This window comes from Barbatula barbatula (assembly GCF_947034865.1).
Source record: "Barbatula barbatula genome assembly, chromosome: 24".
NCBI classification, from domain to species: domain Eukaryota; kingdom Metazoa; phylum Chordata; class Actinopteri; order Cypriniformes; family Nemacheilidae; genus Barbatula; species Barbatula barbatula.
Window position 1 is genome coordinate 15,467,446 of NC_136787.1, and position 269,966 is coordinate 15,737,411.

A 269,966-nucleotide genomic window follows, 5' to 3' on the forward strand; every position below is an offset into this window, starting at 1 on the left:
ATATTCTTTAATGTAAATTCTAATTCCAATTGCACAACTAATTATTTTAATTCCCTCCTTTTTTTCATATCCTTTACATTCTATAAACACATGTTCTATACTACAGATTGTTGTCGACTATACTTTGGACATATTCCATTTGGGTGTTTATTTATTAAATAAAGGGTCTAATTTAGTCCTGTGTGTCCTATTCTAACTGAGATAGTATTTACATGAGGAATATATAGTTCGGCCATCCACCGTTATGCCAATGGAAACGCTAAGTGTCACAAATTGTACCATTTGGTATCCATTACTTATTAAATCAAACAAGCTAAAAAATAAGATGATGAAAAGAATAATATGAAAATGAGAATAGAGAATGGCCCTTACACAACCATCCAGCAGTACCAATAATTAAACACACGATGTCGCTTTATACCTTTACAATCTGCGGTGTAGTCAGATGAACAGCAGGGCGGCTCGGATTAATCGAGATTTTTATGTGGTGATACGGTCCTGTGTTCATTTTAAACCTCTGTGTTTGTCACGAAATACACGAAGGGCTAAAAGCTGCTTTACTGGCGTTCTGTAACCCTACATTGACAACGCCTGTTCTACTAAAAAAATAAAACAAGAACTGTCCGTGATGTTATGGGACCATAAACATTTAAAACAATTAAATCAAATGCTATACAGACGCTAAATCCATTCTAACAATGTTTACCTAAAAAACGTAAATCCATTCTAACAATGTTATTTTGTAGAGTTTCACAATGAGTTTTTGAATGAATTTAATGTCATCTTTGACAAACAAACGTCACTTAAATGACAAACCCAGAGAACCTTGAAATAAACTAGCAATGTTTGAAAATGATTTGAAAGAAATTGTGCTTTACTAACAACGATTCAAAAAACACAATAGCCTCTAAGTGCTTTCAGGCCTTTTTACAATTGGATGGCACTGATCTGTAAAAAAGGAAAAATTGAACAAACAACATTATTTAAAAAAAGGTTTATTGATGTCAGAAGCATAACAGAATGTCAACAAAACAATTACATTTTTATTCATTTTTGCAATTACAGTGGTATTGAAAATACAGTAAAATAACTTTGATACGGCGATTTACTAATGATAATATTTGATCTGAAAAATAGTAAACAAAAAGTACATTAAGATATGAACTACAACCTCACATGAAACTAGGTTGTGTGCTGTGCAATTCTAAAACTCCATTGAACCCAAAGACAATTTTACAACCCCTTTCTTAAGTTTTAACTGTACCGGGCAAGGATAGTGGTGTTGGAACCATCTTAAAAGAAATTCAACTAAATTAAGGGTTGGGGCATTTGGACAAACACAAATGACACTTCTGTAGTGTTAACTATACAAAAAAGAAAACAAAAGAAACTGTACAGCTTAAAAACATATCATATACACAGCCTTATTTTTTTTTCCTATTCAATTTTTTTATTTTTATTTTCCCATTTTATGTCCTCAGTAAAGTGTACAGGGGGGTTAAATGCTTTATAGACAACAAGCTAAGCTCTAAATGTAATTCATCTACTCGTCATCGTCATCATCGTCATCATCGTCTTCATCGTCATCATCCTCATCATCATCATCAACAACCTTGGATGGGGCTTTGGCTGCGCTTCCTCCCACTTTGCCTTTAGAGCGATAGGCAGCAATGTCCTAAAATGACACAAAAGCAATTCAAAAATTAAACCTTATAAGATATTAATTGTTGACTGGCAGTTTGGGTCTCATGAATGAGTATGATGCTGTTTAGGCATGGCGTTGTTTTCTCACCTTCTCATACTTCTCCTTCAGCTTGGCTGCCTTCTTCTCAAATGGCTGCTTTTCCTCAGCCGGTGTTTTGTTCCACATCTCACCAAGTCTTTTGGCCACATCTCCGATGGATAGACCTGGGGTCTCTTCTTTCACCTTGGGACGGAAGTCCGCACAGAAAATGAAGAAGGCAGACCTTTTTCAGAAAAAAGAACAAAAATTCTTTATGACCTGCCTTTGATTCAAATGTATTAATATATATACATAAAAAATGTATTCATACAAAGGAACTTACGGGGGTCTCTTGGGAGCATTGGGGTCCTTGAACCTCTTCTTCTTCTCACCTTTCGGTGGAATGTAGTTCTTCATCTCCCTCTCATAACGTGCCTTGTCAAGTTTGGCCATATCTTCAAACTTCCCCTTTTCCTTGGCAGACATGGTCTTAGGAAGGAAAAAAAAATTAAACACCATTGTTTGGGAGAGGAGGAAAATTGGAATTATTGCAGTGTGGATAAAATGAATCAAATAAAGGAACTTGTAACTGACCTTCCATCGCTCTGAGCACTTTTTGGAAAACTCAGAGAAGTTGACCGTGGCCTCAGGATGTTTCTTCTTATGCTCCTCTCTGCAGGTCTGGACAAAGTATGCATAAGAGGACATTTTGCCTCTTGGCTTCGTTGGATCCTTCCCCATCTTCGTTTAGATATCCTTAAAACAAAATGTATAAATATTAGTATCAAAATTCTAAATTATTTTATTCTTATATTTAAGAATCTGTACTTCTAATTTCACTTTGTAGCACAAACCTCCCCAAAACTAAAATAACTACAAAATCGAAAACAATATATAGTCTAAATCAACGCTCGGCATTTAACTTGTCGTTTTGTTCAATATGTAGTATTTGCACATTTTAAAAATGTTAAACGAATTTGACATTTTGTGATGGAAACATAATCCTAGAAAATTCTTTCAACAAAGCTACTTAAACAACAAAAGACTATTTTGTATTATTAAGACTTACAAAAGTTATTATGAATACTCAAACTTTAGAAATTCATATTATTTAAAGCTAAAACTGGTTAAAAAGAGTAAAAAAAACCAAAGCGGAATAAAGTTCTTTTAAATACCACAGTATGCGAAAAATGGTGAAACGGTAAAAAAAAATAATCGAGTTCACTTTTACTATGTTCCCCGTTGAAAACAGCCTATTTCTCTCTATGTACCGTTCAAATAGCAATGGCGCACACTCTCGTCTCGTTGAAGGAAAGGAGGTCAGCAACGACGGCAATATTTCTTCTTCCATTTTGTGAGAAAGCCTTCTTCGTGAAAGAAAGTCCCCCTAAAATGTCTCCACCCGCCTTCCTGCTCGCTTTTGGACACGACAAACAAACGGTGCGGGTCTGTTTTCCTGACCGAAAATTGTTTCCTTCGCAAAAAGCCCAGTGCATTCACCCGGTGTATAGTAATACATTGGGTCTGTGCTGTGTAGAGTTTGCAGTGGGCTCGCAATGGCCGCTTGTCTTCATGCACTAACACTGAGAATATGGCTCCTTCTCTTTGTGTCAGCGCTCAGCCATTACACTGCTTAGCAATAGGGGGAGCAGAGCGACCGCATTACCTACCTCACTTTAACTCCTAATTTAAATTCTTCCCATGCACGGAAAAATACGAAAATAGCCGCATTGAAAAGACGAAAGATTATATTTTTATTTTCCGCCGCGAAACCCCCGTACTTTTAGCCCGAGGGGGCATAAAACACGATTTGAAAAAGTTGAAGCGAACTGCGCCTGCCTATGGCTTTGCCTTGTTTCCTATGCGAGTACAGTCAGCCATTACAGTAAAGCGCAGCTCCTGAGGTGATTTTTTCCGCCCGTATTGTTGTTATTTCAATGTGTCCGAGCCTGGAAATGCGTATATACAAAAAATGCGTTTTACTTTATTTGTTTGTCAGTCTGTGTTTTCCTCTCATATCATTTTTCATAGTTCACTGTATTCTCCCGACACACATCCCTTGTAAAGCGCTGCAATGGCTTCTGGCTGGCACTATAACCGTCCATAGACCTTGTTTGTACGCAATTCTGTCACCTAACGTTAGTTGTCCGCTTAACGTTAAACGGAGCATTTTTAATAGTATGAATAATTTTTTTTTCATATTTTAACATTTTAACACCTCAAATCAAATCTGAATCTATTCCAGAAAATGTTAAATGCGAACACCAAGCCAAATTAAATTAAAACGGTTATTCTTATTCTGAGGTGATAATACCCGCGTTTCAAAACGCTACCTTAAAAAATCCCTCACGATTAAAAATGCTCTTTTACAACCTAAATTTTAATTTCTTGTTGTTAACTGGCCTTTTCTTGCTATTTTTGTACTTACCTCACACTTTGAAATGCCTACAAGCTGACACTTTCCGTTGTCTTGTCTGGATAGTGAATGTACTGCAATGGCTGTATGTGGATGTAATAGCTCTACGCAGTAGTCTGCTCTCTCAACCCTCTAGCATTACTCTCAATAGGGCGTGCATTCGATTGGCTGCCGCCACGCCGAACATTCTCGCGATTGGCTGAACGCTTTCCATTGTCCTAATAAGAGCCGCACTGCGAGTGGTTGCCCTTTGTGAAACGTCACGAGTGTTTTAAATGGCGGGTAAATACAAAATACCGAGTGTGTGTGTGTATTTCTTGTCTCAGCTTAAAGCAAAGGCTGTGTGTACTGTGTTGGCTATAGTAGTACTGTGTTCTATGTGTTCCACGCGCAGTGCTGAATGAATGAGTGAGTCAATAGAGTGTCAGTGTAGCTGTGGAGTGAAGTGCTCGATGAAAGAGTGATCGTTTCATATGACACTCCGCCAAGATCAAACACTATGTGAATGTCAAATTCACATTTTAACGAAAAATATGCAAAATGGCATACATTTATAACGACGCCTTAACCGAGGGAATCTATTTCTGATTATCAAAGGCTTAACATTTACTAAGTTTTATGTTGATTAAATATGAAATATTAATCATATACCTTCGGTAGACTTTGATTTGAATAATTACATGACAATACCCCAAAGACAAGTATAATTGGTTTTGTAACCTATGTACCAGATTTACACTCTTAAAAATGTCATCTATATGCCAAATTAAAGAGTACACTCCGCCAACTAGCAGATTTGCCATAATTTAATAATTGCAATGACACAGACGGATGCTATTGTATTACAATAGAAGGAAAAATAGTAAATATCTACACAGTATTATTTCGCCTCTATGTTATCTATCTATCTATCTATCCATCTATCCATCTATCCATCCATCCATCCATCCATCCATCCATCCATCCATCCATCCATCCATCCATCCATCCATCCATCCATCCATCCATTGTAGCGTCGCCGCTCAAGCACATGGATTGACTGACGCGTAGGAATATGCTATGTGCTACTGAACATATGTCAAGTAGAGTCCACTTTATAGCGCTTTTACAATTGGTATTGTTACAAAGCAGCTGTACAAGAAAACATATTGACTATAAGCAAAACGTTATAGAAGTCAAATAAAAAAGGTGTGAACACAGAAGACAGACACACCTACACACAAAACACTCCACACAACACGCACCAACACATCCAGACACATGTGGCGTTACAGATGGTGATACCGATTTGTTATTTCACTAGATGCGCTTTATACAGTCATATTTATTAGTAAGTATATAGGTCTAGACTAAATGTATCCACTACGTAATACATTTAATCATTCTTATATTATTAGTCACGTTTCGTCAAATATCACATTTCAAATTCTTGAGATACTGAAGTTTTCATTTAATAATTTAAAAAGACACACATTTATTACACCACTCGGCAAACTAGATTACTAGACACACAGATAATGTAACGGGTTTTTTTTTGTCATTTGTCGTCAAGCAAGTGAAATTTATTGTTATCATATCAAATAATTTGCTGATTGAATCACTATATTTCTTCTATATTTACACAGTGAAATTGTTTAAAACAATTCTGTATGTGCATTTACGTCTGATGTTGTATTGTTAATTATAGTCTACGCTTCTTTGTTTGATACTGTTGTTGAGTAAATCCGTGGTTCTGCGTCATTTATTTCCAGACTTGAATTTTCCACATAGCTGCAGTACACACGCTCTTGTGTGGTGAAAGAATTTTTGTAAAAACTTTATTTAGCATCCCATCAAAACCGGAAGTGGAACGTTGAGCGTACGACAGAGCATGCACATGGAAATGTCTCCTACCGGCGTGCTCGAACAACCAATTGCTTCTATGAAAACGTGTTTGGAAGATCTCTACATTCGGGCCGATTTTGAGGTATGTGTTGGATTAGGTGATCTGCACCTGGGGATTTAGTTGCGAATGCGATCGAATTAATGGTTTGGACGATCTGCTCGTTAGTCGCGCTCGGTGGAGATCAGGGGAGCACATAAACAATACATTTATAAAATGTTGCTGCATGGTTGTATTATAAGTTGATGACGTGTTTTTAGCATTAGACATTTGACAATTTATTAGCATTGTGTTCGACTTTACAGCTGTTTTTCTACACTAGTGGCAGTTGCGAAATCGAGTGCATTTTTTAAAGAATTAACGCTACAATCATATTTTTAAGTGGGTGTTGGTGTACGGTTTTATGTCTATTAGTGTGATGAACCAATACAATACCATTAAATCCTACTAAAATAATACTTAAGCACTATGATAAGGACATTGTATTGCTATAGAAACCATTTAGGTCATTAAGACCCTTAACAGGGTGTTATGAGCTTATCTAAATTCAAAACCATTTGCTGTCTCACAAGTACTGATTTCCCCCACATTTATAATTTTCGTGTGACCGTGTGTTTTGGATGGAAACTGTGTTCAGTGATGGTTAAGTTAGTGATTGCTGATGCCTAGTTGATGTTTCAGAGTTTATTCTCTCTCACTGCAGCGCGTGAAGCAGGTGACACGGTTATGTCAAGTTTATGGCAGCTGGATTCATCAGGGAACAGAAGCATCAGTAGCAGGAAAATGAACAGCGAGGACACTGGTATAGGAGGTCCAACCCCAGCATTGGTGGGGTATTTGGGAAAAGTCAGTTATACTCAGTTCTCTTCCCCTGTCACTTGTGCAAAGCTCGCTGTCACCTTCAAATTGATCTCGATCTGATACTGTATGAAAGAAAAACAATAGCTTGGAAATTGACCCCCCCACATCCTCGGCCAATCAAAACAAGAGCACCAAGGAAATCTGTAAAAGGCGAAAGAATTGTGATGAATATATTGTGGATGTGTTTAACTAGAGTACTTTATTGCAAATGTTTATTGGTTTTGCATTTCCTTTGGTTTTAATTTATTCTAGTTTTGTTTCTATAGTGGGAAGACAAAAATGCCTCACCCGGGAATTGTCCTTGGTGTATGGCAAAAGGTCAGACAAATGCTGTCCGGTACTATGCCATCAATTTGGAGGAGACCATTATGCTCTGTACAAATCCAGTGGTAAGGATATTCATCCATTTTATTTGATACTGTCAAAAATAAGTGAGACAATCTGTGACTTTCCTTTTTTGTTCCTTTGCAGTGCCTTTACCCCCTGGTTAGCAGACCACTTGAAGATGTGCGTGCTGGTTTGTCTAAAACTCTCGAGGGATGCAAAAGGACATTTTCAAGCCTGTCTGAGGTTGATGACATATCCTCCCCTTCAAAACGGCCAAAAGATGAGAACCTAGAGATGATATCTGTTCTTTCCGAGCCATACAATCTCAATGCTTCTACCCTTCCGAATCACACTGAAATGTTAACTGGGGAACAGTTAATATTTGAAAGAAACAATGTCTCTCTTGATGACACTGAAAAACTAAATCCTGAGGAGGAACCTGTTGGCACTGATGTGGATGTTGGTTTGGATGTAGACAAGAAGGATGATGGTGTATCTAGCACTCAAGATGAGACAGAAGAGACCGTTGAATTGGATATGGAATCACCAATAGAATTGGTTCCTTTGCCACCTCATCTCTTCTGGAAAAACGAAGATAATCTATGTTGGTTGGATTCATTGTTGGTAATGCTTGTGAACTGCAGGACGATCAGAGAGGCTCTGAATCAGGATTTAAATGTGCCAGACTCTGTTGTTAGGAACTTTTTCTCGACGTATGATAAGACATGTGCCTACGTAAAAGCAAAGGAACAGCAGTGTGCAGGTAAGAAACTGAAACCCGTTTCAGGGATCAAGCTAAAAATGAAAATGTTATATCTTGAACTGAAGTGAGCCATGGTCATCAGGCCATTACTTTTGTCAGGTGCTTCTTTTATAAATGTATGTTAAGTTTCCCTGTTTTTCTCACAACAGACAAGGTAACCAGAGTCCCAGCTGACATCCTGGAAAAGGCGGAGCGACAGCTCTCTGCTCTCCGTTTGTCACTCTTCAAACTCCTTCAGCCTACACTCAAGTGTGAAATTGGTAAAATATAATTTATTAGCTACTTAAAACTGTTCATCATATTAAACTGTTTGTTGCTTGTGGTTTCTCTTAAATGATACATTTGCCTGTTTGTCCCACAGGTCAGGAGGAAACACCCGTTTTTGCTCTCCCTCTTCTTCTGCGGTCGGACAAATGGGCCGAGGAGCTTTTCCAGCACACTGTCCGCTGGGAATTTAAGTGCACATCCTGTGGTTATACTGTCAACAACAGGTACTTGTTAGGTCAAGATGTTCCTCTTTGAGTTACAAAATTCAAAGCCATGAAAATTATACATACTCATGTCATTGCAAATCTGGATGGATTACTTTAGACTGCAGAGCATAAAATGAGATTTTTAAGAACGTTTTTAAGCCAATTATCAGTGACCTTCATTGATCACCATTATATTGACACAAAACCAGAGAGAATGTTCTTAAAATATCTTCTTTTGTGTTCCATGAAAAAGGAAAAAAACTGTTTTATTTAATCACGGTCTTCGTCCTCAATAATATATTTAGTGAACATGGAGATTTATGCACATACATGTAACGCACCTCTCCTTTTGTCCTAAAGTGTTGTGAAGACTCTTACAACATTAACTCAGATTCTGTCTGACTGGCACCCGCTAAAAGCGACCCACCGCACTCAATGCAGTAACTGCAACCGTAAAAACCAGAGAAGGAGAATGGTACTTGAGAGGTACGAATGAGCTGTTTTATCTCTCCCAATGTTGAAACACAACTGAGGCTTTAAATGCAATTCGCAGTTTGCTGATACTCACACTTCTGTTGACCTTTGCAGGTTATCTTCCATGTTTGCTCTTCACTTTGTGGAGGGCCTGCCAAGAAAAGACATATCTAAATACTCATTTGAGTTTGAGGGCACACACTACAACGTTAGCACTGTCCTTCAGTACAATAAAGATCTCAAGCACTTTGTCACATGGATCCGCCAGAGTAATGGTGAGTTTGTTTTCTTTTTTTGTCTTAAGCTCAGTGTGTCCACAGGGTAATTTTCCAAGGTAATACATTTTGTATCATTGTTTCATATTTGTCCAAAGAAGGGATGCACCGAATGTTCGGCAACCGAAAATACAAAGCATGATGTAATTATATCAACCCGTGCAGAGAGAGAGAGAGAGAGAGAGAGAGAGAGAGAGAGAGAGAGGGGCGCACGCTTTATTAATGCCGCAAACATGTCGGCAGTGTGTGGAGCATTTTTAAATGTCAGAGAAAGACACAGCACGGAACTTGCCATACCGGAGTAAATGTCTTTAGTGTTCGGTAACTTTTCAGACTGGAGCGGGCCGTCTGACAGTAGCCCCGCTGCTCGTGACATCCTTTGACCTAATACTGTGGTCGTGTGCACACAGTTCCCGGTACTAAACAGCTTGTCAAAGTAAGTTCTGTGCATCCCGGCCACAAGTTCACCTTCTTAGAGAACAGTCAGCATTTGTGGGCGGAGTTTGATGGAGAGGTATAAACTGAAATGGTTGTCATTCAGATTTGCTTGCATGGATGTTTTTTTATTTAAAACATTTTGCAGTGTAGTCTATAATTCTTACAGCAGTAAGTTATAGGCCTAACAGGCTATTTAAGAAGGGAGAGGGCTCAATTTCTTTTTAATGTAGCCTACTTGGTTTTCTCAATTTTATTTTAAGTTATATTGTATTATATTGAAAAGCAAGACAAAATATAAAACGCAACATATTGACTATTCAGTTTATGTAATAGTGAGGAAATTGGTTAAATAAAATGGAAGAAATAAGAAAAACAGTGGACGAAATGTTGCCCTTTTGTTCTGCTTTTGCCAAGGATTTAAATTTTGGTGCATCCCTAGTCCAAAGAGGTCATATGCTAAAGTTTGCCTGAATTGAATCATTGTGTAGGTAGGTGAATAGTGGGAGGTCCATTTACACCTGGTTGTTAAGCAAAATGGTTGGAGGATAGAGTTGGAACCATGACTGAGGGCCATCTTTGGGAATAACCGTGAGGTGTACTGCTCTGTGTGTGGGATTGCGTTTAGCATAACCTTGTTTCTCTTTCTAATAAACCCTGCATTGGCTTAGTCACTCAATTAATTCCCTTGTGCTTTGTTTCCACCCTTGTAAATTATGTTTAATTAATAAGGCGTTATCAAAAAATTGTGTGCTATCTTACAAACATTTTATAGTAAATGTAAGTTAAAGTGTTGCCAATGCAACCGATTTAAAAAAAGTGGTGATGAGGTCTTGAAATGTATGGAAGAATTCTTTAAAATGATTAAATTTGGCTCCATGATTCCTGTATATAACCTGAAGCTGTTTTATAACTTTTTTTATTCTGTTGATGTGTTTTGGACTTTTTAAGGATCATGGCTGGAACTTGATGACTTAAAATACCCTAACAGCATCACTCACAAAAGGTTTACACTCCGTGCCAAGGAAATTCACGTCGTTTTCTGGGAGTCCGAGTCCAGACAGGACAGCGCTTCTGAGGTCTGCCTGCCGACAGCCCCTTCAGTCACAAACTTTTTTGATAAACACTTGTCTGATTCTGCAGCCGATGACGTGTGTGTGCAAAGTGCGATTACTCTAAGCGAAGACGCAGACGTCACCAATGCCAGCACTTTAAATGCATCTATAGGCAACACCACATTACTGGACACGTTTGAGGGACTTTCACACACGGACATCGTGACCCTCACTCTGGTTGAGGAGAATGCCGTTACCGAGGCAACACATCTTCCGGTTCCACAATCCCCAGCATTCGTGCCCGCCGTCATCCCCAATCTTCCAGTAGCATCTAGTTTATCTCTTGATTGTCCATCTTTAAGCCCTCAGGCACACAGTTCTGGTTCCTCAGAAGTAACTCTATCCTCAGTAGTGAAGCAGACAGTAGCTACAGAAATGCATTCCCCCTTACCTCCACCAGCAATTTCTAGAAATCCAGTTGGCCTACAACACACTTCATTACTTCAACGGCATCCTTGTTTTCAGTCTACTCCAGTAAGACCTCCTGCTCCGAAACCAAGACCCACTCTGAGATGTGAGAACAACGAAGCTTACCCTGCAAAGCCGGCCGACACGTTCGGTGGTTTCTTATCCAAAAAGGGAATTCCTCTTCCAAATCCAGCTGGGAATAATCCTTCCACTGGCGCTAGTCGTACAGGTAAAGCATCAGAGATCCTCAAAGTGACTGCTAAGAAAACTTCAAGCGTTTCAGCGGAAAACCAGCCTATCACCACTACTGAAGCCCTCAGGATGAAACTCATGAAGAAACTCCAGGCAAAGAAAAAGAAACTTGCCAAGCTAAACCAGCTCCTGGTAAACGGAGGAGAAATCCCCCCGAAGCCTGACAGCACGGCACTCTCGTCGCCGTACTCCGTCACGTCAAGCACGTCGGTATATGACAGCCCAGCATATGACCAGTTCTTTGCAGAGCTGTTGTCTCCTGCCATGACAGTTAGAAACCTCTCGCCTGATAGTACTGATCTACAGGAGATGTTAAACAACACCCAGAATAGCGAGACAATGAATGGAAGTTTACAGTCTGCTTCAACTATTCTGACTGCAGTGCCTGAACAAACTTTGAGCTACCCCTCCTCCACTGATGATTCTATAATGAATCTGGATGACTTTATACAAACCGAAATGGGTCAGACTGCTATTGACAACACAGATTTTAATTCATTGGATTTGTTTTTCTGATGAAGGAGCCTTGATTAAAGTTGTATCTGAGCATTATTTTGTTCTATATTGAGAATGCAAGAATCTTGTTAGAAGAGCATGTGGTGCATCATGTATTTAATCTAGATGTCATGTCTGATTCAAGGTTAGAAAACATGATATGTTTGAGAATCAAAATATGTATATGTTCATGTAAAGTTTTGTACAAAACTGAACAGATTTTTTTTGTCTTGCTTGTTTTTATAGTTGGCAATATTTAAACAGTTTATATTAAATGCTCTCCGAAATGGAATTTTGGGGTCATTTTTATGTATCTTAAGTGGTGTAAAAAATTAAGTTATAAGGACACAATTTCACAATATTTATAATCACATGATTTTAAGTACATGTCTAGTTGTCATAATTATTATATAAACACTTAGATTTTGATTATTTGCATCAACTGCTGTAATTTTAGTTTCGACTACAGTAGAGAGAAATTAACCTTTTCTACTGTTTGGTTCAAAAAGCAAGCATGTTTTGTTAAAGACTGTTTAAATGCGTTTAGAAACCGCACAACCTATTAGAATTTTTTTTCTAAATAATATGTTCATAGATGGTGTGTTTTAAAAAAACAAAATGCCTTTAGACAAAAATCTAGTCTTGAGGCCAAAAAACTGCACTTTTCTTTATTGCACATGAAAGAGGGAGGTCTAGAAGTGACACCACCAATGGCTTTAAACACACATGCTAACAAATATTATATATTTTGTGAATACTGTTAGCAGCATAAGAATTTTAATTGAAGAGTTAATCCCAGCATACACCAAAAAGTTGGGAAAAAATTATTTCGCGTTGTAATAATGTTTGATCCAGCATATGGAAATTGTCTGGGGTTTTTTACATTATAAATACAAATTTAAACAAGTAAAATGTTTTTTTAACGTTGCTTTTACGTTGTAAATCAACCTTTTTTGCATGTTTTTCCCAACACGCTTACAATCCAAAAAGTGGAAATAACTAATACAACGAGTGCTAATCAGCCAATCGCCAATCCTGAGGAGTTACCTGTTGGCACTGACATGGATGTACACAAGAAGGATGATGGTGTATAGCACTCAAGATGAGACAGAAGAGACCGTTGAATTGGATATGGAATCACCAATAGAATTGGTTCCATTGCGACCTCATCTCTTCTGGATAATCTATGTCGGTTGGATACATTGTTGGTAATGCTTGTGAACTGCAGGACGATCAGAGAGGCTCTGAATCAGGATGTATGTGCCAGACTCTGTGGTTAGGAACTTTTTCTCGACATCTGATAAGATGTGCCTACGGAACAAAGGAACAGCAGTGTGAAGGTAAGAAGCTGGAACCCGTTTCGGGGTTCATCAACGGGGTTTTGTTATTTGCAGGCTAAATTTGTTCAGATTTTTATTGGCACTTTGAAACATAAGCAAGTTGTTTTGACTGGGTTATATGAAGTAGGTTGAAATGCTGCTGTCTCAAGAGGGTGACAGGTTTTTAAAGTGAAAGTTTACCCAAAAATGTACATGTTGCCACCACTTATTCACCCTCATCATGTCATTCCAAATCTGTATAACTGACTTGTCTTCGTTTTCCACATGTTTTAAGATATTTAAAATTTCCATATAATGGAAGTACATTTTATTAATAGAGTTAGAAATGTCGTCTTTTGGAGCTCTCTGCTCTCCGTTTGTCACTCTTCAAACTCCTTCAGCCTACACTCAAGTGTGAAATTGGTAAAATATAATTTATAAGCTACTTAAAACTGTTCATCATATCAAACTGTTTGTTGCTTGTGGTTTCTCTTAAATGATACATTTGTCTGTTTGTCCCACAGGTCAGGAGGAAACACCTTGATTTAAGTTGTTCCTGAGCATTTTTCTTTTGTTTTATACAGTATCGAGAATCTAAGACTTTTGTTAGAAGAACATGTGGTGCATCATCTATTGAATCTAGATGTCATGTCATGTCTGATTCTCTAAGGTTAGAAAACATTAAAAGTTTGAGAATCAAAATATGTATTTTTTCTTGTAAAGAACTAGTTTTGTAATTTATGTAACATGAAGGGACAGATCATCCCTTTAAGTCAGGGAAATTTCATTTCGTGGGGCAGTCATGGCCGGCGGGTAACGACTGAGGTGCACTTGAGCAAGGCACCTATACTTGCTCCCAGGTCGCTGCAGTGATAGCTGCCCTCTTCTCCGGGTGAATGGGTATGGGTCACCATATCTGACAAATAGGTCACTTTCAAAAATCAAAGTGAATAGGGGCCAGTTAACAACATTCTTCAAAATATCTTTTTTGTTTTGCTTAAGAAAGAAACTCATACATGTTTGCAACGAAAAGAGTAAAGGGTAAATTATGACAAAAACATTTTTGGGTGATCTATCACTTTAAGTTACATTTTAAGGAGGTTTGTCCCAATGTTAAAAATGACCTTATTTGAATTACATAAGCAATCATTTTTGTCATAACTATTACATAAACACTAATTGTGATCATTTTCGTCACCAGCAGTAATTACCACATCAGAATTAACATTTTATTGTACAGCATGTACTGTTAAATACTGAATAAATGTTTAATTTAAAGAAATGCTGCCTTAATGTGACCTTCCTGTGAAAATACATTTAAAAAAAGAAAGCTATCTTTCTGTGATTTACAGTTTTCCACATAGAATCAGTGAAAATATGTTTATATTATTTTATAAATATATTAATATTGACTGAGTAAGACCATATCAAAGTTTGAAATCATAGCGAAAGTTGAGGATGAAATCAAACTTATTTGACAGCCCGGTTCATATATTTGAAGTGACTGCGCGATGTGCCGCTGATTTTGAATTGTAGTACATTAATAAACCGGCAGAGGGCAGGGTTTAGTCCCATTGAAATCATGCAACACTCATTAGTTTGGTTAAACAGTATTTAAGAACAATCTAACGGAAAACGTTTTAGCTACATACTATATTTAGCCTTTGACCACAATGGGGTACAAACCGTAGAACCACTTAATAATAATTGAATAATTAATAAAAACCTTAAATAATTTATTAATCTGCATTTTTATGTGTTGCTAATGCATAAACGTATTAGTTTGTTAACTTTTTTTAATCCGTTTTTAAAAGTTAAATGTACTATTTCAGTATAAAGCAGAAGTGAAATGATGTTCTAGTTGGCCTCCTACCAGGAAACACATCAGTTTGGGGTTGATGTCATCTCTGATATAAATAATGAGCAGACCACAGTCAAACTGACAGCTCTGAGACAGACACACAGTTTAAGAGATCATGGATCCTGCAGAGCTGGAAAACATTTTCTTACTGGTGCTGGTCACTCTTTTGAGCGTTGTTCAGAATGGTAAGACATTTTAAGATTTTAATTTGTTTTTGCTCATTAATGATTATGCATAAATGCAAAAGAGCTTGTTGTTATTTTGAACACCTTAAGATATTAGTTTGTAATCCACATTGCATATAAACTCATGATACTTTCATTGATCTCCTCTAGCCTTCTTCGCCCTAAAGGTTGAGAAACAGTCTACAGGCAGCAATTCTAAGCAGAATTCTGCTGCGTTTGAGCGCTTGTCTTGTGCCACGTGAGTAGCTTCTGTTTTCTCAATGTTGTGAATTCTCCAAGGATCTTTACAATGACTCACAGTTCTTTTATTTTTTAAGTGCAAATAGAACACCATGTTTTTTTGTATTAGATATTGAACCAGCTTCATGCAACATGATGGCACAACATCTTTTGCATAACATCCCATAATTGCCATGTTGTGCGAGTAACTTCCTGCTACATTTACATAAGCTTGTTTAGATAATGTTAAAGGAGAACAATTACATATGAACAGAACCGATATAGACATTTTTAGAGTATAAATTGTTCTTCGTAGGTTCTATGTCTATAGCAAAAAAAAGTGTTTTATGTGGAGTATGAGTATGAAATATCGTGTCCTAGATAAGCAACCCCCCGTACCCCCCCCCCCCCCCCCCCCCCCAACTGTGTTTTGCTTATCAGAATATTTGCATATTTTCCTTCACAACATTATTTCAATTTTTCTTCCATTTTAAAGAACCACAGCTCAGAATTTTCCCTTTGTCTTTATATTACTCAAGGATATATGCCTTTTTTAAAATTACATTTAGACATTGTTGTGGCCCCCCTACCATATGTGTCCCCAGAATAGTTCTTTACCTTGCACACAAATTTTCACCCACCCCTTGAATGTATTGAATATAGTGATTGATATGATTTACGAATAAACATGACAGAGCAGGTGGCCAGACATTGCAATATTTTTGACATCAGTATTGATTAACTTGACAGCGTATAATGGGTTGCATAACTAGGCTGTTGAATTGCAGGTTTGCTGTATCTAGATGCAATCACACGTAGCCATTGCAGCCACAAAGGAAGTAACAATAATTTCACAATATATCCTGTTTTAAGCCCATGGAAGAAAGAACAGAGATCATGTCTTAAGAACACAATGTCTCACAGATACATTTCTAACTGTATGAAGTTCATGAATGAAATTTAAGATTCGCTTAATAAGACTAGGGGTTATAGTCCCACTATTTAAGCACAGTTGAACAGCCAAATAGGACATTTCCCACACCTTATACATGACAGGGGTAGCAGTCAAGAATATTAATAGAGGAAATGAGGTCTGAGGTTTCACTTGGTTCGTCGGGTAGGCATCCTCTGTGTTTGGGGGATATATTATTATAGAAATACATAGCATTTTTATACTTACCTTTCCTTGCTATTATCAGAGAGACATCTCGTGAGTTGTGTGTCCGATCCCACTATCATCACATCCATTATTCTGTGTGAAAGATGCCTTTTGGTGAGGTGCTGCTGATAATGCCCTTTGTACGGTTCCCATCAATGCGACACATAGTCAGTGGGGCACCTCAGCCTCATTGGGTATTATGGCCCTTTATCACGAGACACCCTCAGGCAAGGGAGGCCCAACGCAGGTTGATGAGGTTGTTTTTATAACTTGTGATCTAATCATTTTAAAGTTGTCATAATTATGTTTCACCAATCAGGCGTAACTGCATGGATACCTACCCAACCTTCCTGGCAGTAATGTGGTGTGCTGGTATCTGTCTCAGTCAAGGTACTCCTCAACTCAGTCCATATGAATTGTTAAATAATACTGAAAACATTCAAACACATTTTTTCTAGTAAGTCAACACAACTCGTAGTAATAATGTGTAATAAAAGAAACAAATGATTTGGTATTCTGACAAGATTGAGACACAAAATAAAAGGGGCATTGATATTTTTGTAATGTTGTGAAGAAGTAAAGTATGCGCCCTGTAAATTACAGGGCTAATAATATATGTTATGACCAACATGGAAATGTTTGTCTCCATTGTTTGAGTCCTTTTGTATTCGCTTTGAAACCTTAGTAATGCTTAAAGCATGTCTAACATGAGTCATACTCCGTAAACAAACTGTACCTGTGACTGAGGTTTCGAAAGACTTAAAAAGCTCATTTCTTGTAAACCAGTGAAAGGTCACAAAACAAGTTAAGCAGCCTAATAGGGTTTTGACTTCCTTAAACTCTATTTATTGAACTGTAATGGTCACAATGACGTCATTAACAAGATTTGCTGCTTTGGAACAATGCAAATTGTGAAAGCGCTATATAAATAAAATTGAATTGAAAGATGTTCAATGCCATTCGTGTAAAATCAAAATCGTTTCTAACAGCTCCGGCCTCATTCGCTGGTGTTATTTACCTTGTGGTCCGCCAGAAGTACTTTGTTGGCTACATGGGGCAGACATGCCAGAGGTAAGACTCAGAAATCTATAAACTTCCATTTGAACGCTAGGAAAATTTCTCTCATCACCAGCTATTTTAATCATCTGAATTCTTACTAGTAAAAAGGTGCTTAAATAAATTTTCCCAGCAAAGATTACTCTTTATACCAAGTTTCTTTTTTATAGTCTAGTCTCTAGAACCTTTTCAACTAGAGAAAGACATTTGTGCAACAAAGTTTTTTGTGGAACCACACAGAACCTTTGTTTAAGAATGTACACTGACCTTAAAACAGTACAAACCCCAACAAACTTAAACTATGTGTTATTCTTCCTTCTATCATCATTAGATGTTGATTAATAATAATCTGAATACAAATACTGTTTGTTACATCATTTCAAATGTGTAGTATATGGGCCTGACCGAGATAAACTCTCTTAAACTAAGTGTCAAAGAAAATGTATGCTCTGTCAATGAAGATTTAACTAGAAGAGTAAGAGTTGTATGATACGTTTTCTTTGTTTTCCCGGCAGCATTCCTGGCTTCCTGTTTGGGAAACGTGTCCTCTTCTTTCTATCACTCATGTGTATTGTGGGAATCATAAATTACCTGCTCCTCAACTACGCCGGCGAAGACTACAAAGACTACATACAGCTCATCACCAAAGCTGCGTCAACCCTCCTGCTTCTGCCTTAAACCGTGTTCAGTGATTGAATAATAAAGACTGGTGGTGTTGATTATTTTTTCTTCTTCTGTTTGTTGGTTAGTGTAAGGATGTGGTTGAGACTGGTAATGCGTTCACAGAGATGGTAACAAGCATTTATTTGCAAAGGTTATTTACATAGCTACTTATATAATCACTATTACGACTTTCTCATGGGTGATCTATGTACAAATTATGATTTAGAAGTATTATAACTTTAGTGAGGTGTGATTGTTGATTTATTGAAATCGGCTGTTACAACAAAATTATGTTTGAGATTATCCTTCTATGTAAACCATCATTTATGGTACTGCTGTCATGGGCAAGTAAAGTTAAACACAAAAAAAGTGCTGAAGTGCTGAGTCATTTAATGAATTTTACATCTCAGGATCTCTTCATCTGTGGCCTTTCAGTGTTTTGCTTTTGACCTCATCTTCCAGAGTAGGAGATCTACAAAATCAGATATAAGGTCATATATACTCAATGTTTTCTGTGTGAAATGCTTACAATGTTTAAACCATCCCTGTTCACCAAGAAAACCTGCGCAATTATTTAAACTTACCTTAAACTCTCGCTTGCTGAGGCCAAACCAGTAAGAAAAGTCGAAGAGGGCATCAGAATGGTAATTGACAGTAAAATGTGTGTCTTTCCAGGAGGGCTTCACCTTTTCTCCATCTATAAGGATTCGAAAGTTCTCACCCACACATGACTGTAATGCATCCCTAACATCAACCTTAAAAGAAAAAATATCATTATTAAAAATCTAATCTTAAACAAACTCTGAAATTGAATACATTCTTGGAAATATACAATGTGATACTGTGATTAATATCAGATTATACAACAGTTTTTTCTGGTTCTCGAATCTGATTGGCCGAGAGCCACTAATCTAATTCAGACTATGCCATCCTTGTAACTGCGTCACTCTGAAGAAGTTAGACAGCAGCTAGCAAGCAAACAAACACACACAAAGCAGTTTATCCTTTCCAGAATGTTTACTTCTGTGATGCTTTCTGAACAAAATATGAAATTACAAACTGCACATTAATTCGCTTGGTATAACGTTACATATAAACGTATGCACTGCAATCTGCAAATGCTGTGCATGTGATGCGATAGGACTTTCTTTCATTAAGAATAAGAATCAATATTATGTTAACACTAAATAGGAAGGCTTACAGATAGTAAATAAAGTTAGAGGCATATCTTTCTCCAAGGCAAAGATTGTTTGTGTGGTGAGCCTAAACTCCTGAGATCTATATACGCATGTATGAAATAACAAACCTCAATACTGGAAATTGGCCACTAGGTGGCGACTAGAACACTTAAGGGACACTTAAGTTGTCAGTGTTCGCAGTGTCTCTTAAGGCTGGATCACACTACAAGACTTTTGTTTAGATTTTGAGTCTGGAGTTGGTGCAGAAAGTCTGCGTCAGTCTGCAGATTTTATTACGTGTTGTGATGCCCAGTAAACTTTCAAAAAGTCTGCAAGCGTGCGATGAGCAGTTTTTTTATCTGTTCAGATTTTAAAAGTCTTGTTGTGTGATCCAGCCTTTAAGAAATGGATTTTCAAAAAAATGACGCTCATGTTTTTAAAAAATTACATTGCGGGACACAAGGGTCTCGATCACACCCTTAAGATAATTCTCGGTGAGTTGTCTTATAAAGGTCTTTTCACTGAAGCAGCACACCGCAAATTTAAAAGAAGTGATGGTTTGGAATTAGTAGCATAGGTTTGGTTAACTGTTATGCTAGGCTGGAATTCGTGGCGGAAATAGTTCCCCAGTTCCTATAAAAACCGGAGGGTTTCTGATTTATCTACATGTGTGCCGCTGAACTGTTGTATAAATAAAGTATTGCTCTCGTAATCGTGTATATAGTGCTCTTATATCAGCGGCTGTGATTGTCTGCGGCCTTGTGCCTCGGGTCTATCACAGCCATGCTGATATAAGAGGACTATATACACTCCTACTCGAACGATATTGCATCATCAGCTTACATTAACTGTATAGCTCTCTCCAGCAACAGATGATATGGTTGAATCTAAGCCCTTCTCTATCTCCCATCTGATCATGGGATGACAGCCATTGATCACCACCACATAGAGTCCAAGAGCTGTAAACAGAAAATAATATTAGATACAACAGTGTCCTAAAGATATACAGTAAAATTAAACATTGTCTAACATTACTGATGCTCTCTGCTATGTTCCAACAGCTATGGGTGTCATGCTTATGAAGTTTTAATGATTAATAATTTTAATTAATTGTCGTACAAATAGTTGCAATTTATTAAATTGTCTGTTTTAGGGCTGTCAAAGGACTTTTCGTGGTGATTCATTGTGTTAGTTTATGTTACTCATTTAAATCTAATACACATAAAACTTGGATGTTATTTTAATATATAAACTACCACATATTGAAATAAGCCGACGTGATTTCTTTTAAAGCTTTGGAAACTCTAAATATCATAGAGGGGTAGAATGACATGAATGCTACTCTGCTGGCTTGTTTTTCACTTCATACCGAAGGTATGTCAGATCTGAACTTTGATTGTTGAAGAATGACAGACAAACAAGCACATATTTGATACAACCATGTCTGTGTAACCAATGTTTATTTTAAGAAGCAACGGCGTGGCATTCCATTTGGTGTATTTTTACATCATTCGTTTCAATTATTCGTGTTACTTTTATTATCCGTTTAGAGACTACATGAATCAATGGTAGAAAAATGTGTAAAAAGTGGCACAGAAAATAAGATTTCCTCTAAAAGCAAAATAAATCCAATCTTAATCCATATACTGTTATATAGTGTCAAAATATATTGTAGCGCTGTAGCAAATTCTTATAGTGAAATTGCAATACAAAAAAGCATTGCATAATGTACACTACAATGCGATTATCATAAACATAAATCTATATTTTAACACTCAACTTTCTTTTTGTTCATATTTGACACAATCCATAGTATACCATTTATTATTTCTGTTCTATGTTATGTTGGTTTCAGATGTGGTACCTAAACGGGTTTAACATTAAATGTAAAAAGTAGTTTATAAACTAGGTTAAAAGTCCCACCTGGATCATTTTTGCGTCTCTTTTCTTGTACCTTTGCAGCGTGTGTTGCGCATGCAGACACGAGCACGTATATTCGTTTTGAGAGCAGCTGATTCCTCAAATTCGTGTACTCTCCCAAATGACGCACCTTGATTTTCCTAAAAAAGGGAAAACGCCACAAGGAGTTAAAAACACATACTCGAGTATGCATGACACATATTAAAGTTACCGAAACGCATTTACCTTCCTGGCGACTGGCAGAAGATCACCTTTCCTCCCTTGCTGGACTGAAAGTCGTCGATGAACACGCACGATTTTTTCGGATCGGATTTCACGAGCCTGTAACCAGCGCGACGTTCAACGATGAAACCTTGCGGCGGATTGCTGAGGAACTTTTCAATCTCGACAACATCCATCACAAACGGCGAGTTGTTATTTTCCTCCATGTTTGCCTACGGTTCACTGCAGCCTACCGGGGAAGGATCCGACCGTTTCTCCAGCTCATTTGTCGACTTCTGCCGCGTTTGTGGGCGTGGGGCGCGTTTATAAACCAGAGGATAAAATCTTCCAGAACTGAGTCATCGGAGCTCGAAACAATCGAGTCTTACGTGTCAAAAAATTGTTTACGACGTGCCTGACGTGATCTTTGCTTCCTCATTCTTAAACGGGGTAAAGCAGGGCTTTTGTAACACACGAGAATAACTCTTTACAATAAAATTGTATTTGTTTACATTCATAAATTAATTAGCCAAACATGAACTAACAAAGAGAGCAATATCGTTTTTCAGCCTTTATTAATCTTTGTTAATGCCAATAAAATCGGTAATGTTAGTTCATCGCGCATCAACTCATGTTAACTTGCAATTTTTGATAAAAAATGTTATATATGATTAATACATGCTGTAGGAATATGGTTCATTGTTAGTTCAGGTGAAGTGTTACTGAATTATGCTGTATTCCTAGATTCAAAATGTCCAATCAGCCTTTAAATTTAGAGATATGTTCTATTACCTTCATCTAATGAGTTTGTTTGTTTGTTTGTTTGTTTATTAATTTAATTAGCACAATTTAATACAAAGTGCTTCACAATCACAACTAGAAAACACAGAACAGTAGAACTAGAATAAATAAACATATCACATAAAAAACACATAGACAAACCCAGTTAAGATAGGTATCCCTTAGAATAAAATAATGCTGTTTTAGCATATCTTTGAACGTGGATACGGTTTTGGCAGATCTTATCGATTGAGGGAGGTCATTCCACAGTTTAGGACCCCTATGTATATATTTAGTCCTGGTAGTTCAAAGCAACCGTTTATTTTCAGATCTCAAGGATCTAGAAGGGGTGTAAACTCGCACCAGGCTGGATAAATACACCGGAGCTAAGTTGTGCAAGAATGAGGATCTTATAAGTAATTCTACATTTTACTGGCAGCCACATAGCTGGCATTTTACTGGCAGCCACTTTGACTTCCATAACCTTTTATGTTTTACTTATAGTCAATGTTTGTAACAAAGAAAATTGTACAAAGCGCTATATAAATAAAGCTGACTTGACTTAAGTGAAATTAATAGTGGGGTCACAGATTCATATTTCTTTGCCGACTTTATCAAAACATTTGAATCTCACGTTTGAGTTGTCTTTTAGAGGGTTTTGCATCGGTACTCTTTATATGTACTCATACCTGATCATATTTTAAAACCCGCCTCAATTTACTGTACTCAACTATCTTCTTGCTGGTTTTAACAATGAAACTTGCTTCCCTGGTTGATCAACAGAATTACTAGTTGGTTAGTGTTAAATTTATGGGGCTGTTTATTTGTTGATTATTTTAAACCAGGATTTTAGTTTAATTATCAAAATTAAGTAGTTTTTAAAAACATACTCAATATTAAGATATGCCAGTGTTAATTCTTTAAGATCAAGACGCCTCTTACATTTAAATTAGTCTGGGACTAGGCTTAAACCCTGTCTGGGACACTGACCCATGTCTCAAACATTGTAATAATGGCATGCTGTTCAATAATTATGTGGCGTGGTGAACAGCATTTAAACCAATGCATATAAAATCAAGGGTTTTAAACCCTGTTGTTGGTGGACCACTGTCTTGCTTTTTAGCTCCATCTAAATTATCAATAATATTTCAGTAATCCAGATGACCTTGAAGAGCAGGTTTAAGTGTGTCAAAGTGCAGCAGAGAACTAAATTTAACCTGGCCTTGCTGACGCTTATTCTAAACGAAAACTTGATCTTTCACGTACACAAACAATTTCAAACAAGTCACATATCCCTTCAGGGTTGGGCCTCCCATTTGACGAGCTGCGCACGTCAATAGATACGTAATATAATGTATAGATAATTCAAATGATTATTATGATGTATGAATGCATCACCTTTTAATGCATTCAGTATGAAATCAGTAAAAACTGTTATTTTTTTATAAAAATTCTTGTTATCTTAGTTCAAATCAAAGTCAAATGCAAACAAGACAAGTAACAAAGAGAAGTACAAAAATTTATTGCAGTATTTGCTCCTCCACACATGCTGGGGGTCCCTTTTCCCGCTGTGGGGTTTAAGGACTCGAACCCTGACCCAGTACATCAAAATCTACATTTACAAAAACCTCCCTTCCATGTAGGCAACTTATACTGCATGCTCTGCTTTCAACCGAATAAATTATGTCCAGGAGACTCCATTATACAGCACAGTAACCAAAAGAATAAAACAAAGCAGAGGAGATGTTTAAAAGTTTATTTCCCTGGAAACTGAGCTAAGCTAAAGAAATCCATCGGGTGCTAGGTTAAACTCCAAGGTCACTTTATTAAGAACATCAACAGACTAATTTCCAACATTCACTGTAGGTTTATTTCTTTAAACAGATTTTTTTTGTCAGAGATATAAACATTTTTCGCTTCCGTTTTTTGTTAAACTATGATACAGTGGGGGAAAAAATTCAAACAACCAAGTTGCTGCACAACAGCGAAGGAGCTCCCAAACGATTCTTTCATTTCCGTTTAACTTAAAAGATGTACAGGATCCACATCTACAATTCAGACCACACTTTTAAAACCACTTTTAAAATCGTCTCAATTCGGCCAGTTCCATGTCGGATCTTAAAATCAGTCTGCAATACTCTTTTCTTTCACACTTAGTTTACAAAAAGCTGAATCCTGATAGGGTTTGGCTGAGTTTGTCGAGTGTAACAGTTCCAGAGTTATTACAGATTAATTAGCTGGAAGTTCCTTCCTTGGCTGCGTACAGTGAACGTAAAGTATGCACCATTTTGTTGGTCAGTTTGTGCGCGCTTGTCAAGGCAATTTTCTTGTAGATAATGTCGCACTCCTTAATAGTGTCCACCCAAGGCACCAGTTTTCGTCCGTCACGTTTCTTGGCTTCCGCCCATGTGCCCGAGTAGGAGCCGGCCATCCAATGAACGCTGTAGCCTGTGCTCGTCTTCTGAATGACACGTGCTATCTGCGGCCGGTCCTTATATTTAGGACAGTAGATAGCAATGACGTCCATAGCTTGAACGTTTGCGTTCATGTGACCTGATGCTTCCGCCGAATCTCCTTTCCTTGGTCGCCGTGATGACTAGAGGAGTTAATAAAAGGACAGATGTGAGAGATTAACACACAAACGCAAATATAACACTTGTTGAGCACTAGATCCCGGTTGTTCTCACCCCTGGGGTCTTTTCGTCCGCATCACTGTCTTCGTCATACGAATCAGCAGCATGATTCTTGGGACTGGATCCTCCTAGCAGAGCAGTGATGGCTTTATTTCTTGCGTGGCTGCTTGCTGAAGCTTCGCCCTCTTCATCTTCTTCGTCTGGGTCCAAGTGCTCCATCAGTACCTTAAACTAAAAAGTAGACCAGAGTTACAACATTATTTTGGTTGGGATCCTCATTTCAAATATCTTTTAAAAAAAGATTATGGGGTACGTCGCAAATCTTACATCTAAATACTGTCTGACGATTCTCCTCTTGGCGTCATACGTGAGATCTGCATTGGACAAGTTGTTGGTCAGGTAATCCAGTGTCTGCCGTGGGTTGAAATGCACATTGGCCTTCCGGTTTACAGCCTTGTCGTAGATTTTCGCAGATTCCGTAGGCGAGTACTTCTGAATTTTACTGCAAGAAAAAACACAAATACATCAACAAACCTGATGTGTAGTTATTTCCATTAAAGAGCCCGAATTCATCTGGTTTGCACACTAACCTATCAGAGAAGCCGAAGAGGTTCTTAAGGTGCTGCTTGAGCATCAGAAGAAGCAGGATGCCCTGAGACGCACTTGCGAAATCAAGCAGGGGGTTCGTGTTGTCAGGGAGATGCAGCATCACTTTGTCGACATCCTCGAGGTCTGAATCAAAGTCCGAGTCCACCGGCACAGCTAGCTTGGGTTTCTTGGGCCGACGGATGACATCATCATCGCTACTGTCGCTGGAGCTTGCCCTGCTGCTCTCATCTTCATCTTCCTCAGAGCCACATCTTTTCCCTCTCTTCTTTTTCTTCTTCTTCTTCTTTTCTCGTTGTCTTGGCTCTTTAAGCAAAGACTGCAAGAAAAGAGTAGACCGATTTGTAGAGTCTGAATTTAGCCCAAACTGAAAATTGTCAGTTATCAGATCTTAATGGTTGTTCAAAACCAAATTACTTTCTTTCTCTGGTTAACCACAAAATAACAAGTTCGACAGAAGGTCAGCATCATACCTCTTTAAAAGACTGCATCAGGTTGCTGCCGGACACCGACAGCGTGATGTCTACATGATGCATAATAAACAGCGGCTCCTCCTGACTCTGATATGGGAAGGTGGCCAGATTGTCCGCGACAAACAACAGCATGTTCACGTCTGACTTCTTCATGAAAACAAAATAAAACATTATTAGACATCTCCAAAAAACAGAGAGAATAAGTGAACACCAGAACGCATAACAGAATTTAGGTACAGAATTAGATAGATAAAAAAAATTAATAAATCAATTATTTTTATTAATCATCTTATTAGTGTTAATCTGTGACCATTTGTCACATCATATCTTAACCTAAAAAAACGAATGAAATATTTCACCACCTTTAATGGCTAAATTGAAGACTAAATCAGACAAACAAGCCACTAACCGAACTGTCGTCAAACAGGTTAAGCAGTGAGATGAGGAAAGCCCTGCGGTGTTGTCTGTTGCTTCGCACCATGGTGTAGAGATGAGAACACAGTGCCCCGCTCGTCTCATCCTGCCGGAAGCCCCTGACCACCGCCTTCTGCGAACCCACGATGGCTTGTTGTACCTGATAAGACATTTTCAACCCTGCCACGGCCTTCATCTGTTTCAGAGACACGCATCTGTTATTTGATATTCAATCGGGTCGCGTCACACAACACAGACTGCAGCTGTTCAGATCCACTCACGTGAATGAATCCGCTGTATTTCTTATCAATCTCCACGAGCTGTTGATCGGCTTTATTCCTCATTGTGGGTTCAGAATCCGTTCCCATGGCGATAAGATATGGAACACACTGATGGAGAAATAAAACTAAATTAAAACACTTTCAGACAAGAGATTTCAGAAATTTGGCGTGGTGTGTACGCACCTGTACGGGGTGAATGAGGCCCTGGTTGAGAGTCAGGGCGATGACGTTTAGGGCGAAGTGGCGCACGCTGGACTGTGTGTGGAAGAAACACTCCAGCACCTGCTTGAGGTAGAGTTGCATGATGGAACTGCTCATGCCAGACGAGATGTCGCCCATCTCTTTCAGGTCCTCCTGCTTTGCCATTTTCTTCCCTGCAGAGATCAGAGAAATAGAATAAGCAGGTAGAATTTACAATTGTAAACTATTTTTTAGTGAACAATAAATGTCAAGGGATTTGACTGCAGCTCAAAGGCGGATTTATTTACTAAGCCTGGATGCGCCCTCTGTTGGACAAATCATTACTACCTAGAAACATGCTGCCAAATGGCTAAAATAAATCAAGAACTCAGACAGAAACAGTGTTAGATCTACTGCTTCGGAGCTAGACAGAGATAAACACTCACACTCCCTATCGGCCTCCTGCATGCGCGAGTCCTCCTCCTGCAGGTACATCTGCAGGTTTTTCAGCACCTGGATCTTCAAGTTCACAGATGTCTTCCTGTCAGCCATGAGAGGGTTGTAAAGGTTTTTAATATCTGGTGAAAACATCAACTCTGGGTGCTGGATTAACAGGAACCCTGGAAAAGCAAAAGATGACAGTTTTGAACAACTTGAAGACGGCAACAAGAACTTGACCGATGATAGAGCAGATATTTACCTAAACCTATGATGGCCTTAGTCTGCACCTCCTCGTCCTCATTCTTAGTGAAATACAGCAGCAGCTCCATTACTTTGTCTTTTATGACCACCTGAGAGAGGAAGAGAGCACATCCCAGATATATAAGCAGGTCAAACTGATGAAAGCTAGCCTAGGGCAGGTAAAAATTTGCCTAAACATAAAAGATGGATGTTTAAGTGTTTTGTTGATATTAACAGAAAGGTCTTTAACAATTCCCCCTGTTATTATACTTATAGTAATTTTCTCATATTTGTTTAATACGGAGTAAACAATGACTTTGACATCATCTTGACAGGTTTCATGAGATAAAAAATAAGACTTTTGACCATCAAGTAACAAACCTTATTACTGCCTTTAAACTCTTCTTGGTCAAAGTCAAAGTGTCTGCACAGTGCTCCCACAGTAAACAGTGACCGCAACAGCGCTGGTTTATTTGATACCAGAGCGTTGCTGTTTGGATCTTCCTGATGCTGTAACTTCAGCTTGTTCAGCGCTCCTTAAATTTAAAGAACAATTTCTCATGATCAGAGAATTCAACATTAATACTGACGGGTATCATAATTATTCTAATACTTGACTCACCATAGTATCGATTAAAACAAGCCCAGACAAACTTAAAGTTACGGGTGACCTTATTTACAACGGCGCCGAGACAACTTACGCAGTGCTGCACAACCTATGGAAAACATGCAGGTTGAACCATGAGGCTTCTGGTGTACAAACAAGCAGAACATAAACATGGTTCCTTTAGCTCAACTTGCCGTCATGCCGTATTTGATGATGAGCTTCATCAGATCTTCCTCGATGGTGGTGAGGAAGCTTTCGCTCGGATGATCCATCAAAGGAACCACAAGCTCCAGGATTTTTGCCACATTGCAGATCACCATGAAATCACTTTGAGTCTGTAGAAATACACACAGTTTTATAAGTAAAGTCATTTTTCTGTGTTGTGTTTTCCTGCCATCACTAACGCAGAGACTACTGTAAGACAGACACTTGGAACCCTGATTCCCCTAAATATAAATTGTCATTAGGGTTTCGAGCCCGAAGGGCTGAAAACCTATTGTTTTTGTAAGGATTTTTATTATTATTATTATTATTATTATTATTCCGCCATAAAACGCGTTGGCCAGCCCAAACCGTAAGTCGTAGAAACTTGAGACTTTGTCAATTGGTTGTATCTGTGCAGGTTACTCAGATACAGTGACCCAGCCAAATCGTCCCATAGGGGGCGCTACAGCGATGCTGAACGCGTTTGCATTCGTAACTCCTAAACCGTTTGACGCACACCCAAGTGTTTTATATCATTGTAATCATTGGCTCAAAACTTGAAAAATGGCTATCTCCGATTTCATTTCCGGTATGCAAATTTTGCCGCTAATTTGCATTTTTTCAAAAAAAACAAAAATGATCTACTCACTGGATTTTTGCCCGATCGGAACCAAACCAACGCTGATGAATTCTGTGGAGTGTGAATATAAATATTCGTTGAAAAAAAGTTGAAATTTCGACTCAGGGTCGCTAGGGGGCTCTAAAACGTCTGAACCGATAGTTGCCTATTTCACTAAAATGGCTATATCAAGAGAACGGTTTGAGCTATCTTCACGGGGCTTATACCATATGTGTAGACCCTCAGTCCGGGGTCACAATAAAAATAACTCGGTATTTGGCCACTAGTTGGCGCTATAATAGCAAAGAACACGAAAAGGGCTATAACTACCCAACAGTTTGCCCGATTGACTTATTATTTGGTATGGTGTGTCTTTGTGTCATGCACCGTGACTGTATAAAAGGACTTTGGCTCTTCTCAAAAAACCTGGCCGCCATCGGCCAATGAAATTTGAGCACTCATTAGACAGGGTTAACGGAGGCCGATCAAAATGACACTCGCTGGGCTTGTTCCTGTCCTGGTCCTGAAGGTCTGTAAGAAATATGAACTCATTTGGCCACTGGGGGCGAAATAACGTTTTTGGAGTGCTTAAACAATTGTGTATCACATGACATACATCTAAAGGCTCTGATACGCTTTGAAAATAAACGTCTCGGCCCAGGAACTTCAGACTTCTTGAGTTTGAAAGCACCTTCGCTTCAATTTAAAATGCAACAACAATGAAAATCGGATACTCATTAACAAATTGTCCAAATGATTTGACAGTCAGAAAAATAACATTCTTGTAGTATATGTGCATGTTTCTGTAATCATGCATAGTTTCTATGAGTTGATACCTGTAATTTTTCTGTGCGTGTGTGTGTTGGACTTTGATCCTTCATGCGTTTGTTGTGGTGTGACCCCCTAAACTGTTCATGAATGCATGACTGCTTTTGACTGCCTTAAAACTCGAAACCCGATAAATGCTGCTTGCAGCTTTAATTATATTTACTTTTAGTCCCGACCAACGTTTATGCATTACATTACATAGTTTTGAGCATTTAAATTATTTATAAATTATTGTGCATAAAAAGTATTTTTTTCTTTTAGTTTAGATAGTACTAAAAGTGAAAATAGTTCAGTTCAGTGTTTAGTTTCTTTTATTTTAGCGAACATTTATTTCACTTTTTTCTTACATCACATACAGAACAGACGCTACAAAATTCACAGCCAATGAGATGATAGTGTGTGGGGAGCTCTCTCTCTGAAAGCGCGCATAGAAAACATGATCAAATTAATAAATTAAATAATGTAACATGATTAAAAATACATTGTTGACTCTAATAGAATTGGTTGTTCTTAAGAGTTTGAACGTTCTTGTTTTCTGTAATTCATTTACAACATGAGGAAAATTAACCATTGCCGCTATTCTCGTAATGCACAAAAGTGATACCGTTTCTTTAATATATACGAAATATGAAACTTATCAAATGAGAACTTTTTTGTGGGCTGAGCTGTCAGTTACCACTTCACAGAAAATAAGCCATTTTTAAAAACAATGCGTATTGCCGTTGTGGCTGCATTGGACACGGAGTTATAAATGAAATATGGAAACACAATCTGGCAGTAGCACAGTTTATGTACATTCACAAGTTGACACACACGCTTATACTTACATTACACTTTGTGGTGAGGTAGGGCTGCATAGTCATGGTGTGTTTCACCATAAGCTGAGCTCGGATTTTGCTGAAAAGATACAGTGTGGTGATACAAGCCACCAGGCGATTCGATGCCAGACCCTTATTGTCACAGTCTGTCGACCAACAAGACGGAAAAACTCACCGTATGTCCAGAAAGGCTTTAGAAAAACATAATGTAAAAGAAAAGTAAAGTCCGTACCAGCGAGAGATTCCTCGTATTTGATAATATGCTCCACCAGACTGTCCACCAGCTGAACACAAGCCTTCCTGGCCGGTTTGTAGGAAGCAGCCTCTTCTGTTTTCAACAGCTGTGACAACAGATCGCATTAAGATTTGGAGTATGCATTTATATTTGAACCACACTATTTACAGTACACAGTGACAATCCTTCTGGGATAATTGAAGCATTCCATAAATCCCACAAAACTGAAATAAAACCACCCCGCCATTTAGAGTTCAAACCCACAACCTTTCAGTTGCTAGCATGTCTTTTACACAAAAATGTGCCTAAACAACCGAGTAATTAGTACAACCTATAAAAATAAAGAAACAACTCACATTCTGCAGCAGCTGCTCGAACCAGTCATAACCCGAATCTTTGCATGCTTCGACCTGAGCAGAAATTATTCAAGTCAGAAGAGCCATAATGTGAACGGAGACTGATGTATTAAACATCATGTGTCAATGTCATGAGGTAATCGTTTCTTTCTGCACACTCTTACCACATCTGTGATGTTGAGAATCTTGCGAGTCATGGCCTCTTTATCATGATTCGGCGTGGGGGTAAACCACAGCTTCTGAAATGTCTCATTTACCAATTTCTGTAGAAAACATGAAGAATATTAAAACCACGAACTACAGTGAGGGAAATAATTATTTGATCCCCTGCTGATTTTGTACAGTTTTTTACCTGCTTACAAAGAAATGAAGGGTCTATAATTGTTATGGTTGGTTTATTTTAACTGATAGAGACAGAATATTAAAAAAATCAGGAGACATTTTTTATATAAAGGTTATAAATTGATTTGCATTTCAGTCAGTGAAATAAGTATTTGATCCCCTACCAACCAGCATGAATTCTGGATCCACAGATTGGTTATGTGTCTATATGGACCACAGATTAGTCCTGTCACTTTACATTTACATTTAGTTATTTTAAGAAAGTCCCCCAAGTCAGCTTGTTATGTATATAAAATATATCTTCCATTTCAACCTCTACAGACAGAAGCTTGGTTAGAAGAAGACAACCGTTGGTGCGATTATTTATTATTAGGGTTCGAGCCCGAAGGGCTAGAAACCTATTGTATTTGTAGCTTTTATTAGGGTTTCGAGCCCGAAGGGCTGAAAACCTATTGTATTTGTAAGGATTTTTATTCTTCTTCTTCTTCTTCTTATTATTATTTTTCCGCGCTAAAACGCATCGCCCAGCCCAAACCGTAAGTCGTAGAAACTCGAGACTTTGTCAATTGGTTGTATCTGTGCAGGTTACTCAGATACTGTGAACCAGCCAAATCGCCCCATAGGTGGCGCTATAGCGATGGCCAATGCGTTTGGGCTCAATACTCGTAAACCGGATGTCGCACAACAAAGTGTTTGGTGTCATTGGAATCCTTGGCTCCAAACTTAAAAAATGGCTATCTCCGATTTCATTTCCGGTATGCAAATTTTTCCGCTAATTTGCATTTTATGAAAAAAAAAAAAAATGAACTAGTCCCTGGATTTTTGCCCGATCGGAACCAAACCAACGCTGATGAATTCTGTGGAGTGTGAATATGAATAATCATAAAAGGAAGTTGAAATTTCGATTCAGGGTCGCTAGGGGGCATCAAAACGTCTGAACCGGAAGTAGCCTATTTCACTCAAATGACCATAACTCGTGAACCGTTTGAGCTATCTTCACGGGGCTTAGACCGTATATGTAGACCCTTAGTCCGGGGTCACAATAAAAAAGACTCGGTGTTTGGCCACTAGGTGGCGCTATAATAGCAAAGAAGTCGACAAAGGCTCTAACTACGAAACCGTTTGCCCGATCGACTTATTATTTGGTATGGTGTGTCTTTGTGTCATGCACCGTGACTGTATAAAAGGACTTTGACGTTTCTCAAAAAACATGGCCGCTATCGGCCAATGAATTTTGAGCACTCATTACACAGGGTTAACAGGGGCCGATCGAAACGACACTCGCTGGGCTTGTTCGACTCGTGGTCCTGAAGGTCTGTAAGAAATATGAACTCATTCGGCCACCGGGGGGCGAAGTAACGGTTTTAGAGTGCATAAACAATTGTGTATCACGTGAAATTTGACATATACTCAAACTATTTACATCATATGATAGCTCTCCTCATTCTGAACAACTTTGCCTCTGGACACGCTTCTGTCGATCAAACGGATCGTGAGTTATCGCTGACGATGTCAAAAATCTACTTTCGCGAACTAGTCCTTGGTTTTTCAACCGATCGGAACCAAACCAATGCAGATGACTTCTGTGGAGTGTGAATGTAAATAATCATTGAAAAAAAGTTGAAATTTATATTCATACACGGTAGGGGGGGGCAAAAACTTAACTGGGCGGAGCCTATCACATTAAAATGGCCATAAATCCAGAACGGATTAACACATCATCATGGGGCTTGGAACAAATGTGTAGACTATCACTCTGAGGTCACCTACAAAAGAAGGTGGCGTTTGGACACTAGGTGGCGCTAAAACAGTAAAAATGGCAAAATTGACTCGTATTTCATTACTTAAACAATTGTGTATCACGTGACATTTGACAAACACACAAACTATTGATATCATATGATAGCTCTTCTCATTCTGAACAAATTTGCCTCTTGATCTATTGATGTCAATCAAACGGTTCAGGAGTTATTGCTGATGATGTTAAAATCGTACTTTTGCAAACTAGTTCTTTGATTTTCAAGCAATTTCAAAATTTCCACCATAGTACAATTCTCTGGACTCTCTAGGTCAATAATGATTAAAAACATGTTGAGTTTTTTTTGTTGTGTGACCATTACAGGGTCCTTTTTTATATTAACGTGAATAATGTACGTTAAAGGTTGCTACTCCTTAATAAATAATCCAACTGACTTGCAATTAAGTAGTATTATACATATTATGACTCAAAACAAGCATGCTCATCAGAAGAGGCAAGCCTTTATAAAAGTCCAAAAGGCGAAATATTCATTCAAATGGGCTTTTCATACATGTCTTTGTAAGCATACGTAGTCTGCATAGACCGTTACTGATCACCTAAGTCAAAATTCTGGGTCTAAAGGCCTATCATTCATTGAGGATGTGTGTTAGGGCAATTTCTGAAATGGATTTGACTAATTTATCCTGATAACGTGAGTCTCGCTACTGAATTGTCCGAATGACTTGATATGAGAAAATGTAATCTATGTCCTATATGTGCATGTGTGTGTGAGCATGCCTGGGTCTGTATGAGCCAATGCTGACCCTTTGACTCATTTTGCTGGGTGTGGGGTTGTATTGTCGATTGTGGACATGTTAGTTTGCCATCCCTGAGACTGGTCGACGTTTACTTACCTAAACTTCTCGAAACCCGATAATTGCTGCTTGCAGCTATATTTAGGGTTTCGAGCACGAAGTGCTGAAAACCTATTGTTTTTGTAAGGATTTTTATTATTATTATTTTTCCGCGCTAAAACGCATCGCCCAGCCCAAACCGTAAGTCGTAGAAACTCGAGACTTTGTCAATTGGTTGTATCTGTGCAGGTTACTCAGATACAGTGACCCAGCCAAATCGGCCCATAGGTGGCGCTATAGCGATGCTCAACGCGTTTGCATTCGTAACTCCTAAACCGTTTGTCGCACACCCAAGTGTTTTATATCTCTGTAATCATTGGCTCAAAACTTAAAAAATGGCTATCTCCGATTTCATTTCCGGTATGCAAATTTTCCCGCTAATTTGCATTTTATAAAAAAAAAAAAAAATGAACTAGTCCCTGGATTTTTGCCCGATCGGAACCAAACCAACGCTGATGAATTCTGTGGAGTGTGAATGTAAATATTCGTTGAAAAAAAGTTGAAATTTCGACTCAGGGTCGCTAGGGGGCTCTAAAACGTCTGAACCGATAGTTGCCTATTTCACTAAAATGGCTATATCAAGAGAACGGTTTGAGATATCTTCACGGGGCTTATACCATATGTGTAGACCCTCAGTCCGGGGTCACAATAAAAATAACTCGTTGTTTGGCCACTAGTTGGCGCTATAATAGCAAAGAACACGAAAAGGGCTATAACTACCCAACCGTTTGCCCGATCGACTTATTATTTGGTATGGTGTGTCTTTGTGTCATGCACCGTGACTGTATAAAAGGACTTTGGCTTTTCTCAAAAAACATGGCCGCCATCGGCCAATGAAATTTGAGCACTCATTAGACAGGGTTAACGGAGGCCGATCAAAATGACACTCGCTGGGCTTGTTCCTGTCCTGGTCCTGAAGGTCTGTAAGAAATATGAACTCATTTGGCCACTGGGGGCGAAATAACGTTTTTGGAGTGCTTAAACAATTGTGTATCACGTGACATACATCTACAGGCTCTGATACGCTTTGAAAATAAACGTCTCGGCCCAGGAACTTCAGACTTCTTGAGTTTGAAAGCACCTTCGCTTCAATTTAAAAGGCAACAACAATGAAAATCGGATACTCATTAACAAATTGTCCAAATGATTTGACAGTCAGAAAAATAACATTCTTGTAGTATATGTGCATGTTTCTGTAAGCATGCATAGTTTCTATGAGTTGATACCTGTCATTTTTCTGTGCGTGTGTGTGTTGGACTTTGATCCTTCATGCGTTTGTTGTGGTGTGACCCCCTAAACTGTTCATGAATGCATGACTGCTTTTGACTGCCTTAAAACTCGAAACCCGATAAATGCTGCTTGCAGCTTTAATTATTATTATTATTTTTCCGCCGTAAAACTGATCGTGCAGCCCAAACCGTAAGTCGGACAGAGCTGAGATTCGGTCAGATGGTAGTAGTATTGCTCGCTACTCAGATACTCGGAGCCAGCCATGTCGGCCCATAGGTGGCGCTACAGCGATGCTGAATGCGTTTGCGCTCATAATTCCTAAATCGCTTGTCGCACGCCCCAGTGTTCTAGATACATGTGATCATTGGCTCAAAACTTAAAAAATGGCTATCTCCGATTTCATTTCCGGTATGCAAATTTTTCCGCTAATTTGCATTTTATGCAAAAATAAAAAAATTGAACTAGTCTCTGGATTTTTGCCCAATCGGAACCAGACCAACGCTGATGAATTCTGTGGAGTGTGAATGTAAATAATTATCGAAAAAAAGTTGAAATTTCGATTTGCGGTGGCCGGGGGGCGCCAAAACGTCGGAACCGGAAGGAGCTAATTTTACTAAAATGGTTATAACTCGTGAACCGTTTGAGCTATCTTCACGGGGCTTGGACCATATGTTTATACTCTCAGTCCGAGGTCACAGTATAAAAAAGTCGGCGTTTGGCCTCTAGGTGGCGCTATAATATACATTTTCTCGAAAAGGGCAATAACTACCCAACAGTTTGCCCGATCGACTAATTTCTTGGTATGGTGTGTCTTTGTGTCATGTACCATGATTCTAGAAAAGGACATTGGCGTATCTAAAAAAAACATGGCCGCCATCGGCCAATGAAGTTTGAGCACTCCTTAGACCGACTTAACGGGGGCCGATCGAAACGACACTCGCTGGGCTTGTTCGACTCATGGTCAAGAAGGTCTGTAAGAAATATGAAGTCATTCGGCCACTGGGGGCGAAATAACGTTTTTGGAGTCCTTAAACAATTGTGTGTCACGTGACATTTGACATATACTCAAACTATTTACATTATTTGATAGGTCTCCTCATTCTGAACAACTTTGCCTCTGGAACCGCTTCTGTCGATCAAACGGTTCGTGAGTTATCGCTGATGATGTCAAAAACCTACTTTCGCGAACTCGTCCTAGGTTTAATCGGTTAATCGGAACCAAACCGATTCAGATGACTTCTGTGGAGTGTGAATGTCAATAATTATCGAAAGAAAGTTGAAATTTCCTTTCAAGGTCGCTAAGGGGCACTAAAATAAAAAAAATAGGCGGGGCCTATTACATTTAAATGGCCATAACTCAATAACTATTAGAGATATGATCATGGGGCTTGAAACATATGTGAAGACCATCACTCAGAGGTCACATACGTAAGGGCGCGGCGTTTGGACACTAGGTGGCGCTATAACAGCAAAAATGGCTAAATTTACGTGTTTTTGGTTGCAAAAACAATTGTGTATCACGTGACATTTGACATATACTCAAACTATTTACATCATATGATAGCTCTCCTCATTCTGAACAACTTTGCCTCTGGAACCACTTCTGTCAAACAAACGGTTCGTGAGTTATCGCCGATGATGTCAAAAACCTACTTTCGCGAACTAGTCCTTGGTTTTTCGACCGATCGGAACCAAATCAATGCAGACGACTTCTGTGGAGTGTGAATGTCAATAACTATCGAAAAAAAGTTGAAATTTCCTTTCAAGGTCGATAAGGGACGCACGCCAAAAGTTCTAATTATGCGGAGCCTTTTACAATAAAATGGCCATAACTCAAGAGCTAGCTCTGAGGTCACCTACTAAAGGCAGCGCCTTTTGGCCGCTAGTTCTCTTCGTTCTGAACAATCTTGACGCTTTAGACTGCTCGAACCCGGGAATCGCTGCTTGCAGCTATATTTATTATTATTATTATTAGGGAATAGAAGCAATACAAAATAACTATAATTGTCCTTGGTATGGAGCTCCTTGCAAGATTTCCCCAATGGGGTAAAGATGATCATGAGAAAGGTTAAAGATCAGCCCAGAACTACGCGGAAGAGGCTTGTTAATGATTTCAAGACAGTTGGGACCACAGTTAAACCATTGGTAACACTATATGCCACAATAGATTGAAATCCTGAAGCACCCGCAAGGTCCTCCTGCTCAAGAAGGCCCGCCTGAAGTTTGACAATGAACATCAAAATGATTCAGAAAAGGCTTTCGAGAAAGTGCTGTGGTCAAACAGGAAGAAAATTGACTGTTTTTGGAGGGAGAGAAATGCTGACTATGACCCCAAGAACACACAGAGAGACACAATGTTGGAAACATTATGCTTTAGGGATTTTCTCTGCTCGGGTACAGGATGACTTCACCGCATTGAGGGGCTGAGGGACGTTCACCATGTACCGTGAAATATTAGGAAAGAACCTCCTCCACTTAACCAGATCACTGAAGATGGGTCATGGATGTCCCTTTAACTTGACAAAGACCCAAAACATATTGCCAAGACAAGAGAGACGTCTTGTTGTCTGTTTTTCTTTTACCCTCTTAGCTGTCACATTAAACAGTATTTTTGAACAGGATGCTACCAGCAGTCACTTTAACCGCTGAACATCTTCAGACAAAATCACAATAGAGTAAATCTACATTAAAGAGCGTCTATACAGTGCATCTGGAAAGTATTCACAGCGCTTCAATTGTTCCACATTTTGTCATTTTACATCCTTATTGCAAAATGGATTCAATTAATTATTTTCCTCAAAATTCTACCAACAATACCCCATAATGACAACGTGGAAGTTTTTTTGAAATCTTTCCAAAAAACGAAAAAAGCACATCAACATAAATATTCACAGCGTTTGCCATGACACTCAAAATTGAGCTCAGGTGCATCCTTTTTCCACTGATCTTCCTTGAGATGTTTCTACAACTTGATTGGAGTCCACCTGTGGGAAATTCAGTTGATTGGACATGATTTGGAAAGGCACACACCTGTCTACATAAGGTCCCACAGTTAACAGTGCATGTCAGAGCACAAACCAAGCCATGAAGTCCAATAAATTGTCTGCAGACCTCCGAGATAGGATTGTATCGAGGCACAGATCTGGGGATGGGTACAGAACAATTTCAGATCACAGTGGCCTCCATCATCCATAAATGGAAGAAGGAACCATCAAGACTCTTCCTAAAGCTGGCCGCCCGACCAAACTGTGCGATGGTGGGAAGAGGGCCTTAGTCAGGGAGGTGACCAAGAACTTGATGGTCACTCTGACAGAGCTCCAGCATGTCTCTGTGGAGAGAGGAGAACCTTCCAGAAGAACAACCATCTCTGCAGCACTCCACCAATGTATGGTGGCCAGATGGAAGCCACTCCTCAGTAAAAGGCACATGACAGTCTGCCTGTAGTTTGCCAAAAGGTTCATGAAGGACTCTCAGACCATGAGAACCAATGACCCTTAGCACACAGCCAAGATAATAAAGGAATGGCTACAGGACAACTCTGTGTACGTCCTTGAGTGGCCCAGCCAGAGCTCAGACTTGAACCCGATTGAACATCTCTGGAGAGATCTGAAAATGGCTGTGCACCGACGCTCCCCATCCAGCCTGATGGAGCTTGAGAGATCTTGCAAAGACGAATGGGAGAAACTGCCCAAAAATAGGTGAGACAAGCTTGTAGTAGCATCATAGTCAAAAAGACTTGAGGTTGTAATTGGTGTCAAAGGTGCTTCAACAAAGTATTGAGCAAAGGCTGTGAATACCTATGTAAATGTGCTTTTGCGCTTTTTATTTTTTACAAATATGCAAAGATTTCTTCTTTCACTTTGTCATTGTGGGGTAGTGTGTAGAGTTTTGAGGAAAATAATGAATTTAATAAATTTTGGAATAAGGCTGTAACATGACAAAATGTGGAAAAAGTGAAGCGCTGTGAATACTTTCCGGATGCACTGTATGCTGTTTGCCATTTTTCGACAATGAATTGCTGTATTACAAATGCTTTGATTTTAAATGCAAGTGACAATTAAAACACACACACACACACGGAGCTCATCGGAAGAGAGTGCATGCTAACAACGGAGGATGAGGATGCGCACGCTGCCACACTCCAATCACTGCAAAGAAGTCAGGAAGGAGAGAACAGGCGTAAGCGCTGTTTATCTACTAGTAATTTGATCACAGATACAGTCATTAGCACGGATGGATAAAAAACATTTGATGCCAAATATACTAGGGTGGCAATAAATATACCTGGGGGGACTGCCCAAGTAATGCATTGTATGGGAAACGCCAAACTGTGTTTTTATTGTAGAAATAAATCAAACGGTAAACAACTAAATCTGAAAGTAAATGAGATGCCCAAAAATGATAACATGAATCCCAAACCTTGATGCCTTCCTCATCATTGACTCTTCTGATCATCTTGACACACATTTCAGTGATCTTGTTGAAGGTGGGCTGCTCCAGACAGATGTCTCGCAGGATTTTAATAACCCTCTTCCTCACACTGATGCCTGTATCCTGAAGAAAGCATACAAACAGCACACATCAGTCTGCGTCATTATTTTTCACTGACTAGAAAATGTATCAAAATCTATAACAGGTCAACTAAGTTTAATTTAGAGTATAATTTTGAGTAAAGTGAGAGACTAGCTTTCAGAATAACTTGGGTTATTTTTCGATGAGAAATTTAAGGGATGTCACATTAACATGTTAATTTGACCCGATTGCAATAACCGATAATGCAATTTGAGTACAGAACATATCAGTTTGTTGAAGCTGTGACCTTTGACCTCAACAACAGCTAAGTTTGTGTATATGTTCAAAGTAGAGGTACAAACCAGGATCCGCTCGATCAACATGTCATAATACTGTTCGGTAAGCTGCGGTCGGCTCAGTACAAACCGACCCAACAGCTCTACTGCTGCCTCTCTCACACTGGTGGAGTTATCCATCAATCGCCCGTGAACTCCTCGCTGCATGTCCAACTGCACACAGACAACAGTTTTAAACCCTGATCCCGCTGCGTTTCGATACATTCGAAACAAGGAAAAGCTTCAGGTTTATTACCACTGATTTAGAAAACTGCACTCACCCGGGCCAGAATGCTGGGATCCACCGCAACGACTTCAGAAAGACATTTCATCGCTTTCGTTCTCACTGCGATGGCACTTTCACCGAGGACTCTCAAGATCTACGGACGAACACAGAGAAGTTTGTTATTGTCTCTTGTTTTGTGCATTATGAAAATATATAAACTTGAATGTAATGATTTCTCACCTGCGTGAGATAAATATCAAAGCTCTGTGCAAAGGGCCTCATAGAGGCCAGATATCGCACGATAAGACACGAGTCCTCATAGTCCACAGTATCAGAGTTTCTGCGCATAACAAGTGACAGGTGTGAAAATATCATCAGATGTAACATGTTCTTTAAGCAAACATTCAGGATGAAAACAAACACAAGCTAATAGAAGTAAGGTGTCACCACTGGTCAAAGAGATAGCCCGCCCCTAAGTCACTGGTTGACTTACTTCTATGAATGGCTTACTTATTAGTTGTGTTTGCAAACTAATATGAAAAAGCTAAAAGAAGGGACATTAAACAGAGTAGCTTTTGTGATGAAAACCGCTAATGGTTGTACCTTAGTGAGCTAAACTTTGATGGTACGGTCTTGACAACAGACCGGAGGAACTTCTTGCGCGCTTCTGCTTTCTGCATGATCTCACTACTAGACTCAATGTCCTGGGCATGATGCTGCCCGTCAGACGAGTCATCGTCTCTTTGAGATTTCATAGCTTTCTCCGTTTCCATGCTGGTATCCCTGAACCACTGTGCAATGTAGAACTTGCGTGCAAACTGTTGGACAGGAAGGAATCCCAATAAACGTCATACATTGATAATTTCATAGAGTTCAATGGAGTTGTGTGACGATCAGTCGGCATGTTTCCGTAAAAAAAACCCCCACTACTTTTAAAACTCCTTTCTCACCACAAGAGATGGATCAGTCTCCATGTTCTCTTCCAGGTAACCCAACAGAGCCTTCTGTAGTTGCTGAATCTCATCGCTGCCAGAACTCTGTGAAACACAACCATACGTAGCAACAACTTCAGCATCGTTCAGGACCGATATATGGATGACACAGATGGGCGGAGCCTATCATCACCTCTCCGAGGATGCGATCGATGGAGCGCTGGTCCATTTTGCTGGTCACAGCATCTTTACGAAGACGTGCGGCCACGGTGCCCAGATAATCCAAAGAAGCCACCCTCAAAGCCATCTCTGTTTGCTTATTACTAAACTGGTGAACCTACGCATAAAAAGACAAAATTGACTGTAAAAACGGCAAATGTCAACACTTCTGATCTGAACTATAAATATCTGTGAATATCAAATTAAGAACTTACCAGTAGCCTTCCCAGAAGGCTCAGTAGTAGCTCTGCAGCGGGCCAATCGGGTTTATTCACTGTGGACAGAAGATCCTGAATGAAGTTTTCAAACAGCGGCCTGTAGTCATCTTCGCCCTGCTTACTACCGCACCTTTAATAAAAAATCAGAAAGAGCATAAGGATTTAGACTTGTGTTTAAAAATATAAAACACAATTTTTCCCAATTATGAAGTTTGTTATAACAGTTAATAGTCTAGAGCAGGGGTTCCCACTGTGGGGTCCAAGGGGTCCGCTAAATGATTTCCGCAGTGCGGAAAATGCAAACAGAACCGCATGATATCTTAAAGCTTTTTCCCTTACTCCATACTCTCGAAATACGCAAAAAAACATTTGTTACATTATTGACTTACGTATGAATGATAAATAAGTAACAAATCATATATATACATTGTATTTAAATCGTTGATGTCTTGTTGTAAGCATTAAAAAGTATCATGTCACATGGCAGAGGACACCTGCTCTCTTTGTTCCCTCACAGACAAGCACGCATATCCAAGGAGAAAAGTTAATCCGTTTAGGCGTATATACCCAAGCAAATATGGCTAAAAGTCACTGAGACAGGATCAAGATTTTTATACAGTGATTTCGTAAAATAGTAATCCATGCTGATATTCATGCTCAATATTTTTGAAATATATAGAGAAACAGTAAAGCCCAAAAATAAAAACCATAAAACGTATTAAATTAAAAAGTACATGAATTAAAATTAAAACATGAAATACAAGCGCAGTGCTGAAATCTCGTGTCATAAATGAAAAAATCAGGCAGACAAGGAGGAATGTGTATATTTTCAAAATAAACAATATGGGGCAGGAATATTTTAAGGGGGGGATTCCTGTGTAGGGCTCTTACTTTTTCAGGAAAACGGAGAGGAAGTTTTGTGCTGTTCTCATTGCGGTCTCATAGAAGTTTGTGATAAGCACATCCTTATCAACCTGAAAAAAGACCAATCATAATAAAATCAAGACGTTGTGTGTGTATAAGGTAGGAAAAGTATAACATTTTTATATTTGAATCACAAAACAACAAATCTATAGAGATTTTCATTGTGAACAATTACTGTACATTTACAAGTACGTTATAGAGCACAAAAACAACCCATACCTTCCTGTCGCTTTCATCATCTGAATCTTTCTCATTAGGCAGATGGACCACACACTGAATGAGCTGTAGAACTAGGGCTGTCACCATCTGAATGTACATGGGCTCCCCGTCCTTATCACTGCTGTTCAGTCTTAACACATGATATCATAAATACACACGCTCAAAAAAAGCCTGTTAAATAGCAGATCGGACCAGAGCAGCTACCTGAAGTTTCTTAAGTTTCTCTTGCTGGTTGGCAGTCGGGCGAGAGAGGTGAAGATCTCTTCTAGGATCAGCTGCCTGTGTTTTTCATATCTAGAGAACACCTGGAAGATGCACAGCACAGAAGCGTTAGGCACTGTTAGCACAGCGTAGCGCAGACAACGCTAAACAGCCTTATACTTACAGCCGTCACCAGCTTAATGGCACAAAGCTGCAGTTCGCTCACGTTCTCAACAAAAAAAGGTGTGATGCCCAGCGATGAGACCTGCAGGGAGAAATTAAAGTATGCATTTACACTACTTTATGTGATCGGATTCCCAATAAATAAAATCATGTCTGGGGAAGTAGCAGTCAGGAATCTCACTTGAAGGATGGTCGTGTCCGTCATCAACTGAATTTCCAGCAGTTCAGAAATGTTGCTGATAACATCACATGCTTTATTGTAAAGCATGATGGTAACTCTCTGCTTGTGAGTTGAGCACTTCGCTCGCTTGGCTTTCGAGCTGAGCATTCCTCCTGCAGGAGAGTAAGACAACAAAAGCAATGCAATAAACTATGTGTGACACACATTAGCATCACAGATATTTTCTGGACAAATATAGCAAAATGGCAATCAGAACAAACATTTCTTTAGGCGCTGAGTAGGATTATGGACCAACGAGATTGTATGTGACAATGTAAATACTCAAAATTGTTCTGCCGGTTTTGATTCTTGCTTGGGACACTGACCTCCATGAGGGTCCACCCTGTAGACTGGGTCGTACTGCGGATACAAAGTGTTCTGCAGATGGAACTTTGTGTACTGTAAGATCCTCTCGATAACATCCTCAATGTACACGGCCTTCGGCATCCGCGCTGAGGTCATGATATTAAGGGCCGTCAGACAAGCGTCAGCAGATTTTGTGACTCGTTCCATGATGAGGTCACGCCACAATCGTTCCTCATCATCCCTGTCGTTGCCCTGAAACCACAAAAACTGTATCAGTAAGAATCAACTGCAGGGACCTTCTGCAGACTAAACCTCAACGATACTCACGTGATTCATGAGAGTGGAGAGCTTTGCACCATCCTGAATGTTTTTCTCTAAAATACTTTGGACCTTCACTAACTTATCAGATGGAATCTGAGGAGAAAAGCAGTTAAGGGTTAAAAGAAAGAAAAAATAAAAGAGATACATCCATTCCAGCAGAGAGAAGATGCCATCCCACCTTATGCATGATGCCCATGGCCTTTATTTTGGCAGATTCGCTACTTAATTCCGAGAGCTGTTGTTTTCCAAGCAGTAACTCCTGAGGGATCTCATCATCATCTGCAGATGAAGAAGAGCAAATATCTGGTTTATTAAGCTGGCAGGTTTGGCTGTGGGTTAAGACACTCTCACACGGCAATCTTAGATGTCAATGTGATAAAGCAATGCTTGCCACACTTTCTGCATGTACCTAATGAAGCCAAGTCTACATCTTCAAGGTTTTCAAGAATATTGTCAACACTGCTGGAAAACCTCTTGAATGTGGATGAGTCCATCATTTCTGTTGAGAGGAAATTAAGAGTTAATAAAGTTTGTTATACGTTATAATGTGTTATGCTTATTAGAAACATCAAACGTACCATCCTGAGTCAGTTTGGGCTCGTAGGATTTTCTCTTTTTCAATTTTTCCTTTTTCTTCAACTTTCTGGCAACTAAATTTGAAATATATCAGAGTTTAGATGTCAACAGTCAGGGTTATGCCATTTTCACATTTTGAATGAGGAAACATCTACCAACATTAATGACAAAAGACCTTTCATCATTAGTGCTACCTAAAATGATGGGTCACTTACGGTCACTTAAGATGGGTGGGGGCGTGTCCTCGTCAGAGTCCTCTGGGCTCCGGTCTCTATGTCGATTGCCTGAGCTTTTCCGACTGTCTTGGTGACCTCCGCTCCGCCTGTGATCTCCAGAACCCCTCCGGTCCTTTTCTTCAACCTCACACGTTCTGTCCCGGTCTCTTTTCGAACGCTTTGGGGCGACTGAAATTCAGAGGATTCTATGAACATTTGCTCAGAAAATAAAGTAGAAATTGCTTATAACTGGACAGGATTCATCGACTACATAACACAATTTATTAATAGACTAACAGGCATAGGGAACAGGGGTTGGATGTTGGTTTTAATTTTTCAGTACTAATGTTGACAAAGAACTGTAACCTACATAACAAGCAGTAAGAAAACTTGCGAAAAGGACCTACAAAAATTCATCATTCATGATAAACTTACACTCTTCAGAATCGCTGTCTTCATTTGAGCTGACCTCCGCATACTTAGGCTTGTCATTGGTGGCGCTGCGTCTGCGTTTATTCACCTTTACTCTTTCACACAATGGCAAACTGGGGTCCATTTCTGCTGGGACATAAGAAGGAAAGTCAACAATGAACCACCAACGAGAGGTTTACCTGGTCTCTATGCAAATATTTTTCACCCAAATTAGTCAGTACATAGTTTACTGCAAAACAATTGCAACACTGTCAAATACCGGACAAAAACAGGATTCAAAACAATGACTCACCTGAGAATGATTTGCTGTAAACCTTGCTCTTGCTTGCTCTGCGTGAATTACTGATAATCCTCTGGACCTCATCGATGGAAAGTTTCTTTAGAACTACAACGGGTTTAGCACCCCTGTTTAGGTCTTCCACTAGGTTCAGTTTCTCCAGCTTCACACGTGGCTCGGGAAAACACTCTATGGGCCGCTGCACTTCAGACATCACTTTCCCATCTTTGTCTCGTTTCAATTTAGGAATGACAAAGTTCTTTAATGCACTTGACTTGCCTCCCAGCAGGTAGTTGGGAAATTCGGCCATCTTGGATTCTGAGGACGGTGGTTTGTGTCCATCTATTCTGTTCTTGATATCGGTGCTACGCTTCTCGTCTTTGTTGTTGGGAGTTTTGAGAACGGGCTTCTCAGATTTGATTTTGGATTCAGCTACTTTGCGGGGTTCCTGCTTCACTCGAGGACTGTCGGGCCGCGTGCGCTGCTCAGGAGACCGTTTGTCCCTGTGCTCCGTTGATTCTGTGATTTTGTGTTTCCTTTCTCGATCCTTGTCCCTGTCTCGTTCTTTGTCCCGATTCCTCTCTCGGTCTTTGTCCCGATCCTTCACCCGTTCCTTGTCCCGATCTTTCACCCGTTCCTTGTCCCGATCCATCACCCGTTCTTTGTCCCGATCTTTCACCTGTTCCTTGTCCCGATCTTTCACCTGTTCCTTGTCCCGATCTTTCACCAGTTCCTTGTCCGGATCCATCACTCGTTCCTTGTCCCGATCCTTCACCCGTTCCTTGTCCCGATCCTTCACCCGTTCCTTGTCCCGATCCTTCACCCGTTCCTTGTCCCTATCGGTCACCCGTTCCTTGTCCCGATCCATCACCCGTTCCTTATCCTGATCCATCTCCTGTTCCTTCACCCGTTCCTTGTCCCGATCCATCTCCCGTTCCTTATCCTGTTCCTTGTCACGTTCCTTCTCTCGACTGTGCTCCACCCGGCTGGATGATTTAGATGTGTCCGGTCTACGAATTTTGGAGCCTTCGTTGTCCCTGTCCCGATCTCTGTGCCGCTCCTCTTTACTCCCTTGAGTCGCCTCCGATCGCCCCTCGTGTTTCCGTGAGCTTTCATTACTTTTTCCCTCAGTTCTTACTTTGTCAGGCTTCCTGTCATGTCTGTGCTTGGAAAGATCTGATCTCTTTTCAGAACTTGATTTGATTGAGATCTCCCTGCGGTTGTCGTGCTTGTGTTTCGGATTCTCCGGTCGCCCTTCCGACGTGGTTTTCTGCGGCGTTTTGATGACCTCGGGTCGGCCATCCACCGTCCGCTGCACCTCTTCATCTGTCTTGGATTTGAGCCGCAAGACCCCGGTGGATTCCGAGCCGTCCTCCGGCAGACGTTGAGCCTCTGTTGCAGGAATGGGACAGGAGTCTAGCGGCCCTTCCACCCTGCCGGCTTGCTGCAGGTCAATACTGACCATAAGGGCAGGCCGGCTGGCTCCATTGCTAGCAGCACAAGCCTCTTGAGGTACCAGTTTGTTTCCAGCATTACAACCGCCTCCCACCCCAGGTGTGCCTGAAGCGCCTGCAGTGCCCCCAGCCCCTGGTTCCTGAGGGTATGAGTCTTGTTTTCTCTTTTTCAGAGGTTTGTCTGTAGAGTTAGAAAACCACGGGTTAGCAGTATTCAGATATGGTTTTCCTGTAATCTTGAATAATTAACAATCCACATACCACCTACACAAACAACACACCTTTATCTTGAACTTCTTTGGAACACCTTTCTCGTTCGATAGCAGATTCCCTCTCGATCCTTTCTATCTCAGCCAGAGCATCCAACTCTGCTTCGTCGTAGGGGGTTCCACTAACTACCCCGGGTTGCTTGGCTGCAAGTGCCCCCGTGTTTTGTAGTACAGGAACCTGCTGGTAGCCCGAGTGCTCCGCTGGAAGACACTGGCCTGCAGCCAGCCGCTCCTGGGTGTTCCGCTGGAATGGTATGCTACCGCACGACAGCTCGTTTTCTGCGTCCGAGCTGTGCTCTATGGCTGGCAACACTTCTGCTGTCTGCTCCATCTCAGTGGACTTCACACGAGACAACTTTATCGTAAGCTTGGTTGAGTCTTTTGTGGGGGAGCTGACAATGTCATACATGGCACCTTTACCTCCCTCCTCTTTTGTAAGTTTTTTTTGCTTCTTTTTTGCTTCCAAGAGGAGGTCGGGAGCAGCATCTCTTGGGGAGGTGTAGGGTGGAGGAGACTGAAGAATCAGGGGCGGCCGAGAACCGACTGAAATTTTAACACAAAAATTACACTTTGCATAACATAGCATCATTACAAGTATGTTTCCTATATATTTGTAGTTAAAACTGATCCAAAATATTTAGAAACAAAAAATGCATGGATGTCTGGATTGTATAATTGTCCAATATAATGTCACCTGGATTCATCTAATTTTGCATGAATTGGAATTACTTTCAGACAGTTTTTAATTTATGATTTAAAAGTCCATAATAAGGGCAGTGTTCAAAAACTTCATTCCACCTTTCGGAGTTCCTTCACTTCCAGCAGGAGAGCAGACAGAACGAACAGGAAAAGATGCATTTCTCAAAGCGGGGTCACTCTCCTTTGAACACAGATAACAAGATCAAGAACCAATCAATTGAAAGCAGCTATTTTGCAAATAATTTATGCAAGCTTTGTCAAGCACCCACATCATTTCCAAGTCTCTGGACGATGTTGATGTACTCATCATTGGAACAATGCCTTGAGTTATGATTGGAGGTACCGGACACTTGCGCAGAGACCTTGTTGTCATGGATGTTTCTCATTCCACTAGGAACTACAGGACTGGAGACAGACACTGCGACAAAAAGCAACATACACTCCTCACTTGATCTTGTCTTTGTACACAAAATAAAAAAATATCAGCATGTATTTGAATATAATCTGAATTCATGTCTCAAATAGAGCAGTCTTTAAGTGACATCATTCAGACAAGTCAAGGGAAATATTCACTTTGAGATTATTAAAGCCATTCTTTCTTGAGATTTAAGGGTGTTGTAATGACATTCAAAACGAAGACAATCCTCCTGAGGTTTCACACAATGTAAATAATCATAGAGGAGAACATGGACTCACCTTGCTGGATCTGTTGGTGTTGAGAGTAGCTGGGTGGGTGATTATACTGCATGTAGCCTGCGGGGCTCTGTGGGGCGTACGGGCTCGGCACTGGACTGTTCTGCTGGGGCATGTACCTGGTACCAGAACCCGCCTGAGATTGAACGAATCTGCTATCAAGGAAGAGTAGAACTGGTCAATATATGTAAAATAAATGTAAATGAGAAAACACTCTCTTGCTATTTTTCCATAACGATTAATTTAGTGTATTTATAAAACACAACAATAGTTGTTGAACACAGAGAAAGATATTTGGAAGAATGTTTATTACCAGACAGATTTGCCCCCCATTGACTCCCATAGTAGGAAAAAATACTCTAGTATTTAACTCAAAATAAGACATTTTTAATAATGTCATAACAGCAAACAGTTATGGGGCACATTTGACTACCACTTTATTTTATGACTAGTATGGTAGTCAATGGGGCAAAATCTCTCTGTTTAGAAGCCTTCTTCCAAATATCGTTCTCTGTGTTCATTAGAACTAATACATTTATACAGATTTGAGCTTTCCTTTAGCTCATTGGTTGGAGCATGGCACTAGCAACACCAGAGTCATGGGTTCAATACCATGGCTTGCACAAACTCAACATCAACAAACATCAATTATTGTAAAATGCGATGTAAGTCGCTTTGGATAAAAATGTATCCCTTTAATAAACCCAAAAAGCTGAAGCAATACCCTGGAGGGCTCGGACTTATAGTGGTTTGCTGGTAGTTTGATGCCGGGCTTCCGTGCATTGAATTTTGAGGCATCTTGTAGGATGGTATCATTGGCTGTTGCATTAAACCTACAGCAGAATAAAATCAAAAATCAATGTGCTGTTTCCAAATAATACACAATTGTCTTTCTATGACAAATGAAAGATTGGACATGCTGCTTGATAAGTACTTCTAAAAGTTGCAAATAGTCTATATATCTAAAAATTATAACTTATTTATCACTTATCATCAATAATGAAGACTAAAGTTGCATTCATAATCTAGTACAAAGAGTAGCATGGCTTGACTAAAAATTCCCCTATTGTTTCTTCTTACCGCCCTGAACCCCGTATCGGGTGGGCGTACTTTTCTCCCTGAAGACATTGGGGTTCCTGGATAGCACCGTCTGTAGCAGTAGAGGCACATCTCCTTCGGGGTCATCGCTGCCCAAGTTGTCCTTTAACTCTCTGTAAACAGAGAAAAATTTACATTTATCATATGACATAACACATGTTACTAAACCGCATTTGTAAATTATGTTTACATGCCAAGCAAGTGCTTTCCTCCTAAATAAATCTTATTCTTCAGCAAGTGAGGATGAACATATTGAAAGATATACCCACATGTGTTCGGTGGACACCTGATTGAGGCTGTGAGCCAGCTGAGACACGAGAGCGTCGTCACGGCGGGACAGCAAACAGTTGACCTCCTCTGCGATCCTCCCATTATACAGAAGGCTCTTAGTGGTGGTGGCAGGGAGAGGAGAAGGGAGGGGCAGCTGATTTAACACTGACAAATAAACAAAAAACAGGAGTTATTTCTCATCCCATCGCCACAGCGGACGCAAAACGTATCCGTCATTTATTTTGGGCTGCCCGTTTCGATTTAGCTGCAAGGAAAATTATTGCCACACAAATCAAGTACTTCAAACGCGTGAACGGACGTTAAATCAGCATAGAAACAGGCAATGAAAACAGAGCATACATCAGTAAACTCTCTCAAGGCAACTTTCAAAAGTGCATACCACATATTTTCACTTTTTGTTTTACAACAAAATAATTAAACTAGTAACAACCTGCTCAAAATAAAAGAATTTTACATAACAATAATAATCCCTAGATAATGTTGAGACACATCAAAATACTCTTTTCTTATTCTTGTTACCTGCCCAAATTCCAAGCACTTTCAGTTGAATTGTTGATAGCTGAACAGCAATATAACCAAAACAAATGCACTTGTACACAGAAGAAATGTGTTTAAATAAAATGTGTTCATCAATCTTTCTGTTACACATGATCTTTGTTTACACACATTTTTTGGCCGAGTGCAACCGGTTGCGTGACTTACGGTCGGTGAGGCTTGCGATTCCAGCGAGAGTGGTGATAGGAACATGAGGCATATCCCCATTCATGCTGAAGAAGGGCAGGGAGCTCGCGTGGATGCACACGTCGCTGCTCACTTATCCACCTTTACATCTTTTGCTGCACAAACAAGAGAACAAGATGACATCATCCGGTCAGACATCATTGAGACCAAATTGTATTTTTTTATTTTTTTAATAAATATTTCAAATTTCACATCCTAAATAGCAAAACAATCCCAAATTTAAATATTCCAGTCAATACTTGAAACGCTTCACTAATCTGAAATGTTCAAACCATTTTTAGTGAATCATATAAATATTAAACTCAAGTTTTTCAAGTCGTAGTGCCAGGTTGTAGTTTCAACTGCACTGTTTCATACATTGAACAAAAGATAAACCAAGCAAGCCAAAACTACTACAAGCACATCTGCTCATCAAACTGCCTTTATTTTGTCATTGCCCCTCCCCCTTTGCTGCTATAACAGCCTGCAGTCCTTTAGAAGGTTTCCCATCAGGGATCTGAACACTGCCATGGGAGACACAGCTTTACAGCAGGGTCTTTCCCAGACCGTTGCAACATGTCTAAAAGAAACTCAAGTTTGGCATCAGCTTCCATAAACCAAACGCTACCTCATGCCCTCTCTGAACCAGCCAGGCATCCAACATCCGTTAAATCCCCAAATGATGTGGATACCCAGGATTATAATGCTATAAAAACAAGAGTACGTTTTGCAGAGCAATCCGTCAACTCTACAGGTGACCCTTGCAATCTGTTCTCTTATCCAAGATACACATTTCAATGAAAACTGACATACAAATATTCACATTAGCAAATCAGTATGGGCACACTTTTGTACACACGTAAAAAGGATACACATATAACACATAACTAGTTAGGTATTCAAAGCATTACAGACTAATAAGGGTGCACCTATTGACACTCAGATTCTGACCCTTGATAGACAACACAGACGGAATGCTTTCAACATCCAGCACTAGCTGATATAACAAAACGCCATAGCATTATAAACAAACATCTATCAATCTTTTCATGAATGTGATCAATTTTCATTTCAATCCTTTCTTACAGATGTTATGAACCCTGAATCTGGTGTAAACACACAACTTATACTTTCTATTGTCAGCGACTGTTTTAGTGCTAAAGCTAGCTCAGCCTAGGCAGCATATCATTCATTCATTCGCGTTTCCTCTCGTTGTAACATTACTCTGCTGTTGGAAAAACATTGTTTATTAGACCCAGTTTTTGCTTTCATTCACTTAAACAATCAAGTTTCGTGTAAAAATGATTTCCTATAAAGACAAGTCGAGGCAACACGATTTTGTCGTCGAATGTTTACTCCGGTTGTTTTGTGAAAAACATTTACAAAATAAGGTTTGATAACGTCGGGTAAATAATATTATGTTGTTGGTCAAGTTTTATAAAATATTTTGTGCGCTGTTTATTTCCTAGATATGATTAATAACAACAAACAGAATTTCAGGCAGCTAACATTCTTGCTAACTGTGAGGACGGCGATATTAGCTCGAGTTAGTTTTCTCTTTATAACTTCCATTTTATAAATGTATTTTTGTTAAAGATACGACTTTATTCCTCATATATATATATATATATAGCATTAGGCTCCGAGTGTTTTACGTGTTTGCTGTATTGTCAATGATATGTTCTTCTCTCACTAGCATTTGTATACGCGGTGATAGAATGCAAGCTTAATTTATCCCAACGGTCTTTAAGGAATAATGTTATTATATTCAAGTCATAGATAAATAGCAATAAACAAACCGCCCGGTTAGTTCACAGAGAAACGCGTGTGATAATCTCCTTTAACGTGCAGACGTTCAGCTCCAGCTGCAGGTACAGCACTTAAAATCTGAATAATTCATTCTCATTCATTTCACATGGCCTAGAAACACCAGCTAGTGATGAATATACAGTAATTCTGTCTATAATCGGTAAGACTGGCAGACATGTGACATATAGATAATAAAATGTTGTCTTAGGATAATAACTTAAAGAAATGTATTTTACATAACACAGACGTCTTTTACTCAGACAGATACTCAATAATGTTTCTCTTTAGTGAAACTACTGTTTACTCCAATTATTCTGTTATAATATTTCATGCATACATTTTCGAATAAAGAGGTTTTGCTGTTGGATAAAGGTATTGTTTACAATAGGTTCCTTAAAGGGGTGATATTGTTTGTTTTGACAGATCAATATCCTCTAAAGAGAGCATTGTCTTGCTGATGGTTAAGGAGGTTTGGTCAACAATGGTAGTATTATTATTAAGATGTTCAGTAAAGTTTGCACTAAGAGTATTGTATACTCTGATAATCGGTATGCAAGATTTGTTTATGCAGGGGAGTATTTGTGTATGCTCTTATAAATGTTTATTAAGATCTAAATCACATGGTGTTGTTTATTCCTGATCTGAAGCTGCAGCAAGACAGTATTGTTTACCCTGATGGATGGTGAGTAAGGATTTACTCTAAGAAAAAAGTATTGTCTCCTCTGATACAGGCAGGGAATGTCAGGTTTGCACTATGATGACAGTCTTTGCTCTGGTAGATGGTGAATTAAGTATTGCTCCTCAAGGGGACAGAATTGTTTACTCTGGTAGAGAGTGAACAAGGTTTGCTCTAAGGAGGCAGTATTGTTTACTCGGATCTGAAGCTGCAGGCCTGTATCACTCTATCGCTGGTGTTTGGGTTCAGCTGCACACCTGCATACCCGGACGACCACCCGAACCAGTTCGGTCCATTTATTTTGTTCGTTTGGCCTTTGCTCGCACACCATCCGAACCGCGGATTCGCCCGTGGGCCTTCACGGGGGATCGGCACCGAGCTAACTCATGCTAACACAGGACGACCGTTCAATAACACCGATAACCATTCGGAAAGTCCGAAGCACATCACCCGAAACCGGGTCACCTCTCTCTCCCGGTCGCAACCAGTGAAACGGCTCCAGTGCGTTTACCTGAGGCTTTGCTGTTGAAAGGTGAAGGTGGAGGGGTTCGGGCTCGCTGTGTCCCTCTCACAACAATAATCCGGGTCCCACCGCTTCCTCTCACTGCAAACATGAAGACTGGCGGGCGGTACTCATTCCTCTAACCGGCGCTCACGGACGATCGCGCTTAAGTCCGGACGACGGTAGAAAGGATTTGGTGCCGAAAGCTGCTGGGCGCTCATAAAAGAATCCACACAGACTCTCTCGCAGAACAAAATGCCGACCGGAAGCACCGCTGCAGGAATGACTCCCTCCACCGGCGCCGAACCAACCAGCAGCGACCCGCCGACTTCCGCCGCCTGCTCTCCTCCCCTTCCCTCCTTCTCCCATCCTCCGCTTCCCATCTCTGCTGTACCCTCTCATCACATCTGCTCTCCTCCATCCATCAGCTCAACTATTCTTACCGTTGCCTCCTTTACATATCTTATCTTCTTTACTCTCCTCTCTACTCTTTCTCTCCTCCCCTCCACCTTTCACCCGTTTCCTTTCTGATATTTCAAGTTTCAAGTGTTTCGAGGATTTTATTGACGACGCAAATTGGCACACCATAAAAACTTTATACTTTATACACTATACAAAACAATGACATACATTAATATTTAGAAAAAGAAAATATTTGGGGTACAAATTAAAATAATTGTATAATCTTGTATAAAATAATTTCATATTTGATTTTGGTTTTGCTTATTATGGTGGCGCATTCAGGCATCTGACTTTTTTTTTAAACAGCGCCCTCTTACGTTACTGCATCTGTACGAATATTATTGTGTTAACTACCACACACGCCACTATATATCTGCTTGTTGTAAAACCGACACGTTTATTTACTTATTTTCTAAAGCTGAACTTTTACACAACACTATTATTGCACTTTACGTTGCACATTGACTGATATAGAACAGACTTGTGGAAGTACTTCTTTGACCTATTTCAGTATTAAAACGAAAATGTGTTTTCTGTAGGCAACAAAAGTTTTACGTATGCTGAAAATGCAAAAATATTTATTTTAAGTACCATAATCGTAAAGGATTACATCGTAATCGTACACTTCTTCCTTTATCATTGTTTCATCATGAGTGTTTGCCTTGTCTTTATTTACTTGCAGTAAATTGTTTATGGAATTAAGTCTATTTTTAACAATAGTGCCAACATCATCTAATCGAAAATCAGAATATTTCTATTTCATTGATAAGAAGATAAATGTAAATATGTGACGTTTGTTGGTAGGTTGTAATTAACGAAACAATAGGCTACATCACCTGTAACACATATCTAGAGCGGTTTGGCTTTCGTAGTTTGTGTTCATCTTTAAAAGGCTGCCAAACCATTAAGATTATCACAATTCAAGGTAAATCCTTGCACCAATATACCTCTAAAAACATTTATTTTTAAGATTATTTACGTGAACTGTATCTTTGCTATTCTGTAAAATAAAATCAAACAAAAAGCAGCTGTCCACAAAATTGCAGTGAGCTATTAAGTATTGTAAAGGAAATCTGTGTCCACGAGATGGCAGCAAAAGTCCATAATAACAATACACTCCGAGCTGCAATCTAATGTTTCTTTAAGGTAGGCCAATCATAGCGCACTTTGATTTGTTTTTATTTTATTTTTAAAACAAGTTTCATGCATTTTTTTGGTATTATTAAATATATTTAAACTCAATGATGCATTATTCAGTCAATTTTAACATTTCTTGTTTTAGCCTTGAACAGGGATTTAAGCTACAAAAACTATATATAATTGTATTATTTTCCCCATTTGCCCTTAAAATTGAATGCCCTAACAAAGCACAGAGACTGTGAGCTGAAGTAATAATGCAAAGCTACTCAATGATTTTTTACTTTCCATTTTATTCCAAATTATTCAACACACAATCCTTATATTCTCTATTCTATAGAATTTATAATCACCAGTTTTAATGACCTTGCAGGAAAAACACAGCAATTGAAAAAACTGAAGCAAACAAACACGTGATCCCAGCTTGTGTTTATAGCATTTATATTTTCAAACATAAAATAACCCAGTTAAGCATGTCATTGCAATCCCAGGACTCTTAAGAAGGAAACATTCAGCCCCTTTACTTACAATTAATAATCACTAGCAGCTAAGAATTATTTGTATTTATTATTCATGTGACAAATGACAAAAAGATCAGTGAAAATCTCGCAGGACAACAGAAAATAATATAAAACATTATTAAATGAATGCATTTTTGTTCGCTGTTTGTGTATTCAGTTAGTTGTGCACTACTGCGAAAATATTTAAAACAACTGCATAATATCTCCTGAAATGTTATAAGAAATATTAAGGAGACAACTTATGTGTAAAGATATGTAGAAAGATCTATAAAGCAGCTTATACAACTAAAGATAAATGTTAGATATTTACAGTTTGTCATTTTAAACTCTATTTTTAGATGGAGATCCAGCCCATGCAGGACCTCACATAAATAAATGTGTTATTCTTTATTTTCTTAAGGTAAAACTCTCCTGTCAATGCAAATGATCAGTTGGTATGACCCAAGAAGTTGCTGTAAAAGGAAAAGAAAATAAACAATCAACAATATTGAAACAACGAACAGACAGATTGCTGGCCCTTGAAACATCAGCTAAAAGGCTAAAGAAATCCTTTCGTCCAGAAATATCTTGTCGTACATTGCGTAGCCATTTAAAAAAATACTTTTAACCATTTTGTCTGAACATCATTTTAGTAGATGTTTAAATTCAGTTCTCCTTAAATTCACACAGCTGTCCTGCCAACGATTGTTCCTCTACCACACAGACTATACACATATTCCACAAAGTTTGACAACCAGAAAGTGTCCAAATATCTTTTGTCTTAACTTTGAATATATCTATTGATTTTACATGTAAAACCTCTTTTTGCATTTCACTTAAAACTTTGAAGTGACACTTGGTTTGATATTTTGTTATATAATTCAAATACACTGATGTCCAATACTTTGGGCCACTGCCACCGTACATGCACATACATGAATACTCGCGCACACACACAAATCCTTGGTTGGACATTGAATGTTCAGACTACATCTTGGTTTCCCTGTCTGGTGGTTTCTCATACTCGTTCTCCTGAGGGATCATCTGATAAGGTTTCTTCACTTCATTCTCCTCTAGCACAGAGCTTCCCAACTCCACATCACCATTCTGAAGCTCATCTTTGGACAGGAACTCCACGATTCCAGCTCCTATGGAATCTCCCAGGACATTGGTTGTAGTGCGCAGTCGATCCCTGTCATGTCCAACATAAAAGGCAAGTAGGTTAAATGAGAAGATTACAGTTAACATTGGTGATATTAAATTAGTAGCCAAAAAAGTTTTCAACTCTTAGTTTAGTTTTCATCCTAGTTTGAAAAGAGGCTCTTTTAGCTGTGTAACTTGTGGGAAAGCGGATCTATCTGGAATGATTAATTTGGTCAACCTAATTACGTTTCTATGTTAAAACCAACTGAATTATATGAAATTCCCCAAAAATATAGAGCGAGTCTCATGGGTATATATCAAAGTGTGTCACCTGGGTTGATAACAGAAAAAAAAGAAGGCAGTCCCAAATACGGTGAAAGATACTGTCTTCGGATGTGGTTCATTTAGTAGATGGTTTTCTTTTATATTATGTTGTAAAACACTTGAATAAAGCTAATTTCTGTATTCCTTATTTAATCATGGATTTTGGGGGCCACTCACAGGAACCAATCAACTGCAATGATGAGGGTGATGTCATCAGTCGGCAGTCCAACAGAGGTCAGTACAATCACCATGGTGACCAGACCAGCCTGAGGGATTCCGGCTGCACCAATACTCGCAGCAGTGGCTGTGATGCTGTTACCAAACAAAATATTTATATCAGATTTAGACATTCAGATTTTGGATAATATTTTAGAAACTGGAGCATTATATTGATTTAAAAATCCCACCTTATAGTTAGAATCTGGCCAAAGTTCATTTCCATGTTGTTAACCTGAGCAATAAATATGGCTGCCAGGGCTTCATATAACGCTGTTCCATCCATGTTAATCGTGGCTCCAACAGGAAGCACGAATCGAGTCACGCGTTTGTCCACTTTGTTATTCTCCTCCAGGCATTTGAAGGTGATTGGTAGAGTGGCTGAGCTGGGAAAAAAATGTAAAGAGTAAATAAATGGATGTATGAAAACTTTGGATTTATGCAAATGTGGTTGTGGGCATACCTGGAAGATGTACCGAGAGCTGTGATGAGGGCCTGCAGTATACCCATGATGAAGATAAAGGGGTTCTTCCGTGTGATGACGAAGAACAAAGTTGGTAGAACGATAATACCATGTATCATGAGGCCAATTATGACCGTGATAGTGTACATGCCCAACTGACCGCCCATTGCGGTGATGTCATCCATCTCTACGATTTTTCCAGCAATCAGAAATAGGATTCCAACGGGTGCATACCTGAGATACATTGTTTCAAATGTACGATACACTTCAATTGGTTTATTAAACAATATAAATTCCTATATTTTAGCATGGCAAATTATTAAATTTCTGTTGGTGGCTTATAGAATCACTCACCACATTATAATAGCAACAAGTCGCATGATGGCCTCATTAAGCGAGTCAAAGAAATCTCTGAGAGCCTGTCCCTGTTCCTTCATGTTCCCAATGATCAAACCAAAGGACATTGAAAACACCACCAGGCCGAGGGCATTAACCCCATTTGTGCTACCAGGCAGAGGAATAACCTCCTCTTTGGTAATCTCCTGGGTAGAGTTAGTTAGGTTAAATATGGAATCATTTACTAATATCTTCACTTGAATGATCCTCTTGCCGTACTGGGTCTTAAACTGCAGGAAGAAGGAGAAAATAGTGTCCAATTTTAAGTCTTGTTAAAGAACAACAGAAAAAAAATATTATTTACATTATTTTTAACTGATACCATTTTAAAAGTTGTGTATGATTATGATTTTGTAAGGATTTGAGATACAAAGCATATTGATAAAAAATAACTTTTTTCAATATGTCGCGGCTGTTTACACAAGCACATTTTCAACTTAAAACGGAAAACTTTTTAATGCGTTTTGGCTGTTTTGTTAGACTGAAACTCTTAAAGTTGTGTATGAGCTGCTCAGCTGCTTCAAGTACAACTGTGGTTCAAACTCAAGTCACCAAAATGCTAAATAAAAAAAAAAAAAAAAAAATTATTCATCAAAATTATTCATCAAAATGATTAGTAGTGTCCCCGCTGAAGAAAATATTAATCATCATAAGTTGTGTCTTTAAAAATATACATTCCTTATATTATTAATGTTATTCATTAAAATAATAATTATTTTGATAAACGTATTAAGCTAAATGCATATAGCAACTTTGGTAAGATTTTAGCCCATTTAAGTCAGTTTAAAGTTCACTTTTTGCTATTAAAATATTTTCATATTTCGTCATCTTATTATTCATTGGGAAATATTCATGAACTGAGGAAGTCAGTGTTTTAGAATTCAATGTAAAAGTATTACCTGTTGAGTGCAGGCCTGGACCAGATTAGGTGGAAACATGTTTCTGAAACAGGAGCACATATATTAAATCACTGCTTAGCATCAGTATTTTTGAAGTAACTGACACTTCACATTACCTGATCAAGTCCAGGAAGGCATCTGCAGGGCTGATCTGCTCGATCTTCTGCTGTTTGGTGAATTCATCTTTTGATCCTTTACCAGGATGGATAATCAGAACCATAATGATGCCGATAAACACTGCGATGAAAGTCGTGGTCATGTAGTATATAACTGCACGCATGCCCATCTTCCCAGAGGCATGTCTGTCAAGGGCTGACATACCTGGCACAGAATAAAGTCGCATTTTCTTCATCAACACTTGATGCCAAATCTTTTGAGATGTTGAAAAGAGATGTTGACTTGCCAAAACAAATTACAGATTCGACGTTTGAAAAAGACAGGGGCTGTTCAGCTCTGGTCCCCAGAGTAATATGAGAATGCTGCTATTGTTTAATCCCCACCTTCTCCAGGGGGCCCAAGCTCAAACATCTTTTGAAGTTCGGCCCCTTACTTCAGAGTTTCCTCTGTTCCTACTCTGGCTCTCTCGACTGCACTCCTCTCATAGGCCTTCACTCATCTCTCTCTCTTTCTCTGTGACAGGCCTGGGAAATTCCTCCACCTGCCTGGGTTTGCGTCTCCACGGAAACACCCTTCTAATAAACTCCCATCTTACTAAAGAAATGACTCATGTTGTGTATCTACAAAGGAAAAAGTCCCCTCCAACACCCAAGCACAGCAAACCTGTAAATTACACAATCAACCAATTAGAGTTTGCATTCAGTTTTTCCTTTTTAAATAAGAAAGCCTACATTTCTCATGCTCCTTTAAATGTGTGAAGTGAAGCAGCAAGGTGGGGGGAGTCTCTTTACAACCTCTGCCTCATTCTGACACTTTTAATAGAAGCACAAAGAGGTCCCTGTCTGCAAACTGGGAAAAAGAGCCCCGTAACACCTGTTCCCTTTTCTCCAAACCTGTAATTTTGTTTTCAATTTCAAGAGAAATAGCAGATTTGGAGGGTAAAAAAAGATGTGAACCACACTGTCATTCTATCCATTTATCAAGATCACGTTTTGTCGTTTCTGTGTTACCTACTCTATTACAAAAACACATACATTCTGTGGCCCGTTCTTAAGCTGCTTGTTAACTTTTTGGGCTTTTTACAATCTTATTTATGTCTCATCCATGTGATCATTTCAAACATTCTGCCCACAATCTAAACCCATCACTCTCACATTCCTCTTGTATAAAACTCGTACCTGTAATTAAACTCGAGACCAGTAGAGGGAGCACCAGCATCTGCAGCATTCTCATCAATAGCTCTCCAGGAAAGGAGAAAAACTTCACTTCCCTATAAGACATCTTGTACGGCCTCAAAGCAAATCCCAACGTGATGCCTAAAAACATACCAGACGCTTAGATTTGTATAGATTATTTCCCCTTAATACTATCAGATATGACATAGTTGTCAAACGTGTGCTTTTGGGTTACAAGCAAGACCATTTAAAACAAATAATAATCAATCTGCCCCAAAATGGTAACTACACTCTTACACTAATAAAAACTATTGTTTAAAGAAGCGAACATGAACATATCCGATAGGCTAGTTGTAAACAGATTGTGTTTCTTGAATGCCACATAGATTGAGTTAAATTTGTGTAAAAAAATATTATTATTATATATAGTTAATATATACCATGTAGTTCTGATAAAATGAATATTATTTATTATATGCATTTGGGGTTACTATTGCATCAATTTTCGTATAAGGGAGCCTCTGAGGTTGCCTTTCATTATACAAATCTTAAAAACAATAAAATAATTATTTTAAAGATGTGTAATTTTACTAAACTTTAAGAATATATTGTCGGCAAATACATTTGCGGATCACACTGACCAAAGAACACGGCTCCAATGGTTAGCAGCACGAAAGCGTTTCGTCTCAGAAAGGACTTGACGTCATCTTTTGTGATGTCCTCCACCTTCTTGCGCGCCTTCAAGGAACGCGCGTGCATCCTCTCGCGGAACTGCTGCACGCAGTTGCGCGCCCGCGGCTTCTCTCCGCTGCTTTTGGTCATGCTGGCGGTGTCGCTCAACACAATGAGATCAAAACAGCGTCCGGTGACCCGAAAAATACCCTACAAAACAAAAACCGGACGTAGGGTGGAACTGGGCCACTATTTGACAGTCGTGTCAATGACAGAATGTGGCCCAGTCTACGTGAATTCACTCCAAAGATAAATGAAAAAAGCAATGGGGACAATATAGCCTATTAATATACTGAAATGGCGAAATTATTTGGAAGTAAATACATTCATCCAAACATTTCCATTACCTACACCTGTTTATTACAAAAGAAACTGGCAAGCTGCTATAATAAAAAACAATTAGACCTTTAAAAAGGGAAACACATTTAGCATTTGACCTCAAATAATATTTGGTGATCATTTAAGACCTCACTAAGATACCTCAAGCATCATTACGGTTTGTTATTTTGACACTCAAGCTCACTGTCTCAGTTCCACACAACTTGTGTCATTCATTTGACTAAACAACTAAATTGTGAATTCGAAAGATAACTTATTAGAAAATAATATGTATATTATATTTATATTATATTAATAAATAGTATTGATTAAATACAAATTCCATTTTTTTATGTCACTCCAACATATCTCGTATAACTATACCAGTAGCCAAGAGAGGATGAGTTGCTTACCTGTTTCCAGAGAGATGCCCTGAGTGATCAGAGGGAGCCAGTCTGTGCTGGGAATTTAATAATCTTACCCCAGTAAGAAGCTCATGATACTTAGGACTCTCAAAAAGGGGAGGAGCTTGCCAACTTCAAATAATAGATGCTCAAGACACTTCAAATGAGTCCCAGTGGTGGCACATGATGGAACGACAGGAGGGGCTGTTGCTTGTCTCTTTCATGAAATATATCAAACTTTCAACAAAAGCAATATACTGGGAATAATATTATTGAATAATGTTCTCTTTGGGGAATGGAGCATATGCCATAGTCATGTGACAGTCAACATCAACGGTCATGCATCCTATCCATCACAAGCTGAATCCTTAGGGAGAATGAAAATAGAAAAAGGTTAAATCTTTTCAAGGGCGTCTTTTTAGCTTTGCTGCAGCTCTCCACTCTCTCTAGATCTTTAAGTTATTTAAAGTGGTTGTGAGACTTCCTGTGGGCTAAGAGTTTTTTCACACATTCACCTCTCTCACAGACCTGTCAAACAGAACTGCTCTCATTCAGTTTGTGAAGCACTCTCTAACATGAATCTGTACACGTTCAGTCAGGGGTGACGTCATCCCGCGCCATGTCATTCACATTTGTCATCTTGTTCGAAGATAATTAATCATTTAGAGGTATATGACGGTATCTGATGATATGTTCTCTCCAGGTTTGAGTTCAGAGGGGTCCATGTGAAGTAGAGTTATGATGTCGGTCTCTATCGGTCTCTATCTATCCTCTCAGAATGAATCCGTCCTCTTCACTGAACTCTTGGAATGTCTCTGCTTATCCGTGGACTCAGTGAGAGTAATCAAACAAAACTCGCCTTCAACGTGTAATTTGGACCAAACATTTCCAGAGCAGCCATCCTCCTCCCCTTTGATATCTCCCCCAGCAGACAAAAGAGATGAAATACAAAAGAAGCTTTCAGCCTTTCTGCTTACAGTTTTGAGGGAGCACATTTGAAGATTTGTGGATTTTAGGAAAGCAGGGCAGTTGTGAGAGTGTACTAGGATTCCAGCACTTGTTGATTCTGAGGGTTTGGATGGAGCAGAACATAGAGCAACCAGGTCTACGTGTATTGCCGTGAATTTATAATAATTTGTGCAATAATAAGTCATTCAAAGCACAGTTAATGCACAGTTTTCTTAAAGATACCAAAATCACATTACTCCATCAATACTATATATTTAATTAAATCTAAATTAGCCTACGGGTCTGCATATATACTCTGTGAACATTTTTGCCGTATTCAGCTAGTAGACATATTTATATTTATATATATCGGCAACAATTTGTTCAAAGTCTTTAATGTTATAAAAAAAACAGATCAAATGACAGCCTCATGCAAATCATTATTTAATTTTTTTAAAGGATAAAGACTTGCTAGTGTTTAATGATCATTTATCTTTGAACAAACTGTTGCCAGTAAATTACATAAATTTAAACCTACAGTAAGTTATACTGTAATGTCTACAGAAATTCTTTACAGTGTATACATATATATATATAATATGTGTCAGTATCACAGAGTAAAGGTTTTCCAGCAGTGCTGAGCTGGCTGAATGTCAGTGAGATTCAAGGGGCTTTTAGAAAAATCCACTGCGATGAGCAGACTCAGAGTGTCTGGCCGCATCAATGGTTTATCACCCAGCAACCATTCAACCCATTAGCAGAAATTCTGTTCATTCACTGCGTCCACAGGGATTCTGCTTTGTGTAAAGAGGCTCTTTGCCCTCACAAAACATCATAGACTTAAAAAAAACACGACATTATCAATATGGAGGCAGGAAGATCAAAATGTGTCACTGTGTCTTTATTAATTAGTTTTTTTTATGCAAAACACTTTCTTAAAGAGTGTGATCATGTGTTAGAAATTTAAACAAAGATTTTAAAAACATCTTTAACACTGTGCCTGGCATAATGGAAATCTCAGCAGCGTCATCTTTAATTTAAAGAAAATAACAATGTAAATTAAAATATTCTCAGAAATAATCTTACAGTAATGTTTTAAAATAAATGAACAATAGAGGGGAGGTTGCAAAGATGGGTAGCACATATAGGTCCAAAATGTTGTCAGACGTTAGGGATAAAGTACCTAATCTGGCACAGTTTTAATTTTTTTATTTTTTCTATTAATGAGGATTTGCCTATACAGATGTTGCATATGTACATCAGCAAAACAAGAAAATATTAACTTATTATTAATAAAAGAAATAGGTCCAAACTTTGTTCTAGACCTTTTAGATTTAAATCTCCTATCAATCTATCCAGATTAAGATTATCAAGCATTTCGTTTGCATTATTTTAATTTGTAACCCGTTAGAAATGTCTCTATAAATTGTATTTCTTTCCATGGAACCCTTGTGTCATTTAAAATGGTCATGGAAATTTCACACACCTGTAATCGTTGCAGTAGTCGATCTGAGTGGACATTTCCCACTTCACATGACCTCACAATGACCTCACTGTGACCCATGAGCAATTGCTCCCCCATAACTCTATTCACAACACCGTATAAAAGATCTCTGAAAGTCTGAAAGGATGGCATTTGGGATTTTCCTTAAGGGCATTCGGTGAAGCAGTGGTTAGAATAGATGAAGTGAAAGTGGAGAGATATTTTTGACTGAATGATGAATGCCAATGAAAAAAAAAACACAATTTGACAACATGAACTGTCAATTTTCTGCTACACACTGGATCGAGTTCTCACAATGAACAACTGAGCTACTTATCTTCAGTAGAAACCAACATAAATACGAAATAAAAAGGCTCATTTACATTTAATTTTCAAGTCTTTTTTTTTAACCGAATACAGATGAGCTTTTTTGAGGGGCCAAATTCAGAGGGTTCTCACCCATGGCATTATATATCTTTCCCTCCCAACACCCCCTGTTCTGTTCCTAACTCTCGTTCTTGTACAAACTCAAAAGTTGAATATGTGAGCACTGTTAACATGCAGAGAAACAGCATTAGTATTCAGCTCAGACTGCAGCTGCAATGAGTAAATCCTCTTTCACAGCTGGTCTCCAAGTTAGCACGTCTGATAATAAAAGTTATATACGATAACCGGGGAAAAAACCGCGCTGAATCAAAATGAAGATTCAAGAAATGTGACAATGTTTCAAATGTTGCTGTTGCCATAGTGATGATGCCACTCTCTTCCATACAGCGCGGGATCAGATGGTTAAAGTTAAAGAGCGACTCACACTTACAGGAATTCCCGCACAGAGTTTCAATGCCAGAAACTTACAAAAGAAAATAAACGCGATTGGAGAAAAACACATCACATTCGCCTTGTTGGGGATTAGGCAAGTAGCCTATTTTAGCTAGACTGGAAAAATATACCAGCAGTTACTAGTCTACTATACCTCGTAAATCGAAAGAAATGCGGAATTGTTTTTTTGAGGAGGTCAACCCACTGAAAAAACACGAAACGAGCAGGGCAAATCGCTTCTCATGCAACTGTTTTTATTATAAATCTAAATCTTTACACTAAAACATAATTTTTATCCATTTTTTATAGTATTGGGTGATATTGAAAATACTTTTTAAATTGGACGCAACTGCCACCATGCGGTCACACATGAATTGCAACTAAATTAACGTGGGATTTGTGACATTGAGCGTTTTCTAATACCAAAATGAAGAAAAACTGAATATTTTTAATTCAACGTTTATCTCATGTAATCCGAAAGCAACATAAAATATCTACTCACTTTCTTCTATTATGAATATAGTTGTGTATTGTGAATAATTATCTGGCTTGGTTTACATTGTCCATGGTTCTTGGAATTAAGGGTCTATTATCTTTCAAGACTCTATGTCTACAGGTCTGTAAACATTACACTGTCGATGCCCAGGTTTGATTTGATTTCATATTTTATTATGACAAATGTACAAGATTGTAAACCATATGAAAGAAATTACAATACAGTTAACAAAAACGTCCAAAAGAGGAACAGACAAACACAAAGGACACCTCTAAAAGCTAGAACCAGATGGCATCTGTCCATCCGCTGTCAATCTACATGAGCCATATTTCTGAAAACACTGGGGCTGAATTCCATTATTAAACCTCATCGGATTGTGAAATACAAATATAAAGCATATATCATGATGAAAGCTGTGCCACAGCTTTAAATCAGTGTCTGTACCTTTGTTTTTCTCTTCTCTTTATCATAAGCATTGGCCCAATACTGATAAAACACATCAGGAGATGTGGCCTAGTACCTAACGGTGCTCTCGAGTTTTAAGTTTGTATTTACAGTCGAACTGGCATTCTGATCTTAATGTGTAAAAATGTGGCACTAAATTTGAGAGAACTCAGATTCCGTATCATCTAATCTCGAATCCTGCAACATGAAATAAATCAAACTAGAACGTATGTGCATGCCAAGGATAAACATTATTTTACAAGACAATTTTTACATAGCTTTTGTCGATCGCTGACATAAAAACAATTACACTGTTTCTTGGGGTTTACATCAGATGCTCTTGGAAATGTTTTAGCAATCAGTGGAAAACGGGACAGGACTGAAAACATTAAAAGCAAGAACAACAACTCAATGTATTGATGAAACCAACAGTAAGACATGCCCTAACTCACTTTGGACGGGTACAAAAGTACCAACAAAACAAATTATAAACAGCTGCAATCATAAAGGACTGCCATGTGTAGTTTCAATGATTTAAAAATGCTTCTACTATATTACAGCAGAAAACTACAGATATACACACAAGGATAATGCAAGATTATACCAAGTTTCTCGTATGTGTTTTCAGATTTCAGTGTGCCTGCAGTAGAGGGGCTGAAAACCAGATAACCGTCCTTAAAAATAGATGATTCAGTATTGTGAACCAGAACATGATGAATCTCTTTCGTGTATCTTTAGGAAAAATGTATTGCTTTATAAAGTGACGAAAAAACATTGTCAACACATAACTAGAACTTATTTTAAAAAAGCTGAACATTTCAATAGTTATATTTATACAAAAACATGGTTTAATATAGTGCACTGAAAAAGACAAACAGGACAGGTGAAAAAAGATGAATCCCTTTGATCGTCATGAGATGAACAACCCTAAACTTCTCGAAGGGAGGAATCGCTCATAAAAACAAACAGCACATCAGAGTGGTAAAATATTGTAAGTGAAAGTTTTGGCATTTGAAGCATCAACAAGCTGCCTGATTGAATAGTGTTTAAACAAAAAACTGGGGATATGCTAAAAAAACTAAAAAAAATCAGAATTACATAATTCATGGGAGTAAAGGTGAATAATCGAATTAGAAAATGAGCTTTGCACTAGAGATTTTTTGCTTTAATGATGGAAGCAGCTGTCTGACCAAGCAATAATAACCTCAGATACAAATGACAATTGTAGTAATAATAAATAGTATAACAAAACAAAGCTTATAATGACATCACTTAATAAAAACCCTTCCCACCGATATAAAACCAATCGGTAGAAATTTGATTTCCACTCCAATCAGATTATAAGATGAAAGTTAAAAAAAGAGCCTCAGAGTGAAACAAAAGATATTTGCATTTTTGTCCATATATCAAACAATGATTGAAACTTGCGGCTTGGCTTATTTCGTCTGTTGGACATCCACATTAGCCCCGCCCTCTTCCAGCATACTAAGTCCACCCACTTTGGGTCCAAACTCTTTTACTTCTTTCTGAAATGTGCAAAAATGTGAAAACTCATATGAATCCAAAGTCTCTACGTCAGACGTCTGATTTATTAATGAGCATGGCTATGTGGTTAGTGTAAAAAGAGGTTTTGGAGGTTGTTTCCAGAGAGGGTTTTGTATCTGAGACACATCCCTCTTACCAAAGAAGGAAAAAGATACTGAAAAGGAATATCTCAGGGGAGTCTCTCGGAAAGAATTTCTCCTTTCCTTGATACTTTTGCTCAATAAAATATTTACAGCTATAATGTGCCGCTGAGGGCAGAATCCAAGACCTCTGCAGCGTTCAGTCCCTGGTCTCGTCTGCTGGCACATTAAACGGGGATCGTGTACGGTTCGGGATCCGAGAGTAAGGTCAAGATCATACAATATGGATGATACTGACAGTGAACGGGTAGAATGAAGGTTTAAAAAAAGAAAGAATGCAAGGTCTTACAACTGTTCACTGTTGCAGACATAGTCTACGAGGTCTGTAACGCCCAAAAGGTCATCCTCATCTTCCTCCTGCTGGGGGGGCATCTCCAGGCCATTTGCCGCCATGGATACAGCTGAAGGGGCATTGCTGTTTTTAGGCAGCGGACCAGCTCCAGGTCGTGAAATGAGACCATCTAAACCCTTCATTGGGCTCTGTCCATTCGTGGAAGGAAGCTCCACCAAGTTGTAGTCCAGTGGACTGGGCTCTTTGCCAACGGTCTCCTCTGTGTCTTTCTCTGTCGGGCTCTTCTTCACCTCCTCCTCACTCTCGCTGTCATCGGAATCGATGCGGTTCACGCGCTTGCGTATAGGACGGTCCTCTTCCTCAGATTCGTCTGAATCGTCGTCGTCGTCATCATCATCATCATCATCTTCCGACTCCCTCCGGCGTTTGAGGGACAGACGTCTGCGTTTTCTGGATTCTTCCTCGGATGAGTCTTCTCTTCTTTTCTTGGGCTTCCTCTCTCCTTCATCAGAGTCCCCAGACTGGAAACTAACTGTGAGAACATAAGGAAAAAGACAAGTCAAATTAGTCAGAATAATTTTTGTGCGCTGCTATTTCGTTGCAAGTCAAAAGACATTCCTTTCATAATCTTATTTTAGCAGCTTTTCAATCTGTAAAAGCCACAAATAAATGATGCAAATTATTTGTTAATGGTACTGACCTTCACTGTCAGAGCTGGAAAGGCGTCTGCGCTTCTTTATGTCTTTCTTGGTGTTCCCCTGCGAGGCGTCGGAATCTGAACTTTCACAGTAATTTACCTGCTGTTTACGGCTTCTGTGGGACCGGCGGCAGCGAACATCCAGATCACTGTCACTGAATTCACTAGAGCCTTCCGTCACTGCACACAATCACACACCATCAGCATATGGGAAATCAGCATCAAACATGAATCATCAAAACATGCTGTGAAAAAGGTTGGGGAAAAAAGGCTTATTTGCAATTTCTAAAGCAATTTTGTGTTTTTTATTATATATATATATATATATATATATTTAAAATGTACTAAGTAGTAGGGGTGTAACGGTACGTGTCTTCGTACTGAACCGTCACGGATAACATTCCAAATATAGCCATCATTCCTATCCCTACTCCCTTCGAAGGGCAGAGTTTAAACTTGGGCAGTGATCAGGGCATTTGCGTCCCATTATGTAGACGTTTGGAATGCACTTGGAGAAGGGAGCGACGTAATTTCCTCATTATTTTTAATAAAAAAACAGCAATATCTGCTGACGGACACCATGCTGCTTTGTACCGGGAACATGCCAGCTGAAGATAATGTGGAAATTATGTCACTCCCTTTGCCAAGTGCATTCCAAATGTCTACATAATGGGACACAAATGCCATTTTTACTCCTAAGTCTAAACTCCAAGGGCTTTGCTCTTCGAATGCTACAGTGATACCCCTACTAAGTAGTAATATTGATTTGAATTGGTTATTCATATTTAGGTAAAATTTTCTTTTTTGATTCATTCTGTGAACTACTAAGAATATTTCTCCCAGATTTCAAATAAAAATGTTGTTTCTATTTGCACAGAAAATGAACGGGAGAAACAGGTCAAAAGAACAGAAAAGGTGCTCAATATTTTTTCAGACCTCAAATACAGCAAAGAAAATAAGTTCATATTTACTTTTAAGCAATTCAACAGGAATATTTCTACATGTATTTTAAATAATTTAAAAAATTACTTTTATGTGATAAATAGAACTATGCAAGTTCTATTGCACTAATCCTGTTATTACACAACGACATCAGATAAATGCAAGTGAAAGTCTCACCAATTTCTTCCTCTTCCTCTTCATCAGTTTCCAGCTCCTCATCATCGGAGTATCCTCTGGGTCTGCGTTTCCTGCGTGGCGGCAGTCTCCTTTGACCCCGGCTGGCCTGTCTTTTTGAAGGTCGTATCCGTGGGTTGTCACCGTCACTCCCAAACTCGCTGTCTTCTATGGACTGAACTTCTGCATCGCTCTCTGCATCATTATTGGACACCACAAATTCTTCCTCCGAACTGTGGACCAGTCTGAGAATTTAGCTTGTGACTCTCACAAAAAACAAACAAACAATGGTGATTGAAATGTTTTAATGTTACCTGTCACTAAGACGGAACTCGTCCTCACTCTCCTCTTCGTCCACTGTGCTATCGCTGTCCAGATCGTTGAGACGCCGTCGTTTCTTTCTCTTCTGATTTACACTGGGTCGCCGCGGCCGGCCATTCTCCTTCCCCTCCTGCAGGATGGTGGATATGTCTTTTCCTCTGTGGCCGGTGATGTTTGCCATGTCCTTCCCCCGTCCGGCTCCTGTTTAAAAACATCACACTTGAGCAATGTGCATGGACAAAGAAATTTAATTGAAGAAAATGCTCATGTACCTCCTCCCTCAGCTTCTTTGATGTCTTCCTCAATAGCTTCTTCGATTGCTTCATCAAATTCATCAAACCTGAAACAGCAAATGCAGATAAAGAAAATATTGTAAATATTTAAGATAAGAAAAAATGAGAAATGGTTGTAAATATTTATGGGAGATGATGTACCTGTAGCTTATGGATTTTTTGGCCCTGGTTGACCTTCGCCCCCAACTTTTGCTCCTTTTTACTTCCTTTTTCTCTTTCTCTTTCACTATATCCACCTCTTTTTCTTCCTCCACCTTAAATAAAAAAAAAATTTTATATAGTTGTTGATTCCTGTTAAACATTGTAACATATAGAATATATATGTATACAATTAAGACAAATATTGTAAATATTCATTACCATCTTGGTAACTAAGCACTTACAGTGGGTGTTATGATGTTCTCCATGCTAATGCCAACGTACACAAGCCGCTCTTTCCTGTAAAAAACGACACCATTTAACAAATGTAATTTCTTTACTAAACAGCTGAAATGTGAGTGGCAATGGAACTGCTGCATGAAATGTTGTTTTCCAAAGTCATAATTTCTTTATTCACCTTCGCTCTGAACGTTCTTTCTTTTTCAAAGCGGCATCCAAGTTCTGTAACTGTTCTTCAAGCCTGTCACAAAGCTGCTTCTGCAAAACATATAGATGACATCACCACCTGACTACCCAAAACTCAAGACCCACAAATATCCTGTCTGCATTCACTTACATGCTGGCAGGGGGGACAGAACCATTCCCCGTCTGGAATGATCATAAGAGGAGGTCGCAGGCAGGCAGTATGGTAGCCGCTGTCACAGGAATCACACAGGAGTATCTACCAAAACAAGAACGGAGAAATCAGACACACTGGCAACTTTGAGACTAAATTTAAGGTGTTTTGCGGCTCGCAGACGCACCAGTTCGGGATGATTGGGAAGGCCACAGTGTTTGCAGGGGTCATCATTGGGTTCATTCTCTGATGAGGAGGTAGACGAGTCGGAGCTGCGCCGCTCTCGGTTTCGGTTCCTCCTTCTCTTCATGGTCTTTTCCACCTTGTAATCTTCATCGCTGTCATCCTCCTCAGTCTCTTCTTCCTCGCTTTCACTCTCCTCGACGGTGTCATCATCGTCGTCCGAACCTTTCTTTTTACGCCTCATGCGAGACCATTGTGTCCGTCTTCGGCGCCTCCCACCCTGATGGGTCACATTGTGAAGGGCTTTTAATTAAATTTGCTTTATATCAAATATTTAAAAAATTATGTGAAAACTGAGTTAAAATTGTGTTGTATAAATGTCAAAGAAGTCTGCTTTAGACAGTCAATAAAGTTTTAAGTACCTTTGGTTTTGTTTGGCCATCTGTCTCCACTTTCCTCGGTTTCTTCTGCACAGGTTCCTCCTCTTCCTCATCTTCCTCTTTATCCTTGTCCGATGACGGAGTTGCCTGCTTCCTCTCTGCCCTACTATCTTGGATCTCCACCAGCTTAGCTGTAGGTCTACATATCCTCGGAGATCTCCTCAAGCATCTGCCGTCTGTAGTCTCCGACTCTGAATCCGCCCTCGCTTCCTCTCTCTGGAGTTCCACTTTTCGTCTGTGAGTTGGGATCTTGGTTTTCTTACGTCCTTTGCTTTGTTGCGTTTGTGAAGACAGATTACTCTTCTCTTGTTCCTCTCCTGGTTTAACCTCATCGTGAACATCACTTATTTTTGATTCTTCTGTTAAAGCTCTGGTTTTGTCGTCCTTGCATTGTTTGTTTGGGACTGTTTTATTATCTAGAGGAACATCCGATTCCTTTTTCTCTTCTGTTTTGGTCTCAGATCCCTGCATGTCATCAGGTTTAGAGATCTCTGAACTGGCAACCATCGGGGGATCGGTGTACCGATTCTTTGAATATGCATGTTTCTCAGAACTGTTTCCTTCAGCTTTTGACTCTTTAGCTCTATTTGCCTCTTCATTGACTTCACCTAAATCGTCCTCACCTTTATCTTTCATAGTTTTAGATGTTTCTTCTTCTGTCACAGCTGTATCACATGTTTCCTCACATGTCATTTTTTCTGTGATTTTCTTGTTGGTTGAATCAGAAACAGATGAATTTTCAACCTCAGCAGAAGACAATTTAGGGTAGGCGGACTGCTCACCTGTTTTGTCTTGAAGGTCTTCAGAAAGTTTGCAGGGAACATCAGTTGACAGCTTGTCTCCTTCAGACAGAAGTTCAGAGTTTGAGACAACAGTAGCTGTTTCAGGCTCAGACTCTTTTTCAGTTGTGCTATGGTGAGGTTTTTTTTCTTCTGGATTGCATTTCACTTGACTCTCATTTGATGGGTTTGGTGGCTCTTCTATGCGAAAACGTGTTTTTATTTTCTCATGGGTTGAGGTATTCTCTGTTTTACAAGGCTGGAACTGTTCGGTCTCCATTGCAGTGGAAGACTGTACAGACTCTTTGGAGACAGTTGTTGTTTGTTCTAACGGATCTTTATTGGTGTCATTGGAAGGTTTTGGACTTTCTTCTGAAAGATCAGGCTCTTCTTGTTGGAGATCTATCTTGGTTTCTTTTAGTGGAAGATGTTTCTTGGGCTCTTCCTCTGAAAGGTCTTTTTTGGCCTCCTCTTGTAAGAGATCTTTCTTGGCTTTGTCTTGTAGAAGATCTTTCTTGGCCTCCTCTTGTTGGAGATCTTTCTTGGCCTCCTCTTGTGGGAGGTCTTTCCTGGGCCCTTCTTGTGGGAGGTCTTTCTTGGGCCCTTCTTGTGGGAGGTCTTTCTTGGGCCCTTCTTGTGGGAGGTCTTTCTTGGGCCCTTCTTGTGGGAGGTCTTTCTTGGGCCCTTCTTGTGGGAGGTCTTTCTTGGGCCCTTCTTGTGGGAGGTCTTTCCTGGGCCCTTCTTGTGGGAGATCTTTCTTGGCCTCCTCTTGTGGGAGGTCTTTCTTGGGCCCTTCTTGTTGGAGATCTTTCTTGGGCCCTTCTTGTGGGAGGTCTTTCTTGGGCCCTTCTTGTGGGAGGTCTTTCTTGGGCCCTTCTTGTGGGAGGTCTTTCCTGGGCCCTTCTTGTGGGAGGTCTTCCTTGGGCCCTTCTTGTGGGAGATCTTCCTTGGGCCCTTCTAGTGAGAGGTCTTCCTTGGGCCCTACTTGTGGGAGATCTTTCGTGGGCCCGTCTTGTTGGAGACCTTTCTTGGGCCCTTCTTGTTGGAGATCTTTCTTGGGCCCTTCTTGTTGGAGATCTTTCTTGGGGCCTTCTTGTTGGAGATCTTTCTTGGGCCCTTCTTGTGGGAGATCTTTCTTGGGCCCTTCTTGTGGGAGATCTTTCTTGGGCCCTTCTTGTTGGAGATCTTTCTTGGGGCCTTCTTGTTGGAGATGTTTCTTGGGCCCTTCTTGTGGGAGATCTTTCTTGGGCCCTTCTTGTTGGAGATCTTTCTTGGGCCCTTCTTGTGGGAGATCTTTCTTGGGCCCTTCTTGTGGGAGATCTTTCTTGGGCCCTTCTTGTTGGAGATCTTTCTTGGGGCCTTCTTGTTGGAGATCTTTCTTGGGCCCTTCTTGTGGGAGATCTTTCTTGGGCCCTTCTTGTGGGAGATCTTTCTTGGGCCCTTCTTGTGGGAGATCTTTCTTGGGCCCTTCTTGTGGGAGATCTTTCTTGGGCCCTTCTTGTGGGAGATCTTTCTTGGGCCCTTCTTGTGGGAGATCTTTCTTGGGCCCTTCTTCTGGGAGATCTTTCTTGGGCCCTTCTTGTTGGAGATCTGTCTTGGGCTCTTCTTGTGGGATATATTTATTGTGCTCTTCTTCTTGTGGGAGATCTTTGTTGGGCTCTTCTTGTGATATATCTTTCTTTGATTCTTGTGTCAAATCTTTCTGTGGTTCTCCTTTTGAGAAATCGTTCTTTTCCTTTTCTATTGCAATTTCGGAAGCATCCAAATCCCCTGCACTTTTCCTAATGGGAATGTATTTATTTTCAGTTATAAATTCAACACTATCTGTCTTTTCTGATGGCTCAGTAACTGCTGATGTTTCTTGTTCAACATGGATCTTTGCATGAGAAGCTTCTGATTTTTCTGTCTTTTCCTCTATAACAGAGGGACATGATTCCTCAGGTTTCTCCACTTCCATCTGTTCCTCAGAACACAATCTGTTTTCACTCGTGTCCATCTTTTCCTCCATCAGATCTTTCTTGTTCTCTTTTTTGGATTCACAAAGCAGATTTTCAGAATTCTTCTCTGTCGTTTCCTTCTGAAGATTTTCTGACCCTTTATGCGTTTCGCTCCCTTTTTCTTTCGGGTGGGGAACATGGCCATTGATCTTCTCGGCACCTAATCTGCTTTCATCATTGCGCATCTGTGATTCCTTCACAGGAGCGACAGGTATATTTCGCATGGTGCTGCAGTCAAAGTCTTCACTTAGTTTCATCTCTCGCTTTTTTAAGGGAATTTTAGCTTGATGGTCACTTTTTAGGGCTCTCTGAGTTTCTTCTGCAGTTTTTCTCTTCATCTCCTCCGTTTGTTCTGCATTCTGTGAAGTTGTTGATGGGTCTTTGACTTTCGGCTCCTCATCCAGTGGCTCTTCTTTAATCTGTCCAGAAATAACGGCAGTGCCATTTGGCGTCTCTGAATGTTTCTGCATCTCTTCCTTCACGTTAGTGGCCTTTCCTGATGAAGCCTCCGTGGCCTGTGTGACCTCTTGCTTCACCTCATTTTTATTCGATATGTTTTCCTTATTTTCTGATGGATCAGGACACGTTACGTCTTTTGTTTCCTCATCCTTGATTTCTGCAGGAAGCCAAAACACACACAGTTAAATCCCACTTTTTAACTTGTGAATCAAGTGTTCCAGGTTTAGTTTTTACATAATTATTTTGTTTGCCATTTCAGATTATCATTACGTTTTTGTACAAAGTAAGGGAATAAACAGAAAATACATAGTAGATCTGAATCCATTTTGAAAGTCAGGGACATTTTGTATATTCAAATATATTGCCTATATATCTACCATACCTTCACCCTCCCTCTTCTTGTTCTCCTCATCATCTGGAGTCAGACTGTTACTGGACGGCCCCTCCTCCTGATCTTTCTTCACCAATAACGCTGGATCAATCTGAGTCTTCAGAAGCCCAAGAATCTGAGCCATGTCATCTCTATTTCTGCATTTGGAAAATTACAATTAGTTTTTATGCATTTTAAGCAACAAAAAAACATTTTTGTCTGTTATTGCTTGTTGGTATCTTCATTTTTGACAAATTACCCCCCCCTTCCACACGACAAAAGAGTGCTGAAGTAAAAACTGCTTTGTGTTGAAAAAATGCATTTAATTCCATTACAGATTGTTAAAGCCACACCTCACTATACACTTCCAGGACGATTCATCCAGATCATCCTGTTCTTCCACATAGATCCTCACATTGTGGTCTTGGTCCAGTTGAAACCAGTACATGAGGCCATCTTTGTCTCTGCCGATAGGCTGGAGACGCATTTTATCTGGGTCCTCTTCATTGATAGCAGTCTTGAACTTCACATTGTCATCAAACTGACATTCACACAAGTACTGTTGAAAAGCATTAGAGGTTTAACTAACAAAATACTGACAAACATAGAAAACAAATAGACATCACTTTCACCTTGAATTTTACAAATACATAAATGCAGCTTTCACATTCATACCCAGTGCAATCTAGTGGGTTGTGCCATCAACCGGGTAGTAAACAATGTGACAAATGTCATACCTTCAGTATGCCTGTCTTAGATTCCACTGTCATCTCTCGATAACCCTTCTTTTCCAACTCCCATGCCCAAGTGGCGTTAAACTCCTGACAGAGCTACAACAAAAAGCAGAGACATCAGATTTAAACCGAACAGAACAAAAAAACAGAACAAGTCAACCTATATGTTTGATGCTGGATGTGACTGACTCACTTTAGTGAGATACTTTTCCCATCTGTCTGCAGATACAGACTTGCCGATTTTCCTCAGTAACTTCACGTGAAGGTCGACAAGGATCTTTGGAACTGTGAACAACATTAATACATGAATGGAAAATGAATGCACAAATTTGTACACAACAGTCGGACACATGTTTGTATACGTGTAAATTTTTGTAAAGTTGCTGATTGAATGACTACTCAAATGCAACTTAGATTTCCTTTGAAATAACTGAACAGGTTGCATAAAGATTAGGCAACATATATAACGTTGTTGTTATTATCTGGCAAAGTTTATCCACATGACTCGATTAATTTTCTATGTATATCAGAGACAGTCGGTCAGTTTATCAACCCACACGAACATTTACGATGATAACTATAGCTTCTGACAAAATACTACTATACTAAAGTTTTACTGTTGTAAATATAGTAAAATAAAATAAAGTGACTTTCAAACAATGTTTTCATAATTACCATCCTTAACACAACGTTGTATGAATGTGACTTAAAAATATAGCGTACAAACGTGTTTGTTTACACTCACCAAAGTCTGACAAATGAATATCATATTGTTATTTTTCCCTCCCAGCAGCGAGAGCAGGAAGTTTACACGTTCTGCGCATGCGCACCACCCACATCGCACCAATTCATGCCAAATTATTATTTACCAAAAAACTAACAAAAATATAATTCTCTTCACGAAAAACACATCTATATATGCAAACATTTTACATTTTCCTAATGCAAAAGGTCACTTATAAGCCCAGGTGAAGTAGCAGTGTGTCTCTCTTCGCTCTGATGTACACATAAAGCAGAATATCGTTTTCGTTCCGCAAAATCACAGGCAAAACCCGTACACTAGAGACACATCAATCAACAAAAATACCGTCACTGGCAGCGGGAGTACTGAGTGCCCGTTAAAGCCAAGAGTAAACGCATCTACATCGGCTTGAGAGCAACAATGGAGTAGAGGCTCACCCGCGCTGCTCTCCTGCAGACTGCGCTCGAGCACCGGGAACGACACCTCCGGTAAGTCCAGCAGAGGTCCATACCGCTCCAGAAACGAGCAGATCACGGCGAAGCTCGGGGACAAACCCGTGGAAGAAACGTCCGCTGCCTCCGAGGCAGACATTATCCCGAACCGAGCTGCTGGAGGACCACAACCTCCCCACAATGCACCGCGACTATGGCAGACACATGGACCAGAAGCCCTTGCGGCAGATGGTAAACCGATGTAAACAAACCAGCAGTCGCACCAAATGTAAAAAGAAAGTAATAATGAATGAATTAATTGACACGATGTGCAGGTGAAACATTCCGCGAATATAAAGAATAAAATGACCTGTTCACAACTGCTTTTGAGTTAAATGCAGACTATTAACAGTAGATGTGCAGGTGCTTAGTCTCCCTAATTTTTACGATATGCTGATACTATTTCCATATATTAAAGTATCGTACAGATCAATTGAAAACTTTTTGTAGTTCACTAAACTATATGTATGTGTACATCAGATTATGCATTCAAAATAATGCCATCCGAAGTGTCGTACATTTGATCACGTTAAAGGGTTACCAGCAGAGGGCACCTGATTGTTATCAATTTATATAATCTCTTCGTGAGGGCTTGCCATAGACTTTTGTTTTGATACTGACTTAATGGCATTTACTAACAAGACCCCTACACCTTACGTTCAAATTTCAAGGACTAATAACTGCATTTAGATATTTTCAAATAAGAATCATTTGGTGAGAACTCATAGAGAGAACTGGATGATCCCTACAATGGAGGTAGAACTCAGGAGGCTACACCTGAGACACACAGACCTTTCATAGGCACTGAGCTAGTTATATTTTCTAGCCTCTAAACCTAACCCTCCACAAAAAGTTCTGCATTTTAAAATTTGATTTGGTCTATTGTGTTGATTTAACCAATTGAATTATGGGAACAGCTACCTGAAACCTGAATTCAGATACACATAGGTCTATTATAAGGCCATTCAATCCACAATGTCGGTAAACTCTGAGCAAGCACATCAAATAAAATGACAAACATAAGTGATGTGAGCACATTTAGTAGTTGAGTAATGTTTTCCCAACTGTACTCATTTACATTATTTATAAAACGGTCAATATTTGTGGTTCCAGCCAATTGCAGTAATACACATACATTTTGGAAAGTGGTTTAAGTAAATACCTTCTGGAGTAGGTAGCCTAGTGTTAAGTGATATTTATTTTGTTCATGGATCGGGAGTTCATTGAAAATCATTTACCTTTGGTCACCTTAACCAAAGTATCACACCAGAATTAAAGAAATTTAAAAGAAAAACGTTTAGTCATGTAAGCAGAAGCAAATTACAAATACATTCAATATTTGTGTTTATACAATCAGACTCTCATATGATTGAAACTGATGGGCATTGGAACTTTTCTTGAAGATCTCTATTGCTCTGTGTTGAATAATCTATTGACTTAAACTGCTAATGGATTCAATAAATCCCGATTGAGTGTAACTCATGAAGCTTCATTGTGCTTTCACAAAGATGCTGTGGATATTCAGTTAATTGAAAAAGCTTCCAATTCCTCCCTGTTAACAGCCGATTGGCTGGAAACAAAATCATTTTCCAGACAGACCGCTTTAGGCCGATGTTGCATAATAAGCGTGTGAGTTTTATTATGTAGATCTATAAGTCATTTAAATAATGAAAGCAGATTAAATAAGGATTGTTAAGAGTGGTCTGACAAGAATGCAGCATTTTCATCAGTATAGAGTTAAAGCCAGCATCACATAAAATGCTGAGTCATTGCAAGGCATGCTGTGAAACTGTCAGATTCAGCAGTTCTGGGATTCCAATGGTTTGCAGAAAGCAATTTGAAGTGCCTGCACATAAACTTTTAAAGAGAGATTTTCATTTAACCACATTTTAAAAGAAGGACCATAGACACAGAATATAGCAGATGGTGTATACAGATCAAATGTTTATCAAAATTATACAATCTGTCTATTTCAGTGTGATTAAATGCAAAAGTGCTTAAGGAGATTCCTGACTTTTTAAAATCCACCACCAATGTCTCAGTGTAAAGAAAAGGGCACAAAAAAGCGAGAGTATGACGATGGGCATATCAGAGGCAGATTGCTCAGGCTATTTTGATTGAAACATTGGGGTCTTGAGCAGATCATATGATAAGTGACTTCATAATCACCATAAATCCCCTGTGAACATTATATAAGTATGACTTGTGAGGTGAAATTTCGATGTCTTAATATGGAATTTCAATTATTTTGTTACTGTCAAAAATGTTTTGCGCTCTTCTGCAAAGCTGCATCTGTCATACAGTGGCCCGAGGGGCATTGTGTTAGATAACAAACCAAGTGACATTACTTGGAAAAGAAAGAGACCACTTTGTTATCTGGTAACACATTTCAGTGCATATTTTTAAATGTGGATTATGCAAGCACATACATTTAGGCTTCCTTGTATGACAAATGACCACATATGGAGCTTTTATGCATACATTTACATTGACTGAGAGTGACCTACTGACCTTTTCTTCAGTACATGGAGATGTATTTATAGATGCGCTTGTGCTCTTCAAGGCAAGTATTTATGAATACATTAGGGCACTTCTCAGCTGCTGCTATCTCTGGTAGACACGAATTCATGTCCACGTCAGTCGCGGATGTATCTAGTATCATTTTAAGGCATGTTTGCGTCTGACAGGACGGGGTGTTTTACGTCTGTCAGAAACTGAAGATCACAGGGTACATTGGAGAAACTGGTTCTAGCTGGATGCAGATAGCAAAGGCACAAACAAAGTAACAAAGTGAGAAAAAAATAGACACACGCAAGCAACCAAGAATATATTAGGACTGTAATCAATGTGTTCCTGAAAATGAATAAACAACGTAATGCAAGCTCAATGCAGGATAAGTTGCTGAATCATGTTCGGTTTAAAAATATGTTTCCAAATAGTGAAACATACTCTGGTAGTTTACTGGAACATCTAGTAGACATGTAGCGAAGCACATGATGTACTTATACAAAGAGATATGTGATGGATATTTATCTAATGATTTATTTCTTCAAAGGTTTTTGTGTGATTCCCATCACGAGGAAAAGTGTAACCTGTCCTCACTCTTCCCCAGGTCCTCATGCTGGTCTAGACTTGATCCCGCTTCATCTGGACTACTAGTTTAGATTTACCGTGTGCCGATGCTTCACACTCATTGGCTGTAATGAGTGGCGTTCCCTGAACAACATTACACTGAGTTGGGGGGTGAGCAGCATCTTTGTACATATTGTTTTTCTCTGGCAACATGTACAAACCATCACAGTGGTATTTCTGTGACGTGGTTGATTAGCTCAGCAAAATCTCTCTATAGCAGACAAAATAGCATGGAAAAAAAACCCAACATGTCTGGTACTCTCCATTATCTTGTTTCGTAGTAATCAAAAGTCTGATCCTTACTTAAGAGCATAAATTATCCATAGATGCCAGCACTAAAGTAAAAAAGGACGAGCCCCCTTTTTGATAGTATGAACATATATGCCCTGGCACATTCCTTGGCCAATCAGATCGCACTCTGATTACAGTGCACATTCCCCTTCCAGACATGTTTTGGGAAGTGGGGAAAAGGTGACGCAGGGCTGTGGACAAGCACATGTGTGTTTGAGAACATCTATTTTTGTGTTCAGAATAACAATAACTAAACAGCCATGTAAACAATATAAATTGAAAATACACACACATATTAAAACAAATTAATTAACTAAACATTTAGCAATGACATATAAAATATTCAGAATTTATTTGGTAAAACAAACTCATAATTAAACATTTGTTGTGAATACTTTCAATGTAAGAAATATTTAGCAGAGTTTAAATTTAAAATCATTTTACTCATATGCCTAGTAACTAGTAAACAAGTGATCTGTGTGTCCCGGGACACACCATTAAGTTAAAATTAGAGCCATGTGTGATGAAAGAAAGAAGTCGGACCGGCTGAAACTGGTACACACACCTATAAATTCACAGTTTGACAGACTGGTGGCATTAGAATCAGGTAAAAACACACGCTGGATTAACCTCTTCATGGGTATATTTCTTTCAATTTCTGTCAGTGGAATTTGGATTAACAATTTATCAAGGTTGGTGAGCAAGTTTTATTTTATTATATTTGCTCAATATCACAAGTTTTATTTTCTGGTACAAAATATGTGTTACAGGCATTGTTAAAGTCTTGCTGTTTTTCTATAGTGTTGCGCTGCTTTGGGACACCGAGCCACATTTTTTAATGGCCAAAGGTGTTGAAACTCTTAAAACGAAAGACAAGAAGAAACTTGATTGTCAATCAGAAGTGTGTTGAGGTAAATTAAAAGTTTTTTTCTATAAACCTGAGATTATTAATTTCAGATTTTAGAGACTATCAATGTCATTCTTTTTGTCCCACAGGTGGCCAAACAGGAGATAGTCAGGGAAATAAAGTGAGATTTATAGACATAGAAACATGGTTGGCCTCAAGCCCACCGACCTGCCACCAACTGCCACTGTCAAGTTTTTTGGAGCTGGTACGGCAGGATGCTTTGCTGATTTGGTGACATTTCCCCTGGACACAGCAAAAGTTAGACTTCAGGTGAGGACCAATGGAGAGTTTTTACAGAAATATAAGTGATTGATTTAGTTTCTTTTCTCTAGTTCAACAGGTTTAACGTGGGACTTACAATGCTTAAGATCATGTGATTCCTAGAAAACGCACATGCACTGCAGTCTGCAATTCACTTTGGATAAAATAATCTGCCAAATGCAACCTATAGCTAGCTATACACAACGTCAACAACAACACCTCACGGATTTTAACACAACATCATTTTATTTCAGATCCAGGGAGAATCTATAGCTACGTCAGAAGCAGTGGTGAAATATCGTGGCGTTTTTGGCACCATAACCACTATGGTGCGTACAGAGGGCGCAAGAAGCCTGTACAACGGCCTAATTGCGGGACTACAGCGACAGATGAGCTTTGCATCAGTTCGAATTGGGCTTTATGACTCAATGAAGCAGTTTTACACCAAAGGATCTGAAAGTAAGTATCAGATTGTACAGTAAGGAAATCGTGGAAACATCAGAGTGATGCTAACATTCCTTTAATGGCTTTTGTCTTTTCAGGTGCAGGCATTGTATCTCGCTTGTTGGCTGGCTCTACCACTGGAGCGATGGCTGTAGCTATTGCACAACCTACGGATGTTGTAAAAGTGCGTTTTCAAGCTCAAATACGCCAGCCAGACGGAATGAGGAGATACAATAGCACGATAGACGCGTACCGAACTATTGCCCGTGATGAGGGTATTCGGGGGCTTTGGAAAGGTGAGCAACAGTTTTTGAATTAAGTCAACGCATGATGTGAAGGCGGACTGATTTAAATCAATTCACACGTGTTTTGTTTTTTTATTTAAGGGTGCATGCCAAACATTACAAGAAATGCAATCGTGAACTGCACAGAGCTGGTGACATATGACTTGATCAAGGAACTTATATTGAAGTACAATCTCATGACAGGTATGAACCATGCAGTATGATGAACATCACGTTATATTACTGTTTCTCTGCAAAACATTTACTGATATTTTGTGTACTTATTGTTTAGATAATCTCCCCTGTCACTTCACCGCCGCGTTCAGCGCCGGTTTCTGCACCACGATTGTGGCGTCTCCTGTAGATGTGGTAAAAACCCGCTTCATGAACTCAACTACAGGCCGGTACAGCAGTGCACTTAACTGTGCACTCACTATGATTACAAAAGAAGGACCAACAGCTTTTTATAAGGGGTAAGAAAAGCATTCTCTTGATTATTGATATTAAGAACAATGTGTTAATTCTTAGACAGACTCTTGACTGTGCCGTCTTTATCAACAGCTTCATGCCCTCCTTCCTTCGCCTGGGATCGTGGAACATTGTGATGTTTGTGTCTTATGAACAAATCAAGAGATCTCTGACAAGAATGCAGCACTCATGGGAAGCTCCATTCTGAAGGCAAGCAAGGAAGGACAATATTTATTGTTGTCAGTTCCTTTTGATTAAACAGTGAGTGGACTGAATGCCAAATCCTCTGACATGAGAACAGAGGGTTCCCTGGGTCCCCCAGGTTAATTCTTATCTCTGAAATTGGCTGCGGTTGTTACATATCACTTTACTTTTAAAGGCCAAAGATCAAGCTCATCACACAAGAGAAATGAGTTGACAAACAGTTATGAACCATATGGCGGGCATAACAAAATAAGCATTTTGTCTTAGCTTCTGTGTTTTAGGGCACTGAGAGTGTTTACATTTATGAGGATCGCCGCTGTTCTCTGTACAATATTGGAACTTTTTATTACAGCTAACACTGTCAGGATGAATCGCTTATTATACTGTGTTCCTTATTTGGAAGTCACTTCAGATAAGATAATACAAATAATGTAAATAACTGTTTATGTTTATTCCAAAATATGAAGAAAACTGGGTCCATTGCTAAAATAAATGTCTACATTTGTATTGTAAATAAATGTACATTGTTGACAAATAAAGCTTTTTATGATTCGTTCATTGCTATCAGTAAAGGGTAAAAACCAGAAATAGACTTATTTACTTTTTTGTTTTAGGTACAGTTACATCATTTATAGTTGATGTCCCAATGCCAAGAGGGTTTAAATCAGGTTTTACCAATGATCAAATCACCAGGGAGTCTGACACCCATGGACATCGCAGGCAGCTTTGCATTGACAAAACAAAGGAGCATGACAGACAAACAAAGCCTTCGTTAGAACAGAGTTGCGAGTTTTACAGCTAGCATTTGAATTGGTCTATGGTCAGCAGCAGCACGGTTGCCTTTGTTCAAAACCTTACAAAAGCTGCCTTATTAGACCAATACCGTTATTTTAAAGTTATGGACAGGAAGGCAGCTGCATTTTGTTTCACACACAACCTCACAAAGTAAGCTGCTGACTTACCAGAGAGTCTCTCAATGATAAGAACATACAGTAATAAGCAGCGGTATGCAGTTGATGAAGCACATGTGGAAACATGTGGTTTGTACATATAGCTCAGGTGAACACAATTACCCAACTTTTTTTGCTTTTGGGCTTTTCATTGGCCAATGCAGCTCTGAACACGAATGTGTGATAAATACGCAGCACCCTGTTTAAATACGTCCACTGTTAATATTTAAAATGTCTTAAATAATTGAGGAACATGTGCAACATCGAGCAGCAGATAGAGCAAATCCAGTTGAAGCATTGCAGCTGTGTTTTATGAAAAACACATGTGCAACTCTATCCTGATCATAGTGACTCAGCGTTTCAGTTCAGTATAATGATAAATTCTACACCACCAGAATAAATAAGAATCAATGCACATGCTTATTTTATATAATTTATAAAAAAGCTTAAAATAATTTATCATCTAAAAACGATTTAATAAAAAAATCCGTTTTTATACGGTGAGACATGTTCAAAATTAAAGACTTTTTAATTGAAATAATTTATAAATAATTACTTTGTGAAACTGGTTGTCTTTGAAGTCCGGAAAGCCGCGCCACGTGACTCGCCCGGCATATAAAAGTGCAGCCACATCGCTCAAATCTACACAAACACCTGTGAGGATAGTCGGGCACTTACCGAGAAAGTGATTTCGTCAACTTTTTAGTTTTCGTCGACGTTGTTCTGTTTTATCGGTTCCGGTGAGTGTACATTCTCATACTATGAGAAGACGTTCTCACGTGCTTGCAGATGATTTTATTTGAACATTTTGGAGTGATGTTCCACTGACTGATATGTGTTTTGTCTTACAGACTTTGGAGTATGTTCTTTGTTTGTACGTTTTCTATACGTTTCTCTATGGAAGAACAAGACCACGATATTTTAGTTGAAAGTAATTTCAACCAGAGAGACGCTTTCAGAGAATCTTGACCGGTCGGAGTTTCTTAAGTGAAAAAAGTGTTCATCCAAAGCGGTTAGTACGAAAAGTTTCTGACCCAAAACCGTTTATGTATTGTTGTTAAAGAGTTGTGTATTTCGTTTAAAATGGCCGGTCTGTAATCTCGTGTAATACTTTTGTATATCCGCATTTGGTTCTTTTGTCGGGTAGGAGATAAACAAAGACGCAGGCGGATGTTTAGCCACATTGACGTCATCAGCGTGTTGGCTTGAGAACACGATGTTCCTGTTTATTCATTACGATTAACTGTTAGCCATGTGATCTTAAACCTTCATTAAGCATAGAATTTGTTCCATCCCAAATTATTTTTATATCCATTTACCCAATCGTGGTTTAATGATTACATGTTGTTTGTTACTATAACTATAATTTACTTAGTCTATTATACATTTACAAATATAACAAATAATATTGTGCTGTTTTAGGTGTGCTTTTTATATAAATAATCTTAAATGAAACTTGTATTCTTATTCCAGGTTGGGTGGAGTTCACATATCTTGTTTACTTCATTGGTTTTCGACACATTCATAATTCACATTCCTTTAATTACGACCGCAACAAAAGATGGTTGGATTCAGTGCTGGTGATGTGCCCCCTACAGCCATGGTGAAATTTATTGGTGCAGGAACTGCTGCCTGCATCGCAGACCTCGTCACATTTCCACTCGACACTGCAAAAGTTCGACTTCAGGTGAGCTTCCATCGTGTGAAATCTGACTTGTACTGCGTGACCGCAGCTGTCTAAAGATGACAAAGAGATGCATGCGACCACTGGTTTGACAACCAGAAACCAAAACAAACCATACTTTCATTTTAGGTGAGCACTATTAAGGTCAACACACATACTGACACCAGCTCTATCTATTTCTCTTGACTCTTCACACTAGCCACGTAAGCAGGTCCAGGCCTTGGTGATTCTCCTTGCAGACTCCGGATCACTGTGGACCCTTTTAAGCTGAAGATGCCCCGTTTCTGTAAAGTTCTCCTCTCCACCTTTTTGTTCTGTACAGATTCAGGGTGAAGCCAAAGGTTCTGCCAACCTAGTTAACGGTCAGATGCAGTATCGTGGAGTCTTCGGCACTATCAGCACCATGATTCGTGTCGAGGGGCCACGCAGCCTCTACAACGGGCTGGTCGCGGGACTGCAGCGTCAGATGAGCTTTGCATCTGTACGTATTGGCCTCTATGACTCTGTCAAGCAGTTCTACACCAAAGGGTCTGATCGTAAGTTCCGTGGTCTTCATAAGCCAAACACCTTGATTCGGCTGCAGGCAAGAGTGGAAACTTATGTAAGCCCTCTCAATGCATTGTTGTTCTAATAGATGTAGGGATTGGCAGTCGACTGATGGCAGGCTGTACGACTGGAGCAATGGCAGTTGCTTTGGCTCAACCTACTGATGTGGTGAAGGTCCGGTTTCAAGCTCAGATCAGCTCTGGGGCCAATAAACGTTACAATGGCACGATGGATGCATATCGGACCATTGCAAAGCAAGAAGGCTTTCGTGGTCTGTGGAAAGGTGGGTGGAGCTACAAGCAGTTTTTTCAGTTCATTATCTGACATCAGTCTTCAAATTTATTTATTTGAACACTTAAAAGGCACTGGACCAAACATCACCCGAAATGCCATTGTTAACTGCACTGAGCTGGTGACCTATGACCTCATCAAAGATGCACTTCTTAAATCATCACTGATGACTGGTAAGATGAAGCTATTGAAATCACTAGTTTTTTTTAGTCACTAATTATTAGTCACTTTATAATGGTTATTGTCTACAGATGATCTTCCCTGCCATTTCACATCTGCTTTTGGAGCTGGTTTTTGCACCACTGTGATCGCCTCTCCTGTTGACGTTGTGAAGACAAGATACATGAACTCCGCCCAAGGCCAATACAGCAGCGCCCTCAAATGTGCTGTAGCCATGCTGACAAAAGAAGGACCAAAGGCTTTTTACAAGGGGTAAGACTTCTGACTGTCGTCAAATAATCCTCTATTGTTATCACTTGAGTGTTTGCAAGCCTGACTTGTTTTTCTCTTTCAGATTCATGCCATCATTTCTGCGCCTTGGTTCCTGGAACGTGGTTATGTTTGTCACCTATGAGCAGCTGAAACGGGCGCTTATGGTAGCTCGCCATAACTGGGTCACTGTTTAAGCAGCAAATGCAGTTACAGTAGTTGAGCTTTGCTGTCTTGGCTTTTATCGCTCCGTATTTCTTGTTTACGTGTTCATTAATTTTATTTGGCTTTTATGCAGGACTCTAATGTTCCTAAAAATTTCAATAAAATTGAGTCTTAAAAATGAGTGTCACACTTTTGTACCTTGTTCATGAGTTTAATGTTTTGTAGACTTGTTCATGACATGATGGAATCTGTGAGTGCTTGTTTCAGAAGCAGTTTCTTCTTTGCCGAGAGCGTCTCTGGAAAATTTGTAATAAAGTGAATGATCAAGTCCCCTCTTCTGGATGGATTGTTGGCCAGAGGCATTCCCTCCCCTTTCACAACTTTGGTGTACTGCGGGCTGTGGCAGAAAATTGACTGGTTTAAAAATGTTCTATTATGGTTACATACCAGTTCAGTATGCAAATCTGATGGACAACTTTTACATTTGGATTCACTGGTTTATAGATCTGCACTCTTTTTCTAAAGCTTTACAAAGCAATGTAAATCACAATGTTTACTCACTGCACAGTGTCATTAATTGGAATGTTTAGAAGCCTGCCATCTAGTGTCTCAACTTCCACTGAGAATCCAGTCAAAGCCTATAGTGTTGAGACAAATTTTACTCTCAAATATACACGTGATGTACTTGGAACAGAAATGCCAAGCATATCATATTGGGAAGCAGAAAAGCTCCGGATATGTCAAACGTTTCTAACCTTTTCAAGAGAGATGTGTGCTGTGTAGTACAAGTCGTCATTTTGGCGGACAAAGCGTGGATGATGCTTTTGTCGTATAACAAAAACAATATCTGCTGGGATATTGTTTGGTCCCTGTGTGGGAAAGACCACATGTCAGCTTCTCTGTGATTGCCACGTTAAGCAAATTGAAAACCAGATTAACAAAGTTTAGTCATGCCTGGTCCCCTTCTTTTGGGAATGTAATGCACGTCCCTTCGCTCCATCCTGCTTTTACATTGAAGGTTAAAATATTGTCCCTGATGCTAGATGTGTGTCCATCCTCATTCATCACCTAAATAAAACATGTTTCTACGCTAAAATTCAACTCACTTGAATGCAATTCACATTCTTGTTTTTACATATCTTACCCTACGGGATATCTTTATTTTCTTTGTGCATCCGTAGTAAAGGTCCTCCAAGGCTAAATGAAGGTCTCTTTCTATTGGTGGATCTTGTATTTTTTCGTTTTGTCCACGCAGGGTGCTCAAACCTGTGTTTACCTCACTACCATCTGTGGCAAAGAAATCTGTAAAGAGAACTCGTTTATAAATCAAGGCAGGTCCATAAAGACATTTAGACAATACAACAAGTTCTATACAACAATTCACCTGCAAAAGGGTTATCTCCTCCAAAAAACTGTCTGAATGTTTTTTCTGCATTTCCATGATAGGTGTATCCTGATGACCAGGCACCACTGACCCCCAGCTCAGATGGGATTCCTCCTTTCAAACCTTCCTCTTCAAACTTGTCATAAGTAGCCTTTTTACGTGCTGCAGTGAATCAGAACCATAAACATATGACGAATATATGTTAAACAACTAGGAACCCTGAATGAGATGTGTATGACGTAAATTATTTGTGGTCGATGCTATGTGAAGGTTAACTTAAAACGCCTGATCTAAGTCACTTAAGTTGCAAAAATACTGTGATATCATACTGGTAAGACACCTTGTCGAAAACATGGTAATACTATACTTTGCTATGTTTTTTTGCTTTTGAATTGTTTGTAGTTTTGTTTTGTTGACTCACGGTCGCTCAGCACATCAAATGCCTCCGCGAGCAGAACGAAGCGCTCGGCGGAGCTCGCGTGGCTGCTGCCGCGCGGATGATGCTTCAGCGCGAGCCGCCGGTACCTAATCCCGAAATATTAAGTATTTTGTCAACCGACCGAAGTGCTGGAATACCTTATTTACATTTTAATATTATTATTTAAAATGAGCATATATTTTAAATAACTCAATCGGAACTTACGCTTTCTTGATATCAGTATCAGTGGCATTGCGATTAATTTCCAAAACAGCGTAATAATCTCTTCCCATCTCTAAATGTTAAACTAACTCACAGTTAAACTTGAACACAATACACTGCTTCGACAATCGATTGTCAGTTAAATGTGAATTCACATCTGTGAGTACTGCTGTGTTGTCGACGGAAGGTTGCTATGGTAACGTAGCTAGGAGTTCTGGGCAATGCAGTCCCAAACAATTGTTGCTTAGTATTATTATAAGTTTGCATTCACTATCATATTCAAAGCCCCAGATCGGATACAAAATGACATGATATAAATAAAAATCACAAGATTTATTTTACTTTAAAGACGTATTAATTACAGGAAATTAAGAGAAGAAAGAATAGAATGAAACAACATTATTTATACAGAAAATACTATTTAAAGTTTTATTATTCAATTATTCACTTTTGCAATAAGTCCCTCAAGCTCTGGTCTTGCTTTGAAACGAGACTGGAAATCTGCTTCTGTGTGCTGTTAACACATAAAAATACACGAGGACATTAAACACACCATCAAATTAAGTCAAGACTTACATAAAAGTACAAACACACTACTGCATAAATCAATGTTATTTTTTACCTCCTTCACACAGAGTTTTACACCTTCAGGCTGGTTCTTCAGAAGAACCTCCATAACTATTGGACAAAGGGTTGCCTTCATTTCACTTATCTAAACAAAGCATAAAAATCATCATCATTATCCCATCTGCACTACAGTAGGCTAATAATCTAATGATAGGAAACTCAATGTTGTGAAATTAACTCCACCTGAACAACACGTTCATGTGTTTTCAGAATCCCATCTACATACATCTTGGTGCCTTGGTCTTGCATCACCATGACCTCTGTTGTTTTCGTAGGCAGGGCATAGCTTAATAATGCAAATTACATAATTAACATACTTGCACACATAATTTCATCATAGAATCATACAATCACATCTGTGAAGAAAATCTCACCTTTCAACAACTTTGACGTCTAAGTGATTGCAGAAATTGTGGATGTACTGAGAATAATGTTCCACCAGTGTCATGTCATAGCCCGAGACGCACACGTTTAACACACCAAACTCCGTGTCTGTTGCAGCTTTAATCTGCTTCATTTGAATTTTGTCTTTCTTCTTCTTTGGCTGCATACAAATAATATCAGCTCATGTTAATCAAACATAAACACAGGTTGGATTGCGTAGCTGTAGGGAAAACACTTTCTTAGTCTTACTAATGTTTTTGGAAGAAGATGTCTGTACTTTCCAATTCCATGTGTTGGCATTGATTTGTACTGTCTGTTAGTCAGCAAGGTACCTGGGTAAAAAACAAAATATCATATGATTACTGACAGCTAATTGTTATGGATGTCATTAGAATACTTTATAATAAAGACAGATGAACTAAAGATTTGTTATGCTCCTACCCCAAGGCATCTTCTGTGTAGTTAATAATTCATTTCTGTAACAACGGAGAAACATGAAGTTCAATATAAGGTTTAACTAAATCAGTGTAATTGCTATGGAGAAGTGCTATAACAGTAATATATTAAATGATACCCACTGGACTAAGGATGCTGCATACATCAGTGCCCGTGTGTTTTGAAGCAATATAACCTGTAAGCAGAATGACAGAAACATCTAAAACAGGAATATTGGAAGATCGGTCAAAATTAAATGACATATACAGTTTAAACCACTCGGCACAGATCTGATGTACGACCTTGGATCAAGACATTTACAACAACATATACTGCAAACAACGTTTAAGATGTCAAGCGATATATACGTTACCCTTTTTAGTGACGTTAAGTGGTTCATTGTTCCACGAATATATTTGAACTCGGAAGAAATGTTTTAAAACAAGCAGGAGAAGCGCATGCCCTTGCGTTCTTCACGGGTCCCAGTCCCGTTTTAACACGCATTCAGCCGAGTACTGCCACCTATTGGAGAAACGTCACATCTGAAAATCACTTGACCGTCGTACTGTACACGGATTTAAAAATATTAAAAATCTAAATAAAAAAGACTACTTGCAAATTCTGTAAAATTGAAATGGGAACCATTTTTTAATATTAGAAGAAACTGAACATAAAAATGTTCATCTAATTTGTAAATCGTTTTGGATTAAACGACTAAATGTAAATGTAATTACAATTTTACACATATCTATCTTATACATAATTATACATGCATAACATTTATTGGTCTGACCCCAAACTTTTCTCTGTTTAAAAGCATTTCAAGCTTGTCTCAGGGAGCACATACTAGAATTGTAACTAGTTTAGAATAGAATCGTCTTTTAAATGAATAAACGTCTAAAAATGTTAAAAGAAAAGATTAAAATGAACTTAAAACGAAATACTTCTACTGAGCCATTGAAAACTGAAAAAATAGCACAAAAAATAATTTCATAGTTAAGAGTGAGAAATAGGGATTTTGTAGGGATTGTCAGCACACGGCAGTGACGTGATCGATCGTGACGTGGCGTTTGCAGAGCTCAACCTATATTGATACGCGTCCCGCCTTCTTCCCACATAATCCCACTGTTTTCGTGTTCCCTAAACTCCTTAACTATTGCATGTTCTCTCCACGATTTTATAGAAATAATCAGAAAAAAATGACATTTAAGATATATGGTACAGCCATGCACGTATGCATAGGTATTAAAGAAAATAAATGTGTTTAAATATATACATACAGGCATCAACAACATATAATAAAATTCGATATGGTTAAACAGATTTATATTTACAATGTGACCTAATTAATTATCTAGTTCTGTTTTTTTGACGAGCCGCTGAATGGATGTTTGTCAATTCTAATCGCAATAATCCTATAGGCTGAGCTCAACTGTCACTCACAGATCTGTTAGGTTGCGCGGAAGAACTTGGCCTGAACGGGCGGCTGTTTAAGACTCTCAAAACCAGCCGAATTATTGATAACGGGATATACATCCTTTATTTATACCTTTATTTTGCATTGTGGTTGTTATAACAAAACATCCACACCATCAGAAGGCCCAGCGGAACCGTCATCATGGCTGGAGCAGGAGATTTCGGGAACCCGCTCCGCAAATTCAAGCTGGTGTTTCTGGGAGAACAGAGCGGTGAGTTCCGAACCGAACCTGAAGCGTTCGGCTATCCATCTCTCTCTTTCTTTACGGAATAATATGTATGTAAGCGAGTGAATGTTTATCAGTGCATACCCGAGGTGATGTATAGTGATGTATATGTGTGTACGTTATCACAGAGGGCTAGAATATATGTAAATATTTGAGTGTGTGTCCGAGAGTGTATGTGTTTAACGAGGAATCTAAATGTATTTTGGAGTGTGTGTGGTGGTCATGGAGGGGGTCTAACATGTGATAATATGAATGTCTACATGTCTCAAAAGTGTGTGCATGTAAGAATGTGTTTTAAGAGTCTGTGTTGGAATGTGTGTGTACAGGAGTGGTTGTTCTAATTTTGGTTCAGTTGCCATCAAGTCTGGACCCCTGACACTGAAAGTATCGATGTTGCAAAATTTTAAAGTGTAATAGTGGAGTGTTGTTCGTATATGCACAGTGTATTTTTGCCCCTGAACATGATATACTTATGTTTTTGCTATTGAACACTATTATTTCAAAAGCCTTTGAGAACTTTAAGCTTGAGATGATGTCACTTTTAAACGCAGCATCCAATGACAAGATGTACTGTAGCTTGTTATCACTAAACTGTGTGTCACCCACTTGAGACTGCAAGACTTCACCTCGAGGATGTGTTGAAACTGTTATTTTCGGGTCAGTGCTGCTACTCCTGCGCTTTCATTACGTCTTAAGTTACAACCGTTTGGTTTCTAATTGCACACAAATATGTGTTTTGATTCTATATGTACTTTTGCTGACAAGTTAAAGAGATAGTTCTCCCAAAAATAAAAAGTCTTTCATCATGTATTCACCATCTTGTGAGTTTGAATGGTGAACAAACATCGCATATTCAAAACTATTTGCATGCATTTACATGGACCTTGATGCATGTTTATTTCATGGGTGATGTGTTTTTGTTAAATTCGTTGCATTTACACTGCATGTGAGAAATCAGATATGTACAGCACAGGTTTATGCATTAATGCATTTTTTGGTTCAGACACTTGACAGTCATGTTTTTTCCAAGTTCTCATTTTTTGGTGTTGTTCTTATGAAATCAACTGCTTGCATGTCGCTGTGTCTTGGTTTTACTCACTTATCAGCTCAAAGGTCGGAAAGACAAATACTCTTGACATTCGATGATGCAGAGAATCAAGAATCACGATTGGTTGGACCACTTCCTTCTACATTCTGGGAAAATGCATTATAGCATCCTCAGTGGCCATTACACAAATGCTTCTGAAGTTTCAAACTGCATGTCAGCAGGATATACACAGGTTATAAAACCTCAGGATATTAATAATTCAATTTGTTTTGCAGTGGGAAAGACATCATTGATTACCAGATTTATGTATGACAGTTTCGACAACACCTACCAGGTTAGTCACTGCGTTAATTAAAACAACTGCTGTTTGAAACTTTTTCCAGTTTTCTTTTGAATGTGCCTTGAATGAGTGTTATTAGTCATTCAAGTTGTCTTTATTCTTTTACTTTTCAGGCCACAATAGGAATTGATTTCTTGTCAAAAACAATGTATCTTGAGGACAGAACAGTAAGTTTTCTTTGTTCTACCAATAAATGCACATGCCTTTATATACACATGTCATGAAAAATAATTGAACACACAAATGTGTTTTTAGGAAGCTGTAGGTGGATCATTGATGTTTATTCAATTCTCTTTTGTAGTTTACATTTTTTAGTGTAAGGTTGCATAACGGATCTTAACGTGATAGTTCACCCAAAAACGTATATTCTGTTATCATTTGCTCACCCGCTTTTCATTACAAACCTTAATGACCTTCTTTCTTCTGTAGAACACAAAAGAAGATATTTTGAAGCATGTTGTAAACTGGCCCCCATTTACTTGCATTGGTTGTGTGTCCATACTATCGAAGTGAATGAGGCAGTGCTGTTTGGTTACCAACTTTCTTAAAAATAGCTTTATTTATGTTCTGCGGAAGGAAAGTCATTATGGTTTACATGTCAAGAGGGTGAATGATGAAAGAATTGTCATTTTTGGGTGAACTATCACTTAAATGTATTATATTTAAGTGATTATAAGTTGTAGATGTAAGAACGGAAATGACAGTGATGCTGTTCAATTAGTGACATTTTGTAGAGTTTTATGTAGTTAATATGCTCCATTGAAACACTGTGGCGGAGATGGTTTGATTGCGATATTGTTGTCTGTCCACATGAGCTACGACATAAGAAACCCCATTGGCTCTCTCGACCTGATGTGTCCATTGCCCCAGCTCCTTTCTCTCCTTTTTTGTCTTTCTTTGTTTTGTTTTTTTATATGTTCTTTATGTTCCCTTTAGTTTTGAATTGGATTGTTTAACCCTGAGGATCTGCAGTCCTGATAAAATAGGCTAATCTTACCATTAACCCTAATCCATAACCCTATGCCATACATACCATTACCATGCGAAAGGAAAATTCCAGATTTATTACAAGTTAAAACTATAGTTCACCCAAAAACTCCAATTTGCTGTTTATTCTCTTATTTACTGTGACATTTTTTTTCTTGAGTAAAACCATAAAGAAGATTGATTGGTAAATCTGCAGCCCTCTTTGCTTCATATATTGGGAGTCTATGGACTCCACCTGTCTTAAGAGTTGCTAAAGCACATAATTCCAATCGCGAAGCGTTTACCGCCACCTGCTGGGAGTGTTGAGCGACTGGAGTTTTTGGGTGAACTATCCCTTTAAGCTCTGTCAGCAGCATTGGCATAGTGAAGTAGAAATACATCTGACTTTGCTTATAAAAAACAGTAATGGATACAGTAACAGTTTCTGAGGATTTACAGAGAGAGATGAAAATGAAAAGATATTTGGAACAATGCTTGTAACCAAACAGTTATAGGCTGTCATTTACTACCATAGTAGGAAAAATTGCTTTATAAAAATATTTTGAGAAAAATGTTTGAAAGCAAACCGTTCTGGGGCATCTCCGAGTACCACTGTTATTTTTCCCTCTATGGTCGTCAATGGTGGCTGAGAACGGTTTGTTTACAAGCATGCTTTCAAATATCTGTTTATCAGAACAAAGAAATGTATACAGATTTGGAACAACTCAAGGGTGAGTAAATGCCAGAATTTATATTTTTGGGTGAAATTCAGACTCTTTCACTTCACTTTTAAGTAACATTTGTTTTCTGTTATAAATTAACATTATGCCACATGCTGTTGATAAACTTTGAAAAACATTGCTTTAAGAACCCATAAGAACTATGAACCTCTTACTCTGAACTTCAGCCCATCTGAGGAAACCTTTCAGTCCGCTTTACTTTCCCATATTTCTTTAGATTTTTTCATTCCTTTTAATTTTTTAGACCTTTTTATTTTTCGTGTTTTTCCTTTTTTCCTTTATTCTCCTCCTTTTCTTTTGTTTGTCCACGCACACAGATCAGGCTGCAGCTCTGGGACACAGCTGGACAGGAGCGTTTCCGTAGCCTTATTCCCAGCTACATCAGAGATTCTGCTGCTGCTGTTGTAGTTTACGACATCACAAGTAGGTATCTGAGACCCGCTGTTTGTCCACTTCCCCTCTTACCTCTGCCTCTTCCCGTTTCTCCCCCCCCCCCTCTTTCTCTCTCTCTCCGCGCTGGATTTCTGGTGCTAAAATGATCGGTTAGGTGCGGCTGCAGCTCTGGGACACGGCGGGACAGGAGCGCTTCCGCAGTTTGATTCCCAGCTACATCCGGGACTCTACAGTTGCCGTTGTAGTCTTTGACATCACAAGTGAGTGTGGATCCTCGGCGGTAAAACTTAAGGAAGAGGAACATCTGTCATTCCAACAGTTTATTTTTTTTTACTTTGTCTTGTATCTCTTTTTTACACTTTCACATCTTTTGCCTGTGTTTCTTTGTGCATTCATTGTTATATTTTGTTTGGTTTTGGCAGTTGCGTTAAATGTTTTGTGCAGCATGTTTTTTTTTATTGTTTTCTAAAAACTGTTTTAATTGTTAAAACTGTAATTTTTAAGGGGAAAACTGTAGCTGACTGTAACGTGACATACACTCCTTCCACAGACCGACTTCCTTTGACAAGCTCATGAGCAAAGAAATGCTTCCAGCTTTGGAATGTCCTTCCTTCTTTCTTTCCTCTCCTTTTATCCATGTGTTTTCTTTCTGTCTGGGATTTTCTGTCTTCTATGATCCCCTTGGATATCCTAAGGCTGTGATTTAACCCTCTCTGACATGTCTGTAACATCCTCCCGACAGATGTCAACTCATTCCAGCAGACCACCAAATGGATTGATGATGTCCGAACAGAGAGAGGAGGTGATGTCATCATTATGTTGGTGGGAAACAAAACAGATCTCGCAGATAAAAGGTTTGCTTTTATATAAATTTTCTTATTATATAGATATTTTTTAATTATACATCATTTTATGGCTATTTGATTGATCTGTTTGCAAGGTAAATCTTATTTTGGTTCACTGCAGGCAAGTTTCTATTGAGGAAGGAGAAAGGAAGGCCAAAGAACTGAATGTAATGTTTATTGAAACTAGCGCTAAAGCCGGATACAATGTTAAACAGGTGAGTGTGTGTGTGTGTAAGAGAGAAATTCGAATTATTAGATTCAGAATGATAGATGGGTGGTATTAACATAAAATATTTGGTATGCCTGATCTCAGTTTGAAGATTAAACTGTGAAAGTTCAACAGTTTTGGCTTAGTTTGTTTTTCTACTACTAGCTTTTCCGGCGTGTAGCAGCAGCTCTTCCTGGTATGGAAAGCACACAGGACAAGAACCGAGAGGACAGTATCCTTCACGTACATATACATACATTTGCATGTATACATTTCTGAGAATTGCCTGTTTCCTTAATTCCAATTCTTTCAGTGATTGACATAAAATTGGAAAAGCCTCCAGAACAACCCGTCAGTGATGGCGGCTGTTCCTGCTAAAGAACAAAACTCTTTTCTGTGCCGTGTCTTTTGTTGATGTCCTTTCAGATGCTCTCAAACGCACTCGCAGCATCTCTGGATATTCTTCACAGTTGCACCACCCACCCGAAGAAAGTAGAACACTACCTGTCTGTCAATCCCATTTCCGTGGTTACTGCCGACCCACTCAATTCACTTTAAATCCAAAAGCACATCTGTGTGAACGCTTTTGCTTTTTCTATTAATTGTTTCCGTTATTCCTGCACCTTTTGTGGTGTTTTTGTTCACACTTGAAACACTTTTTGTAAAGTGTATTTTGTGTTTATGCTTCTGTATCTGCAGATATCACGTTTTTTTTCATGTAAATTAAAGTAATACTTATATTAATGTAACCCATGATGTGAATAGGAACAAATTGAGCTTAATAAATAATAAATACACAACTAATCTGGGCATGATATCTAGATTCAAATATGTGATTCACGGTGCAGAGAGACAAAATGTTTGCAGCGTATTTTGGGAGATTCTAAGTTTAGATTTTATACATACGGCTGTTTTCAATCCGTTAAAGATGAATTGTTTCATCTACAGACAGAAGAAAGGAAAGTGTAGAAACCAATGTTAAGTTTAGGAAAGCTATTCTTTTATAAACTTTCTTTTCCTTTTAAGCATCTGGTTTCTCTCTGCTGTTTTTCTTTATCTTGGATGCCATTTTTAACAAGATTATATATTTTTTTGATTTAAAAAAAATTAGAAAGCTTATAGCTTAGTCTCAAAGAAAAACGGTTACTACAAAGACATATTGTGTATATTGAGGGATGTATATCAGATCCAGTTTAGCAGATAATATGCAGACATGCCTCTTTGAAAAAAATTGATTGAACTTCCACTGGCTTTTTTTTGTAGATTAGTATTGTAAAGTTTGATTTGTGATAAACTAGATTTAGCTTGTTTTTCTTTATGATTTGTTGAATCGATGCAACTATTTATTTGTTTTCTGTCTGGTTTTATTTTTAAACACTGTACAGTTTGCACACTGTAAATCATAAATACAGACATTTGAGATATTCTGGCCCAAAACAGCTGCTTTTTTAACATACATTGATATGTTTCTCAAACCTTTTTAAGGTTTGACAGATGCAGTTTGTGGTTCATTATTTTTATTTCTTTCCACCAGAGAAATTCAACATCTTTTCGTAAAACTGTCTGATGCATTTCAGATGGATTTTAACCTGAACTGTTGTGTTTTGACACATACATTTACAATTTGCACTGCTAAAACTTATCACCATTCAGAGTCAACTATAATAAAATTCTGTTAAGCATCTTCAATCAGGTTTTTTTTCATATTGTGTGTACTTGGTCACAAGTCTGTTAATAGGATAGATAGGAAGCAAATCGAAATGCAATCTTTGAAACTTGTGTATGTAAAGCAGCTTTCCTTTATTTAAACTTAACGTGTATAAAAGTCTGAAACAGCAAAATCAGCAGTGCAGTCTCGATGTTGCTCTGGCCCCCTCTAGTGGCCAATCCTCCAAAACTGATTTCTTAAGCAGCTCAAACATTCTAAATTTTTTGTTGTTAGAAAACTTTGAATCTTACATTTAAAGAGCAGTCAAAGGTGTGGTGGCCACCCCAAACCTCATGCTATAAAACATAATATTTTTTATAACTGGAAAATTCCTGGAGCTATTTATATATTTAAATAGGTTATCTTAATTCTAAGCAACAGAATATGACACATAACTATATGTACATTATACACAAAATAGTATAATAGCAGCAAGACAATGCTTATAATGTATTAAGTTGTGTGCTGAAACATAAATTTTGTCATAACAGAATTATTGCCATGGGTTTAAAGTACTGTATTTTTATATGCACTAAATCATCATAAAAAAACATTAGTTGACCGTGATGTTTACTGCGTTTAAATGGCATGTTCATATTAAGGAAGACGAGAGTTTACAGTCCCTGAGGTTTGTTCTGGTCTGCTGGTGCTATTGGTACTTCAATGTTGATTTGGATTGGTCTGATTGGACTTCAGCAGAACCAGAAGGGCATCCATAGAAGTGAGCGCATCGCTGCACCTGCAGCCATTCCAGCCAAGAGACCCAATGCGATCTGTTCTCCAATGCCGTCCTCGTAAGTGTCTCTGTGCACCCAAACATGCTGAGTCCCTGCAAAGAAGCACATCACATTTTGAGGTACAATCAAGGTGAAAGGTTTTGGTGCTCTTAGGTCCAGTGTACGAAATGTAGCTGAATTACAACCAACGGCCCACTCCACCCATCCCTTTCGAAGCATTAAGTTCGGTGAAACAAAACTAAGATGTCGTCATGTGTTTGCTTCTTTGCTGAAGGAGATAATGTATTTACAAAACATGTTCTGTAAAGCAGTTTTTCTGTTACCCACGGTGTATGTAAATTGAAAACAGCTCATTCTAAGGTAATAAAAACACAAAGCTTCATTATGTAAGGTCTTTATACACCTTTGAAAACATATTTATGTATATAATATTGCAGTTCTGTCAATAGATCCTCCAAAAAATTACACACAGCTCCTTTTAGGTAACATTTACGATATGAGATCAAACTTTTTTCTGTGTAGAATAAAGATGTGTGGCTTGCAGTGACATTTTTATTGACAAATGCTTTTCAAAATATAATACAGTATATGTGTGTGTTTGTTTGACAGTATAGTGCTTTACCTCCACAACCTGTTCCTGGCATGATGTAAACCGCATTGTGGCTGTCAATTGGAACGGTTTGGTACGTATCATCAGAGGGATTGTAAGTGAAAACCTGAGGCACGAAAAAGTATTGTACGTTTATTACCAAAGTGATTCATTATTTACAGTGTATTTGCTGAGAACTGAAATCATGACCTTGATGTTTCAAGAGTCGTGTTCTACCAAACCACATATTACTTACAGGATTTCTTCTGGCTTCCAGAAGCGTGAGTTTCCAGGCTCTAAAAAAGCAACAGGACAGAAATCAATTAGGCTAGATTGGGTGGGGCTTCACTCCTGGTGGGAGGGGTTAGGTCAAAAGTGAAAAGTCACCACTTACAGGGCCTCATCTTCACTATTGGCACACAGAGTTAGAGTAGACCCATTCTTCAGATACACCACTAGCAGATTCTCTCTGGGATGAGTCTCAGGTGTACATACACCTGCCCACAGAAATGCCAAATTTATATTAAAACATCAACATGCAACATTTTTTTACGTCTTCCATTTCTTAACATGCAAATTTAAGTACACTTTAGCCATTTAGCTCATTTTGTATTTTAAGCATTTGTTTCTTGTGGAGAAACAAAGAATTGAATCTGAATTCACACTCGGTTCCCACCTGCACACTCCAGTCCAGACTTCACATTCACACAGCTGGTCTTCAGACTCACTCTGGTCTCAAAGTCTCTTCTGTTTTCAGATTTGTAAAACATGAAGCTCCCGTCAATCCACAGGTCACACCAGTTTAGTTTCCAACGTTTGAGAACTGAAGCTAAGGGTGGACATTTGTCAGATTGTTCTATTGTTATAAAAACAGCCTATTCATAAAACTCATATGATAGTATGAACTCATAATTGTTTCTTTCCATCTCTGTATGAAACTACTGTTTAATAACACGTTTTGCATGTTATAGCTAATAAAACGTATTATTTTCGCACTTGGCAGACAGTTTTGTCCAAAGCAACTTGTATTGCATTTAGTATATCATGTCTTTTTTCATGGAATTGAACCCATGACCGTTGCCGTTTTCTTTTGTTGAGTCTCTAGGTGAGGTCAGCCTGGAGTCCTCATTACTGTACAGTAAGAGGATTACCGTTAACAGTGTCAGGCGTCGAGTTTCATAACATATCTCTAGAACCGTCTTTCTCCTTTTTTCATTTAATAGGCATATCCACTGAGATCTTTTTGGCATTGCTGATTCACTACTGTAGTTTGTCTGAAAACTCCTTATGTCCATATCAATAACTAATTATTTTACTCAATACTTTGTCAATGGTTAAGAAGACATATAATTGCTGTTCCTGTATGACATATCTTTATGCTATTCTATGTATAAATATCTGTTTCTAGAACTTACATTGTCTCCAGAGCCAGCCAGATTTCAGCAAAGCCATTGGTCTGACCAGCCAACTGCTCCAAGAAAAATCTGAAAAATCTTCCTGTTGTTTGTGTGTTTGTCGGTTGAGAATACAGAGTTTGTGAGTTTGTTAATGAGAGTCTCAGCTGTCTGACAGTGTTGTGATGCACTGGAAGAGTTTGATCACTCCTCCTCTAATCTGTACGCGAACAGCTTTGCTTCACAAGTAATCCCAGATTATAGGACCGTGTGAATCTGCACTGCGTATTCCGTACTCTCCTGTTTTTCGATATTATGTCAAGAATATTTTTAGTTCATCACATTATCAGTCACTTGTTCATGTACCGTTGAGTATGAGTATAGGCTACTAAAGCGCATACATATAATGACACAGTGATTGGAATGTTATATTGTGTACTGTAGACTGCCGTTTTTTAATTAAACATCCTTTTATTTCTTGTGAAATTGTAGGATAACAAACAATAAGCAATAAAACTTTCATGTAAAACAACACTTATTTAAGTGTAGGGAAACAGAGACCACTAGAGGGCGACATATCAACATTATACAGCACAAGCACATTCCCAGCTGTATAGGCGATAAGAAAGCAAGTTTAAACTGTTCATCGAAATAATTTTGGTCATTATTCCTGATATTTTTTATATGGCAATTGCACTTTTACGACAGCCTGCATTAAAACGACAAATAAGCAAAGGTAATCCATTGATAATGATAAAACAACCGTGGCAGCACCATTGTATGGTATTATTATTTTAAACACTGGCACTTCTATCATATCGTATTATGGCAGAAATGTTGTAACACAATAGAAATCCCACATTAGCATTAAAAGAAAAATAGGCCTACTAGTCCGCTCCTCCTCAGCAACAAGTGCAGTCACGTGCACGAGCGGTAGAACCACAGGCGCGTTCTTGTGAAGACACACACATATATATATATACTGACTTTCAGTTCACTATATATATATATATATATATATATATATATATATAGTGAACTGAAAGTCAGTAGTCACAGATTTCTACACGACTAGTGCTGGAGACTGAAGAATCCTCGGATGAATGCCGTTCTCCAGCGAGGTTAATGTAACGTTACCCAAATTACTCTTTCAACGTTCATCTCATCCGCAGTTGTTCCGAATAAAAGGAGAATCAACAATTATTGTCTTGAAGGAGCACGTGAGTAGCCTAAAATTGTTGGTGAATGAGGTCAAACTATTTCTCACAGTGATTCGGTCTTTAAAACATCTTTAATTTTAAAGTCGCAAAGTTTTTTTTATCATTTATTATTAACCTATACATAATATATAATTTTGTTTTTATGTTGCTAGGTTATATTTATTATTATTATAGTATTTATTTATTTTCAGTAATTGTAGTGCATTAACTTAAACATAATTCAGTTTATTTACGAGGCAACATTTTTTTTGATTCCAGCGAAGATATTTTTGTTTAAGGAAACTACAATAACCTTGATCCACGAGGTTCATTGCTCGGAAATTTCAATGTAATAAAGATCAAACGTCTTTAAGTAGGCCTTTATCTTTATAGATACAAAGTGACAAAGTACGCTTGGTAACTTGATTGAAGAACTGATAAAGGAAGGGTATGCTGTACTTTGATTGCTGTCCAATAAGATATTTGAGACTATCCTTGTATTGATGGGCACACTAGCTATAACGTGTGACAGAATTAGTCAAATAATTTGACATTGACAAATCAAATGAACACTAAATTAACAAAGAAAGACGAATAATAACACCAACCAGAGCTAATAGCAGTGAAGTATTGACCTAATCGAATGGAGTTGTTTGTCAAATACCCCAGTGCCTCACCTTTTTCGAGATTGAAATCAAATCAGAGATTTTTTTTAACAATTTACCAATTAAATTTCTGTTGATATTTTAAATGTTGCATTAAACAAATGATGTGTGTTGTCAAGTTGAAGTGCTGCACAACAGAGGTTGGCCTATAATAAATAGGCCTACATTTATGAATAAAACTCGTCTTTTCAACAAAAACTCTATTATTAAAATTATATATATATATATATATATATATATATATATATATTGTTGTTGCGCGGCTTGCGCCGTTCCTTTTAGAGAAACGCAGAACAAGTAGGCCTGATCTTTATTGCACTTTAAGGACAATATTATTGTGGCTATAAGAAATTGCTATTTTTCTTCTTTTATGTGGAGCCAGAAGAAAATCTGAAACAATGTAGCGAATATATTTTCTGTTCATCGTGATTCGTGAATAATTTAAATGAAAACTAATTAATTAAACTAATTAATCTGTCGAAATTGTATTTAATATAAATGCGCATTGAAACACTTTTAATACAAATTTAGGCCTCAGCTCAAAATTATAGACTGGTTACATATTTTTAAGTTGCCCCATTTAATGTTTTGTAAACTTCAGGAACATTTTTTTGCCCCAAGTTATAATTTGGATCTGAAAAGAGGTGTAACAAACGGTAAATTACTTTTGAGTTGAGGTCTGTTTTTTACATAACATTGTATTATTATTATCTAATTTGATTGGATGCTTTTATTTCTTTATCTAAATGATTTTTATGCATGTGTTACAGGTTAAACATTACTATTTACATTTATTTTATTAGAGATTTTTTTTAAATAATTTTCATTTAAATTTGAGAAATGTCTGTGCTGTAACTGCTAAATACTGAGTAATGTTTAATGTAAACAGAAAATCCTGAAAAATGGGTGCAGAGGTTTCAGTCAGGAATGAAACTCCTTATGGCTGGTACTTTGACACTCAGGACAGAAGAGGGGTAAGAACGTTTGGTGCATCCACAACAGATTAATTAGTGGATTCTTTTCTAAATCCTGCTTCATCCTGCTCTATTTAGCCAAGTGTAAAACAATAACATAACATAATAATTGTTTTTTCTCTGTTATTTATCCACTGCATTTCTGATGGACACTATGAATCATTATATTATCCAGTATACATATGTTGGTGCTGGCTGCACAAAGAGTTATGAAGAGAAGAAATTAATCCATCGCTACATCTACATCAGATATGAAAGACACTCATGGGATAGTTTTAGGTATGAATTTAACACCCATAAAGGCAACACCTCTTTTATCTTGAGGGAAACCTACGACCGTTCCCAGATTCAGATGCACTGCACCTCTGAGGGTGGCACTCATTACTGTTCCAACTATGGTACGTTCCTGCACACATATTAGTTCTACATCACATTATACAGCCAAAAGTATGTCTACTGTACCATTATACTCTCATATTCGTGTTGAACATCCCACTGCAGCTGTATTTCCCCTTTGCTGTTATAATAAGTTTCACTCTTCTGGAAGGACACTTCACTGGATTCTTGAAAATAAATGAGGAATTTGCAATGTGCTTTAGAGATTATATAGAAATCAAATTAAGTGCCAATAAACAATAAAGTGCATCAGTAAATTGTTTCTAATCTTGTGGTGTCTGATGATGTCTTTAAACAGGAAAAATTGAAAACGATGAAAGACAGAGACAGCAAGAAGAGGAGAATAGACGTCTGGAACGTTTGGAACGTGAGCAACGGATTCAACAGGAGCTGGAAAGAGAAAGTGAATCGTCCAGACAAAAGCTTTCTCGAGCAACCGAGCGTCTCCGTGAAAAACAGAGCTTTAGAGGTCACGGGCAACATCAGGAACGCACACAAGCTCTCCATCAGCAAATAGAAGATGATGCTGCTGGGATCGAGAGGGATGAGGTATGATATAAATCAGATTTTTCCTGTGGCTCAGTGGTTAGAGCGTGACACGCCAAGGTCATGGGTTCAATCCCAGGGGATTGCACATAGTCAAAAAAACGAATGTATAATACAATGCAATGTAAATCGCTTTGGATGAAAGTGACTTTTTCTGCTAATTTTTTTTTAAATGTAATTAAATATTACTTTTTCTGAGCGCCATTTTTTTCTATGCACATTTATTTAGGATTTTGATGTTGAAGAAAAATTCAAAGAGCTTTTGATAGAGTATCAGATCACAGAAGACAAAGACATACAGAACTATCAGATTTGGGATAGGATCAAGACACTCCAGAATGAACTTATAGTTCAATATTGCAAAAAAAGAAACCTGTCATTATGGTCTAATTTCACCATTGATGGTGCTTTAGGATTCAATGAACTGTCTCTTACTGAGCAGCTCTCAGTTCTTGAAGCATCTCTACAGTTCATCATGCACAACAGCACTGAAGATGCTAATGATGATGAAGACCAGCCGCTCGGCTTGGAGAAGAAGTACAACTATCTCTTGGGTTTGGTGGAGCAGCTTCATGTCACGAATCCAACTTTGGCAGAACGCATTTTATTAAATGTACTTGACATGATTTCAGAGATTAACCCACAAGGCAGGGAGATTTTAGGTCAAATATTGTTTAACAGAATTTGGACACCGACAGAAATAATGCTTTTCATTTGCAAAAGTCCAGAAATCAAATGCGATCAACTCAATTCAGTTCTCCACACAGCACAAACCTACAACCTGAACTGCATCCTCGTTCTCTCAGCTCTGATGAATGAAAACCCCTCAATGTTTCTTCAAGAACAAATGAGAAATGACAAGGAAAAAGATGCTGATACAATTGTAAAGGAACTTCGTGAAGCAAACTGCCCAGAAAAAGTCTTGGTGGTATTAAAGGACGTGCTTAGATACATGGAGTCTGAACTCCCAAAATATGAATTGGAAGACCTTACCAAAGAACAAATCAACAACTTGAAAATGAAGATAAAATCTCTTAATCTTTCAAACCCGGATATCAACAATTTGAAAGATGTATTAATCGGAATGTCAATAGCAGTGCAAGACTGCTCAACGATCATCACAAAAGACAAAACAAAGATTCAAGGTTTTTTTCCAAGATGTACACAACTAGCATCATTGCTTTTGCTCCTCCTGGCACAGCTGACAGAAAATAAAGGATGTCTTCTGGAGATCGGCACAGGTGAGGGCAAGTCCTGTGTCTTAGCCATGTTTGCAACAATTCTGGCCATTCGTGGAACAAAAGTGGACGTTGTGACAAGTTCTCCAGTTCTTGCCCAACGAGACCAAGAAGAGTGGAAGAAGTTTTTTGAAATGTTTGGTGTCACCTCATCTGTAGTACCTCCCCGCTACTCAAGCGCCCAGTCACCAGAGGAAAAAGAGGAACTCCTTAAAAAAGCTTACAGACAACAAATAGTGTATGGAACAGTGGGAGTCTTTGCAGCAGACATACTTAAGCAGGAATTTGAGAAGAGGACTACTCGCGATACAAGGCAGTTTGAGCTTGTCATAGTGGATGAAGTGGACTACATGACTTTGGACAATGGAGTTCAAGTGACATTCTTGTCTCATGAATCTGGTGGATTTAGGCATATGGAGCAAGTGCTTTCCAACATCTGGGCCATGATTTCTAGTTGTCAACCAGTAGAAATGTTTGGCACAGGGGAGATAAAATGGGCGACAAGGATACAGTACTTTCATAAAGCTGTGACAGCAGCCGTTATGGGATTGGAAACATCCGACAACTTTTCAGCCAATGAGATCTTGTTGCCTGGTATGACTTTGGGATTCTTCACCCAGGAGGATGTTGAAATGATAAATCAAGCTGAGAGCAAGAAAGAACATGAAGGTGAGGATGGAATGTCTAAAGCATTAGCTGAAATCATGAAGAAATTTGGAGTTACACAACAGTTTGATCTTCTGAATATATTTGAGGAGGTATTGGAGAACAGCACAGTGTTTAAGTGCTATTCTTTAGAAAATAAGAGAGCCAAAGGATTTGATGCTCGGGAAAAACAAGGTGACCTTAAAGTTGAAATGCTGCTGCTGGAAGGAGGACTGGCGTGTGAACTCATGTCTGAGAAATCACTCATTGATGCAACTGTAAGCACAATAAAATCGTCTATCAAGTACTCAAATAACTTCCAAACAGCAAAAGACTCCAACAACTTCACTGTCGTTCCTGTGTTCTTGAAAAACTATGTTGAGAATCAGTTGCCAGTTTTTGTGGAGAATGCACTAAAGGCTGTTCAGATGTCACGGGGCCGAGAATACATGATTGATGCCTCATCGGCTGCTGAAAGAGACATTACTACCACTAATGACAAACACATGTATGATGCAGTCATTCCAGTGGACTTCAAAGCGAGTGGTGTGTTGGAGAAAAACAAGAAATGGGGTAATGGTCTGCAGCAGTTTTTGGAGTTCAAGCACCAACTTGCCATTTCACTGATATCCAACGTGACAAACTACATGTCAAATTTTTATTTTTTCAAAAGGTACCTCAGTGGGAGTGGTATATTTGGTGTTTCTGGTACATTAGGTGGCAAGGCAGATCGAGACTTTCTGGCAAGACATTATGAAGCAAAGAGCTACACTGTGCCCGCACATCGCCATAAAAGAATGGTGGAGCTTCCAGTCAACCAGGTGAAAGGTGGGAATCACCAGTGGATCCAGACTATTTGTGAAACTACATGGAAAGTAGCCCAGAGGGGACAAGTTGTCTTGGTAATTTGTGAAGATGTTAAAACAGCAGATGAACTACATGGGAAAATGCAGGATGGAGGCCGAGTAAAAGCAGAGCAAATCACTCTGTACACAATCAGTGAGAAGCACAACATTGAAAGAGAGAAATTCTGTGGTGGCAGAATCATCATTGCAACAAATCTCGGAGGACGAGGAACGGACATAAAAGTGGATGAAAGTGTGAACAAGCGTGGTGGTCTTTTTGTACTTCTTACTCACTATCCACACAACCGAAGAGTCGAGAAACAAATATTTGGTCGTACGTCTCGAAAAGGCAATCCAGGGATGGTCCAGATGGTTGTGAACTGTGATCATCTCGCACCAGCTTACCAAGGTCAATCTGTGGAAATCATGCGTCAGCTGAGAGAGCACTATGAAATTAAACGAATCATCGACATGGAAAGTGATGAGCTGGTTGAAATAAACCTCAAGGAAAATCTGTTCTCCACATTTTGTAGGTTGCTGAAAGACTTTGATGGACGATACACACAGGATGAAAAACTGGATCCCATGCGAATGAAGCTTGAGAGTATGCCTGATTGCTTTAAACGTTATCAGCCCAAGTTTGATTATCAGCCTGGCGTGAACGCTTTGAAAGAATCTTGGGCCTTGTGGTTGACCCTACATGAGGATCACATCAATAGACACGATGAATTCAGTCAACTTGAAGCAGATCTTTTTAGGACGATAAATGAAACGAGTGAAAAGCTGCTGCGAGGAGAATCCGATAACTTCTACGATCACGTCAGACAGGCAATTGTAAGAAGTGATCTACACTGCCGAAACAAAACCAGCAATTCCAATGGAGCTGAATCCTACTGGCAAAAAGTTGTTACCTCTGACCCATATTACAAAGCTGTGGCACTCTATAACCATGCGTACATCACCATCAACCTTGGCAAGGGTAACTATAAAACTGATGCCCTGAAACTGCTGGAAGATGCAAAGATATCCATTGATGTCTACATCTCAGAAGTCTCGAACACAATGATCTCATGTAATTTATCAGTCACTGGTAATAAAGATCAGAGCACAGACAACAACAACTTTCAGAGTCAAATGGAGGCCAGAATGAACATCTTTAGGTCTTGGATGACGTACATTGATAAAGCTATGCTTAAACTTGAAGAGCTGGAGAAAAGCAAAGATGATGCCATTACAGAGGAGTGTTCGGTCTACATGCTGTCTGAAGAAAAGAACTTCATCGTCACTAATGAGCTGATGTCATTGTACGACTATGGCCTCGGAGTTGTGTTTGAGGTGAAAAAGAAGCCCAAGTTTTGCATTGACGCTTTGATATGTTTCTTACTCGGTGCACTTCAGGTTCTAGCTGGAGTTCTTATTTGTGCGTTTACGCTTGGAACAGCCAGTCAGTTTGGAATGGGTCTGATTTCAGAAGGAGTGTCTGACATGATCAGTGGAATAGAGGGGATGATAAAGGGCACATTCGATTGGGTGTCATGGGCGATATCCAAGAGCATCAGCATCGGGCTCTCTTTAATAACAGCTGGCTTTAGCGCTATCAAAAAAGCAGTTACCAGTGTATATAAGGTGACGAAAAGTCTCCTCAACGGTACAAAATCTTTCTCCTCTGCTGCGTCTGAATTCATCAAATCAGGAAAGGCAGCGTTTACTTCATTCAAAGGCAGTGTTCAGTCTGGTTTATCATCAGTCAGTAAGGAATCTTTTAAGTCTGGTTTGAAAAACATAACTACGTCTGAGGCACTCAAACAGAATTTCAAACATGCGACTGCATATGCCATTAAGGAAATCGGGAAACAGTCTGTGATCACTGCCATGAACTATGCAATCGATGCAACACTTCAGGAAGTCTTTAAGAACATTTTACAAAACAGTTTAAAGAATTTAGTTACTTCCTTAGTGAAACAGAACAATAAACTGGATCAGACTCTTGTCGAGTTCATCAGCTCAGGTGTTCCAAAAGCTGCTTTGCAAAAACAAAATTTCAAGATTGACAAAAATTATGAGAAACAAATAAAGGAATCAGTTGGTATGCTTTGTGAAGAGATAATTCCTGAGCTCATAGTAGACTGTACTACAGCACACGAAGTTAGAAGCAGACTCACTGAGGTGTGTAACGCTGCAACAGAGCTCATGGAAAAAGCTAAACTGTCAGGTGTGCTTGAAAAAGCAAAGCTGGTTCTAAGAGTAACAGAGGGCTCAACACATTTATATCAAATACTGGATGCCATACCAACAAAAGAGGTAATAGACAAAAAATGTGTCCAAGAATTACTGAAGAGCATCAATGAGCTTCAGACAGAATTGACCAAGTATGACCAAGATGGACGACACAATTTAAATGATGTACAACGCCTTAAAGGAGAACTTCTGGAGGAAATCGCTCAGAAGGTCTCTGAGAAATTCATCAGTTCCTGTTATGAACATATGACTTCTTTAATGACCTGCACATTTAAGACTGAGTTGAACAATGCTGCAGGAAAGGCGGTGGACAAAGTCATGCAGAGAAATAAAACTCAACGTTTCTTTGATGACCAGAGGGAAAAACACAACAATATATCTACCAGCCGCAAAGTGCAACTGCTGTCTGATGAGGATAAAACAAAACTAAAGCAGTATACAGAAGATATATGCAAAGCAGATCAGCCCGCTACAGCCCTTGACATGTATGTGCTCACAAAAAATAACCTGCTGGATGGAAAAGGAATTCATATAACTGTCGTAGATGAAAACGGAAAACAACTGACTGAGGAACGTCACATGGGAACCAACAAATCAGCAGGCGATATAAAACTGAGATTAACCAAATCTGCAAAGTACCAACATCCGTCACAGTAAGACATTATACATACACATATAGAAATACCTGTCAGTGTTTGTGCTTATGAACTTTTTGCATTGAATATAGTCACCCTTTTGAAAACAGAGCTGGGTCACAGCTGGACAGAGGCCGTTTTGACATTGTACAGGATGATGGCAAGATTATCAGCGTCAACACGGATGATCAGAATGCACTTTATCATGCCTTAGTACAAGCAACTGGCAGCAAGACAAAAGACCCGAAGAAGGAAGCTTTGATGCTACGTGAGAAAGTGAAAAATGAGGCAAGTGCTTTTCATTTTTGGCTCTGTTTTGGAACATCATAATACAGATCCTGAAAAAAACAACTAAAATGTTTTAGTTGTAAATCACAGGTTGTGCTTCAGACAAACATACAGAAGGTTGATAGATTTGTTTAATCTCACTCATGACTCCATTTTTTTCATTAGATCCAGACAAACCTTGAATCGTACAAACCTGTTCTGATTCTCCAGAGAGGATACGACGTCTCAAACAAACACCCTAGTAAATACAGCCTAACTGGAGGAAGTAAAAAGGAGACAAACACTGCACTGCAAGAATATTTCCAGAGCGTTAAATTTATCAAAAGTGATGAACGTGTCCTCATCAAAATGTACCATCTTGGATTTGTTGGTGAATATAATAGGTAAATAATCTGTGATGCACATTAAAGAAAGAGGATTAAATAAAAATAATAATAAATTCATTTTACATTTATATTTAGTCATTTAGCAGACGCTTCGATCCATAATGACTTAGAGAGTTCAGACAGCAATAAGCGATATGTCTTACAGGAGCAATAATACAATGCTAATACAAAGTTACTAGTTTCAACCAAAGCTAGACCAAAACCTGTTGAGAGAAAGAGAGATGGGTATGGTTTTTAATAAATAATTGTAAATTAAATATTAAAAATAGTAACAGCACTCTCATGCGTCCGTTTATTTGAGTCTATACAGCAAAGGAGCTATAGATCTAAAATGACTAGTGACAGTTTAAATTTCTTGTGACAGCAAATTTCTTGTTCATTTCATTCTGACATACAGTACTGTCAATAATTCTCATTTTTTCTTTGCAGTGTTGTAACTGCTCGGAGGTTCAGTAAAAACACCACCGGGACACTGGACATCAGCCATATTCCACCCAAGGACTCCATTAGACTAGCGCAGATAGTCCTAGAAAATCCAAAGTCAGCGAACGAGTTTAAAAATAAAAATCTGGAGCTTTATAAACTGATCAGAAGCATAAAGACTGACAGTAATGGACAGAACCTGATTGCCATGGAGGTACTGGGACAAGATCACAGACAGGCTTTAACTACGGGTCCAAACAGCCGGTCACAGATGGCCAGGTAACACTGGGTTATGGGCAAGATCCTTTAGGCAGTTATATTCCAGTTAAGTTGCTTTTAATGTTTTTTCTTTTTTACAGGAAACTTCTAGCAGACACCATGATTAGTGGAGATGTTGAGCTTCTGCTGAAACGCTGCATGATTCTACATCACCCGCTTACCTCACAAAAGCTCAGATCTGCTATAGGTAAGAAATGTTTATATGGCAAAAATGTTATCTTCAGTTATACAGAAAATTAAAAAAATACAGTCAGTATAAATAGGGTTCAAAAGACAGGCATTTGACAATACATTATAAAAAAAAATTTGAAGAAGACAAAGTGGCAATGCACAACTGACAAGCCAAAAAAAACATCATGAGATGTTGAATACTTTACAACAAAAGATAACAAATACAAAGTATAACACAGTCTAATGGAGCTTATGTTGCTGCATTTAATGATATTCTTGTGTGTAATTCCAGGTGACAGCATTCAGTCTCGGTGTGCCGTTTTGTCTGATGATGCTATCCGAGGCTACTACAAAGCAGGATACAAAAACCTGGTGTCAGAGTACAGCCGCATGGGAATCCTGGATCAGAACCAGCGTGTGAGTCTGGATAATTGGGTTTCTCAGGATAAGCACGAGGATACTGATACTGCAGAGTATGGACAGGTTCTGGAAGGATTAAAGTGAAAGTGTCACTTTTGTGAAGTGTTTTTTAACCTCTTTATTCAATTTCTTTAATGCCTCATTATGATGATGATGATGATGATGATGATGGCAATGAACATGACCACTTGTGAAAGTTAGATGATAAATGATGTATTGATTGATAAATGCCACAGAAGTTTGATATAATATGTTTGTAAGAAGGAGGATAGAATAAGATTCCAAATCAGTCAAAATGTCTAGAAATATATTGGTCTGTAAAAAAAATGTTTTTACTTTGGCTTTCGTGATAATAATGTATAATTTTTAATAATAATGTGCAAACAAAAACATGCCTAAATTTCAAGCTTCTAAATAAAAATTTAACGCTGTGAAATTATATTACCTGATACTATGCGCTAAATGTCAAATTAAATAATTTTTATAATCAGATAAATGAGAATTTTACATGCATCATAAAATGGTTACTAATCTGCTTGATACTGGTATAGATTGATATGTGTAACTAATCTCCTTTTATGAAGATTTTGCAAATAAACTTTTACAACTTTATTTTGTGCCTACTTTATTTTAGTGTTACTTTTAATAAATGTTTTATATTTTACTATGAAAAAATTACTAGCTATATTATGTTTATATATAGCTATAAATTATAACTATAGATAACTTAAAATTTTATTTTTATCAATAGACTATTGCCAAATCTTACAACCCAGTGCATGTACTATAAATAAAACGTGTCCATAATACAACAACAGTATATATATATATATATATATGTAGAGTTTGGTTCCAAAATGAGACTACATTTTTATAGAATTTTTTTTTTTAATTCATGTTTTTTATTATGTTATCATGTTTTTATTGTGTTTTTATTATTATGGCTTAAATCAAAACAAGCCAACTACAGTTTGATTGATATTAATTGGAATGCATGATAAAAAAAACATGATTTTACATTAAGTTATCTCATTTTGGAACCAAACTCTTCATATGTATATATATATATATATATATATATTTACGGTACACATTTACGGTACACATGAATTTAAGTGTGTAAAATGAATATTTTAATATTATGTATAATAAAAGATATTCCTGCTGATAGCTGTCTTGTAAATGTTCACTGTGTAATATCACATGAGCTCTCAAGTGAGAAGGACATGGAAAGTACGTGCGTCAACCCCTCCCGTCTCTTACTCTGCTTCCCTCTCTTGTTCTGTTTTTCACTTTCACATGGTTTTCTGTATACCACAGACTTTACCACAGTAAGACTTTTTATGTGAATTAAAGGTGCCTTTAGAACCGGGCATGAACTCTATGCCATGGAACCCTTGGTTTACCACCAGAGAGCATTGTCTCACCAATATACATTTTTGATTTTTTTTACATGTAAACTGAGTTATCTCATTTGGAACCGAACTCTTTATATATATTTATATATATAGGCCTATATATATATATATTTATTTACTATTGTCACATAGGACACATTTACGGTACACATGAATTTAAGTGTGTAAAATAAATATTTTAATATTATGTATAATAAAAGATATTCCTGCTGATAGCTGTCTTGTAAATGTTCACTGTGTAAAACTGTATATCACATGAGCTCTCAAGTGAGAAGGACATGGAAAGTATACGTGCGTCAACCCCTCCCGTCTCTCACTCTGCTTCCCTCTTTTATTCTGTTTTTCACTTTCACATGGTTTTCTGTATACCACAGACTTTACCACAATGAGACTTTTTATGTGTGTGACCGAAAGGTCAAAAGGGCATAACAGCTTAGTAGGCTATATGTTAAATATCACGTCTGCCCCAAACAGATAAGACAAAGTGGGAAATACACATTAAGGCTACACATCTAATTCGTTTTGCCAAACATGGTAATCTTTATTCTTGTTGGTTATTCATTGATATGCAAGATGTTACCATCAAACTAGCAATACTGTATCAGTGCTTATCATTTCTTTACACAGCCGTAATCATTCATGGGGACACATTTCCAACAGAAACAAACTGCATTATTTTCCTGTATTATAAAAATACAATATGTTAGAAATTAAATGTTCCGTCAACACGTCGCTGATTGATTTTTCCTAATTCTCTTCCCTTTCCTTCTTTATATAAAAAACCTTACTAACCTTACTATTCTTAGCTTTTTATACTGTGCTAGGCTTTAATGGACTAGTTTGATGCACTTATGTATTTTGTGGCCTATGTTGTTATAATTGCTTCCAATGTTTCCTCATCTGTAAGTCGCTTTGGAAAAAAGCGTCTGTTAAATGACTAAATGTAAATGTGCCTTTAGAACCGGGCATGAACTCTATGCCATGGAGCTCTTGGTTTACCAGCATTGTCTCACCAATATACATAATGAGATCTCTTGGCAATGGAGAGCATTTACATTTTTCTCATTTGCTTTGGTGCATTCATCCTTAATATATCAGTTAAACAGTGCAATTTCTCATGTAATTCAAACAGTACAACTCATTCAGCTGACCACAAGCTAAAGTTCATCCCTCAAAAGTAAATATTAATGCAATTGTCAGTGCCATGAAAGTATTACATTAAGTCCCTGTGTCATTGTAAGGTGCAAGACAAAACGCTTTGTTGTCAATAGAAGAAGAAATGTTAAAGATTTTTCATGATGTAATGTTACATGTGTGCTGACAATAGCCACCACGTTTTTTGCAAAAAAGGTTCAGCGCTTCAAAATGTTTCGCGATATGGCTGATATAATCGGCGAGTGCTATTTTAATAAGAAATGCACCACAGCAACAGAGAAAGCTAATAACATTGGTGTATGCAATCCAGACGCTGGGCGGCGCTGTTCGGCTTCGTGCTTCACTAAAGTGAAGTGACAGTAAAGTGCGTGTGCGCGGCTGGGCTGACCGACACGTTCAGCTGTCTCTCAAGAGCAGTATTCACACTCAGTTTTTCCGTCCTGCAGATGTCCAAAACTTTTCTCCAGTTTATATCTAAAGGTAGACATGCAGCCTCCTCCTCCTAGAAAGGTAGGTCGGTTTTGTATGTATATAATATGATAATATAATACTATAATCTCTCTTGTCTTGTTTTCGGCTAATGTAAATATATTTGTTTATATTTGTTTCTTGCTTGCTTATTTGTTTAATTAAACGCACGGATGGATGCATGTATGGATGTATGGATGGATAGATGGATGGATGGATGGATGGATGGATAGATGGATGGATAGATGGATGGATAGAAAGATGTTGATCAGAATCATTAGTGTAGATGTTGTGATTGTGTGCATTGCAGGCAAAAGTCACACAGGAGGTCAAACAAACTCACTCAGAGCAGCTCAACAGACTACAACTCAAACACCAAACAGACTGGGAATTTCTAGATGATTTGAGGTACATCTGCACAAGGCGTGAATGTTTGACTGTTAACCTTTCAGCCTAGTTTGCATATCCATCTGAAAATATTCAAACAGATTAAGCCATACGTGTCCTTAAACTGCCTGAGCGTCTAATCTGATGCAGTTTTATTGTGTCACCTCCAGGATTTACAGCCAGAAGAAAGCACTGATAGAGAAAGATTACTCTCAGGTAAGTGTTGACCACATTTACTTGACCAACCTATTTATACAGTAAATGAATATATGTCAAACCTGATTTACATAATGTATATAGCATGTGAGCAATTTTACAACCAGGGTTTGAGCATTTTAGAGCGGTAGTCAAAGGATCAATGAGATCAGTAAGCGAGGCCAGCTGTCTGAAAGAGAGAGAGAGAGAGATTCTTTGCTGTTGGATCTGAATCTTGTGCACCTGCAGGGCTGCTTGTTGCTGATTGGCTCGTGGAAACAGGAATCCGTCTCTCTTCCTCAGAGACTTTGAGTCGAATCAGTAGAGCTGGCAGCCCGTAGGTTTGTTTGACAATGCCAGCTTGTGGTGTATGGGTCAGGAGGCATCCGGATTCGGGCTTCTCTGTGTGTTAGAGAATCCTAGTCACTGTCTTTCCTTTACATTTACATTTAGTCATTTAGCAGACGCTTTTATCCAAAGCGACTTACAAAGAGTTCGGGGAGCAATAAGCGAAGAGCAATAGTACAATAGGTGCTTCTGAAAGCCTGGGATTTTTAGGATATTTGTTCATCTTGAAAGTTTGCTGAAGGTTGTTAGTATACTGTGGTTGACTCACAACACCATACAGATGCTAATTTGTGGTGACGGCGGGTTTTGCATTGACAAGTACCTTCAAAAATGTACCTACTGTATTTGCAGCTACAGCATTGCCATTAATCAGGTATTTAAATGTTTTAGGCATTTCAAATAATTTTATTTGCATTCCTAATAGCAAACTAGTTATTATGGTCCAGAATAGAAAAACAGAATTGGTTTGCAGAAATGCTTTGCATGGATTTTTTGGATCAGTCAAATATTGTGTGATTTGCTTGTGAATGGAAAGTGAGTGTACATTTATTTAGCCTCACATGCAAGCTTTGCTTACTCACTTGTAAAATTGCAGTGCTGTCTGTCTGGTATGTGTCAGATTCAAGCATCAATCAGCCAGATAGAGGTACTTGTGAAGCTTTCAGATTAAAAAAATAAAAAGCATTCTTCATGATTTTTTGACAAGATCTATTACAGAAAGTTTTGGCTCTGTTTCCATTTTCAAAGTTTTGGCTTCTGTTTTTGTTTAGTCATTTTTTAACTCCACAGCTGTGGTTGTATGGGAAAATGTCAAATACTGGTGGGAGGCTCTAAATATACATTTGTTTCACTAATATTAACCATAGCAAAAATCAAGTTGTATGACATGACATATGGATGTATATGATATTGATTTATGTGTTATGTTTTATTTTCCTTTGCAGGCTCTGCATAAGCTCGCTTCTCAGTATTTGAAGCGTGAGTGGTCCGGAGCCCCTTCAGAAGAGCCAAGCGACACCAGGTCTGAAAATTGCAACGTGATCTGAAATGAATACATGTATATGCATTTCTTGACGTAAAGATGAATGCTTTTTTTCTGAAGCATTTGAGTCTTGTCTACTAGTGGAAATATCTAAAAACTCTTAAATCAAGATACATTTACTTCACACCCAACATCTTTACTTGTTTTATAAAGGAAATATAAGAATTAAGAAAGTTTATGTGTAAAACAATCTGCCAATTTCTTTGGTTTTACTCTTAAGGTTCCTAATTTCATTTTTGTGCTTTTCTATATATTTGCTTTTATTAAACAAGACATGTTTTATGTCGTAGGTCACATTCCTTGTCATGTTAATCTATGTTGATTTAAGACTTTTTTATTTAGATATTTGTACTAGTAAGAACAAGACAAAAATGCTTAGTAAGAATAGAAATTCCTTTTTGCAGTGTTTTAGCTTTTGTGAGTCTTGATTTGGTGTTCAGACTAACATTTTACTGCAGAAACAGAGCAAATAACATTTTAATTTATGCATTTGCAGATTTACCTAAAGGGAATTGCAGTTTTTCAACTCGATTTATGCAATTTAAATTAGGATTACTGTTCCCTGTGAATCAAACCCACAACCTCAGCATTTAGGTTTTCAGATCATTTTAGAAAACTTATCAGATTTTGTTCCTTCACAAGTGTGTTTGTGCGTACAGGAAGGTTTGGGCCCTATGGAGGTCCTACCTGGAGGGTGTGATGAAAGTGAGCCAGTCTCGCATCAACGGATGCGACAACTACAGAAACCAAATCTTAGATCCGGTAAAAACTCTGCGAGTGCAGAAAGATCTACAGCTGAGAAAGGTAAACAGACCTCAGATGTACAGAGCTGAAAGACCCTACAGTTTTCCCAGTGCATGAAAATGTTTGTTCATCTGCGCTCTGTCTCTCAGTGCTGTGAACAGCTGGCCAGAGCTCAGGCCGATCTGCAGGTCACCATCAGAGACCTGACAAAGACCAGAAAGACCTACCAGGAGGCAGAACAGACAGCGCAGGCCGTGAGAGAGAAAGCTGACATGGAGGCCAAGTAGGTGCTCGCTGACCTGCACCGGAAGTGATGTCACTTGCCCCAAAACAGGGCAAATCTTATGATGTTTTCGTTTCAATTATTTCCATGCTGTTTCCTGCAAGGTCTAAGCTCAGCCTGTTCCAATCACGGTCCAGTTTGAAGAGAGCTAGTGTGAAGGTAAGAGTAACACGTGTCCAAAACAAACACAACACAACATGGTTTGGTGTGGGTGGGGTGCAGCCCAAAACCACAAAAATCAAAACCTAATGACAAAATGTTGTTCTGCCACATATTCTACAAAACATACTGTCAATTCAAGTGCCAAAAACATTTCGAAATGACTTGATCTTCACTCTGTTTCAGTTGGAAATTAAAAGTTTGATGATTCAGGTTATTATTTAAAGGTCCAATGTTTAATTTTTTTGGAGCACTGTTGATAGATTTTCAACCTCACCGCTATATGCTGCTTAATTTCATACACTGGACCTGCACATGACATTTTGTTATTTTAATAGGTACGTTGCATAATTTGACAAAAGTGCATACCTTTTTTATGGATTATAGCTAAAAGCCAAGAGAAACGAATGGAAATCCAAAGCCACTCAAGCGAGGAACGACTACCTGCTAACGCTGGCGGCAGCTAACGCACATCAAAACAGATATTATCAGACAGATCTGATCAACTGCATCAAGGTAAAACCTCAACATTCTTCAACTTGGCTTTCAAGCTAACTTTTTGTTTTCCATGATGTCTTATAATAACTCGTGTTTGTGTTGAGGTTCTAGATGGAGGTTTCTACGATCACGTACAGAGTTTTCTGATCTCGCTGTGTCAGATGGAGCTTGAGACATCTCGAAGCATTCGGGACACTTTCCAGTGTCTGCTGGAGACGTCCAGTGGAGTGAGTCACACACATTTGAGTATACACCGCTGTGGAAAAACACTTGAACCACAGCGGCCGAATGTAGAGCAGGTAATATGATCTGCCACTGGAGGGTTATTGGATCAAATCCCAGCTCAAGGATTCAATACAGAGCTGAAAAAGAGAAATTTACCTGCTCTGGCGCTTTAAAAGATTCCTTAGAGACCTTTGTGTTAGTGCAGATGGCGTTTTTAGCTTTACTGACGTGAAAATATCGTAAGGATGTAAAATTTATCAATACAAAATTGACATTAGTTACCATAAATATGTAAATCAGAAAAAAGTGCAGAAAATGTGTTGCTAATAATGGTAAATGTTTAAGTCTGTTTGTGGTTTTGTGTTGTTGTAATTTGATGATTCTCACAATGTTTCCGTATACCTCCATGAGACGCTGTCTCAGGTTAAATGTCTCTGGTTCAGCATCAAGTTACAACACACATTACACACGCGTACACACAGACTGTTCATGAATTTTTATTTGACTTGATTATTATATTGAGTTACTATGACATCTTAATTATTAAAGTCATTGTGTGTGTGTTTGTGTGTTGGTGTGGCTTGTCTGTAGGTGACTCAGGATATTCACCAGCAGCTCTTCATTCAAGAGAATTCTGTGTTTCAGAAAGCCGCCCCTTTCCAGTACCAGCCCTGTGAAAATGATTCGGTATGTTGCTTTCAACAGAGCAACCTTTGAAAGAGTTGCACAAAAAAAGAAATGCATACACATCTCTAATACACATCAATAGGTCATCCCCCACACTGCTTGCTTGTTAAAAATCTGACACACTGGTGGGTAAATATGTAGATTTAAAATATATAAATAAATATTTATTAATAATACATACAGTCCTAACCCAAAACGTATTACCTTCACATATACATACACACACAATTATTTCTTATCATTTTGAAGACACCAATCCAAAACTTGCAAATGTTGAACATCACAAGCTATTCACTCTATGACTGCAATGATGTTTGCACTTAAAAACTTAAAAATAAAAAGTGTTATGATAAAGCTTAAGAAGCTTGACCAAAAGTCTAAAATATTTTTAAAGCAAAACTATATACTAGCAAAAAACAGCTGCTTAAACAACTGCTTAAAATAAAGAGACGTTTTATTACTGTGCCACAGTGCCACCCGCTGCTCATGTTTGCTCTTGCCCTTCAGCTCACCAGCACAGGGGCTATTTTGTTTGCTCTCTTTTTGTTTTTCATCGTCAAACAAGCATTAGTCTGTTTCTAATAAAAACATTAGTGATGCAGCCCTCGGCGCTGGTGGGGCGGATGGGCTAAGAAAAAACGGACAGGAAGCAGCACTCCCTATGAAAAGAGGGCATTGAGAAGTGAACCTCCCCACACCCTTCTGAAACACCTCCCATTCCCCGTCCTTAAAAATATTAAGCTTTGAAAACAAGAAATACGTGATCTTAATCAAATTCACAGTAATACATTTTATCGAAACAACAATTAAAGCATATACAGTATTTTTGCCAGTTTGTGTATTGAACCCACAATCTTTGTGCAGATCCAATGCTCTACCAATCGAGGAACAAAGTTACATTTTAGTTTTATTACAAAAGTAAATGTAATTTCTATTCTTTTTACATTTAGTCTTTTATTGATTTTATAAGTTTGTGTGTTCACTGAAAATCGAACCCATGATCTTTGTGTTGCAGCACAACACCAGTACAGTAACATATATTTTTATGACCGTGAGCTATATGATGTTGTGATGCGTGCTGTGTTTAACAAGCGTATTTCTGTGTTTCAAGTGAGATGGATGAAGTGGTGCTTTAGTCATTTGTATTACGCTGAACCCATTTCCTCCAGAAACAGTCGTAACATTCAGTTTCTGGTGAAAAGGAGCCGGTCTATAAACCTGCCTCTCAATACATCATCTTATTCAAGAGTTGACATCACTTAAAAATGATTTACTCGCTCAATATTTACAGACATTATACTGTAAGTCTTGCTTTTGACATGTAATACATATACATGAGAATAAGTGATCAAACATGACAGAACAGAACTGCAGAACTTAATTTCATGTGTTAAAAACATCAACATTGTCTCTCTCTCTCTCTCTCTCTCTCTCTCTCTCTTTCTCTCTCTCATTAGGTTACTGAGCTTATAAGTGAGACTGGCACAGTTGAAGAGCACGGTTTGAATAAAGAAGCACGAAAATGGGCCACACGTGTGGCCAGAGAGCACAAGAACATCATCCTCACGCAGAGGGTGAGAGGTCACCGCAAACTGTGTTCAAGCATGTCGATTTGTCTACTTTGGTAGAGAATCTTACTTGTAAACTGGATTGTCTTGCCATGCAGCATGTATTGTTAAAGATTTGCTTGTTTAGTTTAACGTGATGTGTTTGGTGGTATTTAAGACTCTGTCAAACTTTGAAGAATCACATCAACAAGACCAGAATAACAACGAGCTAGAAATAAAAATGGACGATGCGAGAGAATCCATTCGTAAATCAGAGGTGAAGTGTGTTTACATTTTTGTATATCTGCCCAGATCAGAATTTGCCCGTCACATCTGCTAGAAATATCCAAACGAACATCATACAGATTTAGAGCAGGACAGGAAGTTGATGTGTTCACTTCCTGTAGACAGTGAAACTGAAAGCAGAGGCTCGTCTGAACCAGCTCAGAGACGTGGGCGTGGCTGTAGACGTCTGGCTCAAGAGCGCCATGAACCAAGTGATGGAGGAGCTGGAGAATGAGAGATGGGCTGCTCTCAATACCCATGATGCTTCAGTTTCTGTAAGTCAGTACAAGTCATCTACAGTTGAATAGTAATTGTTATATCGTAAAGTAAGTTAGATTCTTTAGAACCACTTAAACTTGATATGCATTTCCTGTTTTTGTAGCCCTCTGTAGATTTTGACCGAGAAGATGAAGAGGACACAGAGACCCTGGATGACAGCAGTTCAAGCCCCTCCAGCACTCACAGGAACTACCCCCTCACCTGCTCTGTGCTTTACTCTTATGAGGTACTGCACACTCTCACGGTCACGCAAGACCCATTATCATCATCGTAAGCTCATTCATCATTCTGTCATTTACTTGAGCTGTTCCACAGGCGTCCCAACCTGATGAGCTCACTATCCAGGGACAGGAAGTACTCGAGCTTATTGATGATGGTGACATGGAGGACTGGGTTAAGGTTCATTTACATTTCTGCATTTAGCAGATGCTTGTATCCAAAAAATCCAAAATCTTGTTGTTACGCTGTTGTTGTATATTAGACAAGTTTGCGTTTTTCAGGCGAGGAATGGAGTAGGGCAGGTGGGATATGTGCCTGAGAAATACTTGCAGCTTCCGTCCTCCAACTCTGTACTGAGCATGCTCCAGTCTCTCTCCAGTATGGACGATCAGTCGCAGACCTCCTGCACCTCTGTGGACCACGAGCCAGAGTTAGAGACACTCAGCCTGAGCTGCCCGAACAGTCCCGCCAGCGGTGAGACCACCTACACACACAAATAAGTTATACATGTAATCTCTTTATACCTTTATGAGACTGTTGAAACAACATAGTGAATTCAATGTAGGGGACCCGCAGTGTATGTAGATAGAAATAGCTCATTCAGAGGTGATAAAAACACAACACTTTATTATGTAAGATCTTAATTCACCTCTGAAGACATAGTTATGTTCATTATATTGCATTTCTGTCAATAGCTCCTCCACGATATTACACATTGGACCTTTAAAGGCATTCATTTACTCACCCTCATGTTGTTTTTAACCTGTTTTACTTTTCTTCATTGGAACCCAAATAATGTTTATAATACTAATTTTTTTATATTTGCATTTGTGTTCCTTGGAAGAAAGATACATGTTGTAAACTGTAATGAGTCTTTAAAAAATAAAAATTTTCTGCTTAATTGCTCTGCTACACAGCTATAAACCTGGCGAGGGCTCTATACACCTATAAAGCCCAAACCGAGGATGAATTGTCATTTCCTGAAGGTGCAGTTATTCGTATCCTCAGCAAACACAACCAGGAGGATGATGGGTTTTGGGAGGGCGAGTTTAATGGTGCGGTGGGCGTCTTTCCTGCTGTGTTAGTGGAGGACATGTGTGGACGAGAGTGTCCACGGACACATCGGAGCTTCAGTGTGCAGGTTCTGCTGGTTTTCAAGGAAGAATCATAGCATCACTCTTATAAAACAATGTTTCATGTTTAAAACAAGCAAAACAATCTGCCAATTTATTTAGTTTGAAACCTTAAGGTTCCTAATTACATTTTAGTGCTTTTTTATATATTTTCTTTTATAAAACATGTTTTATGTCGTAGGTCACATTCCTTGTCATGTTAATGTATGTTGATTTTGTTTATATTTGTACTAGTAAGAACAAGACAAAAATGTTTAGTAAGAAATTCCTTTTTGCAGTGTTTTAGCTTTTGTGAGTCTCGAGTAACGTTTTATAAATGGGGAGTGCAGAAAAAATGCATTTGAATCAGGATTAGTGTGGGAATCAAACCCACAACCTTAGCAAACTTATTTTTTATAATTGTTTCTTAGGTGTCTCCATCAGTTCCGGATCCTCCACCCTGTCCACCATTTCCAACCTGTAGCCCAGTATCCCACTCGCTGTCTACCCTCGCTACCACACACACTTTAAATGGTTACCAAATCCCAGAAGTCTTAAGCCACAGTAAGCACATAAAAGACAGCAAAGAATTCGTCACAGGAGTATGCAGCTCCTCCAATCATACATGTTGTCTCTTCCACAGGCCACGCCCACACACCATCATCCAGATCTCCGGCAGAAGCCAGGCGAGGCACTCTGAGACCCGTAAGATCACTCAGTCCTTCGTGATGCTGAGGTCCAGATTGGTATGAGGTCTTATGGGTGTTTTTGTCCTCTGCAGGTACGAGTCGCACCTCCGCCACCAAAGCAGCAGGCGCAGGGTCAGGTGCAGAAGAGAGAAGAGGTGGAGATTACACTGGTGTGAGTGCCGCCCTAGAGGTGGATTTCACAGGGTTGACATGCTTGAATTGGATGATGTTGAAATTCAGATGAAAGATACTTGATGCAGGGTGATTACTTTGGAGACAACACAGTTCTCCCCATGGCTGTTTAAACAGCTTAACACTTTAGACCATTTGAAAACAAAAAGCCTAAGGAAAAGTTGACTTTAAAGTGGCAATTGTAATATAGCAGCAATTTAAAATGTATACATATTAATTCTTGCGTGCAAAGTTATATGCAGCAACTTATACAATATATATTTAGTAGTTAAAGTTGTTTGTTACACGAGTCAGTATTTTACTTATGGAGTCATCTGCTCTTTCAGATCTTATAATTTAAAGAAATATTTCCCTGTTAGGATGCAAAACAAGCACTTTAGTTTATCGTTTAGTTCATGAAGTGTGCTTAATTTCTTTCACTTTCTTATCGAGTGTCATTTATTCTGTCCAGAATAGACAGAAAACCTTTATAATTATACAGTGTGCATTTTGTGAGTTCTTTTATAAGTTCAGATTTACTTAGTTTCCTGTTTACTCAGGACGGTGCTTACAATATTCCGTATTGTCAGATCTCTAGTTATTTTTTATCAGTGTTGTTCAAAAATTATAATGTTCCAATCCAAACATACAGTAATAAAATTAGTAATTGTTTGTGACATTTGTAGCTTTATTATAAAAACAGAAACAACATGAAGCCGTAAATGAAATAAATGGTAGGTGCACTCTCAGACGCTGTCAATCAGACATGACGTGCAAAATCCTTCAACGTTTCATTCCACACAAAGTGGTACATGCGTTTCATAAACCTGCTAACCTCGACAGTCAAACACCTTGTGGGCATTAGTTTGGAAAGAGATGCATGTCATTAGTAAGTCTGGAAAGACCTGTTTGAAATCTAGATTTATTTTTACGTGTTAGGGGCATTTTGTACTTTTGATTCTATGCAGACAGCAAGACTGAAGTTGTATAAAGACATATCCTTAGGTGAGATTTCTCTGTTGTGATTGTCACAGTTTATATACTTTTACATTTAAAGATAAAGGATACTGATGATTCCATTACATACTTTAATATAAAATAAAAACACCAACACAACACCTATACAAGTACATATACAAGTAAAAAAACACTGTAAACTTTGCAAATAACAATTGTGTGTCTATAAACAGAAAATTCAGTTTCCTCATTTCATATTGGATGTTTTTCAAGTGTACATAGTCATTAGAAACCAGGCAGGGTCTCCATCCACCAGAAATAAAATACTTTCCACAGGTTCATGAAAGTCCACAGAGTAGTTCACTCACGTCCCAGAGTTTCTTGGCCACTGCATCGTCTTTGGCATTGGCAAACACTTCCTCCACAGCACAGCAGGAAAAATAACGTCCACTCAGATGTTCGATTCCTTCCTGAATGGCACAATGGAGGGTCGTCTGGGCACCAGTCTTTGGGTCCAGGAAAAGAAGTCTAGCCACCGGCTCAATAAACACCTTCTGCCAGAGACTCACATGGCGGGACAGCTCAGTCTTCACAACACCTACACAGGGGTTGAAAGATGATTCAGTTACATGCTTTTGTGTATCTTCAAATGTGTACGAAAAATGTACGAGTAGTCTACAAATGTACTTAAATAAAACTGTGATCTTAATAGTAAATTTGTATTTGGTATGTATCATACAATAACAATCCTGCCAAGTTGCTGGATCATCTTACCGTTTCTACAGCTTCTCTTCGCATATGTGTATCACACAAAAATTCCTTTTTGGTTAAAAAAAGGCACGTGTTGCAAGATTTAAAGAGAATATGCACTTTTAAGACCCCCAACCTTGTTTCGACATCTACATTTTGTACACACCTTTAACCCCAAAACATAAATTGTGATTAGCATCTTCAATAGATAAACTTCAAACAGAAATACAGCAACACAAACTGTTTAAACAGGTAAAATCTCTGAACATTCCAGATGACACCAGATCAGATTCCTGATACTGAACACTCACACAAAACGTGTGTGGTCTAACATGACGGTGTCCCATAAATGTGCTTAAATGTGGTTTACCTGGATGAACACTGTAGCAAGTCACATTTGAACCCTGCAGCCTCTTGGCCAGCTCATGACTGAATAGGACATTGCAGAGTTTGCTGTTGCAGTATGCCTGGAAAAACTGCCAACTGTATCGTCCTGATCCGAGATCTTTAGTGGAAATAAGAGAATCAAAATCGATCTTGCCCCAGCGATAAGCCATAGAGGCCAGCGTGATGACTCTGGACGCAGGACTCTCCTTCAAACGGTCCAACAGAAGACAGGTGAGAAGAAAATGTCCAAGATGGTTGACGCCAAACTCTATTCCAAAGCCATCCGTGGTTCTACCATCAGCCACCAGACCTACAGAGGAAAAACCCATGATAATGTTAACAAGAGAAACCATCACAGTAATTCTGGTGGATTTCATGGTTACAATGAGAGTATTGGTTTCTATGGTCTTTTCTGGTAATGTGATGGGTTTTGTTGGTGGGCTGTAATCTGGAATAAAGCCCAAGACACACTACATAAAGGTATTTTTCAATGGTTACTAACTTGTTTTATCATTGTGATTGAAACCATTAGAATTTGTTATGTTTTAGCAGGATGACTCTAGTATAAAGCACAAGTTTTCGCTGACCAGCGTTATTGATGAGCAGATCCAGTCTGGACTCAGTCTTGAGAAAAGTCTCTGCGAAAGCTCGAACAGATTGTAGGCTCCCGAGATCAAGCTCCATATACACGATATCGTTGCTGCCTGTGGTCTGAACAACAAACAATGTCAATAAACAGCCAATGCTTTATATTATCAATCATACAGCGTGCTAAAATACTCCGTTCACATTCTTAATATCGTTTATTGCAGCTTCGGCCTTCTGTTGGTTTCTACAAGCCAGTATCACTCTCATTCCACGGCCAGCCAGATCCATAGCGGTGGCCTTCCCGATACCAGTATTTCCACCTAAAACAACAAAACAAACATTAAATATAACATAAGCTATAAACAAACAGGTTCAACAATTAGCGACTTCTGTGAGGTTTGTTGCTAAAAAATAAAAGGGAAAGTTATAAACACAGAGGAGCACCGGAACAGGTGTGCTGTGATTTTGTACATTTAAATAAAGTTTATTTAAATTCTCACCTGTAATTATAGCCGTCTTACCGGTCACATCAGCGGTGCCTTTACATTTAGATTTCTTAAACAGAGTCTCCACTAAAACGGCATAAAGAGCTCCGATGAGCGCGACGGCGATGATAAGATGAAGCATGGCTGTGAAATGCTGCAAAAGTGTGCGAGCCCTTCTTATACGCTCTCTCTGACTCACAGCCTGATAAACCGGTCGACGGTTTCTCCATCACGCCACGAGCTCTCGCCAGACCGGTTTGCGCGTGCTCGAGCAAAGGTGTTTTTTTTAGATCAGAACACTTTACACAAATATGATGCTAAACTGGGCACCATTTAAACATGGCTAGCATTGTTGCACTTAGAAATAGAAAGTAACCGTTTTAGTCAATTCGGGAAGTTGAATAACATGATGAAGTTATGGATGTCAGGCATCTTGTAATTAAGAATACACAATAACGTACTAATAATTATTATATATATAATAATAAATGATTATATGTATTATATAAGTTGTGGTCCATGTAAAATAACTGTAGCATGTGTCGCATTGCATTCTGGGCAGTCGCCGGCATGTTTCGGGACACGCTCAAAAACGAGTGTTTATAGTAAAGGCAGAGGCTTCTCAAGCAAGAGAGCAGAACAAATTTTGCATTGCACCCAAAATTGCAAGCGTGCTGACAAAAGCTGAAATCGTATTATAGCATAACCGAGCAATTTCGGATGCAGTGCACAATTTGTCCTACAGGTGGCAGTAACGGGATGTGCGCCAAAATGAGATTACGCAAGCAATACCGAAACACAGAGAGATCGACATCATACAGGTAACGGAAATATTTGATACGAATATAACGAAAATATCATTACACATCATATAAAAAAACTGAACCATATTTTCCGGTGTTACGTATGTTAAATAAAGCAGATATGCCTATGCAAAGAATCAGCTGCAAGAGAACAGATGTAACACATTAAAGAAACGTGTTACAAATTTGTTAATGTAATGACATAAAAAGTAACTTATATGTGAATGTTTGATAAAATTGACGTTTGCCGTATAATATAAATAAAGGGTCTTGTCATTCTGTTAGATTAGTTTTTCCCATAGATTTATAAAGCCCACATAAATGAATGAATAAGTTTCTATACCTTAGTTGGTTATAACAGGTGTCTTATTGTGCACGATATAGAGATGTTTCTTCCATATAGTTTCTATACCTTAGTTGGTTATAACAGGTATCTTATTGTGCACTATAAAGACGCGTCTTCCCTCAAAAAGTTCAAAAGCTTGATGCCTCTCTGTGTCTTGTTTTTGTGCTCCCAGATCTGCAGAAGAATTCTCTCACAACACCCAATCCTATTTATGATTTGATATTTTAACGGTGATCCAAAACACAGAAAGTGTAAATGAAATTTAGTGTTTGAAAACATTCCCAATTACAAATTGGCACAGTTAAAGTAATCAGAACAACTTATTCTACTGTACTATATATTAATTATTTGTCGTGTATTTGAGTGAACTCTAATTTTTTAATAAGAAAACTAAATATAATACTCAGTCGAGGCTGGAGAAAGAATACGCTACTGAAAAAGAGTTAGAAATAGAAAAAAGCTTAGAGAATGAAGAAAGTCCAGAAGAACAGAGAACCTATTAGCAAGGTGATTTAGTTGCGGAGAAACTCACCAGACCTGGAGAAAGAGAGCAGAACACGAACTGAACATTTAGAGCCAGTTGAGAATTGAGATGAGGGTGTTGACAGTGTGTCTGGGTGTGGCTTGGAGTGTGAGCAAGAGGAGCCCTGTGCATCTAAAGCATAGGTTTCAACCCTTAAATTCATATGTGAAATATGTGTTTTTTGGAAAACTTTAACGTGAACACCATTGCATGTGAACCGTTGTGTTATATTGTTCACAAGGGGTGACATGTTTCACATGGGTCTATATCTAGTTTACATGGCATTCACATGAACGTGTTCCAAAACCACATATCTCACATGTGAAAAACTTGAATTTCATGTTTTCTTTCTGTAAGAGAAATACTTCATAATGTTACAGACTCGTGCTCAGATGACTTCTTAAGTAGATTTTTGGGTATGATATTTGTGGGTGGCTATACATTCCTGCATGTACATTCAAGATGCCTAAAAGTGCACTGCGTTGTTATTGTTATTTTGACTATACACAAATGTCAAATAAATGAACTTTGTTGAACTTGTTTTGTTAGCTTATTTGCTAATTAGTTTTCTTGTAAACTAACAAGAAAAACAGTAATACAGTACATGACAGTGAAAAATGACTGAAAATAAAACCCTGCCTGCACATCCCCCCCGTTAACGTAGTCTAGAACCGCAACTGATAAACATTCGTCTATATTATTACAGGAACGTTTTAAAAACACTCTGTATGTTGGAGTGTTAAATTCATTTTAGATATTGTAAGAATGTTTATAATTAAATGTTGTTTAAATGTGTTTTGTTCATGCCTATGTACAGGATGCAAAGCGGATATCACCATATAATCACTGCCAAACTATTTAAGATCTCATATAATTAACTAATTCAGTTCAAATGAATTCTTGGCATTCTTTGACGTAGCTTTGACAGGCATCCCAGACACAAGGTGCTCATTCACCACAGTGATCTAATTCTTGGATAGGGGGGTGGCATTCAGCACAGTAAAGACCTCACCTAGTGTTACGTCTATACTCAGGTATGACAACAACTGCATTTAAAGTCGATTGTGAGAATCTGCATACATGCACTGATACAGAATTGGAATACTTAAACCCAAAAAAGTATTTCTCTTCCTTGAATTCTTCACACAAAAAGTCCTGCAGCATACAGTATGTGACGTACGGTAGTCATTAACGTTACAATAACAAATAGCTGTGTGGGTAGGTTTTGTGGAAAGCCCTCATATGGAGATGCACAAATGTATGTGCATACCTGCTGTCACTCAGTAAAAACATGTAGCATAACAACCAAAATATGCAATTTGTGCACAATCATTAGACCTTTTTTTATTGCAGATGTAAACAGACAACTCTAAATACATGCAGATCTATATAGATGGTCATAAAGTGGCACAGAGAAAGCTTATGCAAAACCGCAGAGCCTCTCGCTGACTTCCCAAAGTTTTTTGGCCGTGGCATCATCTCTGGCTTTAGCGGGAACCTTATCCACGGCACACTTAGAGAAGTAGCATCCGCTCTGGGGCTCCAGACCCTCTTCAAGTGCGCAATGAAGAGACGTCTGAGCTCCAGAATCCACATCGGTAAAGAAGAGCAGCATACATGGGGTCATTACCAGCCGCCACAATAGGCTGCTGTTATTGTTGATGTCAGTTTTGATGGCTCCTAAAGAAAGCAGCATTAGTAAAGTATGAGTCTTGAAACACAAAAACGAAATGTGCTTTATTAAATGTTGTTTAAATAACACAGACTGACCTGGATGAAGACTGTAGCAGGTAACATTAGTGCCTTTGAGTCTCTTGGCCAGCTCGTGAGTGAAGAGGATATTACAAAGCTTGCTGTGACTGTACAGCTTCAACAAGGCAAAATCTGAATTTCCTAATCCAAGATCTTTATGAGTGTTGATACAATTAAAGTCAACATTCCCCAACAGATGAGCCAATGAAGAGACAGTAACAACTCTGCTGGGGCCGCATTCTTTTAGACGATCCAATAGCAGCACAGTTAAGAGGAAGGGACCAAGATGGTTGACGCCGAAGATCGTTCCGAAGCCATCTTGAGTCTTGCCGCCCATTAAAAGTCCTACAAACACAATGAGACTGTTTTAACAATAACTATCTTTAATAGGAAAAATGCTACAAAACATAATAGCAATTGTCTTATAACTTTAAAAAGAGAATATTATATAATCTAGTCACCTGCATTGTTGATGAGGATATCTAATCTGGATTCTTTCTTGAGAAAGTTCTCAGCGAAAGACCTCACAGATTGCAGACTTGCCAGATCCAAGTGCATATACAACACCTCTTTGTTTCCTGTTTCCTGTGTGCCCAAGCAAATCAAATGCATTTATCAAAACAGTAATGCATTCACAAAGCATGCTTAATAAGGGAATGCTGCGGTTAATATCTACTTGTATATCACATACTAAATCTTATATTTATTACAGAGAATACATGTGTTTCTATGATTCGTCCTGTAACCCACACGCGCCTCCTAGTGTTGGACACGGTTATTAGCGGCACAGCCATTAGCAAAGACCTTCTAAGCAAAGTATCCACACTCGGCGGCTTCTTTAGTAACGCCTGCGGGCAGCCATTTCACTGAGTCATTTGTGGTGGTTGGCCGAGTCATATGTGGTTGGATATCTCTCAAATTGCTTTCTAAGGTCACTTTAAAACAACACGATTTCGACCAACAAAAACTTATGAACAACTTAACCATCATTTTTGTTTCTTAAACTCAAATTGCGCAACGAGATACCGTACAGAGCCCCTCCCCTCCAGCAGTATCACGCCCACGCCGGAGGGGAAACAATCCAACCCTCTCCTTTGACTTTCTATTGCGGGAATCTACCTCATTGTCATTTTTACTTAAACAAAAAACAAACTAAATCCTGCTGTATGACAGCAAGTAACTAAACTACGTTTTATAAACTACAAACCCGTTAAAGCCAGCCAGCCTTCGCCGAGTCAAATATGGATACAGTTAATACGTGAAGCAGGAAGAATAGATATAGATCAATAAAATCAAATTTCTCTATATATCTCCTCCTCTCTTGTTCACACAAGGTGGTGAAATAATAATTTGACATGGTTGAAATAACGAATGTTAACCGATTACGTTTCCCTCCCCTCCGACCTCTATTAAAGGAAGCCAATAGAGACAGCGAAACGCGTCATAAAATTACAGAAGACTACTCTCCCACCGGGGGAAACAGTCCAACCCCCTCCGTCAAATTCTGATTTATGTCAGATAATGTCACAGCTTTGTCATGTTAGTCTTTGGTCTTACCCTTAGGATTTCCGCCACCGCAGACTGGGCTTTGCTTTCATTCCTGCATGCTAATATCACCCGAGCTCCTCTCCTCGCCAGATCCAACGCCGTGGCTTTGCCGATACCCGTGTTTGCCCCTAAAAACATGTGTTCTATTCAGGCTATCACGAATGCATGTCCTCAGTTTGAGCTAATTTGTTATTTAGAGTTGCTTAAAAACAACATTTTTATAAAAACGAAGCCTGTTTGACGAGAATAAACAAAAGCACTTACCCGTCACGATAACCGTCTTACCGTGCAGCTTGGCTGTGCTTTTACATTTGGGTATTTTTAAAACCGTCACGCATAATAGCAGGTAAACTGCGACGATCCCTCCGCAAATGAGTAAAATCATTGTAGTCAAATGGATGGACCTCTAAACGTTGTATCTACTTAGGAAAATCCTGACCGAAACACGAAAAAGCTCAAACCGAGGCAAACCCGCCCTCTGTCACATTGCAAAACAAGTTCAACTGCTGTTAGATATTGATAAAAATCTCCAGTGTTGTGAAGAACCCGCCCAACGACTATATATTACTCTCGTGATCACTTCTCTCTCTGTTCCCTCCTTTAGTTTGAATCAAAAGGATTTGTCATCCACCAGTTAAGTCATATGATGCACTGGCATTTAATGCTTGAAGAAAAGTGGAAGAACTACCCTAATAGTAAAAATAATGTCAACTCTTTACTTGAACAGTTTTAGAAGCGCTGAAAGTTTGAATGAACATGAGCCAGGCTAGTGCATTTCCTAAGCATGTTATTTAAAATCTGTTTTGTATTTACATGGTTTGACACAAGAACCTGGTAAAAATTGTATTTACACAGCACATGAAACAAACATACAAATCTGGACATCAACTCAACGACGCACTTACAGAAATAATACAAACTGGTGCACTTAAGTCACAGGGTTCTCAGGTTATTTACATGGATACATACACATATTTACACGTGTGACTTTGCATGAGCTAAAGAAACATCAGGTATGACTATACTCCCGACAGAGTATATAAATAAATGCTTCAGTTTCATGGAAAAAATTGCATGTTTATATAAAAAACTATCGTTACTGGCACAAAATAGAACATGTTCTTAATTTCTTTACACATGAAAATGTCTCTGGTTCTGCGAGCATAGATAGTGATGATAGTCTCCCTTTAAAAATGCAAGGTACAATAACTTCATAATTGAAATAAACACTTAATCGATGTGCAACTCGCCAAAAGAGTCTCAAAGAAATGATATATACAGTTATACATAAAAAACGTAATTTCATGCAAGTGTATGAACAATTAAATAACTAGCAAACCGTTTACATCATGTACAGGTTGCGGCAGAGGCAGGTAGGTGCTTTAGGGGTTTAAGCTACAAGCTTGTGTTTGAGTGGAGGAGTGGCTTTGCTCAGCAGCTCCCCCTGTTGGACAGGTGTGGGAGCGAGGCTGCAGGTGGTGATTTCCTCTTTGGGCAGATTGTTGGCAAATTCTGTGATGCTGAAGACAAACTGCAAGCAGCCCATTTTGATGTGGCTTCCGTGATGGAGGAGCGCAGTACCTTCCCATCCGGCACTGCTACTTCCGATCAAACTGGATCCACTGTTTTTACAGTTACATGGAGGAATGGGAGCATCAAGGGACTGGCACCTCATAACTCCGCCCTCTGTTGCAGAGGTCACACCCATCTCAGAGTCTTCCTGCTCCTTTTTTCGGCACCGGCCTGCAAACACACATGCATTAATGACCATATTATACTTACTGCACAGTATACAGTGGCTATTGCCGACTATTCTGCACATTCATGGTCTTTGATTTAAAATTAGTTAAAAACATAAACGTACGAATGATGTTCTGTACTTTGGCCAGCAGACTACTGGATGGGTTTTGGCTCGTCTTCTCAGAGAAGTCACAGGAATATAATACATTGTCGACAGTCGTCCCGTGTTCGCTGTAGTTCAGCAATTCGTACTGCTTTGTATTCTAAAAGAGAAATACAATTTAAATGTCTCAAAAACAATTACCCCTTCTTTTCTATCAGTTTGATGTTAAACATATACCTCATCATAAAAAATACAGGCATGTTTCCCTGAAACATAGTTACAATGACCGTAGTTTGTAAGGCACACGTCCATATCAGCACCTGTGGAGAGAAAAGCAAACACTGTGAAGTTGAAGCGTCTCCTGCAGCACTGAAGTGTGTCAAAGAATAATTCTCACCTGTCCCGATGTACAGACTCCTGTAGCACATTTTGACAGCTGCTCCCTTTCCCGAAACTGAGCAAAACGAAGCTCTTGCCTGCACCTCCTTGTTTTGTGCTAAACACAAAAACATTCAAGCATTTAACGTTAACATTAAAACGATAAAACAAATACACTGTATCTGAACCATATAGCTAACTTCATACCTTCACTGAGTTTTTTATGAGCGTGTGACACAGACAGCGTAGAATTACTCTGAACAGGGGAGGATTTGGAATCAAAGAGTTGCTGAATCCGCTGCCAGGCCAAGAGCTTTATAAACCTCTCATCCAAAGAGCCGAGTTCAACTTCTGCAACAATGAGGGTTTCAAAATAATCAGAATGCTGCAGCCAAGAGACTTGACTGAATGATCAGAAATTATTCCCTTAAACACACACACACACACACCTCCGCTTCCCTGCATGGTGTTTTTTATCCAGCTTGACAGTTCTGACACGTTAGGGAGCTCTGTACGAGAAAACACTTCCCTATCTCCTGCTGTTGCTGAATTGAAACCAGTCTTTCCATCTGAGGAAAAACAAAAGCGCTTCAGTACTTCTTTACGTTGAGCGGGAGGAGAATCAAACAAAAAATGACACATGTATGTCCTTACCACAAGATGCAGATTTCTGATGGCCAGACCAAGTGTCTGTGGTATTTTTCAGTGGCTTTACATCATGTGCTCCTGTACTTACAGAAGAGGCTGTGAGTTTTTCTGATGAGGGGGTGTCCGAGGGTGCTGGAGTTTTCTTGTGGTCACATGGTGGAATAGTGGGTTCAGATTTGACAACGTCTTTTGCTTTACAGGATTTAATAGCAGCGTTGGAGCTGGCGTGGTTAGAAGTAGCAGAGGTGGTTTTATCTGAGGTTCTAACAGGACCTTGCATCCCATTGGGCTTGACCAATCTGTCTACAGGGCCATTGGTTGTTCGACAGTTCTGACACAGTCCATCAGTACATGAGTTACAAACTGCTTTGGGCCCGAGATTTTGCGTGCGCTGAAAAGACTCTCTGTCGTTAGTCTTTTCCATCTGTTCCGAATCCCAGGGTGAAGAAGTTTGCTTGTTCCATAAATGTCTCATGATGCTGCACTGCAGCGAGATGACGTCTGTGAGCCACTGCACCAAAGCATAAAAACATAATTCATCAACTCCACATACAGCAATCAGACAAAAAGTTTAGAAATAATAATAAATCAGAAAACACGGACGCACCTGACGCTGTTCGTCTTCATTGGCTACGTGTTGTGGGACAACAGTGTCTGGAATACCAGCACAGATCATTTCACCATCACGAATCCCTGTGGTTGGCGTCAAGACGGATGGGTTTTGGTACTGTGACTTTATAGCATCCGGAACCTAAAAAAGGTCATCAGAAAATCTACTTAAGCATTCACTGCTGCTCATCACTGATGTTATATTGTAGATTTTTAAGAACATATATGACCTTCAGAGTCCTCCTGCTTTGAGCGTGACCCGGCCGTGGAATCGGTGGCTGTTGGCGATGTACCCGTTGCAGAAAATCGAGCTTCACTGCATGCTGAGATATACAGTCCTGAAACTGGTCAAAGAGCTGGCAGCGGTTGCTAAGGGTCAGACTCCTCTGGTTCAGCTGTAAGGAACAGAAACACAGAATGAATGAGGTGCGTGCTTGTGTGAGAATGTTAATTCAGACTATTTGTTGTGTACAGATAATACTATGCAATTATATTATATATATATATATTATATTATATATGTTATTTTCCACACAGGTTTCCTTACTACCAGGTGCTGGATGTGGTTGGGACACATCCATCTGCCTGTAGGGTAGGCGGTGAGAGGCGGGTCCAAACAGTCCATGTGGAACAAGAGGGGGCAATAATCACACTGGACCAATGGAGCCAGCCTGCAGCTCCTGGGAAAAAGAGAAAATGAATGTATACTGTTCACTTTTACACAGTTTGCATTTAACTTTTTTTAAACATATTTTTAGGGTCGAACCAAAAGAATGAATAAAGTAAGTATATTAAGTTTGAGATTAGTTTATACCTGTTGCATGTGTAGCACACTTTTACTGGCAGTGGAACCAGTCCATAATGGTCCAGCTCGTGCTGCGGCCGTTTAACGTTTTTTCCCGATAACTCATCTTTCCGTCTTCTTTTGCTGGTGCCTGAAAAAAACACATGCAGCCCATCACACAATCACTGACGACCAGCTTGTCTTTTCCCCAGTCAAATCAGCCTCTCCTATACCTGGAAGTGCAGTTGTGCAGGTGAGGTCATTTGGAAGCTGGAACTGCGTGGGGTTCCTCTGCATGGCAGCTGCGATTAGGAGGTCAAAAGGTCTCTTGAGGGTAACTGGCGTATTCGAGAGCTCCGGATCAGAACCCTGAGCCTCGTCATCCACGTCCAGCAGGTCTTGCTCCATGTCGTTCTGCTCGGAAGGTGTGGGCGTGTCAGTGGAAGAAGTGTTGGAGTTGGGAGTTGCCGGTCGACTGCTTGGTCTCCTTTCTAGGAGTCGAACCTGAGCGACGGCAGCCCGTAATCCAGTGCCGCCCGAACCCAAGGTGGGGTCTAGACACAGCGTACCACAGTCTGGCTCTGCAGCTGGAGATGGGGACTGCTTCGACAATTGACGCTCTAAAAGACCATTTATCTGCTCCTTCTTTTGTTCCCTTTTCTGTAGAAAGAAGTCCAATTCAAAACGTAAGCATTTAAATAATAACCTTTGTGCAATCTGGAACAATCCAAATAGTTCTTATATTATATGCACCAACCTTCTTGCGAACAGTGCAGCGATGACACATCCAGTCACCAGGGGGCAGCATTTCTCTGCTCAATGGCGGGTTACTGAGGAAATGTAAACAAAGTCAGAGGTTACAGGCTTCGGCTTACACAGTAACACAATGGCAAGAAAAGCAATTAAATGTAACAAGAAGTGAACACACGAGTAGATAAACAGCAGACAGGCTTTATATTCCACATTTTGAGTGAGAAACATGACTTCTATATGACAGCTTCCAAAGTCAGGCCTACTTTAGCATGGAGTCTAGTCCAAAATATATTTCAAAGGAAGTGGCTTTGAATGAACTATTTCTTTAACTGTTTCAAAAGGTAAATCAATACTCCACCCAACAAGAAAGGCATCATTGTTTTCTAATGCACTATGCTCAATACACAAAACACTTTTGCTCTACCCATCTCTTCGTTGCTTCAAAGGAAAAGCAAAGCAATGCGAGGGTAGTCAAATTTGTATAACTGAGTAATAAACATCATAAACAAACAGAAATCTGTTCCTACAGTTTAGTCAATGTAACTTTCCGCACAATGCAATATTCCCCAAATCATCCAAACAGACCACAAACATGTTAGTCATTGTTGTTTCTTTCATAAATCAGGCCGATCCAAGAACCGATTATCGTGAGACTCTACAAACCCGTTGACCGCACAGCATCAGCTGCATGCCTTTACCCTCAAACACATATGGAACCGTTTTAGCTCCTAAACACAGAGCAGAATAAACAATGAGGAAATATGGATGGATGAAACTTCACCACAAAATTCAAGTTCTGATGACAAAATTACTACAGTCCACATTAGGGCTGTCAGAGTATCAGATTTTTACCTCAACGTTGTCATGGCCAAACTAATTCACGGTAACAATATTATCACAGTATCTATGTAAATATTTGTTTAAAATGAACAAATAATTATATCAGTTAAATTCACTAGAGTTCTAACCAGGTCTAGAAAATACGATCAAATAACCCCAATGTTATCAACCATTCACTGGCTACCCATTAAGTATCGTATTGACTTTAAAGTTCTTTTAATTACTTATAAAGCCTTAAAGGGTTTAGCCCCATAACAGAGCTTCTATCACACTACAAGCCATCACGCTTTCTAAGAACTCAAAACTCACGACTTTTGATAACACCTAGAATAACTAAATCCACCAAAGTGGGCCGAGCTTTCTCATACATAGCACCTAAACTCTGGAATAGCCTGACTGATATTATTCGAGGGTCAGTAACACTCTCTCAATTTAAATCTTTTCAGCCAAGCATTCACTTAAAGCAAATAAACTTTAAGCATTTGTTCGATATTATTTACTAGAATAATGAAGCTTGTTCTTGTACTGCGCTGTGTTTTACCCTTTTGTGTTTTTCAGTTTTTCAAATTTTCTCCTGCAAAGCTTGGAACAATGCACATTGTGAAAAGCGCTATATAAATAAAATTGAATTGAATAACAAAATACGGTGTAAAGATTAGAGACAGAGAGTTTGTAACCACCGTCGCTCTTAAGGCAAAACTTTAAATGGGGCTGAATTACTTTCTATATTATCATAGGATTAGAATGAACACAATATCGATAATCATGAGATTGAGTCGAATAGTTGTTGTCCATAGTGGTATATTGTGATGCCCCATGAGACAGCCAAAGCGATCTACTGTATCCAAGCTATACATTCAGTTTGCGTGGTCTATAGGAATTGAATCCATACCCTTTACGCTACAACAAACCTAAAAAGAAACATGCACCAGTCTCCCACAAACCAACATAACATCACACACACCAGCACTGTAGATGAAAAGCAGCGGGGCAGTGGTCGCAGCACAGGAGGTCTCCTCCTTCCCTGCAGCTGTCGCAGGTGTCGTGATTGGTGGCCCTGCCGGCTCTCCTGGTGCTCCTGTCCGGTTTCCTGCTCCGCTTTTCCCCATCTTCAGATTTGGGCGGTGCCAGAAGAGTCTGGATTTGCTGCGGGAGATTCAGAAAGTCATTAGTGATCTGCAGGCGCCTGGCATCCTCACGTCAACCGCGCTCTCGAGCCATTGTTGGGCCTTGGGCGCGCGCGCGCCGTTACAACGGAAATTCCGGTTTGGGTTCACAGATATGACAGCCGATGCGAGGGGCATCTATGGAGGACATTACGGAGCGATAGCAAGCTAACGGCTACAAAGAATGTAATGTTAACCGTTAAACCTTTTGATAGAAGCACGTGTTTGTGTGTGTGTTTCTTACCTCCATCAGCCCACCGGAGGTATCCAGATCGTATATGATCGTTGGGGTCTCCATTTTACCCCACATAAAAACCGGCCAGGCGATTCGGACTCTTTCGGTCGTTACACGCCGTCTACCGGGGCTTTTAGGCTCCTGTCAAGCGAGCAGAGTCTCAAATAATCGCTTTGGAATTCCCGCCGTGGGTCTCGTCGCTCCGCGCGGGCTCTCCGTTAATCGAGCAGGCGCGGAGAGGCCTCTATCTCCGGTGCTGAGCGAGACTCCGGCCCGGTACGAGACAGAATAATAAAAACACGTAATGGTTCATCGAGCCCATGTTGTGAGAACGTCAAGCATCAAGCGACACAAAGAGCTACTCCTCCAAAGAGCTGGCAGCAACAGAAAAGCACCGTTTTCTCCCGGTGAAAGAGCGGATTTAACGGAGGAGCGTCTCTGTTGTGATGAAGAAACGCTCGCGCTAACTGACGCACGAAACTGTGTGCGCATGCGTTGCCCAGTCAGTAGGGTTTGGAATCTGAATCGATTCATTTGGACGGTTCGTTTCAGTGAACCGGTGATTCAAAGGATTCGGTTGGCAAATGCCACTTGTTTTTATAGAAACATAGTTAAGCATCGCATTAGTGAATTAATTAATTATATATCATTTATTTCGTATAATTCCAAATACTGAGATTTTACTTTTTAAACATGTAGAGCACAAAGGTCAAACCTACCGATTTAGGAGTTTTGATTCGAACGAATTAATAAAAAGAGCCGATTCAAAACAAGGATTCATTCGCTAGCCACACATCACTACTCGAATCGTCTCTACCAGTCACCAGCGGAGCCATCTTGCGCATTTTCTCCGTTTAAAATCTTCTTCAGCAGGGTCAATGTTTTGTGGACACTTGTGACGTCCCGTTTCTGTGTCATTTAGGCACGTGTCAGCCGGCGATGGTTGAAAACGGAGGTGGTGGTTGTCCGGTTTGTTTACATGTTCGAGGTTCTTTGTGTTGTTGTGTTTTCTAGCTTCTGATTGGCTCGTGTCGTTACCGGTGGGATATGAACCAATACGCGAAAGGGAAGAAATTAAGCCAAATTTGAAGCGCATGCAAATCTTAAACCTTTTGTGTTTATCATTAATTGTTTTAGCTGGACTAGTTATAAAATATATTGTTTAAACTATTAGAAACCTTTAGCGAGAACCACACGATTCATTCATTCATGTCCATTGTTTACCTACATTCCTTTATATAGGCCTAAATAATCAATATTTTTTACTTATATTTTACATTCCAAGCTGACAATGTGATATCTTGTTATGCAAATAGGAGCAGAATATAAAAAGATCACACTGACTTGTTTCCTTTACTCTGGTATTATAAGGATGGCTGCATTCAAAATTGCACAATAAACACACACCAGAAATCTTGTATTTGAAAGTTTATTTACAAAGATTTCTGCCAGAAGTCCCCGTGCTGTAACAATAGTGTTATCCTCCAACGGCTTTATCACCATCCCGAACCTCCAGCCACTTCCCCTCCAGAGTCCCAAGGGTTTTACTGCATGTGGATAAAAACAGGTTTCACCTTCGATGTCCCCCAAAAGAGAAACAAAGAACCCTTCACTCTCTGATAATGTCCAAACTCAAAGCGTGAGCTTTGGGCTTTTTTAACACACAAGAACAAAACAGGCCTCAGTAACATCATACTGTCCATAATCTTTTCTGTGCTGGCAAAAGTCATCTAGAGAAACAATACAGGAGCCGGCAGAAAATGGGAACGTAGAGATATTATCATCGAGGAGAGGTGTCAAGTGATAGATGACTTCTACATACACACCTCGTATTGCCTTGAATCCTGAAAGATAAGCAAATTATTACATGACCGTACAGTGTACAGTTGTCTGAACAGTGTAAAACGTATACACAAAAAATGTTTAGGGTGAAATAATACAAAGCTTTTTGCATCATTTTCTTTAACATAAATATACAAATCTGGAGTTTATTATAATTTGAATAAAAATGAAAACATTATAATGAAAACGTGCAAACATAAAATTAGTTTTAATGAGAAAATCATATCGATTCCAAATGGAATTTAAAAATGAGAAAATAGCCTTGGTAGAAATATACATTATCTGGTTTACAGATTTATTTCACTGCAAATTTGGATGTTTACGATACAGTATTTTGTAGCTTTTTATTGAAGAAATAATTTTAACCCCAAAAACAAACGACCAACATTAAGTATTTATATAGTTTATATCAATTTAGAGTTCTAGTTGTTTTGACATAGCACTAAAACTATGATCACATAGTTTTATCAGATAATTTACAGGACAGCAATTAAGACCAGAATAAACATATTCAATATTCTGTTTAGCCCTCTATGCAATCTCTGTTCTTTTATGTCTCACAATTTGTTCCACAGAGAGGAGAATCATGATGGCAAAATGATGGAATGGTAGGGCAGTGTGACAGAATGGCTCCCTCTGCTGGTTAATGACGGAATGACTCCCTCTGCTGGTGAATGACAGAATGGCATGCAGGGCTGATCAGGACAGGACGATGGTGTTGTGTGAGCCGACATCTCTCAGGCTCATGTCGTCCATACTTACTCCTGTCTCATAAACTGGGTTGTCAAATGCAGATTCTTCAGTCATGTTGTCATACGGTGGAGATGATGACCCAGGGAGTTGAAGGGTCTTGCTTTGAGTTCTAGAGACAAAGACAACCTCATTACCAAAAACAAGCAAAACATATAACAGCTCTGTTCTTTGAAACCTCAATTGGAACATACATTGAGACGCAGAAGAAAACGCCCAGGAGAAGTATTAGCACCACAGCTACAGGAATCAGAACCGCGATGGCAATGTTGATGCCCACCACCCCAAATTCTGCTCCACCGGCTATAGAGTAAAAATGACAGCAAAGGTTTTAAATGAGATCTACTTCATTTGAGAGATTAAAGGCTGTGATATATTTTTTTAAATCTAGACATAGATTTGACTAAATATGAAAATGATAACTGTTACCATTTAGTTTGTGTTCATCTTTGTTTCCAGACAATGCTGCAAAAAAGGTAATACAAGAAACAGTTCAAATAAAAGGTTAGGAACACATTAGCATTTACAAAAAGGGTGTTAAATCTCCTTCACTATTCACTTTCATTAATGGGAATTATTATGGATGACCTGAGGATTTTAAGAGTGCACCTTTTACCTCTGCACATAGGGGGCGCACTGCTCCATTGAGAGGGATGTCCAGGGAGGCAGTGAATTGTAGATTCACCCTGAAGCTCATAGCCGTTACGGCAGGTGAAACTCAGAGTCTCTCCTGCCTGGAAGAAAGCTTTCTCTGTCCTCTGGATAGCCGTGGAGGGGGCACCTGGGTTACTGCAGGGTTCATATCGCTCAGCTAGAAAAAAACAGAGATCTCATTCTGTTCAACATCCAAACACAAACCACAGCACATGTATCCTCAAAGTCCTGTAGGTGGCAGTAAAATATAAAAACTCAAGTTGGAACATTTAAGTTTATTTTGGTATCTGAGCTGGATCAGACTTTGTACAACCACATAGCATTGTTTAAGACCTCACTAATAAGTGTGTATGCCACGTTACAATAACTTACGAACACATTTGGGCAGTCTTTCACTCCACTTGGGGTCCGCGGTATTTCGGCTGTAGCAGGTGAGCACTCCAGGGCCAGAAATTGAGTAACCTTTATTACAGATGTATTCCACCGAAGACCCCACAGCGAAACGAGAGCCACTAACCAGCCTGCGACTGTTCGCCAGCAGCCCTGGATCCTCACACGACATAACTAGGCAAACATCATTAACAAAGACAGATTACAAATCCCATAAATTAGGCGACATTTTTTTACAAAGAACACAAGGCACAATGAGCTTATGTGAGCCCAAGAGGCTTACATTCGTGTTAAGGTCATTTGGAGGGTAAAATTGTAAAAGTTAATGAGATTAAATGTATAATGTAAGCTTATTTAAAACTTTAAGCCATGTTTGCAAACATGTCATAATATTGATGCAAAATGTATGATGCTAAGTGTATGTATTTTAGCATCTATTATAATAGTGAGCTGTTATTACCGCATTTCACCAGTAGGGAGCATCTAAACCGCTTTTAATTCTATGCAGCAATTAAAATCACATCAGTAAAATTTTCCCAGTGTGAACGAGGCACCAAGGATCTGGCGTGACCTTTAAATTTATTGTTAGTTCTCACTTTTCTCACAGAAGGGTACGTCTCCACTCCATGTTAGATCCCACTGGCACATCAGGATCTCCGAGCCCTGCAGATGGAACCCTGGGTAACACTGGTAGGTGATCACGGTTCCGTGGGTCAGGTCGGGATGAGACGTGCTCTTCCAGCCATTAGGAATTTCGGGAAGCTCTGTGCAGGTGTCGTTACGTGGCACTTCTAATATTTGGGTGACGGGGACAGAACAAAATGCAAAAATACTTGAACACATTTTTTCCGTTCTGCATCTAAATAAAGCTGCTTTGAGACAACAGTTATCCATCAGTGTCTGTGCCAGTCATGGGCACTGCCAAGCAGGTTGTCATCTCCATTACACTGGGGGCTCATCGCTGAGTGCCCATCACTCTTTTCAGACATGATTCATTTAGGAAAATACAAGCACTGGCTAAACAGACATGTCAATCACGGTTTTCACAAGAAGTGTCTTTATAGTGTTTCCTACCAAAGAAATGCACCACAAAGCCGTTGTTGTATCCGTAGACGTTGGAAGCCGGATCAGACTGAAACTGGATGGTCACATCGGCCGTAGAGGTGTAGAGTCTGAATCGAGGAAGGAAACCGCTGTACTGACCCAAGATGTTGGCCGTCAGGTCATCTCCATCATAAAAGGTAAGCAGGTCGTTCCTTCCTAGGCGAAGCCTAACAGAAACACACATGCATGTACATTATTTAACACGTTGTGTTTATACTTGTACCCCTGGTGGCTGAGCTTTTTAAAACTTTGCGTTAACGGTATTTGTGCTTTCTAAAGCCTTGCCGCTTCAATTCTTATTCACTTAGATGTATACATGTATGCAGTGACTTACAAGGTAAACAGTTTCCTGGGAATCATACCCATTATCTTAGCATTCCAAAGAAAGGAAAAAATAATTCTGGATTGGACTGAAAAGTTAATTTCATTTTTGGGTGAACTATCCCTTAAATTAAGAGGAATAAGGCATTTCTAACAGAAGTAGGCATCATGTGACCAGCCGCATTCTCTCCAGATGGTTTGTCGATGTCATTCTGCAATTCATCTTCATTTCCGAACAAAAATGACTAATGCAATGGAAAAATAAATGATGCAGTCTTCACGGCGAGAATCAATCATGTTTTGCATTCTGTCATGCTAAATGGCAATAAAGGACAAAGTCTGGATACGCGTATCTATCGGGGGCCTGCGTTTAGCCGGTTGGTGACATTCTGCAAAGAAACGAGATTTATGCCTCTGTTTTCCTCCGTACGACATTAAATCAATCTCGTTTTCTCGTTAAACCTCGTTAAATAAAGCTCGATTCTCTCAAGGAAATGAAGAGGGATTCAAACCGTGTGAGTTAAACAAGACAGACGATCAAGGTGCTTGTTCACTCAAAGGTCACGTGAAGCATCTAGAAGCATCTAGTGGTGACGTTGCGAATTGCAACTTACGGGTCACTCCCCCCTCCCTTTCAAAGCATTACGGTGGCTGACACAGGACTAAGATGTCGTAATGGTTTCGCTTCTTTGCTGAAGGAGATAACGTATTTACGAAATGCACTCTGGAGAGCAGTTTGTCCATTTAGGGCTACTGTAGAAACAACATGGCGAATTACATACAAGGAGACCTGCTGTGTATGTAGAAAGAAATCGTCTCGGTTACGTCTGTAACCTCGGTTCCCTGATGGAGGGAACGAGACGTTGTGAGAGACTGACTGGGGTTTGATCCTGAGAACCTACCCTCTCCGAGATAATTAATAATTAAAAAACGCCAATGGGCTTGGCGAATGGCACGCGCACGCCAGTCTCCGCCCCGTGCATACGGGTATAAAAGGAAGATGGCGGCGGTCATTCACTTACCCTTTGTACTGAGGAACCTGGAACGTTCACTGCAGTGATTCGGTGCAGCGTTGTGGCATGAAGTCACAACGTCTCGTTCCCTCCATCAGGGAACCGAGGTTACAGACGTAACCGAGACGTTCCCCTTCAGTCGGTCTCTCGACGTTGTGAGAGACTGACTGGGGATCAATCTTAAACGCCACAGCGCTTGCACCGATATCACGACCTCTAGCGGAGCGACCCTGACTGGGCTAGTGCCAAATAGTGCTACCGCGAGACGTAATCTTCCAGTCACATAGTATTGGTCATACTGAGAAGCCTCTACTGACGGCCTCACGGACAGTGGCGTACGCCTCTAGTAGCGAGGAGCTGTCCGGAGCCGAATACTGGGGAACACTGCTCTTCTCTTAGAAGAGTGTGTTACGGAGGCCACATCCTACCAAGGGGAGGTTACATGTGGAGATACTAACATGGTCTCCCCTGCGGGGAGAACATCATGCGGAAGGTGTTAGCCCGAATAGGGGGACAATCCAGGTGGGATACCACCGGCGGGGAGGTCACAGATTCACCAATCGGGAAATCCTGAGTGAGGAATTCAACACACGGGACGACCCAGCGGGGAGTCACTACGTATGGGGCACTAGTCCTAATACAGGGGTCTGCCCGAGCGGGGATGACTCTACCTATAATGGACCTGGTTCTAACAGACGGCTCCGCTCAGTCTGTTACCAAGTGCAATGCTTAGTGATGGATGGAATGCCTATGCTTCGCCTAGAGGGGAAAGTAGGGAGGCTAATAACGCCGTAGTCTCACCTAGCAAGGGGAGAAGGCGTTTTCGCAGGCGTACGCCCAGAACAGGAGTCTGTCCTACACGCCGGGGGCGTTAAGGACATGGGCTGCTACTGGTTCTACGCGAAGATTGTAAAACCTTGCAAAGGTACTGGGTGTAGCCCAACCCGCAGCACTGCAGATGTCTGCCAGAGAGGCGCCTTGTGCCAGTGCCCACGAGGAGGCCACACTCCGGGTGGAGTGGGCCCTCACTGCCAGCGGGCACGGGCGATCTTGGGACTGGTATGCCACCGTGATGGCATCCACAATCCAGTGCGCCAGTCTCTGTTTGGAGACAGCCCCCCCCGGGTGCTGTCCTCCGTAACAGACAAAGAGCTGCTCGGAGCTTCTTAGGCTCCGTGTGCGGTCCAGATAGAGGCGCAGCGCGCGTACTGGACACAACACATTAGAGGTTGGGTCTTCCTCCCCTGAGGGGAGCGCCTGCAGGCTCACCACCTGGTCCCGGAAGGGAGTGGTGGGAACCTTGGGCACGTAACCGGGCCGGGGTCTCAAGACCACGTGAGAGTCGCCGGGCCCGAACTCTAGGCACCCTTGGGACACGGAAAATGCCTGTAGGTCCCCCACCCTCTTGATAGAGGCGAGCGCCGTCAGGAGTGCAGCTTTCATCGACAGATGAGGGAGACTGGCAACTCCGAGGGGCTCAAACGGGGCCGTACCAAGGCCCTGTAGGACCACGTTAAGGTCCCAAGAGGGTACAGAGCGCGGTCGAGGTGGATTCACCCTTCTCGCGCCCTTGAGGAACCTGTTGACCAGGTCGTGCTGACCGAGAGACTTACCCTCCACGAGATCGTGATGTGCAGCAATGGCCGCAACATACACTCTCAGAGTGGAAGGGGAGAGATTACTCTCAAGTCTCTGCTGTAAAAAGGCCAGCACCGACCCGATCGGGCAATTCCGTGGGTTCTCCCCCCGGGGAGAACACCAGGACGAAAAGAGGCGCCACTTGTAGGCGTATAACCGCCTAGTGGCAGGGGCTCTAGCCTGTAGAACAGTCTCCCGGACCGCTACCGACAAGCCCCCTAGGGTCTCCTCGTCCCGTCCAGGGGCCAGGCATGGAGTCTCCAGAGGCCTGGGTTGGGGTGCCAAACCGTGCCCTTCCCCTGCGACAACAGGTCCTTCGACAGGGGAATGGGCCAGGGGGGGGCCGTCGTCAGATCTACCAGATCCGAGAACCAGGTCTGGGTGGGCCAGTATGGCGCAACTACCAGAACCTGATGCCCCTCTTCCCTGACCTTGCACAGGACCTGTGCAAGGAGGCTCACTGGGGGGAAGGCGTACTTCCGCTTGTCTCGCGGCCAGCTGTGTGCTAAGGCATCCGTGCCGAGGGGACCCTCGGTCAGGGAGTACCAGAGCGGGCAATGGGTGGAGTACGGGCAGGCAAACAGGTCCACCTGTGCTTGACCGAACCGCTCCCATATGAGCTGGACTGCGCGGGGATGGAGCCGCCATTCTCCGCGGGGAATGCCCTGACGAGAGAGCGCATCGGCTGCCTGGTTTAGGTATCCCGGGAGAAACGTGGCCCGCAGGGACTTCGTCACCTGCTGACTCCAGAGGAGGAGGCGTCGGGCGAGTTGCGACAACTGCCGTGAGCGTATGCCGCCCTGGTGATTGATGTACGCCACAGCAGTCGTGCTGTCCGACCGGACTAGCACGTGTTTGTCCTGCACGAGGGGCTGGAGCCTCCTCAGTGCCAGATGGACTGCTAGCAACTCTAGGCAGTTGATATGCCACCGCAGTCGGGGACCCGTCCAGTGACCCGATACTGCGTGCCCGTTGCACACCGCACCCCACCCTTGCAGGGAGGCGTCTGTCGTTACTACGACACGCCTCGAAACCTGTCCGAGCGGGACCCCCGCCCGGAGAAAGGTCAAGTCTGACCAGGGTAAGAGAGTGCGAAGGCACTGCGGCGTTACCGTAATCCGCCTGGTGCCGGCGTGCCACGCCGTCCAGGGAACCCGACTCTGTAGCCAGTGCTGAAGCGGCCGCATGTGCATCAACCCGAGAGGGATTACACCCGTCGAGGACGCCATGTGCCCCAGGAGCCTCTGAAAAATCTTCAGCGATGTCGAGGGATGCTGACTGATCAACCTCAGACAGCGCAGCACTGACTGTGCACGCTCGTTGGTGAGACGTGCTGTCATACGGACAGAGTCTAGTTCCATACCGAGGTAAGAGGTGCTCTGCGCGGGGGAGAGCTTGCTCTTCTCCTGGTTGACCCGGAGGCCTAGACGGTCTAGGTGCCGAAGCACAAGGTCCCTGTGCGTGCACAACACATCTCGCGAGTGTGCCAAGATAAGCCAGTCGTCGAGATAGTTTAGCACTCGCACGCCTTGCTCCCTGACAGGAGCTAAGGCAGCCTCCACTAGTTTGGAAAAAACCCGTGGAGACAGGGCCAGACCGAATGGCAGGACCCTGTACTGATACGCCCTTCCCTCGAACGCGAACCGTAGGAACGGTCGGTGTCGGGGAAGAATAGAGACGTGAAAGTACGCGTCCTTCAGGTCGATTGCCACGAACCAATCCTGGTGACGTACCGAGCCCAGGATGCGTCTCTGCGTCAGCATTCTGAACGGCAGCCTGTGCAGGTGTTTGTTCAGGCGACGCAGATCCAATATGGGCCGCAGCCCCCCGCCCTTTTTGGGCACGATGAAGTACGGGCTGTAAAACCCGGACGACATCTCGGTTATAGGGACGGGTTCGACCGCACCCTTCGCCAGAAGGGCGGCAACCTCCTCCCGAAGCACGGAAGCATTCTCTCCTCGCACCGAGGTGTACAGAATGCCCCGAAACTTGGGGGGGCGCCTGGCGAATTGGATCGAGTAACCGAGACGGACTGTCCTCTCTATCCAATGTGACGGGCTGGTGCGCTGCCAAGCGCCCAAGAACCTCGACAGTGGGACCAGAGGGACAATCTGCTTCACCGTGCCGGCGAAGGCTGGTTCGGTGGCTGACAGTGCGGTCACCTCGCAAAGGGGGGACCCCCTGGGAGGCTGACGGCTCTGTAGTTTTACCTGCTTCCGGCGGCCTGACGCAACATCCGGGGGAGATTGCAGTCGGCGGCCCGATCCATCCAAGACACCGTCTGGACGAGAGTGCTGTGGAGGAAAACCCAGGGGAAATATCTCTCTTTGTGAGTAAGTGGGTGCCGGGCCCTGAAAAGGGCCCGGACTTGATGTAGACGCGGCAGGCAGCGTCCTTCCCCGATCCAGCGTTGGAAAGGCCGGGATCGGACCCAATGAAACTTCCCCTAGGTTCGTCCCGTCAGGGCCGCTTAGCAGCGCTCTTGGCGGACTGCTGACGGGGGACAGATGCCTTCTTCCGCGGGGCTCGACGTCTCTGGCGGGTCGTCCTATGGGAGGGTCCTGGAACCGGAGGTGCCACCGCTGGAGGGCGGGGCTGTTGGGAAGCAGACTGCGGCCGAGAACGTGACGACCTACTGGTGGCCACGTCGCGGCGCGGCAGGATCTGCTTAATCGCCTCGGTCTGCTTCTGAACCGTGGAGAACTGCTGCGCTACGTCCTCCACGGTATCGCCAAACAGCCCGGCTTGCGAGATGGGCGCGTCTAGAAGGCGAGCCTTCTGGGCGTCGCTCATCTGCGCAAGGTTAAGCCACAGATGCCTTTCCTGGACCACCATTGTGGACATCGACCGACCCAGGGCGCCCGCCGTGGCCTTCGTCGCCCGTAGCGCGAGGTCTGTGGCAGTGCGCAATTCACTCATGCGAGTTGGGTCGGGCTTCCCGCCGTCTAAGTCCTTCAGGACTTTCGCCTGAAAGACCTGGAGGACTGCCATAGCGTGGAGTGCAGAAGCGGCTTGTCCAGCAGCACTGTAAGCCTTCGACACGAGTGTCGAAGAGAGCTTACATGCTCTGGACGGGAGTCTAGGTCGACCCCTCCAGGTGGCAGCCGTCTGCGGGCACAAGTGGCCCGCGACCGCACACTCCACCCGGGGAACGTCGACATAGCCTCTAGCCGCTCCTCCATCCAGGGAAGCCACAGCCGCCGAACCCTCCTGCCTGATACGCGCCGAAAAGGGCGCATTCCAAGACTTGGAGAGTTCTTCATGCACTTCCGGGAAGAACGGCACCGGGGCGGGGCGCGGCTTTTGACCACGCCCCGCTCCCAGAAACCATGCATCCAGCCGCGAGCGTTTCGGGGAGGGTGGAGCCACACACTGCAACCCGATGCACGCGGCTGCCCGAGAGAGCATGGCCGACATCTCTGCGTCCGTCTCCTCTGGTACTCGACTGCCCGACGACAGGAGGTCAGAGGAATCTTCCGCATCAGATGCCAGCAGGCAGCTGTCCGATGCAGCGACAGAAATGGAGTCATCATCCCTATACGCAGTCTTTCCGCTATGAGACGGCTGTCTGCCGCTCATAGGGGACAAACCAGGTGAGCGTGCAGGGGTATGGATGGTCCGCGAGCATGTTGCTGACGGAGCGACATCCATAGGAATCCCCGAATCACCCCCGCCGCTCGCCAAAGCGATCAACCGCGCCGAAACAGCGGCTGAAGACGCCTGGGAAGCAGACGGGGTGGTGGCAGCGCTCGAAAAGAACGTAGCCAACCGTGACCGCAACACCCTGATTGACATGTCCGCACACACGGAACATGCCAAATCAGTGAAACCTGCCTCAGCATGCTTGAGCCCCAAACAAGTGACGCAGGTGTCATGGCCGTCAGACTCCGGGATGAGTCTGTCGCATCCGAGGACACAGCTACGAGACATACTCGTAGCCGGAGGGACTTACCTCTAAGGTCTGTAGCCTTCTGCCGAAACGCCCAGGGGAAGTCCACGAAAGGAGAAGTCCGCTGCTCCGCGTCGTAAATCCAGCAGGAAAAGTTTTCTCGAAGTCGAGTAAAAGTGCGTTGCATGAAGAAACACACAGGTTCCGAAGAACAAAGGATAAGTGAATGACCGCCGCCATCTTCCTTTTATACCCGTATGCACGGGGCGGAGACTGGCGTGCGCGTGCCATTCGCCAAGCCCATTGGCGTTTTTTAATTATTAATTATCTCGGAGAGGGTAGGTTCTCAGGATCAAACCCCAGTCAGTCTCTCACAACGTCGAGAGACCGACTGAAGGGGAAAGCTCATTCTAAGGTAATAAGAACATAATGCTTTATTATGCAAGGTCTTATACACCTCTGAAGTCATAGTTATGTATATTACAGTCTGTCACCTGTGTGCTGGCCCATTACCGCTCGGTGTTAATGAGTCTGGGGGTGGCCTCCATGTCTGTGTTAAATCAATTAATCTGCTGTCATTATGCACACTGTTCCCCTGTATTTGAAAGCTGGTGAACTGCACCGAATGCTAATGGCGAAGCCAAAGCATTCTCATTAGAGGAAAAACAAGTTTTCACACAACAACAAGCCAGGCTAGTACACAATCTGCCATCTGTCCACACATACAGACATACAAATAATACCTATCTGGTTTAAACACCCCCTTTATCAGAAACACTTAAAACACTTGTCATAATGGATCAGGATGTTTAAAGGAGAGCAGGTCAGATTTTAAAGGAGCAATGTGGAGATTTTAGCGGCATCTAGCAGTGAGGTTGTGAATTGCAACCGGAGGCTCACTCCTCCCCCTCTCTGTTGAAGCACTACACAACGATGTCGTCACGTTGTTGCTTCTTTGCCGAAGAAGATATCGTATTTACGAAACGCGCTCCGGACAGTTTGTCCATTTAGAGCTACTGTAGAAACAACATGGCGAATTCCATGCAAAGGGACCCGCTATGTTGATAGAAATAGCAAATTCTAAGAAAAAAACATAACGCTTATCTAAGGTCTTTATACAACTCTGAAGACATAGTTATGTTTATCATTTAGCATTTCTGTCATTAGATCCTCCCCAAAAATACACACTGGACCTTTAACCATCAAGTGAATCACGTTTGTTCCATTTTTGTCCAATCACTGTATGGATTTCTTCCACTTCCTCATAGTGAAGGTCTGATACTCACACTTGGACGTCTAGCATAATTCTTTTGTCTTCATCCACGTGCAGACCCCAGATACAGTCTTGACCTTTGTCATATGCTTCAGGCCAGTTTGGAGAGAGCACCACGCCGCCCGAATCGCTTATTTCTCCACTGCACACAGCTGTAAACCACGATAGACCCAAAGTTTAGCTTGTGCTTGTTGACTTTTTGTGGTAAAAAATGAAAGAAAGGCTATAATTCTTTAAGATGCACATGCACGGTTACCTCGGCAGGCCGGTTGTGTCTCGTTCCACTGGGGATTGTCGGGGTTGACGCATTCTAAAATAACAGCGCCCTGCTCCAGTGTGTAACCCGGTTCACAGGAAAACTCCACCACAGACCCGACACTAAACACCGGATCGCTCGTGGAGAAATTTCCATAATTGACAAATGGCTCGTAACAGCTTCCTTCTGCAAACGCTGTAGGACACACCTCAGTGTAAAACATTTAAAAATTACTTTGATCATCTTCCTGCTTTCAGAAAGTCTATATGAGTGCTCGTACCTTCATATCTGATGGCCGTGCCAGTGCACGTGCCTGTTTCGTCGCTGGTGAATTCCACAAACAGATGCCTGGCGTTGCTGGTCACTCCTTCAGTGGGCAGATACTCCACTGCATACGAGTCATAGAGGGGAGGAGATTCAATGTTCATCCCCTCCTTTATCAACAGCCTGAAACAACAAAACCTTGAAGTCAATCAAACTGAACATTAAAATATGATCTATACATTTTCGTTGTTATTGTAACAACAGACATCGTCACACAATGTATGTTTTTGTAATTTTCTATTATTAAAAGATGAATTCAAGACTTTTGCATTTCTTTAATTTTATAACAGCTAGGGCGTTGTGGCACAACGCAAAGCGGGAAAAATGGTTATTCCATTTGCATGGCAAGGTTTCATAAAACAAAGTAAATCAAAGGATATTTAGGCTTTGTAATGCCGTCAGCTGTTATAAAGCGGGGTATTTTATAACGGCTAAGAACTCAGCTCAGCCAATCAGAATCAAGGACCGATTTATAAAACACCATTCACTTTATTTATTAATTGTTTCATCCAATTTACATTCTCGGATGTCTTCAATACTGTAGGAGGCTTTGTCAGAAGTTAGAATTAATTTCTGGGGAAGTACAATGAAGAAAACACACACACACAAAGAGCACGTGCCTGTCATCGTCCTCGGCCAGTGCCACTTTCTCAAAGTGAACATGTAGCCGATGGCCCTCAGGGGCCTCCAGTACCCAGTGGCACGTCAGATTGTTGGTGTAGTTTCCAGGAAACCCCGGAGAGATGATCCGACCCTGAGTGGCATTCTTCAACGTTCCCCCGCAAGCAACTAGACAAGAGACAGAGAGGAACTGCAGTGAATTTGCTGCATTAATTTCCATTCATTTCATTATGCATTGACAGAAATTGCCAACAGATTGTCAAAAACTAATGAGACTGTAGGAGTCACAAGGGTTCATTTAAATGAAACTTCTGACGTGAAGAATTCTCGAGGGCGGAAAGTACTTAAAAGTGAAGGTAAACTTCAAGCTTTGGGTTGATCTCAAACCTTGGCATGCGGGCTCTCTGCTGTTCCAGAAGGGCGTGCTGGCATTTTGGCAGGTGAGGGAGGCAGAACCCTGGAGCTGATAGCCATCGAGACAGAAGAAATAAGCCACGGCCCCTACCTGGAGACTAGTGACTGATATGTCGCCATGATTAGGAGTCAGCGGAGAGACACAACTAAGAACAAAAGCTGAAGATAGAGATACAGATTTTACAGATGTAAAATACATTTATTTTACAAATCCATCTTCAGGTATAACAATTGTCTCATTTGTTTGTGTTTTTATTTCTCCTAAGCAATTTTAGGAGAAACAAGCTGAAATGAAACCGAAACGAACTCCATCAACTTTTCCGAACTATGAACTAACTCTGAGCAATAACATTTTCCCCTGAGAGGTTGATAATAAAAGATGCTCAAATCTGAGCAAGACTTCTTTCGTCTTTTGCTCAATTGTTAAAGTGCTGGCTGTGCTGAAACCACATTTAACATCCAGCCAGTCTCCTCATCACTGTTTCCATGGCGATTAGTGTTCCATAATGCCCAATTGTTTAGCTATTACAAATAATAATGATTCTGTTCACGCACAGCAGGACTGATCCGTGGCTGGCGGGTTACGGCCAACAGATGCCAGGACTTTATATAACGCGGATCCAGTCTGTCTATCAGGGAACCCTGGCAGAATTTACAGAGATTTAAAATCGCAGGGGATAAAACCTCTCAGGGTCGGTCCAAAATGAAACGTGATGGTCCGTGATTGAGGTCTGCTTATGGAAGTCGATGCATTTCCTTTTGCAGATCTCTGCATTATAGCAATTTGGAATTTCATAAACTGCTGGAAGAAGCAACTTCTGAACTTGGAGATGGAAAAAAAATAGTTTGGAGACTTAAATCTCAATAGGTGGCAATAATTAATGAAGCATCAAATCTCACCACTTAACATCAGTATAGTGAGAAAAGAGTTTCTGTATGTCACCGAATGTTATTCAGTTTGTGCTGTTGCTAAATTAATTTAGGTTAATAAAGATGCCGCTTCGAAGACTGTGATACATTAAACTTGAGCAACGGGTTCATGAATTTGTCCTTTAGATTGCACCTTGTTTTAGCCCGTTGAAATGCTGGCATCATGGCACTATGTGCCAATTGCTTCATTAATTTAACTGCTTTGGTGAGCGTGTCAGTGCTCTTCGTGGCCCAGAGCTTCGTCTCTCTGACTTTAATAGAATTTATTGAGCCCTTGACCATTTGAAAGAAGCATTTAACCGCAGCACATAAATATCCATAGAGCACAGCAATGCATTATGACTCTCTCTGGTTTAATCTCTCTGAAAGAAGCGCTATTGATCTCTGTTTAGTAGAGTTCACGTGTGCTTCAAATGCATTAAAACTCAACAGGCGTTTGGCCTGAAACTCTGTAAATGACTGCCAAACTCAAAGGATGTTGGGATGTCTAAGGATTTTATTGGGATGTGCATTAAAGTGACTTCTATATATGTGTTAAGGGACCACAATTTCTGATCTTAAATCATCAATTACTACATATAGCCTACTAAAACGAAAAGCAGAGAAGAACAAGAAGATTCAAACTGTTTGTACATATACAGTATATTGAGAATGTCATTTTTATTATATTCCAAGAAAGCCAGAGTAATGGCATCTACTCAGCGAAAATATTAATGTTGTATAAGGTGCGATCAAGGTGCGTCTTAAACCACGCGGAAACATTATGTGGCACGTTCTGCGCTATGTGCGCATATGTGGCACGTTATGGCTCTGGCGAGGTTTTGTTCGATCCTCAATGCGGTGCCAATATACACCAGGAGCGTCTCAAACGCAAAACGGCTGAATTTGCGAGGCCATGTGATGTTTTTTCCTGATTTTTGGGGGTTATACCATAAGAAAGTTGGCTAAATAACGATTAAGCAACAAGAACGATTCAGCGCGATGGTGGGAAATCGCTCAAACTGTTCTCAGCTCTGAATATTTCGGCACGGTTGTCTAACCGTCCTGAATCGTGCTAAAGAATGCACGCAGAGGAGTTACAGCTCAGTCTCTTGTGTTACCAAGGCAGCGCGTTACAATTTTGTGTTTACATTCAAAATATTTCTGTTATCAGCCATTAAAAAAGCATTTACGTACCGACTGGCATGGATCGGCACGGATTGGAACGATTAAAGTCCAAGTGACATTAAAATATGTGTTCTGTGTTTGTCACACAAAATAAAAGTGTGTTATTAACCACTCAGCCCAATTTTTAATGGAGAAAAAAACATACATGTCAATAAAATAAGTCCCCTGTCTTTAAGCAACGAGAACGATTCAGCACGATGGTGGAAACGAGCGATTTTACACCTGGCAAAGTGCCGTCCCTCAAACAATACAGCTCTCAATGAGCTGTCTGCCTGAATATAAATGTCGATCATGAATTTATTTTAATATCTAGTTTAATCCAAACAGGCTGCTGTTACCTTGGAAAAGAAGCATGCTTTCACTAAGGAGAACTGTATCAAATGCTTGGATTACTCCATCATAAACTATTTTTTTTCTGTCATGGTTTTTCATGGAATTATTATGTGACCTGTCTGTGACTCAGAATAAATCATATTTTTTCCCCTGGCTAAATGTAGATTTGTGGATTCATACTTAAATATAAAATAACTATTTGCTAATGAGTTTAGAAAATGCATTCTTTAAAAACATTATTCTTTCACACAATTCTTCTTTTCAACGTGTTTTATACTATAGAAAAATAATTGTTTTAAAAAAGATTTAAAATTATCACCTCTGTAGCGCAGTAGCAATAAATCCGGTCGATTGGCCTGTACGCTGCTAAAGCGTACCGAGATTTGGTTACTGGAGCTCCGTAACACCAGACCTCTGGATAACATAGAGCTGTTGGCCAGGTGATAGGGCACAGATCCGCCCAGATCCTCCAGAAACACCTCCATCCCGCCCTCCACACTCACATTCAACACCTGCAACAGAACAAAACAGTCATTGAGAAGAAAATGCAAACATGTGCTAAACATCTGAGGTTCTGTATCATCAGGCCTTTATATTGTATTGTAGGCTGATTTGTATTTTGTGGGATTGAATGTAAGGTTTTGTTCTACAAATGCGTAAAAATGACAATTATTAATAAATTAAATATTTTGAAATCCAAATATTTGAAGAGCTGCGACAGTGATCAGTCCATATTTCCCCAACTCACAGACTTTAACACCTGGCTCCTGGCTATAGCTTGAAACTGCTATTTTTATCACATTTATTTCAATCAGATCTCATGAGAATTCAAATGAGCCTTGATGCAGGGATGACCTGAAGATTGAACAGTGATTAAAACTGAGATGGGATAGTGGAATGAATGCCTTTTCCGGGTACTTAAAGTGCACTTCTTTTTTGAGAATTTTCAATGTGAACGCACTACTCGCATTATTTATATTACACAATGGCGTACAAAATGTTTTTTTTTCAAATTATACTGCAGTTTTCTAAATAAATATTGTTCAATAGCAACTTTACAATGACTCCAGTGAGAAAAGTAAAGATGGAAACCCCAAACTTTAAAGTCGTATTTGAAGGTTAGGCTTAGCACTGCCTTTGTCGCATCTTTATTCCCATGACCTGGACCTCAACATTTGAAAATCTCCATCAGATGTTATGGCACGATGTTCTCTGACCTCTGAATACAGGACAGTTATCTAGGACAGTGTGTAAGATCATGGTCATCAGGTCAACAAGCAATTACATGAAACATTTAATGACTCGTGGCCTTTCACAGGGACCATTTGGTCTCCAGCAGACCAGGTTTTGTAAAGTTAATGAGGGTCTAGCAGTCAGGGCACAAGACCCTGGAGAGAAAACACAGATGGCACGGTGCTTCTAATTACAGCAAACTTCACCAATACTGAACATTACACAACATTTAACACGAGTCCCGATGTGTAAAAATTGTGTGAAAATCAGAAAATATGAGCCTCCAGGTTTGAGCCCTTACCATAGAAAATTCCAATATTGTGAGAAGCCCACAGAGAACAACATCCATATTCATACAAACATGCAGCCAGAATGCCTATAGCATCCCATCCAGGCAGTGCAAAATCACTTGCTCCAAATTGGTCACTTGGAGAAATAAACACGATTGGTAGGCAGTTCAGGAGAAAACAACTGAAAAACAATCATTAAAATGTGAGCTCTTAGGATAAATTCAGTACTTTATGCTTTCTATTTACATTCACTTTCATTCAAAGAGTTCATGACAGGCATTTACGTGCATTGCTATAGCGACTTCCTTTCCAAAAATCTGAAACCATGCTAAAAAGCTTTAGCTTCAATTTTACAAATAAATAAAAAAACTCAAACTTTGCTAAATATTGCAAACGTGTCATAACTCAAAACTAAACTGTCATCGAATGCAAAGCAGCATTGAGAATAAAGTAAACACTTCTTCAAAAGCACACATTTCCTGATGGAGCCATCACATCTTATAGACTCAAAAATTCAAGTGAGCGTCACATGTATGATTCAACACAGAACCCAGCAGAATGAAAGTCTCAGTGGGACGCCACGGCATAAGTTTGAATAAAAATAATATCTTATTCCACAGAGAAAACCAACTTCTCCTCTGTAGCATCTTTGGAATAGAGTTTGTTTTATTAGAAACAACAGCTGCACAGCAGTCAAGGACATTGAACATCCGTCTGGATATGCTTTGGGAACAACTTTTAAAACATCATGTATTCAGAAAGAGAAAAGACGGAATCTGTTTAGATTCTATTCTCTCTCAGCTGATCAATGCAAAATTAGGGCTGTAAGAAATTGCAGTGCAGTCAATAGAACCGTATCGAGCTGAACCTCCGAGGGTATGAAAACCAGTTCTGTCTGATTGGATAAAACTCACAATACACAGCATCCTCTCTGCAGAGCTTCAGTGGCTCAGGATAAAGATCGTCTTCTTTGTGTAGCTTTACTAATAAAGTTGGACAATTATATTCCTTCAACTTTCTGTTTGTGACGTTAGATTGTAAGATCTTAAATATTTATTTTACAACAATATGGTCTTATGCTATCCTTTCCCTATAGCTCATGTTGAATACCAGATAACCCACATGCGCAAAAGTATTGCTTGTTTAAATACACAAATATGTGTAAAATGTCTTGCATATTTGATATTCCATATTGTATTGTCAAATAAGCAGTATGTGGCACCCAAGTTATAATCCTTGTTCTATAAAGCAAGGGACCCCCAAAAAGTATGAGCCTTTTGCGAGGGACCCCCTCTCTTTTTTTGGTATAAAGAAGCATTAAAAAACTTTTAGATAAATTGTAAATGTGATATTATAGACAACATATTGTATATAGAAATGAAACTGTAAGAATCCTCAGTAGAATTATGCAACATTTGCTTTTTTTTTTAAATTCAGGGGACCCTGGACCCAGTTCGAAAACCCCTGGTATAAAGCAACTAAAGTAGGAATGAAGGACAGGACCATTACAATTTCTGTGTACACATATTCAGTAGTAAAGCCAAAGAAATCTCTGCTGCCCTTGAGAGACAAAAATGTATGAGAGATGGTCGTCCTAATCTGCATATCATAAATGCGTTAGATGAAGAAGTACTGACCTGAATCTCAACTCCATAGCCAAGATATACAGTAACAAGGCAAGTGCAATTTACGTGGGAATCAAATGAGACGTCCGGGGGAATCTCAATATAACCCTCGGCTTCAGTGAAGTTCATATTGCACTCAGCTAAGAAAGAGGGAGAGAGAGAGAGAGAGAGAGAGAGAGAGAGAGTGTTAGCCCACGGGTTTGAGAGATTTTCTTGCAAACTAGGTAAGTAAATCAGTTGGGAAAATGTTTAATGTAATGTTTTTATCAAATACAAATATATAAAGATGTACCGGGTGTGTCAAAATAATATCCTGTGGTTTTCTCATGTGAAGTTGACAGAGACGGTGGTGACAAAGTAATCTCCCTGTCCCTCTGACGCTGAAGGTTGTCTTTTACCGTAGTAAAAGTTGCTTGTTGACCTGTGCTGGTCGTTGACACCATCTTTGACATTCGGCTTTTGCTGCGTCTTTTTTGCCCCACAGAGCTGCGAGTGACCGACATCAAAGTCGCAGTGGTTGGTTCAGGGGTGTCTTCATCAGGCACTGGATGCAAAAGTTCACTGTGAGATGATGAGGTAGGCGAGGTTGGTACGGTTTGTAGCGCCTCTTTAAAAAACTGCTGATCCCCCTCAAAGCTCTTGGTCAGCAAGGCCGCGTGGAGCTTAAGCAGTCTCAGGTTTGTGAGGTTTGGTACAGAGTCTGTTGTGAGCTGTTGGATGTCAGTCGGTGGGACTTGTTTGCTGGTGAAAGGGCTGAACTCTCTCTCTGATTCTCCTTCCCCCCCTCTCTGCGTTTGCACTGCTTCATCCTCTGCAAAGTAGAAAATAAACTGAGTATTAGAACAAGATTACACCGGCCTCATGAAACTGCCCCTGTAGTTCATATGGTGGAGGATAGAAAAAGAATATAAGAGAAAAGAAACAAGAGAAAACATACAGTATAATAATAAAACAGGAATTGCTGAATGAATCAAGACTAGCTTTGGAATAAATGTTTCAAGTTACTAATATAATATGTACAATACATATAATGATAATTTTTGTTTCATTCTGTGAACCACGAACAATATTTCTCCCAAATTCCAAATACACTTATTGTACCTATTTGCATTTATTTGTAGAAAATGAAAACTGGAGAAACAGGTCAAAATAACAGCAAAGATGCTTTGTATTTTTTCAAACCTCAACTACTGCAAAGAAAACTCATGTTTGCTAGAAATTCATGTTATCTTTTTAGCAATACAACAGTAATATTTGTATTTGGGATTAAGTAAAAAAAACATTTTTCTATGTGATAAACAGCAGCATCTATCAGCGAAAATGCACTTGATGTTTTCAAGCTTCAAATTTCTATCATCTCCTGCAGATAAACACACATTGCTGTGCGGGAACTCGTGGAAGAGTTCAGAGAGAGAGAGAGAGAGAGAGAGAGAGAGAGAGATGATGACAGCCATCACTTAACATCTGAAAGACAGACCTCATTTACAGAGGAATGGGTCATTTATATAGATTGTTAATTTACAATATAATCAAAACATAAAGTCTAGTTTGATCAAAAGCACAGACATCATATACAGCTCTTGTGTTTCTGAACTTCAAGAATGAGGATGTCCCATCTGAATCAAATATATTTTTTATATAATTTATCTCAAAGAATTCGTTTATAAATGTGCATCATTGTTAAAGGTGAAAAAAAGGTTGTGTCACACACATTAAAGGTAATTTCATCCCCATCATATTTCACGGTTTCACTGAGGAAATACCTTAAAAAACCCGAAAAACAACATCTGGTTCTTTGTTGTATCTGGCAGAAAATGTTGATCATTGAGACGTTTGGAAACACCACACTAAACCGCAGTCAGATCATCTGTCTCTTCATAATAACATTCCTCTGAGATTGCAGCAGCTTCCCACTGAGCCTTTAATACAGCTTGACCAGCAGTTTTTAAATCAACACATTTAAAGCAATCCTTAACAATGCACAGTGAAGAATGAAAATATGAACTTTTAAACACATTTTTCAGATCAATCATATTTTTTACAAAAGAGAAAGCGGCTGTATCTCAAATTTGCCTCCGAGTTTTGTGACATCATCAGGGAACAGTCCATACCGCAAAGTGTAGACCGCAATTCCTGAGGGTACCATTTGGGTACCTTCAGTTTACATGCATTACAGCAACGTTTCCTTAAACATTTTGCTCACTTACTGATGGTAAAGTCGCACAACCATTTACTAAAATGTTGTATTCTTGTGTCTCAAGACCATACATTACCAGGTGCACAAATGAAGAATGCAAATTCCTCACGCTATAACAAATGCTCACAGATAAACAGTCCCTTCTGTCTGTGCCAAGTCTGAAATCTCTCTCTTGATATCACGCACAGGTCTGAAAATAGCGCTGACCTCAGACTGTTCCATTAAGATCACACAAAGCACATGTCAGTCCGGTGTGAATATCATTTATCAGGATGACACTCTGTAAAATTATAGTGGGAACATGTCATTCTAATGGCAATAAACCGCTGCTTCACAAAGCCACGCAACGTCAGACAAGCACACCGAAGACAAGTCATGAATCTCTAAATGAGGCCATTCAGCGGTCTTGAGATGTTTCCATAAGAGTTGACTAATCCATGTGTACTTCTTCAATCAAACTGCCCTTCAGTACATAAGACAATTGAGCTATATGCAGTTGGAACAGAGGTTGACATTAACCTCTAAAACGTCTGTCTCTGTGAAATTGGATTACAGACTGACAGCTTTAAATTAATTCTTAAAAGTTTGCGATGTTAGCGGCATAAACTTATGATCATCGTTGTTTCTGTTACCTTTTGGCAGGTTCGTGAATTTAAATCGGTCTGTTACTAAGGGGACATTTCCACACCTCTAAACATTGATGCAGCTCCAGACGAAAAGTGATTGGTTGCTTTACCTGTCAGTCATATGGCCTATTGGGTGGGCGATAAGTTCCACTCGAGACTAGTCCCAGCCTAAATCTGCTCAGGACCAGTTTTTTAACAGGGAAATCAATTCCGTGTGCATGTAAAGAGCAGCCGCCCAACTCAGTAACATGGATGTTAATGACAACTGCAAACCAATTAGACCTTTAATCTCACTGTGCTTCAGACTCTATTGATCTCTATCAGACCGAGCCATGATGCTAAAAGTGTCTCTGTTCGCAAATGTATCAATCTCACTGCCTGCTCTAACCCTCATATACCTATGAAAGTTAGCGTTAACAATGAACAGCTTATGCCAACTTTTAATGCATGGACATTTTTCTAAATATGTATACAAAAACGCTGTATGCTATGCTGTATTATGCATGCCAGGCCAGTAGTTGGCGATATTTCTATGTAAGGAAACGTGTAATGCAATAAGCGTAATGTTTTCACAAAATTATTTTTTTGTTGTTTACATAGCGACAATTAACCTTTGAAATATATAAATAATAAAATACATAAATAATGCTTGTACTTTAAAATTTAATTTTTTCCAAGTTTTTCATACCCACAAAAACGTTGTAAATGTTTTACCTTTTTACTTGAAAATCATGTCATTTAAAGGTAGAGTTACCCTTATTTATGGCATGTGTTTACAACTTCTTGTAATATGATAAACAAACGTACACTTTGTTAAACTCAAAACATGGACTATGTAACATGCACAAAGTTCGGATTTTATCCAAATGTACATATTTGCTCAAATTGTAAAGTATACGATTTAATAAAGGTCTTATAAACTAAAAACAGAAAACTTTATTTTCAACCCTGCTGACATCGATCATAATACTTCATTACTGTTTTACGCTGTTACAATGCAAGATTATCTCACACACACATTATAAGATCAATTATATACTGTCCATCCTGTTAGAAATCATGCAGAAAACCCCATAAACAGTCTGAAATTGCTTTTATTCACTTTGGCAGGCAGGTATCAGGGGGCAGCGTGTCGTAAGTCAACATGTCTCGAAACATAAACGGACCAAAAAAAACGCACAACCCGCCCAACGCACATCAGTATAGGAAACACAACATCACGGCCGACAGTGATGGATGAGACCTCATGAGCATAGCTGCAGCTCTGGATTCTTTCACAGGGAGAGAGAAAGAAAAGAGTGGGCGACAGACTGTGTAAGATTGTTTAGTCCTGGGATGAAGACAGTGACCCATGAATCTGAATGGGTCCTATCAGATTACAGGTTCTGGAGAAATATAGAAGCCTTGAGAGGGTAGACATGGGAAATTTTGTACCTAAGATAAAGAACGGTCTGCTCTCACACAGTGTACTAAGCAGACGCAATGCGACAAGTGTCCAGGAAACAAGCCATTCGTCTGTCCACACAATAAATGAAACTGAAACGTATTAAATATACTGTATACTGCATTCCACACAATAATATATTAAGTTGCACATTTTATGGAATTTACAGAGCAAAAGCTCCAAAACGTATTGAAATTGTCAAGAGAGAATCAGAAAATCAATCTTAGAACGCATAATATCCATCCTATATTCCAAATTAGTAGTACGTCCCAAATTAGGGTATGTGGTACTAGGTATCCTTAAAGTATCCAAAAAGACCACTATTACTAGTTTTAAGTGCAGATTCTATATTCGCACACTTTACATTTCTTACTCATTGCAAGAGGGACGAGTTTAGTGATTATAGTTAAAAAATGAAACCTGTATAGTTAGAATTGCTACAAATAAAGATTGCAAAAGTGTGCAGTACATTCTTGGTATTAATTGGATGTACTGGGATGCATCAAGAAACTTCTTAAAAGTTAACGTTTCCTCCTAAAATACATTCGGGGGTCAGAGATGAGCAGCGGCCAGCAGGCAAAATGTGACACGAAATAAAGCATATGTGTGTGTGGGTGTGCATTATGGAACAGCAGGCATTTACTGAACTCACACACTGTACCGTCAGTGGCATTTCTGTGACACATAGCTTAGCCGAGCGGAAAGAAACGCTAAAGCTAAAAGCTCATCGTTTAATTGTTTGCGGTATGTGGAATATATTAAAGTGAGGACATTATCTCGCTTTCAGGCAGGATTCCACCCACGTGCTGAATAGAGAGGTCACCGCATTTCTGTCACACCGAACCAGGCAGTTTGATGGACTTTTGCCCTCTTGTGAACATAAAGGCTGGTCCATCATCAGTTCACTAACATTACACTACATAGAGATACTTTTTTCCAAAGTCTTCACTGGTAATAGGGAAACGGTAGTTCTCATACAGAAAGGCAAAATGGACACAAATTAAAATCTAAAAGGATAAAAAATGAATAAAACAAAGTATAAATATTATGTACGGTTTATAGTGTTTGACATGTATTTCCATACAGTATGTCAGACATTTGTATAGGTTGTTTACTTTCTGAAAGACACTATGCACTGACACGGTTGTTGACTGCATCAAACACATGACTGCAGTGAGGTCAGCTATAGTTTGCCCAGGCGGAGGGTGAGAACATGCCCATTTGTCTCCGGAGGCATGCTGAAAATGATCTGAAGATCCAGACAAACATTGTTATGAGATCAAAATTACGGGAAAAACTTAAATGTACTATTCCATATACTCTCTCCCTTTTTTTCTGTCGCTCTCTTTTACACTTTAATGTTTGAAGCTGTCATTTTCGCCTGTACCCAAAGACAGATTAAACAGCACCGTGAACTATGACAGTATGATCGCAACCACAAAAACACATGAAATCTAACTGAAATAATGAGTCCCATATAAAAACAGACCATGGATCATTAACAATAAGAACTGTTCTTTTGGCTGTTTTCTAAGATGTCAAATAAAATCTAGGTGTTTACGGTTTCTCACTAACAACACTTGGAATCCTTGGAGAATTCGCACCGGCAGCCTCAGTAAAGACACTTTCATTCAGCACCAAACTCTTTAGATCACACCTGATCAGAGTGACAGAGAGAGAGAGCACAATTCGTGCAGTTTGAAAGAACAGAGGCCTGGGAGAATATGACAGCTTGTCAGAAATAGATACAACCACAGGGAAGATACCACAACATGAGGCGCAAGAGCAAACAAACTGCAGGAAAATAAACAGACTGCAGTTGTCGGATCTGTGTATTCGCATTTGTCTTTAATGTCTGCTTACATGCTTTTGTACTACATATATTTAAGCATCTTCTAAAAGTTTTAAGTGACCAGATTTGGACAGTTGGACAGATAAACCAACGGCTCATTCCACCGCTCCCCCCTCACTTTCGAAGCACTATGGTGGCTGACACAGAAAGCTTTGTTTTTTAAGCTTGCTTATTCTATACATTGGTGAACGGTATATATCTCCTAAATGTGAATTTTGCCAGCGCTTAATAACATATCAGCGCTTAATAGCTCACTCATTTTTAATAAAAGATAAAAACTTTCATTTTCACTGGATCTTTTGCACAGGACTATTGGCAACCTGACCTACTCATACACACACACACACACACACACACACACACACACACTCTTATGGATGCAGACAGTGTTAAATTAAATGTCAAGCCGAACCCTGAAACATGTTCCTTGGTGAGTACATTTACATTTATTGCTTGCTTGCATTTTAAGAATCATGTTTTCAATTTCTGCTTTCAATTTTCGGGAGCATTAGACTTCAAGCATATTATTGTGTTTGTGTAAAACTTAAAATAAGACTGTTAAAATAAGATTTTTATGTGGGAACATTCAAGTGTTTAAAGAATCCTTGTACTCTATTTTAGTTTATCTGCCTTTCTCTTCTGAAAGGATGGACATGCGTGATTGACACGCCGTTTTTATTGCAAAATAACAGGTCAGGGTTACTAAAACTAGAGAGATGGATTAAGATAAAATGCTCTCTGATGAGCTCAAAATTCCTGTCAGCCCCAACAATCCAGAGCGAAAAATCCAGACGAGAAAAATATAATCCCTACATTAAACACATAAATATATGTCTAGGTATTTCACAGTATTTTAGCATATTGTTTCTCAATACCTAACTAACCAAGTGGAAGGATTTTCTCTGATCCCGGCAAAAATTCATGCACATGATATATTTAGAGTAAAATCATGTTATTTCTGATAGATTTAGGACCTGCAGTCCAGCATGTTTATTGTTCTGTCCCCTAAATTTCTGAAAATAAAAATACTTCTATATACGTCCAACTGAGTATTAGCACAGGATCAAGAAGTGGCTTAACTTGATTTTAAACAATAGCAAAACAACAAACTTTTTTTATTTGCATATCTGACTCAACCATCAGTTTCCAGCAAGGGCACTGTCTAACACAAGCTCTTTTCTTTCCACACAGGGAGTATTGATCTCTCTTCATTCACAAACAGTACAAGACGATCGACAGGCAGAGAGACAAAAAGACAGAATGAAAAGTGATGCTAATGGAGTAGATTGTATTCCCCTTGTGTCTTGTTAGGTTCTCAAGTTTTCAAGGTTTATTTCTGAGCTCCCGCTGGGCGCCTCTTCTCCACCGAATTACCATGGAAACAACTTCAAGAAACGTCCCGCCGGATCTTTTCAATTTATGCGATGAATAATGAGTAATGAACATACAGATTTTTCCTGGGCTGTCTGTCTGGGTCATCACAGGCGGAGAGCGGTCACCGACTTTATGAGTATGTAATAAACGAGAGATTGACTGAGTATTAAAAACCAAGAGCTCACAAAACACATGAGAATGACCGGACTTAAGATGAACGGTGTTCAGAAAACATATTTTACATCCGTTCGAAATTATCGGGGACACTTTGTTCCTTTGAAGGAAAACAAGGTCAAATTGACTGGACTGAAATAAACATGCTTTCAAGCATATAGGCAAAAAAATGCTTGTTCAAACAGGCAGTCCTTAAGTGCTAGACAAGTCAGAAAAGAGCAAGACCATTTAGCCTTGGCTGAGACTTTCAAAACAAATACTATTTACAAAAATTGCTATTTTTCACTAAACAGCTTTGGAGTGTTACCTGTAGCTCAGTGGTTAGAGCATGGCACTGGCAATGCCAAGGTTGTGGGTTTGATCCCAGGGGACTGCACATACTTAGAAACAAAAGTAAAGTATAGTGCAATGTAAGTCGCTTTGGATAAAACTGTCTGCCAATTTTTTCAAAACTTACAAAGAACAATACAAAGAAATCTAATACCTTTTGACATTTAGGCCTGTTCGACAAGCTTTTAGTGTGCACTTCCCTTGGAAAAAATAAGCATACTTACTAAGTATCCTTAAGCATTTAATTAATTATCCATTATGTAGTAAGTAATATCAATTTACTAGTACACACAGTAAGTGTACTATTTCAATACTACATGGGATTATATTGGCCCACTCCGTAGAATACTTTAAATATCACAGAAGAACAGATCACAGTGTGTTAATAATATATTTTCCGAAAGTGAACTATGTAGTTAGTTTAGCTAGTTTACTAGTTCAATACTTGCAGCACATTTTGTAGTTTATAAGTAAACTATTGGTGATAGTGAAAATATGAACAAAGTATTACATTTTTCAAATTTATTCATTTTTCAAAAGAGCAAACACAACTAAGCAAAATATACTTCATATTTTGATCAAGAAACACATAAACACACACTTGAATAATAATAATATACTGTACAAATGTAGACTAAACCCAACCTAACCCTAACTCAAGTATACTTAAATAGTATATGTAATTTCATATTTCTGTTAAGGAATACCTAAAAACGTTATTATTTTACATTAAAGAAGTATAATGGCAACATTCTTGCATAAACTTTTTTTGCACAGGTTGGCATTTACTCACCCTTGAGTTGTTCCAAATGCGTATACATGTCTATGTTCTGAGCACAAGTTATTTGGAAGACTGCTTGTAACCAAACAGTTCTAAGCCACTTTTTACTACCATGGTATGAGAAAATGGTAGTCAAAAGTGCCCCAGAACTGTTTGCTGTCCTACATTGTTCAAAATGTCTACTTTACATTAAAGAAATATCAATTTAAGAAATGTTCTGATATTTGTTTTCCTACTATAGTAATCAATTAAATCCAAATATATTTCTCTGTGTTTCATCAGAACCAAAAAATGTATACACATTTGGAACAACTTGAGGGTGAATAAATGAAGACAGAATGTTCATTTTTGAGTGAACAGGCACAATCAGTTTATTAAAAAAATATGTTTGTGAAGTGTCAAGAGCATATGTACTTTTAAAATGCTGCCTTAGTAGTCAGCTCACTAAGTCTCTCTCCTCAGTCTTTTCAATGGCTTTAGGCGATGTGAGGAACCCCAGCTGTGATTGGCAGCATTGACTCAGTTCTCCATTCTTTAATCAGCTTCCATTGTACATGCAATCATGCAAGCATAAGCATGGAGAAAACCAGGACAGAGGTTCCCCACAGAGACCCTGAACCATGAGGCTTACACATGTTATAGAGCAGTCCCCGTGGCTGTTTAGTTAAGTTAACCTCGTTCATATCAGAACCATTAGGTCGCGCTTATCTGAACTCCAAAATGGATCTGAGTATGTGATCATCATGTTGAAGGTCATGAGGTCACTCTAGAAAATACAGTTTACTTAAAGACAAAATAAAGATTCATCATTCATTCAGAAAACTGTGATTTTACAGATTTGAAATGAATGCGTGTACACATTCATAGCCTTTACAGTTCTCCTTTAAAACAGATTTATTGAGAGAGAACGGGCTGATGCGGAAAAACAGCTCCGTCAAATTCATTTAGCCGTCAACACGGCATCTGGCAACACGTCTCCCGTAGCAACGGCAGAGCTTTAAACATCCGAGAGTGCCTTCTCCGTCCTGCCAAATTACGCTACTGCAAATGAAAACAACACAACAACTCAACCTAACAAACAGCAGCTTTGCCTGGATTATGTTCACAGCGTTAGTTGAGTTCCTCAATAACAGAGCCTAATGACTCCAATTCATTAACTGGGCGTAATTGCTTTTAGCGCTGGAATTTGCGAACATCTGAATCGCCCATGAGATTCTGACTAAAGGGCACTTTACAGTGCTATTCACAAAGCAAAATGAATCAGAATGGCTTTACGGTAAACCATAACGTAAAGTCATAACTGTCAATCCATACTTTATTGCTGGAATCAATCTAAAAATGTAAATAGTAATTACATAAATTAGTTATATACTTTAAATATAAAATTATAAATCTAAAAATGTGAAATGAGTAACAAATTAATTATTATTAAAATAAATTATACATACAATTCAATTTCTAAAATGGATCATATTTTATGCTAAATAAAAGCATTTAAGGGTTGTTTTACTTTCAAATAAAAAAGATGACAACTACGGACCAAGTTTAACCTAACGCTCACCTAAACCTAAACAAAACTTATTCATTTAAGAACTAAAAACATGACTGAATCTGTCATCTTTCATTTCAGTTCTTTTGTAAATCAGTAATCTCCATCTTAAATTACTGCATCGGAAGACACAGAAACAATTTGGTACGCTGTAACCAGATTTGACCTTTTTACAATGCAGTCAGTTATCAGTGTTTCTGATAACGCAAAGATATAATTCTACAAATCTTTTACATTATATTAAATTTTAATCTACAAATATTACAATTATCTACAGCAACATTTGCCAGATAAAGTCAGTATTCAATTGCGATTCCTCTAACCACATTCAACTATCACAGGGGCGGTTTCATATAATCCCGGCTGCACAGAGCACTGCGGGAGAGGGACGCCATGAAACCTCTATTTGTCCCGGTGCCTTTGAGGGCTCAGCGCCCTGTGCTCTGATCCTGCCAAAACACAGAGCCTCTTATTTGACAAACGACCTCATGGGATCTAAAACACCATTTCCTTCCAATTTATTTAAGATATTTAAAGACACATATAGGAACTTCTCCCAGGGTGATCATCAAAAACGCTATCTTATCTAAAAAAAAGTACACTTCACTTTCAGCTGCTCTTATTTAGACTTAGGGCATATAAATATAGTTTATAGTTTCCTGTAGACTGCACATTTCCTGTAGACCTGTTTATACACATTTAAAAATTCAATTTGATTCAGAAACATCATATAAACAATGTATTTTAATATAAAATATGCCTTGTTTCTAAATGGCAAAACACCCATGTAATACAGTAAAATCTGTCATTATTTGTGACCGATTTAAACTTGTTTGTTCATGCTATGCAAATGTCAATCAAAGTTTGAGGGCTGGTGAGATGTTTAATGTGAGAAGATTAGATTGTTCCGCTTGCACTAACAATAGGCTGCTATTTCAGAAGACATCATGGAAACCGTGAAGACAAAATGCAGTCACTTCTTCAAGAACTCTTTAAAACAATATTTTCCCTTCATAAAGAATCCTTAACAAGTCTGTTTGGTCATTCTCACGGTTTCTGTTCTCACTCTGGACATTCTTGAGCCCAAGTCAAAGGAAAACCATCATCCTACTGAATAATGAAATGTCACACATAACGACAGGTGGATTAGGAGGCTGGTGAATTTTAAGATTCAAAATGTAAGCTTGTAATCTTCGACTTAAATATGCCAATTTTATGTTGCTTTAGCCGCAGGTGTCTGGCATGAAAAGAGCATCGATTCGTGCTTTCAGATGATCAGGGATTACTGATGCCCAGAAAGTCAATGTCGCCACCCTTCAGGTTAAAAAAAAGACAGTAGGAATCACAGCTGGCAGATTAAAAAGTGTTTTAAATAAGATTTTCGGAGACTTTTGTTGCGTTTATTGATAATGAAAAGTAACGGACAGAAACCGGATCGGGAAATGACACGAGCCAGACTTGATCCTACATTTTTCAATACACCTACATGAACTTTAAAAATTCAAATTTAAAGCTAAAACTTTATACCCTTAAGAGTTTATTTATTTATGACATCTCCAGAATCCAAGTATACCATGTATTTTAGTTTTTTTGAGGGAAATAAACATGCACACTTCTTCAATGCCGGTTTCTTCATTTGAATTTTCAACACAAAATTAATTGTAAGAAAATCTACTATAAACCCACCATCGCTATTGGGGCGAAACCTCTGTAATCGCTGTGATAATGCATTTTTTTTTTGCAGCCAACAGCATTGTTTACCAAGGCCTATGTGTGGTCTAGCATCCCCCCCCAAAAAAGATTCACAACACACCTGAATGCTTGAGGAGATCAATATAGCGACGGACACAAACCGGATGTTAAGATATCAGTTGTTTGCAAGATTTCATCGGATCAACTGTTGCAGTTCTTGCGGGAGCCCTGCAGGAACAGTTTGGCAGTAAAAGGCATTTCAAGTTTGTCTGACCACATGCCGAACAATATACGTGCATAAACTACACAAAGCTCTTACAAAAAGCCCCGAAGCCACTCTGAAACATTCAGTTTCTTAAAGATCTTTCATAAAGACTTTGGTTTGAGAGACACTAAAGTACAGGTTGATATCTCAGCTCCAGCTGCAGGGATAAGACAGCTGGAGACTATCAGAGAGCATTCTGTCCTAATGACTCCCATTTATAACCCATAAACTAACAAAGAGCCAGACTAATTATGTCAACTAGCAGCTTGTGAATAGCCCTTGATCAAGCTAATCACCGGAAAAACAGGTGAAGAACATTTTCAGACCCCGCCCCTGATATCAAGCCTATGAAAGGTGGAAATTAAAACCCTCATTTTAACATTTCTGTACTTGAAAAGCCAGCATAAGAGGATGAATGTTGCATGAAATTTTGAATAGATCTGCTAGCTAAATGCTAAAATGAGTTCAGAAATAGACTCTGAAGACCTTGATGAACACTATAGCGCACACTTCAGACCTGCTGAATGTGAGACTCGATAATTACGACTCATTCTATGGCGCTTTTTCCAACATGCATTGTTTCAATGCAGCTTTACAGAAACATTTTTGCGCAAGCATCAATTGCTTTAATTCAGAGCTCAGTAAGTCATCTACTATATCCAAAATTACCTCTATATACTAAGTAAATAGCCTTTTTATGACAAAAATCTCATTTCATTATCTTCAAAAAGCATTGACTAACACAGAAGAGATTTGAGCAGATACAGTATGACAAATAAAGAAGAAATACACATGAAAACTCCTAAAATAAAGACTAGTCATAGAAATGGCAACAACAGTCCAAACATATAATTACATTATGAAATACACAAAATTATCACTGAAGTGACACACTGTGACACACTGTGGTCAAAGGCGGTTTCTCAATTCCAAGGGTGAAAAGAACAGACTTCTGTTCTTGTGGAGACCGGTCTTGCGAGGTAACCTTGGAAGAAGAAACTTGAATGGACACGCCGCATTGAATTCTAGGATTTCAAGCGGGTTTGGTACGAGCAAGTCTGCATTCAATGCATCCTTGATATCAAGAACACAACTTTCATGGACTCTCTGTTCTTGAACATTGGAACCAGACTTTGGCGGTTCATGATGACATAGAGCAAGAACACAAGTACACAAGACCGCTTAAGAACACATTTTGAGAAACAGCCAGAGAGATATAAGGAGGTTATACACTCAAAAACATTGGTGAGAAAACTTCACAATCTACAGAAGCGAAAAAATGACTGAAAATCTGATTTTTATTTTTATTTCCATTGATATTTTTTTAAATATTAAAAATAATCTCACTTGAAGTGAGTCGTACACAAAAATATTCCATGCTTTTCTGTAAGAGCTAGAAGATTAACTTTAATAGGGATTGTAGTAAACCCACCATCTTATTCAATAAATCCTATTTTTTGCCCTCTGCTGTGCTTTAAAATAGTAAGTATTGTTTTAAAAGGTTAAGGGATGCACATTAATTGTCTGCCATATCGGTATCGGACGATAAATGGTCATTTTTAATGTTATCGGTTATCGGCCGATATATTATTGCAGATAAAACAAAATAATTTCCTCTGGTTAAACGTCTTCATGTTCACGCTGCTCACAGTTAAAATACAGTACAGTACTGTCTTTCTGTCGTGATCTTTCACTTACAGCTATTAGCAAAACATTGTTGATGTAGGTACAGTATGTAGATAACGTATTAATAAATGTGTAAATTATAGAAACAAAAGCATATTGTTTGAAACAAACTGTTCTCTGAATGCTTTCTGTCATGAGACCTGTTAGACTTGTGGCTATAAAGAAAAAAATTCTGAGTTGCACTGGAAGAACATCTATAATTTGTTTATTAAATAAAAAATTAACCAGAGGGGTTTGAAGGTTAAAGAACTGTTAACTAGTGTAAAGTAGGCTTGGTACGTGATTTTTTGTGGAAAAAAAGAGAACTAACGGTTAACTTGTTTTCTGCAGTCAATGTTTTCAAATGAAACAGTTGTCCACCTTTGCCGTTTGTTTCTGTTTTAGGGAATTGTATATGAATATCTAGATACTGAATATCGGCCATATATCGGTTATCGGCTTCCAATGATAAAGAATTACCAGTTATAGGCCAAAATTTACATATCGATGCATACCTAAAGGGTAGGTACACCTTGAAATAATATGTGAGTCCAATTATGCTGCTTTATATCTGTGGGTGTGAAACAGGGCATTTTATTCACCATATACTTTGTACCAAATGACAAGACAAAACAGTACATTATCCAAACTCAACATATGGACCAAACATGTAGTGTCACTTAATTAATCAAAACGACAACAACGCTTGTCTTGTTGGATTAAAAAAGCTCCCATCTGTCGTCTATTAGTTACTCTTAAGAACAAGCCGAGACAGACTTTCTGCTTTATTAAACTGTGAAATCAACGGTTTCATAAGCAGTGCTGTATACGGGACAACGGTAATCTCATCTCCGGGATTAGTGTCTTTATCTGCTACAGGGACTCGGTCCTGTTATAGCACTGCGTGGACATAAACGATATAAATAAACTGTTTCAAATTGTCCAAATTAAAATTGTAGTCTACTAATTCAGTGTAGCCAATATGACAAAGCGGGGTTATCCACACAAGAAGCCTTCAGTGTCTTTTTCTACAATTGTTTCTATATACACATGCGTCAGATGGACGTCTTTTGCAAGTGCGTCGCGTCTTGCTGTTTTTCCTTCAGTGTCTCCAGTCGAGTTTATAAAACGGCGCGTTAAGTTAAACGTAAACTTTTACGAAATACATTCTAACAACCCCGTTTTGTTACATCCATCTGTTTTGAACGCAAGACTTGGAAAGTCTGTTTCTGCATATTTGAGATGTCCGTTTGCGATGGGGTTGCAACGAGATTACTTTAACATGTAAATGTCAGTATGAACAACTCTATAACTCGAAAACGACTTACCCTGACAACGCGTTTGATGCAATGCCAGAACCAGCAGCACAAACAGCAAGTTCGTCTGGAGCACAATCCTCACGCACATGCTGCAACGACTCCTGAAAACACTGTATAACATGTCCTGACGTAACACAATCCTGTCGGAATTACTCAAATGTCAAATAAAATGTCCGTAAAGTCTTGTAAACCCACAAATCGTTGCCTGTGGGTAGAGCTGCACGAGTAATGGCAGAGAGCGGCTTTATCTCAGGATGCTATAAGCGGATTGCTTGATGTAGACGTTCAGCACCGTGGACAGCTCCCCGCATCCACACACCATCAACCGCGACACGGCTGGAAACTTCGGACAGCAGCCTGGCGATCATCCAGCAGCGCGTCATTTGACTCCGTTAGACATGAGCTTTTGTGTTCGGGGAGGTACATCTGATAGAAGAGAGGATATGTGCTTCCCTAACATAACAAGTCTAAGTAACACTTGAGCGATGTATGATGGGGGATTTTATAATATTCAAGAGAAGTAAGTCAAGTGATTATCAGCAATGTACAGTGACCACATAAGTATTCTAAGTATTTAGAACACACAAAATGTATCAATGTCAATTGCAGTGAATAACAATAAAACCAAAAGGCATTTATTTTAAAGATAAGTCAAGGCCATCTTTAGTTGCAGTGCTTAACAATACAGACTGTATAAAAAGCAGCTTCACAGTTATAAATAAAAAGCAGCAAAAAAACTATGCAAACATCAAGGCACAGATCAACTCAAAGTTGGCGAGCCTTTTTCAATCATACATAATGTCCAGGTCTATATGAAACTCTAAAGTCTTAAAGTTCAAGCGTGTATTTACTTGGAGGATCTATTGACAGAAATGCAATATAATATATACAGACAATGTCTGTAAAGACCTTTCTTAATGAAGCGTAATTTCATTATGACCGAAAACACGACGACATCTTAGTTCTGTGTCGGCCGATGGAGGGCATCTAAAGAGATGGGGAGACGTGCAGTGTGCCGTTGGTTGCAATTCACCACCACACCGTTAGATGCAGCTAAATTTCCTGGACACTGCATTTTTATAGGAACCAAGAGGCTGAACACATTTATAAAGCAAAATAGTTAAAAAATGTTCTTTGCACAATATATAATAATAGATAAACTGTTTTGTACTGTGCTCTAAGACACTTGTAAACCTGAGAGGAAAAAGATTTCATATTTGTACATCAACTTAAATGACCTTGAAGTCAGTTGGTTAAACATGGCCACAAAAATGGTTAGTTAATTGCAAAATTGAAAACAGCAAAACGAAAAGATCTAGCATCATGTGTTAGCAGATGCCACATGCTTAAATTTACTTGTTATACAATGCACTGAATTCCACACATTTAAATAGCAAAATACTTTTGGGGCCACAGGAGATCTCAAAAAATAAAACTGAACAACAAAAACAGCAATAAAATACAAGGAGAAAAACAGTGAGGCATCCTTAAGTTGCAACTGCAAGCTCTATTTTACAGTTTGTGTTGTTTGGCAAATGCCTGTATCTCATTGCTCAGACCTTGAGCCAGTGATTTTAGCTCTACGGCACTGCTGAGTCGGTCTGCTTGGCTAATGAAAATCAAGGCTGTGAAATACAGAGGCCGCGGTGTCAAGGCAATGACGCCATCATCAAACTCACAGGCTGTAAATAATTTAGAATGGGATGCTGACTAAACAACCATTTAGATAATATTACACAGAAGATAATCTACGGTATAACATTTCTATCTATAAATCTATAAAAAGAGTTTATTGACTGTGACTAATTACATCTAGGTCTATACATAACCTGAATATAACAATCATTCGGAAAACAATGTTATTGCAATGGGTTTTTAACCACATCTGAGATCATTGAATTTGAAGATGCAAAATGCATTTAAATACACTTTTAGCATTTAAACTGAAAAGCCTTCCTAAACCTCTCACAAGGACTTTTGCACTTCGGTTTATTTAACATGTATGTCCATATTCCCTCATTGTAGGCAAAATCAGATACTGTAGATAAACACAAATGCAGCTTTCTCTGCTTTCTTTCAGAGGTAAGCTGAGATCACTCACATGTACCAAAACAAACTGTATCAAGGAAAGTCACATGTCTGAGATAAGCATACTTAAACTCCGCTTCTATACCTTCATGACATCCTCCATTATCTTCGAGCCTGTGCGCTAGAATGTCTATTGAGATGGTATCAGCATGAGCTTATGTAACAGACCTTTTATGAGTCTATATAAAGACTTTTTTCAGTTCTGTTTAAACACCGCAGTCAAATCTGACCTTGGGGTCTAAAGCACGATTTTAAAAGTTTCTGCGTCTCAGAACATATTCACACACCTGTGACCACTTTTAAGACCGAGTAAATTATTCATCAGGCAAGAACAAACATAACTCTGTTTGCACGTAGGGGTGTATTCATGAGGCAGGACTGAAGCTTGGACTGCTAATAAGTCATTTTAACAGCAAATGGTGAGTTGACATGACATTTCAAGTACCGTGGCATTCTATATTTCAACTTTTCTTTGTATAATAGTTATATTCTTAATTATTTCAAATAGCATTTTCTGATTTAAAATGATTTTCTACCAATATGTTTTCTGACGATTTTCAGTAGTGTCATATTAACTAGTTCTAAGACTGTTAGACGATGTTAAATGTTTAAATGTGTACAAGCCTTACGTAAGTGTGACTTAAAAACAACTGAATTCAAAAATAGAAGAATACCTGCTAAAGTACTACACTCCCCAAAATTTGAGATTAAGTGAGACGTTTCACGACTATTTGTTGAAGTTCTGGTTGAAGTAGAGTTTATACTGTATCTAGACTTGCGATTTACAAAATGGATCCATATCATACAAATAAAAAACATCAAGCGCCATATTAAATAAAATATCTAGTTAAGCACGCGACCCTGGAATTTTTTTTCATAACTTTCCTTACTATAGTGGTCTTTGTTATTAGGCTATTCCAGTAAAGTTTATTTAACCTCAGTCTTTACATGGCGTAAAGACATTCAAAATAATTATTGTCTTATTGTAAATACTGTGTAGAAATCCGAGGTGTGATCACTTTAAATTTTTCTTATTTTGTTTTCAATTTCTTCCCATCTGCGTTCTTATCTGAAGAGAATAAACACCATATTTACACATGGGGTCCCCCGGGCTACAGTCACGAAGAGCAAACAGAGCAGCCATCACCATAAGCCTTCAGTTAAAGCATTAATAAGCAGAATGTCTGACACACAATCCCTGAAGTGCTGTTTAAATCCCTCTAACTTTATCTCGCTCAACCCTACTACCGACAGAAGACCCAGTAAAATAAAAAGATCTCCCTCTTTGAGTGTTCATTTGACTTGATTAACAAAAATGTTACCAAAAGTTTAGCTATACAGAACTTTTGGGGATTGGAAAATCATAATTTATTTTATCAAGGTAATGTCAAAATATGAAAACATGATGAAACAAGATGAAATAAGAAATGTTTTAAGGATCCAGTGAAATTTAAAGGCAAACCAAATTGTTCGGGCTAAACAAGCACTCAGATCCCACAAAGCAAGCTCAATAATCCACACTAACCTTGGGTTGCATGTGAAAGGCTTTATTCAATTATGGCAAGTTGCTTTATTGGACCATATACTGTATGTCAATGTGTATATCGCATTATATAAAAATGTACAATTACGTATAATCCAACGTAGCAAATGTATTTTATTGGTTACAGTTGAATGTTTTCTATCTTTGTAAAATGTTCATCACTTTACAGAGAAGCATCTAGTGTTGTGCTGTGGTTGTTTGCAAAACAATCATCTTTGCGGAAACAATGGCATGTTAGATGCGTTTGGGTGCGTTTTTGAAAGATTTATGGCATAGCACTGATAATTCACTTACCAAAAGAGAATTCTGCTCTATTAAAACTGACCTTCACAGTGTCAGAAATCTTACACCGACATCACTGTAGCTACTCTAAACTGAAGGACTTTCTGCAGCAAAGGGCATTACAAATTTTAATTTCATGTTTTATTTATCAGAGTTTTGCTATTTGGAAAATGTGTGAGGTGGCTATAGGAGAAATCATGACAGCTTTTTCATTAGCTGATATTTGTGGAATAGGTTTGGCAGGCTGCCTGCAGGACTAGACAAAATCTGCCTGGAGGGTTTTGTCAGCAGTTATTTGTGCAGTTTGCGTAGGCTGCGGAGAGTCAACGTTTATTGGCATTGTATTCCGCAATGTACAGCTTCAGTAACATAAGGACAGATTTACAGCAGCACAGATGTTTTATGAGAGTATGTGTTCAGAACCGAAGACATGTTTTGCGATGCACAATTATGTTTCATTCAGTTTGCATCAAAAATAACTTTATTCTCAGAATCAACCCTTGTCATCGCATCAAATTGAAGTAAAATCTTGTCTTCTTATCCAATTGAAGTCAAACTTATCCTTCGGATATTGAGTTTGTGTATTTTGCAGCAAATGCATTATTTTCCCTATAGAATTCATTCCATCTGTTCTGCTGATGAACTGAGGAATTAAATGGATAATTACTTTTCAGTTTAAGCCATTCTGAAATGTATGTCTTTGGGGGACTGATGATTTCCATACTGTAGAGATCATTTTAATCGAAACACTATAATCGGAAACTATTTTTAGTCGGGATATCTCTTTTACCGCATATAGTTTTGTATAAGAATCAGTATAAACATATTCTGAGTTACAACCAAACCAAGCTGTTAAAAAACCATTATCAGCTTGGTATGATGTTTGTCCCAAGTCTCAGTGACATCACTCAACACATAATGAACATTCCCAACACGGGCTTCGAGTGGGAATCACACAGCGTGACGATCAGAGCATATTTATTAAGGGAATAATAAAAGGAATTTATATTGACTTGGTCTGACAACGGCCACATTAAAAGACCATTTGCCAAAGCAGAAGAAATCTATCGTAAATCCAGAGAGGGACGTGTTAATTAACTCCTGGAGTCTGGCAGTCAGTGGAGGGCACCAGACAGGTGTTAAATCACAGGATTTCTCTAGAACTTGACGGAAACCTGCTGAATGCAAACTGCCTAAACCAAGTGGTCTTAGCTGGACGCCAAGCCTAGTCAATATGGTGTGCACGAGAAATCAAATCTTAGAAACAGGCCGAACTCATATTGAGTTAAATAACCCAGCATGCCTCTCCTGTGCATTCATATTGCGCTGTTTATCCAGGACCCCCTGGAGACTCCAGGGATTAAATGCTATTCTTGTGTTTGCACACTGCGTTCTTTCTAGTCTGCCAGACAGATGTTCTTTTAAACCGTTGGAAAGAAGCTAAATCCATATGAACACCATTATCTTTCCAAACAGAAATTGAGGATCATTTAGCAATTGTTTAAGGAATTGAGTCTGGTTACTAAACTTTAAACTGGTTACTAAAAAAATGTTAGAATTAAATGAAGAGAAAATTATTTGACCGTTAATAAATCTTGAAAAAAACTAAAACTTTAAAAATGTCACCTACCAACTTAAAAACATTTGTGCGAAAGCTTCAATAATTTGTTTTAATGAAATGAAACTTAATATTAAATATGTTTTATTCCTGACAAAGTCAATTTGGCTTAACCTGAAAATGAAATATTTCTTACTTGAATCATAAACAAAAATCAGAGTACACTACAATCTTTAAAACTTATCGATGTGTTTTATTTACAATAAAACTTGCATGTATACATATTGCTTTTATATATTCTTGTAACTGCATAAGCCACTGCACAGATAAAAGTATCTTGTCTGCAGGGTATTTCCATAATAAAAGTCATTTAATGCATAGAAAACCAAGAGGACACACATAACATACCACACATACACACCACTCACACACAATATCACAAAGTATTAGACTCTCATTAATAATTTCTTGTACTTTGGCAGAGTTAAAATATATAGGACTAAATTATTGCTACCTTAACTTTAATGTAATTTAAGGCCAAAACATGATGCATCCCTCAATATAATAAAATGTATTAATGCAGCCATTCGGTAAACCAGTGCTAAATTAACTTCTAGAAGATCCCAGAAGAGAAAAACAGAGAACGACAAATGGCCTATTTCACTAATTTAAAATCAATACAGCTTTACACGTTCACTCAAGCAAATTCAAGGCAAAATGTCTCATAAATCAAACAAAATAAACATACATATTAGATAAAGATGATATTTTTCACAATATATTACTTCATTTCTTAGAGGCATTTTAGATGAAGACTGAGGTCTAAATAAATATAAGCTGCAGAAATCACGAATAAACATGTTGTTTCATGAAGACTAGCAGACAAATGCTCATTGTGAGTTATCAACAGACCAAAGTGTCAGTACGGGGGTAAATGTAAACACGTTTTCAGTGCATAAAAAAGACCTACGCTGCGCTTTCCGAAGCTCGGGCATCACCATCGCCATCTTTAAGAAGCGTCTTCTCAGTCTGTGTTGCGTCTTCGTCCAATCCAGCATCGGCTTCTTCTAGCAATGTGTGTGATCTATATAAAAAGGGGCTGGAAAAGAAATAATGTTTTTAGAAACTATGATTCAGTTAAGAGAAGGATAAAACATGACCTTGAAAGGTCAAACTAGCACAATGCCATGCACAGATCGAAAAGATGGCAAAGGTCATGAGTGTAAGTCCTTCACTAGTCACAAATGCACAAACATTCAAACCACTTTCACTAAAACTCACTAAGCAGTTGTGTGTTAGTATGTGGGCACCCAGTTAAATCTATCTGCATGGTCAATTTGGGGGTCATTCGATTTTCCCTTGACCTCATGTTCGGAGTCTGGAGGTAGAACACAACATGCATTTTCAGAAATGCTTCAGCAAACTTCATTCTGGTTTTTCCGAAGTAACATGCTTAAAAAACCACTCCTACCATCTTCACCTCAATCACTGTCAGGCTTGTAGAGATACTTCATCACCAAACTGTCCACCTTTTTCTTTTGTTTCTTCATCTCTTTTTTGCTCTGTGGCCGTTCTTCCGCGCTGTCCGGATCTCCATCTGAAGCCTTCTGTGCTGGCGTCCTCTTCACGCTATTCGAGCTACGATACGAGACGGTTGACGCAGAGCTTGAAGACGAATCCGACTCGGACGATCGTGACTCTCTCTTCTTTGAGCTTTTGGACCTTTTCTGCTTGGAGCGTCGCCGAGAACGACCCTCAGAAGAAGAGCTGTCAGACTCTGAGCGTCTGCTCTTCTTGTTCTTGTTCTTGCTGCTCTTTGAGCTAAAGGAGCTGAGCGAGCTGCTGCACCGCCCTGAATCAGAACGTCTTAAGCTGGATCCAGCACGACTCAGATCTTCATCATCCTTGTCCTGCAGTAAACTCTTTTCGTCTTGATCTTCTCCTGCATCGTCTTCTTTCTCATCCGAGTCTTCCAGACTCTGACGTTTGAATTTGATCGGCTTGAAGCTTAAAACTTCGTTGATGGCTTTTTCCAGATCAGGGTCTAGATAGTTGCGATGACTCACAGGTTTAATGTCAGAGGTATCAGGTTTATTCTCAGAGGGATGTAGCTGGGCGGGGGTGGACAGACTTCGGCTGAGCGAGTGTGGACTGTACGCGGCCACGCTCACTGAGTCCACGTCATCATCATCCTCATCATCACAAACTCCAAACTCACTGAGCCGAGTGCTACGCGCCAGAGAGATTCGAGAACTGACGCTGGTGTTCCCAGGACTGCGGCTTCTAGATCGTTGGCTTAAACCTGTACTGTACTCACTCCGGCTGTCGTCCATCCAGGAGGTACTTCGGCGCAAACTGAATCCACTCACACCCGACCGAGCATCCTCATCCAGGTCCAACCCACGACGGATGGAAACCCGGCTTGGGGCCAGTGAGGGCACCGTAGACTCCTTATCAAACTCGGGACTGCTCTTGGTCCAGCGTCGATCCAGGCCTTTCCTGGCCTTGTTGGAGGCCTCAGAGTACGCCTGAGAGATCACAGAACCACGGTCATCGATATCATCGTCAGCTTGCTGTTTTTCGGTGGATTTGCTCCTAGCTTTACGCAGCGATAACCGGTCGGGAACGCCCGACTGATCCCGAAGGGCGCTGAAGAGGGAGTTCTCATCCCCTGCACCTCCATTCCAGTCCTTCTGATGAGAGCGCTTCCTGTAGCTAAGCGAGCTTATCACAGAAACCGAGCGGCTCTCATCTGAATCTTTTTTTAGTTCTTCTTTTCCCCCTTTCCCTTCTTTTATATCTTTTACATCTGCATTAGCAGCGTTGGGGTGTCTGGGGCGGATGTAAAAAAATTGGAAAACGTGACAGAATCGATAACAACCACATAATATAAAAGCATGAGAGCCGTGACAGAGATAGACAGGAATTCAAGAAATGAAAGAGATCGGAGAGGTCATTTAGACAGAAAATCTCCTAATGGCAGCTACATTAAAGCACCATACTAGTGTAATGAATCCAACACTTTAAAAGATTTCTCTGAATCAATCAGTTAAATGGGTGAACAATTTATGATGACAGAAATGCTCAGTTATAAAAAGTATTTAAATCACATGTCATGTCATTTCAAACCTGTATATCTTTCTTCTGCAGAACACAAAAGAAGATATTTTTAAAGAATGATGTTAACCTAACAATGCCCCCCCCATTGACTTCAATTGCATTAAAACATTTCTCAAAATATCTTCTTTTGTGTTCCACAGACAAAATGAAACGACATAAATAAATGATATCATTTAAATTTTTTGGTAAACTATCCCTTTGATATGTATTTATAATAATCACAGAAAGTGCTATACAGCAGATTTCTCAAGCTGTGGAGACTTCAATTGTGAGTCCAACTAAAGAAGCTTCATACTTCATACATACCTTGTCTTCTGGCTGCCCTCGTCCACGACTGTCTTTGTGGGTCCCTTACTCTTGGAGAGCAGTGACTTTATTCCATCTACACGGTCTTCCACTTCTGAGTCCATATCAGAATCATCACCACTGAAAACAACAGAATTTCAATCAGATATAGCAAGAAAATACTATGTTAATTAAGTTATTTTAGTTGGACAAGAACAAGACAACATTTCAGTTAGTTGCTAGTGCCACAAGTGGTTTTCCCTAAAGGTATAGAAGCCCATAGAAACATATATTAAAAGCTAATCTATGTAAATATATCTCAAATAACATAGCCTCCTAAAGCTATTATGTTTAGCGGCACAAACCAAAATATGCTAACAAAACCTCATGACTTAAATAATGAGAGAGCGGTGGATTCAGGTTTAAATGGTTACTTCAGAATTTAAATTCCCCGTGACATACAGATTAAACCCTGAACCTCAACCATTACAAACACACCGCTCACATCAAACACTAATCCACCGTTACAATCTGCTTTGATGATCGCAGATCCCAGTTCATAACAACTTTAGCAAGATGCTCTAGGAATTAAAACTTTACAATTAGATTAACTTTATAAGATTATCTGGAAAAGGATTTTTCAAGATTATCTCAGCCATATTCTACCCCATTTTTAAATTAACTACCATCTAACAAATTACACTCGTATAAGAATATTTATTTAAACCTTCATAATGTATCCAAAATATTATAACATATAATATATTTATAGATACTGTAAGATATACTGTAATATATATTATATAAACCTTTATAGACGTTTGTTTACGATTCCCTGATATTTCTAGATGTTTCATGATCATAGGAACCCTGAATATGATAGATGAAGATATGGTGACACATGCATGATGGTGATGTTAGACAGGCGAATGCTCAAAGGAACAGTTCACCCAAAAATGACAATTCTGTCTTCATTTACTCATCCTCGAGTTGTTCCTAATCTGTATTCATTTTTTGTTCTTTGAAAACAGAGAAAGATATTTGGAGGAATGGTTGTAATCAAACAGTTCTTGGCCGCCATTGACTACCATAGTAGGAACAACTGCTTTATAAATGTCTTTGTTCTGTTGAAGAGTGTAGGAAAGCAAACAGTTCTGGGGCACTTTTGACTACCATCACATTTTCTTACTATGGTAGTCAATGGTAACAAGCATTCTTATCAATATCATTCACTCATCAGAACAAAAATATATCTATATACAGATTTGGAACAACTCGAGCGTTAGTAAATGAAGACAGAACTTTTTTTCTTGGGCAAACTGTTCCTTTAAAGGTAGTTACACTGAATTTTTGGATAAATACTTCAGCTGATTCGATAACAACAAAAACAAAAATAAACAAAAAACTCAAACCAACAACAGGTGATGCACAAAAACCGCTTAATATTCTCACGTTTTGTTCTTTCTTTTCTGATACTTTGTCACCATGTCTTGCAAACTGCCAAGCGATGAAAAGGAGGAAAAAAGAAAAAAGGAGGAGTACATTTTCAATAAACTTAATAAAACTTAGGAGTTTGGCACAGATGAGAAACACAAAAGATAAAGGCAGTGAAGAACTAGCAAATGCAAATAATATAGTGGTCATCTCTATCAGCTCCTGATAAGCTACAGAAAACTGTTGCCATGGCAGCCGCTGCCTCCGCATGCAGAATAAATCCTCATACCTGCTGATGAGATCATCATCGTCATCTGTTTCCATTTCATCTTCCATGGCGGCCTGAAGGTCGCCAATCCGCTTAAAGGCCAACTTCATATCCACCTGAAGGCTTTGATTGGCTGCTTCAAGACTTTCGATATCCATTTGCTGTTTAGGGGTCAACCAATCAAAGGTCAACCAAAAGTAATTTCCGTGTAACTATAGTAACCATTGGTGTAAATGTTATAGTCATTTAATATATAAATAAATACTGCATATGTCCGGTCAGAGGAGTGTGATGTGTAACTCACCAGCTCATGTTTTTTACGGCTGGCTTCTGCTTCCTTTTTGGACAGTTCGGTCATCTCCTCCTTTATGTCTCGGATCTGACGCTGCATGCGCTTGTTCTGCTCTTTCTCCCGGTTCTCGCTGTTAATGCGCTGGTCTCGTTCCTCTGTCATCTTCTCCAGGTTCTCCTTCAGACGAGTAACCAGACTCTGAATAAAGGGGAAAATAAGTTAGATGAGATCAAGAAATGCAACAGTAGAGGGTGCTACGTGTCTCACCTCCAGACGTTTGGTCTGGGTCCTCTCGTATTCGAGTTTGGTCTCCAGCTCACGGATTTTGGCTTCTTGTCGACTAACCAGCGATTTCTCCACCATGGACTGTTCTTGAAAATCAAGCTGTGACTGCAGCGAGTGAAGCTGCAGGTAGAAAACACACAAAAACACGGAGGTCACGCCAGGGTCAAGCTGACAATCTCGGTTTGACCTTTCTCAGCCTTAAAAAAGTATTTTCAGTTAGGATGCTGCTATAGTAGTGTGCTGCCTATGCAGACAGTACAGAACAAGCTAGCTCACTAGGGAACAGCTGTTTAGTGTTTTTTCCATTGGTACCTTGTCCTGGATCTCTTGGTTCTCCTTCATGGCTTCCTCCAGCTGTGTTTGCAGGTCGCTAATTTGTCCCAGATCTCTGGCAGACTACATACACACAGTTACAAACACATAACACAGTCAGATACAGATATAGACAACACCTGCGTGTATGTGGCTGTGTGACGTGGTAACAGGAAGTGAGGTCACCTGTGCAACTACAGCTTTGTGTTTCTTCATCAGTTCGTTCATGTCCTCCTGATCTTCCTCGAAGCGAGACTGCAGGTCATTCTTTTCTCTCTGCATGCGGCTCACCTGCTCCTCCAGCTAAGAAAGAAGAAACATGGATTGAGTCGCAAAGTTTCTAAAAACACAAAGGTTTTTTTTTATCAACAATTGATCATTCTTTTTGCAACTATCAAAATTTTTGTCACCAGGTGGCCACTGGTCAGACAATTCTTTAGACCAGGGGTCTCCAACCTTTCTGTAAGCGAGGGCTACCAAAATATCTAAAATCCTCTAGAGGGTTACTTGTTGATAACATACTTTTAAACTTTAAACATGTGATGCCTTATTTTTAGGCTCACAGAACCAAATTCAGTTTTCTTTCAGATATTTTTGCACTTGAATATATTAAAGCTTAACACTTTCTAATAATAAACTTTCATGATGATTTGGTGTGATACAGAAGTCGGTCACGGCAGATTTAGAAAACCCCAGATTAACACAGAACAAACACGGGTTTAACCCGATAGCCTGCTCGTGTCATGCCTGGTTAGGACATAAAGTAAAACTGATATGATTCAGGGTTTCTTGATCCGGTTTAAGATTCCATCTTCTTGAATATTTGTTCTGATTAATATTTCATCAGCCTGAGAACTACAGCTTCTTCGTCTATTTCTGCTCATCTGTTTGTTCAGCCTGATTCCCTTCAAAAGATGTTTTCATCTCCTAAAAACACTGAACGGCACATCCTCTCCGGTGTACATTTTGCATCCTGTTGTCTATATTGACGGCTGATCAATAGAACACAGCAGACTGTTCAATAACTTGAGGAACTAAATGAAACTTGTCTGCCGTCTAAAAATGTGCTTTATTTCAGGACAGGAAATGTAAAAATCAATTTAGTACTTACTTCTGTATGTTAGTATGTGTGATTATATATTTATTTTTGTGTATAAGACTACATTCTCAGATCTAAAACATTCACCATCCACATCGTCACCTACTTTGTGTATGGGTAAAGTTTGCAGTTTGACTTACAGACATCTTGGCTTTGGTGATGTCATCCATCTGGATGTGAAGGTCTTCGATCTCCAGCTCCATGGACTTGCGTGCTTTAACAGCAGCCGCACAGGCAAACTCGGATTCCTCCAACTGAACCAAAAAAAGATACGTGCATACTCAGACTAAACTGTTTTTAAATTTGACTCCCCTTTCTCTTCCATTGACCCAGCAAGGAGTGTTATAGGTCATTTAAGAAAAGCTTACGAACCCGTGCTGTGATTCTACCTTATTTTTGAGCGTGGAGATCTCTCTTTTGCTGGGTACGTTGCTCTTCATGTGGTCCAGCATGATCTGAGCATCAGCCAGCAGAACCTTTGTGCGCTTCAGATCTTTCCTGAGACGCTTTTCAGTCTCGACATCCTTTTGACCAACCTGCATTTCAGTTCACAAACACACATCAGCATAGAAACACACATTCACAAACACATTCATTAGGATGTCGTGTGTCATATGTTGTTTGGATACAGTAGATGTTTAGAAGTTGCATCATATTGTTTCACACAATAGTATTATTTTTTGTTGTGTGTGTAATGTGCATTCTACACTGGTGCATTGTGTTGTACAGTGGTTGTGTGCTGTCTATATTTATATTTTGTTGCGTGTGTATATCGTGCATTGTATAACTGTGCTCTGTGAAATACAATGTATGTTTGCTGTGAACAGTTAAATTGTGTTTGTTGTTTTATATTCTCCGTGCTAGAGTTGTGTGTTCTGTTTACAATGGCTGTTTGCTGCAAACAGCTATTTATTGATGTGTGCTATATTGTGCATTCCAGAGTTGTGTATTTTCTATGGTGTACATTTTGCTGTGTACAGATATTTTGTTTTGCATGTTATATTATGCCCTCAAGAGTTGTGTATTGTGTTATACAATGTTGAGCTGTGTTGTGTGTTGGGCTGTCTGTTGTATAATGTATTACATTTTGTTGTGCATACAGAGTGTTTGGTAATCTTGAGTTGTGTGGTTTGTGTAGGTGTTGTGTGTGTTAAATAGCACTGTGGAGCATTGTGTTGGTTGTGTTAGTACCTGTTCCTGAGCCGCTATCAGTTTGGACTCTAGTTCTCTCTTTTCTCTCAGAACTCTCTGTTTATCATCATATTCTTCCTCCAATTGCACTTCCATCTGCTTCAGCTGTACACACACACACACATTTCAAAAGAGCCGTTATCAAACAGAGATGTCTGAAATTGTGAGACCCGAGCACAGGGCAGACGTTCACATCTTTATTCACCTTCTTGCTATAGGACAGTCTGATCTCCTCCACCTCTTCATCTTTACAGTCCATCTCCTTAGCATGCGTTTGTCTCAATCGTTCCATCTCCATTTCCAAACGCAGCTTAGCCTGAAACGCACACGGATCATATGATAGGCTGTATCCACTTTTTCAAAATCAGACTGTAAGCCCCTCCCTCTTTACCTGCTCCAGCATCTGAATGGTTCCAGCTTGTTCATCAAGCTCCTCCTCTTGATCTTTGACCTTTGCTTCCAAGTCACGCAGTTGTTTCTTAACCTTTGTGACTGAGGCCTCGTCTTTGGACTCTTGTGAGGAGAGGTCCTGGATCTCCGATTCCAGCTGCTCTACCTTTAGTCTGACCGCACACAACTCGGTGTCCTTATCCTGCACACACATACACATTCAAATCCTTAATACGAAATACTTGTTTAGCAGATGTCCATGAGAGATTCTAACCCACAAACACAAGTCAGAAATAAACACAAACACGCGCACACCTGTAGCTGTTGTCTGACTGTAAACAGCTCGCCGGTCACCATGTCTCTCTCTCTGTTGAGTTTCTCTCGCAGGTTCTTCTCTCTCTGTAGTTCCTCATTACCGTGGTTCTGCTCCACATCAAACCTGCAGGAAAGAAGACAAACAGGTAGTGAGCCTTGTGAACTGCACTATGATGGAAGAAACATGACATGCTGCTCATATGTGACGTAAACTGATATCAGAAGAGAAGTTCAGTCAGTCCGCAGCGGTGCGTGAACTTCCTCTGTCTGTAGAGATCTTGCTTCTGATTGGTGGTTGTCAGGACTTTCAGACCACAAACATTAATCTGTATTGTTAGCTCAACTTCACATGATCAGAGTTTTAATCTTGGTCGCTTTCACTTTTGTGGGAGATGAGGTCACTTATGAGCTCTCGTGCATGTTAAAGACCAGTTAGCTTTGTGTGTATTGTTATTTTATAGTCTTATTGCTTCAGATTTTGCCTGAGCTTAAAAACTACTAAACAGGTAAATAAATAGTCAAAACAACCAAAAAGCAAACAACACTAGCACACGCTAAACAAATGACCAAATTGAAAACAAGCAACAAGAAAAATCAAACACAGAAAATAAATAAAAGTAAACAAAAGCAAACGAAAAACACACAAACTAACCAAACACTAAACAAACAAAGAAACAACACAATAAACAACCAATCAATAAATAAAAAGCACAAACAATCAAACACTAGACAAACAGCACAAACAAAAACACACACTAACCAAAAACCAAAAACTAACAAACAAACAACACAACGAACAACCAATCAGTAAATAAAAAGCACAAACACTAGACAAACAACACACAAACTAATCAAACACTAAACAATAAGCACAAACACTCACACACAAACCAACCAATCACTAAACAAAAAGCCCAAAGAAACAAACAAACAACACATAAAACAACCAAACAATAAACAAACAGCACCAACAATCAACACACAAACCAATCAAAAACTAAACAAACAGCACAAAATATCAAGCAAATAATAGACAGTACAACAAAAAACTAAACAGAAAGCCAAACAAACAACACACAAAATAACCAAACACGAAACAAACGTAAACAGTAATCTGAATAATTGAAATGCAGCAGGTAACTAGACAACAAATCACAGTCGGGTGTGTGTGGTTGGCTCTTACTTTCTCTGTTTTCTCTCTAGTTCATGGTTGCGTCCCTCTTGATTTTCCAGGTGCAGTTTGGTGTCTTGAAGTTCATTTGCCAGCCGCTGGCATTTCTTTTTCAGCTGCTGGACTGATCGCTGAGTCTCCTCCTGATCGGCCTTCAGGTCTGCTAACTACATAAGAGAAAATACATTTTTACAGTTTTACAGGTCAACATCTCAAACATCTGATTCTGGTGAATTTCAAGAGTATGTGTGTGTTCTACTTACTTTTCTCTCTAAGTGTCTCTTGTTCTGTTGTTCGGTCTCCAGCTTGTCATCCACCTCCTGCTGTAGTTTTTTCTTTGTGAATTCTGCGTCTCTGATGGCGCGTTCATATTTCAATCTCCATTCACCTCCTGACAGGCACAAACGTTAATAACAGAAACATGTCTTGTTTCATTGTGTCGAGCAGGTTTCTGAGCAATCACTCACAAATGACTCTGTGACAGCAGCTCAACTATTGGATAAGCTGGTGGTTTTGGATAAAAACATCCAATTCATGAATGTAAATATAAATTAGCCAATACAACTACAAAAATCCTTATTGTACATTCACTACACAAATTCACTCTTATTTTCTTTAATCAAATTTAGATTTTATAGTTTATTTTTTACCAGAATCATCATCGCCGTCGTCCATCTCGCCGTTAAGTTCGGATGATCTGAGAAGTCTGGCCTCCATGATCTCCAACTCCATGGATTCCATCTGTTTCTTCGCAGCGTCAAACTTCACCTACGTTTCATAATGAGATAAAATGAGGCATTTTCAACAAGCAGCCCGGTAACACTGTAACCTCCTGCCAGATGAACATTTCTTCAGGCAAAAGTTGCCGGCTGTCGATAAATTGCTTTTTTTTTACAACTTCCGACAAGTTGAGCTGAGAGTTGATGTACCTGCATTTCCTTCATGTCTTTCTCAAGACGTAATCTCTCACTGGTTTCCGTCTCCAACAGCTGTGATGTTGACTCTGCAGAGTTCCTCTCATCCGACAGCTCTGCTGTCAGCTCTGTTACCTGTTTAAAAATACAAACATTATTTATGCCATCATCCATTGCAAATTACTTCATAACATTGAATTTATTATTTTCATATAAAAATACAGATAAACATTGACTCAAACCTCAAACACTAATTTAAAAAGAAAACTGTATTTTAAGAATATAAAAAGCATTCTCTCTAGAGTACTTAATTCGTTTTGCTATTCATCAATACTCTGTCTGATATATATATATATGATATATATCTATATATCTGATTTTAAAGTGCCATATACGAATAAGGCGGCTATTACGGGGCCTTCCCCTCTTTTTTAAAGCCTCAGCCTCATGTTCTCCCAAATTAGGTTGTCCCGGCCTCAGGGTTTCTTAAAGGAAAGTATTGTCACATTTGGGGAACATTTTTGTCTCTAAAATACAAACTAAATCCAACACAAACGGTTTAATTCACTTCTGCTTCGCTCCCTTTTTCTGTTAAAACATGCTATGCGCAATTCTGAAGTCAAACGTGATTGATCTCTTACTTTACTCTCCAAACGATCTGTGGTCAGTCGCTGCTCATTTCTCTCCTTTTCCACCTTTTCCAGCTTCAATTTCAGATGAATGATCTCCTCCTACGAGTCAATGAGAAACAAGAGTAAGCCGTGCGAAACAAACAATGCCACGTATATTGTAATATTGTGATTTATCTTTTTGCCTCAGCTGAGTTCAGGAACGGGCCAGACAGCCATGCATTTTTTATGAAGCAAAGACTTTGAGCTTAGATAGAGATGTGACGGAGCAGAAATCAAAGGGATGTCTCAGGAATAGAGCTGATGTAATAAGTCTTTATATCATGTCATCTTTGAGGCAAATACACAAACAGACAGAAGAAATCTGACTTTCCTCATCTCCAGCCAGATCTGGTTTGCTGATTTTCCAGCCCGGTCTGGGTGGTTTAAAAAGGGTTTTTTGCACTTTTAGGAGAGCCAGGCTGAGACCAGCAAATCATGGCTGAATTAACTGCATTTCAAATCTGTTTACCGATTCATAAGCTCTACAAGGCTCTGGATAGCGAACAAATGAGGTGACGAAATTAAAACATCTCAAAGGACTCACATCCTTTCCTCGAATCTGTTCTTCTGTGAGCTGAACTTCCACCAAAGGCCGTACGTTGGTGAAGATCTTCCACCAGGGCCAGCCTTTCACACCACGGTTCTTTTTAATGTTCTTCTGGATGCAACGGATGGCCAAGTCCTGGATCTGCTCCAAGAGAGGGAGAGAGGGTTTATATCTGGGGATTTACATTTCAGCATTACATGGTTCAGAACAAACATCAAACAAACAGGCTGATGATACAGATATCCATCTGTGAAGGACATAACAGAAAGTGTGAAACAGCTCGAAACACAAACACAACACAACAGATTTTATGGTTATGGAAAGTAATATTCAAATCTGTGTTTATTAAGAATTGTGTGGAATTAATTAAAAAGCACAACTTCAATATTGCTTTTTTCGTAGACTGAAAAAACATGAATTTTTATATTTAAAACTGATTAAATAGATAATTTACTCACGTTCGAGTCTGTATATATTTCTTTGTTCTGATGAACGCAGAGAAAGATATTTGGAAGAATGCTAGTAACCAAACAGTTCTTGGCAACCACTGACTACCATAGTAGGAAAATAGTCAAAAGTGCCCAAGAACTATTTGCTTTCCTACATTCTCCAAAATATATTCTTTTGTTTTCTGCAGAACAAAGAAATGTTAAAAAATCCGACTATGGTAGTCAATGGTGGCCAAGAACTGTTTGGTTACAAGTATTCTTCCAAATGTATTTCTGTGTTCATCAGATCAAATAATTTTATACAGATTTAGGACAACATAAGGGGGAGTCAATGATGACAGAATTTACATTTTCGGGTGAACTGTTCCTTTAAAATCTGATTTTTGAGGAATGCCTCACATTTCATGCACTTTTGTATCATTCAGGATCTCTCAGCATCATTAAAACATTAACCAAAAAAGACAAATCTCACTGATAGCTGTCAGTGCACACTAACAAATACAAATGAAATGAATTAATTCTTTACCTTTCTTTTTTTAAAGGCCTGTCGGGACAAGAAGCCCCTGCATGCCGCCTGGAACAATGTGATGTTCTGTCTTGTGTGTTCATCTCTCTGAGCTTCAAGTTTAGCCACTGTTCCAGCTCTGAAGAACACCTGACACACAAAAACAACCACATACACGATACTCTTAAAATGGCAAGATGTATAAATAAAACATAGCATCATATTCTCTAAAAGAGGCTGCTTCGTAAATGCAGCTCAAGTTAAAATTGTGGACAAAGACTCAAATTTGTTTCAAAATGATCTTTAAATTATGTTTGTCAGTAAACAGTGACATATCTTATTGTGTATCATTTACCTGACACAGGCTGTATACACAATATGACCAAACTCAGTAAATCAATGACCATTTAATGTGTTTTTGAGCTTATTTTTCATCACGAATAACAGCAGAAGCCAAGCACAATTGACAAGCGATGTCAGCAGAATTGTAAATTGGTGTGTTTTGTAGCCCAAATCCTTTCGTGAAGGGTCCTCGACATTGTAATCCATTTCTGAGCGCGCTTCAGCTGCCGCAAATCCTGAAGCCAATTGCAGCTGCCACAAAATAATTACTAACTATTGCAACTTCTAATACGGTCCAATAAATCCCCATTCTTCTGGGAGTGTGTCAGGCGGGGCTTGTTTACACACGTTTGTGTTTTTTTCTGGAGTCTTCAGCCGTCCGTGATTTTCCAGCTGATGGGATTAAACTGCGGTGTGCCAGCATCTGTTCAGAATGATTAGCAGCGTAGCAGGACGTCATTAAACCAGAAAAAATAGAAGCAAAATATGCGGACAAACAAAACGGCTCACGCTGGGACGAGAGGTTTCTTGCGTCTGGTCAAAAAACAACACTTTGGTGTGCTTTAAATTGCAAGCAACTTGTAGTTTGACAGGCGACAGAGTCAAAGTCATGTAACTAACCTACAGTCAATCCAAAGATTTTTAGATACACTTATAAAAGGTAATGCATTTAATGGTTATAATGAGAATTGTACTGGTTTTCATGAAAACTATAATGGTGTCTTACTAGTATGTGAGGAATTCTATTGGTTGGACGTTATGCAGATAAATCCTATTTGAATAATACCTTATACACACAAAACGCTACAAAAATGGAAAAAGCTAATGGCATTTTAACGGAAACCAGGTCAATTTCTGCGATGCTATAATACAATTTTATTTTATTACAGCACTGTTCTTATGACACAATGAGGGCTTCTCATTAAATGATCAATTTACATAAAATACAACTAATAAACTAAAGACAACTAAAGCTAAAGTAACTTTTGCCTCTATATCGCCATCTGTGTTTGAAACATAAAACTGCTGGCTACTTTAGATGGTTATCCTTTACATCAGAGATGCACCAATACTAGTTTCTCCACCAATACCGATTATTCAGAGTGATATCTGCAGATACCTAAAGATTGAGTGAATATTCTTTACTTTCTGAATGTTATTAATTCATATAATTACTATTAATATTGAACATCATACTGGTGATGTTTCTTAACATTTTCTATAAACAGAGCACAAATTTATCGCATTTTACAATGATACCTGATAGTTTGAAACATTGCTAACAATTATTGGCCGATATATCAGTGCTCTAATTTACATTGGTTGAGGTCAGATGCCAATCTGACAAACCGCCAAAGAATCGCATCGTGCCCAACAGCTCAAATAATAATTTATCATTATAAACCTACTGTTGTGAATCAGCCAAGTGTCTGATATTTTATGGATTTGATCAAAAACAGGATTTTCTTTTAAAACAGGATTTTTAATGCCAAAACTGGGACAATAAAGTAGTAACATCCATTACTAATAAAACTCTGACTTACCTCCATCCCACGAGACGAACAAACTTTAGTGTGTATCTGTGTGCTTACCCTGCTCAGGCCCATGTGATAGCTGCTCTTCTCCAGCTCCAGAGACTCCAAAAGTTCCTCTACTGCCTGTAACAACACACACACCATCACCTCGCACCTGTAGTTCACATTAGTCTACACGACTAAAACACTGCTGACCTCTGTGTAGATCTTCAGAACACACATTGCTGTACAGTCCCCAAACTGTCCGGCCGACCCCTCTCTCACGTAGAGAGGTCTTGAGAACTCGATCTATCTGAAAGGCCCCATCTAGATTACAGCACTAAAGGGAAACTGGCCCCTGACAACTAAAGAGTCATTGTTTGAATCCGTTTGCAAAGAAACCCTCCTCTGAGACGCTGATACTAGAGAAATGGGGTATCTCTCTTTCTCTGTATCTTTCAGTTTTCAGCAAAGGACTTCATGAATGACCACAACATTCATGTCAAACCTATATGACTTTCTTTCTTCGGCAGAACACAAAAGATGATATTTTGAAGAATGCTGGTACAACATTGAACCCTATTGACTTCCATCGAGACATTTCTCAAAAGAGATTTCTGTTTACAGAAAAAGAATCACATACAGGATTTGAAAGACATTGACTGTTTATTTTTTGGCAAACTTTCCCTCTGCAAGTGTGAATTTGGAAGCATATCTGCAGTTTACACACCCAGGACCACATTACAATTTGGTTTTTGTATAAAACACCCCTTTCCCTAAACACAGGGCCAAAATGAGATTAGGAGGCCCCTGGACAGACATGTTTCAAGCTGATAATTGCGGTACGTTTGGGCATTTAGCGAGCACTAAAGCCCAAAGCAATTACTACATTTTTTTCGGTCTGTTCTGTGTGTATTGATTCAAGTCGGAGGCCCAGCTGGGGTTTCTCGATTAACCCATCACAATAACCCAGTCAAACTCACAACACAACAGTGTAAGCATTTATTTTTCTGTCATTCCTAAAGCCACGAATTCATTGCTCACATGCCTCTTTTTCTTATAAACAGCGACTCACTCTTTTCTCGTCCTTCACGATGTAGTTCCTGCCCAGTTTCTTGGTCAGGTGAGGGGCCAACACATCGAAGCGTCGCCGGAACTCTGAGAAGACCATGTGATCGGGGTAACCTGCAAATAGTAGACCATGATTCAGTTCGCTGGCTTCAATTCTCGCTATAAAAACAAAACGAAATCCTGCTGGCTATGTTAAAATTTTGAATAATAGGGTGTCAGTGTTTAGCTGTTATCTCTTCTTGCCTTGTCTATAAATCCTCAAGCTGTCCAGCAGTTTGAAGCCACGAATTTGAGCCCGGAGTAATGCAACATCCAACTGCATGAGTCCAGAGTCACTTTCCCCGGAGGCCTCAGGGGATGCGGCGGTCCGCAGGTCCTCCGCTCGGGGTAAGAGACAATGCACAAAGTGGACCCTGGATCTTCGTACTGTGTCCACCAGTGCATCCTGATCGAAAATGGAAGACATATTGCTTTTATTATTTTGTAACACGTCACAATAGTTATATTTGTTCAAATCAGTAAATGCATTAACTAACATGAACTAACAATGAGCAATATAGTTTTTCAGCATGTATTTATGTTCATGTTAGCTAATGTCAACACAATTATTTATGTTAGTTCGTGGTGCATTAACTAATGTTAATAGTGACAACGTTTGATTTTGTTCATTATTAGTTCTTGGTAGCTGAGTAGTCCTCAAACCGGGGGCCTTAAAATGGATCCGGGGGGGAAACCGATTTTGTGGCATTTTATGAAATATCGAAATGTATCATAGATTTTATGCAATGAAATATCAGAAAAATAAGACCACCAACCAAAAGAATTGATGTTCCAGCATTGTGTAACTGAATGTGTTTTTGGTTTAATTAAAATTCCAAGTTTAAGATTATAAATCTTTATTTTGGCAAAAGCAATGCAACAATGTTCTCACCACTTGAAGTTTAATCTGAAGACAGAGGGATTTCTTCTTGACAGCAGCCATGCCTGTAGTAAACGTCTTCCTCATGCCGGTGGCCCGACGCATGGCAAGCTGAGAGACGCCCTCCAGTCCAGCAATAGAGCCGGTTAAAACCGCTGCGCTGTTGGAGCGGCCCGCAAACATCGCACTGATGCTCTTCCTGTCAAAACCAAAGAACAAACTTCAGTCTGTTTTCTGTTTATTGAATCCTGTAAAGTGCTATGAGGCATATACAAACACAATGCAAAGCTATTATAAGCAGTACTGGTGTAGTGAAGCGCAAAGCATTTTGGGTAAATCTTACTTCTGGGTATTCTGCAGTAGACTGGCCGCATTTTGAGGTGTGGGGTTTAGCTTAACGAGGTTTAGCCAACCACTCGTGTCATATTCTATCCAATCTGTCCCATGGCTGTGGCCTAGCAGGAAGTGATGTGAGTTTTCACTCTTAAGCAGCACTGTGTGTCCTGCGAAGAAACACATCCATTGGTCTAAGGCAGTAATTTACTATGTATTTTAATGCATGAGAGAGAGAGTGAGAAAGAGAGAGACCTTTGCTCTCCCCTTCTGCGGGGCCGTAGTAGCTGAAGAGTCTTTCCAGGAATGTGTCCTCTGATCCTCCCGGCTGCAACACCTCCTCTTCCATCAGCCAGAAGAGACCTCTCGCCTCATCTGTCCGGGATAGGGTGCGTATCTGACCCACACACACAAAAATGACAGCAATACAGTTTCAATCGACTTATTAGCAGATAGACTTTCTCTTGTACACGCAGATTTCCAAGCCTATGGAAGGCCGTCTTACCAGTGCTTGACTAGATGATTGATCAACGACAGCTACCGATCGAGAAAGACTGGGCTCCAGGTCATCCAGTGGGATCTCAATGTTTTCCTAGAGGAGCACAGATCATAGCTTTGACCACGGACAACATCCATGCGTCAGATGAACAAATAACCAGACCCCCACAGTTCCATGGAACCTAAATGTTTATCAGAAGTTTATCATTTAATCATTTACCTCTTTGTAACGCTCCAGCTCTTGTACAAAAGTCCTCTCCTGGAAAAGCATCTGCAGACGTTCCTGTGTGTAGTTATGACAGAGTTCCTCAAACGTGGCTCCGCGCTGGTTCTTCACCTGACGTGGGTTCTGAAATCCGGGGGTGTCCACGATAAGCAGAGAACAGAGAGAATGTTGACTGGACTTCAGCGCTCTGAAGATAAATCAAGAGAGTCAAATGAGCGTTTTGTCTATATCAAACAGACTGTGGTGCACTGTGGTGTCCGCAGATCACTAACCTGTTAATAAGAGACACCAGAAGCGTGAAGACTTCGGAGTATAAACCAGATGCCATCGACTCCAAACATTCGGCTGCAGTCGCTTTAGATGCTGGAATCACACCAAAACACTGCTTTAACAGAAGTATGAAAGCATTTATCACATAATTAAAAATGAAATAAAATCTGGTACCTGAGATATCCATATCGTCTGTACTTGGCCGCACGCTGGAGGAACGGGGAAGGGAGCCCTTGCCCTGCGGTTTAAAGATAGAGGTAGAGAGATCTTCCAGCGAGCAGCCCAGGAGATACGCGGCTTTCTGCGCCCATTCGTGCCGAGCAAACTGCTTGCGTCCCGCTGATGGGGTCAGACAGGAAAAACTGTGTCACCAGAAAACGTACTTGACACACAACTATAGCAAAATACGGCATTTAGTTTACAGCTTTTGAAAACTCTCTGGTTAAATTTCCAGAGAACGAGGAGAAACGTTCATCAAATGGATTGAGGATCAAAGATAACAAACTATGTTATTGGCATTCAACACCAGAAAGTGGAAACACACAGAATCAAGCGGGAAGGCAGATGAAATTATTGTGAATAAATAAAAATATATAAAATAAATATAAATTAATAGAGAGAGAGAGAGAGAGAGAGAGAGAGAGAGAGAGAGAGATTACCTGCGTCTGTCTCTGTGTTATGAGGGAAGCATCATGCAACATATGCAATAAAAACAAACAATTAAAGTGGTTAAAAAAATAACTGTTACACGCAGACAAATGATGTTAATCACTTAAGAATAATAAAATATAAAACACGTACACACACAAATACATGCCAGCTGTTCCTAGAAGCCAAAAAACTAAATGGATATAATGTCATATGACTGGAAAGGCTCTACTGACTCTAGGTGGACAGAAGTAAAAATACACTTGCTACAACAGAAAGTGTTTTTTGCAGTGTGTGCATGGAACACACATCTCTTACAAAGCTTACACAGCTTTTATTCTCTGTAATACAATCACACAGATATTGGCATTGCTTTACACTCAGAAGCAGCTGGTAGTTTTACCTTTGGTGGCCCCAGCGGCACCCAGATGATATATAGCCCCTAAAATCAGCCAAACTGTTCTCTGTTCTTCAATGGAGATGCCGAGGACCTTCATGGCTGCTTGTAGCTTAGTGAACTGTTGAGCGTCTTTCTGCTTGTCCTCAGGCTGCACAACCAAAAAAGACATAATGCAAGTGTGAAGAATAGTTTTGTCATTTTATGATCGCAAGAGTGTACAGTGCATCCAACCTTGGAGTGAGGATGAAGCCCAAATACGCTGTTCTCAGCAAAGTGATTGAAGTGAAGTTCAGTCCTGCAGGAGTTAAATATTACATTATTTGATCAGTCCGAAACCTTTTCAAAACCATCAAAAAAGACCAGGCTCATGTATTTTAACAGGCTGGTAGACCTTATCTCCAGGAAGGAAAACTTTTTGTGTTGTTTTGATGATTCTCTATGAATATTGCTCTTATGGAAAAAATGAATGTAACACAAAAATTGTCCATAAAATTTAAATAACAGAAACTAAAAGTTAAGCAATAATACATTTTTCAATAATGTAGTTTTACTAACTTTTAAAGTATGTATGCGATTATTGGTGTCACAATATACTGGTACTGTATGGTCAATAATCGTGATGGGATTATGCTAACAAAACTCAACTCAACTCAACTACTAATGGATGCTGTGTCTCACTCACTTTAGAGATGCATCTGCTCCTGCCATCAGAAAGTAAAACACATTGAAGCTCAACTCCGCCTCTGGTCGTCTGGTCACCCTGAACCTCTCCAGCAACATGGTCTGAATAAAAGACGGAAACTCATTGGAAACACGCCCATTAATCCCCTCATGAATACTCACGAGTGATCACTGGGCCTACCTGAACGGATGCAGAGGCCACCTGCCCCGCCTGGTCAAAGTCCAGAGATACAATGTGTGAAAAGCGACTGGCGTTCCCGTTCATGGCCGTGCTGCAGTTCCCGAACGCTTCCAGGACCGTGTAGACCGCCTGCCATTTCTCAGCTGTGGGGACAGAGTGTTCACAACATTACAGCCTGATACAGGCAAAAAAACTCACAGATAAAAATCTCTCTCTCTAACTAAACAAATCACCTGAATAGACTTTCCCACTGCCTGTAGCGATGGTGACCAGGTACTGCAGCAGATGCTGGCAGCTGGCGGACTTTCCACTGCCGCTCCTCCCCAGCATCACGATAGTCTGGTCCTGCCGCGTGGTCAACAGCTGACGATAGGCAGACTGGGCAATGGCGAAGATGTGAGGAGCCGTTTCTTCTTTGCGACATCCCTTAAACATCTGCATCACCTGAGAAAGACAACAGACCATCTCAATTCTTTAAAAACACAGAAGTGAGTTTAGGACCCTTGTGTAGGGTTTGTACCTTCTCCGAGTACATGGCAGGAGTGCTAAGGGGGTTGATCACCAGCAGGTTGGGTCCGGCGTAGGTGTGAATAAGGTTTCCGCCATAGCGCTGACGCAGACTGTGAAGGATGCTGGACTCGTTGAGGTAGAGAAGAGAGGAGAGATCTTCCACTCTATCGTACGATAGAGGATTCGCCTGACAGACAGGAGTCCCAGTAAACACACAAACTCATAAAATCTTACTTGCTTAAGATTAAAGTGTCTACCAAATGCGGAAATGTTAACGTGACTTCACCCACCTTTTCCACATCATCCTCATCAACCTCCAGCAATGTCCCATCATGCTCCAGTCTGATTTTCACTTTGCCCTCTGGAAGAGACCCCACCTCGGTCTTGAGTTGTGTTGCTACACAAACAAAATGAAAAAACAGAGTTTATAGACCAAATCTGTGGTAAGCAAGCATGTCTAAGCAACATGCAACCTAAGTAAATTGGACACAAAGTTTTGGTTTGAAATATTTTATGAACTAATTTGACAAATTCATAGGCGTAATCTGCGGGTGGGACATGTACCCACCACTTTCTGGAAGAAATTAAGAAATGCTTGCGGATGGTGTGTATTGTATAGGGGCCATTAACATCTCAAACTCGTGGAAAACGCAGGATGTACCGCTGTCTCACCATCTCACGTTGCTCACACTCGAAGACAGAGAGCCGTGACTTCAGAAACGCGATCGGTATAAAAATGCGTGCATCATCCACACTATGCTTATGCATCCAGTGTCCAAGCTCGAAAACACGTAAACCAATGAACAAGTGACGTTTTTAGTCATAGGAATAAACTGTTTTTAAATGTAATGCACCGCAACTGCCAAGTGCCCTTCCCCAAATGACAGTTTGGGAACCACATACTGTAAGAGCTGGAGTTGAAAAGTGGAGTAACCAATGGACGGACCGCCCCCTATATATGATAAATATTCCCAACGAGTCATAACAGAAACAATTTATAAACTGTTGTTTTTATCATCTGTGTCCCCACCACTTTTCAAAACAAAGTTACGCCGTTGCGCAAATTAAAACCTGAATCAACTGTACCAGAGATCCGTGTAGCAGTTATTCTTCATTTTAAATAAACTGTGTGTTGGGAGTGGAATGTAGAACTTTGTATTGTAATATATACAGTATACTGACAATATACTAACCCAAAGAGAAGCCATCTTTATGGACTAGCCAGACTTTCTCAGTGTTGTACCAGGCCTTCTCTGCCACAAGCTGCTCTTCTGTCTTGACCTGCCGCAGAAACAGAGAAAAAAGTCAAACACACACACACAGTCATCTTACTGAAATATCTCTTAAGGTATGTTTGAGGGCCACAGAGATGAAAACAAATAATGTCAGCAACATTATGTCTAGTGACACTTTATTTTACTTTGATTTAGATGAAATACACTGATATGAAACTGAACACCACATGCAAAAACAATTTGAGATGCATACATAAAAATCCATCCATTCTACAAACATCTCCACAATAAAACAGCTGCAGCAATGTAACACATCTACACATCAATATCCAACGTAAAATAAGACGGAACACCAATACTGACCAGAGAACTGAACTGAAGCCTATACACCAACTATGGACTGATACAAACACGCTTCACAAGACACAAACGTCAACAAACAGTAACACATAAAACAAAAATTTCACTGAGACAGAATGGAAAAAACTAGGAACCTAGGAACACAGAATTTCAGACAGGCAGAGCAGTGGGCAGACCTTAGATAAACTGGCAGCTTCATGGGCAGCCTGCAGGATTGCCACAGGATCCTCAGGTGCTTTAGCCTGATGATGGCCAGAGAAAACCAAGAGAGCAGGACATCAATTTGTGTCATAAATATATACTGTGAATCCTCACAGTGCAAATACAGATAGATGCAGGTAATAACTAGGAAGAACGAAAGAACGAAGGTGTTGGTTACAGGTGTTTTTTCTGCAGTAATGTTCTGTTCTGGATGTTGTGGTTTCTCTGGGTTAGGCATCACTTGTGGACCCTACAGATGGAGTCAAACAGGCTCAGTGATAGACAAAGTGAATGTAATCGGGATTTTCATCTGAATGTCTGTATCACACAAGGCTTGGTTGTTACGAGACACACACCTGTTGGTTTGCAGCAAAGGAACTTTGGGATGTAAGTTTCCCGGCAGGAGCAGCAGAAGGTTTTGTTAGCCCCTTTACCTTTACACACACCGCACATAAAGTGTCAATATGCTTGCATGAAAACATACCAACACGAACAAACCAACCATGAACTACACGACCACTTTAGAAAGATCTAAGATGAGCAGCAATCCCTCAAAACCACCTCACGTGCAATGAAACCATGAAGCAATGAATCCTGAATCACCTGACAGCCAGTACAACACCAAAAATTTTTATGTCCAAATTCACGTGATCCACGCTCATGCAATATTAGCAGGCAGAGGGTTTAAAAGGAGAACCCAACACTTTAAAAATGATCTTGACAATCATCAGGAGTTATCTATAAAGGTTATATGTTAGGATGCATCAGTTTAATGGAGTTAAAGTAAGTCAAACATTCAATAACTGACGTGAAAATTTTTAGTTCTCATCTTGTCTTTGCAGATTTTGTTTTCCACTGACAACACTGACCAAACGTGCCTTTAAAAATCATCCATCAGAAACATGCGGTCTGTACCTCTGGCTTTCTAACAGCCGTGATCCGTGGAGCAGGAATAAAACCTGCAGGGGGCGCAAGTGGGTCGACTTTGGGCTTGGGGATAAACCCTGCCACCGGGGCAAACGGGTCTCGCTTTGGGGGTGGCAAGAATCCTGCCGGCGGTGCCAGGGGATCAGGTTTGGGCGTGGCTAGTGTGGAAGGGTTGGGTTTGGGAGGTGGGATGAACCCAGGAGGCGGAGCCAATGGGTCAGGCTTAATGGCTGTTTTTGAACCAGAAGGAGGGCTCAAAGAATGTGGCTTTGGAGGCAGAAAGCCGGAAGGAGGGGCAAGAGGGTCAGCTTTAGAAGCAGATGGACTAGACACGGCACTAGGGGTGGATGGTTTGGGTTCTTCTTTTGGCTCCTCACTTTCAACATTCCTTTGTTGGCTTTCCACCTGTGTGTCTTTGGGTTCGGCAGCCCTCACACGCGAGCGATGTTCTTTCGTTCTCGCACGACCCATAAGGCTGGTGAGCCCGACGGAGATGTCGTCTCCTGCATTCCCGGCGCTGCCGGCTTGCAGGGTGCGACTTGCTTCAGGAACTGAAGTGGCTATTGAAGGCTTTTCTTCTGTCTTCTGTACAACCCTCTGTGCCAAATTTACCCCTCTTCTTGCAAACGGGTCGGACTCCAAAGTGCCGTTACGCTTATTTGTGGAACCGCTGCTTCTCTGGTCTACGATCGGAGAACGCTGTTTATTTGGTGCCTCCGGAGACTCAGGACCTCTCCGTGGCTCGGTTGCGCCACATACTGCTACTTCAAATGCCTGACTTGTGCTGTTCTCACTGTCCGACTGTTCAAATGACCCAGAACACACAGATGACAACAGAAAATAAGAAATATGAATATAGATAACCTTTCTGGCTTCCACACACAAAAAAATGAACTTCCAAAAAGATGACAGATATCCGAGGGGTGCTGTTCTGAATATCAGATTCTCTCGTACACAGCAGCAGTTCTAAACACACTAAATACTTAAAGTTTACATGAAAAAATATTTAATTCGCTTCTTTCGCATGAGCAGGTACTGTAAAGATCTTTTCTTAGCACACTAAGGCGTACATTGACAGTTATTAAGGCCACTGCAGTGCACTGCTGGCTCAAAGCCCTAAAACACAACTCTGCAAGAGCATCCACGTGGACCCTGCACTCCCACATACAAACCTTACACAAACCGACTTATATCTTTATCAGCAAAGTTAACGAAGCAAAGGAGACAGACCTTCATGTCTATCCTGAAGGTGATGATACTGGTGCTCTTCCAGCTGTGCACAGCATCCCTTGTGCAACCGTAAGCCACAGAGGCGCTCTGAGAGTGACGGACCGGCCTCCAGACCGGGAACTCCATGATGACTTGCAAACCTCGCACGTTTGCTTCGGACACACATACACACACAAACATCTTCAGCTCAGCATCCTTCTCACTGTCTTTTTCCCCCTCAGCTGCCCCTCCCACTACAGCCGTGATAGAAAGGAGAGGCCAGAGCATGATGTCATCAGGCCCGCCCACTGGAGTAAGCGTCAGTACAGCTCCACACACCAACATCCAAGTATATAATTCTCACCTTCATGATTCTCTTAGTAAGCTTAAATTCTTAGTCCACATTTGAGAATTTGATGTTTGTCTGAATGAATTTTTTATTTTCCTAGTAACTTTATCTGCAAAGCTTGATTTCATCTGAATTAAGAGGCGTTCTTTAAACATCAGATGTCCGGAAGATAAAGACACAAATGCAAATTTCTCACTAACACTATCTGAAAGATCATGCTATGTCATGCATTCTGACTTTACATTGTTGAACGTGTTGGCTTCTCATGCCTTAACATGGTCAACTTGTTGAAAAGCAAGTTGGACGTATGACGCAGTATTTCTGTACTTGATAAACTCCCACAGCACTCAAACTTGTTTCGGAAAGCTTTTTTTTAATTCTGGATCCCTGTGTCATCACTGGGATCCTATTCCTTTTACTATCCATTCTCCCGGAAAAGCACGGCAAGGCGAAAGAAAGAGTCCGCTTATCATCAAGATTATCTGCGCTGCGTCACGATGGGCTGCGCTGCAGATCGTACTCTTGCGATAGTGAAGTTTAGGTGTGTCTGTTCACTGCATTTTTCCAGGAAATAATCGTACAGCTGTATCTCTCTTTTATAAAGTGTATCAAACGAGATACAACGCAATACTACTGTATAGGTGCTCAAGATGAATATGAGATTGGCAGAAACTGCCTGTGATATGCGATCTTTAATAATTCCTGATGCTATATGAAAACACAACGCATGTATTTAGAAGTTAAACCACACACCACAGTAACAACTGCTCTGCTGACTGCTGGGACACGTGAGCTAGTCTGATCTCAGATCAGACACCCATCTGAAATCTGAGCACCAAAAACGCCACTCAAACACTTACACTGGAGCTTTTTGCACTCGGTACATTTTCATCTTTCACCTGTAAGAAGGCAGATGCAGACAATAATACATTTAAACAAGAGTTCAGATCCTCTGGGGTATTCTGATGGAAGTGACCTTTGACCTCCCTGAATAATCCACTTTGTCATTATCACAAACAAAAGGCCAATTGAACTAATACTGTGATGTATTTTTACTGAATGTGGACAAATCATTTCAAAACGCATGAATGTGAAGACAATAACTTCGGATAATTTGTACTTTCCTTTTTCTCCCAAAACGAGAAACGAGATGAGAATGCCATTGGAGGACAAACACCTCAGCAGGTAGAACCTACAAGTGATGAGAGTAAAGAAGAAGAGGAAAGAAGAGGACAGGACAAAGAAGAGGCAGTGGGGAAGATGGGAGGAGAGGGAGGCAGAGAGATCAGCAGGTCTTCTTAACCGAGGTTTGGGGTGTTAGGACTGGCGGTGTGAGTTGCTATGAGAGGACAAATAGGGATGAAGATTAGATCTGTTAGACGGTCAAAAAGATCACGACACCCACAAATATGGCACACCAGAAACAAGGCAGGATGACAAATGCCAAACCCTCCAAGGGTTTGATAGAGTATTCTGTGGTTTAAAAAAGAAGGAGTTTCACATGCCTAAAACGCATTACATTAAAAACTGTGTTTACTCAATCTGAAGGGAAAGTCTGACATTCCTTCTTCTTCGAAACACAAAAGGAGATACTTTGAAGAACGTTGGTAACCGAACAACACAATGCACCCCATTGATTTCCATTGCATGGACACAAAACCACTTTTCTCAAAATATCTTCTTTTGTGTCACAGAAGAAAGGGTGAACTATCCATTAAAGTTATAATTCACCCAAAGATTAAAATGATGTCATACTTTACAATGCGTCTACATGAACTACTACTTTAAACTTAAATCACATTGTATCTGAACATTCTTGGCTAAACTATAAACATGAAGAGAGAGCAGGCTTAGGAAACAAGAAACAACCTGCCTCAAACACAGCAGTACATTGCATAATAGTGGGGCTGGTTTTCCAATCACACAAAACAACACTTCAAATTAGTAAATCAAGCTTCTGAGACAAAAAAAACTATTGGCAAAGCTCGTTTAATGCAAAACAAGCATTGTTAAAGTGAAAGCGTGGGGTCAGGATGACTGCAGATTCTAACTAAGCTTTCAAGACAAGCCAGAACATTCACTATAAATAGAGCAAATGTGAAGAGGCCTCACTGGGAAGAAACCAGCACACACACAAATGTCTGTCCAACGGCTCTCACTGATACCTGTCAAACACAAAGTGGACACGCCAAATCCCCCGTCAGGTAAAGCAGGTGGTCAGGTAGTCATCCATGAGTAAACCAACTCAACGCGAGGCAAAACAGCGCAACAGAGAAGTTGAGCAGCAGAGTGGGGTGGGCAACAGCTGCTGCTGGACACCGAGGTTATAAATAACCACGTGCCGCCAGTGCGCCCCCACCCAAAACACACACACTTGTCGCATTTCACTGTTACTGACAAATGAGGATCAACCACATGAACTTGCCTCTAAAAGGTATTATGCACTCATACTTTAGACACAAGCACAAACGTAATCTTAACAGGGAAGACAGAAAACTGAAAAGAAAATGATGCTGTTCCTATCATCCACCAGAGGGCAGTATGTGCACAACTCTTGTATGTGCACAAGTGATGTTTTATTTGCCAAGCTTAATTAGTTATGTTTGTAGAGTCAAACCACAAGCATTACTATTATAACCGCTCATAAATATGTTAAGTAATATGAACTCATCAGCTGTTGTTGCTACGGAGAGATGACTGTGAGGAGGTGAACAGATTTATCATTTTTGCCGGGTGAAATAAAACAACTAAACTGAGGGATGCGGGACATATCTAGAGACCAGGGGGCAAATTAAAAAAAACAATAAAAGTAGAAGAAACATTCTAAAGAGCTTCCTATAATTTGTCTTAAGAACAGTTTTGTGAATCCGGCCCCAGAACACAACATTTCATTTAAAATAACACTTTGACCTGATTTATTCACCCTTGTGTCATTCAGACTTGTAAAGACCGAATAAGATATATTGAGAAATGTCTCTTGGCTGTTTTGTCCACACAGTGGAAGTCAATGGGTCAAAATATCTTCTTTTGTGTCTGCAGAAGAAAGCAATAAGTTACACAGGTTTGAAATGACATGAGAATGAATAAATGATGAAAGTAATTCAACTATTACTGTAAAACCATAAACAAATCCCCAACAGATAACATCCCACCAATATAACCCAAAATATAGTTTAAAATAATTTATTAGCATTTCTGGGATGGTTTCTATTTGATATCAGCAGAGAAGCACCCACTTACATCTTAGAAACAACATTTAATGGCACGTTTTTACACCAATGACATTACAAAATGTAAAAATCTAGTTTCATTTGCAGCTTGATTTACTCTACTAACACACACAATACAATATCTATGGCCCATTATAACACAAACACACCATGAGGTTTTAAACACTAATATCATATCAGCTCTCCCATACAGCATAGAAATAGGTTGTGGTGACGTGGTGGGCTCCATAATCTGATTATCCCTCTTGTGCCGATGGATCTTCGAGTGGACTTTCTAGAAAGTACATTTCTAAGTGCCTGCTTTCACTAAACATAATTCAATGAGCAATATTCATATCTATAATACTAGACCATCAAAGTCTGACATGAATTCCATCAAACCTCTATAACATTGGTTTCTCAACGTCAGGCACTATGATTGGAGGGGTCGGGACTAAATGTTATATATTACACGTGCACGTGAACATATACAGACACACACCAAAATGTACAGTACCTGTGTGCTGAAGTATGGAGGAGGGTCTCCAAACAAGTGCATAATTTTACACAGTGGGAGGTCTAAAGGCTATTCAAGCCCCGCCCAGTAGCCTAACCGTTGCTATGGTTATGTGGTCATTGTAGCACCGCCCTCTTTTAAAGCATGGATGATTCTATTCTTGGCTGTTCTTGCTAATCCAATGTTTGCTTATACCCAGTGTTAATGCAGCACAAAAAAGTCCATATACTGCGTTTAAAGGGGTTCTTTTTTGTTCCCAAAATAATCTTTTAGTCTACGGCCCTTAAAATAACCAGTTATTTCAAATATTTTTCAAGCCAGTAGAAGCATCTTTCACCGAGTACTTTTTTCAACAGAATCACATACGGGATCTAAGGAATAATTGACGATGGGCTGCTCAATTATTAAAGAGTTAATGCACACCCGAGGTGGTAATGTGGCCAATACGAATTATTCCGCTAATAAAGAATGTGCCGCTGACGTCACGCCGTGTTAAACGATGGGTGTCGCGGCCATATTTGTAGGTCGCGGTGGCTCTTTTCTGCAAGTGAGCTCAGTTCAATGTTGTTCCGTTTCACTTGATTTATTCATATTTTCCACCGCTTCTTATCTTCTTCACACCGCTGTACGCAAAAGCAAGTTGAGAGCCGTAGTAAAACAAAACTTTTATTTTTTTCGTAGTAAAACAAAACAATCGCTAGTAAACAACCTCCGAAGATGGCGGCGCCGCACCAGCATGCAACGCGCCGTGACGTCGATTAACAAGCTCCATACCACGATTGCCGCACCACGAGACATTGTGCAAATGTTTAATTTCAATGTTTATCGTGTTGTCGTCTTTAAAACACTGGTGGTAGGACTACTTTCTAGCGCATCTCATTTCAAGTCTCCTTTAGAGCGAACGGACTCGGAAGCTTGAGCCACGTGGTGTGTGTGTGAGGCAGTGATAATACATTATTTATTCCTACGTATCTTCAGCAGTAAACAAATCACGCAAACTTTTGAAAAATTAGGTCTATCAAATATGTTTGTTATCAGTTATAAGCAACATGAAGAGGAAAACGAACCAGTATGCTATCAGTGTTTATTAATGCAATTTGTTTGTCTATTTATTTGATTTATTCTATGTATTTCTTGTTTTTGAAATGCTTTGTTTATTGAAACGAAATTGCATACAGTTTAACCTATAAACGTCAGATCAAGAGCAGGGTGCTGTGTACAGTGGTGGCCTGTAGGCTACACTATAACCTTTGTGTTGTTTAAACTTGGGGAAGTGATATGAAAATGTAATGCGGTCGGCAGACCTCGAACACCTCAACTGCAAGTTAATGCACAGAGACCTACCCATAGAACGCTTGTCAACCAGTCAGATTGAAGCCTTCAACATCCCCGCAGTATAATGTTGTTTATGAAACCATACAGCCTGATAAAGAACATTTTGTGTCATTTTTCAGAGCGTGCACGCTCCTTAACAATGATATAGAGTATTGGACAGTTGGTGACGGATCTAAGCACGGCAGCCTATGAACTTGAGAGCCACTGACTTTGAGGAAATTGTATACATATCAACACTGATGTCAATCAGACGTAGAAATCTAGATCAGGGTTTTATTGTTCAGAGATAGCAGGTGCTCTTATGTCATTGAATGCTTGTGGCCGTGTGCCATTAGTATGTCAGGTATTTGTCCAGTGAAGACGTGAGGCACTTGTGATTTTTCTTAACATGTTTTGAATGCTCGTGCTGATGGTTACCAGATAAACTGGTTTCAGCTGCATTTCTGTGAAAATGACAACACTTATGAAGACACTGTATCACTCTCACACCCTATCCGGTCCTCTTAACCGTGGGATTGGTCTCCTACTGAATGAATCTGTGTGCTTTTATCAGGCTTTTGTGCCTGTGACTGTTGGGAACTATGATGCTCTTAAGGACAGAGAGGTACTGGATGAACTTGATTTAAAGGGCCATATCATGGAAAAGCTTATTTGCTCTTTTAAAATGAGGCGTACTGTAACATGTGAAACAAAGCTCACTAATCTGCAAAAAACCTCCCTTGTTTATATTTCAACACCTATTCAGTTTTCATAAGCGTGACCCGCCCCGATGATTTATAATGGACTATGGTACAAAAGTCAACGTTGGAAATCTAAGATTCAAAATCTATTTAACCTTGCTTATAATCTGAACGTTTGAAGATTTCGAAGAAAAAATTAAAACAAAGAAAGGTTTAGGTCACTGTTCAGATAAGCACATTTGTGTCATGTTGACTCTTTGATCTGAAAAGTCAGGTTTCATTGCTTCTATTAAAGCACACAAAATGTTCTTTGAAATATTTTCAGGTCATGCTGGAATGACACATTTATTTAGATTGTAATGCAAAAAAAAATTGAAAAGTATTAGATTAGTAAATGTTGTAAAATGGCCCTTTAAATCTGAGGTTGGCGTTTGTATAACATTACGCATTAAGAGAACTACAATGCATTTCACAATGCAATTCATAAACAGTCAATCATCCTCTTTAGCCAGCATGCCTCTTTTCTTAATCCCCCATTGTGTTTTTGGAGAAACTGTCCTGTACGATTTTTGGGGGGCTCGGCGGCTCTCTTTTAGGGGTCATGGCAGCCTGCAGACTGTGAATGTCCTCTAACTGCTCCGAAACAACCCGCCAGTGACTGCCTCAATTAGATTAGATTATGTAATGGATTAATTTGGCTGCACATCATCCACTGAATACAGGAAGTGTCTGTCCACTGTCATCAATGTCTGTATGCCCTTCATCTCTGTTATGTATCCCTTTTTGTCTCGACTTTTTCCTGGCTGGTGACCCAGAATTCTTTCTAAGGCTGTCAGTTTCCCACAAGGGCTCATTTGAAGAAGTCGGCCCTGGGCAGCGGGCAGACTCGACCCTCCACGGGTGTCTAGGAAGTGGCTTCAGTTCAAGCCAGAGGCCGATGATCAGCCTGATTTGGATTGCCAGGTTGGATCTGAAGCACAGTGCAATACCCAGTTGATGTTTTTGAGCTGATTTGCACTGGTATTTGGCAGTGGGACTGTGCAAAGCTGTGTTTAGCAGGTTTTCAGCTCTGGCTGAGAGCATTTTGGCAGTTGGCACAGAAAGGTTTCTATCTCTACCAGTACATGAATAACTTTTCACCCAAATGTCGTTTAAAAATTTCTGTGGAACACGAGGAGATATTTTGAGAAATGTATTGGTGGTTTGGCGTCCATACCATAGAAATCAATGGGGTCAATGTTGTTAGGTTACCAACATTCTTCAAAATATCTTCTTTTATGTTCTACAGAAGAAAGAAAGTCTTACAGGTTTGGAATGACATGAGGATGACATTAGAATATAGCACATTTTTTGCCATACCTTGACATACATATTGCTTTTTGTTTTAAAGAATAAAATGACATAAAATGTTATTATTTACTCACTATTTTGATTTCTACATTTAGCATGTGACACATTGTAATCTGTCTCTTACAAACATGCGCTTTCCTCAGTCATAATGTAAATGTTATGGAAATCACTGCACGAGAGAAGCAGCGAGACCAGACATGCTGCTGTTATCTGTCCGCAGGGCAACGCCCTCCGGATGTTTTTGAGAGAAACATCTGTTTTTATGCATCTTTGTGCAACACTGTACAAGCAGGTCTTTAAATCGGTCTGTAGTTAGATAGTTGTTCCACCTTCTGTCGTACCGGTGATGCCCTGGCCTTTATTATAAACAGGGCTGTGACATACTTTATACTTTTAATCAAGTCATTTACAATATTTTATCATATTAAACAAGCCTATGAATCTGTATCTGTAACATTTGTCCACATTATCTAAAGTTGTTGTAACTTCCATGTAAGTAAGAACACATAAGCTGCCTTACAACCCACAGAAATCAGTTTTCAATTGAGTTTGTAAAACCGTCAGAGGAACTAAAGGCTGTTTACAGGACGTGTTTCTGTATTGGAAAATGCATCTTGAGACCCCTGTGTTCATTGGAAATGAAGGCCTTATACAACACATTCATTTCAACAAGTAACACATCCAGCCGTCCACAGTGGCACACTTTAGATTTTTGTAGAAACTGAATCTTTATATAGAGTAAGTGCTTCTAGGCCAATCCCAAATATGTCAGGTCTTTTTCTGTATCTCGAGTGAGAATGCTTTAAAGTGGGACAGTAAAAACCCCAGCGGGACTCCTGCCCCCCACAACCTGGGCCCAGTAGGCAGGCTAGATATCTCCTACCACTGTCATAATGACATCATTAAACTAAAACTGAAGACATTGAACAACATTTTAAATCATTTTACTGTGTATACCAATATTATTAATATTCTTATTAATAACCAATATTATTAATATTGGGTATTAGTGTTTTTGAAAAGGTACCGAGTGAAATGCCCCAGATTTTGCGAAGTGATGTGTTCTCATTTCTTACTGTTGTCCAGGCATATTTGCCAGAGGCAAAATCTAGGGCGCATAAATGTTACTATATGATTAAGGCCACGATTATGCAACCAGGGGTCTGTCTAAAATATGTACAATTTTTGGTCACATTTTATATGTTGACATTAGTTAAGACAACAGCTAACATGAAAAAACTAAACTTTAACTACGTTTAGATAATGGTCATGTATTTCATAAGGTAAACTAAAATAAACACAGCGTATTTATATTATCCACATTAAAAATGCTGTAAAACCAATCTTACTGTATGCGCGTCATCAAATCGTATTTACAAAATATTTAAAATCATAATAACTAATTGCATAAGCATATAACATTGTAAAGGTCCTTTAAAGCAAGTCAGAGGACTCCTGACTAAAAATACAGGCATTATAAAAGCTCTTTACCGCAACGTCACACAAGAACCATCTCTAGTTCCCCAGAGAATCATTTATACAAACCATTTATACTTATTAGAACTTATAAGTACCATTCTTTCTTTTTTATAATCTAAATAACCTTTTTCCACAACAAATATGTTAAAGATTCTATATGGCCGAAAAAGTTTCTTTTATGGCATTGTGAAGCACATTTTTTCAAGTAATTGACTTAATTGTATAATTGTAATATCTACCCAAAGCTATTTTGCCTTACTTTACACCTAGTAACACATAAAAGGTCCAGTCCCACATGGTGGTGTTCTTAAAAAACACACAGACTTTGACACTGATATTTCTCTGGTTATCCATTAGCAGAAAGAGCAGAGATCTGTCCACACACACACCCATTCAAACATAAGCAAACCACCACTACAACAGGTTTAGCTGGAGTGATCACTGACTCAGACCAGCGCTGGGATCATGTGACCCAAACTCCTTTAATTGGCTTGACCAAAACGTGACTTCACATAGGTATCTGGTTCTGTGTTAAGCTTGATCAAACGAAAATGATAGGGTTTAGACGTCACAGACTATTTGAGAATGTTATTGTAAAATTCTGTAATTTAGCCAGGACATAATTAAATCAGAATCAATTAAATTCACACTTTAAAAAACAACTAGTAGGATTCAATTAATTATAAGTGTTTGTTTGCGTTAGTTTTGCGCAGTTTTTAAAGTTTTTGAACACATTTTGTAAATCCAACGATATGTTTTTTACAATGCAGTTTAAGAAAAAAAAGGGGAATCCTCACTGTCTCAGTCAAACATATTATTTATATTTTAGCAAAATCTTATATCCAACACAACCATGATTTAAGTCAATTGAAGTTTGTTTTCTCCATTATTTGCTCAAATGTCAAGCACTCATGCAAGTGTTACCATTGTGTCTTTCTACGCGAGTTTGCAGCATGCGCTTTATGAGACAATGGCAGCTGAAGTCTTGAAATAGCAGAAGAACCGTGATGACAGACTATTCAATGAACAATCAGAGCTGGCGCCACACGTCGCCTCAACCCAAACTATCTGACCTTATGATTTATATCATCAAAGACATTTTAATATCATTTTAATATCCATTACAAAAACAGTGCCAAAACCAAAATGTGCAAAAATAGGACCAGGAAACAGACCAGAGGAATTACTCCTGATTTGTTGTTGTTGTGATGTGGCCTTATTTTCTCTTAACCTTCTATAAATTTGCAAATATGATAAAACACTTAATTTCAGAGTTTCTTTAGACCACTTTGGAAAAACATAAACAACACTGGACCAGACAAACTTCCTCTTTCAGTTTTTAAACACTGCAAAAAAGTGTGAACACAATACAACCAACAGAAAATGTATAACCAAGTGCTTCTGGACCATGGAAGTGGTCTATTTAACAGCATATTGTGCATCAGTATGGACAGATATTCTATCTAAAGTGTTTTTATCTATTTGTTACATGTTCAGTTCATACCATCCTCCATTAACGGTTCTACAAAGAAACATGCATTATGGGTGAGAAAGACAATCTCTTCAAGCTATCTCGGTGAAACTCTGCACTGATGACATCAACAGCAACGTCCTTTTCAGTTTCAACAGGAATGCAACGTTTTGCTCTGAATTCACAGAATACCTTAAGGCTGTAACCTATCTTTTGCGTGGGAAGTGACTGAACATACAGTGCATAACATACCCATAAACTATCAGATTACCTGACAGTTACAGTAGTCACCTTAGGTCACAGACATAACGGCAACACACACTTTCATATCTCAGGTACACACTCACCTCGCAAACCTCCCGGTCGCATTTTCTGGTGTTCTTCAACCAGCATCGGCTTAACTCGCTCAACTCCACAATAGGCTGAACCTTCAGTCGTACCGTCTCTCCAGACTGCCTGATCATCTCCACAATCTCTTCTCTGTTTTTACTTTCCACGTTCTGTCCGTTGATCTCTACGAGACGGTCACCTGGCACCAGACCCAAAGTGGGGTCCTTTTTCCCAATGCCAGGTTCGGCAAAGTGGACCACCCTACGGAAGAGCGACCCATCGGGTTGCTGGTCCACCACAGTGGTGCGACGAAGAGAAAAGCCGAAATCCCCCGTGTTGCGTCGTTGAAGTTCCAACTCTCTGGCCGTGGGAACCTGCGGAGGTGCCAAAGCGGGCAGGCGCAGATCTGCTGGGTAGGTACTCTCCACAATCTCAGGGATCTGGACCTTCTTAGTCTGAGAAGTTTGGTGGAACGCATTTACCTGAAGGAGCTGTGGAATGAATGGTTTGACCTCAACGAGAGGTGAGGGATTGGCAGAGTTCTGGCCTGACGGTGTGGTAGACCCAGAGGGACTTGGCTCTTTGCTTTTTTGTGAGAAAGAAAGACGCTTTATGATTTGGCCAACTTGGGAGTTTCGCTTTGCTGGGGATCCAAGTTTGGCCAACTTTTCCTTGATAGGTGAAGACTGGTTGCTATCTTGCGCCACTTTTATGTCATTGAAAGAACTTGAGGCGGTCATGTGACCTTGACTTCCGACCTTCCCCATGTCAACATCTGTCAGGCTGAGCTCTGCGTTTCCCAACACTTTGATTGGGATGGGACTGGAAATCTCCAGCTTCCCTTTTGATTCCCGTTTAGAACTGGTGCGATGAAGGTTGAAGAAACCTCTCCTGACGCTCATTTCCTCTAAACTCTTCAGCTCAGCCTGAGACATCCGTTCTTTCTTTTCCTTCTTTTCCTTCTTCTCATTTTTCGCTCCATCTTTGACTTTGTCTTTTTTGATCAAGTGGAACATGATTTGACCCAGATAAGGAATCCACAAATGAAATGTTAGTATTGACAATCAATGTTGGTATTCAGTCACTCCTAGCACCACTTCCACAAGACCACATCGGCAACAGCTAAAGCCCACCTGTTCAACACAAAACATTACTTGTTTGCAATGAAACACATATTTATATTGATCAATATCAAATAAAAAATACACTTTCACTGAACACATATCATCTGTACAAGCAAATTGTAATATATTTATAGTGTAGGCATCTGTTTCATCTATCTGCTTTCCCAAAAATAAGTAAATAAATCACCCAACCATCATGATATTGTTTCACTGTGATATCTGTTGAAGCTGTGCTTGTATAAACTAAACCACACCATTTATTATTCAAAAAGAATAAACGTAAACGTGACAAAAGCCTAGCGCGTGACGTAACACGCTGCCATTGGCTGTTCCCACCTTTCCTAACAGGTAAGCAATAAAGGAAACGGCAGAGGGATGAACGGCTGTTTCTAACAACAACAATAAATACAAAATCGAATAAACAGTGGAATAGCTATTATATAAAAGAAGAGTTATCTCCAACGGTCTGAAATCGATGATTTTGAAGGATCATCCAAATAAAGCGAAACATCATCCAAACAGTCACTTCCTGAAACTCATCTCCAGCTGAACGCTGAAACGCACCCTGTCTTCCTCTTTCAATGAAATTAAAACTTTCATTTGTGAACCAAAACCGCATTTAACATTATATTTGTACATCTGTGGTGCAAGCACTGTCGATCTCACCGGAACCGCATCTGCCATTGGACTTTCGCTTCGTGTGAAACTATGCATGCAATGGTTCAGCTTTCAATATAAATCTGCATTCGTGCCAATATTGCATTACGTTACATATTCGGCATTTATATACAACCATGCCTTGATCTTCTATTAATTGTATCACATAATTTGTCTTTGGAAATGTCTTGGAAGTGCGCGTAATGCACTTCTAAGCCTCTTTATTCCGCATTCACCCAACTGACAATCTGTTCAACTGTACAGAGAAATACAAACAATGGTTGATAAAGAGAAAAACAACTCACCGTTGAAACAGTGCTGGAATACTCTAGCGATACCCGGTAGGCTGAAATGGTCCTGTGGAAACGCTTCTGGAGCTTCTGACGGTCAGTGCCGCGCTCACCGGCTGAGCGCGCACCCGCGCACTGACCCCTACTGGATATGAGTTTCCCTTCTGCGTGATTGAGGTGCTTTGAAAACTAGATAATTCTGTTCTGGTTGACATACCGAATGCAACACAACTTAAACGTGTTTTATGTATATATTGTACGTATCTATATCAACATAGATGTACATATTAACGCAAAGTTATTCAGCAAGCTGCAACCATGTGCATTTAATATAAACGAGTATCTGTTATATACTCATTTAAGAATTCAATCATACCACCTACTACTATTGTTTTGAATAAACACTTAAGTTCACAAACACATTTGGCTGCTATGACAGCTCTTTCGTGTCATATTTGGAGTGATAGCGCCCTCCTCTGGACATCAAACTTTTGTACTTGTAAAACGTCTCGGTTTATAACTGGGAAAAAACAAAACGCTTTAGGAAGATGTTCTAGTAAAGAACTCTGACGACATCTAGAAAAAAAGATGCTAGTACAGACCAAACTACGTGATTCATTACGACATCTATGTTTAAGTAATAACCCAAACAATTTGGTTAGAAAATGGCTTCTTTGAAACTAGCCTATTGCATTTCATATTTGCACAATGGCCTCGTTTTTATCATCCATCAACCATCTTTAGAGGCCATTTTCCGGGCAATGTGATGTAAGCAAATATCATCTGTCTGAAAAGATGGACAGTATGTATTGCTATAGCAACATGAGTTTTACTAGCGCTTCTCTTAAGTCCATAAGAAAAAACACTACTCTTTACGTTCATCTTTCTGCAACGTGCAGTGTTAACGTGTGTGATACAGTTAAGTGTAGCCACTCAACAAAAACGGAAGGGGAACTCGATAAGAAGCTTGCAGACAACTATCCCATATACATGTTTGCCGTCTCTCGCTCCGACTCGCTTGTTTTTGAGCGCCGCGCCGAACAGATGCGTGAACGTTGGGTTACAATCTAGATACGTAATTAAAGACCAGCACGCAGATAAATGATGTTTGTTGACATGTATGATGTACGTATGATATACGTTTCATTTCGTTCTTCTTTTAACACCGCATAAAATACACGTCGAGTATACGCGTATAAATCCCGCAGTAGTCTCGCGTAGCGACTGTGATTAGTCTCGCGACAGTTGCGGGCTATTCATCAACTTCACTCCTGTTTTCGAGCGTCCCGAGAGTCTATTAAACAGGCGCCGAAAAATAGGGGCGCTCTTAAAATAAACAAACTCACAAATAAACGACATCTACACCTAAACGATCAGTATACTACATAATGTCGCAAACGACGGATACGCATGTACACAAACTAGCCTCGTATAGCAATAAGAGGAATGTATTCAGTAAATCACGCCGTCTGATACCGTCCTCCCCCATCTCGCGTGTGGTGTGGTCCGCGGGGTGGCGGAAGTCTCGCTCTGCCATGTTGAGCGCTTTGTTTCTGTGAGTGAGTCGCGATGATGGAGCAGAGCTGGAGCTCTTTCTTATTCCAGGTGAGAAACTCTCTCTCATATTCGCACACCCGGTATCTCTCACACGCGTTCGGGCGTCGCTCGACTCGCGCTGGCCGTGTGTCTACTTCGGACGTCTTTACGAGCGGAGATTTTTGAAATTCAGCAGTTGGAGCAAAACAATAGTAGATGAGTTCCTGGCGCCCAGCTGCGCTCCCTCCTAAATTAAATAATCTGTTTACATGCATATCCCTCTGTCATGGTTATGTACAGATATCCCTTCGTTTATCTGTTTTGATAACTCATTTATCTCACTGCCTTTTAATGTACTCTATCTCCTCCTTTAGATCTCTGTCTGTTACTCCATATCTGCCTCCATTTCTCCCTCCCTCTCTAGATCGCTCTCTCGCGGTCTGCTTACTTTATTTGCCTCTTTTCCTGTCTGTTTTTTCCCCACGGTTCGCCTATTTACATCTCCTGGCTGTTTTTAGTCGGTATCTGTATATAATCCGCTATACTTGTCTGTTTGTCCCTATCCGTGAGTTTGTGGGACAGACCGGGTCAGACACAGATGAATGAGCCGCTATAGTGATTCAAACCTTTAGGATTAGTTCACATGTAAAGTGAAATTCATGAGGTGTTTGTGTGGCTACTTAATCGCCTATATCCTCCAGGATTTACCGTTTGCTTTTCCTCTTAACTTTAGCTTTTACCCTTAACTTTTACTCAGTGAATCGTTAAGCTTTTAAATGTCCGGTTGAACTAGTGGATTTCTCTGTGTGGTTTTATTCAGCCGAATCATCACAATATTCATTGTTCCTTATGATGTTTTACAGAGAGTTTTTATTGTTTGTAGGAGAGTTCTTATTGTTTGTACTGGCTATAGTTGATATGGGGCAATATATTGGCTTATAAACTGGGTCGATGCATGCATTGTTGATCCATGAGCTGGGTGCGTTTTGCATGGATAACACAGAACCGTGTCTAGTTTGAAAGTTTTCTTTATAGGTTGTTTTTAGACTGTGAAATAAACTACCAGTGAAAGCAACATCATTCAATACAGTATGTTACTAGATCCAGAGTTGCCGATTAAGAATTCATAGTTTTCTATAATATTTTGTTAAACAATTTGGTCTTGATTTGTTTGTTTCCCAGCAAGTGCAGAATATTTGTCCTTGAAATGATTGTTGTCCTTTTAATATGACGCATGCAGTCTTTTTGAGACGTATCTTTTTAAGAATGTTATTCCTATTTTATTTTTTTAATGTATTTGTCTCTTGTGATTTTCAATACCTCTTTCTCAGCTGTGCGTGTGGTGACGTACAGTCCTATTCACATTCAGAAATTCTTCTGATGGAGGTATTCGGTGCCTCGATTTACTTTTCCTTATTTACTACATCCAGCCCAGGTATTTGTGATTCATCATGGTCGATCATATGATGCGGCGTTTAAGCTCTTCAGTCCCACTTTAATTATCAGCTTGAGAAATGGCGAGTCTGAGAGCGAGTCACATTCATTCAGTGATCATCACTTCGAGGGGTTTCTGTAGACCGGAGAAAGTGTGTAAATTCCTCTAATCCTTTTATCACCGAGCAGAGGCAGGTTTATGACTCATGAGTCACTGACTCATGAAAAACGTCCCTCGTTCGTTGATCAAATGAAGTCGCGTCTGGACCATTCAGTTTAATCTGGAGGAACAGACTTGGACAAACCGTGCCTGTTTGTTTCCTTCTCATGTTAAGTCAAAGGAACTGTATGAATGAAAGCGGTGACGTCCGACCATCTGAGACGCAAGGATTGCTCATTTTAGGAATATTTTTGAGTCAGTGCTTCAGTAGACAAGTCAGTGTGGAAATGTTTGCTTGGCGATACTCACGTGCCAGGATGCCTTTTATAAAGCCACTTTGGATAATAGGAACTACATATTTTTGATGACGGATCGCCTGTTTCACTACCTTTGGGATTGAAGATGTTACCTTTCTAGGGCTTTAGAATGCTGTTTTATAGCTAAGATGCAAGAAAACATCCAGATAGTCTGAATCGATGAGCCATCTTTTAAAGTCAGAGTAGGACGCAACCTTCGAGCGCTTGAGAAAACGTGTGAACCGCTGCGATTATCTGCTGGGGTTTGTCCCTAAGGGTCTAATAGTTGTAAACGGCTGGGCTGTGTGTGTTATGAGCTGTTGTCCTTCCCACAAGCGCCCTGTTTCTTTTGTCATGTTTTCTTTTTTGCCCGTTTAATAATACTGTCGTCTTTGCTGTTTCTTTTCATATTCAAATTTAAGAAAGATTTGTGTAAGATGAATTACCATGTGTTTCAGCATTCAGCCCAAGCCCGGTGCGGGATCTCCATTGTGCAACCGCTGGCTTTTCAAAACTCCTTATTCTCTCGCTGCACTCGTTTTCTCTGTTATTTACGATACACTGACCTCAGCCTTCGGAGCCGATTTGTATCAAAATTGTCAGGGCGGCGTGAAAGGCAGTAAGGCTACAGTCATTCTGTGACGCACACATTTGCTTTTTTGCATACAGTTACAAACTTGCGCACACACAGTCTAGACTCACAGACCAGACGTCCCATAAACGTACTCAGAAACTTAGGATGTAATAGGAAGTGAACGAGCAGGTGTGTGTGTGTGTGTGTGTGTGTGGAGATATGCGGTGCTCCTCATGAATAGAGGAACCAAATCAGACGAGACTCCTGCACAAAGACCCCCTGCGTGTCCGCGAGGGCATCCCTGCTCCGATTCCTGTCTGTCACAATAGAGCAGATAAAATAAGGAGCAGAATGAAGCGTTCATTTTTCTTGTCCTGCGTCCGCGGCGGTCAGGCCCGCGAGATGGATGGATGACGCTGAATGCAAGAGGTCAGGTATTTAACCTCACCCTCTCTGTGATTGCAGGAGAGCGCACGCATCTTAATTGCGGCATCCTCTTTAATGCCGCATCTGGAGAGAAAAACACATTTCTCGTTTCTTATTACACATTTGTTTTATATTGACTAGATTTTATTGGTACATAGCAACTCGGTATAGAAAGAAGTGTTTCCTAGAGGCTGGAACAAAACAGGAGAAACGTTTTAAATGATTTACTATTTGTTTGTTAGTTTTAACCATCTGTAATGCCTTTAGGCCCATTTACATCATGACTTTACTTTCTTCTGTGGAACACAAAAAGATATTTTGAGAAATGTCTCAGCTCTTTGTGTACATACAATTGAAGTCAAGGGGCTCCTCAAACTATTTTTTAATTTGTGTTCTTCAGTCAATCGTTCAGGTTTGAAATGACATTGGGGAAGTAAATTATGAGTCAATTTTTGGGGGGTGCAAACTGTCCCTTTAAGTCTATAGATAAAGATCCATTTTGGCAAACAACTATTATATTGGTGGCCTAAACAAGGGATACTTCACCGGAAAATGAAGTCTCTCATCATTTACTCGCCTTCGAGGAGAGTTTCAAATCTGTATAAATTTCTTTGTTCCGATGAACACAGAGAACGATTTTTGGAAGAATGCTTAAAACCAGACCAGTTTGACCCCCATTGACTACCATAGAGGGGAAAAAAACAATTGTAGTCAAAAGTGCCCCAGAACTGTTTGCTGTCAAACATTCTTCAAAATGTCTTTTGTGTTCACAAAACAAAAAAAAATATGTTTTTCCTACTATGGTCCTCAACGGGGTATCTTTCTCTGTGTTCATCAGAACAAAGAAATTTTGAAGAACTGCAGGTGAATAAATGATGACAGAGTTTTCATTTTTGGCTGAATTATCCCTTTAAGTGAAAACATAATGAAAAAATTTGTTGGGGGACTAGTCAAGCATCCCCTTTCCTTCGAGCATATGTGTGTTTGTGTGTATTTCTCTTAACTATGAGAAATGACAGGTCTTGACGGTTTATCAACGCACAGGAAGACACAGGCCTCAGGGGTCAAGCCCTAATAACACCGCTTTGACCTCTCGTTGACTCGCTGTTCCGGATTGAAATCTATGTAAGATTCTTGCTCATTAGATGTGTGGTGGTTAAGAGTTTTGCTGAGCTGCTTTGGGGCTGTTTCTGGGTTTGTGGGGGCTGTGCATGTTTTGAATGCTCCATTGAACATCAATAGCGGGTGAATAGTTTACTAGGTTGAGGCACTTATTAGTTCTCTTCAGGGGTGCAAGCGAGGGCAAGACTAGAGTTTCTGCCAGGCATCCGATTCGTTTGAACGGATTTGTGATCGCTGTGTAGTCTCTCTTATTTTGTCCTGACGTGGTGGGATGTTTGTTTTGGTTGGACGGTATGTTTTAAAGGTGGCAAAAATCGGCGTCCGCTGGTGCAGGTGGTTCTGATGAAGGGTTGGTGTGCAAACAAATTTTATACACTTGATGTTGACTTAAGAGAGAACTGAAGCGTGCCGTCACGGGCTCCCAGAAGCTTTAGTAAACAAACAAACACCCACCGCTGTTGTTAGGACTGTTGGGTATTGAGAACTTCAGACACGTGGGTACCGTTTTGATTTTAGAAATACAATTCGCTGACCCGCATTCTAAAAGGCTCCCCGTCAAATACTCCATCAGATTTTCTCTCTTCTGTTCTCTCAGTTGAAGTCTGTATTTCGTTCGCTGGCCCCGTCCCGCTGAATCATCTCGTTTTCAGATACGATTAATTTCACAGTCACATGACGAAGCGGGAGCGTGTCGGCAGATCGGTTTACACCAGACCGATTTAGATTCTTCAGGAGCGTGTTCTGTACTCGTGTACTGGCGTGCGCACTATCACGGCTGCTGTGTTATCACCAGATCCGTGTCATTAGTTTGGGCTTCAAATGACACTCTTAATAACTAAGTGAATCATGTCGAATGATTTCGGAATCTAATCATCAGCCCAGCGTAAAGTTTTGTGCTTGGAGTGGGGAAGCTTGACTCATTTGATTTAATGAGATGGGTTTTTCTGTTTTTGAATGGAGTGCCTCTTCTTCTTGCCAGCTGTCCAGCGTTTGAGTGTGTGTGCATGTATGTAACGTGTGTGTGTGTTCATTCCTCAACCGCTGCTCATCGTTAGTCATCCCACAGGCTGGCGGAAGTGCGCAATGCAGAACACTTTAACTCAGATGGCCTATAGAATAGTGTTGTATTACAGAGGTCAGGGTTGTAATGTTTTGGCACAACAGAGGTGTTGAGCTCACTGCCATTAAACCTGCTGTCTGTGTGGTCCATTGATATCGCTCACACATCTTTGCATCAAATAGATGGTTCTCTTTCTCGCAATGCAATCATTTAGTTCTGCATTAGCATTATGCTTTTGGCTGATGCTTTTATTCAAAGCAACTTGAATTGAAAGGTATGTGTTTTCTTTCGGATGGAACCCATGCACTGTTCATGCAATGATGTACAAACTGAGGCAAGGTCCCTGGACAAGATCTAGACATTTATGTTCATTTTCTTGTTACTTTATATATCTCGATTGTAAATAAGTCTAAATTTAAGTCTTAAATTAGGAAATCGAGTGGTTTTGTGTTATATTGGACACGACACTAAAAACGGTTTGTTTTTTCAAGTGTTGGGTCAAAAGTTACAAACCCAACTGTTTTTAAATGAATCTATGTATGCTTTGTTGTTTCAACCCAAAATGCTGGATTGTTTCAACACATTGTTGTGTCAAATATAACAATTTTGGGGGTTAATGTAACCCAGTGTCTGGCTTTTTGACCCAACCCTTGGTTACGAATTGGCTTTTCATATCATAAGCAGTACGTTTTTATTATGGCATGCGATATTATCACGGTATTGTATTGTGCTACACAAAAATTTTGAATAACTTCAGTTCTGTCCTCTTAAAAAAACTTAAATATTCAAGTATAAACAATTAAGATGGTTGCAAATATAAAGAACAATAAAGCAATTAATCTATTACGTTTTGAAGAATATATTAAATGTATTAAGATAAAACTAATAACTGTAAAGAACAATATTCAAGAAATAGAAAATTTTCAACCAAAGTTTCCGTGCTGGCGTGTTAGTCCTGATAAATATAATATTTGACATCTGTTTTACAATAAAAGAATCCATGCTTTTATTATGCTTCAGTCACTCATGAAATGTGTTTCATTACTTCAAGTCAAAGCATTTTCATTTAGCCCCGTATACACACTGACACGTGTCTATTGGATTCATGTGATTTACTCTTTCTCAGGAAACACTACTTACAGCGTTTCCCATTCAATGCATTAACTTGGGCGGTCCGCCCAGGTATATTACGGCCAAGTATATTTGGCGTCACATTTTGTATTTTTTCCATCCATGATAACGACAGTATCTGTGATCGATCGGTTTGAGTAGTGCGTGGCCATGTGCGCGTCGTCCTCTTCAGTGTTGGCGTGCACTCTTCCGATGAGCTCCATGTGTGCGAGCCCTCGGCCGTGCGTGTAGGTAGCGCCGTGTAGTGTATTTCTCACTTGTATTTAAAATCAAAGAAGCAATCATAATACAGCAACATATTGTCGAGAAAGGGCAAACAAAATAAAGTGCCTCTATAATGTAGATGTACTGTATTGTGATTTTGTCCGTTGTTGTTGCGTTTATAAATCAGGATTTTAGCAGCAGTTAAAGTGACCAATTAGTGCTAATTAGTTTGTGACATCACCAGCACCACACGTCTGTCAAAATCCTGTGAGAAACACTGGCTTATGATCAAATAATCACACTGAGCTTGATTTATCTCATGTATTCATTTATGACATGTTTTTTAACATCTCTGTCCTATTCTTGCAGCAGGCTAATGAAGCCCTTCACCACCAGCACCAGGTGGCTCCGAACAGCCTGCTGCCTCTTCTCAACTCTGAGCCACCTGACCAAAAACCTGTGATGCCCATTCTGCTGGACCACAAACCCCCTGTAAGCGTTGCCGAGCTCCTCAAGGACAACGTCGTCAGCGGGGCGGGCGGTGGAGGGGGCGGGAACACCGGTGCCCATATGCCCATGATCAAGAAGGAGCACAAGAGCAAAACGCCATTCATCTGCGGTTACTGCAACAAAGCCTTCCGTGACAGTTATCACCTGCGACGCCACGAGTCCTGCCACACCGGGATCAAAATGGTGTCTAGACCCAAAAAGACTGCACAAGCGGCACCCACCATGGTTTCGCTCATCTCCACGATGCCTCGCGAGACCTCGGGAGACCCCTCCTACATCTCCACCGTCGCCGGGATGTTTTCCACGGCGACCACCTCAACATCCTCCGCTTCCACCATCATGTCCCTGTCGTCCATGTCCAATGTGACCCAGCACAGCGCCCCCAAAAAGCCCCCCAAGCCCGTGAAGAAGAATCACGGTTGCGAAATGTGCGGGAAAGCCTTCCGGGATGTTTATCACCTGAACCGCCACAAGTTGTCCCACTCGGACGAAAAGCCGTTTGAGTGTCCCATATGCCAGCAGCGCTTCAAGAGAAAAGATCGCATGACGTACCACGTACGCTCGCATGACGGCGGCGTACACAAACCGTATGTCTGTTCCGTGTGCGGAAAGGGCTTCTCGAGGTATGTGAAGCATTTGCTCTTTTCTAAAAATAATCACTATGCATATGCTTCAAAAAGAATGATGTGATAATTATTTAACATGTATGAATCTATAACATATTGTTTATTTCTTTTTTAAGCGGTGTAAATTGCAGATCTACAACTAAGTTGCTGTGACGCTTTAGTTTCAGTCGCGAGGATTTTAGCATGTTACCTAAGAGTGCTGCACATTAGTAAAACTAAGTCTTTGGGCTTCAGTATGTTTGACTGATTCTGAAGAACAATTAATTTTTGATTCACAATCTCACAGATTATTATCTCTAAATTGTGCTAAGAAGGCGACAGCTGATATGTGTTTAAGATCGTTTTTCATCCAACACAAAGCTCAGGCTGATTGTGATGATGTCAGTGTGTTTAATACTGTCTCTTAAAATATGTGTTCAAAGCTCGAGCCGAATCCACCATCTGCTGTTCTGATGATGTTAATGTCTCGTTCCTATTGGCTGCCACTGGCTGATTTATAGTTGCTGTGAATGGATCTGACTGGCTGCCTTTGTAGAGCTCAGCATGCCGAGGGTCTGCGTGAACAGAGGGGGGGCCTTGTTCCGCTGTTATTCCTTTTTCCCTCCTGTTTGTTCTGTCTTAGAGGATCAGCACTGGGGTTTCCTTTGAGTCACTCAGGGGCCTCATACACACGGCTGCTTTGGAAGTCGGTCCAAGCTCGTCTTATTACAACGTTTTGGGCTCAGTTAAAGGGATAGTTCACCTTAAATAAAAATATATCATCATTTATTCCCCCATATGTTGTTCAAACCTGTAAGTGACCTCTGCAAGAAGATTTTTTGAGAAATGTCTCAGTGGTTTTGTATTCATACAATTGCAATGGTGGCCATTGTTGTTCGGTTACAAACGTTCTTCAAAATTTCTTTTTTGTGTTATGCAGATAAAAGAAAGATAGGAATAGCAGAAGGACGAGTAAATAATATAATCATTTAAATCTTTTGGTGAACTATCTATCCCTTTAAACAGAGAAGTTGTGTCACAGAGGCATCCTGCCTGAGTCCTATTTCTGTGACCGCCAATGCGTGACTAATAATCAATCTGAGGATTAATTTCAGGGATAGCAGCACAAGTCATAGCACGAATGAAAAAGAGCTGTATTTACAGCTCTTGACTTTTTCTGAGAATGCCACCTGAGCACAAAATGTACAACTGTTCTTTGGGTCGGAGTCTTTGAAAGTCGTGTCAAATTCACATTTTCTGGATATGGTTTGGATTTTTCCCCCTTCCCTGCAAGCTTGTTTTCGAACTTTGTGTTGCTCCGAATTGCGGTATATGAAAGTATTTCCCAAATTTTACCTCTGCATGATAACAAGTTTTGCCACCTTTGTTCATGTTACTATTTAAAGGTACAGTGTGTAATTTTCCTTTGACAGAAATGCAATATAATATACATAACTATGTCTTCAGAGGTGTATAAAAACCTTTCACAATGAAGCGTTATGTTTTTATCACCTTTGAATTACCTATTTCTTCATGAAATTCACCATGTTGTTTCTACACAAGCCCTAAATGGACAAACTTCTCAACAGAGTGTTGCAAAGAAGTGAAAACGAGACCAAATGTTTGTCCTGTGTCAGCCACCGTAGTGCTTCGAAAGGGAGGGGTGGAGTGAGCCGTTGGTTGCAATTCACAGCCTCACCACTAGATGCCGCTACAATGTCCACATTTCTCCTTTAACTTAAAATATAATCATTTATAATTTCAGCTGTTCAACTCAAGTGGCTTTGTTACAGAAATGAAGATCTTAAACCATTTTATTTTCTCAGGCCAGACCATCTTAGCTGCCATGTGAAGCATGTTCATTCATCGGAGAGACCTTTTAAATGCCAAGTAACGGTAAGAATCAGAACCTGTTTATTTGAATGAAAGCAATTAAGCCTGTATATGGAGATCCGAGTAACTGGTATGGCTAGGGTGCTTAAATGTCTGTGCTAATAATTGAAAGGTGATAGGTTCAAACCCCAACCGACCATTTAACCAAAGCACTGCAGCATGTACTGTGAATCTCATTGGAGATGAAGATGTCTGGAAAATGTGGATCAATGCAATCACAGCTGTCAGATTGGCTTGTTAGTAATGACGTTGTGTTTCTCATGTCCCTTGCAGGCCTGTACATCAGCCTTCGCCACCAAAGACAGACTTCGGTCTCACATGATACGGCACGAGGGGAAAGTGACCTGTAACGTTTGCGGAAAGATGCTGAGCGCCGCCTACATCACCAGCCATTTAAAAACACACGGCCAGAGCAACTTCAACAACAACGCCTGTAACAAAGGTAATTGTGATTGGCAGCCCCGACGGCCAATCCACAACCAGCCCGGATGCCGACTCTCCCTACCCCTCCGGGTGACTCGTATAACTAGTTCTGACATCATTCTACTAATACTCTGTTCATTCTGACCTCCTTCTTCTGAATCTCAGAGCTCTTTGCTGTCTCGTCAGCTCCCAAACTCTCTGGTTTATTAGAGGTGACTCCGTCCTCAGGCTGTTCCACTTATTCTGGGGTTACAGAGGCCCAGTTAAGAGGTTTCGCTTCTTTAGTACCACAAACCAGTTTCCTCAGACTTACTGATAAGGAAACATGTTCCCAGCTGAGATTATAATGCTGTATTTTATTGCACTGTTCCAGACAATGCCTTAGTTATGATAGTTTGTTGTTAACCATGTTTAGTTGGCGTTCATATATTGCTAACAAACAAATGTCATATGGTGGGCATGAACCTCAAGCTGTCGAATTATACAGTCCCAACTGGGACGTTTTTAATAATATATATATATTATATTTAAATATACATTTATTTATGTACGTATTTTTATAGTGTATATACACGTGTGTGCATTTATATATAAATATACATGCCACACACATATATTATATAAACAAAAACATTCATTTTGGAAACGATTAAACAGCACTAATTTTAATCTATACACAAGGTCTGATCATTTTTTAAATGTGCTATTCAGTGCTAGGTCCCATTGGGTTTCCCACTTTTGTAAATCCTATATTTTCTCTGAATGATTTATTCTCTTAATAAACAAATTTATGTATTACCCAATTGGTCCCTGAATGAGTTCACCTCTAAAACGGTCATGATCCATCTCTTTCTGATATGTAGTTTAGTCTTATCACATCTTCCCTCTCTTTAGCTCCGTTATTAGTTACTAGCTCAATATTTGATGTTTGTTGTATTTACATTGATACATTTTCTGTTTTTATATTTTTTCAATTCTCCCTTGAATTGGAACAAGAGGCCTAAATCTGTTGCGATTTAGAAATGATAGTAATGTCTGAATTCACGTTGAACACTGCGATGAAAAGCATCCCATGATGCATCACTGCAGGCAGCTGCCTGACCGTCATAACCCTCTATCTGTTTCTAAATAGGAGACTGGCAGTGGAACCACTCAGGGCTCCGAAAAGGTAAAAATGGAACAACAACCCCAGGTGGAACAGTAGATACACACACGATTCAACTAAATGTTGTCTCTTCAGTCGAAAAAAGAAGTTCAATCCCAAATCCTGGCATGTATTTACCGGCTAATCTAGGGATGTCACAAACATTCAAAATGTAATTGGCAGCCCCAGCCAATCAGCTGATAGGTGAAGCTAATCCTAAACAAAGTGGCCATATATTACAAATAAATGACACATCAGTCTAGACACCAGAGAGTTTGGGAGCACAACACACACAAACCCCCAAGACTCTTATTGATCTCTCTCACTTTCCTCAACAGACAACAATGATGTTTGCAGTTCTGGCTCTTCCACACCGGTCACAGCCCCAATCACCACTGTGATGAACCGTGGCCACACCAGCCACCCCGTTACCATAGCAGCCCAGATGAACATCTCCACCAACACTGTTAACATCACATCTCCCCTCAGCCTGCAGCACCCGGTTACCATCACCGGGCCCGTGAACATCACCTCTGTCAACATCCCGTCATCCGCGCCCATGAACATCGCCCATCCCGTGGCCATCGGCACGCCCATGTCCATGAACATCGGCACCCCGCTCAACATCGCCATGAGATCCATGGACAGCATGCCCTTCCTGTCCCAGGTCTTGCCGTCTTCTCCACCTTGGTAGAAGCGGACCGTTAACCGACCAGCCTCCTGTCCTGACCTCCATTTGACTTTCACACTGACCCCTGACGCCCGTGTGGTGTGAGACATCCCATCACTCGGCTGCATCGCAACACTAGGAAGATTTGCCTGCGTTGATTTACCCATCGAGGGATTTCTGAACTTGTACCACTGCGTTTTCTGCACATGGTGAGCTCTGTAGCAGGGCATTTCACAAGTTTTTAATAGACAAATGCAATAATTGACGTGCATCTTTGAACTTTTTTTTAAATGAGCAGAGTGCCGATGGATTATCCTACTTTATGGAGGCGTTACCTGCTATCAGTATTTAAGGAAATTAGTCCAAAAGGGACAACTGCTTCCATCGGGAGAGATGATTTTTTCTTCATTTTTTTGTAGACAAACATTTTATTTGGATTTTTCGCAGATGTGTGAGAGGGACTTTTGCTGAGGTACAGTTGTCTGACCGTCAGTTGTGAACGCTTTTTGGTTTCTTTATGAATAGTGTTTGTCACGACACTGTTTACAACTGTTATTTTATTCTGTGAGCAGAGGGCATCTTTGTTCTCTTATTGTTTACGTGGCTATTTTTACGGTGACATAGGTTTTATTTTTCTTAAGGAATAGTGAAAAGAGTCTTGCACTGAACGCATTTCCCTGAAGAGTCAGTATTATCTAATGAGTGAATATTTTGATATGCATGACTTGTGTGTCTGTAAAGTATACGCGCATATTCATGTCCACAAGATTCTATTTAGAGATGTGCTCACAAGCACCCCTTGTTATGTGCCCTCGATTAACCTTTATGCCTGGTGTGGACTTTAAAGCCAACTACTACCCCACAGTCTAACAACGTTACATCACCAAAGTGTGACTCACAAGGGCATTTTTGGGAGCCCAGTGTTGTAAAGAAGCCAACATTGTGCCAGTTCTTCTGTAGAACCCATAAGATGATATTTCAAGAAACGTCTCAGTGATTTTGTGTCCATACAGTGGAAGTCAATGGGGGCCAATGCTGTTCGGTTACCAACATTCTTCAAATGATCTTCTTTTGTGTTCTGCAGAAGAAGAAAGCCATCCTATTAGATGCTTGCGTTATAGCACATTTGCGACAGGACCTGCGAGTGTTCGACAACCAGCTTATAAAATGATTCGAGGCCTGCGTTGATGCACCATGAAGTTTTAAGTTAGTTTGAAAGTATTTTATAACCCTGTTCTTATGAATTCTGCTCAGGAAGTGTGCAGAGAGTAGTCCGGTAAAATTGTATTAATTACCATGTTTTCCTTTTTTAAAGACTGCGTTTGGAACCCATGACATGACCCTCGAATAATTCATGTTTGTGTGTAAATATTTCACCTTTTCGGTTTAGTTTTCGTTTAGTGAGTGGAAGTAGAAAGACATCTCTCATCCTGATCAACGGCGCCGCCTATTCATAACTACATTTAAATACGTAACGTTGATCTGCTATAGTGGTTTTATAGTATTCTCCTGTAGCTAAAGCCCACAGATATAGTGTAAAAAAAACGTTCCTCCGCTTGAAATAATGAATGTTTACAGGCCAAATTTCTACACTGTGTTGGTCACATGCTGGTCTGTTTAGAGTTGAATAATTGTGTGTTAGTGAGAACGAATAGAATGAGCGAGCTGTGAATCAAAACAAGAGCCCACCTGAATGATTTTAGGTACGTTACTTCAGTCACTTTCTCTGCATACTTCACTCATGCCAGTGAGAAGAGATTGCTGTATTGAAAATAGGGCTGTTGAACGATTAATCGCGATTAATCGCATCCAGAATTAAAGTTTGTGTTTGTTATAACATAAGTTTGTGCACCGTATATGCTTATTTTGTATTTATAAACGTATACATGTGTATATATATATATATATATATATATATATATATATATATATATATATATAGGAAATATTTGCATGTATATATTTATATATATAATTTAAATGATATATATATATAAATATTAATCAATTCTTTTGCATTTATATTTTTTCTTCAATATATACTTGTGTATGTGTTTAATAATCTATGACTGTGCACATAAATTATGTATTTATATAGACACAAACTTTAATTCTGGATGCGATTAATCGTGATAAATCGTTGAACAGCCCTAATTAAAAACACTAAATATTTGATTGAATTGTATGCAGTTTTATGGGTAGATTACCCGCCACAGCCTGTGAAGTGTGAGACGGTCTGAGGTTTGTGAACGGACGCCGTCCTTGCCCGCACTGAGACTCAGGAAGATGATTTTTCCTGGTCAAACACGATGAACCCATGTGTGTATGTGAAACATTTTATTCTCCCATCACACCAGAACAAAAGCATCTTTCCTTAGTTTGTTGGAGAATGAGAAATCGCGTCGATGCGTTTCTTTAGTAGATGCATTGCAAATGCCTCTTTTGTTTGCCAAATTCAAACCAATGAATGAAATCCAACGAAGTGAACGTTTTATAATTGAGTCTGATGTCGATGTTAATTCAGTTGTTGGACTGGATGATTTTGGAGCCCCTGTGAAAGCGGTTGAATGTATATGTTTGTACAGAACTGTTTAGCTGGAAGAATCTTAGAGTACAGATAGACATGTGAGCGAAAAAGAGCAGAATAACCTTTTATAAAATTTTTGTATTAGTACATTAACAATGGTAATTTTGTATATATGAAGACTAGGCTTTCTGAGTAGCAGAAAGGAAAAAAACATTCCTACATTTTTTTTAAATGTAAGTTTGTCAGAAATACTTATGTAAACATGAGCAATGTTTTATGTGCCTTTTATTTGGGTTGTCTAAATAAAAGTAAACTGTAAAACATGACTGGTGCACTTCTGTTTGTTCACAATAATAATGAATGTGCATGCATTAATTAAGTTGTTTAAATGCATTTTTTTCCGTTATATTTTGTATCCGAAAACTATTTTAATTCTTCAAATTTTTTATTTTTTATTTAATTAACGTTTGAACAGATTTGACCCGGTTTTAGTGATGGAAAATGTTTCGATATCATGGAAGATATCTTGATGGAAGTGTACCTATTGTACTATTGGTCTTTTATGACACGACGCGTATTGCTCCCTGAACTCTTTGTAAGTCGCTTTTGATAAAAGCGTCTGCTAAATGACTAAATGTAAATGTAAGTCCATCTGTAATGTCTGGAAATAAGCCAATAGAAACACACTACTAGTCACTCTCTGTCTACAAATGTGCTCAATACAAACAGTTTCACATCAACAAAACTTAGTAAATGGTTTCTCAATGTGCATGATCCTCTCACCCCCCCAAAAAATCCTTTTTCATCTCTAATTCATGGCTCTCCATCTGGCCCTGTTCAAATCTCCCCTTCCCCCACCCCGGTCCCTAATCTCATGTGCTGCCTTTATTTCTTGGAGAAATCTCATATTGGTCGTTAGGGCTCATTTCCATGTGCATTGGCTCCATTGGTGCGCGTTCACGGCCTCACGCTTGCCGCATCATTTGATCAGGCGTGACGCGCCCCCGGGATCCCAATACAATCAGCCCGAGGTTTAATCTCGTGTCCGTGAGCAGGTGCTCCGGGTTCAAGTTCTTTTGTTTCACCCCTCACTGTCGCCTCACAACGGGGAAAAAAAGACAATGAGTTTCATTGAAAGAACAATTGCTCTTTTTCTCCAGCGCGCCGCTGTTCACCATCTGCCCGTGTCTGTAAGTACAGACAGCTGTATTAGTTTGAGGAGCATTTCTTTTCTCACATTTGCCTTCATAAAAACACTGTCATTTGAAGGACATCTAGCACGATGAATTGTGAATAAAAACACATAAATCTCCATTTATCCTATAATTTTTTCGTGATGACATTAATTTATGCTCATCAGATGTTTATTTTAGAGATTGTATGTATATTATATTGTAAGTGCTTCTTACACAAAATTATAATTAGATGTCATGCTTTTTAAAACTGCCGAGATGGCTTACAGCGTTGCTAGGCAGCCGCGCATGGCTCACATAGTTATTTTATTATATTAAATTATATAAGTATGACATAATATGCAAAGGTCGGCAACCTTTTTAAACCAAGAACTCCTTGACGGAGAAATTCAAGAGAAATGTATTTGACATTTTCTTTCAAATTGAGAATTTTAAGCTTGATCTAATACCGTATAACCGGTTTTCTTAGGCTACTTTTGATGTTTACATTATAAAGATACCATTTTAATTTGACCTAATATAGTTTTATAATTAGTTTTAATATATATCATTTTTGTTACTGTAATTCTGTTGCATGCCTAATTTATTTATTAATTCGTTTTTGAATAATTGATATCAATAATTAGAGGACCCCTGCAGTACCATCGTGAAATCGCTTGGGGTCACAGGACCCCTGATAAAGATTCTATGTCTCAAAATACACTGTATGACATAATTTTGATACACATAAGAAAGATATTATAATAAAAGCCTTGACCACACTGTATTGTTATCAAAATGCTGCATCTTTGATTTGTTTTCAGGAGGTTATTACGTTATTAAAATGTGACATGAGATGCTTTTCTCACCTGTATCCACTAGGACGCCCCTGGGCGCGGTGAGAGAATGATAATCTGCCCACAGCTCAAGCGCTCAAGAGCAGATAAAGACCCGACCACCATCTGGACATCTACACGCTACTGTAAACGTCATTAATGTATTTACACCATGAGGAAATATAGAGTCGATTAATGTGTTAAGGGCAGATCCTTCATCTGGTAAGATCTCACTTACCCTTATCCACTGTATGCTGAATCTCATGTGGGCCAAAGTCAAATGCACGATTTGTGAAATTGTTGTAGATGTAGATTTTCTAATACATACTGTCCTGCGGTTTTGCATCATATTGTGGGTCTGTATGTATCAAGTAGTGCTTTGGTGCTGATGTTGTCAAAGTGAGTCTTGGAATTTCGACGACAGGTGATGGAGATGGGCACTTTCACATACACCTATGGTTTACCCTTCTGCTTTTATAGTTAAAAATTTCAGAGTAGTTTAAAAATATATTTTTCACATTCAAATTAAATCGATCCTCATAACCATGTTTATTTAGCTAAGGATCTGGACTGTATACGCAAAGAAAATGTAGGCTACCAGTCTACTGTGTTTTTACATGGAATCATGGTAATACAATAGCATATTATTATAATAATAATTTGCTATAAATGGATCGTGCTGTTCCTGTGTTCTATTTCTCTGCATCATATTACTGCCATTGTGCTTTCTTATAATTTAGAGCCGTCAGTACTTTTGTTGCATATGATGTTTAAGCAGGAATGATAATGTATGTGAACTGATCCCTTGCATTCCGAAGCATTCTGGGATGTAACAGGATCCGTTTTCTTCCTTGTGTGTGTTTATAGTGTGATTTATCTAGTAATCTTTTGTCAGTATCATTGTTAGTTTCTGTTAAAGCACACAGTCTCTCAGCTCTATTTTTCTGTTATACTCTTATCCTTCCTCTGCTCCTTTTAACTCAGCAGAACCAGGTCAAAAACAAGGACATTATCAAAAGCCCTGGTCCTGGTTCGGTGCACATGGTGCAACTGTTCCCTTTTTTGTGGGCTGAACTCAAAAAAGCCTTGTTTAATATTTACTATGTAGCAGCAAAGCTATCCAGTTAGCTAAAGATTTACTTTATCAAATCTCTTTTTTTTTGCTGCTACTCCAGCAGTCTGAACTGTGTGCTTTCACCCATTACAGCTAATGATAGCGTAATATTAAGAGGTGTCTGTGAATGTGCTGCTACTTTTATACAGAGACAGCGGGCGAGTGCTCTGACATTATCACTAACCCACAGAAAACTCCTGTAACACTTCTCCTTGTCAGACGCCACAATCTGCCCACTTGGATTTCACTTCCCACTTGGCGGCTGCATCGTCCAGACATGCATGAGAATTTGGCACAGTCACACAGAAAAGCGAAGTCTGATGGTTTTGGCAGTAGCAACTTTGAGATTTTCATTAAAAATGTTGTTTATGGATGTTTGTTCTAAATTACGGGGCAGTCGTGTGCACGCCAGCGTGACACTCATTCCTTGTCCCAGTAACAATTTCATCATCCATTAAATGTGCTGAAGTGTGATCGGTTTCTCAAACCCGGATTTGTCCTTCATCTCATTAAATTCATTCACTTTTGCTTGTATATTTAAAAGCTTTACACCTGAATATATTAAGCATTAACTGACCGATATCAAACCATTGCTTTTACCCAGTTGAATTGGATTCATGTCGATGGCTCGAGCTGGTTTGACAACACGATATTGTTTATTCTGACCTCCTTAACAAATCATTCGCTCAGAGGAATCACTGACAGCTAGATTGATAAACCCTGTGGTTGCCATGGAGACGGGAGGCAGGACTCGCATCACCAACGGTTGGTGATGCTCGTAATTTGACATAACAAGCCTGCCTGTGTTGCACCGAAAGCTATACGACTGTTATCCTCTCAGAAGCCCCCTTTTTGATCCCCCTACAACGTGCCGAGATCGCTTTCGTAATTATCAATCACATCCTGTAGACGCTGTACGGCATTCCTGTGGTTTCATTGGCTCTGATCCATCTCAGTGGGTCAGACGGACCCCTGCTCATATCAGCTCAGTGGCTGTATTAGCCAAGTATGACGTCAGCTCTATGTATGTTAATCGGAAGGGCATATCCGCCCTTCTTCAGAACCACATCACTAAGCTGCTACTGTGCAACTACGCCTGAGTCTGTGGCTAAATATAGCACTGCCTGTTTGGTTTTAGATGCGGATTAATGGGAAGAGATGAAAATGGGAGCGAGGGAGATCCGCACCACTCCGATGATGGATTTTACGGAGCAACCCGCAGCCTATGATGGAAGCTAAAGGTTTACCCGGCTGACTGTAGCTGGTTCCTGTTGGACCGTTTGATGCCAGCTTGTTTTTCCTGTGTAGACAGACGGTAAGTCTGAAATACATGAGACATAATAGACATATATGACTATATGAATTTCAGTGTACATTTATGGCTACATGATATTTATGGCACATGCAGTGTTTGGTCATGGAAGTGGGTCTGTATAGAAGACGATATTTCATGAATGTGTCTACTTGAAAGGGTTTTTTCTTAATACAATCTCATGCATGGGAAACCTTGTTCTGGTAGTGACCCTGATCTATTGAATTCCTAGGGGGAACAACCACAGAATGACTCATGCTGTTCTGCGTGTGTCTGTAAATATAAAAATATATTTCTTTCATGAACATACCCTTCCAGTGCATCAGTTTGCCATTACTGTTTAAATAACTGTGTTTTGAGCCTGTTCAAATGTCTTTTTTGTCGGTTGATGTGACTTCAAGCACTATTGCCCGGTTTCACAGACAAGGCTTAGGACTAGTCCCAGACTAAAATATAAGTTTGAGCTGTCTTAACTAAAAATTAAATGCCCTGACATAACTTTAATTGCCATTGTATTGTCTCACAATGCACACCAGTAAGTCTTTTAACTAAGGCAGTTTAATAAACGCGACTTATATCCTAATTTAACTACGGCAAAGTCCTGGCTTAAGCCAAGCCTTGTCTATGAAAAGTGTTATTGCAAATATTTTAAATGCTGTTTATCTTCATATGTGAAAGGACCTCAAGCCGGGATTCAAAGTCAGCTCGCCGGAAGTACCGTTGCACAACATGTCGGCGCACAGTCCACTGGACCACTTGGCACCGACTATAATCAATGCGGACATAAAATTTTTTCCTAATTATTGAATATGTACCTTTCATGGTGTCATAATTTATCGAAAGACTACATAGAATAGTTGCACTGTTAAAAATGTGTTTGCCTCTTTGAAGGACTATTTAAATTGATACGTGTTGATATGTTTTGACATTGAGACGACTGTCAAAACTGTTCCAATTTACCCAAATTCACTTCAACCTAAAATCTAAATGCTCATAGAAACATCATTACTATTACTGAAATATCAAGGGTTAACGTTTCTCTATGATGTAGGTCAAGAGTGTGCCGCTTGCCCTGAGTTCGTCCTTTGCCTTGAGGCTGAGAGTGAAAGCAAGGCATTCTGGGAAGCCCCGCCCTGGATGAGTGTCCGCCAGCACCAGCAGAGGAAAAGTTCGTCCCATGTTGCCTCTTGATACACTGATGCTCAGCTCCCGTGCCATTATGTGCGGATAACGGACGTGGCCGAGGTGGTGCACAGGTCAAGGGCCGGGGCAGTTCTGCGTGGGAGGAGTCAGGGAGGTTCCATAAGTGATGACCAGCCTTTTTCGCCGAAGTAATGCGAACAGTAACCATGGCGACAGCGACGTTGCCTCGTCAGAGCCTAATAACAGGAGACCTCCCCGTCAAGTCAGACGGCTCGAGTTCAGCCAGGCTATGGACGACTTTAAGACTATGTTTCCTAGCATGCAGCATGAAGTTATCGAGTGTGTGTTGAGGGCCAACAATGGCGCCGTGGACTCGACCATTGACCAGCTCCTGCAAATGAGCTTGGACAGCCAGACCACAGATGACAGCTCGGATTCTGACGACAGCATTCCTCCAGAGGTCAGTCTAGAAACCAAAGGATAGAGATCCGAACTTGTTTGTTTGTTCATATGGTTTCCTGAAAGAGTGAATCATGTCACGGTATTGCCAAACTATGTTTGTGGCCTCTAAACTTCATCTCAGATCCTGGAGAGAACGCTAGAGCCGGACAGCTCAGATGAGGAGCCTCCACCTGTCTACGCCCCACCCTCCTATGACATGCACATCTACGATAGAAAACATCCGGCAGATGTGCCGTCCACTCCACCTCCTAGGCAAGCTGAACTGTGTTTTCTGTTTGTGGAAATGACTAATAAAAACAGAAGACAATTTGGTCTCTCTGAGCGATGTTGTGTCTTCTCGAAAAGAAAAGTTCCCTCTGTTAAAATGTTTGTTTAGTCTGAGTCGGTCTAGTTGTGCAAACATGTCAAATTACTGCTTTTGTTGAGTAAATAAACAGTTTTCATTTCCGGTAGTAGCTGAAAAGCTGTTTTATTATTCAGGTCTGTAAAAGCCCTTTAATCTGAAATAACAACACCGACCAATTCCGAGTTAAATCAAGCAAAAAAATACATATAGTGTATTTGTATTTATAATCTCAATGTGTTGGTAGGTTCCATGATTATCCCCCTCCCGGGCATCAGCAGGTTGGCAGATACAGGAACTGGAATCCACCGTTGCTGGGCAACCTGCCCGATGACTTCCTCCGGATCCTGCCTCATCAGTCAGAGAGTCTTCAGGTAGATTTATGATTCGTCTAAATATAGGATGTTTTTCGAGAACCCAGCTGTGTCCTTTACTTAGTAGTCACAATCACAGCCTCTCCGTAAATTACAATTGTTAAGTAGATTTATTTACTTTTGTGGCATTTACTCTTTTCCCCTGACGTCCACTACAACAATACTTTTTCAGTTTTTTAGAACTATACTAAGGTTTTTTCTTTTGCTTTATAAATCTTTCTTTGTTCTGTTGAACACAATAGAAGATATTTTGAAGAATGTAGGAAAGCAAACATTTTTGGGTCAACTGTCCGCTTAAGATAAGCATATCAGGTTTGACCTATATAAAACTCTTTAACGTGTCGTATCTGTAACAGCGTGCTTTGGGATTTTTATCTTCTCACAGAGCACTTTGTCGCAGCCTTCGTCCTCGTCCTCTTCCTCACTGTCATCTCTGACGCAGCTCTCGTCCAGTAGCGGCGTCCTGTCGGGTGGCACATGGTCATCTGAACAGGATGGAAAGTTAAAGCAGTATTTGGAAGATGAACGAATCGCTCTTTTTCTGCAGAATCAAGAGTTCATGAAAGAACTGCAGCGTAACCGAGACTTCCTCATAGCTCTGGAGATAGGTAAACGCACACCTGCATAATGCATACACCCGAATAATTACGTAAATATTTCTAATAGGCTTTTAAGGTACACTTAAATAATATAAATCCCTTCTATAACCTTCGTTAACTGAAGTTGCTTTTTTATTGAACATGGGTTCAAAATGTAAGTAGCAGTAGTTTTTTTTTTGGTTTGAGAATTCACTTGCAAAAGTCATACACAGTTGTTTGCTTCACTTTTCATGAATATTTCATCACTTCAATTTAGGATGTAATGTTATTTTCAAAGTGAGGAAATCAGATATGCAGCAACATTGCAGTCAAACCCCATCATCTCTTTTACATGTACATCATGCTCTGCCGCATGTGTGTTTGCGTGTATGTCTGTGAACAGCCTTCATTTGTAAGTGCTCATTCGGGAGTGGCTGAACTTCATCTCTGCTGTCAGTGACGCCGTTACCTGCTGTGTTTTAGATCATCAGCGGTGCGAGAAAACACAGTGCGGTCACTCATCCGCTTGCAAGGAGAACTCCACCGAAGGTAGATTCCGTTCATCTTCATCCATCGGCCACATGGTGTGCTTTGCCATGAAAACACTGACACTTTCATTTAAACTTGTCAGTGCCTCCACGTAGACAATACCACATAATCCTTTGGGGTGTGCAGAATGACTTTGTTCACACAGGATTTGCGATTGAAGGGATTGTGTATTGAAATGTCTTGTTCAAACAGCAGCTACGGAAGAGGTTTGAATAGTGTCTGTATGTGCGAATAACCAAAGTCAGACCATTTTATTTTCTCATGATAAATGTGAATAATATCTGTAACCTAAATAAAAAATAGAAGATTCAAATTTCCATTAGCTTTTGTTTTCTTAAAGTGTAGATCATATCGTTTTACAAAACTGATGCAGGACATTGTTACATCTCTTACCTTTATCTCTAAGGCCTCGTTTACAATGTCAGCGTAATGTGACCCAATTCCCAATATTTTGCTCTTATGTGACACAGATCCGGTGTGTTCTATAACCGTGTAAACAGGAAAAAACGCATGCATTCGGATATTTCGAGATCGGTTTCATTTCAAATCCATTGTATTTTATTTTGTAGTTACAAAAATAAAGATGCAGTTTTACTTTGTAAGAACTCTGCCGTTCCGTTTTAATCTGCACTACTGACGCATAGACGATTTGCTTTTATTTATTGTCATATTTATATTTATCTTATATGTAGCATAAGCTGGCTGAACGTAGGCTTATCTTTCTCTCATTAAGGGAGAAAAGAAGTCTACCTTTTGTTCAGTGCTTAAAGTGGGAAAAAAAGATGCGGTACTCTCTTTTGCACGTTGACATATGCAAACTATTACCACATTATATTTGGACATATTGCTGTTAATACTTATTGATTTACTAATGGAACCTGATTTAATAATGTTGAATACGATACAAATTTGACCAAAAAAATCATTTTAGTCATTACCTGTGACAGATCTGCAGTCTCTAACTTGGGTTGTTTCGCTAAGCATAGTGTAAATGCAGATATCGGATACGGGTCACTTAAAAAAAATAAGGTGTAAACGGGTCGTCAACAAAATAGTCACAAAGAACGGAATTGGGCATCAAGAACTGCAGTGTAAACGCAGCCTAAGAGTTACTTACCCCATATGAAAACAGGCACATTTGATAGTTTGGTCACTGTGTGTGAATGTACCTGCTTTTAGATCTCTGAAACAGGATTGACAGCCGTATTGTGCTGTTGTGTGAAAACACTATGACTCTTTATTTAGGTGAAAATTGTGCTTCTGGCTCTGAGGAGGCTTGCTCGTCTGTCTCTGATGATGCCTTATTCCTGGAGAAACTCAAGCACATGGGCAAATGTAAGAAAAACACAGCAGAACTTCACTGTCAGGCTCATAAGATTATACAATAGCGTTCTTCTGTACTGGTTTCGATTCTTCTTGCCTAATACAGTATGTAACACTGAGCTTTTTTCCTAATATGTCCCCAATTACAGTGATACTTAGTATTAACATATATAAAAGAGAGCTATTTCGTGATCAAGAATGTCTTTCGGCTGTTTTAGTACTTTTTTGTGCTGTGAAGCTATTTTGGAAATGCCACACATTCTGACCACGCTCTATTATTCCCTGCAGCCACGAGAAAGAAGCTTTTTGAGATTGCTAGGTCATTTTCTGAGAAGACAAGAAGGAAGAAGTCCAAAAAGAAAGCTCTGGCCAAACACCATTCATATCCTCAATCCATCTAACATCAACCCACAACCTCCAAATCTGTTTGTCATTGTTTCTTTTTTCTTGGACGGTCACAATGCAATAAGCTGTTGCGACTTTCGTGCAATGTAGTGCATTTTTCTTTCGAGGTTTATTTTAGTCTATTTCTGTAGCCATGCTTAAATGGTGTCGTACAAACACCTGTCCTCAGTCTGGTCCTTGACTTTCCCACTCTGGGCTCTGCCACCTCCACCATTAATCTGCTGGAAGATGTAGAAGGGCCTCCACCGGGTAAATATTCACTTTATATCTTTTAGTTAATGAATTGAATGGAAATGAAAATGTAATATGTTGTGCGATCATGTTAAGATCTTGTGTGTATGTGTTTGTAAACAGCGCAAAACAGTCAGCGCAAGAGCCTTTCGGGAAAAGCGGAGGGGGAGGAGTTAAATAAGGCATGACATCATGGTAACATCACTCTGTCTGTACATTGTTCCTCACATAGAATTACATTTAAATTATCTTTCGATGTCTAAAGTCCATCTTCTTAATATACATTTTTTGTTTGTGGTCTTCTACAGATAGACGAGTCTTGGCCTGACAAGCTTGCGGCCCTGAAAACTAAAGCATCATCACCATCAAGATTTCACTCATTAGTGCCATGCCACGCTTGAATGACATCTGAACCATGAAGATATCAAAGTTCTTTATTCTCGTTTGACAGTCTGTCATTTAGCGTCTGGCCGTCATGCAGTGTTGCAGATCAGGTCGTGCTGGGTCAGTGTTCACACCGTGCTGGGACTCGGGACTCTAGAAAAGCCAAAAGCACAAAACCTATCCGCTCAGCTAGTTCAAGGGATACTTCACTGAAAAAGTTTGTTTTTCTTTGTTCTTAATATGTACGGAATAGTACTTATAACCTAACAGATCTCGACACCTATTGACTACCACAGTAGGGAAAAGAACAATGTGCCCCAGAACTGTTTGCTGTCCCACATTCTTCAAAATATCTTCTTTTTTGTTCAACTGAATATTTTATTGCTACTGTGGGAGTACACATTTGGAACAACTCGGAGGTATTTTCAGACAGAATTTTCATTTTTGGGTAAAGTATCACTTTAAGATCCATGTTTGTCTCAGGAGATTTTAAAAGGCCTGAACGCCTCAATGTATCATGTACAATCCCAATCATATTTTAAGCAATTCCATTCATACACAAAAAATGTTTTCCATCTAAATCTTCTTTGATAACCAATAGCCTGTTAATTTGATATCTGGTGTCAGATTGAGTTGTCATAATGCTATATGTTTTCAACCAATACTGAATGTAAAATAATGCTGGACACATTGTGACAAATTCTTATTTTTAGAATTGGTAAATAAAGCAAAGCTTATTGGATCCGATTGGAAGTAGAGTCTTTCCAGCTTTGGTTTGTGGGTGCTGACTGTATTCTGGAACAGTAAATATAGGCTAAATGTTGTAATTCTCAGAGTTTAGGGCTGTTAGCTCATCGGCTCTTTAAGATTCCACAGCGATGTTCATTTTCCAGAGGATCATTCTGTTTATTCTTAAATAAATGACACTTTGAAATCATTTTGAAATGTTTGACTGTTAATTGATTAATTCAACCAAATATGACTTTTATTATTATTTACTCTGTCTTGAGTCATTTCCAAACCTGTAAGTTATTTTTCCATGCCATGTAAGAAAAACACAAAACAGTTTTCTGGTATTCTCTGACACAATTTCACATGGAACGTATTTACGAAAACAATTCGGATGACGTCATGAACGTTTGTTTAACGCTGGTCCACAGAAATATTTGAACAACATACAACGAACAGAATATACATTTAAAAATGTTAAACCAATATCTTTAGAATTCAAATATATATGTAAGATTTAAAATAATGAGTGTAAGTGCTTCTGCACCAGTGTTTACATCTTGCAAAGATAGGCAAGGCAAGTTTATTTATATAGCACATTTCATACACAATGGTAATTTAAAGTGCTTTACATAGAAGAAATTTAAAATATCCATTTGATAGAACAGTGAAGCAACCAGTTAACAATAAAAAATTTAATAAAATACAGTTTAGAATAGAAAATAAATAGATACACTGCACAGTATCCATAGTTTCACTATACCATGATCTAACCATGTTTTTGCTTTTTTATTATAACAGAAGTAATACTTTTTAAGGGGTAAACTCTGCAAAAGGATAAGAATTCAATCTAAAATGCCAAGACACTGTAGGTACTGTAAATATAGGCTATATCGAAGGAAGCAGTTCTCTGATGTTTGCTCTCTTTACTAGTTGATGTACTTTCATATTGTTAAACGGTTTAACATATATGTGTGTTTATTTGTATTATATTTGTTTTTATTATAGTGTCTGTTTATTTCGATTTCGCCGGCAAATGACCTACTTTGGAACGCTCAGTCAAAACTCGCAGTTACAGTAGATGGCGCTATATACCCGTAATCCCAACTAAAATGAAACAAAACAACTTGAGTTTTCTTTCCATACAAAATCACTCATTATGATACATTATTATAGCATTATTCTGACCTTTGACCCGTCTAAATAGCCCCTCAAAAATAAAAATGGTCTACCAGAGTGCTCACGTGTCTGAGTTTCTGCTGGTGTCTACAGTTTGGGTTATTTATAGCCATGTCTGTCTACCTCAAAGTCCCATGATGCACCTCTTCCAGATCCTAAAACCGGTGGCCTTTTACCTGTTACTCGGAGATAATCCCTAACTGATCTCATAAATAGAACAATCACTCTTTATACCACCTGCCACTCACTACTTGTCTGAAATATGACTGAAAATCATTGGTGTCATTCAGGGATTTACGGCAAACCTATGTCACACGGATGATCTCAGATTTCCCACAATCCAATATAATCTGCTGTATCCTGGGAAGGGATTCCTCAAACCGACCAATAGAATCTCAGTGTGTGGTAACATAGAAGCCGGGTGGGTGCTGTACTTTGTCTCTGTGGTACTTCTGCAGGCTTTTTGGTAATATTTAATAGACATTTTTGTTTATTACAATAATATTAGAGGAAAAACTCTAAACTTGTAGTTTAGTTTATGGATGTGAAAAACTCTCGTGGCGATTCTTCTGCATGCATGAGACGTTCCACAATGGAGCATCTGTACATCTGACTGACCGGTAAGATTGCAAGTGTATTTAGATACAAATGCTGAAGTTGACATCGGTTTTATGTTTTTTCTGATTTAGAGGCATTTTTAGCACTAAATTACAAACTTTTTTTATTACCATTCGTTAAAAAACTCTGTTGTTCTAATCTTAAAGACCCTATCAAATAATGTATTTCTTCTGTTTTTATTTAACCCACATTAACTTATTTGATGAAGTATTGACATTTATTGAGCAAAGACTAAATAAATCAAATTATAAAGTGATTTTTTTACTCTCATTTTGTCTAATGCAATGAAAACACTTGATCGTAATAATACAACCCAATTGTGACCAACAAAAGAACCTTTAAATTCTGTTCATATCTGTGATGTAAACTAAAAGCTATTGCCTGAAAAAAAAGGAATTTGTCTCACCTTCCCATGTTAAAATAGCTCAAAACAGGAAAGAAATGTTTGTCTAAGCGATCGGTATATCAAATGGTCTTTAAACTTTAACTCGAGCTCGAACTATTTTGCCTTCCTCTTTGCTTGAGTATTACAGTATTGAATATTTCTAATATGATTCTTTTCTAAATGTTATAATTTTCCATTTGACATCATAAAAAAAGTATCTGAATCAGAATGCTGATGCAAAATGAGAATGCAGATCAAATTTGTTGTCCAACTAAAGTAGACATCAAAGACAATGGTCCAAACATTAAAGAAGCCCCCTCGTAGTCCGTTTTGTACTCACATTTATTCTTGAGGAGGATGTTGAGTGTTATAAGGCACACAGATGGAGAGGGAGCGAGAAAGAGATATGAAGGACAGATGGAGGGAGAGAAAGAGAGAGAGAGAGTGAGATGGAGTACAGATGGAAGAGGTGGTGAGGTCTGGAGAGTGACTCAGCAGTCAGATTGATCGTTTGATGTGAAGGAACATCGCACCTTCATGTGAGATGAGAAAACCATCAGCCCCCAACCATTGCTTTCTACGGTTCAATATATGTGATTTTATATAGTTGTGCAGATAAACTTATTTTAAAAGGCCAATTTTATTTCCACTCAGTTCAATCTTCATCTCCATCATTTTTTCTTTTTACAGCAACGAGAGGAAATTGTGAACAAATTAAGACTTTCGATTGAGTATGTAAAATGAATACTATGTAAAGTTTATTTAATGAAAAAAAGTATTTAATTAACAAATTCTATCTTAATATGCCCTTAATATTTTGGGTGAAATATAATATATATTTTTTGTTAACTCGGATTTACTATATTTTTTAAAACTCAATTTAAACAGTATATTTAATGTATTTCACAGCTTTAAAATAAACTCATTCCTTAGTGTCATTTTAAGTACCGGTAAAAAAGTGAATCTATCGCCTGCCTACATACTCTCGCGCGAACTCCATTTCCCAGCGCGCACTGCGCCGCGCGATGTTTCCCACAGCTGACAGACAGCGAGCAGACGCTCGCAGCAGAACGCGCAGTTCGCACGACGCGCTCGTCCGCGTCGCATCCACCGCGCACTCGGATCCGGGATTACCCACAGCCAGATATCTCCATTTCTCCGGATCCCGTTTCCGAGCTTGTCCGCACGCGATCCGCGCTGTCTGATGGCACGCATCTGCAGCGCATGTGGATCCTATAACCGCTTGTAGCTGCGATCATCTCCGCGATCCACGCCGAGCCCAATGCAGTGGGATGGATGGTGGTAGAGTGGGGGTGATGATGGTGGAGGAGAGTGATGAACAGAGGGACGGCGGCGGCGGCGGCGCAGCGATGGCCGCGTTACACCAGTGCGAGCTGATCCAGAACATGATCGACATCTCCATCTCAAGTTTACAAGGGCTCCGGACCAAATGCGCGGCGTCCAACGATCTCACCCAGCAAGAGATCCGCACTTTGGAGGTACGACGAGGGGGCCGAAGTGCACCGTCATGAGATGTTCTCTCTCTCTCTCTCTCTCTTTCTCTCTCTCTCTCTCTCTCTCTCTCTCCCTCTCTCTCCCTCTGTCAGTCGCGCTTTATCCGTTTCTTCCTATTTAGCACTGCAGCTGTTTATTGTGCTGCATTATAGGAGCGCACTCATCGACATCCTTTATAAAGGATGACCATAGTATAACCATAGTTTACTACAGTGACTGAAGTTATTGTTGCAATAGTGAGATTATAACACATTATTGTGCCCTTTAAACAGCATTTACGCACGTACTATACCTGGGGTGCCATATAAATCCAATGGGGTATGAGTATGGTAAACCTACAACTCTTAGAAATACAAACTATGTTTTTGAGTGTAGTAAATCCGTCGTTTTTGGAAGGTTGATTTTCATTTGTATTATCATTATTTTATAACCACTACCACGGTTAAACTATATGGTTACTGCAGCAAAACCATTATACATTTCTGCTTACTATGGCTTTGCTGAAACGGTGGTTTAATAGAAATAAAATCAATTAACAATTATTCTTTTGAGAAAACTTGGCAATTTCATAAGGGAGTATTCTGTTATATTTATGGTATTTAAATGTGATACCACGGTACAGTCATAGTCCCTGTGTTCCCTGTGCCTAGCTCACTTGGTAGTGCGTGACCACCGTAAAGGTTGTGGGTTCGGACCCCAAGGAAAACGCATACTGATAAGAAACTAAATGCACTGTAAGTCACTTTGGATAAAAAAAGCACTTCGATGACAGTGGCAACTGAAAATACAGCGGTTTTATTAGAAATGGATGTTGAAATGTTTTTAAGGGGGGTAGGACAGCATCCCTGCAGTATCTGTGGGATAGAGCTTAATCTCATATTAAAGGCAACTTGGCCTTCATTGTTCGTCAATTCTGTGCTTTCTAAAACATTGGCATGTTTGGGTGTCAATATTGATGTGTGCTTTAGCTGGAAAGTGCCCTATTTTGTCACCGGCGGGGGTAATTAATGATACATCAATACAGTCGTGAGGTGGATGGTGTCTGTGCAAACATCCCCAGTGGGCCTGTTGTTTGAGTACCGGGTGATGATGTGAGCGCATGCACCACAAACAATCAAGACACTTTTGACGTTCAACGTTTTATTTTTCCTTGTGGATTTCATATTTTTGTGCATTGCTCCATCTTGGTCTTTGGAGCATCTCTGCTCGCCAGGGATTGTTGCACCCGATCTACTCGACTTAACAGGTCTACATATTTTAAGCAGCTCTTATGAGCATCATTTAGAATGACAGATGGAGCCCATCAATAATCGAGCAGCGTAACGGGTCCTGGGTGCATGTTAATTCCTGCGCCGAACAACGGCGTTCAAGTGGCCCATTCAAATACCAACCACTTCCCAAGCACTCCAGAGCCATCGAGAGAGGCTCCAACTCGCGTTAGATTCTCACTGGAAACTGTTTAGGACATCACTTTACATCTTTTTTCAACAGCTCGCCGCTCCGGTCGGGAGATAATTATTCTCTGCCTCTCTGGCTGAAGTATCGGAGGTTTGTGTTAAACTGGATGTTCTCGCTCTCGCCTGGGTGTGCAGATCGACAGTAGTTTTCGGACTCCAACCTTTTGCCTATGTTTTGAAAATGTGTTTATAATCTCTATTTATCTGTATTTAAAAAAAATATTTATTAAACACTTTTATTTCTCTATTAATTTCAATCCATCTTTCTGATTGTTCTTATTTTAAGCACTTGATAACGTTGCTCTTACACCCGAGTTGTTTCCCCAGCTACTGTGGAATTGCGTGTGTCCTCCGGAGTGAGATTCAGCCGTTTCCTCGCATCATTTCATTATTGAGATTGTGATGAACTGTGATGTTTTATTCTGACTTCCAATTCAGGAACGCCATGACCTACTTACGTACGGAGATCTTAAATCTTTGTCTAGATGAAGGAATATGTTGATGTCAAAAAACGGAGTAAATCTAGCATCTCTGGAAGGGTTCTTGTTCCGCCGACTAAACCGGTCAGCTTTTGAGAACCTCGCCAGTCTGGTCGCCCCCCCAGCGGTGATGTCTGAGAGAGTTGCGCTGTCGTGGCTGTGGCTATATTTAGATGTCTTCCTCGCTACACGTTTTCGGGGTTGGTTGTTAAATAAGAAAATAATGACGTGAGCATGAGGGAGGGGGCTGGGATATCGTCGGCCAATCAGCTTGCAGCTGTTCAAGGGCTCCCAATAGACGGGTTGGGGGTGCACGGATTCAGCCAAGCAGTACAGGTAAAAGATGTTTCATCATTACTTGTGCCTGTCTCACCGCTGCGCTCTTCCCTAGACGGCAGCATCGGTAACGCCGGACGTGCGTCTGTCATCATCGCACCTGACGACAGTCATGCAGTATCGTGTAGATGAACTTGTTAAGTTTAAATGTATAGTTCGCCCAAAAAACGAAATTCTGTCATTAATTTACTCTCCCTTATGTCTTTCCAAATCTGCATGGCGTTCTTTCTTCTGCACAACATAAAAGAAGATATTTTGAAGAACGTCGGTAACCAGACAGCATTGGCCCCCCCCATTGACTTCCATTGTATGGACACAAAACCACTGAGACATTTCTCAAAATATCTTTTGTGTTCCACAGAAGACAGAATCACATGAACCTCACGAGAGTGAATAAATAATAGAATCATTTTTTTATGCTGAACTATCCCTTTAAATCTTGTTTCGGGGGTGTCGGACCCGTCATGTCAGTACAGATGCTGTTTGCCAGGTCAAGACTGAGCCGTCCCGATGCATAAACTCATGTGTAGTCATCATTTGGTCCCTTTGCATTTGTGGTTTGTTGCTTTCGTGTGCATGATGTTGTATTAAAGATACACATTAAGTAGTGTTTAAGTCCTTCAGAAAAAGATCGAAATACGGTAAAAAATATACACCAAAATACACCCAATAAATAGACAAAATCCTTTACTTGTCTTTTAATAGATGCATTTCTTTATGTCAGACATCCAGTAAATCCGCACTGTCCAGATTATTGTTTAAAAAAACGATTACATTATTTATCATTGGTATAACTAGCAAATCAAGCCCTTTCGTTGAGTGTTGCCGGGAATGTCCGAACAAGTCAAGATCCGTCCATCTGAGGTTAAACAAGCTCATTAAAACCCTTGTATTTTATGAGATTAACAAACACTTTGTAGGCAGACTGTGTAAGCATAACGCAGACACGTGCCGTGTAAGTCAGTACATGGATTAGCTGTAAGGTTTCAGTTGGGCTTTGTATGAGGTAGCAGTTAAACTCTGTGGGGCGGTTTCCCAGACAGGGATTAGCCTAAACCAGGACTAGTCTTTAGCTAAATTAGGATATTTAAGGCTTTTAAAAAACATACTTTACAAACAAACATTACTGTGTGCCTCTTGAGACAAATCGCACTGATATTTAAAAATGTGCAAGTGCAAGTTGTTTTCGATCAAGACGGTACATACATTTTAATTAGTCTGGGACTAGTCTTAAACCCTGTCCGGGAAACCGCCCCAATGTGTCCTGCAGGTAGTTGTGGTAGAGCTGAGAGGGATTGAAGTTAAGCACATTACACCAGGGTGACGGGAGAAAACGGCATGTAAATGCGCTGAGAATTGCGGTGGTCACATTTTTGGCTTAAAGGTCCAGTTAGTAATATCTAGCAGCAGGGTTGAAAATTGCAAACAACCTCAAACTCCACCCCTCCTGCTTTCACTTTCGAAACACTACGACGGCTGACAGAACATGACAATTTACATGCTAGGGGACACGTGGTGTATGGAGAGAGAAAAAGCTCATTCTAAGGTAATAAATATTAGGGATGCACCGAAATAAATATTCTTGGCCGAAACCAAAAAACGAAAAAGAGGAAACCAAGGCCGAAAACCGAAATACCGAAAGAAATTATGCCAATTATTGTTACCATTGCATTTATGGCTTTGACCTTGTACTAACTTTACTAAAATCAAGGCATTGCAATTGCATAAATTATTATTAAAGTTTCAAAGAATAAATCATTACAAATTATGCAAATATTAATTTAGCACATTGCAACAATGCACAGTATAAAATTCAAACTAAAATGTTTAACTTTATCAAAATAAAAACATCTTGCAGAAATATGGCTACAAACTTATAGTCACATATATAGTACCCTAAGAACAGAATAGACTAACTATTATTTGAGGCACTTTCTTGCAGGATTTCACTGAACATCAGACGACGAGGGTGCATGTCCCTCATCTGGTGCAGAGAGACGAGTCTTTTTCTGCGCTCTGATCTCCTGCGCTTTGCGCTTCTCCGTCTGCACGCGGGTTCTCTGCATACATCGCGGCCCGTATGGCGAAGACTTTTCGGGCAAAAAACGAAAATGCACTTTTGGGCCATTTTCGGCCGAAAATTTCCGTTGGCCGAATATTCGGTACATCCCTAATAAATACATAACGCTTAAGTGTGTAAGCTCTTTATACACCTCTGAAGACATAGCTATGTATATTATATTGCATTTCTATCAATATTATCCCAAAAACTACACACTGGACTATAAATAAATGATATTGGTTCTTGCGTTTTTTCGTGACCATTCGTCCCATGCGTGTTTTGACAAACCAAAAGATACTCGAAAACCAGTGAGATTTTAATTTATTACCGCAATATTTGAATGCATTGCTCGGGTCTATTTACATTTCAGTTTTGCCAAGTATGAATCATCTCTCACAAACATGGATGGATGTGCTATTTGGAGCACTTTGACATAATCTAATTATTAGTTTGTGTTTGACTTAAGAAAGAAAGTCACATATATGTGGGATGGTAAGAGAAATTTCATTTTTGGGTGAACGGTTTCTTTTAATCAGCATCTTTTCTGCTTCGGTTTTCTGCTGATCGGTCTGTTGTCTTAGAGCAGCGGTCGTGTTCCTGCCCTTTGGCTGTCAATCACACCTGCTGACCTCACTAAGCCGTTGGCATGGCAACCTCATCTCCATGTTTACTTTCATCCGACTTCGGGCAAGTGTGGCGCCCCCCTCAAAACACCACCAGCGTTGCCATAACAAATAATGAAATATGAATCTTTACGATGACTTGTGAAACGTCCATCTTTATTAATGCATGTATTGACTTGGTGGTGATATTTTTCAACACCAAAAGCAAATAACATTTATGTTGCAGCTATGCTACCTCGGATGCACAAAGTATCTTAGAAAAATAAAAGCGGCTGTCAAATTGATAAATGTACATGCTAGATTTGATGATACCACAAGCTGACTCAGGTGTTTCCAAACTTCAACACTTCAGTCTGCAGGAGAATGTTGTTCTTGTAGATTGCAGTTGTGCCTTTTAAAGATGTCTAGTTTTTACCATGTTTGTCTGTGGGAAAATCCCTCTCTGAAAAACCCTTACTGACGACCCAGCAGTCTAGTTGCTAGGAAACCTGACGTCACAATTTCACCAGCGTCTTGTTATCAGTGATGTGTATGTGTGCAGTGACAGCAAAACTGGATCAGTCAGGACCTGGTCCAGTCAAGCAGGACAGGAACAGGAAAACAATGTTGTGCATGCAAGGGCCCTCCATAAAAAGCACTGATAAAACAAATGCTGTAAAATCATGAAATGCCTAAAGCAGATATGTTCTTGTTGAGTGAATGAATACACACTTTTAAATGGCAAAAAGCGTGCAAAAAGATGCATTTCGCATCCTGATTGTGTATTAAAACTACAAGCATTCAGCAGGAAGAAATGAACTTGGGGTTTTCAACAGCTCTGATTTACTTGAAGTGACCACCTATAAAACACAGCTTGCATAAGCACAGTATTTAGCATTATTTAAATCTTCCACGTAAAGATAAGAAGAGATGGACTGCTAATGTGCATTCGCTTTCTCACTGCAGGCTTGCAATGCGGCTTTAACTTTCACACCCAAAGCAGATAATCGTCCTGTTCATCTTCGTCTAGCTTTGGACGAGCACCAAAATCAATGTCCACAGAGACAAACCAACAAAAGAACATGAAAGTGGGTGTTTCACGGCTGTTTTTAGAGCTGTGAGACTGGAGAACCAGAAATCGTGTCAGTGGTGTGATCGTTTTGCTGGACAGGAAGAACCTTCTGAAGTTTGCTGGATCGTATAAGGAAAATGGGTAATTTCTTGTATAATGGGAACCTTTTAAAGCGGTTATTCACCCTAAAATGAACATTTTCGAATTTACTCAACCTCATGTTGTTTTAAACCTGTAGGCTATGACTTTATTTCTTGTGCAGAAACCTTAAGAAGATATTTGGAAGAACAACATTGTCCTCCGTTGACTTCCCCTGTATGGACAAAAAAACACATATATCGAAAATATCTACTTTTGTGTTCCAGTGAAGAAAGACTTTGAAATATGTTCATGACTGTCTTCACTGACAAGTGTCCGTGTTGAATTGGCGGCGAAAAACCTCCCTGCAACGTTCTGAGAATGTTAAAATGTATAAAAACAAACATCAGAATAATGTGTTTAAACTATTGGAAAGACAAAACGCGACAGTAGCGTATAGATAGAATAGATAGTTCATAAGTACCAGTCGCCACTTTATCGATATGCTCAATCTATTCACAAGAACCATAAAAGTGTCTCTCTTTGAATAGTAAAGTGGTTTTAGTCTTTCCGGTGTGAAATGTGCCGCAGTCGAGGCCTCATACAGTTAAATGATTCTGAAAGTTTTTTGTAAACGCTGAAATCTGAGTGCTGTTAAAAGAAAAGCCAGACCTCAAGCACTTGACACGGTTTTTCATCGTGACGCCGATGGATAAAAGCTTTTCAGTGGTGGTTGAGTTTTATTGATTGGAGCGTCGTTGTCCTCTGTGTAATTAGCATTAAGCTGTTAGCAACCGTGCTTTAATTGGATGTTTATCACCCTTGACCCGCCGCAAGGTGCTTTCCGTGCCTCATCCTCCCACGCTGTGACCTCTGACCCCGTCTGCTGTTTGTTCCAATGTCTGCCATGAGACGAGAGTCTGCAGAGCCAAGTCTTTTGTTAGCTTCTGCCGTGGCAGCGTACTCTAGGTCTTATTCTTTATTACCGAAGTATGTGTGTGTGAGAGAGAGAGAGAATGAGCTGATGGTACCTGAGAGGTTGTTATTGAAGCGGTTCCACCTCTGTTCAGGTATTTTTTTACTCAAGGACATGGGGCTCTTTTTGTTGTACTGGAGATAAAGGCAAAGAACCTGCAGGCAGACATTTTCCAAAAGAAAGATCTGATTGTTACAATAATACAAAGCTGTTCGCTGTTCATTTGCTGGCATTATAGTTTGAGTACATAGGAATCAATATTTTTAGGGTGTAAAGGTTATTGAGGGTGTAAGGTTGGCAGGGGGGTGGGAATGTCTGGAGATTATTGTGTGTAAACAGAGCTCTGTTCTTGTATGTGGGGTAAATTATTGTTTATGGGGATTTGTTTTATGATCATGTTGAGATTAGTTGCATATATTTGATATGATGAGCAGACATTTGATTGGGAATCAGTTTTAGCCTGCAGGAATATAGTACAAAGTAGGGGTGGGCGATATGGACAAAAAATTATATCTAGATATTTTTGGCCATTTTAACGATAACGATAATTAGACGATATCCATTAAAAATGTGTTTTTAAAAGTCTGAGTTATTTAATCACTGATGATAATAATGGGCACAATGTTGAATGAAAACAGTGCTTATTTATTTTCTTTAACATGTAAGTATTCAAGTAAAAACAATTCAAAGACATACATAATACGAACTCTGAGTAAACATTCAGTTGTACACCTCTGCTGTAATGTAAATTGTACAGCATACAAGCAAGATGAAATTATAATATATGATAGAAGTTGGGGAGGGCAGTTGAGCTGAAATAATTTCGACTTGGCACTTTCCCCACCTACTGAATCGGCAGCATTTATTTAGCTATAAACTTGGTGAAAGCATTTGTAATGTCTTGCCACTGTTGCTTTTCTTATCGTAAGGCACATTTCCGCTAAACGACTCCGCTAAAGTTTGCTGCGTGTGTTGTGCAGCAGGTACCTTAGCCGATGTCGACTTTTCTCGGGCAGCGGAGTCTCGGATCTTTTCATACTCTTGGTATTCCTTACTATGGTTGGTCGTCAAGCTGCTTTTAACAGCAACATGTTTCCTACACACTTTGCAGAGTGCCGTCTTTTGCATAACCACATTCGTTAACCGGTGTTGAACATGCGTGCGGCCATGCGCTAACCTGTGAGAGAGATGACGACGTGTATGCATACAACAGCAATCACGTGACGCCCTGCTGCAGCCTTGGAGTGTTTTTTCAGAGTAATTAAAATACTCGATAATGAAAATTTGCAGATCGTTAACACAACAATCCCGATATTATCGCAGACGATATATATCGCCCACCCCTAAAGTCCTATGATATTTAGAGTATATTGGAGATATGTTACACATCGGTCATCGTATAAAGAATAAAAGAGTTCCTATTCTTATGTAATATATAGGGTATCAGAGTATGTGATTTTATGTGTTATAATGTATAAATGCATACATATTCTTGTTATGTATGGTATATCAGAGCATGCTCTATAGGGCATATCAGAGCGCATAATCGTATGTTCTATAGTGTTTATCAGAGCGCAAAATATTTTGTTCTATAGGGCATATTAGACTGCATAATCTAAAAAATATATATATTTATCAGAGCGCATAATCTTATGTTCTGTGGGGTATATCAAAGTGGAGAATCTTATGTTCTATAGGGTATACCGGAGCAAATAATTGAATGTTCTATAGGGTATACCAGAGCGCATAATCTTAGGTTATACAGGGTATATCTGAGCTCATAATTTTATGTTCTAGAGTGTACACCCGAGCGCATAATCTTATGTTATACAGGGTATATCGGAGTTTATAATCTTATGTTCTAGAGGGTATACCAGAGCGCAAAATCTAATGTTCTATAGGGTATATCATAGTGCACAATTGTATGTTATACAGGGAATACCTGAGCGCATAATCTTATGTTCTATAGGGTATATCATAGTGCACAATTGTATGCTATACAGGGAATACCTGAGCGCATAATCTTATATTATATAGGGTATGAGTGCATAATATTATGCTGTACAGGGTATGGCAGAGCGCATAATCTTATGTTCTATAGGGTGTGTCAGAGTGCATAATATTTTGTTCTATAGGGTATATCATAGTGCACAATTGTATGTTATACAGGGAATACCTGAGCGCATAATTTTATATTCTTAAGGGTATGAGTGCATAATATTATGCTGTACAGGGTATGGCAGAGCGCATAATCTTATGTTCTATAGGGTGTGTCAGAGTGCATAATCCCTTGTTCCTTAGAGTCTATCATAGTGCAGAATCGTATGTTATACAGGGAATACCTGAGCGCATAATTTTATATTCTTTAGGGTATGAGTGCATAATATTATGCTGTACAGGGTATGGCAGAGCGCATAATCTTATATTCTATAGGGTGTGTCAGAGTGCATAATCCCTTGTTCCTTAGAGTCTATCATAGTGCAGAATCGTATGTTATACAGGGAATACCAGAGCACATAATCTTGTTATATATATATATATATATATCTTATATATGATAATCTTATGGTATACCAGTACACATTCTAATATATAAATTTTGACAGATTAGCGGATTTGTTAGTGTTGATAGAATGCTGAAGTGTGTCTGGCTGTCGCATGTATAAGTGTGCTGTTCTCCTTAAAGCAGTGATTGCGGGCGGTATCAGTGAGATGGGGGGTGGCAGGGGGATGTGTGAAAGGATGACTTGTTTTATGGCCGCCGGCCTCATGGTAACGGCCTCTGTGCGTCAGCGAGCTTCTGACCTGAACTGTCACAGCAGGTGAGCCCTCCTCTCTCCTTCCCTCTCTTTCCCTCTTTTTCTTTCTCTCTTTTGCCTCCCTCATTTATCTCTCTCTGCGTCATCGGCGTTCCTGTTCTGCTGAGGTGTCTGCCCGGCCAGCCCTTGTTAAAACTAGAATGAAGACGTGAAGAAGCAAAAGGTGAAGTTTGCATCAGCCCTGCGAGAATAAGAACAACCAACACCAGCTTGAATTTAGTTGGACCGACATAGCCTGCAATAAAATGCTGGTTACCAAGGGACCCTTGCTGGTTAAGAATCCTCGCTAGAGATACCAGCATACCAGGGATGCCACGCTGGAGCATTAAAAACACAACACATGATGGTGGTCAACAATAGTGGTCTTGATAACACACAAGACAAGCATGTTGTTGGAATTGAGTCAGCATTCTAGCTTGTTTGTTCAGGATTCAGGAACGTTCCCCACTGTGTTTATTATTCAAACCTATCCCTACAGCCTGGGATGGGAACGTCCTGCAGTCGTTGGAGAAATCAGCTCGAGCGAACGTGCTCGGCAGCGCATGCAGCAAGGAGCAGGCGGTCGCGTTTGATGAGACGGACCGCTGCCTTAGCCTCTGTGTGAACTCTGCGTCTCGCGGAGCCATGATGTCAGAATGCTCTTGTCGTCAGCGCAATGTTCCGATGACACTCGGTTGCCATGCCAGCAGTGTGGTCGCCCCCATGAGGAGGGCTGCAGCTCCCATCCATATAATAATAGTTATTTATAGCTGACAGCCCTGTTTGCTGAAGGGGAGCACAACGAGAGAGAGAGAGAGAAAGGGAGAGAAAATCCAGTGAGATTCAAACTGATGTTTTGTTATTTATTAGACCCGCATGTGCTGCGATTTATCTGCGACCGGGGATGAAATCAGCCATGACAGAACTTCTCTCTTCAACAGTGCAAAGCTTTAGATTATTTTCTGACGTTTGTCACTTTCATTTGTTTACATGATGTGTCAGAAACTCTTGTTCCATTTCATCTGACTCGAATCTCTGGTGTGTCTTGTTTATGTGTCCATCTTGTTCATGTTGTGTTGTTTTTCATCAGATCTGCCCAAACTGCTGTGAAATGTCTCTCGGCCGAACGTAAAACCGCATAGGCAATAAAGGCCTCTGACCAGCCCCTCCCTCATCTGCTTTGTCCTCTGCTGCCCCCTGCAGGTCAAGCTCATGAAGTACATCTGTAAACAGCTGCATTGCAAGCAGAAGGTGCCAGACACGGAGCGGCCAACGGCCCTGGACAGCTACCCGCGGCTTGTAGACTGGTTACGCACCAGCAACGTCAGATCTGAGCTCATAGAGGTAATGCGCGCGCGCGCGCGTGTGTGTGTGTTGAATAGAAATGTTTGTTGTGTCCAGTTGAACCATGTCACATGGTTTAGATATAAATATATAAAGAAATTGATTATATCCCAAATATGAACATTAACAGACAAGAAATGCTCATACTGCCCAAATGTTTGGCAAGTGTTGGTCATTTAACCAAGACAAAATAATGTTCACTTTTAGAATATTCTGGTGTGAAATGATCATGAGCAGATGTCCAAATCAACAATGTGAAACCTTTCATAGAGGCGACTGAGTCAGGAACGTTCAGATTTGTGTTTTCAGTCTGTCGCGGTCAAAATACTTACATCGAGGAAAAGACAGGATCAGAGGACGTTTCAGACGATCTTTTAGTTTTGTGTTTGTATTTGCACTTCAACATCCTTGAGAAGAGCAGAGCCATTAGAAAATCGGCCGCATTCCCCGCAGACCCTAGATACACCAACTCTAAGCATCCAACATGCTGAGTCAGCCTCCTCTCTATCTCTCTCTTTTTCTCTCTATGTCACATACATGGAAATCCTGCAGGTTAATACATGAATGTGTTTGTTAATAGAAGAACAAAGTTTCTGGGACGTCCCCCATCCTCCCGTTTTATTAATCAAAGCTAAAACACCAACTAGAAATAATGCACAATAAAGCACAAACCCCACATGCGATATATTCCTAGAAGAAAATGGTGACGTGGTTTATTTCTTAATGCACATGTTGGGCTTTGGTGCTCACATGGGCTAGTTTGAATCTTATCGTCCACTGCTCTTATAGACTGTTTCATCGGATGCATGCGCTGGTCTGCTATTGTTTTACGGTCTGGCTAGTGGCTTATAATATCATTATATTTATTTTAATCAATTTATATTCATATTAATTTATATTCATATTTTATTGTATAGTACCAATATGTTTAATTTGATTGTAGCTATGGAAATTTTATGAAATAAACATTTGTTGTACGGCTCGTGTAACTTTGTCGCACATATGTTAAGGCCAAGTAACGGTTCAGAAAGCTAATTTAGCTAATGTCATTTACTTGTTATTTCTTTTGCTTGTTATCAGAAATAATCTACAGGGACTCTTTGCGGATGTGCACCGGAAGTTAAGTTTGGGCCACAAAAGTGTGCATGCGCTTTTGTATTGTTGCTGCAAGCATGTTGTTGCTTTGAAACTGTCTATAATGTATTTAAGGATAGCGAAAATGAAAAAGACAGGAAAGAAACTAACTCACGTGTCTGTCTGTGTGCGCGTTTGTATGTGTGTTGGTGCGTGTTGTGTGGAGTGTTTTGTGTGTGGGTGTGTCTGAATCTGTGTGTCTGTCTTCTGTGTTTTCACCTTATATGTTTTGCTTACAGTCAATGTGTTTTCTTGTACAGCTGCTTTGTAACAATGAAAATTGTAAAAGCGATATATAAATAAAGTTGACTTGACCTGACTTGGATTCTTTCTTACAAAAACATAAACTCACCACTACAGTCTGATCAAACCAAAGTTTGTGAGCTTCACGTTGGTGGGACGGTGGAATTCTGGGCTAATGTGATGCTAATATCAGTCGAGCCTCAGGAGCTCCTCTGCTCAGTCTATCAGACAGGTTAGCATCGAGGGAATCGGATTAATTAGTGTAAGAGGTCACGTGTCATGGGAATTCGGAGGGGGGGGCGGCGAGAGAAAGAGGTGAAGAGAGCCATTCAGCAGAGAATGATCAGATTCACCGACAAAACCCTATAAATATCCAGCCAGGGAGGCACATGTCAGCGTATGCGATTGTTTTAAAGGTCCAGTGTAGGAAGTTTAGCAGCAAATTGCAACCAGTGGCTCACTCAAACCTTCCATATCAAAGCAGTACGGCGGCTGACACAGGACTAAGGTGTCGTCACGTTTTTGTGTCTTTGCCAAAGGAGATAGGGTATTTACAAAACGCGCCCAGTGTGTCTGTTTAGAGCTACCGTAGAAACAACATGGTGAATTCCATGTAAAGGGACCCGCTGTGTATGTATATAGTAATAGCTCAATCTATGGTGATAAAAACATAACACTTCATTGTGTAAGGTCTTTACAACCTCTGAAGACATAGTTATGTATGTTATGTTGCAGTTCTGTCAGTAGGTCCTCGAAAAATTATGCGCTGGAGCTTTAAGATTGTATCTTTATTGTTCATGGGAATTCCACTGGAAGTGTATAACTCTCTCTCTCTCTCTCTCTCTCTCTCTCTCTCTCTCTAGACTGTTAGCAAGAAGCTGTCATTGGATGCTCTGCTGCAGATGCCCAGTAGTCAGGTGCAGGCAACCATGAGAAGGCTGGGCTCTAGTTCAGAGGAGTGTACCAGACTGTGTGCTGCTCTCAACTGTTTAAAGAGTGCCTCTGAGTCAGGTGTGTAGCCTTGTCTTAAAGCTGCCGTGTCATGCGACAAACACTTCTTTAACTTGTCTCCATGACCACAAGATCACATTCAGTCATTCATTCGCATCCTCTGTTCAACAACTCTAGGGGAGTTTAAAGAGGACAGCCCTTGCTGGTTCTCCGAACCCACGAGACGAGACAGCGGCGGTTTGACTCCTGTGGATCAGATCCCGTTACTAGGAGGTCCCATACGATCCCACAGTCCTTCTCCTCTGGCCCGCCCCCCAAACACACCCTCCACCCCCCTGGCCACCTGCCTGTATCCCCGCTACATCCTGTCGCCCGGTGAGGTCCACATCTCCCACGGCTACGCCGAGAGTCTCACCGACCCCAGCCCGTATTACACCTCCCGACCCGTCCGACTCCACGGGCACACCTCGACACCCCCCATTACCCCGCCCTCCAGGAGAAGGCACCGCCTCAAGCCTCCGTGCACGCCACCTCCGCCGTCTCGCAAAGTTTTGCACCTCCTTCCCAACATCACACTGCCTCGCAGCAAGAGCCACGAGAGCCAGCTCGGCCACCGCATCGAAGACATGCCCACAAACAAGTAGGTCATGAGTAAAAACAATAACCACTGAGAACAAACACTATCAAAATTATTTCGTTTTTGAGATTCGTATCGGTTTTCTTTAGAGTGACTTAAAACAATCTGTGACCGCTAACACAGCGCTGTCATCACAAAATTACGACTGCTTCCTGTCTGCTGTTGCCTGATGGGTGATGCTGATATCACAATGCTGATATCTAGAAAATAACATGCAGAATGAACTGCCAAAATTTGACACTTGAAGTTATACTGACAGTCTCTTGTTGCCCTCAGGTGCGTGAAGAAGAACAAGCTGTTTCTGAACGTCCAGATAAATGGAAACGGCTGCGAGGACCCATCGACGCGCTCGCCCACTCTTTGTGCGCGGACCCCCGGAGCGACACCCTCCACTGCACCATACACCCTGCCGGGCACCCCCACCCTTCAGGAAGAGCACAGCATCCTGAGGAGTGAGCTACAGCAAAACACACACACAGTTACTGACTAAACAGAAGATATGCAGTTGAAATACAACAGTCTGAATGAAGTGGCTATTGAATTCTGATCAGCCTGAGGTCTCTCCTGATCTCCAGACCCCTAAATACTTCAGTCATCCTCGCTGGAGCTTTACTAGAGAGAACAGAGCGAATGATTCAAACTTGAGCAGCAACGGAGCTTTGATTCAGTGTCTCCGTACATGGATTATGTATCATGTGTAATCTAATTTAAACCATAATGGTACATAATACTTAGATATTGTAAGTTGAAAACTTGAAAGTTGTTTATGTAGAAGTGAATCATCATATTTTAGTAGGTTTGTCAATATACTTTTGAGATCCAGTATGTCACGAATCGACCAAAACCTGAGATCGAACCCTCAGCAGAAGATTCCTTTAAAACATGTTTCTGTTTCTTGTGTCTTTAGGTAACGTGACCGTCCACCGCAGTTCTCCTCAGGCTCTGAGGAGAGACATCGGTCTGGCTGTCACTCACAGGTAACTCCGCCTATCTCTCACCAATTTCCGTGCAAAGTGTAAAAAAGGTTTTAAACTTTGATTCTGTGTAAATAAGATACCGCATGTATTTGTTTATCTAAGCTTTGCATGAGACTATACACATAACAATACGGCAAAGTTAAACAAAGTTATGTAATGTATGCAAAGTAAACATACATTTGAAATGTTTAATAGAAGCCTAAAGCTGACATTACTGTCTGAATATTAAAAAGTAGAGGAAATAGTGCTTATACTGTATATTGAGTGTTGTCTTTGACACAAAAGTGTGTATGTTTACAGGTTCTCTACAAAGTCTTGGCTCTCTCAGACGTGTCAGGTGTGTCAGAAGAACATGATCTTTGGGGTGAAGTGTAAACACTGCAGGTAAGCGGCTCAGAACACCACACTCGTGCTCTCAGACCGTTTCTGCTTCATGATGTTCATCCATGCTTTACTTCTTCAGGTTAAAGTGTCATAACAAATGCACTAAAGAAGCTCCACCCTGCAGGATCTCCTTCCTGCCCAGTAAGTTGTCATCAGATGTTCTGATATGAAGACCTCAACTGTCAACTGACAAACACAGAGTTGAAATGTTGTTCTTGTGTGTCTCACAGTCACGAAGATTCGTAGGACAGAATCTGTACCCTCTGACATCAACAACCCCGTGGACCGTCCACCTGAAGCGCCGCAGTTTGGGACGCTGCCAAAGGCAATAACAAAGAAGGTACAGTATAAGGGAGAGGGTTTATTATCAGAATTGCACACTGTTAATGCTACTAGTGTGTATAATATGCAAAGTATACAACATTTCGGTGTGCATAGAATATTTTAATCTGCTACATTTGCTCAACTTGGAGTTTAACAAACTTGGATTTTAACTTGGACAACATTCACTGAATCACACATGCAACGTTTAAAGATGGGGGTAAGGCCGGGGCAGAAAAAAAAGGTCCAGTGGAGCCAGTAGGCTCTTTCAGGTGATACTGTCAGCAGCTATTTTTTATAAAACGGTATTAACACTCTTTTTTATTTGCTGCGAAGACATAAATACAACAATATTTGAGTTGCAATAAAATTGTATCTAGTGCTGTGCCACCTTAAATGCTTTAGACGACGCTGCTTGAGCAATTTCTCAAGAATATATATAGTGTTTTTTAAATGACATAAAATGTACACATTTGTTTATATTGAACACATATATAATAAACAAAGCCTACAGTGAAATAATAAAAAACTAAGTTATTAGTTACTGGAATTTAATTACTTTCCCATTGAAAAAGTAAAGTGAGGAATCTCATTTTTTTTGTAATTTAATAAATGACTTCTGATGGAATTAAAGTTTATACTGTGTGTAATATGTGTGTGCAGTAGTGGAGTTGACATTAAAATGAAAAAGTTCAACTTTAAAATCCGTGCTTTAATGCATTACTCTCACATTTGTAGTACTTTGGTCAGTTAGTAATACTACTTTATGTAGTTTAATATTATATATTTAAATGAATTAAAAGAGCCGTTTCATGTGTATCCTTGAATCACTTAACTAATAAAGGATAATATAGGATATATAAAGTAATCAGAATTAAAGTAATTAAATACTGTTAGTATTGCATACTTCGTATCTTCGAAGAGTATTTCCATTTTAAAATTGAAAATGTTTCGCCTTTCTGACAGGATCAGCCTCCGGTGCTGAATCAGCTGGATTCCAGCAGTAATCCGTCCTCCACCACTTCCTCTACACCTTCCTCTCCAGCCCCCTTCCTGCAGAGCAACCCCCCTAGTGTAACCCCGCCCCCAAACCCCTCCCCTAAGGGCCACCGTGACAACCGTTTCCACTTTCCAGGTGAGCACCTGTACTCAAGCTGTACTGAACCCTCGAGAGCTTTTCTGTTGTTTACTGCGTTCATAGGATGATCCCTTTAAAATATATTTTTGAAGACATCACAGTAATACTATACTTATACTTCACGTTGACAGTGAGGTTTTGAGATGTTTGTCTAGATTTAGTACATTTTGGTGCACAGCTATAGACTTTTTCTATCATTTCATGTGTTTGTAACAATCGGATTTAACAATCTAACATAAATAACATTTTTAAGCAACATTTATGCAGTGAGACCTCATGACTAACCACTGACTGTCTCTCTGACCACTTCCTGTCTCTCTATCTCTCTTCCTGTCCTCCTTCACTGTATCAAAGCTGCCTGTTATTTTCAGCACAGGCAGCAGTTTATCTTTCCCGGTAAGTTAATAAACACGAAATGCTCAAACATTCCTCATAACGTTCATGTTTGCTCACCCTTTAGTGATCCAATCTAACTCACAAATCTGCACAATTCCTATTGTGCAAATCAATAGTTCACCCGAAGATTTTACAGGAAAAATTTTATTATACATTTTAATCACTTGTACATACATGACATAATTTTGGTACCATGTTATGTCCCCGTTTGATGTCAAATTTGAGTTCCAAATCAAACCAGATGGGACATTAGTAAGTTGATCTGCCCCCTCCTGGTGATTTGTACAACTGCACATTTCCAAAGAAATCTGTAATTCTGAATCTTTTACACAGACGTGTGCAATTCCAGTGTGCTTCATCCAGACGGACTCCCCCATACCGTGTAAGTGACTTTTCAGAGCTGTAAAACATTTCTTATCCATCATAAAAGTGTATCATGTGGATGATCGATTCTGTTTCTGCAGCAATGAAATTGATGCCTCGGTGGAAAAGATGCATGCCGAACAAGATGAGGAAGACGACCGAGAGGTGAGATCTGTGCGTGTGCAAATGAATCATACTTGTCATCCTGATCATAAATAGTGACCGATTCGTCTCCACCAGGACCTGGAAGAGGAAGAAGAAGAGGAAATAGAGGAAGAGGAAGACGACCATGTAGCTGTTGAGGAAGAAGATGAAGACCTGGAGGACGAAGAAGACATGGAGGAGATGAACGCCGGCTCGGAGGGAGAATGCGAAGGAGATGAGCTGGACGATCTACCGAGCACACGGGGAGGAACGCACTGGAAGGGTCCCATCTCTCGAAAAGCCAGTCAGACCAGCGTCTACCTGCAGGAGTGGGACATTCCCTTCGAGCAGCTGGATCTGGGGGAGCTCATCGGCAAAGGCCGCTGGGGTCGGGTTCATCGCGGACGGTGGCATGGAGAGGTTGCCATCCGGCTCCTGGAGATCGATGGGAACAACCAGGACCACCTGAAGCTCTTTAAGAAGGAGGTGATGAACTATAGACAGACGAGGCATGAGAACGTCGTCCTGTTTATGGGAGCGTGCATGGCCCCTCCTCATCTTGCCATTATTACGAGGTATCTCAAAAACAAAATGTGTTTCATGCTTCTGTTCTTGTGGTTGGTTTATATATGGTAGATGACGGATGGATAGCAAATGGTTGTATTGTTTCCTTGCAGCTTTTGCAAAGGCCGGACGTTGTATTCTGTTGTCAGAGACACAAAGAACACATTGGACATTAATAAGACACGACAGATCGCACAGGAAATTGTGAAGGTAATTGTTTGTGTTTTAGTTACACAATATGTGTGGGTGCCAAGTATGAACGCAGTTTTTTCTTCTCTGGGTTCTTCAGGGGATGGGCTACCTTCATGCTAAGGGAATCGTCCACAAGGATCTTAAATCCAAAAATGTCTTTCACGACACCAACAAAGTTATCATCACAGATTTTGGTCTTTTTGGAATCTCTGGTGTGGTGCAGGAAGGACGGTAAGTCATCGCGTCGATTGTGGAAACGTAAATCGTACCTTCACGTCAGCTGACTTACTCTGTGTGTCTCTTTAGACGAGAAAATGAGTTAAAACTTCCTCACGGTTGGATATGCTACCTGGCTCCGGAAATCGTACGCAAGATGAGTCCCGGAAACAACGAGGACAGGCTTCCGTTTTCAAACGCTGCTGATGTTTATGCTTTTGGGTGAGAATTACAACTTTTTTGGTACGTTAGACACAAATCCTCTCGGACAGAGCGGTGCTCACCTGTAGTCTTTACTGCTTGTTTTTAGCACCATCTGGTACGAGCTGCAGGCGAGAGACTGGCCCATCACCAGTCAGCCTGTTGAGGCCACCATCTGGCAGGTGGGCAGCGGAGAGGGCATCAGAAGGGTCCTTGCAGAGATCAACTTAGGAAAAGAGGTCACGGTGAGGGTTGCGTTTAAGTCTATTTATTATTTGTCACACAATCGGTTGAAGACGATGGGATACTTTTCGGTCTGTGAGTGCTGGTAACATGCTGTTTATAGCAAAAGGGTGATTGCTCTTATTAAAGGTATACAGGAGTTCATCCAAAAATGAAAGTTCTGTTACTCACAATAAATGATATTTCACAATATTTCAGCTAGTGAAATAAGTATTTGATCCCCTACCAACCAGCATGAATTCTGGCTCCACAGATTGGTTATGTGCATATATGGACCACAGATTAGTCCTGTCACTTCAAGAAAGCTCTCCTATCCGCTTGTTATGTATATAAAAGATGCCTGCCAACATAACCTCTATCTTCCATTTCAACCTCTCCACCACCATAGTCATGACCAAATACGTTTCAAAGGATGTCAGGGACAAGATTGTAGACCTGCACAAACCTTGAATAGGCTACAGACAGAAGCTTGGTGAGAACGAAACAACCGTTGGTGCGATTATTTGGAAATTGAAGAAATACAAAATAACTATAAATTGGTCTGGAGCTCTACCCCAATGGGATAAAGATGATCATGAGAAAGGTTAAAGATCAGCCCAGAACTCCACGGAAGAGGCTTGTTAATTTCAAGACAGTTGGGACCACAGTTAGCAAGCAACCATTGGTAACACGCTATGCCACAATAGATTGAAATCCTGAAGCACCCGCAAGGTCTCCTGCTCAAGAAGGCCCGCCTGGCTCGTCTGAAGTTTGACAATGAACATCAAAATGATTCAGAAAAGTCTTTGGAGAACGTGCTGTGAGACCAAAATTTACTCCTGAACCCAAGAACACAATCTTTACAGAGAGACACAGTGTTGGAAACATTATGCTTTAGGGCTTTTTCTCTGCTATGGGTCGTGGATGACCCTTTAACATGACAAAGACCCAAAACATATTGCCAAGACAACCAAAGAGTGACTTAAGGAGAAGGACATTAAATGTCTCTAGACCCTAGTCCTATAGAAAATCTGTGAAGGCTAAAACTACAAATTTGCTGAGCGACAGCCAAGAAACCTTAAAGATTCACAGAGGTGACAAACTTTAAGAAATTACCTCTCTGTTTGCCAACAAGGGTTTCTTTAGTAAGTACAAAGTTATGTTTTGCTCGGGGA

General features: G+C 39.8%; 22 protein-coding genes across 40 annotated transcripts; 10 read left to right on the top strand and 12 right to left on the bottom strand.

Annotated features, from left to right (window-relative positions):
- Positions 1 to 978: 978 nt before the first annotated feature.
- hmgb1a (high mobility group box 1a) lies at positions 979 to 4,581 on the bottom strand. 2 transcript variants are annotated; one of them, XM_079448787.1, is made up of 5 exons: positions 4,152 to 4,581; positions 2,318 to 2,479; positions 2,067 to 2,212; positions 1,793 to 1,967; positions 979 to 1,675 (listed from the first exon to the last, which is right to left on the bottom strand). In XM_079448787.1, the coding sequence occupies exons 2-5, from the start codon at positions 2,462 to 2,464 to the stop codon at positions 1,544 to 1,546; spliced, it is 600 nt and encodes a 199-aa protein (XP_079304913.1). In that variant the 5' UTR covers positions 2,465 to 2,479; positions 4,152 to 4,581; the 3' UTR covers positions 979 to 1,543. The 2 variants fall into 2 exon arrangements, with proteins under 2 accessions (XP_079304913.1, XP_079304914.1); XM_079448788.1 differs by lacking the exon at positions 4,152 to 4,581 and adding an exon at positions 2,995 to 3,854.
- A 1,307-nt stretch (positions 4,582 to 5,888) lies between these two features.
- uspl1 (ubiquitin specific peptidase like 1) lies at positions 5,889 to 12,799 on the top strand. Of its 4 annotated transcripts, none has more exons than XM_079449143.1 (9): positions 5,889 to 6,105; positions 6,725 to 6,867; positions 7,149 to 7,271; positions 7,354 to 7,972; positions 8,122 to 8,232; positions 8,334 to 8,463; positions 8,806 to 8,931; positions 9,034 to 9,194; positions 10,581 to 12,799. In XM_079449143.1, exons 2-9 carry the CDS (start codon positions 6,748 to 6,750, stop codon positions 11,918 to 11,920), a joined length of 2,730 nt encoding a protein of 909 aa, XP_079305269.1. In that variant the 5' UTR covers positions 5,889 to 6,105; positions 6,725 to 6,747; the 3' UTR covers positions 11,921 to 12,799. The 4 variants fall into 4 exon arrangements, with proteins under 4 accessions (XP_079305269.1, XP_079305271.1, XP_079305270.1 ...); XM_079449145.1 differs by having other exon boundaries at positions 5,986 to 6,105; positions 6,725 to 6,823; XM_079449144.1 differs by lacking the exon at positions 6,725 to 6,867 and having other exon boundaries at positions 5,986 to 6,105.
- Positions 12,800 to 15,104: 2,305 nt separating this feature from the next.
- alox5ap (arachidonate 5-lipoxygenase-activating protein) lies at positions 15,105 to 18,717 on the top strand. Its single transcript, XM_079449043.1, has 5 exons — positions 15,105 to 15,264; positions 15,415 to 15,502; positions 16,962 to 17,032; positions 17,632 to 17,713; positions 18,214 to 18,717. The coding sequence occupies exons 1-5, from the start codon at positions 15,195 to 15,197 to the stop codon at positions 18,374 to 18,376; spliced, it is 474 nt and encodes a 157-aa protein (XP_079305169.1). The 5' UTR covers positions 15,105 to 15,194; the 3' UTR covers positions 18,377 to 18,717.
- Positions 18,484 to 22,141, bottom strand: medag (mesenteric estrogen dependent adipogenesis; the record flags this gene model as incomplete). Of its 2 annotated transcripts, XM_079449042.1 has the most annotated exons (5): positions 21,685 to 22,141; positions 21,463 to 21,599; positions 20,383 to 20,498; positions 18,946 to 19,116; positions 18,484 to 18,833 (listed from the first exon to the last, which is right to left on the bottom strand). In XM_079449042.1, exons 1-5 carry the CDS (start codon positions 21,885 to 21,887, stop codon positions 18,813 to 18,815), a joined length of 648 nt encoding a protein of 215 aa, XP_079305168.1. In that variant the 5' UTR covers positions 21,888 to 22,141. The 2 variants fall into 2 exon arrangements, with proteins under 2 accessions (XP_079305168.1, XP_079305167.1); XM_079449041.1 differs by having other exon boundaries at positions 18,793 to 19,116; positions 21,685 to 22,077.
- Positions 22,142 to 23,939: 1,798 nt separating this feature from the next.
- nipblb (NIPBL cohesin loading factor b) lies at positions 23,940 to 54,499 on the bottom strand. 2 transcript variants are annotated; one of them, XM_079449102.1, is made up of 47 exons: positions 54,136 to 54,499; positions 51,122 to 51,255; positions 50,398 to 50,563; positions 50,111 to 50,241; positions 49,755 to 49,863; positions 49,034 to 49,182; positions 48,607 to 48,755; positions 48,437 to 48,518; positions 47,651 to 48,181; positions 45,931 to 47,550; positions 45,642 to 45,764; positions 45,207 to 45,395; positions 44,994 to 45,065; positions 44,825 to 44,914; positions 44,594 to 44,694; positions 44,422 to 44,508; positions 44,115 to 44,346; positions 43,750 to 43,901; positions 43,570 to 43,650; positions 43,389 to 43,489; positions 43,185 to 43,314; positions 42,933 to 43,015; positions 42,039 to 42,171; positions 41,798 to 41,941; positions 41,623 to 41,709; positions 41,276 to 41,490; positions 40,913 to 41,012; positions 40,728 to 40,826; positions 40,474 to 40,620; positions 40,019 to 40,153; positions 31,540 to 31,638; positions 31,376 to 31,429; positions 31,017 to 31,125; positions 30,794 to 30,930; positions 28,510 to 28,650; positions 28,331 to 28,424; positions 28,090 to 28,244; positions 27,728 to 27,818; positions 27,474 to 27,647; positions 27,031 to 27,221; positions 26,848 to 26,955; positions 26,562 to 26,762; positions 26,153 to 26,299; positions 25,664 to 25,998; positions 25,401 to 25,575; positions 25,128 to 25,304; positions 23,940 to 25,036 (listed from the first exon to the last, which is right to left on the bottom strand). In XM_079449102.1, exons 2-47 carry the CDS (start codon positions 51,183 to 51,185, stop codon positions 24,674 to 24,676), a joined length of 8,253 nt encoding a protein of 2,750 aa, XP_079305228.1. In that variant the 5' UTR covers positions 51,186 to 51,255; positions 54,136 to 54,499; the 3' UTR covers positions 23,940 to 24,673. The 2 variants fall into 2 exon arrangements, with proteins under 2 accessions (XP_079305228.1, XP_079305227.1); XM_079449101.1 differs by having other exon boundaries at positions 49,034 to 49,185; positions 54,136 to 54,429.
- Positions 54,500 to 57,212: 2,713 nt separating this feature from the next.
- On the bottom strand, positions 57,213 to 61,780 carry slc1a3b (solute carrier family 1 member 3b; the record flags this gene model as incomplete). The annotated part of the gene is given in 9 exon segments (XM_079447916.1): positions 57,213 to 57,417; positions 57,870 to 58,004; positions 58,100 to 58,344; positions 58,347 to 58,605; positions 58,726 to 58,997; positions 59,667 to 59,709; positions 59,783 to 59,987; positions 60,962 to 61,099; positions 61,600 to 61,780. Coding segments are annotated over 9 exon segments (1,683 nt in total).
- Positions 61,781 to 66,312: 4,532 nt separating this feature from the next.
- On the bottom strand, positions 66,313 to 78,461 carry rsf1b.1 (remodeling and spacing factor 1b, tandem duplicate 1). The gene is made up of 16 exons (XM_079448452.1): positions 77,863 to 78,461; positions 76,877 to 76,968; positions 76,687 to 76,779; positions 76,303 to 76,508; positions 75,962 to 76,107; positions 72,327 to 75,736; positions 71,909 to 72,184; positions 71,722 to 71,826; positions 71,563 to 71,642; positions 71,390 to 71,444; positions 71,148 to 71,260; positions 70,986 to 71,053; positions 70,707 to 70,914; positions 70,396 to 70,625; positions 69,280 to 69,456; positions 66,313 to 69,111 (listed from the first exon to the last, which is right to left on the bottom strand). Exons 1-16 carry the CDS (start codon positions 78,014 to 78,016, stop codon positions 68,573 to 68,575), a joined length of 5,952 nt encoding a protein of 1,983 aa, XP_079304578.1. The 5' UTR covers positions 78,017 to 78,461; the 3' UTR covers positions 66,313 to 68,572.
- Positions 78,462 to 81,924: 3,463 nt separating this feature from the next.
- Positions 81,925 to 84,483, top strand: ucp3 (uncoupling protein 3). The gene is made up of 8 exons (XM_079448456.1): positions 81,925 to 82,031; positions 82,141 to 82,250; positions 82,336 to 82,516; positions 82,762 to 82,966; positions 83,050 to 83,247; positions 83,338 to 83,439; positions 83,528 to 83,708; positions 83,797 to 84,483. Exons 3-8 carry the CDS (start codon positions 82,391 to 82,393, stop codon positions 83,909 to 83,911), a joined length of 927 nt encoding a protein of 308 aa, XP_079304582.1. The 5' UTR covers positions 81,925 to 82,031; positions 82,141 to 82,250; positions 82,336 to 82,390; the 3' UTR covers positions 83,912 to 84,483.
- A 971-nt stretch (positions 84,484 to 85,454) lies between these two features.
- ucp2 (uncoupling protein 2) lies at positions 85,455 to 88,150 on the top strand. Of its 2 annotated transcripts, none has more exons than XM_079448454.1 (8): positions 85,455 to 85,597; positions 85,709 to 85,869; positions 86,331 to 86,544; positions 86,864 to 87,077; positions 87,176 to 87,370; positions 87,450 to 87,551; positions 87,630 to 87,810; positions 87,893 to 88,150. In XM_079448454.1, the coding sequence occupies exons 3-8, from the start codon at positions 86,419 to 86,421 to the stop codon at positions 88,002 to 88,004; spliced, it is 930 nt and encodes a 309-aa protein (XP_079304580.1). In that variant the 5' UTR covers positions 85,455 to 85,597; positions 85,709 to 85,869; positions 86,331 to 86,418; the 3' UTR covers positions 88,005 to 88,150. The 2 variants fall into 2 exon arrangements, with proteins under 2 accessions (XP_079304580.1, XP_079304581.1); XM_079448455.1 differs by having other exon boundaries at positions 85,459 to 85,597; positions 86,741 to 87,077.
- An 18-nt stretch (positions 88,151 to 88,168) lies between these two features.
- On the bottom strand, positions 88,169 to 90,191 carry dnajb13 (DnaJ heat shock protein family (Hsp40) member B13). The gene is made up of 8 exons (XM_079448453.1): positions 90,000 to 90,191; positions 89,778 to 89,881; positions 89,357 to 89,518; positions 89,117 to 89,274; positions 88,927 to 89,040; positions 88,728 to 88,841; positions 88,534 to 88,610; positions 88,169 to 88,369 (listed from the first exon to the last, which is right to left on the bottom strand). Exons 1-8 carry the CDS (start codon positions 90,065 to 90,067, stop codon positions 88,204 to 88,206), a joined length of 963 nt encoding a protein of 320 aa, XP_079304579.1. The 5' UTR covers positions 90,068 to 90,191; the 3' UTR covers positions 88,169 to 88,203.
- Positions 90,192 to 90,197: 6 nt separating this feature from the next.
- Positions 90,198 to 91,962, bottom strand: mrpl48 (mitochondrial ribosomal protein L48). Its single transcript, XM_079448457.1, has 8 exons — positions 91,816 to 91,962; positions 91,586 to 91,638; positions 91,449 to 91,483; positions 91,257 to 91,339; positions 90,998 to 91,167; positions 90,807 to 90,909; positions 90,619 to 90,708; positions 90,198 to 90,510 (listed from the first exon to the last, which is right to left on the bottom strand). Exons 1-8 carry the CDS (start codon positions 91,840 to 91,842, stop codon positions 90,433 to 90,435), a joined length of 639 nt encoding a protein of 212 aa, XP_079304583.1. The 5' UTR covers positions 91,843 to 91,962; the 3' UTR covers positions 90,198 to 90,432.
- A 917-nt stretch (positions 91,963 to 92,879) lies between these two features.
- On the top strand, positions 92,880 to 99,522 carry rab6a (RAB6A, member RAS oncogene family). 2 transcript variants are annotated; one of them, XM_079448383.1, is made up of 8 exons: positions 92,880 to 93,130; positions 94,469 to 94,527; positions 94,647 to 94,700; positions 96,557 to 96,662; positions 97,375 to 97,486; positions 97,599 to 97,692; positions 97,851 to 97,917; positions 97,999 to 99,522. In XM_079448383.1, exons 1-8 carry the CDS (start codon positions 93,061 to 93,063, stop codon positions 98,061 to 98,063), a joined length of 627 nt encoding a protein of 208 aa, XP_079304509.1. In that variant the 5' UTR covers positions 92,880 to 93,060; the 3' UTR covers positions 98,064 to 99,522. The 2 variants fall into 2 exon arrangements, with proteins under 2 accessions (XP_079304509.1, XP_079304508.1); XM_079448382.1 differs by lacking the exon at positions 96,557 to 96,662 and adding an exon at positions 96,787 to 96,892.
- Positions 99,058 to 103,054, bottom strand: plekhb1 (pleckstrin homology domain containing B1). The gene is made up of 6 exons (XM_079448384.1): positions 102,135 to 103,054; positions 101,396 to 101,548; positions 101,114 to 101,216; positions 100,976 to 101,015; positions 100,753 to 100,846; positions 99,058 to 100,222 (listed from the first exon to the last, which is right to left on the bottom strand). The coding sequence occupies exons 1-6, from the start codon at positions 102,169 to 102,171 to the stop codon at positions 100,086 to 100,088; spliced, it is 564 nt and encodes a 187-aa protein (XP_079304510.1). The 5' UTR covers positions 102,172 to 103,054; the 3' UTR covers positions 99,058 to 100,085.
- A 90-nt stretch (positions 103,055 to 103,144) lies between these two features.
- On the top strand, positions 103,145 to 114,073 carry LOC306889396 (uncharacterized protein). 2 transcript variants are annotated; one of them, XM_079448283.1, is made up of 10 exons: positions 103,145 to 103,333; positions 104,867 to 104,951; positions 105,127 to 105,349; positions 105,646 to 105,896; positions 106,123 to 111,512; positions 111,587 to 111,782; positions 111,948 to 112,165; positions 112,598 to 112,870; positions 112,951 to 113,057; positions 113,334 to 114,073. In XM_079448283.1, exons 2-10 carry the CDS (start codon positions 104,880 to 104,882, stop codon positions 113,543 to 113,545), a joined length of 6,942 nt encoding a protein of 2,313 aa, XP_079304409.1. In that variant the 5' UTR covers positions 103,145 to 103,333; positions 104,867 to 104,879; the 3' UTR covers positions 113,546 to 114,073. The 2 variants fall into 2 exon arrangements, with proteins under 2 accessions (XP_079304409.1, XP_079304410.1); XM_079448284.1 differs by having other exon boundaries at positions 111,605 to 111,782.
- Positions 114,074 to 116,402: 2,329 nt separating this feature from the next.
- On the top strand, positions 116,403 to 126,048 carry LOC306889493 (F-BAR and double SH3 domains protein 2). 2 transcript variants are annotated; one of them, XM_079448492.1, is made up of 20 exons: positions 116,403 to 116,544; positions 116,813 to 116,910; positions 117,060 to 117,105; positions 118,377 to 118,453; positions 119,134 to 119,278; positions 119,368 to 119,501; positions 119,606 to 119,660; positions 120,048 to 120,176; positions 120,263 to 120,385; positions 120,975 to 121,070; positions 122,528 to 122,644; positions 122,796 to 122,894; positions 123,025 to 123,177; positions 123,285 to 123,407; positions 123,497 to 123,580; positions 123,682 to 123,874; positions 124,318 to 124,541; positions 124,944 to 125,076; positions 125,156 to 125,217; positions 125,294 to 126,048. In XM_079448492.1, the coding sequence occupies exons 1-20, from the start codon at positions 116,521 to 116,523 to the stop codon at positions 125,375 to 125,377; spliced, it is 2,199 nt and encodes a 732-aa protein (XP_079304618.1). In that variant the 5' UTR covers positions 116,403 to 116,520; the 3' UTR covers positions 125,378 to 126,048. The 2 variants fall into 2 exon arrangements, with proteins under 2 accessions (XP_079304618.1, XP_079304619.1); XM_079448493.1 differs by lacking the exons at positions 116,403 to 116,544; positions 116,813 to 116,910; positions 117,060 to 117,105 and having other exon boundaries at positions 118,402 to 118,453; positions 119,138 to 119,278.
- Positions 126,046 to 133,995, bottom strand: dhrs13a.2 (dehydrogenase/reductase (SDR family) member 13a, tandem duplicate 2). The gene is made up of 8 exons (XM_079448494.1): positions 133,776 to 133,995; positions 133,521 to 133,639; positions 132,425 to 132,548; positions 131,982 to 132,308; positions 128,256 to 128,374; positions 128,054 to 128,177; positions 127,450 to 127,776; positions 126,046 to 126,927 (listed from the first exon to the last, which is right to left on the bottom strand). The coding sequence occupies exons 1-8, from the start codon at positions 133,894 to 133,896 to the stop codon at positions 126,668 to 126,670; spliced, it is 1,521 nt and encodes a 506-aa protein (XP_079304620.1). The 5' UTR covers positions 133,897 to 133,995; the 3' UTR covers positions 126,046 to 126,667.
- Positions 133,996 to 134,151: 156 nt separating this feature from the next.
- phf12a (PHD finger protein 12a) lies at positions 134,152 to 141,756 on the bottom strand. Its single transcript, XM_079448495.1, has 15 exons — positions 140,777 to 141,756; positions 140,331 to 140,512; positions 138,531 to 138,603; positions 138,007 to 138,433; positions 137,804 to 137,924; positions 137,537 to 137,669; positions 137,220 to 137,384; positions 136,988 to 137,131; positions 136,387 to 136,891; positions 136,182 to 136,301; positions 135,940 to 136,083; positions 135,752 to 135,850; positions 135,592 to 135,674; positions 135,376 to 135,514; positions 134,152 to 135,254 (listed from the first exon to the last, which is right to left on the bottom strand). Exons 1-15 carry the CDS (start codon positions 140,840 to 140,842, stop codon positions 134,902 to 134,904), a joined length of 2,754 nt encoding a protein of 917 aa, XP_079304621.1. The 5' UTR covers positions 140,843 to 141,756; the 3' UTR covers positions 134,152 to 134,901.
- Positions 141,757 to 142,190: 434 nt separating this feature from the next.
- Positions 142,191 to 176,436, bottom strand: sez6a (seizure related 6 homolog a). 4 transcript variants are annotated; one of them, XM_079447913.1, is made up of 17 exons: positions 176,112 to 176,436; positions 161,127 to 161,645; positions 160,847 to 160,974; positions 158,006 to 158,198; positions 155,230 to 155,415; positions 154,842 to 155,010; positions 154,178 to 154,344; positions 153,898 to 154,092; positions 153,655 to 153,793; positions 145,478 to 145,674; positions 145,000 to 145,194; positions 144,386 to 144,577; positions 143,976 to 144,170; positions 143,789 to 143,824; positions 143,554 to 143,662; positions 143,372 to 143,471; positions 142,191 to 142,341 (listed from the first exon to the last, which is right to left on the bottom strand). In XM_079447913.1, the coding sequence occupies exons 1-17, from the start codon at positions 176,221 to 176,223 to the stop codon at positions 142,312 to 142,314; spliced, it is 2,862 nt and encodes a 953-aa protein (XP_079304039.1). In that variant the 5' UTR covers positions 176,224 to 176,436; the 3' UTR covers positions 142,191 to 142,311. The 4 variants fall into 4 exon arrangements, with proteins under 4 accessions (XP_079304039.1, XP_079304040.1, XP_079304038.1 ...); XM_079447914.1 differs by having other exon boundaries at positions 142,191 to 142,314; positions 176,112 to 176,434; XM_079447912.1 differs by having other exon boundaries at positions 142,191 to 142,611; positions 176,112 to 176,434.
- Positions 176,437 to 181,808: 5,372 nt separating this feature from the next.
- On the bottom strand, positions 181,809 to 219,343 carry myo18aa (myosin XVIIIAa). Of its 3 annotated transcripts, XM_079448013.1 has the most exons (41): positions 219,153 to 219,274; positions 217,084 to 218,199; positions 203,608 to 203,695; positions 202,705 to 202,811; positions 202,425 to 202,601; positions 202,138 to 202,348; positions 201,905 to 202,047; positions 201,725 to 201,825; positions 201,274 to 201,337; positions 201,046 to 201,190; positions 200,654 to 200,665; positions 200,169 to 200,333; positions 199,997 to 200,087; positions 199,719 to 199,911; positions 199,506 to 199,592; positions 199,256 to 199,397; positions 199,011 to 199,170; positions 198,680 to 198,866; positions 197,992 to 198,193; positions 197,753 to 197,862; positions 196,756 to 196,821; positions 194,843 to 194,971; positions 193,865 to 194,008; positions 193,291 to 193,380; positions 192,665 to 192,784; positions 192,386 to 192,503; positions 191,999 to 192,126; positions 191,748 to 191,902; positions 190,565 to 190,688; positions 190,251 to 190,451; positions 190,065 to 190,175; positions 189,860 to 189,964; positions 189,058 to 189,204; positions 188,809 to 188,922; positions 187,756 to 187,872; positions 187,570 to 187,653; positions 187,240 to 187,377; positions 186,985 to 187,170; positions 186,702 to 186,841; positions 185,000 to 185,119; positions 181,809 to 182,672 (listed from the first exon to the last, which is right to left on the bottom strand). In XM_079448013.1, exons 2-41 carry the CDS (start codon positions 218,080 to 218,082, stop codon positions 182,540 to 182,542), a joined length of 6,054 nt encoding a protein of 2,017 aa, XP_079304139.1. In that variant the 5' UTR covers positions 218,083 to 218,199; positions 219,153 to 219,274; the 3' UTR covers positions 181,809 to 182,539. The 3 variants fall into 3 exon arrangements, with proteins under 3 accessions (XP_079304139.1, XP_079304140.1, XP_079304141.1); XM_079448014.1 differs by lacking the exon at positions 200,654 to 200,665 and having other exon boundaries at positions 219,153 to 219,343; XM_079448015.1 differs by lacking the exons at positions 181,809 to 182,672; positions 200,654 to 200,665 and adding an exon at positions 182,977 to 184,405 and having other exon boundaries at positions 219,153 to 219,343.
- A 1,363-nt stretch (positions 219,344 to 220,706) lies between these two features.
- vezf1a (vascular endothelial zinc finger 1a) lies at positions 220,707 to 234,173 on the top strand (the record flags this gene model as incomplete). 2 transcript variants are annotated; one of them, XM_079448910.1, is made up of 6 exons in its annotated part: positions 220,707 to 220,742; positions 227,450 to 228,213; positions 230,022 to 230,091; positions 230,362 to 230,530; positions 231,644 to 231,679; positions 231,994 to 234,173. In XM_079448910.1, the coding sequence occupies 6 exons, from the start codon at positions 220,707 to 220,709 to the stop codon at positions 232,347 to 232,349; spliced, it is 1,431 nt and encodes a 476-aa protein (XP_079305036.1). In that variant the 3' UTR covers positions 232,350 to 234,173. The 2 variants fall into 2 exon arrangements, with proteins under 2 accessions (XP_079305036.1, XP_079305037.1); XM_079448911.1 differs by lacking the exon at positions 231,644 to 231,679.
- Positions 234,174 to 236,942: 2,769 nt separating this feature from the next.
- cuedc1a (CUE domain containing 1a) lies at positions 236,943 to 246,019 on the top strand. Of its 3 annotated transcripts, none has more exons than XM_079448624.1 (12): positions 236,945 to 237,082; positions 239,113 to 239,289; positions 240,338 to 240,889; positions 241,013 to 241,143; positions 241,482 to 241,608; positions 241,994 to 242,216; positions 242,670 to 242,735; positions 243,981 to 244,070; positions 244,347 to 244,440; positions 244,654 to 244,712; positions 244,818 to 244,889; positions 245,003 to 246,019. In XM_079448624.1, exons 3-11 carry the CDS (start codon positions 240,596 to 240,598, stop codon positions 244,880 to 244,882), a joined length of 1,149 nt encoding a protein of 382 aa, XP_079304750.1. In that variant the 5' UTR covers positions 236,945 to 237,082; positions 239,113 to 239,289; positions 240,338 to 240,595; the 3' UTR covers positions 244,883 to 244,889; positions 245,003 to 246,019. The 3 variants fall into 3 exon arrangements, with proteins under 3 accessions (XP_079304752.1, XP_079304750.1, XP_079304751.1); XM_079448625.1 differs by lacking the exon at positions 236,945 to 237,082 and adding an exon at positions 239,519 to 239,561 and having other exon boundaries at positions 239,163 to 239,289; XM_079448626.1 differs by lacking the exon at positions 242,670 to 242,735 and having other exon boundaries at positions 236,943 to 237,082.
- A 3,024-nt stretch (positions 246,020 to 249,043) lies between these two features.
- Positions 249,044 to 269,615, top strand: ksr1a (kinase suppressor of ras 1a; the record flags this gene model as incomplete). Its single annotated transcript, XM_079447951.1, has 19 exons — positions 249,044 to 249,488; positions 260,568 to 260,708; positions 262,949 to 263,096; positions 263,214 to 263,676; positions 263,950 to 264,125; positions 264,581 to 264,650; positions 264,951 to 265,034; positions 265,114 to 265,175; positions 265,265 to 265,374; positions 266,322 to 266,490; positions 266,848 to 266,889; positions 267,223 to 267,271; positions 267,354 to 267,417; positions 267,493 to 267,971; positions 268,074 to 268,170; positions 268,250 to 268,383; positions 268,459 to 268,590; positions 268,679 to 268,814; positions 269,499 to 269,615. The coding sequence occupies exons 1-19, from the start codon at positions 249,282 to 249,284 to the stop codon at positions 269,613 to 269,615; spliced, it is 2,880 nt and encodes a 959-aa protein (XP_079304077.1). The 5' UTR covers positions 249,044 to 249,281.
- Between the last annotated feature and the right edge of the window lie 351 nt (positions 269,616 to 269,966).

Excerpts from the sequence above, each read along its gene's own strand:
- hmgb1a (XM_079448787.1), bottom strand. The coding sequence starts at position 2,464 with ATGGGGAAGGATCCAACGAAGCCAAGAGGCAAAATGTCCTCTTATGCA. Across the intron at positions 1,968-2,066 it reads AATGCTCCCAAGAGACCCCC|GTCTGCCTTCTTCATTTTCT; the intron begins GTAAGTTCCTTT and ends TTTCTGAAAAAG. Across the intron at positions 1,676-1,792 it reads TGAAGGAGAAGTATGAGAAG|GACATTGCTGCCTATCGCTC; the intron begins GTGAGAAAACAA and ends GTGTCATTTTAG.
- uspl1 (XM_079449142.1), top strand. The coding sequence starts at position 6,694 with ATGTTTCAGAGTTTATTCTCTCTCACTGCAGCGCGTGAAGCAGGTGAC. Across the intron at positions 6,868-7,148 it reads TGGTGGGGTATTTGGGAAAA|TGGGAAGACAAAAATGCCTC; the intron begins GTCAGTTATACT and ends TTGTTTCTATAG. Across the intron at positions 9,195-10,580 it reads ATGGATCCGCCAGAGTAATG|GATCATGGCTGGAACTTGAT; the intron begins GTGAGTTTGTTT and ends GGACTTTTTAAG.
- alox5ap (XM_079449043.1), top strand. The coding sequence starts at position 15,195 with ATGGATCCTGCAGAGCTGGAAAACATTTTCTTACTGGTGCTGGTCACT. Across the intron at positions 15,265-15,414 it reads TTTGAGCGTTGTTCAGAATG|CCTTCTTCGCCCTAAAGGTT; the intron begins GTAAGACATTTT and ends GATCTCCTCTAG. Across the intron at positions 17,033-17,631 it reads TGGTATCTGTCTCAGTCAAG|CTCCGGCCTCATTCGCTGGT; the intron begins GTACTCCTCAAC and ends CGTTTCTAACAG.
- nipblb (XM_079449101.1), bottom strand. The coding sequence starts at position 51,185 with ATGAATGGGGATATGCCTCATGTTCCTATCACCACTCTCGCTGGAATC. Across the intron at positions 41,710-41,797 it reads TCGATCGCATCCTCGGAGAG|AGTTCTGGCAGCGATGAGAT; the intron begins GTGATGATAGGC and ends TGTGTTTCACAG. Across the intron at positions 31,126-31,375 it reads TCGAGCAGCTGCTGCAGAAT|CTGTTGAAAACAGAAGAGGC; the intron begins GTGAGTTGTTTC and ends CTGTTGTCACAG.
- rsf1b.1 (XM_079448452.1), bottom strand. The coding sequence starts at position 78,016 with ATGTCTGCCTCGGAGGCAGCGGACGTTTCTTCCACGGGTTTGTCCCCG. Across the intron at positions 71,827-71,908 it reads TTCCCAATCATCCCGAACTG|ATACTCCTGTGTGATTCCTG; the intron begins GTGCGTCTGCGA and ends TTGTTTTGGTAG. Across the intron at positions 71,445-71,562 it reads AAAGAACGTTCAGAGCGAAG|GAAAGAGCGGCTTGTGTACG; the intron begins GTGAATAAAGAA and ends CGTTTTTTACAG.
- ucp3 (XM_079448456.1), top strand. The coding sequence starts at position 82,391 with ATGGTTGGCCTCAAGCCCACCGACCTGCCACCAACTGCCACTGTCAAG. Across the intron at positions 83,248-83,337 it reads TATTCGGGGGCTTTGGAAAG|GGTGCATGCCAAACATTACA; the intron begins GTGAGCAACAGT and ends TTTTTATTTAAG. Across the intron at positions 83,709-83,796 it reads CCAACAGCTTTTTATAAGGG|CTTCATGCCCTCCTTCCTTC; the intron begins GTAAGAAAAGCA and ends CTTTATCAACAG.
- ucp2 (XM_079448454.1), top strand. The coding sequence starts at position 86,419 with ATGGTTGGATTCAGTGCTGGTGATGTGCCCCCTACAGCCATGGTGAAA. Across the intron at positions 87,078-87,175 it reads CTACACCAAAGGGTCTGATC|ATGTAGGGATTGGCAGTCGA; the intron begins GTAAGTTCCGTG and ends TTGTTCTAATAG. Across the intron at positions 87,552-87,629 it reads TAAATCATCACTGATGACTG|ATGATCTTCCCTGCCATTTC; the intron begins GTAAGATGAAGC and ends TATTGTCTACAG.
- dnajb13 (XM_079448453.1), bottom strand. The coding sequence starts at position 90,067 with ATGGGAAGAGATTATTACGCTGTTTTGGAAATTAATCGCAATGCCACT. Across the intron at positions 89,882-89,999 it reads GATACTGATATCAAGAAAGC|GTACCGGCGGCTCGCGCTGA; the intron begins GTAAGTTCCGAT and ends TTTCGGGATTAG. Across the intron at positions 88,842-88,926 it reads TCCCAAAAGAAGGGGACCAG|GGACCAAACAATATCCCAGC; the intron begins GCATGACTAAAC and ends TTTCCCACACAG.
- mrpl48 (XM_079448457.1), bottom strand. The coding sequence starts at position 91,842 with ATGAACCACTTAACGTCACTAAAAAGG. Across the intron at positions 90,910-90,997 it reads GACGTCAAAGTTGTTGAAAG|CTATGCCCTGCCTACGAAAA; the intron begins GTGAGATTTTCT and ends TGCATTATTAAG. Across the intron at positions 90,511-90,618 it reads TAAAACTCTGTGTGAAGGAG|CACACAGAAGCAGATTTCCA; the intron begins GTAAAAAATAAC and ends ATGTGTTAACAG.
- rab6a (XM_079448383.1), top strand. The coding sequence starts at position 93,061 with ATGGCTGGAGCAGGAGATTTCGGGAACCCGCTCCGCAAATTCAAGCTG. Across the intron at positions 94,528-94,646 it reads GTTTCGACAACACCTACCAG|GCCACAATAGGAATTGATTT; the intron begins GTTAGTCACTGC and ends TTTACTTTTCAG. Across the intron at positions 97,487-97,598 it reads ACAGATCTCGCAGATAAAAG|GCAAGTTTCTATTGAGGAAG; the intron begins GTTTGCTTTTAT and ends GGTTCACTGCAG.
- plekhb1 (XM_079448384.1), bottom strand. The coding sequence starts at position 102,171 with ATGGCTTTGCTGAAATCTGGCTGGCTCTGGAGACAAT. Across the intron at positions 101,549-102,134 it reads TGGCTGGCTCTGGAGACAAT|CTTCAGTTCTCAAACGTTGG; the intron begins GTAAGTTCTAGA and ends GTCCACCCTTAG. Across the intron at positions 100,847-100,975 it reads TGGAAGCCAGAAGAAATCCT|GTTTTCACTTACAATCCCTC; the intron begins GTAAGTAATATG and ends TTCGTGCCTCAG.
- LOC306889396 (XM_079448283.1), top strand. The coding sequence starts at position 104,880 with ATGGGTGCAGAGGTTTCAGTCAGGAATGAAACTCCTTATGGCTGGTAC. Across the intron at positions 111,783-111,947 it reads GTGAGAAAGTGAAAAATGAG|ATCCAGACAAACCTTGAATC; the intron begins GCAAGTGCTTTT and ends TTTTTTCATTAG. Across the intron at positions 113,058-113,333 it reads AAAGCTCAGATCTGCTATAG|GTGACAGCATTCAGTCTCGG; the intron begins GTAAGAAATGTT and ends GTGTAATTCCAG.
- LOC306889493 (XM_079448492.1), top strand. The coding sequence starts at position 116,521 with ATGCAGCCTCCTCCTCCTAGAAAG. Across the intron at positions 122,645-122,795 it reads ACATCATCCTCACGCAGAGG|ACTCTGTCAAACTTTGAAGA; the intron begins GTGAGAGGTCAC and ends GTGGTATTTAAG. Across the intron at positions 125,077-125,155 it reads CCCAGAAGTCTTAAGCCACA|GCCACGCCCACACACCATCA; the intron begins GTAAGCACATAA and ends TCTCTTCCACAG.
- dhrs13a.2 (XM_079448494.1), bottom strand. The coding sequence starts at position 133,896 with ATGATTTTACTCATTTGCGGAGGGATCGTCGCAGTTTACCTGCTATTA. Across the intron at positions 132,549-133,520 it reads CGGTGGCGGAAATCCTAAGG|GAAACAGGAAACAAAGAGGT; the intron begins GTAAGACCAAAG and ends TTGGGCACACAG. Across the intron at positions 127,777-128,053 it reads TCTGCTCATCAATAACGCTG|GTCTGGTGGCTGATGGTAGA; the intron begins GTCAGCGAAAAC and ends TTTCCTCTGTAG.
- phf12a (XM_079448495.1), bottom strand. The coding sequence starts at position 140,842 with ATGTGGGGTAAAATGGAGACCCCAACGATCATATACGATCTGGATACC. Across the intron at positions 135,675-135,751 it reads GAGTCTGTACATCGGGACAG|GTGCTGATATGGACGTGTGC; the intron begins GTGAGAATTATT and ends TTCTCTCCACAG. Across the intron at positions 135,515-135,591 it reads CCTGTATTTTTTATGATGAG|AATACAAAGCAGTACGAATT; the intron begins GTATATGTTTAA and ends TTTCTCTTTTAG.
- sez6a (XM_079447911.1), bottom strand. The coding sequence starts at position 176,223 with ATGTTATACAGTGTTTTCAGGAGTCGTTGCAGCATGTGCGTGAGGATT. Across the intron at positions 154,345-154,841 it reads CTGGCCGAGGACGATGACAG|GCTGTTGATAAAGGAGGGGA; the intron begins GCACGTGCTCTT and ends TTGTTGTTTCAG. Across the intron at positions 143,663-143,788 it reads AGATGAACACAAACTAAATG|CCGGTGGAGCAGAATTTGGG; the intron begins GTAACAGTTATC and ends TTTACTCTATAG.
- myo18aa (XM_079448015.1), bottom strand. The coding sequence starts at position 218,082 with ATGTTCCACTTGATCAAAAAAGACAAAGTCAAAGATGGAGCGAAAAAT. Across the intron at positions 202,812-203,607 it reads TAAAGATGGCTTCTCTTTGG|CAACACAACTCAAGACCGAG; the intron begins GTTAGTATATTG and ends TTGTTTGTGTAG. Across the intron at positions 198,867-199,010 it reads CTACTGCAGAATACCCAGAA|GAAGAGCATCAGTGCGATGT; the intron begins GTAAGATTTACC and ends TGGTTTTGACAG.
- cuedc1a (XM_079448624.1), top strand. The coding sequence starts at position 240,596 with ATGACCAGCCTTTTTCGCCGAAGTAATGCGAACAGTAACCATGGCGAC. Across the intron at positions 240,890-241,012 it reads ACGACAGCATTCCTCCAGAG|ATCCTGGAGAGAACGCTAGA; the intron begins GTCAGTCTAGAA and ends ACTTCATCTCAG. Across the intron at positions 241,609-241,993 it reads ATCAGTCAGAGAGTCTTCAG|AGCACTTTGTCGCAGCCTTC; the intron begins GTAGATTTATGA and ends ATCTTCTCACAG.